Source organism: Molossus molossus, unplaced genomic scaffold (assembly GCF_014108415.1).
Source record: "Molossus molossus isolate mMolMol1 unplaced genomic scaffold, mMolMol1.p scaffold_m16_p_1, whole genome shotgun sequence".
In the NCBI taxonomy this organism is placed as follows: domain Eukaryota; kingdom Metazoa; phylum Chordata; class Mammalia; order Chiroptera; family Molossidae; genus Molossus; species Molossus molossus.
In genome coordinates, this window is record NW_023425344.1 from 27444792 (window position 1) to 27733149 (window position 288358).

Sequence of the window (288358 nt, forward strand, 5' to 3'; positions counted from 1 at the left end):
GCGGGAGGGTGTGGTGTGCAGGGCTCTGTCTACCTCAAGCCTGCAGAGATGCTGCCTCCTGGAGAGAGGCAGGAGCCCATCATCATCATCACTGTCAAGGTCGGCAGTGATGTTCAAGGCAGCCCGTGCCCCGCTTACGCCGCCTGTCCCAGCCAGTGTGACGGCGGGCTAGAACGTGCGATACCTGCCGTCGCACCTGCGGCCGAGAGGGCCTTCCTCCTTTCCCCACACGCAGCCTGCTGGTGCAGCACCTTCTAGGCTGCAGTCAGGAGACCATCTGGTCGTCATCTTCACTTCACATCGGCCTCTTTGACCGCTGGTTGTTTCTGTGGAGGGTCAAGCTGTTAGTGACTTGAAGTTCTCAGAACAATTCAAACTTTGGGCCCAGGGAAGGGTGTGGTCAAGAGGGATGTGATGGATTTAATTAGGTGTCCGGTCCTTCTTGGGTTTGACAATAAACTCACCAGCCTGGCCTTGACAGCTGTTCACAGTGTGGCCTCTCCCAATTTTTTATTAGATCTCCCCACATTTCCTACTCTAGTCCCTTCAGTTTGAAGTGGTCTCTTTTCTCAACCCTCTCTGATTGGACGCAATCCTCCTCATTTTGGAATCCACGCCTAGCAAATCTTTGGCATTTCCTTCCAAATAATTCAGATGTTGTTAGTTATAGTTATGTAAGTACTCATCTTCCCCTCTCCATGAGATGGCAAGCCAGTGAGCTGACGGAGGAACCATGCCTTCCGCCCTTTGTATCCCCGTGCCTTGTATATGGGGTGTCCTGCGTACATACTTGTTGAACTAAAGAAAATGAAAAGAACAGGACTACACACCTACCGGGCACCAGATGGTGACTGGCGAGGTCTCGAGAGCCACAGTCCCCCTCTTCATGTCTTCCTGAATGGCCGTGGTCTTGGGTTATAAGCATTCAACTCATTAGAGCCTTCCAAATATTTAAACAAGTGCTATTGTTTATATAACATTGATGTGGCTAACTTTAGAAATTGATAATGAACAGTAGAAAATAACGTGTCTGTGGGTTGCAGGGATGAACAATATTTTCCTATAGAAGGGCTGGTGTTGGGTATTGGGGTCTCAGCAGGTACTGTGTATGACAAGTAGATCAGTAAGTTTTGTTCAGACAGCTTCCCCCACCTGACTAGTCACTGCGCAAATATCTTGGATGGATCGGTGAAACTTAATCACCTACAGAATAATGTAGATTGCAATTCAAAGAGCAAGAAGACAACAGAGGTTTGGAATATAGCTCTGGCTTAGTCAATTTTATTGTGATGCTGCCGTGTAACAAACAACTTCAAAGTCTCCACAGCCTGCAATAACAACCACGTATTGTTTATTCGTGTAGTTTTTCAGTGGCTGTGAGTTGGTGCTGTGATGTAGGGCCACCTGTACATATCTTATTACTCTGGCACCCAGGTGGAAGGAGCACCCCCTTATTGACCAGCAATGTTCACGTGTTGGTGGGCAGGAGTTTCAGGCAGCTGGCAGATATTTGCAATGCCTCCTCATGGCTTCATTAAAAAATGGTGTGTCATCGCCCTGGCTGGTGTGGCTCAGTTGGTTGGATGTCATCCTGTGCACGGAAAGGTCGCTGGTTGGATTCCAGGTCAGGGCACATGCCTGGATTTTGGGCTTGATCCCCAGTAGGGGGCGTGCAGGAGGCAGGGATTGATGTTTCTCTCTCATATCGATGTCTCTCTCTCTCTCTGCATCTCCCTTCCTCTCTCTCTCAATATCAATAGAAAATATTTTAAAAGAAAATAACATGTTATCACTTCTGCACACATTTCATTGGCCAAAGTATTCAACATACCCGAGTCCCAAATTAATGGAGCAGAGAATGGGGGCGTGAGTAAAAATTGCTCAGTTATAATCCAGTCTACCGCAGGGACACTTAGAATATTTTATTTCTTCTGCTAATGGAAGTATGAAGTCCTGGAAGATAAAGCCCAATACCTTGCTCTTTGCCTGGCACATCATTGACACTGTACATGTTTGTTGAAAGAATGATTGAATTGTCATAGCTCAGTTTAACTAGGTGCATGGCCTTTTCTCTATTTGCCTCTGTTTTTCATGGAGTAAGTTGTTTCTTTTAGAAATATAAAGCATGTAGAGGTTGTACATCTCTGGACGTTCTTATCCTAGTCCAAGTCAAGTGTTTGCTGCTATCCTCTGCGGTGGGGCTGTCAGGAGGGCAGAATCTGCAGCCAGAGTCATCCTTGGGAGGACCTGTGGGTGAGCAGATGTAAAAAGGTGGTTTGGGCGGCTCCCCACCCACAGTCACACCCAGCAAGGGACCAGCACTGTACGGAGAGTAAAGAGCAGGTTTCACCTGGCAAGTCTTTCCCCACCCAATAAGGAGGAAGGGTGTGTCTTGCTGAGGGAAGCTCAATATATAAAAGTTTAACTGTACAAAATGGGTAGCTGGGGAGGGACCATTTCTATTGCAGAAGCTTGCTCCACTCAAGAGAAATTCGAATAGGATTCCTTTAACGGGTGCTGTGGTGACGGCAAGAAGGTTGGAACGAGGAATTTGGAATGGAGCAGAACTGTGTTGGAGTCCCAGCTCTACCACTTGCTGTGTGACCTTGGGCAAGTCACTGCACCTCTCTCAGCCTCAGCTTCCTCAACTGTAAACTGGGCAGAATGATAGTACTTACTTCAAGGGTTCCTGCAAGGATTAAATGAGCTAATGCATATCAAGTTCTCAGTTCTCATTACAGTGTTTAGTGTGTAGAAAGCATAGTAATTGAAAGCTATTATTATCATCATCACCATCATTATTTTAAACACGTTGACTGTATTTCAAATGTTATAGACTTTAATTACATTCAGGTCCACAGGAAAATATCTATTTTTCAAAGCAAGGGACTCTTGTAGCTCTTAGGAAGGGTGGAGGGAAGAATGGAGAGAAGGCACGGAAGGAGAAGAGGGAAGAAAGAAAGGAGGAGGCCTGGGTTTGCTGAGGCATCTGAAGAAGAGAAATCAATACAAGATTCGGTGGAAGAAGAACTCTTGGGCTTTGGGAGTCCAAGGGGAGGTGGGGGGAGCCCAGAGCTCATGTTGGGAGTTGAGCTTCAAGGGACCAGAACCAAGAAAGAGCTGCCCCTCAAGGCAGCATGAGATATGGAAAGCAAGAGGGACGAGCGAAGTCAGACTCAGCAGAGATAAACAAGAATCCAAGTCCCGGAAGGCCGAGGGGAAGCCCCCATTTCACAGGCGCAGGGGTGGCGATGGTAAAGGCAGCTAGGCCCAAGGTTCAGTCTGTAGAAGAGATGGGTTGGGAGTGAAACCGTGTCCGGAAGAAAGAAGGGGGTCTGGGGTGATCGCTGCAAGCATCTCGGGACATGCACACCTTGCCTAACAGGCTGGGGCGGGGCAGGTGTGAGAGTGTGACAGGTATGAGAAGAGCAGAGACACAGCCTTGGGCATTAAGGTGACAACACTGATGAGGCCATGCCAAGACTGATCAGCCTCGTGGGGGCTCAAGGCGAATCTCTGAATACAGGGAAACTGAGGCTCTCCCCCCTTCCAAAATTTTCTTTTTGTTAGGTCGCTTTGCCCTCCTATCTACTTGTACTTCCAGGACTGAAGTTCTGTGAGGATGCCATGCACTGCTGAACAGAAACCCTCAGAAGGAAGAGGCATGGTCCTCCGAGCCGTTGGAAACCTAGCGAAAGGCACCTCTTTCTCCGGAAGCACCTCTGCAGAGCCTTCGGGTTTCCGGTCTCACGGCTCCAGTTCGTCCTCACCGCCCCGAGCGTGTCTGCTTTCTCTGCAGATGTGTGCTTGGTGTCCAGCTCAGCGTCTGGCGCACGGGAGGTGTTTGATAAATATCTGCCAAATGAATACATGGAAAATGCCGGAACACCCAGAATAGCTCTTGGTAAGAGAATTTCAAAGTACTTTTGTATTAAAACATGTGAGAACTTCAGAAGAGCTAAGCATTTATGGATCTGAGAGGAGGGTGAGAGGCTCAACCCTGGGAGGGATTTGGTGTCATGCACTCTGTCTGAAGGCAGAGGGCACTGACCTAGGCCATGTCCAGCCCAGCCCCACAGTAGCATTGTCCTAGGGTTGGCCATATTATATATCAGTCAGGGCAGGGTACCGGTAAATACAAATGGCACTTGTTTATTGGGTAATTGAGGGGAGTTTAATAAAGAGACTATTTATAAAGGAAGGACAAAGTATAGGGAAACAATAGGGGTGTTACCACCCCTAAGACCGAAAGGGCGAGGAGAGGGTGTGCAGGGGAGCCCTGGAGAGAGAGCTGTGTGAAGGGGGCTCCCTGACAAGGCTGCACCCTTTGGTGAAGGACTCGGCCACACCAAAACTAAGAGGGGGAGCGGAGTGATAGACACCCTGCCCTCATGCTGCTCCCCCTTCCATCGCCTGCAGTGCTCCCTGTTGGCTGAACCGACTGGATACCTGAGGGCTGTGGAATCGACCGAGGCCACCCCGCAGGTCAGCTGCCTGGGGTACAGAGCAAGCTGGAGAAGGGTGGAGCGTGGAGATGGAAAGGCCCATGGAAAATTTCCAGTGCAGGGGGTCGTTTAAGAGCCTGAGGTAAATAAAATGTGAGGCGCGGCCTTCACGTTCCTGGGTGTGGTTACTGCTTAAGGCAGTGTGTGGTCTGACGATGAGTCCAGCTTCTCCAGTCAACGAGTGGTCACGTGGGGTGAAAATTAGAAAGCACAGAAGTGTCATAAAAGACAGGGATGAAACTGACACAGGGTGGAGACTGGGTGGGGCCAAGGAGGTCAGCTTAGGTGTTGCCCATTTAATCTTCATTAATGATCTATGAGATATAAACACCTTGATGAAATTGGCCAAGCTGACCAAATTACAGGGTGTTACGACCTCAGGCAGAGAGAAACTGATGAATGACCTACCAGTGGAATATGCCCATGGACTTAGAAGACAGGATCTTGCCAGATGAGATTTAGGGATCTGGGGACAGCTGATTCAAAGCATGCACACTCACCAGGGGGCAGAAAACTGGAAGGGCAAGCCGTGAGCAGCCATGACTGAGTTAGGGTGAAACAGGCTGCAGGAAGTGCCAACCGCGAGGAAACTTTTGGTAGAAAGAAAATCAGTGTTGGATGACTCATCGGTAGTATATATATATGTAGATTGGCAACCATGAGTTCAATAACCCAAATCATTTAATTAACCGGGAACTCGCACCGAGCTAAGTCCAAGAAGATATGTGCCAGTAGAGGCCTCTCACAAAATTACATTAAAAGATTGTCTCTTGTGGACTAAGAATATAACAGTTGTTTCACATTTTTTACATACCCTTTGACACAGAATTCTATTTCAAGGAATTTATCCTAGACAAATAATCAGGACCATTCTTAGAGCTAGAGGTACAAGGATGTTCACTGTAGAATTTTTTATGATAGCTCCAAATTAGAAACAACCTATATGTTCAATGGTAGGGGATGTTGAAAGCAATTTTGCTAAATATGAATAAATCTTACAGAAGACTTTTAATGACATCGGAATATGTTTCAAATGTGGTTTAGAGAGGAAAGAATAGACTCTACAACACTGATTTCATTGTGGTTACACACACACACACACACACACACACACACAGAAAGAAGATTAGAAAGATCTCTGTGAAATGATTAAAAGTGATTATGTCTTAAAAAGATGGTATTAAGAATAATTTTCTTTTCCAAATTACCTCATTTCTACAATAAACATGCTTTTACTTCATGATATAAAAGCATTTTTTTTTTTTGCATCTAGTGAAATGTGCTTTTTCCTCCTAAGAATGCATTAAAAATATGTATAAATTTAAAAATTTCATCACCATCTGCCCTTTCTGTATTTCATTTGCAGTGGTGAAAATGCATTTGGTAATTTAGCCCAATAAATTGCCAATGTCCTCTTTTATAACATTTTTCATAATCAAATAAGTTTAATTAGAATAATATATCCTACTTTAAAAAAATCTACCTCTCAATATAAGTTTCCAGAGTTTGGGAGAATCTCACATGTGGTATTTTTTCCTTTAGGGTGGTGTATTTATTTACTTAATTTAATTTAATTTGTTTAAGCCCACAGAGAGGACTTTCTTTTCTCTCCTGCAGCCTGTTAGCTGCCTGGTGTTGTACCTGATCGGGGAGGCGGGTGGGAACGTGCACAGGAGCTCAGAGGAGGTCAGACAGAGGACTGAGGGAGCTCGCTGGGAGCACCAGGGCATCGTGCAATTTATGGTGACATCGAAGTGTGTATCCAAAAAGCAATGGAAGATTATGGATTACTGAACCTCAAGGAGAAACATCATGTGGCTTATGCACTACTTACTACTGGCTTTGAATGAAATGATTCCAAAGTCAGTCGCAGGAGGGGAATGGAGTTGGGGAATATCTAATAGTAGATTGTTAGGACTGAAAAGAATTAGGGAAATAATTAGTCCGTCATACCAAAGGCCCACTGGAATATCAGATATAAAAGCAAAAACTTGGAAAACATCTAAATTTCTAATAAGAGGGGATTTTTTTTTTAAGTAATTTTTTTATCCTTACCAGAAGATATGTCTATTGATTTTAGAGGGAGAGGAAGCGGGGGAGAGAGAGAGAGAGAGAGAGAGACATCATGTGAGAGAGAAACATCGATCGGTTGCCTCCCATACACACCCTGACTGGGGATTGAACCTACAACCTTTTGGTGTATGGGACTATGCTCCAACCAACGAAGTTACCTGGCCAGGGCTAAAAATGAAACCCCAACAATGGAATACTACTCTGCTTCCCTTAAAATGAGGTTACCGAAGAATATCCCTCAGGCCTTGCATGTGGCTTTTGAGGATCCCCCTCAATCCCCTGAGCTCTAAAATGCTATGATTTCATATATTTAGAAGTCCTTGTTCCCCCAGACAGCCTTATTTAAGAGAAATGATAGGACCTGGTTGTCACGTGCGTCCCAGGAAATAAAGAAGAAATGTTGTCCCCTCCATCAGTAAGCATTTGTTGAGCACCTACCCTGTGCCAAGCCTGTGCTTGGTGGTAGAGGTGAGATGAGGACATCATCTTCTCCCTTAAGGGGTTCACATTTGAGTGAAGGAAACGGACCCAGAAATAGACCATCATAATAACGCGAGGCAAGTTCTATGGTAAGGGCTCATAGAAAGCAATGTGTAACACACACACCCAAAGTAAGACTTCACAACTATAACTAAAAAATAAAACACACAGAAAAAAAACATGACTTAAGGAGTGGGTCATGAAGGACATTAGACTGGTCTTGGAAAGACAAGTGAATATTCAGTAGTCAAGGAAAGGAGTGTTGCGGGGGGAGGGGAGGGTCCTGGAGGAAAATGCCCTTGTTGGCACATGGGCAGGATGGAAAAGGCATGTGGCCTTTTTTTTTTTTTTACATCTTCTTTGGTAAAGTGACAAATCTTTTGCCCATTTTTTATTGGGTTGTTCATCTTATTATTACATAGTTTTCAAATTCTTTACATATTCTGGAGTCAAGTTCTTTGTACTGAAAATATGTTCCTTCTGTTTCTGGCTTACTTTTTCATTAATGTATATTTCAAGAGTGAGAGTTTCGTCCTCAGTGTCCAGCATGGGAGTGAGGGCCCCCCTTTCCAGGCCCCGTTAGTTTCAGAATGCCTCCCACAATCCATCCATAGGCACAGGAGCTTCTTGAGTCTTACTTTTATTCTGATAAAGATCGGGGCAAAAGAGAAATCTTGAATTTTGATGAAGTACAATTTATCAAATTTTCTCTTCTATGATGTATGCTTTTGCATCCTATCTAAGAAATCTTTACCTACGCTGGAATTGCAAAGATTTTGCTCCAGTGTTTTCTCCTAGAAATTTTATACTTTCAGCATTTACTAGCATTTCTAGCATTTGGGGACATGGTGTAATTACAGGTCCAGGTTTGTTTTTTTATGTATGACTATTCGGCTGTCTCAGCATTGTGTGTTTAAAACACTATTCTTTCCACCACAGGAAATCGATTATTGAAAAACTGACCACGTCTTATGTCAATATCAGGCTCTCTTGATTGCTGTAGCTTCACAATCTTAAAATCTTGGAGTGTTAGTCTCCAACTTTGTTCTTCTTTTAAAAAGGTGTCTTAGCTATTCTAGATCATTTGCATTTCCATATAAATTTTAGAATTAGCTTGTTAATTCCTACCAAAAATGGCTGCTAGGATACTAAGTGGGATATTGTTGAATCCATAGATCAATTTGGAGGGAATTAACAATGTAACACTATTGAATCTTCAAGTTTAAAAAAGAGTTTAAAAACTCTGGTTACCAGAGGCAAAGGGATGATAGAGACAGTCTTTAGGGGCAAAGATATTATTACAAACATCAAACTGGTTGAACACTGTGTTCAGGTCAAGGAATTTCCTACTCTCTCCCTCCTCTGATGGAATTCCTGTCCCATTTCATGTGATGTGTCTGTGGTGGAGTCTCTAATTAAAGACTTGCAAGTAAGATAAAAAGTCATTATGTTTCACCTTAGGAAGCCTTCACATTACTTAAGGTTTTCAGTGAGAGGCCCCAGGGAATGTCTGTCTTCTGAGACTTAGAAACCCGTGAGCCTGCCTGGTCTTTTCTACACTTGGTCATCAACATGCAGACATTCGGAGGCTCAAAAGGCCCCTGCCAGCCACCCTGTTGGGCCCGGGGAGCCTAATCCAGGCTTCAGAAGGAACTAGGAGAGGAGAATCAAGACCCTCCAATCTTCCAGTCCTCGTGGAAGGAGCAGTCATGTCCCTGCGCAGTGGAAGTGAACCAAGACACTGCATTAAAATAGAGGTGTGGGAAAAGGTGGTTGAGTGGTGAAGGCAAAGGATTGCTGAAATAGGGGTGTGGGAAAGCAGAGGTAAAGGGGAAAGAGGAGGAGCCCCCATGGCCATGTTTGACTTGTGTCGTAAAGGGTAGTGTGGCTGCTGTACGGAGACTAGAATTGGGAGTGAGGCTGTGGAGTGAGGGTAGGGAGACAGGACGCTGTCGGGAGGGTGTGGGGGAGAAACGAGATGGCACGGGTCACTCACATTCACAGTCAGCAATGAAGAAGTGAGAGGAGAGGGTTCTCAAAGGTCCCCATGTATAAAGCGGGGTTGGCTATGGTAACTGTATTGGGTGCTGAGATTACATGGGATAACACAGGAGAACCTTACCACAGTGCCTGGCACACAGTAGGTATGGTTGAACGTCAGCATTCCTGCAGGCTTTTCGCAAGGCCGCGGGCCAACAGGAGGGGGCCCGGCTTTGAAGCTCCGACCAGTCTTTATCACACACATAAATACGGTTTTCTGTTGGTCCCATATTTTGTTTATCTGATTAAAAAACAAATGGACTCCATAAGCGATTTTCAGCAGATCCCTAAGCTAACAGGGGACGTAAAAGATACCAGGGAGATTTGGAGCCGAGCAGTTGTGCCTGCTCACACCTGGGAAAGGGCAACTCGAAGAGGCAAGAGTAGGCTGCCGTTGAGAAAACTCCGTGACTGGGTCCGTTCATGAGTCCTGCCAGTGTCTTCAACAATGAACAGGGGCGAGTGGCTGCCTCGCGGGACTCTGTGGGGCCAATGAGGACGGGCACTGATGTAGGGGCACTAAGCCAGACAGCCGGAGCTGGACGCGCAGGCTCCTCTCCAGCCCAAGGAGGGGCCGGGGGGCACCGCAGAGATGGAGGGCTGGTCTCAGCTTGACGGCTCCGTCCCAGGGAGCCCTTCTGCAGGTGAGAACGTGCCTGGAGGACATGACTGGCCCCTGGCCACACAGCTGTTTAATGACAAAGCTTCGGGGTGGGGGAGTGCCAGAGCGGCTCCGGTCACTATAGCACAGTGCCAAGCTCACAGGGAACACCGCCCCCCGACACGCTTCCCATGGGCGGCTCTCAGGGAACCCATTCAGGTGTTTCAACTGTGGGGAGCAGGGCTCCATTTCCAGCCCTGCCTTTTATTTCTCATTTTTACTTTTTTACAGTTCTGTCAGTATTAACAATGGCATACAGTCAGGTGACCACCACACCTGAGCTACAGAACATTGCATCACGGTCGCCAGGCCCTGAGAGGCCTGCGGGGGGCCAGCCGGCAGTGTGTGCGTGCTTGACTGCGTGCCGGACAGGTTTCACAACACGAGAGCAGGTGACTGCGAAGGAATGTTTATTAAGGCTGGGACAGTGAGACAAGGAAGGGCTCAGCACAGAAGAAGCTACAGGAGAGCCTGGGCTGGGCTGCCCTAGCGCTCCGGGAAGTCAGAGAGAAGGGGGCCTTGGGGACAGGCTCAGGGGATTAGCCTGGGACAAGCTGCCATTGCCATTGCTCTCCTGGCTGCAGTCTCGTGGGGACGGTTCGAGTTCAGGAGATGCAGGCCTGTGGGGGGCAGGGGGAGAAGAGGGGAAAGGGAATGGTGGCTGCTCCCCAGAGGGAGAGCGCTCGCCGGGTCCTCTGTCCGGAGGCTTTATTTCTCTCCGCAGACAGGACTCTTGGGGAGGTCCCAGGGGAGGGCTTCGGCAGAATATTTATCAGGTTTCCAGGTGTGCTCTTTCAGGGTCTGGTCTCCGCTGACTGGTCAGCGCCACTGATTGGTCATTAGTCACTGCAGCTGGTCCCGGTGTCACCCACCTGGTTGTGCTGCTCTCCTGGGCCTGGAGCTGAAATACAACTGAGGCCTCGATGTTGTCTGTAGGGAGGTGACCTTCTGTACCTGCTGTAAATGGCTCTGCCAGTTTGTTCAGCTATGTACCTGTCTCAGTTTCCCCATTCACGTGTCCTGGCTCACTGGCCTGTCTCAACTCCACAAAAATTCCTTCATGCTTCTTTGTAGGCGGTCTTTCTCCTCCCCACCCCCACCCCCGGGACCACTGGTCTGCTGTTTATCCCTATACTGTTTTGCCTTTTTCAGATCGTCATATGTCAGTCCATTCAGAGCTGTATATTGTATATGACATATGTGCCATAAACTGGGTAACTTTAAAAGAAAACCTCTTCTCACAGTTCAAGGGACTGAGAAGTATGAGATCAAGGAGGTGTTAGATTCGGTGTCTGGTGAGAATGGGCTTCCTGGTTCACAGACTCTTGTCTTCGTGTCCTCACCTGGCAAGGGAGCTCTCTGGGGTCCCTTCACTTAAAAAAAAAAAAAAATAGCACTAATCCCATTCATGAGGGCTATCCCTTATGACCTAAGTACCTCCCAAAGGCCCCACCTCCAAATGCTATCACATTGTGGGTTTGGATTTAACATATGAATTTGGGGAACACAAACATTCAGTTTATAACATCACATAAATGGAAAATACAGTGTGTAGCCTTTGAATGTAGCCTTAGTCACTTGGCATAATGCATCTGAGATTTACCTCTGTCGTTGCCTGTATCAGTTGGTCTCTTTACTAGTGAAAAATTTTTCATTATATGGATGTATTGCAATTTGTTTAATCAAACATCAGGTAATGGACATTTAGGTTGTTTCAAGTTTTTGACTATTAAAAATAAAGTTGCTATGACTATACACACACACACACACACACACATATATACACACACACATATATGTGTATATATATGCACACACACACATACACACACACACACACACACAGCTACATACATATGCCGTCGTGTCAGGGATAAATGCCTGAAAGTGAATTTCCTGGGATATATGGCGAGTGTATGGAAGTAACTTTATGGGGACCTGCCCTACTGTTTTCCAAAATGCTGTACCATTTTGGATTCCTGCCAGTAACATTGAGAGTTTTACTTGCTATCCATCCTCACCAGCACTTGACATTGACAGTTACTTTCTTTTTCCACTCTAAGAGTTGTGAAGTAGTATCCCATTATGGTTTTAATTTTCATTTCCCTTATTATTAATGATGTTGAGCATTATTTCATTTGCTTACTTGTCATTTGCATGTTCTTTTGGTAAAGTGTCAGTTCAAATCACTTGTCTACTTTTTATTTTTTTTATTTTTTATTTATTTTTTATCCTCACCTGAGGATATTTTTCCATTTTTTGTACAGATAGAGTGGGAGGGAGAGAGAGGAAGGGAGAGAGAGAGAGAACCATCGATGTGAAGGGACACATCGAGTGGCTGCCACCCGCATGACCAACCAGGGCCGGGGACAAACTGCAACGGAAGTACGTGCCCTTAGCGGGAACCAAACCCGGGTCTCTCCGGACCGCAGGCCGACGCTCTAACCGCTGAGCCGAACTGGCCAGGGTGAAATCACTTGTCTACTTTTTAACACTGGGCTTTGTTTTCTTATCATTGAGTTTTGAGAATTATTTATCTATTTTGCATATAAATCTTTTGCAGGTATATACTTTGCAAATATTTTTGTCCCACTCTGTAATTTGTCTTTTTATTCTTTTAGCAGTGTCTTTTTTTAAGAGCAGAAATTTTTAATTTTGATAAATTTCAATTTATCAGTTGCTTTTTTTCTTTTATGGATTTTGGTGTTATAGCTAAGAAATCTTTGCCTAACATTTCTAAGCTCACAAAGATTTTTCTCCTATGGTTTCATGGATTTTGGTTTTATATTTAGGTCTATGATTAATTTTGAGGTATGGATTGAAGTATTTTAATAATGAAAATTTGCATTTGTTGAAAACAATATTCTTTCTTACTTTTGTACATTTGTCAAAGTCAGTTGTCCCTATACAATTGTGTGTCTATTTCTGGACACATTAATATGTCTGTTACTGATCTGTTTATCTGCCTTGATGCCAATATTACACTGTCTTGATTACTGTAGCTTTTTAATAAGTCATGAAATCAAGTAATGCTAGCCCTCCAACTTTGCTCTTCTTTTTAAAAGTTGCTTTGGCTATTACATATTCTTTGTACTTCAATGTGAATTTTTTTTTTTCTTTATTGATTTTAGAGAGAGAGAAGGGAGAGAGAGAGAGAAACATCGATGAGAGAGAACATCGATTGGCCGCCTCTTGCATGCCCCACACTGAGAATTGGGCCCACAACCTGGACATGTGCCCTGACCAGGAATTGAACTGGTGACCTCTTGGTGCATGGGTTGATGCTGAACCACTGAGTCACACAGGCTGGGCTGAATATGAATCTTAGAATCAGCTTGTCAATTTCTATAAAAAGGTCTGCCAGCATTTTGATAGGTATTATGTTGAAAAAAAAAATTGGTTCAATTTGGACAGAACTGACCTTTCAACAAAATTGAGGGTTTTTTTTTTTTTTTGGCCCATGAAATCAGTATTATGCTCTAATTATTCAGGTGTGCTCTTTATTTTTTCAGCAATATTTGTAATTTTCAGTGTATAGGTCAAGTATTTCATATTTTTCTGCTATGGTAAATTTTTTTATTTCAATTTTGCATTGTTCATTGCTAGTTTATAGAAATACAATTGATTTCTGTATATTGATCTCGTGTCCTGCAATCTTGCTAAACTCATGTATTTGTTCTAATAGGTGTAATAAATTCCCTCAGATTTTCTACATAGCTGATCATGTCATTTATGAATAAAGATAGTTTTACTTTTTTCTTTCCAAACTGGATGCCTTTTATTTCTTTTTCTTGTTTAATTTCAGTGGCTTGAATCTTCAGTAGAAGGTTGAATAGAAATGAGAGTGGACAATTTTGTCTTGCTCCTAATCTTAGAGAGAAAATGGAAAACATTTGATATTTCATCATTATGCATGAAGTTAGCTGTAGGTTTTTCATAGCTGCTCTTTATCAAGATGAGGTTCCTGGTTTCTGAGGGTTTTATCAGAAATGGATGCTGGAGTTAATAAAATTTCCAGAGTCTCTTGAGATGCTCATATGGTTCTTCTTTTGTTAATATGGTAAATTTTAAATGTTTAACCAATCTTGCCTTTCTGGGCTCGACTTCACTAAGTTATAATGTTTTTATATTGTTGAATTTGATTTACTAAAAGCTTTTTAGAATTTTTGAATCTATCTTCATGAGGCATCATGGCCTGTAGTTTTTTTTCTTAAAATATATTTGTCTGGTTTTGGTATTGGACTAATGCTGGCTTTATAGAACAAATGTGGAAACATTTTCTCCTCTTCAATTTTCTGCAGGAGTCTGTGTAGAATTGGCATTTTTCTTCCTTAAATATTTGGTAGGATTCCAGTGAAGTCATATGGACTTTGAGTTTCCTTTGTTGGAAGGTTTTTTAAACTAAAAGTTCAGTTTTGTTGATAGATGTAGAGCTATTGAGGTTATATTTGGTGAGTTTTGGTAGTTTGTGTTTTTTAGGAAATTGGTCCATTTTATCTAAGCTATCAAATTTATTGGCATAGAGTTTTTTATAATATTCTCTATTTTCCTTTTAATGTCTGTAGGATCTATAGAAACATCACTTTTCTTATTCTTGATATTAGTAATTTCATTGATCTTTATGAAGAACCAGGTTTTGGTTTCATTGATGTTTCTCTGGTTTTTCTGTTTTCAATTTCGTTGATTTCTGATTTTATCTTTATCATCTCTTTCCTCCTGCTTGCTTTGGGTTTAATTTGCTCATATATATATACTTTCATAAGGTGAAAACTAAGATAATTTATTTTCATCGTTTTTTTTATTTCCAATATAAGCATTTGATCTTATAAATTTCCCTTTGTTCTCTGTTTTAGTTGCATCTTACAAATTTTTATAAGCTTTATTTTACTTTTATTTAACTCAAAATATTTTCTGATGTCCCTTGTGAAATCTCTCTGATCTATGAGTTACTTAGAAGCATGTTGTTTAATTTCCAAATTCTATTTGGGGATTTTCCTAAGATATTTCTTGTGTTGATTTCGAATTTTATTCTATTGCGGTCTTAGAAATCCTTTGTGTAAGTTCAAATTTTAAAAATTTGTTGCAATGTGTTTTATGGCCTAGTACATTGTTTACCTTGGTGAATGCCCATGTGTACTTGAAAGGAATGTATATTCTGACATTTCAGTGTCTTAAACAAATGGTGATGAGGTCAACTTGGTTAATAGTGTTATTAATGTGTACTCTAACCTTACTGATGTTATGTCTTCCTTTCTTTTGATTTCTAGAAGAGGAGTATTGAAATCTCCAACTATCATGGAAGATGTGTTTATTTTTTTTCTTTCCATTCTATTAATACATGCTCTGTGAACTTTGAATCTCTGTTGTTAGATGCACAGATATTTAGGATTGTTATGTCTCCCTGGTAGATTGAACCCCTTCGTGATTCTATAACGTCCCCTCATTATCCCTGCTGATAATTCTTGCTCTGAACTCTGTGCTTTGCACAGTTTTTGCAAACAGAAGCCATTGAGACCCAGGCCTAAGGGGAACCAACAGCCACCCTTTAAAACATTTCTCTCTGTTCCTGTTTCCATGATGTGGCCTTCACAAGCACTGTCTGGGCACCCTAAGCCCCCCGAGGGAGGTAAGCTGAAACACAGCAGATGTTGAGCGATCCTTTGGCTCTTAAGAGCTAACCTGGTGAGGCATTTCAGTAAAGGTGGGGCTGCAGCCCTGCGAGACCAGCCTGAGCGATGGCAGTGCCGGTGCCGAGACCTGCCGGGCAGGCAGGACAGCGAGCAATACTTGGGCAAGCAGTCCCTCAGGTCCCAGACCAGGCTTGGTCACGGTCACTGCAGACCCTTGGGAGGATGCAGGGGACTGGACTTCCCACCGTCAGCGGAAAATCTCCCAGCCTAGGGCAAGTCCGGCAGCCCTCAGAGATGGGAGAAGCCGTGAACGGGGGGGTCAGGTGTATGGAGAGTGACCTGGGGGAGAAGGATTTGGACACTAAATCATAGAGGAAGAAGAGTCAGCTAAAACAATCTTCTGTACTCATTTTGGCCCCTTTCTCTTAATATTGTTAATTTTAATTCTCTATTACCATGTCTGGAACATAATAAGTGCTCACTAAGAATTTATTTGATGAATAAATACCGAAACTTGAAAAGGAAGACCCTCCCTCTATATCATATATATCAACCCTGTGATCACATTCCTTTCTTAAAAGGATATATATATGTATATATCAACTATTGTCGTGATACTAGTGTATAACAAACAACTCTAAAAGCTTAGTGGTTTACAACTCAAGGTCCTGGGTCATGGGTCTGTGGGTTGACTGGGTGGCTGTATTTTTATTTGGGTTCAAGTAAACTCTTTAAGTCTCTTATTGTGAGATCAACAGCTACCGGAGGCATATATTCCTCTTGGCAGAATCAGAAACATAAGAAGCCAAACCAAGCCGTAAAAGTACATTTAAAGCTTCTGCTTGTATCATATCTGCTAATATTTCACTGGCCAAGCAAGTCATAAAGCCCAAAGTTAGGCAGGGAAAATGTATATATACTACTTGTTACATACAGTGTTTGTTATACAGTATTATTACAGCAACAGCTGGCTAATATATATTCTTCAAAGGAAAGGGCGTGGTCACGGTGTTGATATATACATGGCACAGAAGGAGGGTCCTTTTCTTCTCAAGTCCAGGCATTCATCTAGTAAATTCTTAATGAGCACTTATGTTCCAGACATGGCAACACACACACACACACTTTTACATTGCCCTTCTGGCCACTCTGGGAGGCCAGGCAGAGCCACATGGCAGAGTGTGGACATAAAATCCCATTACAGGGAGAAAGTGAAGAGCTATGCACAATAATCCAACCTGTCACAGGTACCTCCAATCAGAACTGCTAACACACATGTATGTATGCCAGGCAGCTTTCTAATCACTTATATATACGAACACCGTTTTTGGACGGGTTTAAGGATGGATATAAACGTAAAAGTTCAAATTGTTTTTTGCCAGCGGTTCTCAACCTGTGGGTCACGACCCCTTTGGGGGTTGAATGACCCTTTCACCTAAGACCATCGGAGAACACATATTTCTGATGGCAATTCGTAACAGTAGCAAAATTACAGTTATGAAGTAGCAATGAAAATAATTTTGTGGTTGGGGGTCACCACAACATGAGAAACTGTATTAAAGGGTCCTGGCATTAGGAAGGTTGAGAACCCCTGGCTTAGACTCACAGACTTGCAAAGTAAACTGAAAATTATGTATGTCATAATGTTGCAAATGCACTAAAACTTTAAAGTTCTATATTAAAAAGATCATCGTGGAAGAAGTCCAAATGTTCTGTATTGTTGTTCTGGGAGCTGTCTGAGAATATTTCAGTCATTTTTTAAATTTTCAAAAAGCAGTGTATATGTCCTTGGTGTTTATGTCAACAAATGTCAGTCAGTAAATATTTACTACATTCTTATTGCATACAAGACATTATTACTATGCGGTACTTTGGCATTCCTGCCCTCAGGGAACTTAAGATCTAGCCAGAAGGCACAAGGTATTTTCCCAGGGACAACCAAATGTAATTCAGAAGCAGTAAACACCAAGTGCTAATGGCAGCCTGGAGGACTAGTTTGGGGAAGGCCTGACTTATGCTTTTGTCTCTTACAAAAATACTTAAAGTCCTGTCATTAAAGGGTCCATAATGAAGAGTCACAACAAAGTCCTAGATCCCTCCTCACACCTGTTTGGCTCCTGCCCCATCTGTCTCAAGGTTTTTTTGTTTGGGACACTCAGAAGAAATGTGAATTGTTCTACATTGCATCCCTTCCTGAGACCCCAAACACAGCCTGGAGAAACTGAGTGCAGGCTGTGCCACACTGTCGATTTGGTGAACATATTCTGTGTAACTGACCCTTCCCTTCCCCTATTCTCCGCTCTATTTTTAGGCCCCCCAAAAGAGGCTGCCCAATTCAAGTAGATGTCTGTTCAAAGCTTGGCACAGTGCTCACGAAGCCTTTGCCTCATTTACTTCGGGGTCTTGCTTTCCTTGTTGGCCCCAGGATCCTGAGTGGTTTCTGTTCACACAAGGGGAATGGAAAGAGACTTTGGAAGTTAATTTCCTTTCGAAAATCCTTCTTTCTGCCAACCCCGGGTCTGAGACAAAGGTGGGAAGGGAGGGATACGGAGATTTCTGAGACTTGAGTGCTGTGAAAATTTATGTTTGACCTCAAGTTTTTGTCCTTGAGTAATAGTGTGGGGATAAGGATTTTGTTTTCCATTTTTATTTTCTCTTAGCCAGTTCATTGTTAATGTCAAGTATTTTTCTTTAGACACGTAATACATTTCATGTTTCTTTTTTTTTATTGGCCCTTAACTCATATGAAACACTATGTAAAAGGGAGTTCAGCGTAGAGCCCTGAATTCTTGCAAGTTTCATAAAACACGTGTGAAGTGGCTCTGGCCTTATTTGATCCATGAAATAAGAGACCTGTCCAAAGACTTCCATACCCCGAAAACAGGACTATACTAACCAATGTTTCTACTAACCTCCAGAGTCAAATTTTTTAATTGAAAGTGATGAAATATACCCTTTGTATTCATTCATTTTCACAGAGAAATGCCTATTTTACTTAAATATTGAGATATAAGAGGAAAAGTGTGTTCTTATCTCACTTTCGAAGAGTGGCTATGAAGTGTATGGGTGTAATAATCCCCTTAACAATAGGCTGCCATTTGTACCGTCCTATGAATTTTATCCACCATCAAATCATCTTGTCTACCTTCTGTATGTCCTGAAAACCACATTGGCCAGACACTCTTAAGAGGAGCTGGGCTTTCACAGACCTTTGTCCTACAAGGCCCTTGACACACCTCTTAGGTGTTTCTTTACTAGGGAAGGAAGGAAGGAAAGAAGGAAAGAAAAAATGTTTTTGTTTTTTCTAAATAAATATAAAAGTAAGGAAATTTACACAAACCATAAAATTGGTTAATTTCACATCATCAGAATTAAAAACATCTTCAAAAGAGCTGATGATCATGGGAAAACAGGGCACACATTGGGAGAAAATATTTGCAAACACATATCTGATTAAATACATAAAAACCTAATGCTATAAAACTCTAGAAGAAAACTAGAGAACATTGCTGTGACCTTGGGTTAGGCAAAGATTTCTTAAATATGATACAAAAGCACAATTCATAAAAGATTGGTAAATTGCACCTCATCGAAATTTAGAACTTATATCCTTTGAAAAGTACTGTTAAGAAATGAGCCATAGACTGGAAGAAAATATTTACTAATCACATATTTATAGTGAGATTTGTATCAAGGACAAATAAAGAACTCTTGTAACTCAATCATCAGAAAACATATATTCCCTCCAAAAATGGGTGAAAGGTTTGAATAGACTGTTTATCAAAGAAAAGATACGGATGCAAATAAGCACATGAAAAGAGGCCCATTATCATTCGTCATTAGAGAAATGCAAATTAAAACTGTAAGATATTACTATATCCCTATCAGAATAGCTTTTTAAAAATAAAAAACAAACAAAAAACCTGGCTATTTCTAAATGCCGTTGAGGCTTGGAATGGTGCAGCAACTTTGAAAAGTGCTTTGCCTATTTCTTATAAACATGCACTTACCATGTGACCCAGCAATCCCATTTCTAAGTATTTATGAAACCTAGTTGAAATAAAAACATACATCCACACCAAGTCCTCTACAAGAGTATGTATAGCAAGCAGCTTTATTCATTACAACCCAAACTAAAAACAACCCTAATGTCCATCGACTCAAAAATGGATATACGAAATGTGGCATATCCATACCATAAATGACTAATTCATACAAGAGTATAAATTAATTTTAAAAGTTTGATGCTAAGGTAAAGAAGCCAGACTCAAATGGCTGCATGCTATATGATTCCATATATGTTAGAGAAAATAGACCAGTGATTCCCAGGGGCTCAGCTGAGAGTCCAGAGGGGGTTAATTACAGACAGACTCAAGGGAACTTTCTTAGAATGACAGAAAACCTATACCTTGATTGTTTCATATATAGTTTTCAAAACTTACAGGACTACATACTAAAAGGCAGTTTTTGTGTACATGGAGAATACACCTTAAACCTGATCAAGAAGAATTGTCCAGCTTTACCATAACATTTGAAAAATGTTAAAGTTGAGCCCTGGCCGGTTTGGCTCAGCGGTTGGAGCGTCCACCTGCGGTCCTGAGAGACCCGGGTTCGGTTTCCGCTAAGGGCACGTACCTTGGTTGCAGTTTGTCCCCGACCCTGGTTGGCCATGCGGGTGGCAGCCACTTGATGTGTCCCTTTCACATCGATGTTTCCCTCTTTCTCTCTTCCTGTCTCTCCCTCCCACTCTATCTGTACAAAAAATGGAAAAATGTCCTCGGGTGAGGATAAAAAAAAAAAAAAGAAAAATGTTAAAGTTGAAATTTTAAAAAAAGATGACCAAATCAAATGCAGTGTAGAAAGATTAGAAGATACATAATAAGCAAGAAAAAAAAACAAAAAAACAAAAAAAATGCATCCCCTATAAGTACAGCACCCATAGATGGGTAGTGCTAAGAATGTCATGTGTGTACATTTTTAATATACAGTTTTGTAGTTCGAAATTACCATTTTCTCCTACATCAGCATTTCTTATGGTTCCATGGTATTCTGTTGTATTAATATACCACAGATTATTTAACAAATTTTCTATTATTGGACCTTTAGGTTATTTTTAATTGGTCACTTTCATAACTAGTGCTTCAGTAAGCATCCTTACATGCATATTTGTGGATAAGCATGATGTATTTCTTTAAAATAAATTCCCAGGAGTGATATTGCTGGTTTAAAGGAAAGACACATTTTTAGGGGTATTTCTATAGGTGTTATTAAATTGCCCTGCTGAGAGTTTGAACCAATTTATAGTTAAGCTCTCTTAACTTTATTTTATCCCCTTCTCACAACTTTTCTTCTAAATTCATCTTGCCCTCTCTTAGCAGAAACATTCTAGCCAAGAAAAGGAGCCTGGGAGATCGAGGATGGGCTTTGTGGGAGGAGGGGCCCTGTGACCATTCCATCACGGTTCCCAGCCTCTTCCTCTCTCACCCCTAACCCTTCTCATTTCCCAGGTGTTGGAGCTTTTCCCCCCACCAAATAAATTTAATTTATTTGTTAATAATTTTGTTTTCTCACAGATAATTTTAGTTACCAAGCTGAGACTAAAGTTCAATGAAAAAAAAACCAACCCACCTTACATTTATCATACAAACGTACGCTGAAGTGTGAATTCTGATGTACATCTCGTGCGCTGAAAACTTAAAGAGGCCCATCCTGATTTCAAGGACTCTGACGGGTTCTCAGAGAGGTCCCCTCTGACCAGCCTCTCACATCTGTTCCCACTGCTAGCTGTCATCCTGCCGAGTTGGGTCTGCATCCTGTGGACATCAAGAAGCTGTCCTGATTGCATTTAGGGGAGCTGGGGGAACACAAGGTCAGCTCTGTGTCTGAGAAAGAACACTGGTCCCAAAGCTCAGCGGACACCTACATTTTGACACAGTGAGACCCATTTCAGACTTCTGACCTCAAAAGGATATGCCTGGACAGTGACAGATGGGAAAAAATCTTCAGTGACCAGAATCTGGGTAGACAACCTTGGGAACCCAAAATCGAGCGAAGAGAGCCGCTGGCTGTCCCGGCCTCCCCGCAGCGGGTCCTGTTCGACCTGCTTGAGGAAACAGGACAGCCGTGGAGGGCTGTCTCCCGCTCGCCTGCTGACGCCGCTTCCTTCCTTCGATGCTGTGCTCTGAGGCATGAGGTTTGGGGCTGTGGCAGCCACCTTGCCAGCCTAAGAAAAAAGCCAGACATCACAGGGTTGTTGACCCAGTGCCCTGGATGAATCAGATCTGGGACCACCGCACTTTGACTTCTCACTCTGTGTGATAGCTAAACGCCTCGGTTATTGCGACAAATTCAACTGAACAATGAGAAAAAGAAAGAAAGTGAGAACACTGGTGGCAGCAGTGTGGGGAAGAGTCAGAGGGGTCCCTGCAGGCTGCCTGTTTGCTCCCAGCCCACTCCCCACCCTCCTGGCCCTGCCTTGCTTCACAGAGAACTTCATTTCCTGGGCTCCCTGCCATTTGGCTTCCAGGTAGATGGGGCCATTGGGAGGCACGGCAGAGTCTGGTGGGGAGGCGGTGGGAGAGAAGCCAGGGTATTTTGAAGTCCTTCTGCCTCTCGCAGTCTCTCCTTTACAGGCTGCTGCTTCTCCTTTTCCTGGGGGGCAGAGCCCCTCCCTCCAGCAGCCCGGTCCTGCCAGGCTCCTGCTGTGTTTCAGCCCTGGCCACACAGACCCAGCCTCTGGCGCTGGCAGCCCCACCTCCCCGCCCTAGGAGTGGCAGCAGCTTCCGCAGATGCTGATCTGTACATTGCCCAAGACCTCTCGGTGGCCTCTCATCGATTCCATCATTTGCAAACCAATTCCCCGTGTTCAATTCCTACTGTGGAAACACAGAGGCTTCTATTTCCTGGATTGGACTCTGATATAGATGGAGGAGAGCAGTTCAGTTCAACAAGCATTTATGAAGAGCTAGAGAACAGGCCCAGTCCTCTGGGGAAGACAAGCACATCCATGAATAATTTCCATACTCTGTTGTACTAAGGGCACACATGTGGGCAGACAGTGATGAGACAACTGTCCCTGGAGTGGTGTAGACAAGACACACTAAAAGCTTCAACAAAGGCAGTGGTGGGTGATCGGAGAAAGGACTTGATGATCAATTAAATGGGAAATTCTCTCTACCCTTCACAATCTAGTTCCAAAGCTACCTCAACCATGATTTGGTGGCTGATGTCTCCCAATGGACATTCTTTGTGCCCTTCGTCTTGTCACTGTTATAGTATCGGTTCCACTTCTCCAATAGCTCAATAAGTTGCCTGTGAAGAGAGCTAACACAAAGCAGTTATAAGTGCCAGACAAATATTAACTAGTTCATCATTTTGTTCTCACATCAACCCTATAGGGTGAGGACAATGAATATTCTGTTTCACAGATGAGGAAACTGAGGCACAGGGCAATTTAATGATTTGCACAGAGGCACACAGCTGGTGGACAGCAGAGCTGGGAGTTAGTATGTCTTCAGAGTTTATGCTCTCGACCCTCACGCACAAAGCTCCCTATACGTGATATCGCTACACACTACGTTCCAACTGGTTTCCGGCAGAGGAACGCTAGGCTTTCCTGGCAGCTAGTTTTGGATATTAAGAAGCACATACTAACTCGTTTCAGTTTCTTGAACACTCCAGGCCTGTGCACGTACTGTTCTTTCAGCTGAGAGCACTTGCCCTGACCTTTGCCCAGTGGCTTCTGCTCATTCCTCAGTTCGGGCCTAAATGCCACTTGCCTGCCTGTCCTAATAAACCAGACCGCTCTTCCCTGCTCTGTCGTTCTTCGGCCCCGGACCCCGTTCATTTCCTTCAGAGCACATTGCTCAAGTTATAAACTCGACCGTTTACCACCTCCCGGAACTAGACTAAAAAGCCCAAGAAGGTGAACGCAGATCTGTTTTACTCACCACTGGTTGCTCAGGGTTCATTAGGGCACCTGATGCATAGCTGAAGCTCAGTAAATAAGAAGGGATGGCAACTTCTCACTGAAGTTCGTAAAACGCATTCTCACTCCCATGCAATACGCACAATTCTAGGAAATAATTCTGGCGATGATTTAAATGGAAGGAGCAATCAGGCAGTGGTTAGGAACTGGGAGTTTTCAAAATAACCCCAAATGTCCTAAAGGAATGAAAAGAACATTAACAAGGTATGCTCAAATTAAATAGTTCTGGTGAGCCAATCAATGGAATAGAGATAGAATTTCCCTTTAAAAAGTGACCAGGTCTGCTGGGTGTGGACTCGGCTTATGTTCTGTTAGCACTTTTATATCTGAGATGAACCCAGCCCGCATTTTAGCTTGCCTGAGACACGGTGCTTTCTCACAAATCCCTTTCACACCTGGACTCAGGTTCTTGGCGAGATGTTGCAGAAAATCAAGATGTCAAACAACGACCAGTGAATTTCACGGTTAGTCATGAAGCCCCTGACTTTAGCATCTGTTTGATTGCAAGTGTAAAGTTTGCCATTTTGAAATGAATGATATGCTGTTTAACTTGAGAGCTAATTATAGCGAGAAGGTTGAATGACAGCAAATGCATGTCACTTAGTTATAAAAACCAGCACTCACAGGCCCTGCCTTCACTCACAGACTACCACATGTCTCAGTAGGTCAGTCACCTCCAAACTTACAAGATACCGACAGCTTTTGAATTTTTAGCTGAAGAACTTTAATATTTTAAATAACTATGTTTCTTTGTGTGATATAGCCTACTTCAGGAGCTATCATCTCGCTATTGATAGCATAAAACACGAAATGGGAAAAGGACTTTTTAAAAATTCTTTAGCTCGGTGAAGAAAATACTGATAAGATATGGGAAAAGCAATCTGACAAATCTCCTAGGGATTCTTATACACACACACAAAACACTACATTAATTAATCAGCAAGTATTTGGTCTGTAGTGTGATAAGGTCAAAATATGCTACAGATGACTCTATATTCATGTTTCTCCAGCCCTTGGAAGTCATTTTCCAGACTGGGAAACTAACGTGTAGAAAGCTGAGGAGTTCAGATGGTCATCTAGTACCTTGCTTACTCAGAGAGTAGTCCTTGGACCAGTAGCATTACCTGGGAGCCTTTCAGAAATGCAGACTCTCAATGCCCACAAGACCTACTGAATCAGAACCTACATTTAAATAAGATCTTCACGTGGTCTGGAGACTCCTCACAGTCTGAGAAGCACCAATCTGACGAGCAGTGCTGGGGTTCAAGTGCATCCTCAGCTTTTGGCTTGGATAGACTGCCCCACCTTGGGTCTTGGCTGAGATATCACCTACTCAAGGAAGCTTTTTATGACTTTTCTCTTCCATTAGTTGTCCTTGCCATGTGATTTCAGAGCACTCTACCCTTTTCCAGTCATAGAAACTGCCACACGTTTACAGCCAAGCAGGGCAGACAGGCCATCCAATGGGCAATTACAGTAAACTCAGTGAGGGCCAAGGCTGCGTGTGCCTGGGCCCTGGCACTCACTGCTCACTGGATACACAAAAGAGGGCCATGCATTCAGGGGTTATCTTCTTCCCCAAAACGATCTCAGTGCAAAAACACCAAGCACATCTCTATAATTTAAGATGACCATTTGGACCTGGTCTTTGAATGGCATCCACTTAAAGGCTTCAGGGCAGTCTGTAATATTCCCATTTCTATTTAGAGCCCTAGACTGCCATTTATGAGGCCTGGTTAATGAACTTCGGCAGATGATAGTAACCACACCTCAAGTATCATCCCAATAAAATCCAGTAATTAGGGCGGCACCTTTCCTATCATTTTCAGTCTAGAGGGCCCCACCCTGTTCCCTAATTATCACGGTCCACAGGGCACAGCCCAGGGAAATAAACAAGGGATCCCTTCTCTGCCAGCTCTTTCTCAGTCTCTCACCAGTTTAGAGGGTGGCTCTGTCCCCTCCTGCTGAATCAACTGTGTTGTGGTTTGGGAGTGAATATTGCCTCTTTTTGTTGTTGTTAATCCTCACTCAAGGATATTTTCCCAGTGATTTTTAGATAGAATCGAAGAGAAGGAGGGAGGGAGGGAGGGAGAGAGAAACATCAACTTGAGAGAGACACATTGATTGATTGCCTCCCACACAACCCTGACCAAGGATCAAACCTGCAACCCAGGTAAATGCCCTTGACCAGGAATCAAACCCATGACCCTTTGGTCCTCAGGACAATGCTCTAATAGATGAGCCAAATTGGCCAGAGCCATTGCTTGTTTTTCAATGATGTTTGAAACTTTGGGTATGACAGTATTGGCAGTCGTCAGAGGACACCTTGTCAGTTGGCTAATCCATAGGCTGTCATGGAGGATACAGTCCTCGAGGAAGCAACCAGTTTGCAAATGTCACGCATGTGAGTATGCGTGCATGCACACGGCCGTGGAAGATATGTGAATTGGCCTTGGAGGTTATCCAGCTCTTTTAAACAAAATGGTCATTTCTTCAGCTGATGTGTAAGGTTTTCCTGGGATTAAAGCACCTCAGGACCTAAACTAAATTTGTTTCCTGTCTCCTTCCCTTCTTAGTCCTGTACCTACATAATACTCTCTGGAAGACTAGGAAAAAAAAGGGTGCAAACGCTGGCTTAAAAGGAAGTGGAGAGTGCTGCTGCACAGAGTAAATGTAGGCTGCCTCAGAGAACAGAGGATTGGGGATCGGGCAGTGACGCTGAAATTGCAGGAGAAGACATCGGTGTTGGAGAATAGAAAGAAGTGCTTGAATCTAAGAGTTGAAGCTAAAACGTGAGCGGCTCCAGGAGACATTACCTAGGTGGGTTATGGGACTATGTTTCTAGAAATTCCTTTAGGAAAGAGTGTTCTCTGGACTGGTTTGACTTCCCCTAGAGGTGACAGATGGATGGAAGAACCTTTATGTGGACACTTTGATTGTATTTCAATATTCTGATTTTCTCCCTCTGGCAGTACCTTCAAGGACTATAATTCTTGTTGGGTCCCTCCCTTTTATTGGCCAAAAGCCTTTAAAAGTCTTACCTTCTCCATAAAGCTTTGATGAATGCACTAAGAATAGATTTTAGAGCCCATTTCTTTGCTGAAGGAAGAGTGGAGACCTGACGTTTCCTGAGCCTCCGAAGGGCCAGCTCAGCCAGGCTCTTTCGCTTTTCTGTCCCTCGCATCCTCGGGACAGCTCTGTCTGTCACCCCACAGATTCGGGACATTTCACTGGTGTTATTTCTTTTTCAGATGGGGAAATCTTAGAGAGATTAAGTCACTTACTTGTGGTCATGCAATTTAACCCAAATAATTGACTCTAAAACTCACAGTCTTTTCCTTATTTCATGCTGCTTCTAAACTTGCTCCCCCCCTTTTTGTGTGTGTGCAGAAAGACAAGATACATAAAAACTGGCAACAACACTGAACAAAACTAAATATTTTTACTTATATCCACATTAGATATCGTTGCTGTTTGTAATAACCATTTTTAAGCTTTATGTGATTGGGCTCAAGTGTTGAGAGTATAGATTTATTTTTTATTTTTTGATGATACTGTAAATTCAAGGAAAGGGATCCACATTTTTGTGTGTTTCCGTTTCTCCTCCGACCAGGCCTCCTGTTTTAGCATATTCCGTGCTTGCGCTCAGTAGACATTAGCACACGATAGGTAACCAAATGAGGATGGGCTCCTATCTACTGAATTTGTTTTTTCATTTTGTCTCAAAAATCCTGCCAAGGAAGCACCTGAGAGGGTGTCTCATCTACGTAGGAGAACCCACTGCAGATGCTGTTCATTGCTGGCATCTGGTCTCAAAACTGCTTTTAAAAAAATTGTTTCCTCACCAGTGTTCCAACTTAGAAATCTGAATATCCTAAAAGGAACTGGATGTTTTTGTCAACAGCTGAGGATATGCTGGGCACTCGCGGACGTAGCCCTTTAAGCCTATGGGATCGTGATGCGTGATGAGTCAGGACAGGAGCTGAAGGCCCCGTGACATCAGGCTGAGCATTTCAGTGTTCTAAATATTGCACTGGCAGGCTGTGCTCTGCTCTGCATATCTTACCGGAGTCTAACTGCAGTTGGCTATTAATTAGGTTTTAAAATACTTCCGGTATGTAACCGCGTTAGACTTTTTTGTTAGCTCCTCAAAGGGAGTGTTAGGGCAATGTATTAGTCAGGGCCTTAGCAGGAAAAGGGGGGTATATGCAAATGAAGTAATTCAGAAGAGTGTTTTAAAGAGACAATTTGCCAAAGTGTGAGCGGAGTTAAAGGAAACTGACCAGGGATAGAGTAGGAACTGGGATTATGCACCCCCAGGAGCAGGTACCAATCACAGCCTGAAGGGGCAAGAGGAAGGGCTGGTTACTGAAACATGGAGAGAATAACTGTATATAGAGGGTCACTGTGGCCTTCAAGTAGCAACAGGCATCAATCTTGAAAGGAATGAGCTGGGGAAAGAAATACTGTGACCTTACTCTCTGCCCATCCTCTTATCTCCACCCATTGGTTGGACCCAATAGAAGTCAGAAAGCCAGAGGCTCCTGATGCAGTTCAGACAAGTCAGCCTTTCTGAATCATCAGAGAGATGCACATTAAAATGACAATGAGGTATCACCGCACACCTGCCAGAATGGCTGTCATCAACAAATAACATGTGCTGGCAAGGATGTGGAGAGAAGGGCACTCTAGAACATTGCTGGTGGGCATGCAGACTGGTGCAGCCACTATGGAAAACAATATGGTGTTTCCCCAAAAAGTTAAAAAATGAAGCTGCCATTTGACCCAGTGATAGGAATATATACTAAGAATTCTGAAACACCAGTCAGAAAGACTATATGCACCACTATGTTCATAGCAGTGCTGTTTACAATAGCTAAGATCTAGAAACAGTCCAAGTGTCCATCAGTAGATGAATGGATTAAAAAACCGTGGTACATTTACACAATGGAATACTATGCAGTTATAAAAAAGAGGGATCTCTTAGCCTTTGAGACAGCATGGAAGGACCTAGAGGATATTATGCTAAGTGAAATAAGCCAATCAGAGAAAGGCAAGAATCACATGATCTCACTTATTTGTGGAATCTAATGAATAAAATAAACTGACAAACAAAATAGATACAGAGACATGGAAGCAGGAAACAGACTGACAAACCACAGAGGGAAGGGGGATGGGAGGACACAAAGAGACAAACCTCAGAACTTATATGCATATATGCATAACCAATGAACACAGACAACAGTGCAGTGAAGGTGGGGGTCAGGAGGTGGTCAGTAGTGAGGAAGAAGGGGTCAATGGGGTAAAAAAGGGAGACATCTGTAATACTTTCAACAATAAAGATAACTTAAAAAAAAAGAAGTGTTCTTTAGAAATAAAAGTGAGGCTTGAATGAGAGGATAAGTTGGAAAATACTGGGTTAAATGAAGTTAAACGGATTTCTTCAAGACTTCCTAAGAACTCTAAAATGTAAGGCACATTGTGGTTCTTTAATGAAAACAGTCTGTTTCCCAAACTTAGTTGGCCATCGCCATGATACTTTATTTTAAGAAGTATCTCAAAGGACTTGAATTACCAAGAACTTTCTCTAGTTTAAAAATTACCGATTAAAAGCAAAAACAACAACAACAAAACCGGAAGTGATAATAAATTAGGAAATCTTGGAAATTGGTATTGCTAAGTTGTAGGCAACAATATAATTTTTAGCAGTGAAGGAGAAGAAACCCCAAAATACAAGGGAACATCACTTTGTATTTTTCTAGTCTGTGTTTGGTTTTGCCATGAGGAACGAGGGACCTCATGTGAAACAGGCCTGGCCAACTCTCGTGATGTCAGCCCCCAGTTAGTCCAGCCAGTGATGCTGTCACCTCTTCTTTTTCTCTAAAACTATGGAAAATGCCAGTTGCCTTTTAAGACCACCCACTGTTGCCCCATTACCCCCTACATGTGGGTGGCCTATGTGCATCTGGCAATAGGACAGCCTGACTCTCAAACCAGCATGGACCAAACTGGCCATTTAGTAAACTCCTTTTGGTTTTCCTTGTTTTCCTTACCACTCAGCGGTCTGGAGTACAGTATGGGAAAACCAACCAACCAGCCAACCAACAACTTACCTTGATGACTGATCACCAACTGCATAAGGAATAGTTTCCTGGCTAACAATTCCAACAATCCTCTATTCATCAGTATAGTCTTTGCCACTCTTAAATATTCTTATTTAAACATCACAACAACTCTGTGAGACATAATTGTGGCTTTTTAACAGTAGGGAAAGCAAGTCTCGGGGGAGTGAAGTGACTTACTCAAGGACACTTGGCCACATTGTAACTGAAGCCTGGGTATTTTGGCCCCTAAGTTGATGCTTTCCTTACCTTATTGGCTGTACAATGTGAACAGGGGAATTGCCATTTAAAACCCAAAGCACCCAGGGTATGCATGAATTCAGACAGGGACTCCACTTCCACAGAGCTCCCTTTCTCTTGCAGAGACTAGAGGGAGTAGAGAAGAAAGGTCCCATTTCAAAGCACATTTCTAGTTCCTTGTTGCTGCTGAGAGGGGTGGCACCAGGAATGGACTGCCCAGGGCGTGGCAGGGCAAGTAATGAATCTTCAGTTGTGCAGTGATATGGATCCATATAGAGGAGGTAGAGGGGAACTCATCTGCATTAACAACTGAGGGGAACTGAGTCTGGCCATGAGAGAACACCAGAAGGTGCTGATGGGGAACAGAGAGAAGAGGAAGTCGAAGGCAAGATGGAGGGGATGACGACATGCAGCCGGGATTCACTGGCGATGTGACTGGAGGACTTCTAAGAATCGAAAGGTCCATTGTTCAACTTGCAAATGTTTAGGGCTTCGGTGCCATAATTTTTTTCTGAACCTCAAATGTAAGCCTTGTGTAGGAGATGTTTTTGGAGGAAACCATGCCCTAACATGGGCAGCCCATGGACAGCAGCAAGGTAACTCGTTCACAGGACTAATTCGGAGGAAATGAGCTCTGAGTCGGGAGTGGTGGGGATGATGAGAAGACCCCTCTCCTAACACCAAGATCTCCAGGGGATTTGGAGGCGTGAGTGTTACCACTGCAAGTAGGATGGAATGGAAGAATTTTACTGGCTCCCCAAACGGACAAATACTGTTTGACATTTGGGTTATTGCTGCATCTGCCCCACCTGTCCCATCACTGTGCTTTGATGGTCCCAGAGGAACTCCTGGCTCCCGGGCCCTTACTTTCCAAGCCTAAAGCCCTCAGGGTCTCTCCCCAGATTTCTGGGTAACTGCAAGTAAAATCTCAGTTCCTACGTCACACTCCTGACTCCAGCAGCACTTTACATTGTGATACTGAAAGCTACGGGAAGGTGGGTTTTGTTTTGTTTTGTTTTGTTTTTTTACTGCTCAGGCTTCACTGACCTGGACAGTGGTCCCGAACACCTGACTCCCATGCAGTCCCAAACTCTGCACAACTGAGTGTGTCCTGCATGGACATCACACCCGTCAGCAGCCCCATGTCTGCTGCTTCCAGGGAAGTATTGACTGCCGACTGTTTCGGGGATGCTCCCTGGCAACTCACGTGTCCTCTGCCCTGTTATGATGCCTCCTTTCCATTATTCATTTCTCTCATTTGGTTGCCACCTTGTCGGCAGCGTGCAGGAACACACAGATGAGCGACATGGTGGAGAGATCTACCTGTGGCAGTGAAAAATGCCCCTCCCCCCCTGCAAAGATGTCCATGTCCTAACCCAGTGACTCTGTTCCTTTATATGGTAAAGGGGGCTTTGCAGATGTGACCACCTGAAAGCTCTTGAAATGGAGAGATTATTTTAGATTATGCAAGTGGGCTGAATGTAATCACAAGGGTCCTTATAAAAGGGAGGCAGGAGGGTTGGAGTCCCAGGAGGAGATCTGACAACGGAAGCAGAGGCAGTGAAGGAGACATGACAATGTTGCACTGGGGCTCTGAGGATGGAGGATGGGCCACGAGGCAGGGAGTGTGGGCAGCCCTGGATGCTGGGGGAGCCAGGAAACACATTCTCCCCTAGAGCTTTGCGGAGGGACGTGGGCCTCCTGACACTTCCATTTTAGCCCAGTAAACTTATTTTGGACTTCTGACCTCCAAAACTGTAAAATAATAAATATGTGTTGTTTTAAGCCACTGCATTTGTGGCAATTCCAAAACATAGTGCTTTAACAGAAAATGGAATCCTAAAGAAATTAAATATGGGTCAGAAAATATTTTCTGGACCTAGGCTGGGTATTTGTGTATTGTAACAGTAAGTTAACATTAAAGAACGAACTACAAAGTCAAAGTAAAACTTGTCCAAATCCTATGTCTCTAAAACAATAAATCTGTCATTTGATTCTGTTCCCTTTCAATATTTGGCCCGGTGTATATTTTAAATGTAGTTGAAATTAGAATACATGTACAATTTTGTGATTGCTTCATCATAAACATATTTCCAAGTCTTCATAATCATCATTCTAAATTATTCCACAAACCTCCTCTGAGAGAATTTGCCATAATTTACCAAATGTTTCCATGGTTATTATGCATTTCATCTGGTGCCAATGCTTTGCTATAACAGCACATGAATTAAGTAAGTGTGTGTCATGGGTGAACACACTTTTTGGTGGCTAAGTAGCTGGATGGCCTTGGGAAAAGTTCTTCATGCCTCTGGGGCCTCACTGAAAAATAAGACTGTCGTCTGTGGGGTTGCTGTGGGAATTAAGTGACATACTGATATCTGGTGTTTCACATGATGCTGAGCATATAGTAGATTATCTCAATAAATAAATTGTATTATTTCTTTTTTAAACATGGTAATAGCAACTTGATAATAATTCTTTATCATCCAGGGACCACACTTTTCCAGTTCTTTCATAATCATTATTATTATTATTGGAATTGGTTCATAAATTTTTAAGTACCTTTTAATCTATAACTTTCCAATACCATCTTCTGTCTCTATTTTTGGTGAAGAAACTAGGGTCATCTGTTTTGAAACTCTCAGTCTGGTTTGGCTGATCATATCTCTGTACTGTAGTTTGATAGACTGATATGTTCCTGTTTACCTGTGTTTTCTGTAAATTGGTCATTAGAGCTAGAGGCTCCATCAGATTCAGATTCAATTCTTTTGGTAAAAACACTTGTAGATGGTGTTGTGAACTTCAATGAGGAGGCATGTGAGCTGGTCACCTCTTTTGTTGTGGTGTCAGACCTACTTAGGTTTTTTGCCAGGTCCATTGATTTTTTAGGAGTTGAAAAATAATGATATTTTAATTCTTTTTTTTCATGTATTAGCTGGAATAATTTTATAAACTTCTTCTCATGATCTATTTCGTACCCTAAAGGACATTTTGTAAAGAAAGGCAAGATAAAAGTTTGGTTCTTTATCTTTATTTACCAAATATTTTTAAATGAATTTGTTTTTCTAGTATCTGCCAAAAGGAAGAATGAATTTTTAAAAATCATTGTTGTTATGAATTCATAAACTGCTTGCAGTATAAGTCCTTATTGATATTTAAATTTTGCCATCTTCGACGAGTGAGATCTTCTTCAGATTGGCTCCTGTGTCCATTGACATGACATTTGTAATCTGATAGCATCCTTGTTTTCTGATATGGTATGATATTTAGACTTATCTCAGAGATTTCTTATCTCAGGCCCCAAATCAGCCATTTCTTCAAGGAGTCCTTTTGTGTGCACACCAGTATTTAGAGACCACAATCTGGGTGCTGAGGGTGCTCAGTGCTGTTGGGCTACTCACTGTTTTTAGGGCTTTTTAATAGTAAGAGCTAAGATTTTTTTAAATTAAAGATAAAATACATCAAAAGTTTATACTAATATTACAATCGAATCCAAGACTATGGGTTTTTAACTTAACTTCATTAATCTTATATCTGTGACTTACTCCTTTCTGATTCTAAAGAATACCAACATACTAATCCAGGGCCTTTATTCCATGATACATACACAACAGTCTCAAAATAACTATACCAGAAGCACCATCAACAGTGTGGTTACTAAAATCAATTTAAGATTTTTTATTTATTTATTTTTTTCTGTCTTAGTTTATATCCTGTTTGGGAGTCTAGTCGACTTACTGTATTTTACAGTCATTTGAAATGGCTCCTGTGTGGTCATGCCACCAACTCTATACACTGTTTGATTCTTCTATTTCATTTGGTTTTTCTCTTTAGGGATTTAGAACATCTTTATTTCATAATTACGTAAAATATTTACATAGTCGCTAAGTCACATCTACAAACCACAGAACATTTAGAGATGTCCAGCTTCTGTTTCTGTATGCTTTATCTTATTCCCTCCCCACCTCTATACATAACCATTTAAGAGTTGTTTTGTTCTTTCCTTGCATTTCAGACTATAAGCAAATACACATATTTCTATCCTCCCTTTTTCTAGATAAGCATAATTTTTTTTAAAAGAAGACTTTTTAGAGCAGTTTTAGGTTCACAGCAAAATTGGGTAAAGAGGAGAGTTCCCATTTATTTCCCTCCATCCACACATGCACTGCTTCCCCCACTATCAGTCCTACACCAGAATGCTATTTTTGTTACTATTGATGAACCTACACTAACATATTCCTATCACCCAAAGTCCATAGTTAACATAGGGTTCACTCTTGGTGTTGTGCCTTCTATGGATTTTGGCAAATGCATGATATGTATCCACAATTATAGTACCACACAGTGCAGTTTCAATGCTCTAAAACCCTCCATGCTCTGCCTATTTACACTCCCTCCCCAAATCCAGATATGCATACGTTTTCAATCATTTTTTTAAACCCAATATTCTGGAGACTACTGTGGGGTTTTGAGATATTCCTCATTTCTTTTCATACCTACGGAGTCCTCTGCAGTATGGATGTACCACAGGCTATTCATTCTCTGTGCATTAAATGGTTGCACTATAAAATTGCATTGTATGGACACATTAAAATTTATTTAAACAATTTTTATTACGTTTTTACAAAAATTGTTTTGCTATTTTAGTTAACACTGAGATGAGCCTTTCTATATATGCACATTTTGTTGAAAATTTCTGACTGTGTTACTAGAATGAGTTCCTATGAAAAAAGTTATTGAGAATACCATAAAGTTATCGCAAAACAAACTAGCCCAAAACACGTGACTTAAAACAACCATCAATTGTTTAGCTCATGATTCTGGGGTCAACAATTTGGGTTGGCTCTATCTAGGTGGTTCTTATTATCTAGACTTCCCTGAATCATACATCTGTAGTTGTTTGCTAGATGGATTGAGGGCTAGCTTGTCTAAGATGCTATCAGCTAGGACAGCTTATCTGTGCCTCACATAGATAGTGTCATCCTCTAGCAGGTCAGCCCCAGCTTGTCACGTGATGGCTGGACAGGATTCCAAGAGAGCAAGCAGAGTGTGCTAAACTTGAAATTGGCACACATCACTTCTGGTACATTCTACTGGCCAAAGCAAGTCACAAGGGCACTCCACCCTTGGAATAGGAGCAGCTATAAAGTCACATTGCAAAAAAACATGGATAGAGGAAGGGGCAGAGAATTGGGGTCATGTTTACAAGCAATCTACAACTTTGAATCAAAGAATATAGACCTTTCACCCTGGCCAGTTTGGTTCAGCGGCTGGAGTGTTGGCTTGTGGACCAGAGAGTCCCAGGTTCGGTTCCCGCTAGGGGCATGTACCAAAAAAAAAAAAAAAAATAGCCATGGCCGGTTTGGCTCAGCGGTTAGAGCGTTGGCCTGCGGTCCGGAGAGACCCGGGTTCGGTTCCCGCTAAGGGTTTGTCCCCGGCCCTGGTTGGTCGTGCGGGTGGCAGCCACTCGATGTGTCCCTTTCACGTCGATGTTTCTCTCTTTCTCTCTCCCTCTCTCTCCCTCCCACTCTATCTGTACAAAAATTGGAAAAATGTCCTCGGGTGAGGATAAAAAAAAAAAAAAAAAAAAAAGAATATAGACCTTTCAAAGTGCCTAGTACGCACTAGAGGGTCTCGTTCTTTTGTCCTGTTTTCTCTCATATGACTGCAGTTCATTCAGTGTAAATAGCCTGTCCTCCATTTCTACCTGGCCATGAATCCCTAGGGGTGATCATGAGGAAAATGATTGGAAATACATCCTGGGAGCCTCCTATGACTGCAGTGCCTGTGGGAAGAATCTGTGCTGTCCACATCTCAACAAGTCAACCTGGTTACCCACGCTGAGAATTCCTTTGCTTAGGATCTTACCCAGTAGACTAATTTATGGGAGGGTGGTATCAGTACTTGGATTTGATTAGGATCCCCACAATTACTCTGGAGCTACTCCAGAGTATAACCCCAAATCCCTGACCCTCCAACTTCCCTAGTAACATCTGGATTCTCATGGGCCACTCCCAGATCAGAGTGGAAGTCCTCCCCAGATGGTTCAGTGGAGGAAACAGTGCCCTGGAAGACAGGAGAGATGAATTCTAACCCTGTCATTGGACAATAATCTCTCTGAGCCTCAGTTTCCTACTCTGTAGAATGGGGAGAGTAATACCCACCACACGGAGTCAAGGACAGGATTCAATGTAGTATGGTCGAATGTGGTAAATGTCTTTCCTTACTCCCAGCTGTACTATCTGAGGACTGCTTCTAGCTGAGAGGAGGAGTCGGGGAGGTGGAGCAAACTCTCCTCAGACCTCTCAGGCACAGGTGTCAGGGCATCTTTTTGTCTAAGCATCTGGCTTGTAGCATCGAACATTTTACAGGTGTAAGTAGTTACCTTAAGGAGGGTCAGCAATTACACAGTCAGGTCAAAGCTTTAAAGAACACAGTGGCCACACCAATACCAGCGCTGTGGGTGGCTAGACTACCTCCTCGATTTGGATGAACTCAGTCTGCCGGTGTCTGCATGGGCCCCACCCTCACCACTGAGCGCCAAAGCAGGTGTCAGGTAGCACAGGGTGAGCAAACCTGTTTGCTTAAATGTCTGACTCATCACTCACTCAGCTTGACAGCCTTCTGAGCTTGCTTCAGACTTAAAAAAAAAAAAAAAAAGATGTAGGGTGGAGTGGAAATAGGATCCTTTTATTATAGAACACTTTCCTGAGGGGTTATTTTCTTGAATGTTAATCCAGACCCAAGTTGTTATTTTAAAGGTGCACTGGAACTAAAACCAGTTGGGGCTTGGTTGTTAACCCATTACTGACGCACTCGGTGCTGGCAACCCAGTGGTTTGTGTACAGGCAGAGATGCTCACAGAGCTGCCTATTGGGAGCCAAGGACCCTGATTTTTCTTTGCAGACTGAGGCCTCCTTTTATCATTTTTCCTGAAGACCAGGAATCTCTGCTTAGAGGTAGGAAGGAGCTGTAGGGTCCCATACAATATCCCTGTGTCTGGCCACTGTCTAGTAATGGGTTTCTTCTGGAATTAAGGTTGACCAGTATTGGTAGCCATTTGTGTGGGATGGATGGTGGCTACATGGAGTAGCAACTGAAGTTTGAAAGCAAATATGCAGTTCTCGGTAGTGGGGGTCAGTGGATACAATTAAGCAAGAATTGGCAAGTTATGGCCAGAAGGTCAAATCCAGCCTGCTGCCTGTTTGTTTGTTTTTAAATATTACATTTTATTTTTTTGAGCAGTTTTTGGTTCACAGCAAAATTGAGAAAAAGATAGATTTTTCATATACCTCCTGCCCCCACACATGCATGACCTCCCCCACTATGTACATCCCCCATCAGAATGGCACATTTGTTAGAATCAATAAACTTATATTGATACATCACTGTCACCCAAAGCTCATGGTTTACATGAGGATCAACTCTTGGTGTTGGACATTCTACAGTTGTGTACAAATGTTTGTTGACAGTATTCACCATGTGTATTATACAGAATAGTTTCACTGCCCTAAAAGTCTCCTATGCTCTGCCTATTTCCTCCCACCCACCCCCCACCCCCACCCCAGGCAACCGCTAATCTTCCTATTGTCTCCATAGTTTGGCTTTTTCCAGAAAGTCACATAGTTGGAGTCATACAGTATGTAACCTTTTCACATTGGCTTCTTTCACTTAGTTACCTGAATTTAAGTTTCCTTCATGTCTTTCCACAGCTTGATTATTCATTTCTTGTTCAGTGCTAAACAATATTCCATTAGCTGGACGCACTAGTTTATTCGTCTACCCATTGAAGGGCATCTTGATTACTTCCAAGTCTGGCAATTATGAATAGAGCTGCTATGAACATGCATATGCAGGGTTTTCTGTGGACATACATTAATTTGGGTAAATTAATTTCAATTAATATAGGTAAACACCAAGGAACGTGATTGCGTTTGAGCTTCAATCTATGGACACCCATTTAGACCCTCAGGCCAAGGCTTTCAAAACCTGGTGACTCATCAGCCTCACCTGAGTGCCTTTCAATAAGGGTGGACTGCACCCCAGGCCTGTGGAGTCAAGAATCTGAATGTGTATGAGGAACTTCAACTTGGCAGCAGCTGGTCTGTGCACAGATGTTTGAAATCGACTGCTAGAAGCCACGACAGCAAGCACCTCCTCAACAAATCGCCTCCACTTCTACTCTGATTTTGCACGGAGTCAGTGCCATTGTTAGAAACGCTAATGATTTCCTCCTCATCTTGCTGAGACCTCTCCAAAGCCTGGCCAAACTGCCCTGAGAGGGTGGCTTAGCCGCAGTGGGATGTATGCCAAGGCAGCAGAGAGCCCCAAAACCCTTAGCTGAGGGACCCAGAGCTCCCCATTGCAAGGACAGGGACAGGCCAATGTCCTCTCCTCCACGCTCTCTGACCCATGCACTTGTCTCCTGGCAGATGTTGTTAGAGTGAATCCCACTGCCCCTTGCCAGCCAGGGCCGAGGGCAGCAGCCTGCAGATACAATTTACTCCCTGTGTGAGGTCATAAAACACTGCAAATGGAACTTGAAAGGTTCTGGGCAGGCCCTGCTCATGGAGCCACCTTTCTCCAGCGCCTTCCTTAGCAGCCTGTGCAGTCTCCTCAGCGGTGACCTCAGCTCCCTTCCCTACCCCACCCTGCACCAGGGCTCCCAATAAGCAAGCTGCTTGAATGACATCAGCGGTGATTAGGCTGACCTAATTTCTCCCAGGCTGGCAGAGCCAAGAGCCCCAGTCCATACAGAAACCTATGCTATGGGCCTCAGCTAAGCCACGCAGGAAGGGGATGGGGGTGGGGGGGATGCTGGGACTTGTTCTGAGAGCAAAAGAAAACTAGTGTGCAGCTGCCATGAGCTCTGGGTGACACAGACTTGCAAAGATATGGAGGAGAGACCCAGCCCTTCCCACAGCCGCCCTTCCCTCTGCCTGCAGCTGGTCTCTGAAAATGCGCCGTCCTGTCCTCCGCACGGAGTGGAGGCCCGCCGAGCGCTTCCTCCCCGTCATCCTGTTCGCGGGCCTTACTCAGGGGTGTGCCAGCCTCCTCCTTCCCACCTGTGGCTTCTGGGACCCAACCAACACACTCTGGCCTCTGTATTTATAATGTTTCCTACACCTAGAGGAGCATTTCTTCTTCTTCTTCTTCTTCTTCTTCTTCTTCTTCTTCTTCTTCTTCTTCTTCTTCTTCTTCTTCTTCTTCTTCTTCTTCATTTATTTCTGTTACAGATGTTTCTCCTTTTTCCCCCATTGACACCCTCCTCCCAATCCTTCCCCCGCCTCATCCAAGAGTAGCATTTCTTTTGCCTTGTCTGTCTCATGAACTTCTATTCATCCTATAAAACTCTGCTTAAGCTCTGATTCTCCCCAAATCTCTCCCCTCCCCCCCCCCATCAGAATTAATTTCATGCACAGGATTCTGTTCAATCTGGGGCTCTCAAAGTGTGATCGCCAGACCGGAAGCCTCAGCATCATCTGGAAACTTGTTAAAAATGCAAATTCTCAGGCCTCCCCACCCCTCCCCATAACCACCACCACCACCACCAAAGTATGAATTCAGAACTCCGGCTGTGGGCCCGTGGTCTGTATGCTCACAAGTTCTCCGGGGGATTCTGATGCACGTGCAAGCATGTGATCACATCGATCACATCGGTCCCTGCATCATGCTGTGCTGTACCTGTTTTCATCTGCATTCCACAGAGCTCTGTGCGGGCACGAAGGTATCACAGTCATCTTTGCACCTGTCCTCCTTGTCCCAAACTAAGCATAGGCAGAACGATCATTTTGAAGAAAAATTCTGAGGGGTGAGCGTTACCCCATCTCTTTCGTGAACCCTTCAGTGGCTGCCCATTGCTCCTTACCATGACCGAACTGTCCCTGTGAGCCCGGCTCCTCACTCCCTGTCTTCCCCTGGCTCACTGTGCTGTGACCACACGCCTCTCCGTCTCTCAAACATGCCCAGTGCCGCCTTGGTTCAGGACCAAGGCCAAACTGCCCTCGACGTCTTGCCTGCCTGCTAACCTACTAATTTCAACAAACCTTCAGTTCTCAACTTAAATAAACTTACAAATGCAAGTCTCTGGTAATCTCGCCCCCAAAACACCCAAGATTAGGACCCCCGTGAGACGCCCCTCCCCCCAAGAACATCCTGTGCTTTGCCCCTGTGGCACCGGGCACAGTTGTCATTATCTGATTCTTTGTGTAATGTTGCTCTGCCCTGCAGATTGTACGTCCCACGTCGGAGGAGCTCTCCCTGGGCCCATCATCCTCTGTTCAGGTGTCTTCATTCCAGTGCTTCCAAATCGCCAGGTCCTACACAGGGCCCCTCAGGCCTGGGGAGTCCCAGGCAAGAGGGCTCTTGGCCGGCCAGCCTGACTGGCCAGAGCTCATGACCTGGCCTGCATGGTAGATGTTGAAAGCATTGCTGGGGACTTTCCAAGTGTATTTGATCAGTTTGCCTCCGTTGCCCAATTTCTACTTGATTTTCTTTTTCTTTTTTTGGTTCGCTGGCACATAGCAAGTGCTTTCATACCTGACTTCAGGGTTTCTGATGCTCCCCAATCAGAATATGGGATTCTTCATGCCAGTGTGCCAATTCATTCTGCAAAGTAGTGCCTGAGCACCTCCTGGTGCCAGGGACAGAGCCTCGAACAAGACTGAAACCCAAGCCTCAGGAGGCTTCTATTTCCGAGAAATCTTTGCGTCTGTGTGAAAAGAACAGAGTGACATCTTCCCAGTAGGCAACCCCTGCTGGACATTAGAAGCTGCGTTCGCTATGAAGGTGTGCTGTGGGTTTAGGGGGTGTTCAGGAGGTGCGCTCTTGTCTTTCCAAGGTTGTCTGAGTTCCCCCTAAGGGCTCCAGGAGGCTATTCCCAAGGCTGTCATACTCACCCTCTAGATTCTGGGGCACGGTAGTCCTGGTTGTGACGAAAGTGGTTGGAAGAGAATATTCTATACTCGCGAGCTCCTCTGGGGATGGGACAGGAAGCCAAGAGCAAATGTCCTCAGCCTCCAGTGTGATCCACCTGTGCTTGCTTTCCCAGCAGCCTGTGCTTTCCCTTTCAAAACAGTTTGTATATGATGATTAGTTTAATATCTCTCTCCTTCCTCCCCTCTCCTCCTCATCCCTCTGCGTTCCTCCTCTCTCCTCTCCCCTCTCCCTCCCTCCTTCCCTGCCCTTGCTGATCTGTGAGCACAATCAAACACAGGGTTTCCTGTCTTGTCCACTGTTTGTCTCTAGAAGTCAATTCTACACCTGCCCCAGGTGGCACACTTTACCCAGGGGTGAGGAGGTGGGGATGGAGTTGGGGGAAGGAATCCTAAAATCTTTTTTAGACCTACAATGTTTGTGCGATGATTTTTATTTTAGGGAAGATGAATTTTATTTTTGAAACTGATGGCCTAATGTAGCCCTTGCCAGTATTTTTCAACACTGTAAAGTTTTTGAGTCAAGGCTGTTTCATTAGAAGTAATCACAGCCTTTTTCAATTTCCCCAGAGCAGGAAATTTGTGTTCTGCTTCTGGCTCTGCCTCTAGTTACTTAAATAAAGTTGAGTAAGTGCCTTTGCCTCCCTCACCTCTGACCATCATCCTTGTAAAGGGAGTTACTGGCCTCTGTGGTTTCCCCAGCTCCAAGAGCCATCTCTATTCAGCACCTAGCCCTCCCCAGCGTCCCTGCCGGGCTGTTAGTGAGCAGGAGTTTCTTTTCTGGAGCTGGAGATGATAAGTAGCCATAAGGCGTTGCCTCTACCTACCCGAATTGCTCCCCCTGCCCTCCACAACAATGTCAGAGGTGCCACCAACCCCAGAAGCCTCGCCCCTGCCAGTTCTGCCAATGGACAGACTGTCAAGATAATGGTCCAGGCCTGCTGAGATGTTAGTTCTCACCTCCAAGTTGGCCACTCAGGTATCTCCAGACTCTTGACTCTGATGTTCTACGCCCTGACTCGCCAGAACCGCCTCTTGGGGGCTGTGTGTCTAGATCTCTTCTAAACCCCGACTCTTCTGAGGGGTGACTGGTTCATGAACCACACCCAACTGCTGTCTAGCTTTAGAGCTGGACCTGGCAGCAAACTGATGACTGGGATTTAATTCCTCAGGAATTGCTTTTCGACTCAGCTATTCATTGACTTTGAACAAGATGCTACTTAGCCACGCTCCATGCCGAGGTTTTCTCGCCTGGAAAATAGGAATTAAAAACAGACCCTGGCTTAGATTTTTTGTGAAATGGCCATTTGCTGCAAAAGTGCTTCAGCCACTGGATGGAGCTTCTTTTTCTCCTCATCTTCTCCTTCCTCTTCCTCCCCTTCCTCCATATTTTCCCTCCCACTCCTCCTTCTCCCCCCTTTTCTTTCTCTTCTTTGTCTTTTTCTAAAGTGACATTAAACACACACATACAGAAAAGTACTCAAAACCCAAGAAAAGCTTAATGCATTTTTAAAAATAAAATGAATGCCTGTGTAAGTACTACCTTGATCAAGAAACTAATATTATCAGCTCCAGAAGCTTCCCAGGTACCCTCTTCAACAATAAATTCTTCATCCCCCTAACCTGATTTTTTTTATTGTTTTCACTTTGTTCAAAAGCCAGACACAGCTTTCTTCACTGTTTCCAGACTCCTTTGTTCAACAATAATAATAGGTACCAACAATCATGCTTTCTGGGTACCAGACATTGTTTAATGTGCTTTACAAATACATTATTTTTATCCCGACAACTCTATCAAGTAGGCATTGTGAATGTTATCTCAGTTGTGGGGATGAGGAAACAGAAGCTCAGAAGGTTAACTTGTCCAAGGTCACACAGCTACCAAGGAGCCTGAATCTGAACCCAGGTGGTCTGGCTTCTGAGACCAGACCTTTTGATGGTACTGCTTCTCTTTAAAAGGGATCTAGGAGGTGCACTGAAAAGTTGTGATACCCGATGAAGCTCTCTCACAGGTATATAAAAAGCCTGAATAATCATAGCAGCAATAATATGGCCTCAGGACTGAGGCAACCCATCCTTACAGCAGAACCAATGTAAGTGTGTGTATGTGTATGTGTATGTGTATGTGTGTGTGTGTGTGTGTGTGTGTGTGCGCGCGCGCGCGTGTCCTTTCTGGACATCGTGTTCATTTTAAGGTTCAGATTTAAGGTTCTCCTTTGGTGATCTCTTCCAATACAGATGGGACCCAATTTCCAGGTGCCCAAACCACTTCAGTTTCTACTGGCCTCAGACAGTGACTGTCACTTCCAGAATGGCATAACTCAGCTCTTCTCAAACCTTTTACCATGAAGAATACTTGTCATTGCTCCCCTGCCTTGACTAAGTAAAAACAAATGCCTCCCACATTTTATTATTCAAAGACATATTTATCTGCCAAACATTGCTTTGGATAAATAATTGTAACTGGTGAACCTCAGCTCTTACACTTGTCAACTTTGTCCACTTAGACAAAGTACTGAAGCTCCCTGAGTTGCAGTGTCCTCATCTGTGAGAGGATGACCGTGTTGTCTCCCTTACAGGGTTGTCTGGAGTATTAGGGAAGACAAGGGCAAAGTGCCCAGCATAGAGAAAGTGAATATTTGTTGTTGTTTTTATTAAGTTGAGGTTAATGGTAGTTATTTCATATGAATTGGTCTTGAACTCTAGCCCACAGCAAGATATTTGGACATTTGTATTACCGTGTTTACCTTTACCTTTACTTAAAATATGTGAATTATGCTAAACTTATTAAAACATTGAGAATAATTTGTGGCTGCTCCTTGACTTGTTTCTTGGTGGAAATCCAGGTATCTTGGAACCCCAACTGGGGGCCTAAGTTTTACCCATGGAGGGTTTTGGGTGTTTACAAACTCTGCCCTAACTGGCTTTTTACCCCAATTGCATAATCAGCCCTTGATTACTTGGGGACTGCAGTCCAGTTGGAGGGAAGTCCTTGGCTTTCTCCTGCTTTCTTTATCAGTCCATTTTGTGTCTTATTGGCTCCTTTCACCAAAATTCAAGTGGGATTTTGAATAGCAGAGGATATAAAAGGAGAATCAATTTATTACTTGTTATTAATTAAGGTTGAAGGAATATGATGGAACTGATGACCAATATACATTTGAGATTTTAATTATACACATTGTCCCAGTCCTCTGTTGCTGTGGAAAGTTAAGATCTGCCCATATTTCAGCTACCGAGCATTTGGGCAGATGACCTTACAGTAGGAGAAAAGCACAGTGGTATGGTCAGCTCCAGGTCTAAATGGTGGCATCCCTCCTCACTACCCCTGTGATCTTGACCAAGTCTCTCTAAGCCTTGGTGTTCTAATCTGTAAAATGGAAATAAAGGCCATCTCACTGGGAACATTAAATGAAATTATGCATGTTAAATGCTTGTAAATACTCTGCAAAAATGAACTTCCTTCTCCTGACTCTTCCTTGTTGGTCTGGAAAAACAAGGTGATGAGTCAATTAGGTGAAAAATAAGAGAAGTCAGTGATCTGGCTCCACTAAGCCAAGTAATTTATTCACTGACCATAATGTCATCATCTTATCAGTGTTCTGAAATAGTTTAGAGACAGCTTAAGTGTTACAGAATAGTCACAAAATTTTGATGGAAAAAAATGAGGAAATTGCTACAAAAGCATCAAGACCTGGTTCCACCCCTCCATCTCCGACTCACTCCTTGAACTATCTTAAGTCAATACCTCAGATGATGATGATGACGGTCATCATCATCGTGATCATCGTATCATCATTTTACAATGTTCCTACATATGCATGTCTCATTTCATTCTCAGTCATAACGACTCTGTGGGATGGTGGATTACAGGTTGCCATCTCCATGTGCTGGTGAGGAAATTGAAACTCGGGGAGGTTAAATGACTGGCCCAAATGCAGACTTCTAATCAGTGGATGGAAAAAGATTTGAATACATCTCAGGACTCTAGATCCAGGGAGTCTTTTCATTGCTTCATGCTATCAGGCGGAACATCCTGTCTTCTTTATTTCTGAATATTTGGCTAATATTTAATTCTGCTTCTTAACTTTTTACTTCCTTATAGGAGAGCTACTTCTAAAGAAGTACTTTAAATGTCAACACTATCAGGCTCATTAAATTTATTATAGATCAAATTCTGTGGTAACAAGGTTATCAGAAATCTGTGTGTGTGTCTGTGGGTGTGTTTTTCATTCTAACCAAATAGCTTAGTTAAGAAAAAAAGAAAAAAAATACATTTAATTTAAACCCCTAATTGAACTTGAACAATTTTTTATTTAGTTTGTTGTGAAGAAATTTAATTTCTGTGCTATTTGGGACTCATTACTACTTCTTGTATGGACAGTGTTCTAGTTGAGATAAATAACCTCTTCCGGGAACAGTAGAAATGGAAGAAGGGAAAAAAATATATGGATGATTGAAAAGAGAAGAGTTATAAACAGGTTGGTTCACATTAAAATGTTGAGATATTCATAAAATAATAAATAAAATGTTTTAATAATAAATAACTGCCTGCTTATTAAAATAGCTTTCAGAGAGTGGCTCTAACTTTAAGTTTATATATATATGAATGAAACTAAATTCTCTCACTACAGCTGAGAGGTGCAAAGACAATGTAGCTTCTTTTTTCTTCAAAACTGGTCATAGCTTTTTATAGGTTTGTCCCATCCCTAAGGGTAACCAGGGAAATTCACATTTGCCAAAAAACAGTATTCCACCTCTTCTGGTTTAAACAATCTTCTCTCCAGTTAAACAGTCTATTCCACGTTCAGTTGGGTATTATCTGAAGTGGTATAAGAAGTCTCTTCAGGAGAACTCTGTCCCTTGAAATAAATAGTCTTTCTGAGTGTGTCCTTTCCTTTCTCTTCCCCAGGATGGTGTCTATACACCTTGGGGATGGTAGGGACTCCCTCTGCGCTCGTGGTATGGGAGACGGACTGCCTCCCTGGAATGGTGACTGCTGAGTGGGGTTCTCTCTGGCTTCTTGACCCTGCTGTGCTGACCGCTCTGCTGGAGCCCGCCACCTGATCATTTGTCTCTGCACACCATGGCTTCTCCTGACAACCCCAGGCCTTTGCCTGTCCCCTCATCTACCCAGAAACGCTGGGTCTTCTCTGGGCACAAGAGTCCCTCTGGTTGTGAAAAACCAGAAACATGGTCTTGGCCTTCATCACTTCAACATCATGGTCCCTGGATCATGTTAAACATGTCTCCAACCTCCTTGCAATAGGGCCGAGAGAAGGTGTCATCCACCTTCTCCTGAAATATCCCCGAGATGGTCTGAATGCTTCCCAAGTATCTCACTGTCATCTTTATTTCTCTTTCCTGAGCTGTTGGCTCCAACCACTTCCTCTTTTCTTTTCTCCATTTTTCCCTCCTCATCTAGATTCACAGTGGAAGAAATATTTTCTCAACATTGATGAAGAAACTATAGTTTAGAGTCTTCTAATATTGAACCTGATGTGTATTGGGAGTTAGAGGAACTCAGACTGACTTTAACAAGTATTGTCTTGGTCATTACATTTCTTTTGAATGTCAATGTTCTTTCTTGACTTCAGCTACAATAATCTTAAACCTTCTCGAGACAAATAGATGCCTATGGCAGAGCCAGGGGAGAGATCAATACATTAATAAAATTTCTTCAAAAACTATTATTAAAGAACCACTAGCAGTTTTAAATAAAAAATATAAGTATACATTCTTATTATAAGTACTCAATAGTAAAAAAAAAAACTTTATCTTACTTTATACCCCATACTATCAACCCACTTTTTCTCCAAATATACCCATAGTTAATAGTTTAGGGTAGATTCTTTTAATATATTTAATATATTAATATATTAATATGTTTAATATGTTTTCATATATATATATATAGGCACAAATGTATAAGTTTTACTTTTACTTTTATTGAAAGTGACTTTATGGAATAATCTTCTTCTACTTAACAACATAGTTTGTAAATCATTCCATATCAGTAGCTATAGGTCTAAAGCCTCGCTTTAAAAATTGATGTGTGGAAATCCACAGTATGGATGAACCACTATTTATTCAACCATTTCCATGATGGACAGTTAGACTGTTTTATGACTCTTTGTTGTTATGCACAGTGCCACAAACAACATCCCCCTTTATATCTCTTTGTACAGCATGTCATGCACTGCAAACATGAATGCCCTACAAGAATCTAATACGGATAGTAGTGATATTCCATATCTGCCCTTTGGCTACTTGTAAACATGAAAAGTGATGCTGTGAGGAGTTCTCATTTCCTGATGCTAAGCCTCTGCTTTAATTTGGGTCATTAGTCTCCATTTTTACCACTCAACTCGTTCCACTGAAATGCCACAGTCTTCAACTTGTTTCTCTCTCTATGAGAAAAGTACCGCAGTATCAGTGGAACAAGGCAAACCCAATGTATTGATCAATGTGTATATGGGTGGGCATATTTCTAGTATCATTATTTCAGAGAATAAAATTGAAACTCACAGAAGTTCATTGTAACAAGTGCAGGAGGGTGGTGTGGTACCTGGCGGTGGAGTCCTGGCACTGGGTTCTCTCGGGGGTGGCAGTGCATCACAGCAGTTTGCCTAGTTGACTGCCGTGGTGGAGAAGCCTGGACATGCTCACTCTCACTCTCTATACAGGAGCCCTGATGATAGTTTATTGTTCAGGACACAGTGACCAGTTGTCTGGTCACATGTTTGTTGCTCCCCTGTCTATTGGTGACTCCATGCTCCCTTCTCTGCTTCCGTTGTTTCTACCACTAGTAGCTATTTCATATTCTCTCTCTCTCATCCAAACTACTCTCCAACTAAGCACATATTCAGCACTTCTACGGGCAGAGCTACTGTGCCAGGCTGTCTCATGGGTCACTGAATAGATGATCCCCTTTAGGGACAGGTACTCATCCCTGGCCCTACCATCTGTGGCCAGGGAAGCAGGACCACATGACAGGAAGCTTGCATATTAAGGGATTTTCAAAATAGGGCTATGATAGACATTCAAAAACATCTCAGAAGGGGACCAAGTAACTGGCAGGCGCTTTGCATGCCCTTCCAGTGTATCTGGAAAAGGCATCTTGCTAAAATTTTGTCAGGAAGCTCCTTGTCAGTATTTTCAGCCTGCACGAGCAACAGAGGAGCCACTTAGATTCCATTTGATTACAATGTGTTTCTCAGAGAAATAAATAGCCCACACTCAAGCACACTTCCGGTTGTCAATTTTTTACAAACACCCTGGAACTCAATGACACTTCTCGAAGATCGATATGGTCCTCTGACAGTGAATTGATTGTTCCAGCAGAGATCTTTAATGAGATTGTTCACACTATTAAGGAACTGCCATCCCCAGCATATTATAATGACAATGGTGGGACCCTGTGAATACTGAAAGCAAAGCAACATTCCTGCTCATTTCTTTTTGAAAGCACCCCAGTAGCAGCAAGACCTTCTTGTTAATTAGTTGTTAATTATTGAGACAGCTCGTGAAATGTTTATTAAAGAGCTGGCCCACTGGCAAAGAAAAGAACTGGAGAAAGACTGAATGAAGCACAATTAAAGGAACGAGTTAAGATTTACACAGTTGACTGGCACCAAGGCAGGTCTAGCAACTTACCCTCTGGTAGGAGATGAGAGGTATATGGAAATGCATTGTAAACACACTAGAATAAAATATAATAGATGCAAAGAGCTGGAAGGAACCTCAGTAATCATCTTCCTTCATGTTATAGGTTGGGAAGCATATATAACAGAACATAAGTGAATTGCCCAAGGTCACATTTCTAGTTGGTGTCCCGGGAATCAGTTGAGCACAGACAACTCCTTACTATCAGCTCTGTTGAAAGGCCAGCATCGGGGTATTTGTCTCGGACCTCCCATTGACAAGAGGCTTCTAGTGTTTTTTCTTTACCCTCAAATCATGTGGTTATAACATATATTGTCAAAACAACTCACTGACACATTTAGAATTTTAAACTTGTGCTCTGTTACTGCATAACCAGACTGTGCTACTTTTGATGCATTATAAATTAATACTTTTATAATAAATTCTGCATGAGCAATTATATGGTGTCATGTATTTATTCATTAAATGTGCATATTTTTAAAACACCACAATTTTGTAACCTTGTTTTGGCATTAAATTTTTTTTTGTTTCTTTTTATTATAAATATAATTTATGTTTATTTATTTATTTTTATTGAGGTATAATTGACATATAACATTATATTAGTTTCGGGTTTATACCATAATAATTTGATATATGTGTGTATTGCAAAATGATCACTACCGTAAGTCTAGTTAACATCTATCACCATACATAGCTACCAAAAAAAAAAATTGTTTTTCTTGTGGTGAAGTGGCCGAGGCCTCTAAAAGCCTCTTCGAGGTCTTGTTCACTGCTCCACACTCTTTCTTTGTAGGACGTCACTTTTATAAGTGGTGTATGTTTACACAGAATCCGGTTGTAGTTTTCTTTAAAAAACAGGTATTTTAGTCCGCTTGGGGTGCTGTAGCAGAATGCCACAGACTCGTGGCTTATAAAAAACCATCCATTTGAGTCTCTCGGTTCTGGAGGCTGGAAAGTGCAAGGTCAAGGCGCTGGCAGATTCGGTGTCTCAGGGGGCCACTTCCTGGTCCATAGAGGTTGCCTTTTCACTGTGTTCTCACATGGCATAAGCGGCAATAGAGCTCTCTGGAGCCTCTTTCTAAGAGCACTAACCCATTCACGAGGGCCCACCCTCATGACCTAATCACCTCCCAAAGGCTTCACCTCCAAATATCATCATATATATTGGGCATTAAGATTGAACATAGGACTTTTGGGGGAGTTACAAGCATTTAGTCTATAGCACAGGGCATTCTGTGTTGCACATCTATAGGGTTATTATATGGAATTCAGGACATTGCTATCCTACTACTGGTAGGTATAGACTCTTGATAAAATCTTAGAACAGAGCAATTTATATTTTCATTCTCTGAATTAGCCATCATAACCTTTTGGGGTTAGCTCTGTAATATGCCTTCAAATGCATTTCCATGCACAATCATTTTTTTAACTTTATATTGCAGGTAAAAAAAGAAATTAAAGTAGGAGTAAAGTAAGAAAATTGTTAAATGTATTTTTACTTTCCCTTAATAAGATTCTGTAAAATGTTGTCTTTTCATCCCTGTCTTCTGCTTTCAGGAGTTGTCTGGAAAACATTGCTGGATTATGCCAAATTTATGTGAAACCCTATGGAGACTGTGTGTAGCATTGGAGTATTGAAAGGAAAGAGTTATCTCATTCTTGAGAAAGCCCCTGTGTCCCCTACAATGACCCTGTTCTGTGGTGTCAGGGGTCCAGCCCCACTTGACTCAGCCAATGCTTCTCTCCTTGTCTCATTCCTCTTCTAAGTTTTACTGGACTCAGTGGTACTCAACTCCAGCCGGCATAAAGGTCACCTGGGAGACAGGTGTAAAGCGAAGAACCCAGCCTTGCTCCCAAAGATTCTGATTCCTTAGGTCTGGAGGGACTTCAGGAATCTGCATTTTAAAGAAACAGTGTAGGAATTTTTTGTGGCAGACATCCTAGGACCACCCTTGAGAAATTCTGATCTGCTCTTATTTTTTCACTCGGTCCCTTAGAGCAATGCATGTCTTTGTTTCTCTGAATTATTGGCTTTACCTCTCCACTGGGATGATTCACTAGTGAATCATCTTGATTGATGGCCCTCTTCACCCAACGTGACTCCCAGGATTCACCTCCCCTCACCTTTCCTCAGCAGGGAGGATGGAGCGAGCCCGGGGAAGAGCAGACCCCCATCAGAATCTGCCCACCAGTGGAACCTCCCATCTAGGCTCACTTGCATTGTCTGTGAAGCTTCTTTTGAATGAATTAAGAAAAAGCCCAGGCTATTTGGGGCCAGTTCTGATAAATTGAGTTTACAATCAAGTGGAGAATTACCGTTCAGAATCAAAAGCTACGTCTAACTATAATATATGTCATGACAGACATTCTGGCTTAAGTTATAAATGCATCTAAGGCACCAGGTGGAAAGTTTCAAAAGCATTTTCCACACTGATGATGAATATCACAGCTAGGCTGCCCCCGAAATGGATGCACAGGCTGCTTACAATCTCCTGCTGTTCTAATTGACTGGACAGCCATTTTTATTGGTTGAGTGTCTCTTTTGATTAGTTAATACCTTTGTTGTGCCATTTATTAAATATTTGCACTACTGGAGATAGTATATAATTTTTCTCTTGAAAGACAAAACTCCTAAACTGTCTCAATTCTGAGTGTTTTTTTTAATCCGATCTTGTGAATTAGTACTCATACTTTGTCAGTCAAATAAGTCATATGGCTCACATTCTAAGTGGAGGGCTACACCAAGCCTGGTTAATATTTGTCCTATAACATTTCTTCCAGGCATTAGTTATTATGGGCTCCGTGCATGAGCTTTGCCATGCTGTTGTGCTTACTATTACAGGCATTGCCTTTCAGAACAGGCATAAGGTTGGTGATTTAATATCCCAAATACTCCAGCAAAAAGATGCCTTTAACTTTCTAGGCCATATCCTTAGCTTGGTTTCCTACAGATGGGACTCTGCTGATTCATTTCCTGATGGTGCACTCAAGTTGATTGTTTCATTCTTTCAAAGAATGTTATAAATTGCACAGTTTGCTTAGGGTTGGGTGATAATGCGGTGGGCTGGGGTTTACAGTTGAGAAAGACCACGTTAGCTTATAATAAGAAGCGTATGCTTTAGGTTTGCTAAATAAAGCTGAGGAAGTATTTACAAGTAATTATATGCCTCAGTATGTGTATGTGTCTATAGTTACATTTATTTTTAACCATACATAGAATTTAAATGAAATAGAAAAATATTCGTACACATGATAATGCAAAAACCACTACACCATTTAAAAATTGTGTATTTAAGCTCTGATTTTGGGAGCAAGAACCGTGGTCAATTTTCAGTCCTCATCTTACCTGACTTATCAGTGGAGCTCCTGACAAAACTGACTCCTTCCTTCATTTTCTTCCAGATATCACATTGAGTTGGTTTCCCTCCCAGCTCCCTGGCTGCACCATCTGTTGCTCAGTCGCCTTTGCTTATTTTTTCGCTTTTGTTCAACCTCTTAGCACTGGGGTGATTCGAACTCAATCACTGGACCTCCTCTTTAGTTACACTCACTCCCCTAAATTCCAGACTTGCATATGCAATCGCCTAATCAACATTTCCCCTTGTACGTCTAATAGACATCTCAAACTGAAGTTCTCCAAGACAGAACTCTTAACGTACAAACTCCCTCCCAATCTACTCTTACTGTTTTTCCCATCTTAGTGAAAGATAACTCCATTATTCTCTTTGCTCAGGCCCAAACTTCAAACTCATACCTGACCACTCCTTTTTTCTCAAACTCCATATTGAATCCATCAGCAAATCCCCTGGGCTTTGAAATATATAATCAGCCGACTTCACAACTTCCATCACCTTTCTGGCCCATTCCTAGAATATTGACCTCAAATGTGATATAGGCTGACTATCCTTTTATGGCTTATCAGATGATTGCTTTTCCAAGAAAATGTTATTTTATTTTCCATTATTTTTAATATATTTTACTTATAAAGTTTCAAGTAAAGATGATGGATGTGCAGTTTGAGTACAGAATATGAGTTCACCGGGTCAAGAAGTGTATCAGTTAATTATTGCTATGTGACAATGGCCTCAAAACTTAGTGGTTTAGTAAACTGATTTTTGATAAAGGTTCTAACATCATTCAATGAGGAAGTAATAGTCTTGGATCTGGCAATAATTTTTTTTTATATAGTACCAAAGCACAAGCAACACAAGAAAAAGTAGATAAACTGAACCTCATCACAATGAAAAACATTTGTGTATTAAACCATTACCAAGAAAGTGAAAAGACAACCTACAAAATGGGAGAAAATATTTACAAATCATATATCTGATAAGGGTCTAGTATCCAGACTTTATAAAGGACTCTTACAACTCAAAAGAAAAACAACCCAATTTTAAAATGGACAAAGCACTTGAATAGACACAGACATTTTTCCAAAGACATAAAAATAGCCAACAAGCTAATGTGGGTGTATGGCATCATTAGTTGTCAGGGAAATGAAAATAAAAGTCATAATAAAATACCACTTCACACCCACCTGGATGGCTATAAATAGAGGAAGAGAGAGAGAATCAAGTGTTGTCGAGGATGTGGAGACACTAGAACCCTTGTACCTTGCCGGTGGAAACGTAAAATGGTGCAGCTGCTGTGGAAACGCATTCAGTGATTCCTCATCAAATTAAACATAGAATTACCATAGATACAGAAAAAAAAAGGGGGGGGGTTGTTTTCAGAGTCTGGAGGCAGTGGGTAATGGAAAATAACTGCTTGATGGGCATGAAGTTTCCTTTACAGGTGATGAAAATATCTCGAACTAGGTCGTAGTGATGACTATGCACATCGTGAATGTACTGTATACCACTGAACGGCACACTTGAAAGTGGTGCAGTATGGTAAGTTTTGTGTTATGTCAAAACAACAACAAAAAACTTAGTGGCTTGAAACAGTAATTTATGAATCTTCTGGGCTTTTCCTCTATTGATTTCGCCTGGGCTTCCCCACAGATCCAAATTCCTCTGGAAGGTCAGAAGTTGAACAGAAAGGTCCGAGCTGGCCTTACCCGCATGCCTGGCCGTTTTCCCACGTGGCCCCGCAAGTTTTCATAGTCAGCTGGTTTTCACGCACGGCAGTCTCAGGGCAGTGTTCTAAGAAAGCTCCAAGGTTTTGGGGGGGCCCTGGCCTGGAATTCACACAGCACCACCTCTACCACATTCTAATAGTCGAGCAACTTGCAAGGCCAGCCCAGATTAAAGAAGGGACGTTTCCGTCACCTCTTTACCGGGGGAATAACCAAGACACCACGCAAAGACGCTGTGCAAAGAGAAATCGTTGCAGCCATCTCAGAACAGCCTACCTCCGGTAGCACGTATCTCATTATAATCTTCTAATGTGTATTTTAACACATTTTTACTTTTTAGACTAAGACAAATGATGGATTGAAAACCAAATAGTAGGGCTTAATTAGAGAGCATTTGAGGAACATCTCCGTGATAAATGTACCACTTTTCTCAGACTTTGGTTTAAAGCGATTTATATTTGAGGGATTTTGTTGGATTCTTCCTGCCTCTAGATTCCTAAGAAACCATAGTAATACTCCATGCTCTTGTGACTTTACACTGCCTTAAATTGGATTTCTATATTGCAGAAATTCACACACACACACACACACCCTCACTATAATTACATGTGTAGAATCCTCTGAGAATAACAATTTTTCTCAGGGTTGTTCAAAGAACTAATTTTATGTAAGATCCATTCTTTATCTAAATGCTGGGCTCTCCAGGACTTTTCAGAAAAGTGCAGTGTTGTCTTATCACTAACCTAATTTCGTGATGAAACAAATTCCCATGTGTCTGTATAGCATATATATATACATCTGTAAACTAGGAAAATAATGGTAAAACTTTAGATTTAGAAGATAATTGTGTGGGTGTTTTTTGTAACCATTTAGCAGGGTGAGGTGTATCCTAAATCATATATATATGTTATTTTTCAATTACGGTTTATTTGTTTTAGGTTTAAGTGTATAGCAGAGTGGTTAGACGATCATATCCTTTCAAAGTGATCCCCTGATAAGTTTAAATACTCACCTGGCACCATACACAGGTGAGAAGAATAACATATTTTCAGAGGTACCTGATTGCGTCATCCCCACCACAGCAATCTTTCTTGTCCAAGCCTAGCTCTCACTCATTTTGCATATATTATTGGTGATCCTTCAACAATGGTTAAGTAAATCAGTGAATCCAGTGGTAGGTGAATCTGTGTGGTTTGGAGTCTGAATAATGCCAGCAGGTTTTCAGTTGATGGAAGGTGCCTCAGCCATGACCAGAACCTTAGAATGAGGTTGAGCAAGCTGTGGGAAAGTGAGACCAAAGAGGTTTCTTCAGGTTTATTTTCTGTTTGACCTGCTGTCGTGTGGAACTTTGATATAACTAGGAAACGCATTCCCCGGATCCAATGTGAACATATGATCGGCAAGTGACGTCATTATACTTAAGGAGTCTGGGGACCAGATGCTGTTAGTTTTGTCTGCACAATTTGTCTGTTGAGGGACTCTCTGGAAAGGTCAAATGCGGAGGGACAGGCCAGAAGGTGGGCCCTAGCTCCAAATTTGCACCCTTCTGCTTAAACTCTCCTGAGCTCTCCTGAAGTTGTCACTGCAGTGAGATGAGCTTAGTTCAAAAATTCATACAAACACACCTCATGCAGTGCCCCTACGAGCAAACCGCTGGGTCAGAGGAAAGATGTGGAATGCCCCCGTGTGATAAAAACAGATCTGACTTGTAACTTTGGCTTCCCCATTCGCCGTGATGAGAATGAGCGCGCGGTAGCACCTCTCTCACTTCCTCTCTCCTGTTCACGAAGGACTGTGAGAATTCACAGCCGATCAGAAAGCAAAGCAGCAATGGTATCGCAGAGGAGCGAACGTGTAGTGAGATCTGTAAAACCCGGCAGAACGCGGGAAGCGGCCAATTCTTCCGAGACTGGATCGACATTAAGGCAGGTCCCCCCTCAGAGCTAGGGGTGGTCCAGAACCCGTTTTGCCAAGGAATGCCAGTGGCAAGGGGAACCCCTGCCTCACTATTTGCATATAGATTTTTGGAGGAAATGCAGACTTGATCATTTGGTTTCTGTGTAACTTTACAGTCAAAATGAAACTAGAATCTGAATATCAGAGTGTGTGAACCTTCTTAGTGTGAAGGCTGGCTGCCGTGGCCCTTAGGAAATCATGCCACGTGACAGCAGCACTCAGTACATACAGTCTCTGCAACAAGTGGCCCTAGTGCTCTGGAGAATCCACCAAACCCTTGTTTGGGGACAACAAGGTTCATTGCATGTTCCTTGTGTTTGATTCTATGAATGAATTCACTGGAAAAAAAAAAAGAGTTGTTTTAAACACATGAAGTGTTGATTTTTTTTCTTTGGTGTACAGAAGTTATAATACATGTTGATTATTAAAGCAAACTGGAATAAAGGGAGGCGACCCTAAGCAAACACAACCACCGCTGGCTTGTGTACAACAGGTTCTCTACCTGAGCTCCACGTGAGGAGCCCACCGGATGAATGAATGTACACCGGCTCATCGCTCTGCAAAGGCTTTCTGATGCCAGCCTCACGGGGCGGCGGGCACTCTCAGACTGCGCCTGGGCACTGCTTCCCCCGGTGTTGTCTGCTCCCCTAGAGTGAGTTTGTTTGTTCCCAGCCATGTTTTAAAAGGTTGCACTGGAAAATTTGTGATGTAATTCTATGAATGGATGAAACTATAATTCAGAACATTCTTAAGAAAATCAAGTTATTTTGAAAAGACTTGATAAAAATGAGCCACACCAAAACAAAACAAAACAAAACAAAACAAAACAAAACAAAACAAAAACCCACTACCACCACAACAACAAAATATACACACATACACTAAACTGTTAGTATGGACAAGCAAATATAAAAGACTGAATGTAAATCATTAAAAACTAGCAGGATTTGCCCTCAAATTTCTTCAAAAGTGTTCTTAAGTTCTTGGCCCACTTTAAAAAAACTGAAAATCATAGCTGATGCTTTAGGGGTGAAAGACTGAGTAGTTGGGTATTGCGATATTGTGATATACGATAAGAAATATATTTGGTCTTTATCCCAGTTTCGGGCACAGAGCTCTTAAAACCCTCGGCATTTCCTGAGTGATAAAGGTGACTTTTTTTATGTTAATGAGGTGACTTTGGGGGAGTCCCTAGGTCACCTACGGACTGGGGCTGGTTGGGAGAACCAACCATGTGATTCTTGGGTCGGAACTTTCAGTCCCACCCCCAGACCTCCGGAGAGGAGGGGGGGCTGGAGATTGAGTTCAATCACCAATGGCCAGTGATTTAACCAATCATGTCTATTTAATGAAGTCTCCATAAAAACTTGAAAGGAGGGGTTTGGAGAGCTTCTAGGTTGGTGAACAAGTGGAGATTTGGAGAAAACAGTGGTGGAGAAGGCATAAAAGCGCTGCGCCCTTTGCCCATACCTTGCCCTGTGCATCTCTTCATCCTGCTGTTCCTGGGTTATAGCCTTTTGTAGTAAACTGCTGAGCTAGTAAGTAAAACGTTTCTCTGAGTTCTATGAGCTGCTCTAGAAAATTAATTGAAGCTGAGGATGGGGTTGTTGGAAACTCTAGTCTGTAGGTGGCAGGTCAGAAGCACAGGAGACAAGCTGGGCTTGGGACTAGTGTCTAAGAGGCGGGGGCAGTCTTGTGGGACTGAGCTTTTACCTGGGAGATTGACACTGTCCAGGTGGATAGCGTCAGAATGGAATTGAAAGGTAGGACACCCAGCTGGTGTTGGAGAATTAGGTGCTTGGCTATGTGGGGAGAAAATCCACATGTTGGAATTGGTACCAGAATCATTAGTTTGGGTCAGAACTGAAGTTGGTGATCAGAAGTGGGATCAGAGTCAGAATCCTGGGTATAAATGAGAAATGAGTGGACACACCGTTATCACGAGACTTATGCCGAAAGACAAAAACAAACACACAAACAGAAAAACAATAAAAAGTCAATTCATCTACCACTTAGTACAGGGTATGTTCTATGGATTGTTCTAGACATTGGAGAAGTTTTACTCATTATATTGTCATAATAACTCAGTGAAGTGGTCGGTAGGGTATCGTTATCCCCACTTTACAAATGAGGAAACTGAGACAGAGCGACATGAAGTTCCTTACCCTGGATTACCCCACCGGTGGGCAGTCGCGCCGACATTCAGCGGCAGACAGGCCGGCCATTAGCTCTGCCTTCAGCAGTTACCTCACACTGGCCCTCAATTCCACAGCAAGATTTAAATGTTTTAAGTAAGAACACAATTAAGATACATTTGTGCCATTAAAATGTTTTATTACGGAATTATTAAAGCCTGCACAAAAGTAGGAAGAAGAATGAGTCCCCATGCTTTCCTTGCTTTCTAGTATGACAAGATGATCCAGGCTCACTCTGTTGTTGTATGTAACATTTTCAGTGATAACTCTCTATATTGTTCTTTTCGGTTTTTCAATCAACTGATCAACAGCGAGGAGGCATGGTTGTTAAGGCTTCCTGGATTCATCTTTCAGCTGTTACCATTTTTGCTACGTGACTTGGGCAACTTGGGTCTGCCTTAGTTCCTTCACCTGCAAAATGAGAATCATAATAATTGTACTTGCCTTAAGGTCTTGCTACAAGGATAAACTAACTTATATATGTAATTCACTTGGAACAGTATCTAGTGCATAGTAAAAACTCAATAAATGTTAGTTATCATCATCACTAGGTCCAATGAAACGACTTTTAGTATATCATCTTTCCGAACTGTTTTAAGCATGTGTGACACACTTGTGATCACACTCTAAGGTATGTTTCCTGATATTTTTCTCATAACAAAACATCATAGGCATTTCATATCATCTAACAAACACAAGTTCTAAAAAAATGTGTAAAACCACTTGGTGGTATGTACCATAATTTAATTTACCAACTTGCATTCTTTCCCACAAAGAACAGTTGTTTTCCATTTTTCCTCATAAATAATACAGCAGTGAATATCTTTATGAGTGGAAATTTTGTGATTTTTTGGTTTGTTTGCTTGTTTGTTTGTTGTGTGTATGCATTTCTTTATTTTAAATTTCCAGAAGTAGGGATAATTATATCTAAGTTATATCCAAATTTATTTTCCAGTGGTTTATATTGATTCATATTTACCTTGAATTTTTAGCCTGGCTTAAAAACTGTTTATAAAATACCAATTATTTTTCATGGTCTTTTACAAAATCCAATGACAAAAATAAGCCATTTAAGTTGATCAGCTCTATTGAAAAGAGACGGAATAATAGATAACAATCTCTGGGCTGACCATGTATATTAATGTCAGCCTGGCCTCTTGAGTCAAACCAGTGAGGTTAGGGAAGATTTGGCTGCCACAACCTTGAATGTGGTGGTGAAAAAAGAAGAAGAAGAAAACCAGCACTTCGAGTAATCTAGTAATTGGGTTGTGCCTTCTTCTGAGCTGACATAAGACCACAGTCATGTGAAACAACCATCAGAAGATGGTAACAGCTCAGCAAGATTGACTTGGGATTGACAAGTGCAACACATGCTGGGTTGGGAAACAGGCTTGCCTCTCACGGGGCCTGCAGCAACCTTCTTGCTTGACTACAGGCAAGAGGGGGCTGAAATCTGACCCGCCACTGGCCCAGGCAGTAAGCCCTATTGCAGATATTATCGTTGCAGAAGGGGCTTCCCAAAGGGGCATGATTTTGCAATTTAACCACCCACAAGAGGTGTCGTTTTTGAATTCACACTAAGGCTTTTTGGTGCCAGATGTGACCCTGATAATTCTTCCCACTTAGGAGCCTTCAAGTTGATAGAGAGGGAGCACGATGGTGCTTAACTGTTGCTCCTCCGCAGTCAACATTTTGTGGAATCTTCCCCTCTCTCCATCTGTAAAATTTGCTTAATGCATTTCAGTTTACTGGTCCCCAAGACTGGGGACCCCAATGTGCATTACCTGAGCCACTCCTAAACCCACAAAAACTCCTTTCTAAATTGCTACCCCCTCTCCAAAACCTATCTTAACTTAGCTGACCTTGTAGCCTAATGGTTAAGCCACAGACACTGTATGAGAAACACATGCATTTGAATTCAACCTTCATTCACAACATCTGTGTGATCTTGTGTTCCTCCTCATCGGCAGATCCAGATAAAAGCACCCGATTTCTACGTTGCAGAGTGTGGGTGGATGAAATGAGATTCCGCACATACTGTGCCCGGTACGTTGTGTGTTCAGTAAATGTGGACTTGAACTGTGATTGTGCATTTGAACTGCCGTTCTCCCACTCCACACGACCGCTGTCCAGTTTTTGGTATGGGGTGGGTTTCTTCCTCTCGTGTTACACAGTCTTGGTCCTGGCATCTCCACGCTCCGTGCAGCAGGAATGGGAAAACACCCTGCGCACTTGAGAAGCGCCCCAGTGGCTGCTGCCCCCCTTCGCGCGGCTCTGTGCGTCTCCCCAGGCAGTGGGCGCTGCTAGCGTGCACACGCCTCTTCCCCTCCAATTAAAATGAGTAAGCCACAGGGATGCCATGTTCCTGTCAGCACTCACTCAGGTAAATTGGTTCTCAGTATTTGAAAGGAGGGAAAGGGAATAAGAATGATGTTCATGCCGCGTTCTGGCTCAAGTGCTTCCAGCCCTCTGGCGAAAGTAGAAGGTGCACAGCCCCACCCCGTTAGGGGAGAACCCTCCCTCCCACCATCTGCTTGAAATTAAAATGCTGCCATGTGCCAAAGAAAGGTTCCGACTTTCCCCCTGCTGCTATGTTGGCTTCTCTCATAGAAGGAGGTAGAGGAGGTAGAAGATTAAATAACAGCCATACAGTCCTTCCATTCCAAGGAGAAAATTCTAGATTCCAGTCCTTTGAAGAGCCAGGGGTCTGGAGTCGCAAGACTTGCTTTATGAGCTTGGGCTAGAACCTTCGTCTTTTTGGGGGGGTGGGGGGGTGTCAGTGTAAAGCATAGGAACCCTCACTGCGTACTGCCTGTAAAGTATCTTTGCCAAATAATTCAACATGAATCCACTCAGAACACTAGATCTAACTACCAGTTTATAGGAAATACGGGGGATGGAGGAATATGTTAAACAACACCACAAGGATGTGATCAGCAACATCCAAAATGTGAGAAGTCTTACAGGGCGAATGATTGCATTTCTTCAACAAATGATTGGCAGGGGGAGAAGGAATCTTATAGACAGTATTAGAGATTTAAGAGACTTATCAATCAAACGCAATGTGTAGATTTATTCTGATTTCAATTCAAATAAACCAACTGTAAAAATACATTTATGGGACACTGAGATATTTGAACAGTGTTTGGACATTTGATGATAGTAAGAAATTGTTATTTTCTCTAGAGGTAATTCTGGTATTACAGTTATGTAAAGAAAGTTCTTTTTTCTTGGAGAAACATATTAAAGCATGTACAGATAATAACAGGATGCCACAAAACATAAATAATTGTAATTATTATATGTATTGTATTACATATGTAACAAATATATAAAATTTTATTACATATCATTATAAGATAATATATAATAAATGATTTACTTCAAAATAATCCAGCAGTTGGACAGTTGGTGGGGGTCAGATGATGAAACGAGATCTGTCTCATGTTGATAATTATTGCAACTGGTCAGTAGATTGATGGGGGTTCATTATAATAGTCTTTCTAATTCTGTGTGTTTGGAATGGTCCATCATAAAGGTAAAGAGCGCAAAAGAATATGGGCTTTGAGAATGGGATCGTGCCTGAATCTACCTCTTATTGGCCAATTAATCTTTGATTCAGTTTCCCCATGAAGACAAAAATAGCACCTGCCTCACAGGGCTGCGGTAGGTTGTGGTAGGCACAAGGAGAGAACTCAGCACAGCGCCTGGCACAGAGTAGGTGCCCGATCGATGTTAGGTCCTATTAGTAATAATAGAAGAGGTCTGGACCAACTCATCTCTATGGCTCTTTCCAGCTGAGAGGGTATCTGATTCCAACCTGTTCCTATCACACCCTAGCTGTCTTTATTTCCTCTCCTACTCCAGCTCACCTTTCTGGAAACTCTGACTTCCTCTACTGCTCCCCTCCCTCTGCCCGGGGCATCTGGACACTTTAACTGGGCGGCCAGGTGTCAGTTCCATCAGGCGTGTTGGACTGATTCCTAGATTGGCAGGTGCAGGTTTCTGATTTCCTCACCTGCTCACTCACTATCTGGCTCTTTTTCTTGTCGCTTCCTGTCACCTGAAACGAGAATGCAAAGCCTGGGGAGGAAGGTAGGAACCTGGGTGGAGAAGGGCGAGCAGGACACTGTTACATCCCGACTCCACCAGGGCTCCTCAGCCTCCCCTCCAGGGCCAGATCACTGCGGTGGCCACGGGTCCGAATGGGTGGTGCCGAATGGGAGGTGCCGAATGGGAAGGGCTGTCTCCACTCGGTGTCTCCCTGGCAGTGTGGGATGGGCAGGCACTGGGCTTCCTTATACCTCAGTCTCCTCATATGTGAAACGAAAACTCTATACCCATGTTTTGGTTAATGGAGAGCAGTGACAAGCGTGCCATCTTCAGAGCTGGGCTGCGGGAGTGACACCCCGGGCTCTGCCTTGTATTGACTGTGTGACCTGGACTTCTCTGTGACAGCTTCCTCCCAGGTGAGATGAGACAGGAAGCGTACCTACCCCACAGGGTTGGTGTGGGGACTACGTGGAATAACACCTGGCACAGAGAAAGCACTCAGCCGATGCCGGCTGTTGTTACCTTGCCACAATGTGTACACTGCGCTCCGAGAGTTCACTCGCGTGCCTGGCACCTCCCTTCAGGCCTTCTTTCAGACCCGCTGACTTGCCATGCTGGCCCTGGGGACCACCCACCACCAGGAGCTCGGCCGGCACCGTGGGCATTGGGTGCGGCACAGACCAGGGTCATGCAAGGGAGAACACTGAGTTAGACCCTCCCCAATTTCAGGCCTTCCTTCACCCCAAGGCAATTTGGGACTAAAATACTTTCAAAGAGGGAACCTGGGGTGAATGGGAGATGGGAGAAGGGAAGGAAAGCAATAGTCTATGGGGTGTCACATTTTGTGTGTGAAGTAAGAGACCCCCCAGGAAGACCCATGATGGGGGTTCAGCTGGAAACATTCTCACTTCTCCCAGCCCTGCCAAAGAAAATAAGTCACCCCACCCTGACTACAGTGGATCCCTGTGAGCACCTTGAGACCATGAGCCTGTGGGTCAGGTAAGGAGCTCCCTTTGGTGCCTGGAGCTGCTACTCTCCTTGTTGGAGTGGCAGCTTAACGCCTCCAATCTTCTGGCTCCAAGTCATTACTCAGCATTGGATCAAGTCCAAGAATGTGGAAAACAAGGATGGAACCTAAGAAATTTAGTAAATAAGAATGTCAGGAAGCAACAAAAGACCAGAATCACAAAGGCAGGAGCCTCATGGAAAATGGGCCCATGATCTGAGCCTGGTAGAGGGGTTTGATGTAGGCACCCCAGGGTTAGGGTCACTCAGTTCTAAATGTCTTCACTCAGAATTACAGGGCATGACATTTGGTCACCGCAGTCCTCTACGACATCTGATCTACTTCCTGACTTCAGACCCCACACTAATAAATACAGATTTCTACCTACTCCCTGCTCCCCCAAACTCCCAGACTATAGAATTGCAGGCAGGGGAACTTAGAAAAACAAACAGCCTTTGTGCTCCCTTCCCTGGGTGTTGAGAAAGAACTGGAATGGAATTAGCTTTGTGGGGATTTCCAGGTGCCAGATCTCTTGAGCATGTTTGAACTGAGCTTGGCTGTTTTCACCTGCCTGACAAGGGGCAGGCCAAGCCACACCCGGTCATGCCAAGTCATGGGTCCAAAGTGTTTGTCACATCTTTTCAGCAAAGATGTCAGGCCAGACTTAACAGAAACAAAGACGAAATGATTGACAACGACAACGCCAAAAGCCCAGCTATAGTGATATACCTTGCAGCTTAGTATATCTTCTAAAGCGCAAGTAAAGAAAAATCTTACTTCGGAGCAAAAGGAGCATGTGATTTTGTACAATCTGGACATCAAGATCTCAAATCCAATGGTCAGATGTGTCTGAAGTGGGAGAGGATGGTGTTGGAGCTTGGTCTATAGCACAATAGTTGCAGGGTCTTTTTTTTTTCCTGCCTTGGACTTCATAAAGACAAACAGGACTTGTTGAAAATGACAGGGCCCACTCTCCGTACTGAGAACCATGTTAGATTTATACATGCAGTGTGTGTGTGTGTGTGTGTGTGTGTGTGTGTGTATGCAATATATATATATGCAACAAATTATAAAGCAGGGGTATCCCACTTTTTATAATATGTCCAAGTAAGATGATACTTTCAAGGCCCTGTATGGCTTTGCTCTTGCTAGTGAAATGGGGGTGTAAGGCCAGCACTTCTAGAAATGAGGAGGATGCTTGTGGATCTGAAAAGGGATATTATGGGTTGAATTGTGTCCCTTCAAAAAAGATATGTTGTAATCTTATAAGAGATTTCTATCCAGAATATACAGTGAAACTATATAAAACAACAACAACAACTAAAACAGCCTGATTCAAAAAAGGGCAAAAAATTTGAATGGACATTTTGCCAAAGATGATACACAATTGGACAACTAGCTCGTGACAAACAGATGCTCATCACTAATCATCAGGGAAATTCAATAAAACCCAATCATATACTGCTTCAAGATGGCTACTGCCAAAAACATAAAATAACAAGTGTTGGCCAGGATGTAGAGAAATCGGAACCCTTGTGTTTTGTTAGTAGGAATGTAAAATGGTGCAGCCATTGTGAAAACAATATGTGATTCTTCAAAAAAAATTCAAAATAGAATTACCATATGATCCAGCAGTTCCATTCCTGGATACATACCCAGAAGAAATGAAAGCAAGATCTTGAAATATATTGTTCACCCATGTTCATTGCATCATTATTCACAACAGTTAAAATGTGAAAGCTAAGTGTCCATCAACAGAAAAAAGAATAAGCAAAATGTAATGTACACACACACACACACTAATGGAATATTATTTAGTTTCAAACAGGAAGGAAATTCTACAATGTATAACAATATGGATGAATCATGAACACATCAAGCTAAATGAAATAAGCCAGTCACAAAAAATATAAATACTGACTGATTCCACTTTTGTGAGGTACTCAGAGTAGTCATAATCATTGAAACAGAAAGTAGAATGGTGGTTGCCAGGGGCTGGGGAACGAAGGGAAGGAAGGTTAATGGGTATAGAGTTTCAGTTTTACAGAATGGAGTTCTGGAAATGGAAGGTAGTGATGGATGCGCAACCATGTAAATGTATTTAATGGCACTGAACATACATTTAAAAATGACTACAACGATAAATTTTATGTTATGTGTATTGTACCACAATGAAATATATTGGGGTAAAAAAAAAAGTCTTCTTTAAAATCCTGGGGTTTTTTTTGGTAGGTGCCACTAGCGAGAATCGAACCTGGGACTCTGGTCCACAGGCCGATGCTCCAACGCTGAGCCAAACCGGCCAGGGATCTAAAATCTTATGTAGACTATATATGCCTTTTCAAATTGCTCACATTTAACTCAGAAAATTTTATTAATAAACAGTAAGTTATGTAAAATAATAATGACGACAACAAAAAACCTGGAAAATCTTAACTTTGGAATTTTCATTTAAAAAAGTAAAAAGTACTAATAATATGTTACTATTAACGCTGACAGTATGTGGCAAGTTTTCATTTAAATAAATTTTCAAAAAATCAGTTTATGTTTGGGTCCCAATCCCCGGGACCTCTGAATGGGACCTTGTTTGCAGACAGGATCTTTACAAAGGTAACCAAGTTAAAACGAGCTTGTTGGCGTAGGCCCTATTCCAGTAGGAGTGGTTCCTCAAGAGGGGGACATTTGGACACGGACAAACACAGAGGAAAGAGGATGTGAGGAGACACAGGGAGAAGAGGCCCATCCACAAGCCAAGGAGAAGGGCCTGAGCAGATCCTTCCCTCACAGCCTCAGAAGGAACCGACCCTGCCGAAGGCCTGCTCCTGACTTCTAGCCTGCATTACCATGAGACAACACATGTCTGTTTCGTCAGGCATCTCCAAAGACCATCTCGTCAGCAGTGCGGGCATCTGGAGGGGCCCGGCTCCTCTCCAGTGCCTCCTCATGAAGGAAGCACCATTGTAAACAGAGAACCAGCGGGGCTCAGAGACACACTCTGTGTCCGCTGATCTGATCTGTGTCCTTTCCCGAGTCCAGAGCAGCTGTGGCCCAGGTGACCTACATTTCTTATCTAGACCTTCCATTTCTTATCGCTCAGTCTGGCGTTTCTGCTCACAGATAGCCCCTGGTCCTGGGTTTGATCTCCTTTGACGTTCTGTTTTTTTTTTGGTGCACGGTGACAGTAGAAAGAACATGAAAGCTCCTTTGGTGGAAGAATCCTCCGTGGAGATTGCATTGAAGATGACCCCTCTGTAAGGCTCTAGGACACTTCCTTGGAATCGTTACCAACCATCCTTACCGAGACTAAAACGGCGACTGCTTACACATGTGCACTACCATCTCACGTAGGTTTTACTTGGACATCTAGACAGGTTTTTCAGGGTGAAACAGCTAGCTGCCCCCCCCCCCCCCCCCAGGCAGTGACTGACACAGACCTCCCCTCCCCAGGCTTGGCTTGCAGTGGCTAAGGCTGGCTCTGCGTTAGTGAGGGACCACATTCACGCGGCAAACTCATCCGCTGAAGCCTCCGTGGCTTTAACTCTGGGATTCTCGTCACACTCGCGCTCTTGCTGACCAGTGCTGTGATCCTGGGTTCTCAGGCAGGAGCGGTGGTCTGGCCAGCCCACCACCACTTCCAGAAAACCCATCCAAAGTGCATTTCATATGCTCGCTCTCTTTTTTATAAGACTACAAATAGATAAGAACGTACATTTGCATTTATTTGTATTTTCATGAAGAAACATAGGTGGTATAAAAAAGTAAATAAAAATGATTACCAAAAGGAGAGAAGGAAGTGGAGAAATGGGACAAAGGGGAGGGAGAACTCAGCAAGACTTCTCCGGTGCACTATGCTTTAGAATTGTGACTTGAATCGTGTAAATGAATTATCCATTAAAAATAAAGTTTTGGCCCTGGCCGGTTTGACTCAGCGGTTGGAGTGTCAGCCTGCGGACCAGAGAGTCCCGGGTTCAGTTCACGCTAGGGGCACGTACCAAAAAAAATAAATAAATAAATAAAGTTTTGCCCTGACTGGTTTGGCTCAGCAGTTAGAGCGTCAGCCCACTGACCAAAGAGTCTGGAGTTTAATTCCAGTCAAGGGCATGTACTTTGGTTGTGGTTCTATTCCCGGCCCTGGTCGGAGTTGTGTGGGAGGCAACCAATCCATGTGTCTTTCACACGTCAATGTTTCTCTCTCTTCTCCCTCACACTCTATCTGAAGATAAATGGAAAAATACCCTCAAGTAAAGATTTAAAAAGAAAATTTAAAAATAAAGTTTTTGCCTGTTCAGTGTGACTCAGGGAATTAAGTGTTGTCCCATAGACTGAGAGGTCCTGGTTTGATTCCCAGTCAGGGCGCATGCCCGGGTTGCAAGCTAGATTCCCCACTAGGGGGCGTGCAGGAGGCAGCCGATCCATGCATCTCTCTCACATCGCTGTTTCTCTCTCTCCCTTCCTCTCTCTCTAAAACATCAATAAAAACATATTTAAAAATAAAAATAAAAAATAAAGTTTTGATTTAAAAATGTAATATCTATCAAAAAGGGCCTCAGAGTTCCATTTCTGTTTATGAATATTCCCTATGTAATTTGTAAAAAGTTATCTTACTTTAAATGCTTATGTTACCATATGTTTAAAAATGGCGACAGTTTGGCAGAAATGAGAGCCTGTAGAACCTGTTGGTAATAATCCCAGAATCGGTTCAAAAGCTAGAGTAGGATTTGGAAGACCTTGACCTCTTAGTTTGGGCTTCCTAGGGAGTTAGCTGAGTGACCTTGGATTCACTGCTCTAACTTTCAGTTCCTCCCCTGTTCATGTTACTTTAGCTTAATTTCACCTCCTGACTCTGCTCTTAGGGTTGTTATAAGGCTCAGATGTAAAAATACATTTTGAAAACACAATTATCATCCTGACAGTAGTTTCCAATTGACCATGTACAGTTGGAGGCCACTGCAAAACATCCACTGCCTAAAATGAGACTTCTACGAATGCAGGTATAATATTTGTATTTGTCTCGATGGCACTGTGCATAGACTGCAGCCACCCAAAGTGTGGACGTGGATCTCCTTGTTTGCTGACTCTCACTCGCACCAGGCATTTTGCTAAAGGTTGGAGGGGCCATGTTCTAAAAAGGGTGTAGGCCACGAAGGAAGAAACTCATTCCTTCAACTGGGCCAACTCTGTCTGCAAACAAATGACAAGTTTTAGAAATACTTGGTGATGACTTAAAATTCTTAAGCATCTAACCCTGGCCAGGTGGTTCAGTTGGTTGGAGTGGCATCCAATCCACAGAAGGTTCAATTCCCAGTCAGGGCACGTACTACGTTGCTGGCTCCATCCCTGGTCAGGTCCCTGGGGGAGGCAGCCAGTGGATCTCTGTCTCTGTCTCTGTCTCTGTCTCTGTCTCTCACACTCTCTCTCTGTCTCAAATCAGTGGAAACATTTCCTCTGGTGAGTATTTTTTTAAAATGCTTAAGCTTCTAATCCTCTCCTTTTCCTACCAGAAAAGCACACGACATTAAGAAAGAGGCAAGAAAAGTGGTAAGATTTTTGGACGAGGTTTCAAACATGAGAGAGACAGGAAAAACAAGAAAAAACAGCACAATGTGTCGTGACATGTTCGTCTGTTTCCCTGTAGCCACCCCCCCCCCCCCCCGAAATATATCTAGGATATTTTCTCCTCTTAACAGAAATGTGGAAGGAAAGTTGGACACAATCCCCAGGACTGCAGAACGTCTTTGTGTGGCAGCCACCGGAGTGCCCCCCCTCCCTGCTCCCTGGCGGGGCCGCCACTGTGGCAGGTTCGCAGAGCCGGAGGAGGAGGTAACCCGAGGAGCTGGGCGGCTCCCAGGGGCGCAGGCCGGGCGGGGCGGCTCCTCCCCGCCTCCCTCTCCCTCCGGTCGCCACAGGGGAAAAGGAGGAGAGACCTACATTTCAAAAGGCAGGAATCTACCAACTGCAGAGATCCGACCAATGCCCAGTGAGAATTCCCAGGGGTGAGGAGGTCAAATCTAGGTCAACAGAATTACCAGCTCTGAAACCCCCTAATTTAGAGGGTCAAGCCAGGCTGGCAGCACCTCAAATCATTAACTAAATCTAACGAGATGTTTCAAAACTGAACCCAGGACGATTGTTTTTTTTTTCCTTTTGCCCGAGCCAATTATTCTGGTGGCATTTCTGTACTTCCTGTTTGTGACAGTTTTCCTTGCTCTACTTCCTTTGTGGGGTTTAGGTAGCCTGGACCATTTCCACGGGGATGAATGGAAAAGGAGTGTGTGTGTGTGTGTGTGTGTGTGTGTGTGTTATAATGAAACAGAACGAAATAACTCACATGAAAATTTTATGTTATAACACATTTTTTTCTCATAATTCACATTCTTTCACTTTCCACAACACTAGGAGTTAAGCAACGTCATTAGGCCCAAATTACAGATAAAACTGAGGCTTAAAAAGGTCAGTGTCTAAGGTCGCTCATCAAATAAAGAGGCAAAACCTGAGTCTGAGTCCCTGATTCTGAATCGGAATCTTAAGTTCTTTTCATTTAACTCTTATGGGGACGTCTACATTTACTTTATTTGGCAAAACTCTATTCAGGGACAATTTATTTATTCAGTCTTTTTTTTCTTACTCCTCACCTGAGGATTTGTATTTTCTTTGATTTGAGAGACAGACAGAGAGAGAGAGAAACATCGATCTTACACACCCGACAGGGATGGAACCCAAAACCCAGGTATGTGCCCTGACTGGGAATTGAACCAGCAACCTTTTGGTGTACCGGAGGGTGCTCCAACCAACTGAGCCACCAGCCAGGGCTAGTCAGCATTTATTACAGAGTTTATTTCTAAAAAGTAAAAAACAAAAAACCCTTAGCTTGGGCCCTTTTTTAGAGCAATGGAAGAATTCTTAAGGATCCTCTATTTCATTTTTTGGCAGTTTCTTTGCAGTGGTTCCACATAACTCTCCCAGGGCCGCGCTGGGCGTTTCTAGTTCCCAGGCACCCCGGGTGCATTGCCAATGGCAGCCAGTAGGGGGAGAGTGAGTGCAAGAGGAGGAGAACTGCTCAGGCTTAGGAAGGAAATGTCTGAGACCATGTGTCCTTAGCAGGCCTGGGTTGGAAAAGTATTTTTATTTGCTGCATGAGTGCTTAGAACTCCAGAATCTTCTGCAAAGATTTGTGCTTACTGACTTGTAGGGTGGGAAAAACCGGCTACAAGGAGTTGTGGAAAGAGGTCACCAAAGCCCACTGTGTTAAAGGAAGTAAAAGCCTCCTTATAGCCTCTGAGGAAGGACCCCAGGCTCTGGGCCTCTGCAGGTCAGAGGAGGTCCTTGACACGTTGCACTGTGTGTGGGGGGAGAAGACACAGAGTCTCAGAAAACGGGCCATCCTGGTCCAAGGATGGCATCACCTCTGCCCAAAATCTGCCCGAGAGGACAGGACTGTGTACGGTCGGTGGGAGAGAATTAGATTGATGTCCACTGCAGGAGGGAGAGACCTGGGTTGCTTTTCACTGTCTGTCTTCCTGGACAATGCAGGTGGCTGGCTGGGCTCTCAGTTGCCTTTCCAAGGCACTCACTTTGACAGAACCTGTTAATTTATGCTGCATTTTGACAAGGACCTTGAAGTCAGACGGAAAAGAAATAAATATTTTTGGTATTACGTGATCCTAAACCCAGAGTAAGACAGGGGTGAAGCTTCTAAGGCACACACACATTCTGGAATAACTTTGAGTGCTCACAGGTCGCTTTTGCTCTGGGATACAACATTCTCTCATTTTTCCTTTCTGGACCCAAACTGGCATTTCTTAATCTGGTGGTGGGGGGGGGGGGGGGAGCAGGTGAGATGCCCTGAGAACGGACTGGCAGTAATTTCCTTCTCAGTGAAACAGAGAAGCTGTGACCTTGCTGTTTACCTACACTTTAGATTTGTATATAGAAAATTATTTTCTCTTTTTAATGGTGATTATTCACAGAAAACAGTGTTTTGGTTTAGATTCCAAATACACATGGAATCTGTACCTTAATGCACCTGCTTCTAGAAGGATTTTTTTTTTTTTTTTTTTAGTTTAAAATATTGACTTCCTAGGGTAGTTTTCTAGACCAGTAGAAAAGACATTAACCAAAATTTTCTGTAAAAGCACCCTGTAGACATCTCTGCCTTTATGGTCTTCTGGGTTAAAAACTCCCTTCACTATGAATAAGTTAAAAATATGTCTAGTCAGGGTGGCCGAGATGGAAATTGATAAAACGGTGACCTTCCAAGAGTAGATGGCAGTCATGTTACTTGGCTCTCCATCCCTCTCGGGGTTTCCTCCACTACAGACTGATACCTGGGCGTCACTTACATGATCCTCGTAGGGACAGCTGTACATCCACATTATGTGATGCCTACATGTTGAGTTGATATATTGTAAGGCACTGAAGTAATCTTCTGGAATGTTTCCCATTTCTCATCGCCCAAAACCCCATCAGAAAAATGACTTTACATATGCAAACACTTGAGCTCAAGGAGTTCGTTGATTTAATCACCCTTGATTGAGTGCATGTCATGTGCTAGGCACAGGAAACAAAGATGGAGACCCATCCTCTCATAACTCGTAGTCTGTGAGTCATTCATTAGGTAAGTGAGACCTCACGTTCTATTGTATGTGTGTCTGCGTGTGTAAGTGACAGGAAGAGTGTTCCAGAGCATAGAGGAAGGAATTCCATCTGGATGAAACCATATTTGCAAGGATTAGGTTCCCAGACACTGCAGTCAGGCTGCTAGGACTGAATCCTGGCTCTACCATTTAGTAGCTATATGACTGGGGCAAGTTTCTGAGCCTTTCTGAGCCCGTTTCAATATTTATATTATTTGGAAAGAATAATGGTACTGATATCATGGGTGCGTGTGTGTGTGTGTGAGGATTCAATGGGATGCAACATGATAAGCACTCAGCGTGTGTTAGTGATGATACTGATGATGCTGGTGGTGGAGGCGGCACAAGGATGAGGGAGAAGAGATGGAGAAGCTTCATTGAGACCTGTGGGGTCAGGAATTCAGCAGATAAAGCCAGGAAATGTGGAAGAGTAAAAAATTCCAGATGGGTCCCAGCATTGTGTATTAACAAGCCCTCCAGGGGATTCTGATGTTGAAGAACCACTGAGCCATCATGAGCCAGGGATTTTGAGTAAGGAAACGACAGGCTTAGATTATCAAGGAGTGAACACATTTGTGGCTGTGTAAGGGATGGAGTGGAGGTAGGGAGACAGGAGGCAGGACAACAGGTTAGGAGCCTACTGAATCCCAGTGAGAGATGATGGGACTGCTCTGGTCAATTTGGCTCAGTGGTTAGAGCATTGGCCTGTAGACAGAGGAGCTGCAGGTTCAATTCCAGTCAAGGGCAAGAACCTCGGTTGCAGTTTGGTTCCCAGCCCTGGTTGGGTTGTGCAGGAGGCAACCAATCGATGTGTCTCTCTCACATCAATGTCTCTCTCTCTCCTCCTCCTCCTCCTCCTCCTCCTCCCTCCCTCCCTCCCTCCCTCCCTCCCTCCCTCACTCACTTTCTCCCTCCTTCCCACTCTGATGGAAAATAAATGGGAAAATATCCTCAGGTAAGGATTAAAAAAGAGAGAGGGAGAGATAATGGGACTGTGAGCTCGGGTCATGGTTGGAATACTACGTAGAAAGGGGAAATGTATGCTGTCTGATGGCGGTAAAACACAGGCTGTGGTACAGGGATACCTAGAAGACATTACAGCATAGAACTGACCAGATTTAGTCACTGGATTGAGATGTGGAAGAGGAAGAGGCAAGGGTGAATCCAGGAACACTGCACACAGGGCTTTTAATACTTTTAAATCATGACTAAATGGTGTCTCTGTGGTCTTGCTGAGACAGTTCATTTGCCCGCTCCCTCTCCCTCTTTGTCGCTGCCAAGGTGACTGACAGCACAGACTGGCATCTGTGCAGGAGGTCTGGCTCCTCTCTGGAACGCACCGCTCTCTCCAGCCACAGCCAGCACCTCCCCCAGCGCCCCCACAGCCCGAGAGTCATTCTACCAGTGTGGTTACTGCCACATCGGCCGTGAGTCACTCTCCCAGAACAGCTGGTGGCCAATGTACTTCTCTCTTCCACAGTTCAGGAGCATTTCCTGGACCAGCCCTACTCGCCCCCCCCCCCCCCCCAAAACACAAGCATTTTGACCTCCCCTTTAGTGCAAGCTCTCTTAGCAGAGCTGGCCACCCACTTCTCCAGGATTGATGGCCTTTACTCCAAAATTGTACTCAAATTATTTCTCTGCATTTTTTAAAAATATCCTCACTTGAGGATATTTTTCCGTTTATCTTCAGATGGAGTGGGAAGGAGAGAGAGAAAGAGAGAGATCAATCTGTTGTCTCCGGCACAGCCCTGACCAGGGCTGGAGACCAAACCACAACTGAGGTATGTGCCCTTGACCAGAATCGAACCCGAGACTCTCTGGTCCGCGGTCCAACACTCCAACCACTGAGCCAAGCCGGCCAGGGCTCTCTGTTAGCATTTTAACTTGGATCATTAGCCCATTATTACTTTATTACTGTCACATCTAAAGTAGAAAGATTGTAAAGGGGACCGTGGTAGTGGCTCCTGTAAGATGACACATATCTGTCCTTTGAAGCCATCTTTCTCAAACGCAATCCATCCACCACCTCCTGCATCAAAATCATTTGAAGTTTTGGTAAAAAGGCAGATTCCTGGATCCCACCATAGACCTCCTGAATCCCTGGGGGTGAGAAACCAGGGATTCAGTAGGTCTATGGTGGGGTTAGAAACCAGGAAACTTATATTTTTAATAAGCATCCCCAGGTGAGTCCTAAATTACCTACTAAAAAGCAAAAAAGCGATGCCACTAGAATTTCCTTTGTAGTATTTCTGACCCACCGTGCAGCTAGGATGACATCACAGTCTTGTGACCTTCTAACTTGCTTGGAAGGCGGTGCAGCCGCTCCTGGGGGGTGGGGGGAGCAGCCCCTTCAGAGGCCACCAGCAAGGCGGTTGCTGTCCTGTTCATTTCCCTGCCGGACTGGGGGCAGCATGCAAATGAAGCACTTGCACATAGATCAAGTCCAATGTTTCTGTTTGAAAAGACAAATTAAATGCATTCCCATAGTCAAAATCATAGAGTTGAGTTACATTACAGTATTTTTCTTTCAAAAGACAAATTGAATATGCTCCAAAATTCCAGGCAGTGGTATCAACTCACTACCCAGAAAACATTATTATTATTTTTTTTAGAGAAAGGGAGAGGAAGGGAGAGGGAGAGAAAGAAACATCAATGTGAAAGAAAAACATCTATAGTTGTCTCCCGTACATACCCTGACCAGGGATGGAACCCACAACCTGGGCATGTACCCTGACCGGGAATTGAATCTGTGACCTTTTGGTACATGGGATGCATCCTCAACCAACTGAGTCACACCGGCCAGGGCACCCAGTAAACACTTTTTAATTGTTTGGTTTTTTTAATGGTTGGAGTGATGGATTTCTCTTAAATGAAGTTCTCTCTCACCTTTTCCCTTTATGCCCAATGACTGACCAAAGTCAGCAAAGCAATCTGCGCAGCTGGACCGGAGCTTGATGCTGTGCAAAGTTAACTGAGCCCCAATGATATTACAGGGAGGCCACATCCTCAAAGTGACTTGAACTCTGAGGAACATAGAAAAGATAGTCACATAGATTCAAAAAATCAATTACAGTTAAAGAGTTCTGGATAATTGGACTGGGTTTTCTTGCTCAGCAAGTCTTCACTGAGGCCTGAACACGGCATTGAGTTAAAGGCTGAAGGGACAGAAAGGTGGAAAAGGTATGAGCCACACCCTTGCAGAGTATCCAGTAAGGCTGGCAAGATGAGACATGCCCTGCAAAATTAAATAACAATACGAGGCAGTAAATGTTAACAAGTGGTTGGACATCAAATGCTGGCATTGTTCAGAGGAGAGGGAGAGAGATCAGGGCTGGAAGTCGAGAGGGCCTCCAGCTGCCCTGAAAACGTGTGAAAGGTAAAGAGAGACAGAGAAAAACTGTGGAGCTCTCGGTAGGGACCCAGTGAGCAAAAAGCACAACATCGGGAAACGACAGTCCATGCTGGGGACAGTTAGTCAGCGGTCTGGAGGAAGTCTGGGGCTAGGTTTGGGAATGGTAAAAGACGAAGTTCAGGTTACTTTCTAAACATTTGCCAAATAGTTATAATATGTCAGGCACTATGTTTAGACTTTACTGACATTTTATTGTTTAAGTCCTACAATAGCACTGCAGGCTATTATCCCATTAGGAGGCTGGGGCTCAGAGAGGATAGTAACTAGCCCAATGTCACACCACTAGTGGACGGAGAAGCCAGGAAGCAAGCCCAGGGAGGCCGCCCTCCGAGGTTTACACATTGCATGGGGCTCTTCGTGTCCCTTTTCACCTTCTCCAGATCATGTTGCTGGTTGCTAATGTGGGAGATAAAGAGAGGCCAGGGGGCTGGGTGCTCCCTCCTGCCCGGTGGTCCATAGCCTCTGCCTGGCACAGGCTGTATTTCCTGCCCACTCACATAGCCCTGCGAGTGGCACCAAGGCCAGCAAGGGGTGGGTCAATATTCCCTCTTTGGACCTTGTGGTCCTTACCTTTATGTCTTTGTTTTTTAGATCTTTGAGATATTTATTTCCTAAAAAGGAACAAAAAGAAATGACACATGTAAGATTTTACCTACACTATGCTAAACACATGACATGCTATACAGACCTATTTAGATTTAAATTAAACGAGTTACCAAAAACCCCCTCAAAATGAATTTTTTCAAAAGTCAGTTCATTCCTCCCACGTAACGAACCCAGAGGTAGTGTGGCGGCTTCTCAGGAATCTAGGCTCCTCTCTTCTTGCTCTCACCACGCTTAGTGCGCTGCCTCCTGGACCAAGAGGGCTGCTTGAGCGCTAGCCATCACTCCCACATTCTAACCAGGAAAAAAAAAGAAGTAGGCAAGAAGGCATTTCTTTTTCAATGTGAGGACCTTCCCTTGAAGGCGATCACATTTCCACGTGTAACTCATTGGCCAGAACTTAGTCAAATGGAACAACTAGCCGCGGGATACTCAGAAATGTAGCCTTCACTTCAGGCTGCTGTGTGCTCAGGTTACTGGAAAAGAAAGAGGGAATAGATATCTAGGTAGACATGTAGTAGCCTCTGCCACCCTATTAACTTATTTGATCCTTATTATCATGCAATACTGTGAGTTGGATACAATTAATTTCATAGATGAGGAAATCAAGGCTCAGAGAGGTTAACTGGTCAAAGGTCACGTGGCTATTAATAAAGAAGCTGAGACTGAACATTGCTCAGCAGACCCCTAACCCTGTAAGACTCCTGACAGAGAGTGGAGAAACTGTGCATTCATCATGCCTAGGCTGGAAATGCGTTGTTTCCCTTTACTTTTCCTGGCTAAGATGTAGGCATATCCTTAATACCTTAATTCAGCTGAGAAAGAGTTAACGCTTTTCAAAATAAGTGTAACTAGGAAACTAAGGAGGAAAAGAAACTGCACAGTAACAAAATGGCTGGGCTTAGAAGCATGGATTTAGCGTCCTGAGACAATCAATGCCCAGCCAACAACTGGCCAGGCTGGGACAGCACCGAGTATGTACAGCAGGGCTGGGGGACCCCCGGCCCGTGGGCCGTATAAGGCCCTCAAAATTAATTGTCCTGGCCCTGCCAAGGCAACTGCAGGCAGGACTCGAAATTCAGTAAATCTAGGAGCTATTTTCATAGCAACATAAAGTAATATGAAGTGAATCATATTAGTAACAAAAATTTTGAGGGACAAGCAAGGAGCATCTACTATGGGATAGACAGGACACATATGAGTACATGATGGGACAAACATGTGTGCTTCTCGTCGGCTGCCCACGGCCCGTCTGCCTGTGTTGTGGTGACTCAGAGGACAGTCAGTGCCAGGCAGGCAGGGTGTGTGCACACTGGGAAAGTGTTAGCACTGTGTGAAGCTACGGCGATCCGGTGATGATGAGACGAGATGCGACAGGATGATTCCTCGCAACGTTGATGGCCTTACCTCAGATCATTGATGACGATATTGTTGACTTCTTTGTCAACACAGATGGCAATTCCAATCCAACCCTTACCCACATGTCCACAGTCAACAGTCCTAGAGATAACTGAATCGCAGATGAAGATTAAGGAAATGACAGTAGACAGAAAAGACCTCAAGAGTCAATGGTACGAACATAGGACATGTTCCAAATCCAAGATGCAGGATTAGAACAGCGATAGTTATTAAAACTGAACTGGTGGACATCCTACAAATGGTGACTATGAAGAAAAGTTGAAGCAGAGCGTCAATCTTTCCAAGAGAAATGGACAAATGATTATTTTTTTGTTGAAGTCAAGGGCAAACCTATGTGCCTACTTTATGGTGATGTGTTAACAGTAATGAAAAAAGCCCATCTGGAGCATCATTACAACTCAAAACATGCTAAATTCAATGAATTGGGAGGCCAAATGCATGTGGATAAAATCAATGCTCTTCAGCAGGGTTTGGAATCGCCACAGCCACTCTCATAGGCCCCATGGTGACGGAGACGACGTCATTCGGACGAGTTACGTAGCGAGCGAGCTCATCGCAGACTGAGGCCTCATGCAGGGCAGAGTGTGAGAGTCCATGGCAGCTGCTGCGGAGTTAGCACCAGACACAGTAAACGGGTTTCTGAGTGTTTGTTTGTCTCGGGGAACCGTCTCAGATCGGACTCCTGACTTAGCCCAAGATATTGAAAGAAGACTGAAGGATTCTGCAGATTTCCAATTTTTCTCTCTGGCTTGTGACAAGAAATCGTACACAACAAATACTGCCCAACTGGCCGTTTTCGCTCGTGGGATGACTGCAGAGTTTGACACGCGAGAGGAACTGCTGTCCCTGGAAGCCATGCGTGGCACTGCAAGACTTGTTTGAGAGACTTGTTTTATCAATGAAAAAACTTGAGCTGACATTTCAAAAGTTAAGTGGCCTTACTACAGATGGAGCTCCAGCCATAGCTGGCTCACGAAAAGGGTTAATTGCATTTGTCAAGAAAGAACAGAATGGTCTTAGTCTTGATCCAAGTGATCTTATTCTATGCCACTGCCTCAAACACCAAGAAAGTCTCTGTGCACAGTCACTGTGCCTCAACAGTGTGATGTCAATAGTAGTGTCATGATTACCTTTTGTCCAAGCAGAGGGTTTAACAGCAGCCAGTTTAAGGAGTTACTGAACGATCTTGACTCTGAGTACAGTGATCTTGTTTATCACTGAAGTGTGGTGGCTGAGTCACAGAGACATGCTCATGAGATTTTATAAACTGCGGATGAAGTCAAGCAGTTCATGGAGATGAGGGGAAAACCTGTCGGGGAACTCAATGATAGCAAGTGGCTGTGTGATTTAGCATTCATGGTGGATTTTACCAAGCACCTCTCAGAACTGAATGTCAAGCTACAGGGCGCCGACCACCTTCTCAGCTCCCTGTTTTCAAATGATAATCATTTTAAGCTTAATTAAGGTAGTGGAAAGTGCCACTTGAAAAGAATAACACAGTGCATTTTCCCACTCGGGCAGGACAAACCCTTCTATGACACTTGAATATGCTGGTGAATGTGCCAAATTAATTGAGGCATTGAATGAAAGATTCAAGGACGTGAATTGAACATCAAATAGAATTGAATATCTCTGCCTGATAACCTACAACACAAAAGCAATCAGCTGCAAAGCAACGATGAGCTGAAAGCTAGGTACAACGACCTACCACTGCCTGGGTTCTATAAGTGTTGCGTAAACAATGACGAATTTCCACTTGGAGGAGACATGCATTGAAACATGCATCTGTGTTCAGAACAACTTACTGCTCCCAGCAGTTCTTTTCAAAACTTACCATTGCAAAGGGTCGACTGTGCCCCAGACTGACCAGTGCAAGCCTGGAAGAGCAGTTGTGAGCAGCAACATCATCAATACCAGCTCACATCGCACGCCTCACCAAAGAGAAGCAGTTCCAGCCCTCACCTTAGGGGTGAGTTAATTAAATGTTTGACCGAATATAGCAGGCTAATTTTTAAGTTGATAATTTTGTGTGGCCTGAGAATGATGTTATAAATGCCCTTGGCAGAAAAAAGTTTCCCCACCCTTGAAGAGCAGGCTCAAGTTGAAGGGCACGCAGGCCTCTGAGCCTTGCCTGGCCTTCAGCTGGTTGTCCTTGAACTTGCCCGAGGCATATTCATCAGCTAGATGCTCCCTCTAGCTTGAGGATATACTTGGCTTTGATCTCAGCTTGTATCTGGCCCTTCTCTCACTGCCATCTCCAGCCCGTTCTGACTCACTGAAAGCCAGTACCTGTACATGACTGTAAGCCTGGGACCCTAGTGAACCACCACTAGCCCTGTGTCCTGGCCAAGGGAAACTTCAACCTTGCACTTAATTAGTATAGCAACGGTGACTGACACAGCTCAGCCTAATGAATGTTCAAGATGCAGTCAAAGCCTTTCCCTGCTTAGGTTACTGAGACTACTTATTTCCCTGGGGTGCTCTCTCTTTGCAGATGGGCACTCCACCTCCAACCTGGGGAATGATTAACCAGAGAAAAAGATCTAGTCCACGTTGTATCAACAATCTCTACAAACAAAAGGCCGCTCTCACAAGCCTGATAGAACATGGGTTTCTGAATGATTCCCTCTCTCTCTCCCTTCCTCCTTCCCTCTTTCTCTCTTATCTCTCTCCCTTCCTTCCTCTCTCTTTCTTCTCCTCTTTCCTCCCCTCCCCTCTATTCCATCCTACTTCTCTTCCCCCCCCCCACCCCGAAAGTGAGCTCTGGTTCTCTCAACCCTGCCCCCTGCTTAGCTGTAAGGCTCTTGGTTCGTTGGAGAAATTAATGATTTAGCATCTCGTGCAGCTGTTTTTCTCTTGGAAGAAGTTTTAGGCTTTTTTGAGGAGGAAATGTTCTGGAATGAACGGACTACTTCCACATCCCCATTCTGGCCTTTTTGACTGGAAAAGTCTTGGCGGGGACTGTACACCTTCCAGACGAGGACACAAACACCTCCATCAAGCCCAGCCCCAGGTGACCCTGAATGCGAAACGAGACAGCACCAATGACTTCCTCCTCCTGTGTACACAGGGGCACCCACGGGGTGGCTCGCTATCTGCTGTGCTGAAAATAACAGATGTTTTGTTCTCCCCTCTGTGTTGGAACGACTTTGATCCACATTGACTTGTGAAGGCCCAGGACATGTGGGACCCTGTTCAATTCCAGGGTTTATAATAGAGTCCTGAATTCAACACTGTCCAGAGATGTCCCCAGCTGTATAAGATCTCAAAATCTTCTCTCCTTATGAAGTGGGTCATGAAACAAAAACCCAAACCAGCATCTGCTATATGGCTGGAAAGAGCCACAGATGTGTCGCTCAATCGACCACACTTGGGTTTGTTCTGGAAGATTGGCATTCTCAGTCAGCAAGGGTAGCCAGGCTGGTAGAGAAATGAATGACATAGATTTTCTTTTCCTATCATCCAGGTAAACTCATTGCTCCTCATTTAAAAATAACAACGTAAAAAGATGCTTCCAATAGCTTTGATACAAAACCTGACCACTAGCAAGGGTTTCAGATGCGTAGAAGTGATTGACTCCACTGAGCCACGATTACCTTAAGCACTTTTTTTCATTCAACACATCCTTATTAAGCATCTATCATATACATAGATTTATAATACACCCTGCTGGGAACAAAAAGATATATGAGACCTGACCTTGGCCCTAGAAGTTAACGGTCTGGTCTGTGTGAAGGCCACAAATCACCGACGGGACACCATGCCCAGCGCTCAGCGATACTCAGAACAGCTGGAAAGCCCATCCTACTGCCTGCAAACCACGGTGGGAGGAAATGAGGTAGCTCTTCTAGGTCAACAAGAGCCACTTTCAAACGCAGGTCCAGTGACTCCAAGCTCGTGCCACTTCCCAGTACACATCCTGCCTTGTCAGTTTAGCAGGAAGGCTTTCGGTCAGGGTTGTGGACCAAAATGGAGTTCTGAGGAAAGTAACCTCCAGGGTGATCTGATCCGCAATTTCTAGCTGGGCAGGTCGTGGTGGGGAGTCGCGCCCCCAGCATATCACTTCTTTAAGCAAGCCCCGTCCATTTTTCTGTGCAGTTAGGTCAACACACGTTGGAAAGGCCTCTTTTGAGACCCCTCGGAAGAGAAACTCCCTAGCTTAACCTTTGAAATGTGTCCCCTCAGCAAAACCACCCTCAAAAGAACACATCACCTTGCTAACTATCCTGTAATCCAGTCCCTGCCTTGCTTTCCCCCACCTTCATGCAATCTTCCTGAAATTCTCCCCCTAATTCCAAATGTATCCGAGGAGCTGCCACCCGTCCTTGTGAGAAGCAATTTCTCAGTCCCTTGCGATCCTGCTTCCAGGTGTATCCTCTGTTTGGCTCAAATGAAATTTTACAAAACTTCTGTCCAGGTTTGGGTGATCTGACCTCGACGGGTCTTATCGGGAGACAGAAACCAGACCCCTGAGCCGAGGCTGTTGGCCGGGCACTGAACCAGGGGGAAGTCTTACGGTTGTGCAGGCAGCAACCCCGGGAAGCAGCCGCGATCCTCGGCTGTGGAAACAAAGGGAAGAGGCTGCAATGATCACAACTCGGACATGGAGGGGACAGGCCCAGTGGAACTGAAACCTGGGCCTCCGGAGAGTGGGTGCTGCTGTCTCAGCTCAAGCAGCGGGAGGCCCCAGCTCCGAGAGCCCCGGTGCTGGTGTCTTGGAGGCTGATGCGGTGAGGTGGGTTCTCCGCTATGGGAACCTGCAAAGTGGATTCAGCTGTGCCTTGGGAAGGCCTCGCCCCTGCGGAGTGAAGATGTGTTGCTGGGGTGCCACTCCCAGGACTAGGACACAGACGGCCCCAGCGCCCCTCAGCCCTCCTTTCGGCAGCCCCTAACCTGGGGCCTGCGGGCTGAGCAGCAGTGCGGCCACAGGCACCCAGGGGCAGCACCACCCGACGGAGCAGAGGGCGGGCTTCGGAAGGAAAGGTCGCTGCGTCGTAACTGGCCCAGGAGGCGAGATCTGGACATAAAATACTGAAGGTACAATGTGGCCTCTGGTTACTCTGGACATTGTAAATCCAATAGTGCTGCGAAGCCAGCTGACTCTGTGGAAGGCACCCTTGGGGACAGGGGCTCCTTCTCTTCGTGCCTCCGTCCCCAGCACCTTCCTGGCAGCCGAAGGGGCCCAGCAAGGGCCGGCTGAGCAAAGGAGCGGCTCTGTAGCCATAGCCGTTACGCGGCCATGCGTATTTTGCTGTTGGACTTTCGAGGGCCAGTTGAGAATCTGGAGGCTGTTCTGATCCTGACCAGCCTCAGAATTGTGGAGGGTAAAGAGACCTGTTACTCTTGGTGAGAGCAGACGACTGTATGACGGTCCTTGCTAAGGGGTGACAGGATCTGGCTTCAGGGAAGGAGGAGCCGTGGTCAGGGCAGCCCCCCTCAGTGGTGGGTTTCTATTTCATGAATTTTGGCCCCGCTTACCACCCTAAAGCCATATTTTTCTGGCTGGTTCCTGTCCGTCCTTGTGTCTTGCTAGTCTTAGCCCTCGGAACGTGTGCGTTTGCCTGAAGCCACGGACACACACACCTCAGTAATCACAGCACAGAGCGATCAGGGACGGTGCGGAGTCAGGGGCCTTGGCCCTGCTGTTTCTTTCTTTAGGAAGCACCACGGTGAGGTATGAGCTCCTGGGAGCCTGGCACGTCATTTCTGGGACAGAGAACTGGACTGGAACTTTGAGGTCTCCTGACTCAACACCCTCATTTGACAGATATAGAAACTGAACCTCTGAGAGGGAGAGGAACCGTCTTCCTCAAACGCTGCAGCGGGTTGGCCAGCCCAGAGTTTCCTGCACACTGCCCCGTGGTGCCTGCTCCTCGTTCTAGTGCGTTTTTTAATTGAATGCAAACATTTCAGTAGAACTTCTCTGATGCAGGGCACAGAGTTTTTATATATTGTCAGGGTCTTGAGTTGAGTAAAATTAAGTATTTTATTTTGAAAACTTTAGGAGCATTCTGAATTAGTTTTACCTTAAAGGTTTTATTTAAGATAACATAAAATGTATAATACAGTATAGTATTTTGTTCTAAATACAATTGCTAGGTAATGCACACACACACACACACACACACAAACATATATTAATAATGAAAGAAATAAACATATATAATCTAAATCCTTCCAGAACTAGGCTTTCTTAGTAAAACAATATTTTCAGCTAAATGACAATATTAAACATAAAGTGGCTTACTAAGGATTTTTCTTTAAGGATTCAGCAGAGATCAGCAGTGAATTGATACTTTGGTAGTAGCTCTTTCTAGTAGCCAAGATTTGTTCCACTGTTTCATTCTGTTTAAATCTGTGACCCTAACGGTCACATGTCATCTGGCATCGGGACAAGCAGAAGCGACTGGAGGAGAGGAGGGTCAGGTCACTGGACATCTCTCAAGGCCCTGAGAACAGCTAGTCAGCATCACAATACCCCCTCACTTGCCACCCCACCCCACCCAGTTTCTCCAGTTGTTCCCAGTACTCTCCCGACCTGGCCCAATCGAACCACTGTAAGCACAGAGTGCTCTGTCCAGATAAACCTGGAGCAGTGCATGGAAAAGCCGTGGGAATCAAAGCTGAAGCAGGAAATTTCTCCCGTGCATCCAGCAGGTTTTCCTGAGCCCTTTGCCAGAATGCCTTTCCACCCTCCCCGGACAGGTATGATTGTGGAATATGTAGGAGAATGGACACAGGAAGCTTGTTGAATAAGAGAATCATTCCAGTTGCCCGAAGATATTTGAATTTGAATCCTCAAGTACATATGAAACAAAAGTGGGCTCTAATCCAGTATGTAAGGCAAGAAGATGAAATTTTAGTCCAACATTAATTTTTAAATTCTCTTTTGGGACCTCTGTAATATGTCGGTCCAGCATGAATAGAATAAAAGAGAGAAAAGAAACAATTCAGAGTTAAATGTCAGGCAAGACAACAGTTGAGAAAAAGAAAACACATTTCTCACACATCCTCTGGTACTATTTTCTTTCCATTGGCATTTTCAGTGTTGTGTATCCATACAGACAAATATATCTACCGCTGACACCTGATGGGGTGGGGAGGCCAAAGTTCTCTTCTGATCATACAGGCAATAATATCTTGCTGTAGAAATCTAGAAAGTATCAAGAAATGTAACAGAAGAAGGAAAAATAAACCATCCATAACCAAAATGTTATCATTGTGGTATTGCTCCTTCTAGATCATACTGAATATATCTTTTTTTTATTATTGATTTTTTTTTTTTTTTTTTAAGAGAGAGAGGAAAGGAGAGTGAGGGAGAGATAGAAACATTGATGAGAGAGAACGTCAATTGGCCGCCTCCTGCATGCCCCCCACTGGGGATCAGACCCACAACCTGGACATGTGCCCTGACCGACCAGGAATACAACCAGCAACCTCTTAGTGCCATGAGTTGACACAACCACTGAGACACACCAGTCGGGCTGAATATATAATTTTAAAAATATTTTTTACACAAACTATATATAAATATTATATTTGAAAGCCTATTTTTATTCTGTTGTGTGGATGCCTCATATTTTTCTTGATTGTTTCCATCATCACTCTTTTTTTAAAAAGCTATTATAAAGAATACTGAAATGAACATCTTTGTGCATAAACATTTTCTGTTAGAAAAGATTCCCAGAAGTGAGACTTTTGAATCAAAAACTATAGATATTTCTAAGATGCTCTCTATATTGCAAAATATCTTTCCCAGAGGGGGATTAAAATATCACAGTTCCTCTTGTAATATTCGTGAAAGTATCAGTTTCATACAAATTTATAAGCCTTGAGTTGCTTTCTCTTTTTGTTTTAAAGAACTGATCTATACAATAATTTTAAAAAGTATGTGATTGTTGTTTTTCTTTTTTAGTTTATTTTTGTTACAGATGCCCCCCCCCAAATACTCTCCTCTCTCTCCTGCCCCCCACCAAGCATAGTTGTCTATGTCCATTGGTTATGCATAGATGCATATAAGTTCTTTGGTGTATCTCATTCCTCCCCTCTGCCCCCCTCCTCTGAGGTTTGTCAGTCTGAACCATGCTCTTTTCTAGCTCTCTGGGTCTGTTTTGTTCATCAGCTTTTTTTGTTCATTATAGTCCACAAATAAGTGAGATCGTGTAGTCTTTCTCTGATTGGCTTATTTTGTTTAACATAATACTCTCCAGGTCCCTCCATGTCCTCTCAAAGGACACAAGATCTTTCTTTCTTACAGCTGCATAATGTTCTATTGTGTACATGTACCACAGCTTTTTTAGCCACTCATCTATTAATGGACACTTGGGCTGTTTCCAGATCTTAGCAATTATAAATAGTGCTGCTTTGAACATAGGGGTACATATATTCTTTTGATTGGTGTTTCAGGCTTCTTAGAATATATTCCTAGAAGTAGGATCACTGGGTCAAATGGCAGTTCATTTTTAATTTTTTTAGGAAACACCATATTGTTTTCCATAGTGGCTGCACCAGTCTGCATTCCCACCAGCAGTGTACTAGAGTCCCCTTTTCTCTACACCCTTGCCAGCACTTGTTTGATCATTTATTGATGGCAGCCATTCTGGAAGGTGTGAGGTGATACCTCATAGTGAGGTGATGCATCTCTCTGATCATTAGTGACATTGAGCATTTTTTCATATGACTCTTGGCCATTTGTATGTCCTGTTTGAAGAGGTGTCTATTTAGCTCCTCTGCCCATTTTTTAATTGGGTTCTTTGTCTTCCTTTTGTTGGGTTGTATGAGTACTGTATATATTTTGGAATATTTGACAAAGGTGGCAAGAGCATACAATGGAGTAGACAGCCTCTTTAATAAATGGTGTTGAGAAAATTGGACAGCTACATGCAAAAAAAATGAAACTAGACCATCAACTTACACCATACACAAGAAAAAACTCAAAATGAGTAATAGACTTAAATGTGACTCATGAATCCATAAAAATCCTAGAAGAAAATGTAGGCAACAAAATTTCAGACATCACGTGCAGCAAAATTTTCACTGATACAACACCTAAGGCAAGAGAAACAAAGGAAAAAATTAATACATGTGGCTATGTCAAACCAAAAAGCTTCTGCACAACAAAAGAAACAAGCATCAAAATGGAAAAGGAACCCACTCTATGGGAGAGCATCATTGCCAATGATACATCAGATAACGGGCTAATTTCCAAAATATATAGAGTACTGTTTTTCTTTATGTATATATTTGATCATTAATAAGGTTGAACATTTTAATTCAATATATATTGGCCTCAAGAGCAGGTACTGTGCCTATTTTGCTTGTTGCTGAATCCCTAGTGCTGAGAAGAATGTCTGACAGATACAAGGTACCCAGTGAATACTTTCTGAAGTGAATTTGAAAATTATATTCTTGCCCACTTATCTATCAAAAGAATGATTTTAGTGACTAGATATTTGGAAATGGTGGGATCTAATGCTGGGAAGACCAAGAGTTTGTAATTCAGTTATAAAAAGTAGCATACAAGTTACATTCCCACACATATGAATTGACTGACCTTTCTAATTTGGGAAGATTTGCATAGTCTTGAGGACAGAATCATGGAAGAGAAGTCACTAAAATTAGTTTGTATTCTGGCTTGACCAAGAGTTAACTGCATGACTTTGGATCAGTTCTATGAGATTTTTTGTGCCTCATTTGTAAAACAAGGCAAAATAAAACCAAAGACAACAAATGTGTCCTCTTTTAGCCCACGGAGACAATAATTACAGGTAATTATTAAAGGTAAAACTTTTGCCTGGCCGGTGTGGCTCAGTAGTTGAGCATTGACCCATGCACCCAGAGGTCACCGGTTCAATTTCCAGTCAGGGCACATGACCAGGTTGTGGGCCAAATCCCCAGTGGGGGGCATGCAGGAGACGGCCAATCGATGTTCTCTCTCATCGATGTTTCTATCTCTCTCCCTCTACCCTTCCTCTCTCTAAAATCAATACAGAAAAAAATAAATAAATAAAGGTAAAACTTTGCGTTCAAATACAAGACCAAAGTGCTAGCATGTCATTCTCAGAGTTTCTTTTTCAGGGGTCACTTTCCTAGTTTATTTAAGGCGGAGGGCTTGGGTTGGCATCATACTGAGTGTGTAAGTGTAAAAAAAAAAAAGTAAGAAACGTGGTTATGAAAAGTAACTGTTGCTTGAATATTTGAAGTAAAATTTTATTACAAAGAATTAACTGAGGAAAAATCTTCCCTTCTGGTTATCCCCCCCAAAAAGAACATACACAGAACTGTTTGTAATATATACAAAGGAAAAAGCCCACAAAGGAAGAAGGCTAGTTAAGACAGGAAGTCTTTATTTGCCCAATGTTTATTAGAGCAGCGAGGCAATTAGAAACAATCTAAATTCCCAACAATAGGAGACTAGCTAAGCACATTAAAATATCTTAATATAATAGAATGCTCCCTAGTCAACAATGGCATATATATAATCTGTGTCGTTACGTGAAATGTGTATAAAAAGTGATGGCAAGTAAAAAACACAACACAAAACAATATACACACCCAGCTTACCATCACATGAAGATATACATACATATTTTTAAAGACGGGAAAGGAACTTGCAATGAGAAAGGCGAACAGGTTATATGCCCATCAAGTTCTCTTTCTCTTCCAAATAAACATCCTTGGCTGTGCCAATTTTTAAAGTCAAAACCTTGCCCGGAGTTCAAAGCCCAGCTCAACAGTCTGATGCTAAAATATGAAGGCTATAAAATAGGAGTTATATAATAAGCCGAAAGAATCTCTCCACAAAAGACACATCTTCTGTCCAGGCTTGTCCATAGCTTGATGTTTCCCTTGACTAAATAATTATTAATAGGCTATATAAACAGTGTGCCAGGTGCCTGCATTTGGTCGTGGATGGGAAATCATTTATAGCTGCCTGCAGCCAGTGTAGCTGTCTGGTGTTTCTAAGGAGATTGTCTTAATCTCACAAAATAACAAAACCCAAAAGCTTTGTTTTGTAAGAAGGAAAAAGAAAAAAAAAAATCTGTGCAGGTATCTCTGAAATAATTTTCTTTAAGGTGAAAGAAAGGGTGATATCTTTGAAGGCAGCCTGGAAAAAAAGGAGAGTATGAGACTGAAAATGTAAGATGAATTTCTGAACTTGGTGGGAGGAACCTTCACATAAACCACAAAAAGTTGGCTTTTGACTAAGTTCCCAAAAAAAAAAAAAAAGTTCAGTTTCCTGTTTGCTTGGGGTTATATTTTAATGTCTTTTTTGGTCTTGGTTAAATAATTTTCAAGAACACTTGGAAAAACTCTTGGCAGTACTACTTTATCCCCGAAGAACTATGCAAATGAAAATGGTACAGAAATCACTTTAATTAACCAATCAAAGACAACACTCCATTTGATGTCAAAACTTCCTCTGGAGATCATTTACAACTACAACACTGGTAAAATAATGCTGAGCAGCATTTTGCAAAATTAAGACAGGAAGTAAAAACTCTTGACACAATGCAACAGGAGGAAAAATACATAAATAAACCAGACTCTGTTATCTAAGATTGAGTCTGACCAGGCTAGTAACAGTGGTGGTAATGACAGAAACAATGGCCCAAAAGTTGGAGCACACTGAGTCAATAATTGTACATATCACTTTACAACTTCTATCTTATTTATTCCTAACAATATTGGATGCTTAGAAAGAGAAGATAAATTGCTTAAAGTCTCCAGCTAGCAGGCAAAAGAGCCAGGAATATGAACACAAGTGTGTCTGATTTTCAGGGGCTTAGCTCTTAACCACTAGGTTATATATACTGTCTAACCCTGATGCTATAATGATAGATTTTGGTCAAACTCAAATTTTTTTTTAACCACATAACTCAGGTGCTCATGCATTATTATATGTGGATTAGTAAATGGAAAAGTACTGTGAAATAGTTGTATGATTTTACATATAATAAATGTTTCATTCTCTAACCCTCTGGTGGAAATGTTTTGGGAAGCCAACCATGTCAGTTCTTAGCCCACAGATAAGCCAGAGCTCTCTGAATTATGCATCATCTCTAGTTTCTCAGCCTCCTATCAATGGTAAAATCATTAATAACTTGATCAAGAATTTTGAAAAAGGGTATAAATTATGAATATCAGGAACTAAAGAGGAATTACCAGTAGAAGGCTTAAAGCATGAAAAGAATAAAAAAGGTATTTTAGGAAAAAAGTTGCAAAAAATTTGACAATTTAGAACAAAATTATTTCTTGAGAAATAACTTTCCCAAATGAACACAAGATAAAATAGAATATTTGAAGAGCCTAATGTCAATTACAGAAGCTGAATTTTTATCTAAAATCTTTACACAAAGAAAAATCCAGGGCCAGCTAACTTTGTTGGTGAATTCTATCGAATATTTAAGAAATCGAGAATATCAATCTTAGATAAACTCCTTCCCAAAACTGGTTTTTTGAGCCCAGCACACCTGGATACCAAAGCCTGATAAAAACATTAGAAATACAGTAAAATTACTGACCAATATCTTTCATGAGCATTTTTTTTATCCTTACCCGAGGACATTTTTCCATTTTTTGTTCAGATAAAGTGGAAAAGAGAGAGAGAGACCAACATCGACATGAAAGGGACACATTGAGTGGTTGCCACCCGCACGACCAACCAGGACCGGCGACAAACTGCAACCGAGGTGCGTGCCCTTAGTGGGAACCGAATCCAGGTCTCTCTGGACTGCAGGCCAACACTCTAACCACTGAGCCAAACCGGACAGGGCCCTTCATGAGCATTTTTAACAGAATGGTGACAAAGTTATTTCAGCAGTATATAAAAGCAAATAATACATTACAGTCATGTATGAGTCAGAGTTCCCAAGAGAAATAGATCAAATAAGACATATGTAGATATAAGAGGACATTTATTATAGAAATTGGCTCATGTGTTTACGGAGGCTGGGAAGTCCCCCGTCTGCCCTCTGCAAACTGCAGAACCAGGAACGCGGGGGTATAATTTCGTCTGAATCCAAAGGCTTGAGAGTCTGGAAGACAAATGGTGTAAAGTCCAGATTGGAGTCCGAAAGTTTGAGTACCAAGAATGATGATGTCCACCTTTTTGTTCTCTTCAGGGGCTCAACTGATTAGATGATACCCACTCACATCAAAGAGGACCACCTGCTTACTCAGTTTACCAGTTCAAGTGCTAATCCCTTCCAGAAATACCCTCACAGACACACAGAGAAATAACGTTTTACCAGCTCTCTGGGTATCCGTTAGGCCAATCAAGTTGATACATAAAGTTAACCATCACAGACCACATTGGGTGTATCCCAGGAGTGTAAAACTTTTTAAACTGGTTTAACTTTTTAAAATCAGTATAATTCACTATATTGACAGAATAAAGGATTAAAAAATCAATCGATGCAGAAAAACCATTTGACAAAAGCCACACTGATTACTGATAAAATTCTCAGAAAATTAGAAATAGAAGGGAACTTCTTTAGTCAGATAAAGGTGATCTACAAAAGAACCTAAATATAGGTCCATACCTGATGTTGAAGTAATAAAAAAATGTCCCCTTAAGATTAGCAATAAGGCAAGAATTTGGGGTCTTACAATTTTGAATCAGTGTAGTACTGGAAGCTGAAGCCAGTGCAATAGGCAATGAGAAGAAATAAGATGCATAAATATCAGAAAGAAAGCAGTAAAACTGGTTGTATTTGCAGATGACCTGAATGTTCACAACCAAATTCTCAAGAATCTACAAAATAACTACTAGTGATATTGTTGTAATGAACCTAGTTATGAATAACTGGAAAGGAGCAAAGGGAAGGCCAAATAGTATAGGTATGCCATTTGGGCAGCTTTGCCAGGAAGCTGCAGTTTAACACTCCCAGGGAGCTACCTGTCCATTCCCCACTGGTCGCTGGGGGAAGGATCTAGAAAGGGGAGAACAGATGCATGCCCAGTAATGTCTAAGCCTTAGCCTAAGGGAAGCTATTTGCCTGTCAGCCACACCTCGGAAGAGGTCATTGGCCAGAATGGGTGTGGCCACAATTTGGGATATTTAATCTCCTAAACAAAGGAGTTAGCTCACTTGGCTCTCTTGCTCTCTTGGCTGCTGGCTCTCTTGGGTCTCTCGATGTAAGGGGTGCACTTTCTTGGCTCCCCGACATTTGCCCCTATGGCTCACACCCATGTGGACCCCACACACAATGGGCTAATGCACTGCAACTAGCCTGATGCTGTACTGGACCCAACTCCACCAAGGAAAGGAAACTTTGGTTACTGGCTTTGCTTTTAATTCAACGAAATCCCCAGCTATACATCTTCCAGGACTGGAGTAAGGAAAATGGGAGTTTGGAAACCCAGAGATGTAACACAAATAAAACTTTCTACCACACCTTATCTTCCTGTGGGGGTGCCTGTGGAAATTCCAGCGGTACCCCAAGAATCCCACTCCCACTAGCAAAGGAGAAAGGCCATCCACACATTTCTCTAGTAACACTAGAACTAACAGGTGGATTTAGCAAGGTTACAAGAATCTGTACCAATATACAAAAACCAATGTGGTTTTATATGTTCAAAAGCACACAATTGAAAATAAAACCTTTAACATTCCCATTTCTAATAGTTCCAAAAAGTATGTATTCTTAGGAATAAATTTAGCAAAAGACATGCAAGATGTGCACTGAAAAACAAAACAAAAAACACTGCTGAGAATAATCATCTAAATAAGCAGAAATCTATGGCATGTTCCTAAATTAGAAAATTCAAATTGTTAAGATATCAATTTTCCTTACATTTATCTATAGATAAAATTCAATCCCAATTGTAAACCCACCTGGACTTCTGCAAAAATGGACAAGATATTTCTAAATTGTACATGGAAAACATAAGACCTAGAATATTCAAAGCGATTTTTAAAAAGAGGAACAAAATGAGAGTTAATTATCTGACTTTAGATAACCTTTAAAGCTAAAATAATTAAGATAGTGTGATAACTGGGACAAAGATATTAATAAAAAAGAATAAAGATCTCAGAAATGGACCAACACATACCTGGTCATTTGATTTAAAAAATGATACCAAAACAACTCAATGAGGAAAGAAAAATATTTTCATTAAATTATATTAGAAAAATGGAATATCCATGTGGTAAAAATTTTAAACTGCTCAACAAAGACATCATTTAAAAATAGAAATTGCACAGATTCCAAGAAAATATTCACAACACATATATCTGACAAAAGGCTCGCATCCAAAATACATAAAGAACTTCTTCAACTCAAAAATGAGACAAACAATCCAATTTAAAATGGACAAAAATTTGGCCAAACTTTTACCAAAGGAATTATGTTAAGTGGTCAATAAATATATGAAAAAAAAAAAAAATACTCCACATAATTTGTCATCAGGAAAACCTAAATTAAAACCACAATGAGATACTACTGCAAACCACCAGAATGGCTACAATTAAAGGATTAATATAAAGATATTGGCAGGGGTGCAGAGCAAGCTACACATTGTTATATATTATTGGTGGGGGTGTAAAATCTACAATCACTTAGGAAAAATCTGACATTTTATTATAAAGGTAGACGTATTATTACTCTGTGATCCAGCAATTCTACTCATAGGTATTTACTCAAATGTATTAGTTTTCCATGATTACTAGAGCAAATTACCTGAAAGTTAGTGACTTAAAACAACATAAATGTATTACCTTACAGTATTGGAGGTCAGAAATCTGACATAGGTCTTACTAAATCCATGTCGATGGGGCTACATTTCTTCCTGGAGGCTCTAGGCAAGAATAAATTTCCTTGCCTTTTCCAGCATTTAAAGGCTGTCTGCATTCTTTGCCTTGTGACCCTAGTCCTCCTTCTTCAAGCTAACTGAGTTCTTCTTACATTGAATAACTCTGATCTCAGCTTCCGTAATCATATCTTCTTCTTTGATTTTTTTTTTCTGTCTCTTTCATGTACTTTTAAGGAATTTTGTGATTACATTGGACCTACCTGAATCATCTAGGATAATCCTCCCTATGTCCTCAACTTAATCACATCTGCAAAGTCCCCTTTTGCTATACAAGATAACACGACACATTCGCAGGTTCTAAGATCTAAGATATAGATATCTTTGAAGGAAATTATTCTGCCTACTACAGTTCACCCCCAGTCCTCCAAAGATTCAGATCCATTCAACATGCAAAATTCATATGCACCCTTCCAAGTTCCCCAAAAGTTTTACTCTACTACAATATCAACTCAAAGTCCAAAATATCATCTAAATTTCTTCAGCTCTGACATCTAAATCTTATGATCTAAACCATCTTGATTGGGTATGGGTGAACCTTTGGGTATAGTCTATTCCAGGGCAAAATTCCTCTCCATCCGTAAACCAGTGAGCTAGAAAACAAGTTATCTGCTCCCCAAATACAATGGTGGTACAGGCATAGGATATCAGTTCCAGATACTCCCATTCAAAATGGAAGACAATGGAAGAAAAAAGAACTCACTGATCCCAGGCAATTTAGAATTCAGTTTAGCAAACTCCACTACATTTCAAGGTCTTGGAAATATCCTCTGTGACTCTTGACTGTACCCTCTGTGCTGCAGCCTTCACACTCTGAGTCCCTCTGCTTTGTATGAAAGGTAGCACATTTGTTACCTGCATGTAGATTTTTCAGGATCCAACAATCGTCTTACATTTCATATTTTCCCTGTCCCTGTGTCAGAGTTAGCAATGTGTCTGTGCATATAACTTTCTCAAACATTCTGTGGGTCTCTTGTGTATGTCACAAGGATTAACTCCATTAGAAATGTGCCGCCTCGTAGGGTCTTTTCTGGATAACCCATCCCTATTTTTGGCTTCTGCTGAGATTACTAAGACTATTTATGAGTCACATGCTTAGTCTCTAACCTTTTGTTTTTTTCTGAGGTATTAGCAAAAGTTGTCACACCCTCCATTTTATCTCTAGAGTATGCTTTCTTGGTCGTGAATCTCTTATTTTTAGCATCTTTTTCAGTCTTGATAGGATAAGAATTTCCCAAATCAAATCCTGATTCTTTTTAAATTTTTTATTAACAGTTTTCACCTCAATTTAGCATTTTTTTCTTACATGTTACTGATAGCATCAAGAAGAAACCAAGTTGTACCTCGCAAGTTGTTATCCATATAACTGTGAGGCAGAATTTCTGCCACATAGAACAAAACCCCCTTCCTCCAGTTTCTATTAATACATGCCTCCAGAACCCTCACCAGCTGTGCCTGCGAGACCCGTATTTCTGCTAACAATCTGCTTGTGACGATTTAGGTACTCCTAAGGTATTTCATGTTACTCCTAAGGTATTTCATGTTTTCTCACTTCCCCTGAGTCCTCACTGGCAGAGCCTTTAACATCCAGATTTCTACTAACAATTTATCCAAAGTAACCTAGACTTTTCCAGCATGTATCTCAAAAATGCTTCCAGCCTCTGCCCATTGCCCAGTTCCATAGCCACTTCCATATTTCTGGGTATTTGTTACAGCATCACCCCCACTTCCCAGTACCAGAATCTATTCGTTTTCCTCTAGCTGCTTTAACAGAGCACCTCAAACTTAGTGGCCAAAACAACAGAGATTTAGCTTACAGTTCTGTAGGTCTCAGGGGCTAAAATTAAGGTGTTGAAAATCAAGGCTGCATTCTTTCTGGAGGCTCTAGGGGACCCAGAGAAGGGAAAGCATATGTCCACAAAAACAACAACAAAAACTTGTACAAGCAGCTTTATTCATAATAGCCCCAAACTGGAAACTCCCTAAATGTCCATCAGCAGGAGGACAGATATATAAAGTCAGTATATTTATACAAAGAATACTCCAACAAAATAAAAAGGAAAAAACTACTAAATGGGCAGCAATATAGATGACTTTAAAAACATTATGCTGAGTGAAAGAAGCATCACACAGAAGGGTATGTACTAGATTATTCTATTTATATGAAGTTCTAGAACAGGCAAAACTATTCTAGAATCCAAATAATCCCAATAGTGATTCCCTAGGGGTGGGGGAGAAGGGACAGGATTGACTGAAAAGGGACAAGAGGTTACTTTTAGGAGTAATGGTAATGTTCTATATTTTGGTAACTATCCTGATACATAAGTACAGGCACTTGTCAAAACTTACCAAATGAATTTTAGAGGACATAAAATTTTTTTTCCAAAAAACCCATAAAGAGCTGTACGTAAATAGAGAACTCTAGCTAATTTTATGCATGGTGAAGCATTTAGAAGAGGGTGTACTAACATTTGCTGCTTACTTTGATTTTCATTTTAAAAAATAAACTAGACTGGTGGATGAATAGAGGGATCAATAGATGAATAGTTGTGTGATAAAGCAAATATAGCAAAACACTCATTGTAGACTCTAGAGGTGGGTATACAGATATCTACTGGAAAATTCTTTTCAACTTTCTCTGTATGTTTGAAAGTTTTCGTAATAAAATGCTGGAGGGAGCGAGGCCACCATTCCCCTCCCTTCCAGGTGGACCATGCAACAGTGAGGCTCTAAACAGAGGCTGCAAAGACCCTTCCGTGTATTATTGCTCCAATGTGCAGACTGCAGTGTCTTCCCAACTGCTGCAGAGCACACGCCCTTCGAAACACACTTCAAATAAAGATTTCTACAAGCCAGTCCAAAGTTGGGGGTGGGGGTGGGGGTGGGGTGGAGGGAATCACTAACCTTTAAAGAAAATTGCATTTGTCCTTGATAGGACAGATACTAAATATCTGGTGCCATTAATGTGAAATTATTGATGTAAGCAATATCTTTAGAAATTTTCTATAGTTGAAACTCAACAATTGTGTGGCTGGTTCTCATTAGAGCAGCATGTTACTTAAAACAATAAGTCATGGAAAATCAAGTCACAACTAAAGACGGGACTTTCAAAAATAATGCAAATATTTGAGAATGTTAAACACTCTTAACAGTTTTAATACTGTATATACATATGTTTTATATATATACACACACAAACATATACTATATATATGTGTATATATATGCTTTTGTCCTCCAAGCTTAATTTTCTATTGACTTGAAATAAGTGAGCTTCTACTGTATGATAGATTTTTATACTACTGTAGCAAATAAACTCTTCCTAGTGCTGCTATAATTTTTAGAGCTCCTCTGGAGTTAAATAGTTCCTAGGGCTAACTCGCTCCAGGTTGATTAAAAGCCATATTTAATTCTCATTCTCACAAGTGAAATTATATTCTACTCACAAAATGAATATGCTTTAAAAGGTGATTTCACTTGCAAAGCACTTTACCAAATGGGAGACATAAATGGTTATTAATTAGAGTAAGTCATTGTTTGACACTTTCTTTATTCTGTTCCTTTTAGATCTTTAAATTTATTGCTTTCCAATTATACAATTTATAGGAGGGAGTGAGGTTTAGCTCTATTCCTGTTAAAACACTCCATGTGATTTAAAAAGCAGAGGAGAGATGCGCTAGACGAACAGGCCATGTGGTCTTTTAGCAAATTCAAGAACAGATGAATACCCTGTGAAACGAATTGTATTTAAAAGGATTGCCTGCTGCAGAATATTAATTTTTTAAAATCTTTGCTCCCTTCTGCATGATGGTCAAGACCATCAAAGAGACATCATGGCATCATAGTGTCTCCCGACAGGTCTGATGCTTGCAAGAACAATGCCAGCCCTATGGACACTAGTGATGAAGAGCCTCTCCTTGAGTTATACCTGTGTGATTGTGCACCCATTCTAACTAGGGCAAATGCTGGGCTCATCATGGAAGATAGGTGCAGTCAAAGTAAAAGGATCTGGGAAAATGGATGGAAGAATTTAAAAATCAGTGTTCCAAGGGATAGGGTAAGATCTGGGGGAGATGGTAAGAGATTCAGCTTCATGTGCCACCTTTGGAGTGTTGAAAATGCTTCTATGTGTCAGTGGTCTCAAATGAGGCCCCTCTCTGCTCCCATAGCCCCAAGGAACCCACCTCCTAGTCATTCTCCATTGTAGTAGTGACAATTAGAGGACATAATCTGCCTAGAACATTAAAATTGTATTTGCATAAAAATTGTATTTGCATATCATCAAATAACCCACCAGCATTTCCTAGGCACCTTCTCGGTGCAGGCCATTGCAGGAGACAGATGGAAATGAAGAGGAATAAGATAGACCTTCTTTTCCAAGCAGTTTATAATTTGAAAGCTTAAACAGGGCATATATGTGGTCAATACCCTGATAATTTGGGGACTTGAACATCTGATTGCCTAAAGAACCGACATACAAAAAAATTATTCAGGAAGATGGCAGTGGGCAGGAGCGGAGGGAGGGTGGGTGTGTGAGAGAGTGTGAGTGGACGTGAAGGTGGACAACCAAACCCAAGCAGTGCAGAGACGCTGAGCAGAAGGTTCCTGTGATGTGGACGAAGCAGCCGGCTACCGCGGTAAGTGGTCCTTCAGAGCACTTCTCCCTGCGCCACGGGGAGGTCCCACCATTTTTGGAAGATCCCGGGTCTTTCCTGGGAGGAGGCAGTGGGAATGACCAGGGCCCAGCAACCTGAGCCCACCAGCGCACCTGGCACCATCAGACCAGTGGACACTCTGTGCCAACAGACCAGTGCACAGTAGTGGAGCTCCCAAGGTGCCCGTTGCAGAAGCTGCGGACAGCCCAGAGCCCAGCACCATCCCCCATAGTAGCAGCCCTATCATAGTTGAGATATACCCCCAGCAACAGAATCTGGGGAGCAGACATCCATCCCCAGGCAACAGAAGCACAGACCAGCAACTGAGACCCATCCCCAAAACTACAGCAAAAGCTGAGCAGGAGTTGAGCCCCATGGGGCAGCAGCACTCCCCAGCCACCAGCAGCTGGACCTGGGCTCCACAGAGGCCTGTGTGGTCCAGTAGCTCAAAAGTGCAGTGGGAAGCTGCAGCCCAAGAGGGACTGGTGCGATCCAGCTGCCCGCCTGCGGGAACTACAGGGTGCGGAAACACCAGAGAGGCCTGCCTGACCCAGCAGTGACTGTGCTATCTAGTTTCCTGCGGGACCTACAGGGTGCTGAAGCACCAGAGAGGCCTGTGCAACTCAGCAGCCCATAACATAGGCATAGAGCCAGGTCCCCACAGAGACTGTGTGATCCAGTTACCCATGGGACCTGCAGGGTGCAGGGGCACCAGAAAGGCCTGTGCAACCCAGCTGCATACAAGATAGGCATAGAGGATGTGAAAATGAAGGTGGAGCGAATAGAAGCTACACAGATGATCTCCCAGGACCAAAGGGGAATTACAACTAAAATAAAGACAAATACTCAGAAAAAAAGCAACAGAAAGGCAGCAGGACAGGACCATATAACCAGGGACACTGGTAGGATCTGCGGAGGCTTGAGAGAGTGGTAGGCTGGGATCCCACAGACAGCAGCAGTCTTAGCTGTGAGCAGCACCCTTGGGCAATAAAGACCAAGCCCACTCCACAGCATAGAGAGCCAGGACAGAGTGCTAAAATAGCCACAGCCACTACCTGGGGGCTATAGCTGAGGGAGGGCAAACTGGGCTGGAACTCTGTGGGGACAACTGGGATTTGGAGGGCACTAAGAGTTTTTGCTGAATTGCGGCCACAAAGAATGGTGGCCAGTGTGCTCCTTCCCAGAGCTGTGGGGGAAAGCAGCAGCCCTCCCCCTCTCGGAGATTCAGCCTTTCCCAGGTGAGGCAAAAAAATGCAAATTGAGGCTCATTAATAACCAGCATCTATCTCACCCTCTGGAAATCCTCTTATGCAGAACACCAGGGCTACATTCCAAGGCACTAAGTAACTGAGACTACTAGCCACCAGGAAAGAGTTAGAGGATAACTGAACCTTTCCTGGGCATGCAAATCTACCCAGGAAAGTAAGACTTGATAGTGGTGTTTTACGTGGGCCCACCCAGGCTCATCCAAACCTAACAGAGGGAGCCACAAATAGCGGAATATCAACACCCACAGGGAAAATTTGGCAGGCTCCAAAACTCACTGAGATAACCAAAATGGTGAAACAAAGAAACAAATCCCAAATGAAAAAACAAGAGAATTCTGTCAAAGATGAGATCAATGAAATGCAGTTAAGCAAATTATCAGAGGTAGAGTTCAGAGCCATGATCTTAAGGAAGCTCAACAGCATGAGCAAGGACATCAGCACCATGAGTAAAGATATAGAAACATTGAAAACCAACCAAGTGAAAATGAAAAATGACATAGCAGAAATTAAGAACATATTGGAAGGACTAACCAGCAGAGTAGAAATAGCTGAGGACCGGATCAGTGAATTACAAGACAGGGTAGAAAAAAATCAACCAATCAGAAACCAAAAGGAAAAAACAATTAAAAAACAGGAAGACAGCTTAAGAGAACTGTGGGACAACTGGAAATGCAATAACATTCGCATCATACAAGTCCCCAAAGAGGAAATGGGCAAGGGTTAGAGAATATATTTGAAGAAATAGTGACAGAAAACTTTTTTTTTTTTTTTTTTTTTTTTTTATCCTCACCCTAGGATATTTTTCCATTTTTTGTACAGATAGAGTGGGAGGGAGAGAGAGAGAGAGAGAAACATCGATGTGAAGGGACACATCGAGTGGCTGCCACCCGCACGACCAACCAGGGCCGGGGACAAACTGCAACCGAAGTACGCGCCCTTAGCGGGAACCGAACCCGGGTCTCTCCGGACCACAGGCCGACGCTCTAACCGCTGAGCCAAACTGGCCAGGGCCAGAAAACTTTCTTAACTCGGTGAAGAAAGAAGGCATTCAAGTTCAAGAAACACAGAGAGCCCCAAGTAAGAAGAACCCAAACAGGCTCACAACAAGACACATAGTAATTAAAATGCCAAAAATTAAAGACAAAGAGAGAATCCTAAAGGCAGCAAGAGATAAGCTTGAGGTTACCTACAAAAGAAACCCCATAAGGCTCTCAGCTGACTTCTCAACAGGAACACTACAGGCCAGAAGGGAGTGGCATGAAGTAATCAAGGTCATGAAACACAAGGATCTGAATCCAAGACTACTCTATCCAGCAAGGCTATCATTCAAAATAGGAGGTCAAATAAAGAACTTTCCAGACAAAAAAAAAAGGCTAAGTAAAAACATTAGCACCAAACCAACACTGCAAGATATGCACTGCTGTAATTAGTAGAAGAAATAGGAAGAAAAATAGAACCACACTAAACAAAAATGGCAATAAATAAGTACATATCAATTATCACCTTAAAAGTAAATGGTTTGAATGCTCTGATAAAAAGACACAGAGTAGCTGACTGGATAAGAAAGCATGACTCACATATATGTTGTTTACAAGAGACCCACCTCACAACAAAAGACTCACATGGGTTGAAAGTGAAGGGATAGAAAAAAATCTTTCAAGCAAACGGAAAAACAAAAAAAGCTAGGGTAGCAATACTCATATCTGATAAAGTAGATTTCAAAATGAAGGCCATAACTAGAGACAAAGAAGGCCACTACATAATATTGAAAGAATCTATCCAACAAGAAGATATAATCTTGGTAAACATATATGCACCCAATTTAGGAGCACCAACATATATAAAAAATCCTTTGGAGGGCTTCAAAGGAGAAATCAACAGCAATACAATCATAGCAGGGGACTTCAATACCCCACTGACATTACTGGATAAATCTTCAGTGATGGAAAATAAGCAAGGAAACACAGAGTCTAAATGCAGTGCTAGATCAAATGGATTTCATAGATATCTACAGAGAATTACACCTCAAAAATGCAGAATTCATATTCTTCTCAAGTGCACCTGGTACATTCTCAAAGATAGGGCAAAAACTAAGTCTCTACAAGTTCAAGAAGATTGAAATCATACCAAGCACCTTCTCAGATCACGATGGCATGAAACTAGAAACCAATTGCAACAAGAACATGCAAAGACATTTGAAAACATGGAGGCTAAATAGCATGTTATTGAACAATGAATGGGTTACCATGGAGATCAAGGAAGAAATTAAAAACTTCCTGGAACCCAATGAAAATGAACACACAACAACGCAAAATCTATGGGATGCAGCAAAAGCAGTTCTGAGAGGGAAGTTCATTGTACTACAGGCCTACCTCAAGAAGCAAGAAAAATTTCTAATAGACTATCTAACCTCACAACTTAAAGAACTAGAAAGAAATAAAGAGAAAACCCCAGAGCAAGTAGAAGGAAGGAGGTAGTAAAGATCAGAGCAGAAATAAATGACATGGAGACCAAAAAAAACAATTCAAAGGATCAATGACACAAAGAGCTGGTTCTTTGAAGAGATAAACAAGATTGATGGACCCTTAGCTAGACTTACCAAGAAACAAAGAGAGAGAACCCAAATACACAAAATCAGAAATGAAAGAGGAGAAATAATAACTGACACCACAGAAATACAAAGGATTGTTAACAAATTTTATGAACAATTATACAGCACAAATTCGACAATATAAGCAAAATGGACAAATTTCTAGAAACACATAGTCTCCCATAACTGAACTGGGAAGACATAGAAAACTTGAACAGACCAATAACAACAAAAGAAATTGAAGATGTAATCAAGACTCTCCCAGCAAACAAAAGCCCAGGCCCAGACAGCTTCATGGGGGAATTTTACCAAACATTCAAAGAAGAACTAATACCCATTCTCCTCAAACTATTTCAAAAAATCAAGAAGAAGGAAGACTTCCAAACTCATTTTATGAGGCCAGCATAATTCTAATTCCAAAATCAGAAAAAGACACTACAAGGAAAGAAAACTACAGACCAATATCCCTGATGAACATAGATGCCAAAATCCTGAACAAAACACTAGCAAATCGAATCCAGCAATACATCAAAAAAAGTATTCACCATGACCAAGTGGGATTCATCCGAGCGATGCAAGGCTGGTTCAATATTCACAAATCAATAAATGTAATACACCACATAAACAAAATGAAAGATAAAAATCATATGATCATATTAATAGATGCTGAAAAAGGATTCAACAAAATCCAGCACCCATTTCTGATTAAAACGCTCAGCAATGTGGGAATAGAGGGATCATATCTCAACATAACAAAGGCCATATATGAAAGACCTACAACAAACATCATACTCAATGGGCAAAAATTAAAAGCATTTTCCTTAAGAATAGGAACAAGACAAGGATGCCCACTTTTGCCACTCTTTTTTTTTTTATCCTCACCCGAGGATATTTTTCCATTTTTTGTACAGATAGAGTGGGAGGGAGAGAGAGGAAGGGAGAGAAAGTGAGAAACATCGACGTGAAGGTATACATCGAGTGGCTGCCACCCGCACGACCAACCAGGGCTGGGGACAAACTGCAACCGAAGTACGTGCCCTTAGCGGGAACCGAACCCAGGTCTCTCCGGACCGCAGGCCGACGCTCTAACCGCTGAGCCAAACTGGCCAGGGCTGCCACTCTTATTTAACATAGTACTGGAAGTCTTAGCCACAGCAATCAGACATGAAGAGAAAATAAAAGGGATCCAAATTTGAAAGGAGAAAGTGAAACTGTCATTATTTGCAGATGACATGATATTATATGTAGAAAACCCCAAAGACTCCATCAAAAATTTACTAAACTTAATAAATGAATTTGGCAAAGTATCAGGATACAAAATTAACCTCAAGTAATCGATGGCAATCTTATACATCAATGATGAACTCACTGAAAGAGAAACTAAAAAAACAACCCCATTTACCATTGCGGCAAAAAAATTAAGATACCTAGGATAAACTTAACCAAAGAAATAAAGGACCTGTTTGCAGAAAACTACAGATCATTGAAAAAAGAAATAGAGGAAGATATAAAAAAGTGGAAGCACATACCTTGTTCATGGATTGGAAGAATTAACATCATTAAAATGAAACAAAATTTAAAATACAAATTGGTCCAAGTGGGAGTCACTGAATCAAGCTGGAGAAAAAACAACAACTAAAATATCACCTAGTTTAGCAATTTTTAAAACTCTGTGGAGCTCTCTAGGGTATCTCAGAGGTGGAGAAGAGAGGAAGGAAGGAGGGAAGGAGGGAAGGAAGGAAGGAAGGAAGGAAGGAAGGAAGGAAGGAAGGAAGGAAGGAAGGAAGGAAGGAAGGAAGGAAGGAAGGAAGGAAGGAAGACCACTGGTCTAAGCCAACTCTCTTGTTCTACCTGAGGGCAGAGAGATGAATTACCTAACCCAGGGGTATACAGCTAGCATATAAATCAGATTTCCAAACTGGTTCACTTTCCTATGTATCATAGTGATACATTAACATCTGTGTCACTCACTATGGGGCTACCTTCCCAAGAGGTATATTCTGCATAACCCTTCCTGCCCCTGTCCCTTTCGTCCCTACTGTTAGAACCCTGGGATTGTCAGGAATGGGTGTCCATATATTTCAGGGATGATTGAGTCCCTCTGTAGCCCAAGGGGTAAGTTTTAATCACTCTATGGTGATTATGATGTAGTAAATATGGATATCTGTTCTAAGCATGGCTGCCCATCATTGTTTGAATAGCCTCTCTATATTTGGGGGAAATTGGGATATGCTATATGATGGCATTATGAATTCTGCCTTGCTAATGTATAAGCCAGAACATAAGTTCAGACTTCCTTGCAGCTAGGACACACTCTAGACTCTACCCACCAGTGTCAGACTTCAATTCAAAAGTGAGCCAGGAGAGGAAACAGCCTGGGTGTGGTTTCCATCTTTTGCTGGCCCTGAGGGGTGATTAAGATGCCTGGATTTCAGGGGCAATAGTGTCAGAAGCCCAGTTCCTCTGTGGTTTCAAGTCAAGTTCCTGGTGCAGAGGAGGCACAAGTAGAGACAGTACTTTCCTCTGGAGCTCCGTGGGGTGGGCCAGCTGGGGCTGTCTCCTGGCAACTGCTCTGAGGCATGGTTTAGAGGATTGGTTTTTGGGAGCTTACCTTCAAGCCTAGTTTTCAGTCCCCCCACCCATGCAAATGCTGTGAGTTACCCAGCATTTGTTTAACTTTATATAATGTAGTTTAAAATTTCTGAAAGCTAGATAAAAGTAGAGGGTATCATAAAATGAATTCCTGTGCTCCCATCCCCAATTTCAAAAATTATCAACAGTTAATGTTAATGTTGTGTTAACTGTCTCCTCCCACCACTGTTTTCCCTGGAGTATTTTAAAGCAAACATCAGGCATAATGTCCTTTCACTCCTAAATGCCTAATCCATTAGTGACCACAAGATTTAATAGCATCTCATATCCAATTCATATTTAAATTTCCCTGATTGTCTCAAATATGTCATTTTGTGGTTGGCTTGCTTGATTCAGGATCCAAAAAGTTTCCCATTGTTGCATTTGGTTGTCCTATCCCTTAAGTCTCTTTTAGTGCGATAATCTCCCTCCCTCCATTTTGTTTTTTTCAGGCCATTGATTTGTTGGAAAAACTGGACCAAGTACGCCAAGCATATTCTATATCCTGGATTTAGCTCATTTTCTCCTCAGGGTGCTGTTTAGCTACTTCTTCTACCTGAAGTATTTCCTTTAAATTGGTAGGTGGATCTGGTGACTTGATAAAATTCAGGTTCGATTTCATGGTTTCGCGGGAATACTTTCCAGAGGTGCCAGATGCTTGTATCACGTCACATCATGAGATGCACACTGGCTGGTCCTCCTTTTAATGGTACTGAGATTGATTAGTGAGTTACAACCAGGACCGTTTAAAGAAACTCTTCTCCTGCTTCGTCACCTAGAATCAGCTTCTGAGGTCTATGATGGGACCTCAGAAGTGATTTGTGTGGTGATTCCCTTCCAGGAAAGGGGTCTGCCCATTGAGATGAGGTGGAAAGTTTGTGAGGGAACTTCTGTGAGAGCCTTCCGTGCCCCTATGCTGGGCCCAAGTAAAGGACCTTCTTCCTCCAGTCTCTGGATGTGGTTGCTTGAGGATCTGATGTCTGAGGCCGCTGTGGCCATCACGTAACCATGAAGGGACAATCTGAGGACAAAAACCAAACTACGGAGAAGGGTGGAGCCAGAGATGAAAATAACTCTAAGCACCTGATGGTGTCATTAGCATTTAACATACTCAAGCCAGGACCTGCACTTCTTCCAAACTTATGTGAGAAAATAAATTGCCCTATTTCAAAATGTCTTGTTTATTTTGTATGGCATGGCACACATGGAAAACGATATGCTTGTATGGCACACTGGTGTGGGAGTTCTATGAGAGCTGACATTATACAAAATATATGACATGGCAAATAAAATGCAAATTACTAGGCAATATATGGAACACAGGATTTATACAAAATTTTCAAATAATAACAGGAACTTAAGCATGATTTGTGACTATAACATTTATTTTAATCAGAGATTCATGCTTGAAATGGCTGAGCAAAATTTATAGTAATGATATTTTAAAATACTAATTGAATGTGGCTGTCAACAAGAAACTTTGCAAAAGTAGGTGATAAAAATTTAAAACCATTTGAAAAACTGCTAAAAATTACAATAGTTGAAATTATATTTGACAAGTTCAACAGCTCATTTTTCTATCATTGGCAATTTAGTGCTGAAATGTCTTAGATTAATGCAAATGGATTTCTCATCTAATGAAATTGTTTTCATGTCAAATATTTCAAAGCAATGAAAAGTTCTAATTTATAGATGCACTGTTAAAGTAGAGACCCTGCAGCTAGCTCAGATCCGCTAAATGATAATAGCAGCTACAAATGGAAAGAAGAATCGAGTATATATAGAGACAAATATTTGGGCCACCATTTGGAGTTTTGCTGCTGGGAGTCCCTGCCTTACCCTCTACCCGCCTCCCCAAAGGGTAGACTCCATGCTCTACTCTTTAGGCACATAGAACATGAACCTCCCCAGCAGCTTCCCTGGAGAATTTCATGTCTGGTGGTGGAACACTTCCTCAGCTAAACTCAACATGTCAGGATAGAGCTGTAGAACCCATCCCCACTCCTGTGAGGAGCCCCTGGTAAGTCTTATAGTAGAAGTCAACTTGCAGAAGGATCCCCACCAGCTCTCTGAGGCTAAAACGACTGATATTCCTCAGCACAGGATGCCATACCAGACAACATATTCTCTTTACACCGTCTTGACTTGGGTCTTCTTGTGCTTGTTGCCGAAAGCAGCCTGGCTGATACAACATTATATAAATTGTGTTTGGGTTATAGTACCTTAATTATGTTTTACTGGAAAAAGATGTATACAATATGCCACTCCTAATTCATAGGGCAGTTCACTTTCAGGTTATGGCCACAATGAAGATCATATCCTCCTTGAAAAGAAAGAATTCGAGTATAGCAGGTGCTTCTGGTGTGTGTGTGGCTTTCCCCAGGCCCACTCTGACTGAGCCACAGTTACGGTGGACAGGGACCTGTGGGTCTCATCAGGTACTGTCAGCACCTTGGCTTAAGCACAGTCTGTCCCAGCACCTCCTCCCAGGGAGGTGCAGTGCACAGTGTGAAGGTGTTAGAGCCCCAGAGGCAGTCCTCATTTGATGGAGGGAAGGAGCTAAGGGGATGCTCCAGACTCCAGGCTTACAAGAGGATGATTTGGGGGAGGTGTTCTCTACAATTCTCCGAAGTCCTGGAGGACCAAGCCTCCATTGCACACAGCAGTGACCTTGACAAGGCACCTCATTTTGGCTTTTCTTTTTGCCGGTCAACATGTCTCACTCTCCTTGCTCCCTCACTCATACTTCCCAGGATCACCTCCCAAATAAAATCTGGACCATGACCTTGTCCCAGGTTCTGATTTTAGATTAACCTACACTATGAAATATAATATTTAAATTATTTGCATGTACATTCGAACCTTGTCTAAAAAATAGACTGATGATATATGAGTCTGCCCCAAATAAAATTTTAATATTTGATAATGATACTCATTTTTAAAATAGCTAACAGACAGCAAGCATTATCTGGAGGGGTGACATTAAAGCTGGATTCCCACTGTGGCTCTGATGACAGTCCCAGACCCTGCATGGTGCCTCATTAAAAATGCAGGCATTCCTAAACATAGTTTGTAAACTGAGTGTTTGCAACTTAAAACATATTTTTTAAGAGAAAAGATCATATTTCCCAACAGGAAGCATCCGAAATGGCAAAGCGTGACTTCAAGGCAAAGAATCATGCACTTACATTTTCTTCGCCAAGGAAGAGGCAAAGCAATGAAGGGTTGGGCTTCCACAGGTGGCCTCAAGGCGCAGGTAAGAGCTAGAGGAACAGACAGGTGCCAACATCAAAGTGAGCAAAGGATAGTGATGACCTAAAGCTACAGTTGGGAAAAGGTGACTGTAGATAACTATACTGAGTTAGTGTCCCCTCAAATTCATGTCCCCCAGAACCTCAGACCATGACCTCACTGGAAGCAGGGTCTTTGCATATGTAATTCATTAAGTTAAGAGGGGGTCATACTAAATACTGGAAGCTAGGTTTTGGGTCAAAAGAGATTAATCATTTATTTTCAAATATCAGTTTTCTACCCCGTTCTCCAGGGTGAGGAGGGGAGCTAGTTGTCGCCACTTTGTGTTTCTATAGCTGCCAAGTAGCTGGAACAGAAGAGAATTTCTCATTTTACTTCCAAATGTGCATGTAATGTGGTAGATAGGATGTAGAGTAATGTAATATAATGTAATGTCACATCTAAAGTCAGAGTTAAACTCCATCTAAATGCTTCTGGTAATGGAAATGATGAACATTTATTGATTGCTTCATGTGTGACAAAAACTGTAATTCATTCATTTCACCACAACCTTATCATAAGATTGGCCCTCATTATTATCCCCATTTAACAGATGAGGAAACAGCCCCACCTCCAAAGGTCCATGGCTCCAGCCCATGCTCCTCACCGCATGCTGTGGGGATGCCACACAAAATGATTCTTTGAAGCAAATAAAATGTGTCAGCTATTTTTCTTACTCCCGAGCCATCTTTACACAGTTACCTGGATCCTGTCTCAGTAGAGTCTGTGGGACAACTTCCTAATGATTAGAATCTTGGGAGGTTTGAACCTCTAAACTCTGCCCTGCCTTCGAAGTCAATGGCTAAACACAGTAGTTCTCCCTTAACCACAAGAGACTTGTTGCCAAGACCTTCCCAGTGGATGCTGAAACCGCAGATAGTACAGAACCCTGTATATATTATGGTTTTTTCCTGTACACACATACCCTTTCCCTTGAAGGAAGCACTTAATGGCTTCTCTGGCACATCTGAATCACAGGCATCACTACCCTTGTGATTTGTGACCATTATTAAGTAAAGAAAAGGGTACGTGAACACAACCACTGAGACGTGACAGTCGATCTGATGACCGAGCCGGCTACTAAGTGACTAGGGCAGGGAGCCTATGCAGCGTGGAGACGTTGGACAAAGGGGGGGTTCACATCCTGGGCGGATGGAGCAGCCGGGTGCGAGGTTTCGTCTTGCTCCTCACTATGGCATGCATTTTTAAATTGTTTATTTCTGAAAATTTCCATTTACGTTTTTGGACCACAGTTGACGGCAGGTAGCTGAAATCATGAAAAGGGAAGCCACGGATAAGGGAGATACTGTATTTCATTACTTAAAGGAGATCCGCATACAAGTAGCTCCTATGTGAGACTCTTGAAATGGTCTTCCCTGAAGTGCATGGGTTCAGTGGCAAGTCTGATCAGGTTTACCTTTAAGGAACTGAGGCTAGTGTTTGTGAAGTGAACTTTCTCCTAACTTTTAAAAATCCTTCACTTTCCCTTTAAACTACAAAATAGAATTCAAACTCCTTAGTATGTTTTACATCAGAAGTTGACAAACTTTTTCCACAAAGGCCCAGATAGTAAACATTGGTCTCTGTCCACTACTCAACTTTGCTGTAGTCATGAGTGACAAAGCAGCCATAAATAACACGTAAAAGAATGGGCATGGCTGTGTCCCAATAAAACTTTATTTATAAAAGCAGTCCAGGCCCTGGCCGATTTGGTTCAGCGGTTAGAGCGTTGGCCTGCGGTCTGGAGAGACCCTGGTGTGGTTCCCGCTAAGGGCACGTACCTCGGTTGCAGTTTGTCCCCGGCCCTGGTTGGGTCGTGTGGGTGGCACTCGATGTGTCCCTTTCACGTTGATGTTTCTCTCTCTCTCTCTCTCTCTCTCTCTCTCTCTCTCTCTCTCTCTCCCTCCCTCCCACTCTATCTGAACAAAATATCAAAAAATGTCCTCGGGTCAGGATAAAAACAAAAAAAACACAAAAGCAGTCCAGGATCCAGATTTGGCTCAGGGCATAGTTTGCCTACGCTGCCATCATTCATAGGCTGGAGGCTGCCTCCAGTCTTAAGTCCTGTTGCGTCCTGAATAGGAAGCTCCGTTCTAGTCACAACGAAGTGCTTGTACTTTGCAAACTTGCGTGATCTTCTCTTTCTCTGCACCTTTGCATAGGCTATTCCCTCCGTTTGCATGCCCGTCTCTGTTTCTTCTCGCTCCGCTATCAGGTTCCTAAACTCCTACCAGTAACGGACCATTCTGTATGAAGCACTAGCAACATTTATTTCACCGTACTGTAGTTATTCGTTAATTAAGCTATAATTATCCATAGCTGTGATGACAACTTATGGCACTTAGGACCTCAAGAAACACACTTGCTTGCTGATTCCCTCCAACCAGTGCTCTTTGTGCCTCTGTCACTTCACAGGACATCAGTCACAGCCTGGTGTGGGGGTGTACTTGCCCTTGCTTATATTCTTTGATGAAAGGAAGCTCAGACCAAAGTAAAGAAGAAACGTTAGCAATAGTAGAAAATGTTACAGCCTGTATGTATCCTCTCCTCTACCCTAGTCTGGTGTCCTTACTCTATTTTTCATAGTTTTGAGGTTTTGTTTGCATTTTGCTATTTTCCTATAGGTATTTCTCTCTTCTACCCTAGTCTGGTGTCCTTACTCTATTTTTCATAGTTTTGAGGTTTTGTTTGCATTTTGCTATTTTCCTATAGGTATTTCTTAAAAGCAACCTTAAATCTTTGTATAAATGAAGCAGAATTTTTTCATTCATATATTCATCCACAAATAAATCTTTACTTACCCTGAATCACGTTTTGTACTTTTTCAGAGTGGAAACCCTGTGTATTTTTGCCTAGAACCTAATATATTTGATCCCAGAATGGGTCATCTTTTAACCCTTCTCCTCCCCATATGACAAAATTATTTTCAGGGATAATCATAAAATGAAATGAATAATAACAGTGGCCAGAAGACCAACACAGACAGTGAAATTTTCTTTTAATGAACTTTGTACCACAGGGACCAGAGAAGGAAATGCATTAAAAGTGAGCTGCCACAACTCTGAACTAGTAAGAACTTTTCTTTGTGCCAAGGACAACTGTATCACTAAGAGTTCTACAAATTAACTCCCATGCAGAATACAATGTTTGTTAAAGGGTAGGTACCAAAATGTGCTCATTTGAGGCTCACCTATATTAAACCCAACAGTAACAGCAGCATGTGTGTAGAACTTAGACCAATAACATAACTTTTTGAGGAAAGGTGTTTTATCTCTCAGATTGTTGAGAATTATCCGGCACATAGTGATAATAAAAAGTAGCCCATCCCTTAGTTGACATTATTATTATTATTTTTAAGTTCTCCACAGAAAATGTCCACCTTCTCCCTCCACCACGCGTGCACGTGAGCACGCGCGCGCACACACGGACATTGTTACTAGATCCTGAGCTGGTGGACTGAAACTTCAGATCTGGAAGATTCCTGCAGAAAGTACACCAAAGCAAGGTCCACACTGTTTTGGTGGGGTGCCTCTTCCCTTGGGTTTTGATACATAGATCCTCCTAATACAACAGCTCACCACGTCCAGGTGTGATATGTCCAAACTTCGGGTCTCCCAAAAAGCTTAGATTGACTTCCTGGAGCTTCAGGTTTTCTAATATGATGATTCTACTTTAGACTTGAACTTATTATCCCTCCTTAAGTAAGACACATTCCCAAATTCAGAGGAGCAGTCAGCTTCCTAAATTGGAACAAATCAGCATGTGTAAATCACTGTTTAAATGAGTCACGGTAAATGAGGTTTGGTAAACAGAACTTGTTTTATTAAGACTGAAATCTAAATGAATAACTGCTAGTAGATGTGACGGGGGCCACCAGGATGGGAGCTGGCATGCTTTCTTCAGAATGACAGCACAGCAATCTTTCAGTTTTATTTGCAAAGCAGTTGAACTATGGTTAAATGGAGCCTCAAAGAGGGATGCTAAATTTGTTCATTTGAGTATCTGAGGCCTGGACAAAATTTCCTACTTGTTGAAACCATATAAGTCCATTTTCTCTCCTCAGTAAATACCGAGGTCCTATGCCATAATTAATGTTAAAAAAAATGCACATTCATTTAACACCTGTAGAATAATGTTAATGTGGAGGGACACAGATTCAATTCAAATGAATTTAATTTGCTTTCCAAGGGTCTATTATATTAGCTAGATGTGCTAATGTGATCTATCCTAGGACAGATTTTGCTCATCACTGATCTATTCTGCTTATGCTGATCTTTGCTCCCCTGGTTATAATTTGCTTCTTTCTTTCTCTTATAACTGAGAAATAGATATTAGTCCAGATAACTAAGTGCCCATGAGAACCTAGTTCCATTTAATTGAACCAGATAATGGAAAGCAATTGTAATTACTTAATACAGCTTTTGCACCTAAAGAAGCCATTTTTGAAACACGCAGGCACAGTTATTGTTGGTCACCCCCACTCTATGAAAATTGAAATTTCATGAGGGTTATCATACTCTCAAAGTTGTAATGGATGCAGTAGAGGACACCAGACTCTTTACATCCCCAGAGGGTAATTGAAATTGGACTGTAATAAACATTTCTCATCAGTATTAGGAGTACCCTGACCCCGACCCCTTGAACATTGCTCACTATTCCTTCTTCCAGCAGATAAGGAGATGTAACATGTACAATATGGGCTTCCTTTCCTCTTGCAAGATACTGAATGAAGCCAAGGGGACACCTACAGAACAGAAAATGGACTCTGATGGAATATTCTTTGCTGCTACATCTGCTATGATTAACAATTTATTTTGGCTACACCCAGGACGGGTGTCATATGGTTTTTCTGACTTCAAGAGGACTCCTGCTAGTTGAATCAGGAACACTAAGAAGTAATCCAGGCTGAGGGAGAGAAAAAATATGCCATTTTGCAAAGTGCTTCATAGCGTTGACTCTGTGATCTGGAAACTATCCATGGCTCAATCTCTCTATTTCTAACTGCTCTTCAACTTTTGTCTTACTAGACTCTGGTTGATGGATGGTTTTATAATTAGCAGGGTAGATGGCCTAGAGGAGAAAGCCCAGTAAGAAGGAAGATGAAATGTGTGACAGCCAAATATTTTGCAATATAGAAGTATTCTTAAAATATGGATGTTTCATCCGAGTCCTCATCTTCGAGAAGCACAGTTGTGCGTTTACTGTGGATTTCAGAGTTAACTCCTCTTCCAGGAATTTACTTTCAGGCTGAAAGAATGATTGATTTGTTAGAGAGGAATGCTTCTTACCCAAAGCTGATGGTCCCATCCATGTGAAGTGACGTCCCTATGAAGCATAACAGTTTGAGGTTTTTCTCTGCTCTTCTTCCCTTATTCCTCCTCAGGGTGAGTTTGAAAGGAGGGACTGGAAATGCATTCCTGGACTCTTTCTTCTTCTGTTTCTCTAGGGACCCCACTTGCAGAGAGAATAAATCACCGCTGCTCTCAGACAGGGAACAAGCCTGCAGGGGAGGAAGCCCGTTTGCTTGTAGATATAAGGTGTACTCGTAAGTACCAGAAAGTATTAGGAAGCCCACTTACTTGTACTTATTAGCTTACTATTAGCATTGTCAAGAATAAAGGTGATGTTTGGGTTCCCTACCTGTCTAAACCTCTCGTTGTATTTCTCAGTTGGTTCAGAATATGCGCAAGAAAAGTGGTGCTAATTTTTGGTTCCCCACAAGCCCCAACAGTTACTTAGCGAGTGGTAGGTTCCATCTGGTAGAATATATGTCTTCACATTGATTTCGATTCACCTTCTAGGTTTATCAACAGATCAGCTTCGCCTTCACCCTCCACTGGATTGAAAGATATAGCGTGGTATTCGGTTTTAGACTTACATAGGCAAACGGATTCTCATATCAGTAAGACTGTGATAGGAAAAATTGTTTGGCCTTTACCTTTTGCGACAGCCCTTATGTGTTCCTCTCCATTCACTCCGAGCTCCCAGACTGCCCCACATTTCCCTTCACTATTCCTGTGACTTAGACCCTCAGACTCATATGTAAAAGCCTCTCTACATGGACAGATGGACTTGAGATTGCAATGAGACGCTGTGCTTTGATGTGGAATTGAGAGGTCAGCCAAGAAGGCATGGCCACGAGTTAATGAAATATTAAATCTAGAGAGGAGAAGGGGGAAGCCAAGATAGCAAGGATAGCTCCCAACCTTGACTTGAAGCTAATAAGTTTGCAAATCAGTATTTGAGGTAAGAATATATTTGAGGTCTTCCAATATTGATGAGATATTAATAAATAAGGACATTTACTCATCATGACTAGAACACATAATCAATAAAGTAAGGTCATAATATTAATTTTCTCAAAGCTCTTTCATCCACATTATCTCATTTGACCCTTGCTCTATGAGTAGATGCTATCGTTACCATTTTTAAGAATTTGGCAAACTGAGGCCCAGAGAGGTAGAATAACATGCTCAAAGTTCCCCAGCTACTAAGGGTCAAAATTAAATTCAAATTTATGTTTTCTGACTCCAAGCACAGTGATCTTTTTACTACTATTGCTTCCATGCCTACATACTTGAGATTACAATGAAACTTTGATATATTTAAAAGAAGTAGATAAAACAGCTGGGCTTGAAATAATTGAATTTTTTATTGAATGTATCATAGAAAACACAATGGATTTCACTCTGTGATTTGAAAGGTGACTAATATTCTTTTAGTTCTATGATGAAAAATGATAAAGAATATAATATAGATTTACATTGGAGTACTGGTGATGTAGTATTATTCCAAAGACATTAAGGCCTCCCTCATAAATCTTTGTCATTTAAATTTGAAAATTACACTGCCAAGGGTCTGTTTGTGCATGTGTAGCTAAAACCTGATTCAGCCAAGATTCATTTTATCTCTATTTAAAGGGAGATTAGGACATCTGACCCCAATAAATGGAACCCTAGTGCTCTAGGGTACAGAGAGGATTTTTCAGAACACACATTTGCTTAAATGAAGAATTGTTTGTTTGGACTCTGATGTAAGAATGAGGTTTGGGTGAGGCTGGATGTGGCGAGGCCTGGAAACCACTTGGGAGGATGGAGAGGAGGCACAGACTTTGGTATCAGTGGGGACCATAGCTTAACACCTAATCAACCCTGTACCTGTCCTCTGTGACCCCACTTTGTAGATAAGAATACTAAGGTTCAAAAAGATTAGGCTAGCCCTGGCCGGTTTGGCTCAGCGGTTAGAGCGTCGGCCTGCAGTCCAGAGAGACCCAGGTTCAGTTCCCGCTAAGGGCACGTACCTCGGTTGCAGTTTTCCCCGGCCCTGGTTGGTCATGCGGGTGGCAGCCACTCGATGTGTCCCTTTCACATCGATGTTTCTCTCTCTCTCTCTTTCTCTCTTTCTCTCTCTCCCTCCCACTCTACCTGAACAAAAAATGGAAAAATGTCCTCGGGTGAGGATAAAAAAAAGATTAGGCTAATAAGTGACTGAATTACCACCATCCACTCCATCTTCAGAATCTCTCCTTCTCAACAAACTTCATGAGCCTCTGTAGCAATGGCTCTGAACCGTGGGAAGGAATAACTTCCCACTGATGATAAAATAAATTCCCTTCATTGTAAAGCATTTAAAAAAACACACAAAATTATATTAAGTCTATTGAAGCTAACACTGTATTCAAATGCAATAAAGTAACTATATAAATGCTTTGCACCCTAATTAAGAAGATTGTTAAAAGGATGGAGCATATGAATATAACTATTACACAGGATTTACTAGAACTCATTGTACCCATAGCAATAAAGTGGGACCAGCTGTTGCCTGAAACATGGAAACATGTTATGAAGGAGAAAGTGGTATTTTAGTGATTCTTGTTAAAAAAACAAACAAACAAACAAAAAACTGAAGGTGCCTGCACATTACCTTAATCACTTCTTACATCATGTATCATTCAACCGATCATTTCAGAGCATCTTCTGTGGTCTGCATCTCATGCTTGAATCTGTGAGGCTAAAGACTTTGCAGTGTTGGCTCCATCCTTCTCTGAAATGACATCTTTGTTGGAAAAGAGTTGTCTTGCTTTTGATAGCTACAAATCCAAGAGACTCTTAATTTCTAAAAGTTCACTGCTTCTCTCCATTCTTTGGGGGTGGGATCCACGGGGCTCATGACGCTCCTCTTTTGTTCACTCCGCCTTTGGAGCCTGTCTTTGGGTGACACTTGGTTAACTGCCAGAGTCATGGGCCCCTCCTGCACGTCTGCTGGATTAGAGAAGCATCTTGTCAATACACGTGGTCAGGAAGTGTTCTGACCAGCTCGTGGGATTTCATGCCTTACCTCTCCGTGACACCTGGATGTTGGATCCAAAAGGTCGAGGTCTATTGTGGACCAACTGTCATGACTGGAAAGGTTCAGTATTGCAATGCGACAGTAGGACAAGGCTTTCAGCCCTCCGCTTCGAGAAGCAATACCCAACTAGCCCCATGTCCCTGGTCTCCCTGGAGGAGTCCTCTTACACTCAGGGTGTGGTTCATTTTACGTCATTCTTCATGTTGCTCTCTGGTTGCGGTGGGATCATGAGGCTGGGTGCGGAATGTCGTCAGGGACTCTGGCTTCAGCTTGGGGTGCCCTATCAGGTTCAGCCCAGAAAAAAGAAAACCATTGTAAGTGTTTCGAGCAAGAAGAGGTTGGCCTAATACAGGAAATTAAGCGCTTACATTTTTGGAAGAGATGGAGGAGTAGAAATTAGGGGACAGCTCCTGGCCTTTTGGCTTCCAGACTAACCACTGTAGCAAAAGCCAAAGGCCAGGAAACTGTTGCTGCCCCCGTCACCCCTGCTCCTGCTGCAGGTGACCAGGCCAGGAGGCGGGGTCTGGCTGCTGCTGTTGACATTTGCTCGTTCACCGTCCCAGCTGTCGAATAGTCTCCACCTCCCTGCCTTCCAGACGCCGTGCAAGTACGTGTCTCTGGCTGAGCTCATACCCCGCCAGAGCCCAGGCTGCCTTTGAGAGCCTCAGAGGGAACATAAGTGAAGGTAAACATACAGGCCTGGTGTCAACAGATGTTACCTAGCTTGGAGCTTCGGTTGTCGTCACGGAGCTTTCTGTGCATGGGAAATAGGGTAAGACTCCTCCACGGAGGGAGCTTCCAACTGGACTCCACTGTCCCAAATCCTAGCTAAATTGAAGAGTTCCTGAGAAAAGTTCCCAAAGTGATGTGCTCGACAGCTGAAGACCGGCCCAGCTTCCCTCTGGCTCTGGGGGACGCTGTCTGTTCCTGAGGGCGTGTTTCTTCTCTGCAACATGTGACAGAGAGCATGCAGAGAGACGGCATTTGGAATCGAGACTAGAGTGCGTTTTACTCCCACCACATTCTAGAAGTTAGTTTAATATTTCGAAGACTCCATTTCTCATTTGAATTATTTTTAAAAATAAGGAGATTATTATTATTAGATTCCAGGGGAATGATGGATTTGCTCACTGCAAAGCTTCTTGGGGATTTACAGGACTGTTGGCTGACAGCTTTCGCTGCATCCCTGGCCAGGAACGGCTCTCAATCTGAAAGTCACTTTGCCCGAGGACATGCCCCCTCCCTTGGGTAGGTAGCCTGTGCCCAATGACTGGGCAATGTGGGTGGGTGGGATGGGGATAGAAAAACAACCCAGTCCCTTGGCTCAATTCAGGGCAACTCTGAAGGGGCCCCAGCTCCAGAGCTTCCCATGGGATCAGATAAAGGTTCTACTGCAACTGTATTGCAGTTCAAGCTCTTCTGTCCTATCCTGCATCCCTCACCCTTCACAGGTGTTCAAGCTCTTCTTCTGCTCTATCCTGCCTCCCTCACCCTTCACAGGTGTTCAAGCTCTTCTTCTGCTCTATCCTGCCTCCCTCACCCTTCACAGGTGTTCAAGCTCTTCTTCTGCTCTATCCTGCCTCCCTCACCCTTCACAGGTGTTCAAGCTCTTCTTCTGCTCTATCCTGCCTCCCTCACCCTTCACAGGTGTTCAAGCTCTTCTGCTCTATCCTGCCTCCCTCACCCTTCACAGGTGTTCAAGCTCTTCTTCTGTCCTATCCTGCCTCCCTCACCCTTCACGGGTGTTCAAGCTCTTCTTCTGCTCTATCCTGCCTCCCTCACCCTTCACAGGTGTTCAAGCTCTTCTGCTCTATCCTGCCTCCCTCACCCTTCACAGGTGTTCAAGCTCTTCTTCTGCTCTATCCTGCCTCCCTCACCCTTCACAGGTGTTCAAGCTCTTCTTCTGTCCTATCCTGCCTCCCTCACCCTTCACGGGTGTTCAAGCTCTTCTGCTCTATCCTGCCTCCCTCACCCTTCACAGGTGTTCAAGCTCTTCTTCTGCTCTATCCTGCCTCCCTCACCCTTCACAGGTGTTCAAGCTCTTCTTCTGCTCTATCCTGCATCACTCACCCTTCACAGGTGTTCAAGCTCTTCTTCTGCTCTATCCTGCATCACTTACCCTTCACAGATGTTCAAGCTCTTCTTCTGTCCTATCCTGCCTCCCTCACCCTTCACAGGTGTTCATTCTGAGGCCACTCTGCCCCCAAACATCCTGCACATAAATCTCTGCTGGTCTGTTTCCTGGGAAACCTAAATACCAACACTGGCTTAGCATTCCAGGATAATAAGTGCTCCAGGAAGACCAGCAAGAGAGGCATGGAGCATGTGTTCCAAGAAGGAAAGCTCCAGATGATGCCACAGGCCCCTCCAGTGGAGACAATGCTGCTTCACCTTGAACAGAGACACTTCCATTTGTGTCACTGACACTGTTAGGACACTGAGGTGTCTGCTGTGACCTCAGCCACTCCTCACTCTGGAGTGAATGGGGTTGCAATTACCTTCTCCAGAATGGATTGGATTGCGTCTCTGCCACTCTGCCATTCGAGCCTCCTGCCGAAGTCTGGGGTGAGCAGATCTGATGGCCAGAGACCACACCACCTGCCCGCACCCTGGGAAATCAGTAGAGGAAAGGGGAACTCGTAAAGTGAAGGACTCTTTCAATGCTAGACCCAGCAAAAAGAATGGCAAATGCTCTGCGGAAACATCATTGTGATGTTAGCAACAAAATGGGAATGGGTCCTTGCAAATAGCCTAACTATATTTTATCAGAAGCCTTTGTGAGGTCGTCATCTTAACCCACAGTTAAACCCTAATTTACCAGATCAGCAGAGGGACTTTACTGCCTTTGGAAGCGCATACCAACCTGAACGTACAGACCAAAAATAATTGCACAATCAATTATAAAAAAATAAAAATAAATCCTAAATACTCAATTTGCTTATGGTTCAGACCCAGCCCTCTCCTCTCTGTGCAGACACTGTTCTTGGCTGACCTCACACACTCCCCAAGGCCTAAATACCATCTCTGGGGTGGTGGATCCAACATTTACAGTGCCAGTCTTGACTTCTCCACTGAGCTTCCGATTCAGACATCCAAACCTCTCTACCTCCATACCTGAAGGGCAGTAATAAAACTGAAATGTGTTTTGATTCTGACTCAGATCCATCTCCCCCACCACTCTTCCATCTCAGCGAATCACATTGCCCTGAGTCATCCTGAAACTGTTTTCTTTTCTTTACGCTTCCTAATCGTAGTTTCTCAGCTCTCTCTGGAAACATGTCATAAATTCATTCACTTGTTTTTATCTGCATTATGACAACATCCACAGTCACCAGCCGCCATCACTTTGCACTTGAATTACTAAAACAGTTCATGCATGAACTGCCTGCTTCCCCTTCCCCTTTCAATCCCTTCTCCACCGACAGGGTCATGTACTCCACCTTCCACTCTGGATTTAGAATAAAATGGAAGTTCCCTGCCATCTCTGATGACAACTCACAAATTCCAGCACTGCCTTGGGCCCTCCCCACTTTCTGACTTCAAGTCTATGGTGCTCACTCATGCCGATCCCACTGTTCCAACCCCAGGAACCTCTTGTAGCTCTAGGTCTCCAGATTTTGCATGGCTGGATCCTGCAAGCCTCAACTCAGAGCCACTTTCTCGAGTGACCTCGCTGATCACCCCGTCTAAAATAGCCGCTATTCCTCCAAGTCACTTTCTGTCGTTCTGTTGCATTTTCTTCATGGTATTTACTACCACCTGAAAGTATCTGATTATTGACTCCTTGTTTTTCTCCTCCACTGAAATACACACTTGTTGAAAATTCCAACTTTGTCTGTCTTATTCAGAAGCCAAGTATCTAGAATAGTACCTGTCAGGTGGCAGACATTCCATAAATACTTCTTGCATGCATTAACCTTACTCATCAAGCTGTCTTGTTTACATAAGTCTAGAGCAGGAATTTTTAGCCTGGGTCCGTGTTTCCCCAGCACAGTTGTGAACTTGCATGGGAAAAAATATGCGTGTTTATTTTTACAAACCCCGAACTGAATCCAAACAGTAGTATTTGCAGTACATGTGAATTTGTCACCAACAGAAATCATAGATATTTTCGTATCATATCACATTGTATCAGATATCTCAAAATATTGCTTATTTTCACTTCAAAAGTATGATGACTAGGCTCACTGCTAGACTGATATTTAATACACTATAAAGAGTACTAGATAACCGAAATTTTAAATAAATAAATAATTTTACATTTTTAATTAAAAAATTAAAGAACAATATAAATATTCATTTCAGTTGTAATTCTATAGATTTTAAACATTAGTCTGAGCAGGAGTCCATGGGCTTCACCAGAGGACCAGAGGGATTTGGGACACATACAGGTTAAGGTATAGAGCTGCACTGCCCAACCTGGTAGCCACTAGCCACATGCGACTATTTACATTTACCTTTAAATTAATTACAAGTAAATTAAGATTAAAATCCAGATTCTTAGTAGCACTAGCCACATTCAGCTGCTCAAAAGAAAAATGTGGCTAGTGGCTGCCATAGTAGACAATGCAGATACAGAATGTCCATCATCGCAGAAAGTTCTACTGGACAGCGCTGGTCTAGAGCTCAGTGGTTTATTTCTGATCTGTCCGTCATACTTTGCCCTCACCCCACCCCCAATATTAGGAACAATGTTTTTAAGCAGCAATGCTGAGATTGGGTTGGAGGCACAATGGCCTGTTCTCAGGATTCTTGCTGTTCTCCTTTTTACACGAGCTTTTACTCTGTCATCAGTCTCTGCCCTCCCTCGTGGTTCAGAGCTGAGCTACCCAGGGCAGTGTGCCAATGAAGTGTCTCCTTTACATCGTTCTCAGGCTCTGCCCTGGTCCTGCGCAGGGACACCGCTGAGAACAACTAAAGATAGATAGGGTTTCTCAAAATGGGACAACTAGAGCCATAAGCCTCTGTCTCCTTGATGCCCCCAGTACCTATTCGCTGCCCCTTGAGGGGGACAGTGCCATGATGGGACATGAGGTGGGCCCCTCCACCGAGCTGGGGCCTGAGAGGAAGTCCCAGCTGGAGTGTTAGTCTGGCCTGTGGTGAGGCTGAGTCGGCAGGAAGGACTTGAGCCTCATCCAACAAAGGAGAGAACAGGCTGCAAGTGCCCATGTGCACACTTCAGCAGTGAACTTCCTCCAAACCGTCTGGGCTAATGGCAGACCAGCCACCCCCACAGACTCAGCTAGCTCGTAGCTGTGGAGCAGCACAACTCCAGGGGCCTCCCTCTCCCCTCATGGCCCAAAGCTTTCCACATGCCCAGATACCATCTTGGAGAGAAACAGCAGTGATGCAAATGGGAAAAACTGACTCATTCAAAAGGGATGGCTTACTGGAATAGCCTGAGTCTACCAGATTGGACTAAAATTCAGTTCTACCCGCACCCCTCATTAGTCACTGTTGTGGAGGTCAGGGGACACTTAAGGACAATCGGGTCAGTTATAGAAAGTTAAGAAGCTATGTTCTCTTTGCCCATCTGAGCCTGGTGTGAGTAAGTCTGAGACTGGACTCTACCTGTCCTGAGTCACACAGACTCCTTGCTTGGGCAAAATACGGCTCTTGGTGAATGAAGTTCCTGTAAGACCTTCTCAGCTAAAGGGGTGGGGTGTCAGTTACTGAAGGAGTATTCCAACGCTACTGCACCCATTCCACCTTCCTACGCCCCCACAGCAAGATACCCCAGTGACCCCTAGTCTTCTAGTCCTCTCAGCACTGCCTCTGGCCAAACCTGAGATGTGTGCTCTTCAGAGAGACCATCGCTCTCTGTGATGTGGAACACCGATGGGGCTAGCCCTGCTTCTCCAAAACAGGGGAGCAAAGTGCTTTGTCTGTAGGTTCTGAGGGTGACGTGTACACAGCCATCAATATCTCCCTTCTCCTGCTAGCGGTAGTGTGGTGGTGGTGGGGGTGGGGGTGGGATGCATAAGAAAAGGGTGGTTTGGAGAATGAGGTCAGCAGAAAAATACAGCACATTGCTTGAGGTGTGGTCTGCTGGCTGTAAATGACTAGAGAAGTTGACAGTTTCAGATCAGTTCCTTCCCCAAGCAGAATTTCATTGCTTTTGTTTCCCAGTCTAACAAATAGAGCATAAATACTAAATTTAACAGGCTAATAGTTTTAATTGTATGTGTGTGAATTTCTCTGTTACATTTTGTACTTGGTTGAATAGTGTCTTCCCTAAATTCAGGTTCACCCAGAATCTCAGAATATGCTCTCCTCTGGAAATAGGGTCTTTGCAGATGTAATTAGTTAAGATGTAGTCATACTGGGTTAGTACTCCCTAAACCAACATGACTAGTGTCATAAAAGTTTATGACACACAGGACACACACACACGGAGAACACATATGATGACAGAGGCAAAGACTGGAAGTGACGTGTTTGCAAGCCAAGGAACAGCAAGGATTGCCAGCCACCATGAGAAGCCAGGAAGAGGCAAGGAAGGGTTCCCCTTCCGGGTTCAGGCAGGGCGTGGCCCTGCTGACACCTTGCTTTTGGACTTCAAGCATTCAGAACTGTGAGGAATACATTTCTGTTGTTTTAAGCCACAGCGTTTGTGGTTCCTTATTTATGGCAGCCCTAGGAAATACATGCTGAGGATGGGGAGTCAATGTCATAATAATACATGCTTATATATAATATAGCACATGCTTGGGGGTGATCAGAGTTCCCTTATCAATGAAGAGCTCAATCCCCCAAGCACTGTCCGTGGCCAGATCTACTCTCCTGCCCCAGCCCCTGGGGAATTCTTTCTACTTTCCTGTTAGCTTCTCTATCCAATTGACTATAAAACTTCTCTTTACCTTAGGGGACGGGGCAAGAAGCTAAGCAGAGAAGGGAAGAGATTAGGCTCTGAACACCACACATTAAACAGTGACCTTCCTCATCACCATCTTCCCTACACACACAGAATTTAACTTTTCTTCCCTTTGAAGGAATACTCGGATCAATGAAGCCGTTATATAGAAGTCAGGCCTTACAGAAATGTCTGCAGTGTTCACTGAGTGACTGGAGCGCCCATCCTTGCCAGTTATCTATTTTACTCTCCCATAGACTGTCACGGTTTTCTCTAAATGTTGGTCTAGGAAGGAAACCAGTTGGAGGAACAAAAGGGGATTAAGAATTAAGTACTCTAAGAGGAACCTTCTTCCCTTCCCTTCCTTTCCCTCTTCTCTTCTCTTCTCTTCCCTTCCCTTCCCTCCTCTCCAGTCAATCTCAAATGATACTAATTATGAGCACTGGTAAGAGGATACATTAAATGCACAACATTTTCCTAAAAAAATGTTGTGTTTCACAATTAAGGTAACAATTAATTGGAGTAAAGAGACGGTGTGGAATATAAAACATAAACTCTCCTTAGAGATTTTAAAAGGCAGATAAGCCCTGGCCGGTGTGGCTCAGTGGTTAGAGCGTCGGCCTGTGGTCCAGAGAGACCCGGGTTCGGTTCCCGCTAAGGGTACATGCCTTGGTTGCAGTTTGTCCCAGGCCCTGGTTGGGTCGTGCGGGAGGCAGCCACTCGATGTGTCCCTTTCACATCGATGTTTCTCTCTCTCTCTCTTCCTCTCTCTCCCTCCCACTCTATCTGAACAAAAAATGGAAAAATGTCCTCAGATGAGGATTAAAAAAACAAAAAAGGAAGATAAAAATACGACATCAACAGGGAACTCTTTTAGTGTTCATTTTTAAACACATGACATATATTACTTTTTTTAAGAACATTTTAACTGCCTGCCTCCCTTTGTATTTGTAAAAATGTTTTACAGGGCTGTGGAGACTCATGGCTAGGTCTTGGGGGAGACATAGTAATTAGAGACATAAGAATAGCTAGCACAACTTCACATGGAAAATGTCTCAACTGTGGTCATCGTGACATGGGTTTGGGTATAAGCCACCTCATTCCACAAGACAAAACTGGGTGAAAATAACTTAGTCATAGGATGCAGAACTGAATTCCCAGGAAAGCATAAAATACATGCTCCAGGGCGCACCTTTGAAGATGTCATGGGCCACATTCATTTTGGGCCAAGGACTATTTACGGAATGCTGTGTCGTCCACCTCCAGATGAAACGAAAGACATGAAATGAATATTTTTAGGTCAATGAATTTCAAATTTTACATTTTCCCAAGTCTTTGGCTTCCTTGATTACTCATGTGGAAAGTACTTTAAGAAAAGAGAGTGCAGAGTTGTTTACTATGACAAACAGACTCTGATGTGGCTCCCATGAGCCTTGGCTATTGGTGCTCACACCTTTGCACAGTTTTGTCTCTTTGAGTGTAGCTAAGACCTGTGATTGGCATCTAACTGATACAGGATGCCAAAAGTGATGGGCTATCACTCCCATGATGACATTACATTATGAAAGACTCCGTTTTGCTGGCAGATCACTCCAGAGTCTGACTCTCCTTACTGATTTTAAAGACTCAAGCTTCTGTGAGTCCTACAGCTGCAAGAAAATGAATAATGCCAACAAGTGGGGGTAACTTGGAAGCATACCTTTCCCCCATTTGAGCCTCCAGGTGAGAACCCAGCCCTGACCAGCACCTTGATAATAGCCTTATAATAGACCCAGGTGAGATGTGCTCAGACTCCTGACCTCATCAACTGTGAGGCAGCAAATGTGTGGTGTTTTAAACCACTAAGCATGTGGTGATTTGTTATACAGTGATACAAATGCACACACACTTGCCACCATATTTTTCAACCAGCTGTTCCTGTACTGGAACACTCCACAGTTTCTTCCAGTGCTTCCTGCTTAACTTGCTGCTTCAGTCAGACCTCGGGCCTCCTACCTTCCTTCCCGAAGCCCCCTCAAAGCGCATGTCCTCAGCCATATTCTCTTTTGATTCCATCATGATTTTTCAATGAACTTTATTTTATTTACTTATCAAGCATATAAATCCAGGCTGCATTCAAAATAGTTTTATTATTAATTCACTTAAGTTTTATAGCAACCCTGTAATGTAAGTACTATTTCTATCCCCATTCTTCAGATGAGAAAGTTGTGCTATTAAGTTATTCTAATAAAATGCATGAACTTCTGTGGAAATAGGCAGTAATAGCTAAAGCTTCCAATGATTCTAGACATGTTTAAAGGACCTGTAGGAAAATATAAAGGAACTCTAGCTACTCTCACGGTAGACGTTTCAGAACAATAGAGAATATACCTTTGGAGAAAGGAATCTATTAACATTCTTTCAATCGTTCTCCTAGAATTTCATATGTGGTCAGGGTGCAGGGTTCAACTCATCCCTAGCTGCAATTCCGATTCACTCTGAGTAACTGGCTAGTTTCTGTCCACAGTGAGGACCACATTCAGTTCACTGCTGTATCTATGTCAAGCTAGTGCCCAGTTCCTCACGGAGGTCCAAAAGTACATTGAATGCCTGGCTGACTGACTGACTCAATAAATGAATGAATGAATGGGAACCAAAAAGCTTCAATATTCACTTAAGCAAGAAAGTGTTCCTGAACTAGAAACAATAGATGTAATTACACATTAAATTAAAGGGATGATATGCCTCAGTGCAAAAAGAAAGGACTTTATTCCAGACAACAAAATAATAGAAGAAAGGAGTACCAAATGGATATTTTAAAAATAATTTAATTGGGATAACAACAGAAATGATTAGAGAGAGGAAATTAGATGAGGTTGAAGGCAAACCAGAAGTTCCCCAGGTCAGTCAGAATACATTGAACATAAAGTAAAAAACAGTGTGTAAAACCACCAGGCAGCCAGAAATGCTGGGTGCTCCAGTTCCAGGAAATGACTAGAGAAGGAAGTGACGGGGGGTGGAAGAAGAATATAAATAATGATAATGGCTATTTATGGATAATCTTCTGTTCCAGGCAGGATTCCCACTGCTTTGTGCTGATTAATTTATTTCAGCACAACTCTGAATTATATTCCATTATTATCATCTCCAAAATAGTTTTACAAGTGATTAAAGTGAGTGACAGAGAGGTTAAGTGACTTGTTCAAGGTCACACAGCTAAAAGTAGCAAAGTTGGGGATTGGATCTAAGCAGTTTGCTCAGTCTGTGTCATTCATCATTACCATTTGTCACCTCTCCTATAGTACAGATGACCTCTATGTAAGGGCAATAGCCATGTCAAGTACATTAACAATGTATGTTGTTTTTAAAAGAGTTTTTGTTATGCAAAAGTCCTCTCGCCCACCTATTCCTAATTCTTCATAACCAGATTGCACCCCTCTGTGGAGCCCCTCCCCTGTAGAAATTCTAGAGCTGCCATCTTACTAACATCTGGCTGAGAGCTGAAGGTAGAACCCAGTGAAGATCCTTGGGAATAGGAAGCAATTCAACTCTCCAAAAATTAGAGAGATTCTCCCCAAACTAAACATGGTGGAGGGAATAAAAAAGTTGGGGAGGGGAGCTGTTCTAGATTACAAGTGACTAAAGAGACATTACCACCAACACAATGCATGACGTTTTACTTAAAACAAACAAACAAAAAGCTCTAAAAGACAGTTGGGGGATGGTGAGATTTGCTGTTGGACTCGATAACAGATGATATTAAGGAATTGTAGTTGATCTTCTCAGGTCTGATCACGATAATGTGGTTATGTTGGAAATGTTCCATGTTGTTAGATGTGTGCTGAATGAAGCATCTAGGGCTGAAGTGTCATGATTTCTAAAACTAACTTTTCAATGGTTCAGAAAGAAAAATAGATAGAAAAATAGACTGATTCGTAAGTCAAATGTGGCAGAATATTAACAATGATTGGATTTGGTGGAGGCCAGACCGATGTGCACTGAAATATTCAGTCAGGTTTTCTGTAACCTATTTTCATAATAAGTGTGGCGGGAGAGGACCTCGAGGGAGGAGGCATTGATTGCTTACAGATTGGCCAATGTGAAGGCCTGGGGGCGGGGTAACAAAGCTCGGAGCTTGGCCACATGGGGTTGAACGCCAGTACTTTCCCAATAAAACAGAAATACAGAACTGGACCAAGGACCGGATGGCAGACCTGGCGGCTTTTCCAATAAAGATAGCAGGGGCAGCTGTTGCGGTAATAAAACTGCCTGAACTCATCCGTAAAGTCAAGAAGACCAGACCCGAGAAGGGGGAACATGTGCATTCTGGTGATTTTCTGTGAACAGCTGGAGCTAGTCTGCCAGGGCGGAAACCTTCACCTCACTGCTCACTGCTCGTGTGACCGGGGCCAGTTACTTAGCTCCTCTGACACTCAGTTTCCACTGCTAGTGTTTATCTTATGGAATGAAGGTAAATAGAACAATCTATACAAAATGCTTAACACACAGTATGGCCCCCAGTGAGCATCCAGCAAACGTTACTCCCATTTTCGTCACATAAGGGAGAAGGATGCGGTGAAAGAAGGCATTTGTTTGCCACTGACGATGGCAGCAAAAACATCCCAACCCACCCCTCGTGCAGCTTTTTACAACTGTGTGTATGTCCGGGTTATTTCATTTCTTTCTTTGAAGTGATATTTTGTGGCCTGGAGTTAGCAGTGATGCTGACGAAGTTAAACAGTGGAGATGTCACTGTAGCATGAGAAGCAATCCCTGAGGTTTCTGCTCAGTGTTTATCTTCCACGGTACCTCACCTTCACCTGGGTGATTGTCCCTCCACAGCAGAGTTACCCAGCACCAACGGGCAATCCCATTAGCATCCTCACTTGAACCCAGCTGCTCGGGGTCCCCTGGCTGCTTGTGAAATCTTAGGGGCCTCGAACCATTTTGGAATTGAAAAGAGAAAGTAAATTATTCAAGCACAATAATTTTTTTCCTGAACAAACCTCGGCACAGCCTTGGCTCGTAGATCTTAAAAGTGTGTTGCTAAGAATATTACCTGCAGCGATTCAGAGCTAGCTTGCTTGTGGATTCGAGGGATGGTGACAGTCAAACTTACTAGTTGCTGGTGAGCTGGTTTCTAACTGTTGGAGGTGAGAAGTAGGCAGGGGAAGGCGGGCTGTCCTCTGGAGACGAAAATGCCAGAGAAGCATTCTGGCAACCAAATCCAGATTGTGTGTATGCACGCCATCATGGTGACCAGAGATTTACCAAAAAAGTAAATAAAACAAATGTCCTGAGAAATTCTGCCTAAACTTCCAATTTTTAAAATGAGTGCATAAGGCTCATCTGGGCCTTTGATCTGAAGCCCTGTCTTCTACTGGTCTCATGGCTGTGGCAGTTTGAACAGAGTTCAGTGAGCAATACCCTCCCATGTGAGGGGCCTGCAGTCTACAAGGCGCTTCTGTCCACATGATATCATAGTCCCCGGATCCCCCCAGCAGCCCTTCAGGTGGCATTGTCACTACCCCATGAGCACACCCTGATCCTTATCACAGACGGGGACCTGAGGCCCAGAAGGTTAAATGTGGAGGAGGGAGGACGGAGTGGAAGTCTTTGACCTCCGAAGACCCCACATGGCTTTTCTCGGACAGAAGGGAAGAGTTTCTCATTCCATTTTCCTGAGTGCAAGGGGCTCAGGATTTATCTTCTTTCAAAGATAGGAAGTCCGGGTGTCTGCGGAGCACACATTTCCCTCGCTGGACTGACCCCGAGATGACCTTTACACTCGTCTCCACTATCTGTTAATCCTTGTGTCTGGGTTCCGAGGAGTGTTGACAGAATGAATGAATGAAATGGGATAACAGATGCATCTCTTGCAAAGCTAACACATAGTAGGCATTCAAAAGAGACTTCTTTTAATTTAAAAACAATATTTATTTACTAGCTCTGGCAGCAGATCTGATCAGGAAAGAGGTCAAAGGGTTGACTTAAATTAGGTTTGAAGGTTGGCTGGAATTCAATTACCCATGACCCTCTAGTCTTTCCTGCCAGCCATGATTAATGGAGGCTGGCTAAAGTAGGTTGGGATTAGCAACACTGCAATCACCCGTTTTTGGAGAAGGAAGACGCGGGAATTATCTAAGAAGCACGAGGAGGCCAGTTGCGCTTTCTTAGGTTGGAAATATCCTTGTGAGTTAGCCTAATAACAGCAGGCTCGGCGTTGGAGACAAAAGGCACACCCGATAAACCTGGGCGGTCTTCGCTCCTATTTTTCTCACAGTTCTGCAGGCCTAGCAGCCCTGCCTGACGTGGACAGATTATCGTCAAGCACTGTGGATGGTCTGGCTCCAGATCTTTAAAGAACACCTTGCTCTTGGATATGTGGGACATAGACTGGGAAGAGAGGCCAGCTGAAAACCAGGGAAATAAACCCGTTACGAGAAGAAGAGTCTACCCAGATCTCAAAGCTCTCCTTTTTTCCAATGGGAATGTCCCCCCTCAAGCTCACCCTGAGGTTTATCTGCTCCTATTCCAACATGGAAGAAGGCCTTGAGAACCCAGGACTCAGCTACAAGTTTCTTTTTCTATAAAAACAGTCTTTTGGAATGGATCTCTGGGAAGGTGTTTTGAAAATATGATGTTCACTTGTTTGTTTGTTTTCCATTATCCACTCTTTTGAATCAGTTTTCAAAATGTTCTAGTTCTGCCTTTGTCTAGCAATAGTTCATCTGTTGTTAGAAGGCGAGGGAAGCCCAAGGCGATACAACACGTATTTTCCGTTTTTGTTATAATCCTAACTCTGCACCTCGGTTTCTGTTCAGCCTTGATTTCAGAGCCCCCAGCGTCAGCCTGTCCTAAACTGCACAGCTGGCTGATGAAGGCAAGTAAGGAATCATTAAGGCACCTACCCTTTGCCCCTTCCTTGACCAAGTTGCTTAATTAACTTAGTTAAAATGCAGCCTGGTGTTACGGGAGTAATTGTACTTATGTGTCTTAATAACTTATCTGTCCCTATGCAACAGTCCACTTCTCTCTAATGAACAAATATATACATGGGATTTGACGCATGGATCTTCAAACTCACAAAATGAGCTCAAACTTGAAAGAGATCCAGACTTATAACAACATTTATTATTTTTAGAGCATTACCTAGTCATTTTGATTAATTTGCTTGGAGTGCTTTTCCCTGCAGCTCCCCGGGGAGAGGTGGAGGAAAGATGGTAAAACATAAATTTCCTTTGGTGACGAGTTCACATCTGTTTAGAACTGTAACATGGCAAATCATTGTGAAATCTAATGGATGCCTAGCCCATGCCAAGTAAGCCCAGGACCAAAAGCACATAAAGAAATAATTGAAAGACACTGGACTGAATCCAAGAGGCCGTGGCTAATGTTTCACCTAATCTCTCTCCCTGTCTTTCCGAGGACCAGCCCAGGGCCAGGCAGAGGTACCAGTGGGGCTGGTGGTGGCATTAGGTCAGATCCCATGAAGCTGCAATGTAGGGTGGGGGGTGGTATAAGAACTGGGAACAAAAGTTTTTTTTTAACAAAAGAGCCCATTTTGCTTTCAGTTCTTTTCATCTTGGCTCTATCTTTTGCACCCCTGATTCCAGAGCTTTAGAAGCTCAGGGTGGGGTTGGGTGGGGCTGAGTGACTTTTTTTCTTAAAGGGAAAGAACAGGAAAGTCTCTGGGAACATTTATATTTTGCTTGAACTTGATGGTAGTCATGAATAAAACCACTGAGCAGTGTTGGGTAGTATCTCTTTGGAATCGACATTTGCAAAGATGGTATGGACAACTCTGAGAGCAGAAAGGAATTCTGTGCTGCTCCTGGAGGAATTGGACATGTGAACTAGTCCCGATGTTAATAATTGATTATTTCAGCTGGCCTAAGCTTGGAGCTTCAAGACAATATGCCTGGAATTGGCAACCGAAGCAATCATTTCTTGCTAAGAAGGGCTACTAGCTTTGGCTCTTTTAGGACACCCAGAGAAATTTTTAGATCCTGTATTTAATACTTTTAAAAAAAGCAACCCCCCCCCCCCAAATTAGCTAAGTTTCAGGCATGGAATTTCTTTTTTGAACACTAGAGATGCACTATATTGTAAGAAAACACAAAATATGCAAACTCAAACTTGCCAAGTTAAATATAGAGAAATAAAGCATTTTACCGAAGGATTTGTTATAGGGCATTTTAAATTAAAACTCCTTAAATTCAGGATTAATATATATGTTAATCTTTAGGACCATGTACCGGGAAGGTCCCTTCTACAAACATCATTCTTAACATGGACTATGCAGGCTTTGGAGTTTCATGTCCCTGGAATCAAGTTTCAGCTCCACCTGTCCTAGGCATGTGACTGTGGTTGAGTTACTTCACTCCTCTGGGTCTCAGTTTCCCCATCTGTAAAATGAGGGCAGTGATAGCACCTGCCTCCTAAGATTTAAATGAGCTGTTTCTACACGTAAAGCTCTTGGGGAGTCCGAGCCGCCCAGAAGGTGTGTCATGGCTCTCGACTTCCTGTGGGTTCTCTTTTCCCTCCACTGAGTCCACGTGGGGCCGCCATCAGGGAACAAAGGAAAATTCAGCCCTTCTTTGTAGCTTTAGATGTTTCAGATTATATCAAGTAAGATATGACCTAAACAAATAGGGCCCAGATAGCTATGACTGTTTCAGCCTTTCTCATATTTATTTATTTTCAAATAATACTCATATAGCACTTACCATGTGACAGGCACATTCTAAGCACTGACTCATCTAATCTTTTATAACAACACCATGAAATGTATACTATTATTATTCCCATTTTGCAGTTGAGGAAGCAGAAACACAGAGACCTTAAGTACCTGGTCCAAGGTCACCTAAGAGATAAGCGGTGCAGCTGGGATTTGAACCCAGGCCTTCCGGTCTATTCCCTCATATGTATTACAGGCTTGTTCTTTATTTGGGAAGTCCTGCTGAGAACAAAGCAAGCCGAATGAAATAGCAGGGCCAGTTCTGCACACTCTATAAAGTAACAGCAGAACTAGAGGTACTGAAGTTGTAAAAGTCTCTGTTGATAAGCTTTGTGTAGCCACAACCTCAGAGCGGAGGGGCCCAGATGAGGTTGGCTGAACAAGCAACAGGCAGGTTTCCCAGGCCTTTGGCTCTCTGCCCATCTCTCTACTCCCACCGCCTAGGAGGGTGCAGCCTCCTCTCAGGTTTCTTCATTCGTCCTCACACCCTCTGCTCTGTGAAGACCAATCTGCGGGCTGTGGCAGCCTGAATGTGGAGGGGAGGTAGCAGCGGGAGGAAAGCATGGAAGTAATCAAGAAAAACAGAAACAACTTGTTTTAAAATTTTAATACTTTTTTTTTATTATTACAAAAGCAATATCTGTTTGTGGTAAACATTGTGAAGGTGCTGACTCAACCCCATTTCCCAAGCCCTTCCTCCCCACTTTCCAGCTAGGGATGGTCATGTGACGCAGTCAGGCCAATCAGGTCTACGTCTGTTACGGGTTCCCGGGATCACTCTTGTTTCCCTTCCCCCTTTCCTGTCTGAGTGCATATGTGATGGCTCGAGGTGCGGTGGCCACTTGAAGGCCATGGAGAAAAAGCCATGCAGATTTCAGACCTTAGTCCTGGTCCTGATGAGGGGCTGAACCACAACAGTTTGGATTTTTATAACTTGCAGCCAAGGATAGTCTCATCTATATAATGTTCATGTAGAAAAGTTAGAAAATGCAGAAAGAAAATATTACCCATAATCCTATCATCCAGAAATAACTAAAATTAATATTTCAATATATATCTCTTCGATTTTTTCTCTTTATAGTTTTACAAAAATATGAAATAATGTTCTATAAGCTTTTTTTATATAACTGCTTTTTTTAAAATTTACCAGTGTGGTATGGTCATCTTTCAATGTCAATCATATTCATCACTGTCACTGTAAGGATGTTCCAAAGTTTATTTAACCAATTCCCTGATGCTGAACATTGGTTATTTCCAGTTTTTTCTGCTGTAAACAATGATAGTGTGAACATGTTTGTAGATGCATCTTTATCTGGTTATTTCCTTAGGATTCTTTTCTGAGGATAAATTCCTACAATTGATGTGAACTGCTGGATCAAAGACAGTGCACTCCGTAAAGGCTTTGTTGTCCATATAAATACAATGTCCTGCAGAAAACCTTTACCAAATTTTATACTTTCACTTGCAGTATGTGCCTCTCCCCGACATCATTGTAAACACTAGGAATTATCACCTTTTATTAAATTGTCTGTCACTTTTAATAAGCAATATATAAATTTATTTAATAATTTAATTTCTGAGTTTGACATATTTCCAGAACATTATCTACCATTTTTATTTTTATTAATTACTTATTATGTGTCAAACATTGGGCTAGGAAGTTTGTAAATGTTCTTTTTTTAAAAAAGAATTGTTTTTATTGATTTTTTTTTTTTTTTTTTAGAGAGAGAGGAAGGGAAAGGGAGAGAGTGAGAGAAACATCAACATCGATCACCCCTCACAGGGACTGAGTCCACAACCTGGGCATGTGCCCTTGACCAGGAATCGAACCAGCAACGATGCCCAACCCACTGAGCCACACTGGCCAGGGCTAAATGCCATTTCTTTTAATCCTCACGAATCCATTATCTTTTTCGTGGATGAGTAAACTACAGCTCAGAGAGGTTAAGTAACTTGTTCAAGATCACACAGTAAGTGATCAAACCGGGCTTCATAACTAGGTCTTTCTGACTCTAAAGTACACACTATAAGAAATAAAGGTTTAAGGGAGGGGGCACTGTATAAGTTCTCAAGTCCTATAGGAACTAGTAGGAAAGAGAGTTTATGGAAGAAACTATTCACAGGGTGTGGGGAAGGTTAAGGGACCAATCAAGGGCTGGTGAAGCACCAAGGGACCATCGCAACAGGAAGCCATGATCATCCCAGGCCTGAGGGGCAGAAAGAGGGACCTTTTATGGGGACCTGTGGCCATGAGAGAGCAGCTGCCTGACAGGAGCTGTGGCCATCAATAGAGGAGCACAGCCACTGCTCAAACCCAGAGCAGCTGGGTCACAGTGATGTACCCAACTCTGATCTCCTGCTGGGGAGTCCCATTGGCCAAATCCAACCTGAAGACAAGAAAGCCTGAATGAGTCATCCAAGGAAAACCAACTTCAAGGGTACACAAAGGGAAAGAAGGGTGGAGAATGGACCTGCAGGGGCACATTTGCTCTTTGTTAACTTCAGAAGAGCAGAAATGTATCATTCTACAGCTAACTGTTAATATACTTTAAAACCCATATGCAAAGCTGCAATAGGATTAAATGCAATCAGGTCAGGAAAGGGCTGGGTGCAGTTTGGTACATCCTAAGTACTCAATAAAAAATGAGTTGATGCCCTGGCCGGTTTGGCTCAGCGGTTAGAGCGTCGGCCTGTGGTCCGGAGAGACCCGGGTTCAGTTCCCGCTAAGGGCATGTACCTCGGTTGCAGTTTGTCCCCGGCCCTGGTTGGTCGTGCGGGTGGCAGCCACTGGATGTGTCCCTTTCCCATCGATGTTTCTCTCTCTCTTCCTCTCTCCCCCTCCCACTCTACCTGAACAAAAAATAGAAAAATGTCCTCAGGTGAGGATAAAAAAAAAAAATGAGTTGCCCTGGCCAGTTTGGCTCAGTGGTTGAGCGTCAGTCTGCGGACCAGAGAGTCCCAGGTTCGGTTCCCGCTAGGAGCGCGTACCACCAAAAAAAAAAAATCAATAAAAAAATGAGTTACCATTTTCACACTTAGCATCAACGTTTCATTAATGAACATGAAGAATCCAGAAGATTCTTCATCTTATCCTTTTTTCCATTGGCAACTCAGCCCTCAAATCATTGGCCATAAAACAGCAACAACAAACTACAGACACAAAACAAATGAAAGAAAAGGAAGGTAAAAACACCACAACAACTTCTTCATCTTGGGCACATTTCTCCAACTGCCTTGCCCTACATTATGGCCATACGACCGAGCTCCAGCTGATGGAATGTTAGCAGAAGCGGTGAGCACACTTCAGGCTCGGCCCACAAAAACCCCTCGCAGGCAAATACTCCATGACTTTCCTCTACTGCCAGCGTGGTGTCCATGAGCAGGATATGCTCGGATTCCTGTGCTGAGAAAGACAGCCCCTGTCAGTCTGCCTTTGAGCAGAGCCCCACTTCCTCCTGATCTGCAATTGCCTTGGCTCTTTATGGAAATGCAGAATAAAAGATGATGGTGTTGAGCTATCGATATGTTAGAGCTTCTCTGTAGTGACATTTAGTGCCACCATTCAGACAAAGACTAAATACATTAGAGCACTATTCAGATGAGAACCCAGACCAGCGATGATAGAAACAAATAAATACACAGTGAGACTTCTCAGAAAGCAGCCTCCCCGTTCTCAGGCCCTGGCCTTGCTTTCCCGATGAGAACTGAATTTTGGTTGATTTGACTTATGCTCTACCACGAATCTCTATTTGAAACCCCTTAAAATGAGTAGAAAGTACCAAAAGCGAGAGGCCTGGCACTGCATGTCGTCAGTTTGATAAGGTTTGGTTCGTATCCAGTCCCACTCCTTAGAGCAGTGGACCTTGGGCAAGTGACTCAACTGCTCTGACTTAATCTGTACAGAGAACTGAACGCTGCTGGACACTGAGGTTCATCAGTGCAGACTTGATGAACGAGAGAATGAAGCGAGAAGAGCTAGATGTCCGGCCCCTCCCCTCTCTTCCCTTCAGTCAGGGCTGCCTTTGACTCCTGCGTTCCCTCTCGGAAGGAGCTGGTAGACAGTGATTTGGAGGAACAGGGGGACGAAGGAAGGATAAGTCCATTCCCTTCTCCTCTGAGGCTGGCGCAGAACCCCGCTCCCTCAATGAGAGTACCCCCAGCCCACTGGTGGCTCCCAAAGTCTATAGCACTGGACTTAGAGACCAGACTTTGGATTCAAATGCCTCCTGGGTTTGAATCCGGACCATCTCACTAGCCACAGGCACCAAGGACAATGCCTGGCCTAAGTGTCTCCTATAAGTATTACCTATTTCTACTCTTAGTGCTTTGGTCAAACCCTTCAGTACCTGTCAGCTTATAGAGGCCTCTGGACAAGGTTGTTGCCTACCCTGAAACCCCTGCCCCCATCCATGTCCTATTTGACCAAATACCACCAATTCAGAAAAAATATTGTTAATGATTTATGAGCCTCAAAAATAGACCAAAAGAAAGGGAAGCCTTCAGAATCAGTAGGGCACAGCCCCGAGCTCCAGGCCTGTGAAGAGTGTGATGACTGAATGGATGATCTAGTTACATCAGGTTTCAACTGCGTGCAGGGCAGTGCCACCAACATCAACTCTCCCACCTAAACAGGGAACCATGCACCCCTAATGACAAAAGAAAAATAATGGCTACCGAACATTAAAATTAGTAAAGCTAAGAGTATCTATAAAATGCATGTAATAGGTAGGACATATTTTCAGTTATATATTTCATCAATTTAAGTTCCCTAAAACCTGACATTGTTAAACAGTGAAATGACGATTTGATGTGGTTAGTGTATAAGGACAGTGTCGCCGCTGCATAGCTGCTGGATTAACGCGAAGCTCCCGGACCTGAAGTCTGTCGTCACGTGGGCCAGGAGGAACATTCTAGATAAAAGAACAGGCTGAGAACTGGAGGCAGAGATTTGCAGGCCCACCTACTACGTGGCAGGTGCTTCGTGAATATCACCTCATTTAACCATCACTTAGTGTATGTTTTACAGATAGCTTTCAGGAAATTACCTGTTCCTGTGATGAATGCATGCTCAGAAATCGTAGCTACCTGGACTTAGAGCTAGCCCGCCACTTTCAGCTGTGCGAGGTTTAGAAAAGTTACACAGCCCCTCTGAGTCAGGGAGGAGTCGGGGCTAGCAGGCCTGTGTAAAACACACTGCAGTATATAAGAGGTTCCCAACCGGTATGAATGTTTTTCTCTTGCTTCTATTAGTGATTTTCAACTTTGGCTGCACATTGCAGTTACTTGAGGGGCTTTAAAAAAATTCTCTTCTCTGAGCTCTTCCTCCAGAGATTTGCATTTAATTGGTCCAGGGTAAGGCCTGGCCGTGGGCATGGGGATTTTTAAAAGCTCCCCAGGGCAAATCTAAAGTACAGCCAAGGTTGAGAACCACTTGTCTTAATTGAATCATCCAGTATCACACAGGGAGCTAGTGGGTGATGCAATGAGTGTATTGCTAATCTCTTCGGGACGAGTTATCAGAACTGAGAATTCTGGGAACTGCTGACACCCTCTTCTGCCATTAAGGGGAAGGACAAAGGAAGCGTGAGCTCTCTCAGTCATGTGTCTTCCAGGGAAGCCAATTTATGAAGGTGAAGAAAAGGCTGGACTAGTGGTTTTATCTTGAGGAAGGATACCATTTTGGGGAAACCAGTTTTTAAGAATGAAGTATATGAGCTAAAGAGCCTGTGGGCGTAACTCTTCCGACTGAATTCATGTTCCAGGAACCGGCATAGTCGTGCTGTGGTCTTAGTGGAGGACTGAGATTCTGGAGCTGGGATTGTTGTTGCCTGACGCTTAAGGCGAGTTCCTTAAACTCTCTGAGCTTCGATTTCCCAATCTGTTAGGGATATTCTCCTTTTTTAAAAACTGTTTTTATTGAGTTTTAGAAAGAGAGGAAGGGAGAGGGAGAGAGAGAGAGAAACATCAATGAGAGAGAAACATCATTGGTGGGCTGCTTCCTGCACGCCCCCAATTGGGGATTGAGCCCCAAACCCAGGCACGTACCCTGACCGGAAATCAAACCAGTGGCCTCTCAGTGCATAAGACGACACTCAATTCACTGAGCCACAACGGCTGGGCGGGATATACTCCTTTTTAAGGATAACTATCTGAAAGCTTGATCTTTTAGGAAAAAAAAATAAAGCCTTATTCACCATACCCACAATCTCATATATGACTTATTTTTAGGGAAGGTCATGGACCACATTAAATTTTTCTTAATTAGATAAGCCCTAAATCCTCTTTGAACTTTATAAAATTATTTTTGCTGCAATCAAAATACTGTTTAGAGGTTATGCTGTCTGGGTGGGCTCTACTGGGAGGCTGCCCCCAAGGGAGTGGGATTTCTGAGGGGCAGGGTATTTCAGCGGGAAACAATGTTGCTGAATCTCTGGATAGAGTGAATCATTTTCAAGATCTTGGGTCTAGGCAGCACAGTGAAGTATCTAAAAAATCTCCTCAGTAAAATTATTTGGGCCAAAGAATTACAGTCCAAACTCGTTCTTCTAGAATCAATGCCTTTAAAATGATCTTCAAAGTCTAGTATCGAAAACTCATACGTCATTATCAGGTTCAAAGCCACGCAGCTGTACAGGTAGCAGAGCAGGCAGACAAGGCGGAAGCCGTTTGCTCAAATCCCACGTCTTCCAGCAGCTCACTGTGCGATCTGGACCTGGGCAGGTTGCTTCACCTCCCAGTGCCCTCGCCTGTAAAATGCAGATAACAGCACTAACCTCACAGGGCTGGTATGAGGAATAGCTAATAAAATGTGATAGTGACACACCCAATTTAAATGCAAACGGCTGTAAAACAACAAAAAGCATATTTAAAGATTTCCCCTGCTGGGAGGTTGAGGGGGAGGGTGGAGGAGGAGAGAATAGGGCTTTGAGAGAAGGAGCTCCTTTATTCTGCTCTGTAGTGTACACTTTAGTTAATCAATGAAAATCTATTATTCTGTGTGCCAAGTACTGTGCTAGACTCTGGGAAATATAGAATAGTTTTGGTTCTCATGTAATTTGTAGTTGGCCATTCCAAGAAAGACATGTAATGCCCATGGGAAAATACTCTAAATCACAGCTCTCTCTCTCTTTTTTTTTTTTCATAAAAAAATTTTTTCTTTTTTTTTTTTTGTTGATTTTAGAGAGAGAGGAAGGAAGAGAGAAAGCGAGATAGAAACATTGATGAGAGAGGACATTGATTGGCTGCCTCCTGCATGCCCTCCACTGGGGATTTGGCCCACAACCTGGACATGTGCCGGGACCAGGAATCGAACAGCGACCTCTTGGTGCATGGGTCAATGCTCAACCACTGAGCCAAACCAGCCAAGCTCTTTCTCTTTCTATATTTACCAAATTCTCTCTGTCTGAATAGGATAAGGTTAGGAGTTTTGGGAAGTGCACAGGCTTGTAAGACACATCACTACCCTTGAAGAGTTCAAAGTCTCACCTTGAAGAAAAGACATATGGGAAAGGGGAAAATGTCCAAGGCAGCTTAAGACCCAAAGCCAAGTGAATATTCAACTTCTCTCATTTGTGTTTCTTTTCCTTTTGAGTGGCTCCCTTCTCCACTCTCTCCCTTCTGAGGATCTTTTCCATACCCCTCTCCCTGATTTCTAGATCTCTCTCAGGCCAGTGTGAATCAATTACCATATCTGCAGCACTATAAATAGCCAGGACCTGGAAAGGCATGCCCTGTCTAAAGCATTCAAATTCATTTCTATGTGGTTATTTACAGGCAATGCAACACTCAGATTCTAGGTGTCCAGTCAAATGAGGTTTTGACAAATATATGCACTCTTATTAATATAGAGAATTTTTTTATCCCCCAGGTAGTTTTCTCCAGTCCCCTTCCATCAATTATCCCTCATCTAGAGGCCATTGCTCTTCTGATTTCTATCTCTGTAGCTTAGTTTTTCCTGTTGCTCTTCATATAAATGAAAGTACACTGTATGTACTTTTTTGGTCTAGCCTCTTCGACGTAACATGTTTTTGAGATTCACCCATTTTGTTGCATGTATCAGTAGTGTGTTTCTTTTTACTGCTGAGTCGTATTCCTTTGTATGGATATACTGTAATTTGTTTATTCATTTCATTGTTGAGAGACATTTGGTTTGTTACCAGGTTTTTCCCATTATGATAAAGTTGTTTTAAACATTTTTGTACAAGCCTTTTTGTGGACATATGTGGGGTTTTTTCCAGATTCTTTTTGAGATATAATTGGCATAATATTATGTAAGTTTAGGATATACAATGTGCTAATTTGATATACTTATATATTTGGAAATAACTACCACAATAAGGTTAGTTAACAGCTCCATCACCTCACATAATTACTATTTCTTTTTTTGTGGTGAGAACATTTAAGATCTACACTTGTAACAACTTTTAGCTATATTATATAGTATTGTTAACTATAATCGCCAGGTTGTGCATTCAATCTACAGAACATACACATCTGAAAGTTTGTACCCTTTGACTAACATCTCCCCATTTTCCAGTCCCTGGTAACCACCACTCTGCTCTGTGTTTCTATGAACTCGGTTTTTTAAAATTCCATGTATCAGTGACACCATATAATGTTTGCCTTTCTCTGTCTGACTTATTTCACTTAGCATAACGCCCTCAAGTTTCATTTACGTTGTAACAAATGACAGAATTTCCTTCTTTCTCATGGCCAAATATATATATATCTCACATATTTAATTTTTAATTTTATTTTTCAATTACAGTTTGCATTCAATATTATTTTATATTAGTTTCAGGTTTTTAACATAGCAGTTAGACAATCATGTACTTTATGAAGTGTTCCTCCTTATGATATTTCAAGTACTTACCTGGTACCATATATATTTATTACAATACTGTTGACTATATATTCCCTGTGACTACCAATTAGTACTTCTTAATCTCTTCACCTTTTTCATCCAGCCCTCCAATTCCTCTCTATTCTGGCATCCATTAATCTGTTTTTTGTATCTATAAGCCTGTTTCTATTTTGCTTGTTTATTTTATTTTTTAAGATTCTACACATAAGTGAAATCATGTGGTATTTGTCTTTCTCTGTTGGTTATTTCACTTAGCATAATATCCTCTAGGTCCATCCATGCTGTCACAAATGGTGAAATTTTATTCTTTTTTTATGGCTGAGTAATATTCCATTGTACATATATGCCACAGCTTTTTTATCTATTCATGTATGGATGGGCACTTGGGTTGCTCCCATATCTTGTCTATTGTAAATAATGCTGCAGTGAACATAGAGGTGCATATATCCTTTTGAATTACTGTTTTGGGTTTGTTTGTTTTTTTTTCAGATATATATCCAGAAGAGGAATTTCTGGATCATAAGGCAGTTCCATTTTTAATTTTCTGAGGAAAGGCCACACTGTTTTCCACAGTGGCTGCACCAATCTTCATTCCCACCAACAGTGCACAAGGGTCCCTTTCCTCCACATCCTCACCAACACTTGTTGTTTGTTGATGTATCAATGATACCCTTTCTGATAGGTGTGAGGCAGTATCTCATTGTGGTTTTAATTTGCATTTCTCTGATGATTAGTGCTGTTGAGCATCTTTTCATATGTCTATTGGCCATCTGTATGTCCTCTTTGGAGAAGTGTCTGTTCAGGTCCTCTGCTCACTTTTTAATTTGGTTGTTTGTTTGTTTTTAGTGTTAGTTAATTGAGTTCTTGATACATTTTGGATACTAACCCCTTATCAAATGTATCATTGGCAAATAGCTTCCCTCATTCAGAAGGTTGTCTTTTTTGTTGAAGATGGTTTCCTTTGCTGTGGAAAAACTTTTTAGGTGATATAGTCCCATTTGCTTATTTTTCTTTTGTTTCCCTTGCCCAAGGAGATATATCAGAAAAAAAAAATTGCTAAGAGAAATGCCAGAGATTTTACTGACTATGTTTTGTTCTAGGAGTTTTATGTTTTCTAATCTTACATCTAAGTCTTTAATACATTTTCAGTTTATTCTTGTATCTGGTGTAAGAAGGTGGTCTATTTTCTTTTCAATTTTTTACATGCATCTGTTCAATTTGCCCAATACCATTTATTGAATAGACTGTTTTTACCCCACTGTATGTTCTTGCCTCTTTTGTCATAGATTAATTGACCATATAGGCATGGGTTTATTTCTGAGCTCTCTATTGTTTCATTGACATATGTTTTTATGCCAGTACCAGCCTGTTTTGATTACTATAGCCTTGTAGTATTGTTTAATATCAGGTAGCATGATATCTCCAATTCTGTTCTTTCTTAAGATAGCTGTCACTATTTGGGGTCATTTGTGTTTCCATACAAACTTTTGTATTGTTTGTTCTAGTGCTATATACCGCATCTTCTTTGTTCATTCATCCATCATCTTGTCAAATAAGTTTTTGCCTACTCCAAGATGCTCTCTATGTTCTATTACTTCTGGTGGGTGGAATGACAAAGGGTCTTCTAGAATCATTTTTTAGAAAGACTATCTCTTTGAATTATATTGATGTGTTTATCAAAATCAATTGAATATATATATTTCTGGATTCTATTGTGTTCTATTGATCTATTTGTCAATTCTTTATTACTATAAATTAAAAGTAAGTCTTTATAGTCATTATCTATTCTGCATACCAAAGTATCTCAAAATTTAGAAATGTAAAACAATAAACAGTTTTCACACTGTTTTTGAGAGTTGGAAGTCTGAGAGCAACTAAGCTGGGTGGTTCTATCCTAGGGTCTCTCATGATGTTGCTGTCAAGCTATTGGTCAGGGTTGCAGCCATCTGAAGGCTGGACTGTGGCTGGAGGCTCTGCTTCCAAGTTCACAAAGGTAGCTGTTGACAGAAACCTCAGTTCTTTTCTGACTGTTAAAAATGGGCTTCAGTTCCTCACCATGTGGGTCCCTCCATAGGACTGTTCAAGACAGTGTGACTGGCTCACTTTCCTCAAAACAAGTGACAAAAAGAGAGAGTGGAGGGAAAAAGAGAGAGAGTCATAATGTCTTTTATAATTTAAACAAGGAATCAACGTATCATCACTTCTGCCATATTTTCTTAGCCACACAGACCAAGCCTGATACCAGGAGGAAATTACACCAGGAACTAATACCAGGACGTGGGGATCATTGGGGACCACCTTGTAGGCTGCTTATAATCTTAAAATCATAATTTTGAGATCATATGGTGTAAGTCATCCAACTTGGTTTTTCTTTTTCAAGAGAGTTTTGGCTACTCTAGATCCTTTGCATTCAGTTTCTTTATGTGTAGTCATCTAGTCTGTGGTGCTTAGTGATGACAGCTCTAGGAAGCTACTACAGACACCTTATCTCTGAGGTCCAACCGTCACATCTTCTTTAGCTCCCCAAATGACATACCCCTTTGGTTCTCATGAAATCTGGTTGTTAGACTGTTCTGCTCTTTTCTTCCTGTCTTCTCCCCAACTGGTGCTCAAAAAAATTCATTCAGTAAATACGTATTGAGGCCCTACTATGTAACAGGCACTGTTCTAGGGGGCTGGAGATACGGCAACATCTTTAAAGCCTTTTTTCTCATAGAGATCATGCAAAGTTTTGGCTGCTTTTCTTAAGTATCCCCTAAATTATTGATAAAGTTCAAGAGAATGTTTCATATTTTCACCATGTTTCTACCCCTCCCCCTTTTTTTAACACTCTAAAAAATATTCTCCACTTTTCATCCAGGTTTAAAACTTTCTCACATAAAATGGCACTTTTAGTTTCATAGCTGAGCTCCATCTGATGGAAATTACAGCATGTTAGAATTATGGAAATAGGATGTATTACAACATCTTTTCCTCAAACACGGGATGCTATGATTTTGTGCATAATTTTATTAGTGTTCACGTAAACTGGGTGTGAATGTTTTATAAAATAGACATTATTAATAACGATTTCCCTCATTGTCTCCTTTGCTATCTACTTACTAAGGTTCAGGTGGTCCCTCACTTCCAGATTTAGCAGGCGGCCTGCCTATCCTGTAGGGAGGCAGCAGTGGGCCGGCCGGGCTCTGAGGACGGCGCTGGGGGTGAGGTGTGCGGGGCAGCGTCGGCAGCAGTCTGGGAGGTCTGCTTTCCCTGCTGTTTTCTCGTACACTTTGAGTTCTCTCTGCAATCACGAAGACATACTTGAGCAAAACAATAAGATACCCAACCTGAAAACTGAATTTTCTGAAGAAATGTTAAAAAGTGAAATTATTGACAAAGAATGTTCTACAGACTGAAAGTTTGTGCCCCAATTACTATGTTGAAACCAAATCACCAGTGTGATGACCTCTGGAGGGAGGGCCTTTGGCAGGTCATGAGAGTGGAGCCCTCGTGAATAGGACTGGGTTCCAGAGAGCCCCTCACTCCTTCCCCCATGTGAAAACACTGAAAAAGACAGCTGTCTATGAACCAGGAAGTGGATCCTGCCAGACAGTGAACTGGCCAACCCCTAGATCTCGGACTTTCAGTCTCTAGAACTGTGAAAAGTAAGCGTTTGTTGTTTATAAGCCATTCGGTCTGTGCAGTCTGTCCTAGCAGCGTAAGTGACTAAGACAGAACCCGTTAGAACAGTTCTGGGACACTTTCCTTACTGTACCTTACGTACTACTTCAAATGAACTGGCAAGAAATAAGTGCATCTGGATTACATTCAACAAAAGCTCTTCTCAGAAGTTCGATCAACATATGGTTGAATCAATAATTTCACAATGAGTATTTTCAACAGGTCAAGACAGTTCAAAGTTAAAATATTCTGCAAACCACATCTACCTTTTAATGTTATCTTCAAAATAAAGGAACAAAGAAGGAAGAGGGGTGAGGAAGGGAGGGGGTGAAGGAAGCAGGAGGAAAGAAGGAAGGGAGGAGAGCATGTAAAGTGTCCACACCTGACTGCTTCCAGTGTAGTCGCAAAGCAAACATCACTTGTCCCTGTAACTAACAGCAGGTCGCTCGCCTCCATAATTTCTGATGAACAAAACCGTTCCCGAGGCTGTATATTCTGGGATGTGTTTGGTCATCAGCAACTTTCCCTGAGACAAAACAAAGAATTTGATTTACTCCAGAATAAAGACAGAATCAGAAACGCAATATTTTTCAGTCACTTTGCGAAGCAGAGTTCATTACCCAGCCACACCATTGCAGGGTGCTCCTGTCAAGGCAGGATACAGGGACACGGAGACTGAGGTCCAGTATTGTCCCTAAAGTGTCTGAGACCTGAGTAAGGTGGAGGAATTTACATTTCGGTAGATCAAACATGAAAGCAGAGCTAGGATGGCCTGCATCTGTCCCTTTGAGCTTTCCCTACCTGTCTGGCTTACGGGGGGTAAGTCACTCACCTTGTCTGAGTTCTTTCTCCCTTATAAAAGGGAGACTATAATTCCTGCCCATGAGGGTCACGTGTGCCTGACACAAGGTGGGAACCTGATATACAGTGTATGTGTTTCCTTACTCTATCCCTCCCTCATCTCCACTGCTCATCATATCCATCTGGGGAGGAGTGGATCCCTCCTCCTCAGAGCAGATTTGGGAATGGATAGCAGCAAAGAGAACATGGATTTGGGGGTCAAACAGAGAGAGGTGATCCTGCTTGACCACTTGCTACTTGTGTGACTTTGGGCAAAAGACTCAACATATCCAAGCTCAATTTTACCTATAATGTGAAGATGATAACAGTACCTGTCTTAGGTTTTGAAAGTAATACATTTTAAATGCTTGGCGCGTATGCTCCATAAAGAGTAGATGTCATTATGTACTTGGCACAGAGTGCTCCAAACTAAGGGTCCTTGTTATGATTTATTCGTTAAAAATGAATTATCAGAATAAAATAATCTCCATCTATATAGGTTGACAGTGTCATTATGAGACCCCGTGTCAACCAGTAAACACTTCATTTGTATCGACTGGCAGGTGTTCCCAGGAAATAACCAATCAGAGCTGCCACTCTGACCTGGTACAGGAGTTCCCTCACTGCTGCGAGAACCGGGGTAGGAGGCGAGGGGAAAGGATAACTGCAGCAAGAAGACTTCCTGCCTAGAGCAGGAACCTGCAATGACAGCCCGAGGAAAACACTAGGAGTACTTTTCCATTCATTCATTCATTCATTCATTCATTCAATATGTATTGGGTACCTACAGGGAGATTGTTTTGAGATTCTGATGGAGCACAAAATAGACATAGATTTGCCCCCATGGAGTTTACAATCTAGTTGGGGAGAGAGAAAATAAACAAGAAGGGAACCTAGTCAACCTATAATTACCCATTGTCATGTGCTATGATGGAAAATAGCGGAGTATTCTAGAAGAAGAAGAGTGGGCGAATTTAGTTCAGAGGCAGGAAGACCTTCTGAAGAAGTGTCCTCTGAGCCAGAAGGAAGAAGAGGAGTTGGCCAGGGGTCAAGTAGCCACTGCCTGTCCTTCAGCCTGCATGTTGCCCCCTCCTTAGTTGTTCCTCACCCTTCACTAGGCACTGGGCCTGGAGCTAGGAACAGATGAGGAAGCCGAGCCGTAATTGCTTCCCTGGGGGTGGGCAGACAGGTCAACAGGTACTGACAATACAGTATATAGAGTGTGACCATAGAGGAGTGGCAGCAGAGAAACTACTATGTATGCTTTCATTGTTAACAGTGTTCGCAGTATGTGAGGACAGGTGCCACTGTGTGACTTGGGGAAGGCCGTTGGAGAGGTGGTGACAAAGGAGGGGCGTAAGGAGGACAAGGTTGATGCCTTGTGCCCACGCAGCGCCCTCTCATAGGAAGAAGGGTGAGCCATCGCTACAGGAACCTCATTAAGATGCTGCTCTTCAATCCCTGAGCCACCTTTACCTTGATGGGGAGACAGTTTTAGAGAGAAAATGGGGTCCCATATTCTCACTGGGTTTGGAGTGAGGATGGAGACCACATTTGCCCTCCCTAGGCAGTAGGCATTTTAGAACTTATAATTTCATACTTAGAATATGAAAATCCAATTCTAATTATGACATAATATATATCCATCAATTCTTTAAACAAATATTTATTGAACAACTACAAAGTGCCAGGCACTTCTTCATTGCTGAATGTATAACAGTGACTAGATCAGATAACATGTTTGCTACCAAAAGAAAGCTTCACATCCTTCTTGGATGTGACAAGAAGGCATATGACCAATGCTGAGTGCCCTGCTGTGCACCTGGAGCCCTGGGGTTCCATGCTGATCAAGACAGAAGTGATTCCTGTCCATCTCGAAACCTAGAGCCAAGGTCAGGATTTCTCAGAATAGCCCCTCTGGACATCGAATCACCTGGTGTGATTGTTAATGCAGCACCATCCCAAACCTGTTTTAGACCCTCCTGAGCAAGAGCCCCAGTAATCTGCATTTTAAATGATCCCCCAAATGACCCTTCTGCCCACTACAATTTGAGAAGCACTGGTGTTGTTGGCCTTTTAGTAGACTTAACTCCCATCATGTGTGCAGATGTGAATGTTTTCTGTTTAATTCACCAAAGCAAAATATCGATCCCAATTTTGTTGATGCTTTAGGATAAAGATTGATTTTGCAGTGACCCTGCTACAGATCCAATAAAAAGAACATAGGATTTTTTAAATGGATCAAAAGAGAGACTGGTTCAGTTGAAACCCTCCATCCACCTGAATAAACAGACACAGATGCCAAAAGACTAGCTTAAGGTCACACGCCGAGGGCAAGAAAGTAGCTGCCCTGACCCCGTGCTGGGCCTGGCCTGCTGCCCCTGTGAAAGGCCCTGGGCCGTGGTCTTGACTACGGGGAAGACTGATGGCTGAGCCTGGGGATTCGGTCCTCCGTTCGTGAGCCCATTTTCAGGACTTCGAGACAGACCTTCCCCTTTTGGGTGGGACACAGCTCCCATCCCAGGACTCCAGCACAAGTCCCACGAGGTAACCAACCAGGAAAGTACAAATTACCGCCAGGCCAGCGCTCCTGCCGGGCCGTCTCCTGGGCTGGGCTGACCCCATCAAGGGTGCTGGAGCTTTTGAAGGCACACTTGCTCTTTAAAAACGGACGTCCTGAAGTCAGGAATAATTATTTTCATATGTGAACCTGCAAAAATGTAGGTAATGACGACCATGAACAAACGCAGGTTGAAAAACAAAATGTTCTTGCTGCCAAAAGAATTCTTTCAGGATCTTCTCATAGTTTCCATGCATTTCCACAGCAAGAGAGTTTAAGGCAAGTTAACCAAGTCAAAGAAACAAAATTTAAAATTTGCAAAATTGCAACATGAATCCCAAATTTGTTAACATGTACTCATTCTTAAGAGAGCTATGCATCCTTCTTAGGTTCCTGAGAAATGCGTTATGCTCTTGGAAATTAAAGGTGTGTGTGTGTGTGGTATTTTACTGAGCTCAAAGATAAATATTAAGTGACAGTGCCTGCACAAATAATATGGATGGTTAGGATTACATGATTAATTTAGAATTGTCAAACAATTTAAGCCAAATGATTCCCTCAGATCTGATTTGCCCCAACTGGCTTCCTACATTGATCGAATGAACTCAATCACTGCCCATTCTCCCTTTATTCTGTGATGTATGGGCAGAATATGTTTCCCTGTCCACATATATCCTAACAGAATATTAACTTTTTCCCAGATAGGAAAGTTACTCATTGCTTTGCTGTTAGTTACTCTCATCAGATTTGGTCCATTTGGTTCTGTTCCATCCACTCTATCGGGTATCTATAGTTGTAGACAAGAGGAAATAGGTTTATTTTTCTATAGTTTTTTTTCCTGTAGTGAAGAACACTAACAGAACCCACTCTTCTTCTAATAACTCTAAAAGACACTATTTACACATACACAGTCTCTAGTTCTTATGTCCTTACACTGCAAAGAAAACACACACACACTCATTTCAAGCACTTCAGTGAGTCTGTGGTCTATAGGTTTTGTTTCCCAAGACTGAGTCACAGAGATTTTCAGCCAACCTAAGGTAAGTATTGTATTATTCGAGTTGCAAATAGAAATGCCCGAAGAATGAGCCAGGTAACCAAAAGAAGTGGACTGGTCCAGGATGCGAAAGCAGTGGGCACGCAGGGTCTGAAGGCAACGCTGTCCCACGGAGCTTTCTATGATGGGAAAAGTGATCCATACCTGTGCAGTCCGGTATGGAAGACACCCACTACATGTAGCTATTGAACACTTGAAATGTGGCTACTGTAACCGGAGAACTGAACTTTTCATTTAATTTTAACGTGAAGAGCCAAATATGCCGCTGGCTTTCCCATGCGGCAGCCCAGGAGGGAGCCCCTGCCCGCTGCTCCCTCCCACTGATTGTGACCACGCATGGGTGCAGACCCAGAGGTGCCAGGCCATCTGATTTTTCTAGAGAAAATGGAAATCCCAATTGTAATGGGAACGTCTTAATATTTAAACTGCCAGGCCAGCAGACACCCGTATGGTTCCGTTTTGGCCAATGCACATCAGTTTACTGCTCTAGGTCCATCCTCCTCACCCTGCTCGCTCGGTCATTCTGGTGCCCGCTACCCGAAAGCAGAGCATACCTGTGACGAATCCCAAGTAACACATAAAGCCTAAAATAACCCTAACATATAGTAAAAGCAGGAACGATATGATAAATACACAGCACGCTTTGCACACCGTCAATGCACTCAGGCGGCAGACTTCCCATTTTACCCATCGCTGGGGAGGCCGCTGGGCCACGTGCAGGACGGACGGTGAGGGCGGCTTTCACGATTCTCTCGCTCGGCGTGTCAACGGGAGGAGAGTTGATGCTGAGATGCCGAGTGTCGTCCTAAGGAAGGAGCTTGGCGGGGCCACTGTCGCTGCTGGGGGTGCCGCTGACTCTACAAGGGCTGCAGCCAAACACAAAACGATTTTCATTTTTCACCTTTTTTCATAAAAGCGATCATCTTCTTCGGACTTCTTCTAGTTAGCGGAAACAGGTACTCATGCAGGTCTTTTGTAAAAGCGAAGCAGCATTATGTGAACTTCCGGATAGCAGGGGACACCTGTACCTGCTCCTTCCTTCCTACCAGAAAACATTTCCATCGTGAACCTTCATCAGCCATTCGCACTTGGGTCTTTGTCCTCCCAGCACGTGAGGTTGGAACAACCCCTGCTTCACACCTCCAGACTTTGACCTCTCTCTTCAGAACTTTTCTCTGTCTTCACTCCCATTGATAAGAAGAGTGGTCACGCTTATTACAACTGATCCCTCTTAGTACTCCCTGTAGAATCCCCTGTACAAAATTTCCCTAACATTTTTAGAACATCAACAATTGTCCTTTATGGCTTGTAGTTTAAATTCTCAGAAGGTAGAAAAAAGGCTGTGGTTGGTTCTATTTTACAGACCAGAGTTTTTCCATTTTTAAAAATGTTTTTTTTCTTTTTTCTTTTCACCTGGGAGCATTTTTGCAATTATCTTCAGACAGAGCCAGAGGGAGAGAGAGGGGAAGAGAGAGAGAGAAACATCGATGTGAGAGAGACACATCGACTGGTTGCCACCCACACGGCCCCAACCAGGGCCGGGGGACAAACTGCAACCGAGCTACATGCCCTTAGTGGGAACCAAACCGGGGACTCTCTGGTCCACAGGCCGATGCTCTAACCACTGAGCCAAACTGGCCAGGGCCAGAGATTTTCCTTTTTTAAAACATAGACCACTGTCTACTCTTACTCTGTGTCATGCATTCTGATGTTTTCTACTTCCCTCTACCTTTTTCTTTTTCTATTTCTTTCAGCACTGATCTGAGAGCCCACCAAAGGGTCCCAGTCCAGAGTTCGAAAACATTGCCATAGAGACCCAGCTGATGTATAACTCAGAAACAGTCATTGACTAATCTAAATTCTTTTAGCTATTCCCTCTAAGAGCCCCCAGCCTCCTCCTGCTCCCCGATGTACACACCCCATTAGCAGGAGTAAATCAGAGACCAGCACAGTGGAATTATTCTCTGATACACCAGGGGTCTTTGTAGTCTCCACTGAAAGAACCTCATTAGACTCAGATTGTTCTTCATGGGAAGTGATTTACACAGGGAAAAAAAAAGATCAAAGACTATTTTCCCTCACAGTATACTACTTCCTGCAATTCATCAAAATTCTTGTCATGGGTAAAGGTCACCTTTCATTTATGCATGGCATCTGTGTGTGTTTTCTTGAGAAGGGTGTGGCTCTCAAACCATAAATCAGGCCTTACACGCTGAAAAAACTCATGAACAGTGGCCATAGGGAGGTGATGGGAGCAGCATGGTGAAAACAGACTCAATGCCATCAGACTTCCCACGACAACAGACTCAGCCCGTCTGACTCGGCTTGAAAAGGGAAAGGATGCAAATAAAATACCTGAGCAGGATTCTAAGACTCTGCCTTTGCTATGAATTGTAATAGTTTTTATAAAGTACCTTGGGGGAAAAAGCACTTGGGTCTAATGTAAACAGAGACAAAGTTGGTGTTAGTCCTAGAAACTTCAAACTGACTCATCAGAGACATCTTAAAACAGGAAAGCATGCCCCATTTTTTTTTTTTTTTTTTCCTAATGTAGAGGTTAACAGATTGGATACAGGACCCTACTGTCTGGATCTGAATCGCAATCCTCCCCTTACCAGAGGTATGGCTTCATACAAGTGATTCACCTCTGCGCCACCACCTCCTCAACCACAAGATATGAAGAATAACTGCACCATCCTCATAAGGTTGTCCTGGGGATTGAATTCATGTTTGGAAAGCACTGAGCACTGGTGCTTTGTACATGGTAAGTACAACCTCAGTACTGTCTAAGAGGAGATAAAAACATATCAATTCTCTGTCCTCTAACTTCAGGGCAGGAGAGACACAAATACATTTAAAAAGTAAGAATGGAGCCCTGGCTGATTTGGCTCCATGGTTAGAGCATTGTCTGCAGACCAAACAGTTTCAAGTTTAATCCTGATCAAGGGCACGCACCTCGGTTGCGGTTCGTTCCTGGCCCTGGCCTGGGTCATGCAGGAGGCAACCAATCGATGTGTCTCTCTCACATCAATGTTTTTCTCTCTCTCTCTCCCTCCCACCCTATCTGAAAATAAATGGAAAAATATCCTCAGGTGAGGATTTAAAAAAATAATAAAAATGAAGAAGTCCTGTAACTTGCTGTCCTGCTTGCTCATCTGTGCACAAATTTGATACTTAAGATGACAATCCTCCATGAAAAACAACAAGCCATTTAGAAGGAGGAGGAGGAAACAGAGGAGGAAGTGGAGGAAGAGGAGAAGGAGAAGGAAAACAGAATCATATCTCAGTCCCTAAGCCAAGGTGGAAAAGTGAACTGTGTGAAAAACATAAAACAGAGCTGTTCAGGGTACCTAGAGACCTGACATTGCCGAGAGACCACCCAGATCCCCTGAAGAAGAAAACTCAGTGAGCTGAAAACCCAATCCCTAGGCAATATCAACACACCAAACACAGTTGGGGGAGGACAATTAAAGTCCACATGGGAAAAATTGGTTTAAAAAAATTATCTGGGTAAACCTTATAGATATGAATGATTATATGTGCAAAAGTCAACTAAAAGAGGTCAAATTAAAAGCCATGAGAAAGACCCATTTAAAAGTAGTCCCAGTTAATCATCTAAGAAGCTATTGTAATACGTATTATTGAGAGGGAGGCTCTTTGAAATAGAAATAGAAATGAAAGGAAATCTTGCAATGCTTTGTTTTTAGTTTTTTTACAAAATGAATATGGAAGCATTATGTGGATATATATATATACCCACATAATGCTTCCATATTCAATCTATTCATATTTCATGTGTTCATATATATAGTTTTAAAGAAATCGCTCCCTTCTTTCTTTTTTAAGTTTTTTATGATGTGACATTAAGAGGTGAAAAGGTCATTTAAGACCAACTGGCTATGGGCATAAACTAACTGATAAGCCACGCCCTAGAGAGCGTAGAAATCATGTACAAACTTGGGCATAGGGCCTATGCTCCTCAAAAGAACTAGTTCAAACAATTGCAAACATGGCCTGAGACTGAAATGGGCTCTGAGCTTAGGCAGTGACACCATGGGTCGCGGGGAGCCACTTGATGTCCACAGCAGCTTTGCGTAAAGATAGCCAAGAAGACGCAGCCCCTGGCCACCTGGGAGCCCCTCATCTCTCAGGCTGCTTCTGCCGCTGTCCCCCGTGTGCAGCTCCCACTGCCCACGGCGAGCGGCGTGAGGCTCTGACTGGTGGCTGCAGTGGCCTCTGGCCGGGGAAGTTCAGCTCTGTACTCAGCAGCGGTCACAGAAAGAAGGGAAATTGACTTTTAGACCAACTGCGGGTTTTGCTTTTTGTCTCTCTTCCTCTCCTTTTCTTCTGAATCCCTTCAAATCCCGGATTCCTTCCTTCCTCCCTTCCTTCCTTCCTCTATTCTGTGAACATCTCTTTTCATTTTTACAGTCCTCTTTTTTTATTCCCCTCTTTCTTGGCATCTTAGGCCTCTTTTCGCACTTGCCCCTTCAGTTCCTCTCCCCTCTCAGTCCCTATTGCTCTTCTTATTCGGGCTCTGCCCAGCTAGCTGCTCACCATCTCCCAAATGTAGGGTCTGCAGAGCCTCAGAGTCACAAACACCGGTGAAGTCCAACAGTTCCAGCCCACAGTGTCATTGGCGCCGGGCATTCTCGGGGGAAATGGTGGGTAACCATTTAGGAGAAGGGGCTACTTAATAGTTGAGCTTGAAATCTCTTTCACAGTCACTTTTAATCCTGCAATTCCTTGGAAGTGTGAAAAGAATCCTCCTGATTTCTGTCTTTAATTCGTCGGGCGCAGTGGTCCCGGTCCCCGGCTGCCTGCATTCCTTAGCTCAGGCTCCTCCACCTTCAAAGCCAGAGTCTGGCTCAGGTACTCACTCTGACATTCTGCTTCTGTCGTCACATCTCCTGCACTGACTTGCCTTGGAGGACCCTTGGGATTCTACTGAGCCCACTCGAATAGTCCAGGGTAAGCTTTCTATCGAAAGATTCTTCACTTATATCTGCAAGGTTCCTTGGGCCTCATAAAGGAATGTATTCACAAGTCATGGGGATTAGGCTATGGCCATCTTTGGGAGGTACATTATTCTGCCTACCATAGGGCACATAAAAATGTTTCAATTTATTTTATTTTATTTTTGCTGGAAACAAGATTATTTTATTTTATTTTTTTTATTTTTGTTACAGATGTTTCTCCTTTTTTCCCCCATTGACACCCTCTCCCCCACCCCCCACCCTGTGCTCAGCTTTGTTGTCCATGTCCATTGGTTATGCATACATGCATATATGCTCTGTGGTTCATCTCTTCCCTCCCCCCAACACCCCTCTTCTGATGGTTGTCAGTCTGTACCCTACTTCCATGTCTCTGGGTCTACCCTATTCCTCAGACTGTTATGATCATTATATTCCACAAATAAGTGAGATTATGTGGTATTTGTTTTTTTCTGCTTGGCTTGTTTCACTTAGAATAATACCTTCCAGTTCCCTCCATGACATCTCAAAGGATAAGAGATCTTTCTTTCTTACAGCTGCATAGTACTCCATTGTATATATGTACCACTGCTTTTTTATCCATTCGTCTACTGATGGACACTTGGGCTGTTTCCAGATCTTAGCTATTGGAAATAGTGCTGCTACAAACATGGGGGTACATATATTCTTTCTGGTTGGTGTTTCAGGCTTCTTAGGGTATATTTTTAGAAGTGGGATCACTGGGTCAAATGGAAGTTCAATTTTTAATTTTTTGAGGTAACACCATATTGTTTTCCATAGTGGCTGTGCACCAGTCTGCATTCCCACCAGCAGTGTATTAGAGTCCCCTTTTCTCCACACCCTTGCCAACACCTGTTGTTTGATGATTTGTTGATGGTGGCCATTCTGACAGGTGTGAGCTGATAGCTCATTGTTGTTTTAATTTGTATCTCTCTGATGATTAGTGATGTTGAACATTTCTTCATATGTCTCTTGGCCGTTTGTATACCCTGTTTGGAGAGGTGTCTATTTAGTTCCTCTGCCAATTTTTTAATTGGGTTCTTTGTCTTCCTTTTGTTGAGCTGTATGAGCCCTCTATCTATACTGGAAATTAACCCCTTATCTGATGTATCACTGGCAATTATGCTCTCCCATACAGTGGGTTGCCCTTCCATTTTGATGATTGTTTCTTTTGCTGTGCAGAAGCTTTTGAGTTTGATGTAGTCCCATGTGTACATTTTCTCCTTTGTTTCAGTTGCTTTAGGTGATGTATCAGTGAAAATTCTGCTGCGTATGATGTCTGAAATTTTGTTGCCTACATTTGCTTCTAGGATTTTTATGGATTCACAGGTTACATTTAAGTTTTTTTTTATCCATTTTGAGATTATTCTTGTGTATGGTGTAAGTTGATGGTCTAGTTTCCTTTTCTTTTCTTTTTTTTTTTTTTTTTTTTTTGCATGTAGCTGTCCAATTTTCCCAACACCATTTATTAAAGAGGCTGTCTTTACTCCACTGTATGCTCTTGCCTCCTTTGTCAAATATTAATTGAACATAAAGTCTTGGGTCCATTTCCGGGTTCTCTGTTCTGTTCCACTGGTCTATATGCCTGTTCTTGAGCTGGTACCAGGCTGTTTTGATTACAGTAGCTTTGTACTATAACCTGAAATCTGGTATTGTGATCCCACCTACTTTGTTTTTCTTTTTCAAGATTGCTGTGGCTATTAGGGGTCTTTTTTGGTTTCATATGAACTTTTGAAGTATTTGTTCTAGTTCTGTGAAATATGTCGTTGGTATTTTGATGGGCATTGCATTGAATCTGTAGATTGCTTTGGGTAATATGGACATTTTAATAATGTTAATTCTTCCAACCATGAACAAAGTATGTGCTTCCACTTTTTTATATCTTCCTCTATTTCTTTTTTCAATGGCCTGTAGTTTTCTGCAAATAGGTCCTTTACTTCTTTGGTTAAGTTTATTCCTAGGTATCTTAATTTTTTTGGCGCGATGGTAAATGGGATTGTTTTTTTCAGTTTCTCTTTCTGTGAGTTCATCATTGGTGTATAAGAATGTCGTCAACTTCTTGACATTAAATTTGTATCCTGCTACTTTGCCAAATTCATTTAGTAAGTCTAGTAGATTTTTGATGAAGTCTTTAGGGTTTTCTATGTATAACATCATGTCATCTGCAAATAATGATAGTTTCACTTCCTCCTTTCCAATTTGGATCCCTTTTATTTTTTCTTCCTGTCTGATTGCTGTGGCTAAGACTTCCAGTATTATGTTAAATTAGAGTGGTGAAAATGTCTTGTTCCTGTTCTTAAGGGAAATGCTTTTAGTTTCTGCCCATTGAGTATAATGTTGACTGTAGGTCTTTCATATATGGCCTTTATTATGTCGAGATATGATCTCTCTATTCCCACATTGCTGAGCATTTTTATCAGAAATGGATGCTGGATTTTGTCGAATGCTTTTTCAGCATCTATTGATATGATCATGTGGTTTTTATTCTTTATTTTATGTGGTGTATCACATTTATTGATTTGCAAATATTGTACCAGCCTTGCATCCCTGGAATAAATCCCACTTGGTCATGGTGAATAATTTTTTTGATGTATTGCTGGATCCGATTTGCTAGTATTTTGTTCAGGATTTTGGCATCTGTGTTCATCAGGGATATTGGCCTGTAGTTTTCTTTCTCTGTAGCGCCTTTTTCTGGTTTTGGAATCAGAATTATGCTGGCCTCATAAAACGAGTTTGGAAGTCTTCCTTCTTGTTGAATTTTTTGTAATAGTTTGAGGAGAATGGGTGTTAGTTCTTTTTTGAATGTTTGTTAAAACTCCCTCGTGAAGCCATCCGGTCCTGAGCTTTTGTTTGCTGGGAGAGTCTTGATTACCCCTTCAATTTCCTTAGTTATTATTGGTCTGTTCAAGTTTTCTATCTCTTCCTTGTCCAGTTTTGGGAGACTGTGTGTTTCTAGAAATTTGTCCATTTTGCTTAGATTGTCGAATTTGTTGCCATATAATTGTTCATAGTAGTTGTTAACGATCTTTTGTATTCTGTGGTGTCATTTGTCACTTCTTTTTCATTTCTGATTTTGTTTATTTGGGTTCTCTCTCTTTGTTTCTTGGTGAGTCTAGCTAAGGGTCCATCAATCTTGTTTATCTTTTCTAAAAACCAGCTCTTTGTTTCATTGATCCTTTGAATTGTTTCTTTGGTCTCTATTTCTTTTATTTATGGTCTGATCTTTACTATTTCCTTCCTTCTACTTGCTCTGGGTTTTTCTTTTTGTTTGTTTTCTAGTTCTTTAAGTTGTGAGGTTAGATAGTCTATTAGAAATTTTTCTTGTTTCTTGAAGTAGGCCTGTAGTGCTATGAACTTCCCTCTCAGAACTGCTTTCTCTGCATCCCATAGATTTTGTGCTGTTGTGCGTTCATTTTCATTGGTTTCCAGGAAGTTTATAATTTCTTCCTTGATCTCCTCGGTAACCCATTCATTGTTTAATAACATGCTATTTTGCCTCCATGTGTTCCAATGTCTTTGCATGTTCTTGTTGCTATTGATTCCTAGCTGCATGCCATTGTGATCTAAGAAGATGCTTGATATGATTTCAATCTTCTTGAACTTGTAGAGACTTAGTTTGTGCCCTAACATGTGGTCTATCTTTGAGAGTGCGCATGTGCACTTGAGAAGAATGTGAATTCTGTAGTTTTGGGATGTAATTCTCTGTAGATATCTATTAAATCCATTTGGTCTAGTGCTTCATTTAGAGTCTCTGTTTCCTTGCTAATTTTTTGTCTAGAGAATCTATCCAGTGATATTAGCGGGGTGTTGAAGTCCCCTGCTATGATTCTATTGCTGTCAATTTCTCCTTTGAAGTCCTCCAGAAGGGTTTTAATATATTTTGGTGCTCCTATATTGGGTGCATATATGTTTATCAAGGTTATATCTTCCTGTTGGATAGATCCTTTCTCAATGTCTTTTAAAACCAAAAAGAAAGAAAAGGAAGATTTAGGTAGAGACAATGGTTTCATATGGAATATTAATATGTTTGTCTTTAGAAGACAGAGCAAGATATTTTCATATTATGGAGGAAGGGGGCCCCAAAATAAAAGTGTTTCCTGAGATGTGGCCAGAGCAGCATGTAGGATAAGGGCTTGTCATGGAGAGGACACACCTCGGAGTCACAGGCACCAGTCCCTGGTCCTAGCGCCACCACTGACAGTTCATCTTGGTCAAGTTTATCAAGAACATATGGCTAGTGGTTACCATATTACACCAGCAGATACCAAATTTTTTCATCATCACAGAAAGTACTGTTGGATAGTGCTGACCAAGTCTAGAGAAAAGTTGCCCTAATAACCTATGTAAATAAATACAATTATTATTTAATGTGATCTAACTTAAAATCATACAGCTATGCAGTCTGGTGAGCCATAGGTCTTAGAAACACAAAGAAGATTCATCTCTTTTTTTCATTTCAACTAGATGCTTTATTTTTTTTTAATAAATCTTCTACAGCAGCAATTTTCAACCTTTTTCATCTCATGACACACATAAACTAATTACTAATATTCTGTGGCACACCAGAAAATATATTTTTTGCCAATCTGACACAAAAATAGGTATCATTTTGATTCGTTCACACCAGATGGCTGTTGTTGTATTGGCTCTTTTTTTTTTTCCTTTCTTTTTTTTTTTTTTAATCCTCACCAGAGGACATTTTTCCATTTTTTATTCAGATAGAGTGGGAAGGAGAGAGTGGAAGAGAGAGAAACATCGATATGAAAGGGACACATCGAGTGGCCACCACCCACACGACCCAACCAGGGCCGGGGACAAACTGCAGCCAAGGTACATGTCCTTACTGGGAACCGAACCCGGGTCTCTGTGGATCGCAGGCTAACGCTCTAACCGCTGAGCCAAACTGGCCAGGGCTGTATTGGCTCTTATCATTTTTTTAATTTGACCTTCTAAAGAAAAAAATACCCCTGACTAGTTAGGTACTGCATGTTTTTTGGTTTTTTTTTTAAATGCAGCATACCAGTTGAAAATCACTGTTCTACAGCATTCAAAGGGATCCATATTATCTTGTTTGTATAGATTCTATAGTAATGCTTATATAACAAATATCCCTCCAACCCTCCAGATAATTTAAAGGAAAACAAAACAAAAACAGTAAGCAAATATGGCAAACTAACTGGTTTACAAAAAGGTTGGAGTGTTTCTATTTTCATTAGTCTTGGCTTTCAAACATTTTTATTGCAACTCACAGGAGAAAATACATTTTACCTTGTAAGGGCCTAGTGCAAGCACACACAAATACAACTGAAAGAAAGGTTTCACAACATAATACGAACCCTACTACAGGTGATATATTCTGATAGTTTCTGTCCTCTTTCTACTCCTCCTCCTTTCCTTCCGAGCTGGTTATCCACTACACTGATTTCATGACTCACAAAGAGGTCATGACCTAGAGTTTGAAAAACAATGATCAAACTCAAATATTTAAAGTTGTTGGACAAGTAACATAAATGGATGGAAAGGCTGTGTGGGAAGCATGGGAAGTGGAGAGCACATGACCCTTGAAAAGGCATAGTGGCTACTCAGTTCCAACCAAGCTTTTCCATGTAGAAACATAGGTCTCTGTTGCTAGAACTTGTGATTGTTCAAAAGAAGCCAAATAGCCAGATATTTTTGCAAAGCTTCCTAATTCAAAAGTGTTGCAAATAATCCTGAAAATATTTAAATGCTTGTCAGCCAGACAAAACAAGTTTCTCATGTAGTATCTGTCTGGTTAAGGATTAATTTATTAGTTCCAGGGGTAGAATTGAAAGCTACCTCTAAATGAGAATGCAGACTCGCCCCAGACGGATATAGCACAATCCTCTGTCTTCTCATGACCTGGTAGGGAAGAGAGGAGGGAGCCTCAGCTGACGAAGGGGGTTGAAAATGATAACTTCTCCTGGAATGAGACCATGTTGGGGGTCCACTGACTGCTAAAAAGCTCCATCAGCAGGTCTCACTCAAAACTGTCCCTCAGTGACATGATATTATACATAGAAAACCCTAAAGACTCCATCAAAAATCTACTAGACTTAATAAACGAATTTGGCAAAGTAGCAGGATACCAAATTAATGTCAAGAAATCAACGGCATTCTTGTACACCAATGATGAACTCACAGAAAGAGAAACTGAAAAAACAATCCCATTTACCATCGCGCCAAAAAAATTAAGATACCTAGGAATAAACTTAACCAAAGAAGTAAAGGACCTATTTGCAGAAAACTACAGGTCATTGAAAAAAGAAATAGAGGAAGATATAAAAAAGTGGAAGCACATACCCTGTACATGGATTGGAAGAATTAACATCATTAAAATGTCCATACTACCCAAAGCAATCTATAGATTCAATGCAATCCCCATCAAAATACCAACGACATATTTCATAGAACTAGAACAAATACTTCAAAAGTTCATATGAAACCAAAAAAGACCCCTAATAGCCACAGCCATCTTGAAAAAGAAGAACAAAGTAGGTGGGATCACAATACCAGATATCAGGTTATACTACAAAGTGACTGTAACCAAAACAGCCTGGTACTGGCACAAAAACAGGCATATAGACCAGTGAAACAGAACTGAAAACTCAGAAATGGACCCAAGGCAATACGCTCAATTAATATTTGACAAAGGTGGCAAGAGCATACAGTGGAGTAAAGACAGCCTCTTTAATAAATGGTGTTGGGAAAATTGGACAGCTACATGCAAAAAAATGAAACTAGACCATCAACTTACACCATACACAAAAATAAACTCAAAATAGATAAAAGACTTAAATGTGACCTGTGAATCCATAAAAATTCTAGAAGAAAATGTGGGCAACAAAATTTCGGACATCATACGGAGCAGAATTTTCACTGATACATCACCTAAGGCAACAGAAACAAAGGAAAAAGTGAACACATGGGACTACATCAAACTAAAAAGCTTCTGCACAGCAAAAGAAACAATCATCAAAATGGAAAGGCAACCCACTGTATGGGAGAACATCATTGCCAATGATGTATCAGATAAGGGGTTAATTTCCAATATATATAGAGTGCTCCTACAACTCCACAAAAGGAAGACAAAGAACCCAATTAAAAAATGGGCAGAGGAGCCGAATAGACACCTCTCCAAATAGGACATACAAATGGCCAAAAGACATATGAAGAAACGCTCAACATCACTAATCATCAGAGAGATGCAAATTAAAACAACAATGAGGTATCACCTCACACCTGTCAGAATGGCCACCATCAACAAATCATCAAACAAGTGTTGGCGAGGGTGTGGAGAAAAGGGGACTCTAATACACTGCTGGTGGGAATGCTGCCTGGTGCAGCCGCTGTGGAAAACAATATGGTGTTACCTCAAAAAATTAAAAATTGAACTTCCATTTGACCCAGTGATCCCACTGCTAGGAATATACCCTAAGAAGCCTGAAACACCAATCAGGAAGAATATATGTACCCCCATGTTCATAGCAGCACTATTTACAATAGCTAAGATCTGGAAACAGCCCAAGTGTCCATCAGTAGACAAATGGATAAAAAAGCAGTGGTACATATACACAATGGAGTACTATGCAGCGGTAAGAAAGAAAGATCTCTTATCCTTTGAGACGACATGGAAGGACCTGGAAAGTATTATCCTAAGTGAAAGAAGCCAAGCAGAAAAAGACAAATACCACATGATCTCACTTATATACGGAATATAATGAACATAACAGTCTGAGGAATACAGTAGACCCAGAAACATGGAAGTAGGGCACAGACTGACATCCCTCAGAAGAGGGGATGGGGGGGGTGGGAAGAGATAAACCACAGAACTTATATGCATGTATGCATGACCAATGGACATGGTCAATTAAGCCGGGGATGGGGTGGGGTTGGGGTGGGGAGGGGGGTGCCAATGGGGTAAAAAAGGTAAAATATCTGTAACAAAAAAATAAATAAAAAATTTATAAAAAAATTAAAAATTAAAAAAAAAAAACTATCCCTCAGTAATAGCCTTTGGGTCTCTCTTTTTGAAGGTCAGCTCAGTTAGTTCTCACTCTTACTTAAACTGGCCAGGTACCCAGGATGTGATTGGCCAAGGTAGAAATAGTCAACCAATCATTTTAAAATATCTATAGCTAAACCATACTTAAATTTCAATCATAGCCCTGTCCGGTTTGGCTCAGCGCTTGGAGCGTCGACCTATGGACCAGAGAGTCCCGGGTTCGGTTCCCGCTAGGGGCATGTACCAAAAAAAAAAAAAAAAAAAATTTCAATCATAAATCTTACTACTATATAATTAAAACGTTGAATTAGCCTGTTTTATATATAATGCTCCTGGGCTTTAATCTATTAGTAAAACTGCCAACATTCAAATATTTTGTAAAATATAAACTTCTTATTTTGAAATGATTTCAGATTTATATAAAAGCTGCAAAGATTGCACAAAGAGTTTCTGTATATTTTTACTCAGTGTCCTGTAATGCTGACATGTTACACAGTCACGGTAAATTTGTCAGACTAAGAAATTAATATCAGTGCGTTACTATTAACTGAACCACTTAGTTTGGATTTTTCCCAGGTTTTTTTAAATATGTTTTTATTGATCCTTCTTTTTCTTTTTTAAGAGAGAGGTGGAAACATTGATAAGCTGCCTCTTGCACATACCCCTTCTGGGAATCAAGCCTGCAATTGGGACATGTGCCCTGACCAGGAATTGAACCAGGACCTCTCAGTCCATGGGACGATGCTCAGTCCACTGAGCCACAGAGACTGGACACAGATCTTCTCGGTTTTTTCACTAATATCCTTTTTCTGTTCCAGGATGCAATCGCATGCCACATTGTATTTAGTTTAATTATTTTGACCTACACAAACCTAACACTTTAGGAATAAGTCTAATAACCAAAGAAGAAAAGTCTTATTACAATTTAGCCAACAGGTCCCAGGGAGGGGTTTTGGGGACCCCTCACCAACATGCATCAATGGCCAGTTAGAGATGCTAATCTCATCTAGAACCTAGACATGGTTATGGGCTTCTGAGTCTGTTTATTGCCCTAACTTCGTGATTGTCATGAAGTGGGTGCCCATTGAACACATGCTGAATATCTACTGCTTGTCAATGAATAGAAGTAAGCGCCTGGACACTCACACAGGGACAGAAGAACCACTTTCTGCCCAGAAATTGGTCTTTGATTAATTTCCTTGTCCCTAGCACTAATGCCATCTTGAAATATCAGTGTCTGCATTTGTCTGCTAGCGCTGCCATTACAAAGTGCCACGCACTGGATGGAAACAACAGAAACGCATGTCCTCACAGCTCTGGAGGCCGGGAGTCTGAGAACAGGTGCTGGCGCGGTTGGTTTAATCGAGGCCTCCCCCTCGGCTTGCAGGTGGCCGTCTTCTCCGTGTCTGCACATGGTCTGTAGGTCTGTGTCCACATTTCCTCTTCGTACAACGATACCGGTCATGGTGGGCTAGGGGCTACCCCGAATACCTCATTTTAGCTTAATTACCTCTTTAAAGACCCAGTCTCCAAATATAGTCACATTCCGAGGTACTGGGGGTCAGGACTTCACATATAAAACTGGGGGGACATAACTTGGCCCATGACAATGTTGAATATATCTGAAGTATGGTGGTCAAAAAAAAAAAAAAGATCAGAGGAAGAGTTTTTCTAAATCCAAACATAACTCCCCCTCGGAGGCCCAGTCCGGTCTCTTCTTCCTGACTACTCCGAACGCTTTCCTCCATGACCAGGTTAGTCGCTGCCGGTGATTCGTCCCCTCCACGAGACTGGCTCGCTCGGATGCCTTCAGCTGCTTCGTTCAGTGCTGAGAGCCTCTAGAAGGTTCTCTCCATATATTTATTTGACTGACTGGATACCCTTCCCAACAACCTGCGATCGGGGAGCGGGCATTCGCAGTCCCGTGCGGGCGGGCCGAAGGGCAGGGCATGAGCCCTTTCATCGCTGGAATCTGTGCTTCGAAGAGTGTGGCTGGATCCAAGCACATTTCTCTAACTCCTGTGTGTTAGAAAACACACACACACACCAGAGATCATTATAATTTTCTCTAACGCTTATCTACAAGACTACGGTCTGCGATTGGAGACTTTCAAGAACAAAAACGATCCCAGTGGGCAGATGTTGCCTGATAGGCAGGGGACTGAAAAAAATTAAATAATGAACAGGCCAAGGGCACCAGGGGCAGGACCCTGAAGGGCCGCCTTCAGAGTAGACACTTTGATTAGAAAGGCTGCAGGGGGAGCAACTGCGGGGGAAGAGGCCGCGACAGGAACCTGCCCAGGGAAGCTGCTGGGGGACAGAGGGAAGGAAAAACTGCAGGATGGGGGAGCAGTGGCCAGTGTGCTTGCTGGGTTGTCATTAGCCCCAAATTATCAGGCACCTGAATCAACAAGGTCAAGAATGTGACCTGAACTATACATGAAATATTTGTTTAGGAAACCACATGGTGGGAGGAAGCCTCAAAGAGTTAAATGGGGGTGCTTACCTTTGCTGATTGCAGAATTTTAAACAACAGAAGTTCAAGCGAAGCCTATAGGGCTGGGGAAATTCTTTTTATTAACGTGCTGAAGAAAACTGATAGGAGTGTGAAGGTGGGGAGTGGGCAAGGCTCCGGCCCATCTCTCGTGTGGGACCAGCGGAGGGCTGGGGGGAAGAATGCAGGGGACAGGAGGGGCCTCCGTCCCGCCCTGGCCACCAGCCCTGCCCCCAAGGCATCCGGATTCCAGGATTCCAGGCCTCCAGGCATCTAGGACAAAGGGCCCATCCCCCCCTTGTGAGCCTTCCTGTTCCCGGGGATTGTGTGGCCCAGCCCTTTGATCAAACGAAGGGCATTATGTCTGCGGACAACTGCTTTAAAGACCAGGGTTTCAGGGCTGCCTCTCGGGTCCCCTTGCTGTCTCCAGTGAAAGGGATTGTGCCTGACTCTCCTAGGATTTCTGCTCTTGCCCCTGCCACTGGGTCGCTAACATGGCTTTTTCTAACACTGCCAATCCACACACTGCTGCAGGAGATGAACCTCGTGGATGCATTCTCCACATCAGTCCTCCAGCTTCAGGGCTTCTGGTGGCTGTGGCTTAAGTGTTCTTTACAAATTCCCACAGGGAAATAGGTATCCACCCGTGGCCAAAGTGAATCTCTGACAAAGATGTACTTAACATCCTGGACTGGGAGCCAGGACTCTTGAGTTCTAGACCTAACCCTTCAGCTCACTTGCTGAGTCGGTTTTAGTCATTTACCCTCTCTGAGTCTCAGTTTTCTCTTTAAAAAGAATTAGAAATGTAAACTTGGCAAGCTCTGGAGCTAGATTTACACATCCTACGGTTGTTTTTTTTCCCACTGTTATATATTCCCAAGAAAGGATGTTGACCCTGCAATGATATAAGTATCATGCAGTTCATTGGCTTCAATAAATAGGTAAATGGCAAGTGAAAAATGAACAACCCTTCAAAAACTATTTCAGATTACAACGATGTCTCCACAACGCACTGATTTAACAGGGAGTTGGTGTTAACAGGGCCAGATTGTATTGCCTCTGAGTAACACTTTTCTGATTTTACTTAGAGAAAATATAATGACATCGCTGCTCTAGAAGGATCCATTTCTCTTGCTCTTGTCCCATGGACCACTTCCCTTCCTAGTCAGGGGAATTCCCTTCCTTGCAGGAACAGTAGGGAAAAAATGAGGCAGGTGCAAGGCAAGGGAAATGGATCAACTTCAGACCTGCTGAGAATTGTTCAGGATTTGCCAGAAACCTGTATTTATTGAACAAAGCAACAAATTAGGATCTACATCTGAAAGCAGCTTGGCTAAGTAATGATTGAATTAACCCCATTTGGAAAAGTACTGAGACTGTCTTAGAGTTGTTTTATCATCAGTATTGGTGACACATTCCTACGTCTTGGATTAACTGAACTTGATGAGGTTACGCCATAGCAGGTCTACACATCAGAATTTAAATAGTTCAGGAGTTCGTACTAGGTTTCCTTTCTTAGGGTTCTATGGGAGAAGTTTCTCAACATCAGAAAGCCAGGGTTTATTTAATTAATTATTTTACCGATCTTTGCTTTTAGATTAAGAAAAAAAAAAATTGCTGTGGGACCTTCCCAATCTCTCAGAGTTTTATTACCTAATATTTGAGATGAACTAGAGAGATGGCTCAGGGTTTCTAAGGAGGGCCCTGTCTCTGACTGTGCCCTTGTACCAGGTCCGTATTTTGATCTCCAGGTCTCACGCAGAATCAGGACTTCATCCATTCTCACAAGCAATCACGTTTATGAGGTTCATTCCTGAATATCTGCTTCCAGATTCCATTTTTTCTTGAGCCCGTCTTATTGGACTGACCATTTCCACTTGGATGGCCTTGGAGGACCCCAAATTCAAGTACTTAAAACTTAATTTATGATGCTTGCTCCAAAAAGCTGCCTTCTTAACATCCTTTATTCCATCACCATTAACACCATTCTCCTTGCCACCAGACTTAAATTTCAGTGTCATCTCTAATTGCCCTCTGTGACCATGTAGTCAGTCATCAGGTCATGTCAGTTCTTCCTCACGGTGTCTTTTCCAGATACGCTTCCTGGTTGATTCCAACTGCCATCATCCTTGTCTGAATCTTCATTCTCTGATCTTTGGCTGCCATTTTTTGCCCAACCGTCATGCAAATCCCTTCAGATACATTAATTCATTCAACAAATATCTGTGGAGTGCCTCCTCTGTGGTCTTCAAACCCTCACTAGCACATTGATTGGCATCTACAGAATGAAATGTAACTCCTAAACATCTGCCTCCCTTCCGAAACTTGGCCTCCGCTCACTCTTCATATGCACTCCTCTTCTCTAGACAAACAGTTCCACTCAGCTTCCTCTGAAAATACATACCGCACCCCCCTTCTTTGAATGACCTACCTGGAAGTCCTCTCTTCTTTCCTCACTTAACCATAACTATTTCTCCTGTAGCAGCTGTCCCCTTCACTCAGTTCCTATAATTTTCCGGTTTACTTTGTTTCCTTTATAACAGACACTTGCAAAATAGTACTGCTCTCTGTACTGTCTATGTCTTGTCACCACAACTGGACCGTGAGCCCCTCAAGAGAGATACAGTGTTTGTGTGCATCTCTGTGACCCGTCAGCCTGATGGCATAAATTACAAGGAGGGAAAATGAAGTCCCTTATACATCGGGGTTTTCTTTCACCATCTCACTTAAAGTTCTAACCCAGGGTCCAGTCATCTGTTTTTATAAACGAAGTGTTTTTGGAACAGAGCCACACCTGTTCATTTACATATTGTCCATGACTGCTTTTTGCTACAGTGGCAGAGTCGAGGACAGACACTGCATGGCCAGCAAAATCTAAAATATTTCCTCTCTCTTTGGGAAAGTTTGTTGACCCCTGGTCTAAACAGCCAGAGGAGGTAAGAGCTGTTATCATCCATTTTTACAGGTGAGGAAACAGAGGTTCAGAGAGTTTGAGTAAAATGCTTAAGGTCACACAGCTAATAAGGAACCCAGTGAAAACCTGAAGCCAGTCTATGTGGTTTCAAGACCCGGAGGCTTTTCACTATATTCCACAGGCGATTGTTAATGTGCAATGATAATGAGGGCATCGTCCATGCAATACACCTTGGCTTGTCTTCAGACTTTTGCCACAAGTAATCCAGTGGCTGGAATTAACTGGGACTTTTCAGGCACACATCACATCCCTATGACTGACCGACCATATTAACACTATTTTAAAAGATATTTTCTGTGATTTCCCGCCATAGCAATTATCTCATGATACTTACTGTCATTACCTCCAGAAGGACACGACTACTTGAGGTCACGGGCTGTGTCTTGTGCCCTGAGCTTCCAACATGGTTTGAGCACAAAATGAACCCTCAACATATGTATGTCACAGGCGATCAGTTGCATAACTATCATTTTGAGAGAGAGAAGTTATCTTCACAACTACCAGATTTCAGTAGAAGCTAGTATGGAAAAGCTCCCACCTTTGGTGGAGTGAGAGACCACCTCGATTTTATCCCCTGTGCTATCACTTACAAGCTTTGCTACTAGGGACCAGATGCCTAATCTGTATAAACTTTCGTATTTTTATCTGTAAAATGGAAATCATACAGTTATCTTGATGAGACGAAATAATTCAAGGAAAGCATTCACAGGAATTGCTGGCACACGGTAAACAATCAACAACACAATTATTGGCTAACTCCCTTGCATCTGCGCTCAGAAGCTTGAATTCATTTTGAAGAGCCATAAAATCACACAAAGTAGGAAAGGCACAAAAGCAAACAATGAACAAGCAAGGAAAGGCGACAAGAGGATGACAGAAGGAGCAAATACGTCCCCCCTCTACTTTATCTCTGCAAAACATTTCCAGAAGATATTTTTGACCAATAAATAAAGATATTGTGTTCTCAGAAATATATCTTGCCCTGCAGAGGAAAACAAGGGGAAGGAAACTTGGCTCAAACAATAGTTTCAGAAGACAAGCCCCAAATATTAGTCCAGAAAGGGGAATAGAAGAGTTTGCAAAGCAGCACACTTAATCATATTAATTATTGCACATGATAGCTGCAATGCCAAAACCGGCCCCTCACTGAGATTTGAATCATTACCCTAAAGTAATTAAACTGCTGCCAAGATCCTACATCATGCAAATCAGTTCTACCTGGAACAGCTATTAAAATTAGAATCATGCCCATCTGGAGTCCTGACTTCACGAATGGGACTGGGAGCTTGTTGAGGGAGGCAGGATTTGCTTAAGCCTTCCAGGGAGGAAGGAGCGGACGTGCTGCTGATGGCAGGCATCAATCACTTGCTTACAAGCGCGGGTCCTTTCTGCCGACTTCCAGAAATCCAATACACAATGAGTCCCTTCTGGATTCTTGGACTAGTTAAGAAAAGCTTTCATTAAGACGTGATTCCCATCGATTTTCTGTTCCCTTTATTCTTTCGGTCCAACTATAGAAGTCTGCACTCTATCTAAATGTTGCTTAAAAGACAAAAAGAAAAGGAGGAGGGGGTGGAGACAACTTCTCTGACTGTCTTTTTCCTATAATTTTCTTTTTTTCCTCCAAAATATCAAATTATTCTCTTTGCACTTTATTCTATAGTGATTTGGTTTTATATCTTCAAAAATGGTTTCAAATGATATAAAACAGGGTCTATGCTTTATCTAGTTTTGTACAATTTCTTGGAGTTGGGCAATCCATTTGTTCTCTAAAATAGATCATGCCTATTTGGGAGCAGGCGGCCAAAGGAAGTGAGATTTTTCAAAATGCTGACTACTGTGCTGATACCATGTAAGTCTTCACAGTGGGCCTCTGAGAACCCCAGAGGGATCCAGAGTCTGGTACCTGCCTTCCTACACCCTCTTCCTAGGACATGGGCCACTTGGTTTCCTTCTAAGTAAGTCACTGTGTTTGTACCATGAGACTGTTTCCCTAAGCCACCCATATTGGACCCAGTATTAGTGCCTCAGCCAAAGGCAACCAGAAGTAGGCTAGATATCAAGAAAACCTGTGGCCTGTGAAGGTATTTTGACCTGAAAACTCTTACCAGTAGAGATGTTCCATATTGAATGGTAACCAACCCAACCAGAGCCTCTCTGTTGGGGTCTTATGATGTTAGCGGGGGAGATCTAAGACACAACAAACACAGGGACAGAATTAATAGGATCCATGGAATAAACAGGAATAGCCCTCTCAGAGAGTAACAAATAGGAGCCAATTTAAAGAATGGAAAAGTGACTGGAGTCAAGAGCAGCGGCTGTCATGATATCATATACACATATACATACACGCACATATATACACATATACGCATGTGCACACATGCATAAACACACACATGCATGCACACACAGACACAGACACACAGATACACACACATATACACACATATGCATGCACAGGCATACACAGAGACATACACACATATGCATGCACATATATACACATACACAGAGACACATACACACATATACATACATATAATTGTTGTTTGAAGTATACTTCAAAATGCCTCCCTGCTCCTGGAGTATTTTTCTAGTAGGAGGTTGGTGTGTGCATGTGTGTGTGTGTGTGTGTGGTGGTGTTGTGTGGGGATTGGGAGGTACAGTTTACAGATTAAGAATATGAAGCAATGTCTATGTCCTGACACTTGTTTTGATTGGCTTTCCATAACCATTAGACAAAGACAAGTTCATAGAACTTGAGTGAGCTTCTTGCCTTTAATTTCTTTTTTTTAAATTATTTTTATTAATTTGTTTTTTTTACAGATGTTTCTCCTTTTTCTCCCATTGACACGCTCTTCCCCCACACCCCCGCCCCTTCCCCAGCCTTGTTGTCTATGTCCATTGGTTATGCACACACACATATAAGTTCTGTGGTTTATCTCTTCCACCCCCAACTCCCCCTTTCTGGGGTTTGTCAGTCTGTACTGTACCTTTACGTCTCTGGGTCAATTTTGTTCATCAGTTTGTTTAGTTCATTATATTCCACAAATAAGTGAGATCATGTGATATTTGTCTTTCTCTGCTTAACTTGTTTCACTTAGCATAATACTCTTCAGGTCTCTCCATGTCATCTCAAATGATAAGAGATCTTTCTTTCTTACAACTGCATAGTATTCCATTGTGTATATGTACCACAGCTTTTTTATCCACTCATCTACTGATGGACACTTGGCTTGTTTCCAGATCTTAGCTATTGTAAATAGTGCTGCTATGAACATAGGGGTGCATATATTCTTTTTTGATTAGTGTTTCAGGCTTTTTAGGGTATATTCCTAGAAGTGGGATCACTGGGTCAAATGGAAGTTCAATTTTTAACTTTATGAGGTAACACCACAGTGTTTTCCATAGTGGCTGCACCAGTCTACATTCCCACCAGCAAGGTACTACAGTCCCCTTTTCTCCATACCCTCGCCAACACTTGTTGTTTGATGATTTGTTGATGGTGGCCATTCTGACAGGTGTGAAGTGAAGACTTAAATGTAACTTGTGAATCCATAAAAATTCTAGAAGAAAATGTAGGCAACAAAATTTCAGACATCATACGCAGCAGAATTTTTACTGATACCACACCTAAGGCAAGAGAAACAAAAGAAAAAATAAACACATGGGTCTACATCAAACTAAGAAGTTTCTGCACAGCAAAAAAATCAATCATCAAAATGGAAAGGGAACCCACTGTATGGGAGAACATCATTGCCAATGATGCATCAGATAAGGGAATAATTTCCAAAATATATAGAGTGCTCATACAACTCAACGAAAGGAAGACAAAGAACCCAATTTAAAAATGGGGAGAGGAGCTGAATAGGACATACAAATGGCCAAGAGACATATGAAAAAATGCTCAACATTACTAATCATCAGAGAGATGCAAATTAAAACAACAGTGAGGTATCACTTCATGCCTTTAATTTCTGATCAGCTAAGCTAAGCTCTTAGAACAATCCTAAAAAAATAGTGCCAAACTAGCAGAAAGGTTGAGAGGATAGCCAGGCCTGTGCGTAAACCTCAGTAGGGAAAGGTATAAATGGGTGGTTCTGGGCAGCAGGTCACTGACACCTGGGGGTAAGATGATATTAAGGGCTGAATTATATACCCTCTCCAACCTCATATGTGAGAGTCCGAACCCCCAGTATCTCAGAGTGACTCCATTTAGAGACAGGGCCTTTTATATATTTATTTTTATTTATTTTTGTTACAGATGGTTTTCCTTTTTCCCGCATTGACATCCTCCTCCCCATCCCTCTCGCCCCTTCCCCAGCTTTGTTGTCCATGTCCATTGGTTATGCGTATATGCATCTAAGTTCTGTGGTTTATCTCTTCCCTCCCACCCCCTCTTCTGAGGATTGTCAGTCTGTACCCTACTTCCACGTAGAGATGGGGCCTTTTAAAGAGGTGACCAAGTTAAAATGAGGCCATTAGGGTGGGTCCTAATTCAATCTAACTGGTATCTTTATAAGAAGATGAAATTTGCACACACAGAGGCACCACGGGTGTGCACATAGAGGAAAGACCATGTGAGCACCCAGAGAGAAGGCAACTATCTGCAGACCAAGGAGACAGAAGTCTCAGAAAAAACAAACCTGCTGACACCTTGATCTTGGACTTCCAACTTTTAGAACCGTGGGAAATAAAGTTCTATTGTTTAAGGCACCCGCCTGCAGTATCCCACTGGGCAGCCCTGGCAGACCAATACAGGTGGCAGGCAGGGGTCTCTCTCTGAGGAGCGGGAGCACCCGAGATGCAGCTGCACGAACTGGTGTCATTTCTAGTCCTCTGAGAGCATGCCGGGAAGGGGAGCAGGTCTGCACTGGAGCCCCCACAGTGGAGGCCGGGAGACAGATCCTCCATGCGCTCACATTTAAGCCTCACAACAAGAAGGTAAAGCGATTTGCTCGCCTTTTGTAGAAGAGGAAGCCCAGGCTTAGCACGTGAAGCATCGTGCTTGGGTTTACCAGAGAAGGTCAGCTGTGTCAGGCTCCCGGGCAGACACCTCACAGACTCCCAGGAGCCCCCTGACAGGAGGAAAGGTCTGGATCAAAGACAGAGTCCAGATGGGCTGGTGTGCAGGCCTGTTCAATATCACTCACACCAAAAAATGTCAAGGGCCGGCGGGTGTGGTAAAGCCAAGTGACTCAGTTCACAGACTTTGGGTTATAATCATGCTCTGCCACCCACTAGCTGGAAGACCCTGGGCAAATCACATTATCTTGCTGAGCCTCACTGCCTTGCCTGTGAAATAGGAATGCCTCTTAAAGTCCTGTGTTTGAACGTCCTAGGATTACTGACAAAATTGGATGCATGAATACATTTCAAATACGTATTGCAATGTGTGTTCATCAGGGTTCTCCAGAGAAAAAGAATCAACTGGATGTGTATCTAGAGAGAGATTTATCTTAAGGAATTGGCTCATGTGAGGGTGGAGGCTCGACAAGTCCAACATCTGACAGGGGAGGCCGACAGGCTGGAGATTTAGGACATAGTTCCAGTGTGAGTCCAAAGACGTCCGACACAGAGCGAGGTTGCAGGTGAAGTCCGCAGGCCGTCTGCCGGAGAGGTGGTCTGTTTTTGTTCTGTTTAGGCCCCCAGCTGACTGGATGAGGCCCACACATATATGAAAATGAATCTGTCTTACTCAAAGTCCACCATTTTAATGTAAACCTCATCCAAGAACACATTCATCGAAACATCCAGAATAAAATTTGACCAAACATCTGGGTGCCTGACCAAGTTGACACATAAAAATGAACCATTATGCAGTGCTGGGCACTTGGTAAATGCTCACTATGATTACTTTGTCATTCTTTTTAATGTGAAAAAAGAGCATCCTTTCTCTTATTAACTCGATTGTGGTGAAATACAACTGGCATGTTCAGGGTTAAAGGAAGAGAAAAAATGCATGGTCTAAAGAAAAACAGAACTGAGCAAACTGTAATGAAACCAAAGTCTTTCTTTCTCAGAAAGTGAAGAAGAAAAAAAGTCTGGTATGTCTGGATAAATAGTAGCCGTTTTACCTTCCTTCTGGATAAAAAGATTATTAATATATAATTACAGGATATATTTGAAAAGGATGTAACTGCCCTTTTATTATTAAAATATAGTTGACACAGTATTATGTTAGTTTTAGGTGTACAACATAGTAATTTGGCATTTATATACCTTACAATGTGATCACCACAATCTGTCATGGGGCAAAATTATTATAATATTATTGACTATATGTCTTATGCTGAACAGTATGCCCCATGTGACTTAGTTATTTTATAATTCAAAGTTTATACCTTTTCTATTACAAATGTGTCTCCTTTTTCTCAGATAACTAAGATGTAGTCACACCTTCACCTCGAACTCCTGCTCTAACTGGGCTGGTTTGAGCAAAAATTCTCATTCATGGCCCTCGATTATTCCCACTACAATTAAACCTTTATAGAATTTCAGAGATGTAACAAACAAGAGTCATCTACTCAGGGAGAAACTGAAGGACCACAATAGTAAGTAGAAGAGGGGGCCAAGGAGGCAGGGTTCTGAGTCCCCAACTTTTTTCAAAAAAATAACTCATTGTCTTCTCTAAATATTAGTCTTCTACTTAAGATTTCAATCATTTGTAGAAAGAGTTTTATGGTTAAAAACAAACAAACAAACAAACCCACTGATTTGGCCCAATACTTCATATTTTTAGAGAGAATGGAAGGGAGGGAGGGAGGGAGGGAGGGAGGGAGGGAGGGAGAGAGAAGAGGGAGGGAAGAGAAGGAGGGAGAGACATCGGTGTGAAAGAGACACATCCATTGGTTGCCTCCCACATGCAACCCAGTTGGACCTGCAACCCAGGTACATACCTTTGACCAGGAATCAGTCCTGGGACACTTTGGTCCTCAGGCTGACATTCCAACCACTGAGCCATGCTGGCCAGGGCAAGATCTCCATACTCTATAAAACAGTATTCCATTGAATCTTAAGAGAGCAGAAAATGTTTAACTTGCTGGTGGCATCAAATCAAGCAATACAGCTATGTTGGGCTTTCAATTAAAAACAGAATAGCAGCCCTGGCCAGGTGGCTCAGTTGGTTGGAGTGTCATCCCATCACCAAAAGGTTGTACTTTTGATTCACAGTCAGGGCACACATCCAGGTTGCGGGTTTGATCCTCAGTCAGGGCACACAAGTGGGCAACCAGTTGTTGTTTCACATGGATATTTCTCTTTCCTTCTTTCTTTCTCTTCCTCTCTCTAAACTCAATTTTTTTTAAAAAAAATCTTTATAAAAAATAAAAACAGAATAACAAAGTTCTCCTATTCTCTCTTACAAAGCTTCACTTTATGTCCTACATTTTGTGTCACAGAAAGGAAGGTAGAGACTAAAGAGAATAAACTTTGCTATCCAAGCCCCACGAGGAAGACCAGTACCCAATAATGATGGGAAGCCTTTTCCTGACTCATCCTGCCAACGCCTACCAAGGGTTAACTGTCTTCCGAAGGCCTTCTAACTCCTGAAAAAGCAGTTCTTAAGGTAGTAGTTCTTTCTTAATTGTTGACTTCACTGTGTTAACAGGGAGCACAAGCATAAATGGCCTATAAGGCCAGGTATAGAAAAATCCTCATCACAGAGATAGGTGACATCTGTCATGCATGTCAGTGTTAGGGATAGAGGGAGCGCTGGGGCTCTGGAGAGGTAGAGAAGGTCTGGCCTAAGAGCACACCCTGAGTGCCAGTTGATTGTAATGTGAGTGTTGCTAAATATTTTGATTTGTATAATAATCTGGAAATCTAGATTTTCTTCCCTGAGATACTTTCTGCTTTAAAGTAAAAGAAGACAGAAAAATAATGAAATTAAAAGCATCAATTAGTGGACTGTATCATAGGCCACCATTTGACAAATGTTTGGCAAACCTTTCTCCAGGGGAATCTGTATTTGAAACTTCTATGCCATTGTTACATATATAATGATCCATCTTTATCAATGGGGCAGTACTGTGCAGGAGTGTCAAGAGTTAGTTTAGGTTGAACTGTATTAAGGTTCTGTGGGGTTTTTTTTAGTCAAAAAGGGTCAAATATCTGCAGTTTCAAGAAGGGTAGCCTAGTGGAGTTGTCGATAAATATGATGACCCTGTGTATAGTTCTATGATCAAGTTCGACAATTCTTGATATTTAGGGGCTGAGGAATAAGAGTATTAGAGAGGGTATAAAATATAAAATGGCTCAAACACAGCAAAAGTTTACACCTCCCTTACTTACACAGGCCAAGGCAGTTTGGGGCTGCCGGGGGGCTCAGCTCAACACATTGTTCAAGACCAATCCTGGAGGAAAAGTTCTGCCATCTTCAACAGTCAGCTTTCAAGGTCACCTCTGTGCCAATATCCAGCTGCAGAAGAAGAAAATATATGGAAGGTTTTTATGGGCCAGATCTAGGAGTGGCCTCCATCAGTTTTGCTCACATTCCACTGCAAGGGAAACTGTGTTCTCACTGTGTGCCAAGAACAAAGAGAAAATGGGTTGGTGACCTGCTGGCAATCTCTGACACATTAAGGAAGGCTCAAAGGAAGGTTTCTATTGGGTTAAAACATGGGAGATGAGGCACACCAACCTTTAGGAGATGTGTCTGGCTCTGATATCTCAGAATTCATGCAAATATTTGGGAAAGACAGTTTTCCAGGGGACTCGGGGAATTACAGATTTGGGGGAAAATTTAAGGCATTTTATAAATCAACGTGAATGGCGGTCAGTAGAGAGAACATGGGCTCTGCTACTAACTAGCTCTGTGATCTTTGGTAAGCTTTAGCTTGTCTGAGACTTAGATTCTAGATTCCCTTTCTACCAAATGGAGATAAAAATATATAATTTTTAGTGTTGTTCTAAGAACTTGAGACAGTTTATGTAATATACATGCATGACATATAGCCATTATGAAATCCAGCAAATGGTTGTCCGGGCTCGTTAAGCTATCTCCATGGGCGGGGACCTCAATGCTTTTAAAGGAGACTTTTTCATTTCTATGCAGAATTGACAGCCAGAAATGTTCTTCATCTTATTAAGCAAAATCCCTTTTCACCGTGAGTCCTACTTCTGTCTGCTAAAGCCACACAGAATGAGATGAATCATTCTTTCGCATACCAGTTCTCCAGAAATTTGAAGATAACACCCCTACTTCGAGACTGCTCTTTCAGTTTCTTCAGCTTTGACTCTCTCACCATTCTTGTTGCTCTCACCTGAAAACCTCTGCTTTGTCTTCATGTCTCTTAAAATGTGATCCACAGAGAGGAATACACTCCAAGTCATATTTGACTAGCATAGAGTACAGTTGTAACTTTCTCTCTTTTGTTTAATAAATGTGTTAGTCAGGACTAAGGTATCAGTTGTGCTGCTCTAACAAAAAGACTTCAAAATGCAAGTGTTCCAATAAGAGAGAAATCTGTTTTTCTCTCATGTGACAGTCTAAAGGTAAGAAAGTAGTTCAGGGCAGGTGTGCGATTTATCCAGGCGTTGAGGTTTCATTTACTTGAAAGCTCTTTCTGTCCTCTAGGATATTGTCCATGTCCGTATGGTTACAGCTGACTCATGATGCCCCATGTCAATTCCAGTCTACGGAGCAGAAGATGAAGAGGAAGTGAAGGGTGAGCAATATTCGTAAATGGAAGTGAACACAAGCTGGACTCTTCACCTCTGCTCCACTCCATTAGAGAACTTAGTCACATGATCACCAGCTATAAGGATGACTAGGAAATGTAAATTGTACATTGGAGGTGAGGGGAAGAAAGTGGAACACTGTACTTTGCTGAAACTGGAAGTGGGTTCTACTGCTAGGATCAAGGGGGAAATGGACTCAGAAAGAAAACTAAGAGTCACTGCCATGAGAAACTAGGAAAAACTGAAAGTCCCAAATTTAAAAGGAATTACGAATAACTAGCAAGCCCTGGCCGGGTTGCTCAGTTAGTTAGACCATCATCCTGCTATACCAAGTTTGTAGGTTTGGTCTCCAGCCAGGGCACATACAAGAATGAACCAATGAACACCAGATCAATGTTTTTCTCTTTTTTGCTCCCTCTCTAAAAAAAAGCAATCAATAATTTTTTTAAAAGAATAACTAGCAAGTAAAAATTGCAGGAGGAAATGGGGGCAAATAATAAACAGGGTGTCTGTAGCTCAGCTTTGTGGCAAACTAGCAGGTAACATGACAAATGGCTAAATAAATTGAATTGTCATTGTTGTCTGGAAAATGAATGACTAAACTTTGTAAATACTTTAACCAGAAAATTAAGTGAGAAGTTGTAAGTTTTAAGTCCTGCATATTACAGTTTTGAAACAGTCTAGTAGAAATCATCTTTCCTAGGGAAAAAAAAGTGAGAAACCAGTGAGAAATGAGAAAAAATAGTATCTTTCCCTTTCTCGGAGGTAGAACGAGATCGACTGAACTAAACAGTACTTTCCAAACGTCAGTTTCAGTCACCTTGCCCTCCACTGAATGGGCAATTTAATCCGGAAATTCCCAAAACATCAATAAATGAAAAAAGCAAACAAATTGGGGAAAACAAACATTTTTATTTTGGAGTGGGGTGGGAATAATTACTGTAAAATATGCTAAGTGCCTAATTTGATTTCTGGTGGTTTTGGGGGATTTTAAGATTTCATTTTCATGATTGATTGGCCACAATCATTAAAAATACGAAGAAGCAAAATATGCTTTAGGCTAAATGCATAAATCCCCCTCAGCTTTTAGTAGTACTTAAATATTGACATTTAGAGGAGAATATTTTTTCCCATATGGTAATGACAAGCAAGCTTCACTATTATTACCATTGAAAATTACAACTCCAAGTGTATACCTTATTGGACATTAGTCAATTAGGCATCATCATCATCTTATAAAAAAGGATATAGAGTTCATTTATTTAATCACCTCTATAGATGAGAAGCAAATGCTGAAGTGACCGCATTTTACATTCTCCATTCGAAAATTGTAGTTGAGAGTTGGTACAATTAGTAAGAAGCAGCATCTAAGAACATATAGAGAACTAGGCTGGGAGACAGAGCTGCTATAATGCCAGAATTTCCCTGGGTAAACTTCCTATTAGAATCACTTTCAGAAAGAATAGAGGTTATCAAATCTGAAATCATTCTTTGGAATGAAAAAGTCCCCATTCTTGAGCAAGAGCAAGAGAAAGATTTTAGAATTTTAAAATTAATTTAAAGGCAATTGCTCAAGGAGGACTAAGTTCACTTCTCTCAGCATCTGTTCCGTGGGATTGCTTTCTTTCTTTTTTCCCCCAGAGGTGATTCTGAAAAACCTTCTAGAACTAGCTTTGAAGTTCTCTGCACACCTGTGTAGATTATAAAGAAGTCAGGCAGAGCGTCCACACCCAAACTCTAAATTCACAATGCAGCCTGACAGTTAAGACATGCCCTCTAGCATCTCCTTGAAAAGGTAAACCCAAGCTTGATATAATCTCCTGAAATGGTTAACCCTTGCCCAGATTGAGCACATATCCCCCATCCTGGAAAAAGAGAAGAGATTGTACTTATATGTTATAACTCTGTCTTCAGAATGTACTTGATCTGGGCAGATAAGCTTTTGTGATAGGTGCTCTCAGAACATTATAGATACTTTATGATGTTCCTTATTCTTGGCCCAGGGACCAAGAGTGACAAAATGTCACATCTAGAGATAAAAGGAAGGGGCATTTCTCTTTCCAACATAACCCGAGTCACAGTGTTTACCCCTTTCTCTCTTTCACCTTAGTTTCCACCACCCTTGTCTTGAGCGAAGCACTGGGGGCTGGCCACATTTCCTGATGCAGGTGCTAGGATGGAATTGAAGGGTCACAACAAGAGTGCAAGAAGCTGGAACTGGAAAAGCCATGACAAAGCCTTAGGGCTTAGATTGAATTGGGTTGGGGGAATTCTAACCAGGGACCGAGAGTCTCAGCAGCAAGGGGTCAGAGAGCTGGTCATGCTGGCCAGGCACAATAGACATGGGAAAACAAGGAGAATATGATTCAGAGCCAAATGTTGGCCCTGGGCTAGAAGTTCCTTATACCTTTCCAACCCTGGGCCCAGCCAGCCCAGGTCTTGCAGGTGCGGGCAGGGAAGTGGCTGCACCTGGCTCAAGGGGTGTGTAGGTGGAAACTACAGACAGGCACCTGAATTCCTACTCTAGATCTGATTCTGATCCAACACCACTCCCTGACCCAACAATTAACTTTCTGACTCCTGCTTTGGAGTCCAAGGAGCCCTCCACCCAGCCCATTTCTCAGTCTGGCCTTTACCTTGTGATGTCAGCTTAGCCGTACTTCCTGGACTGGTCCTAACTTCACCATCTGTGTCTAAGGTCAGTCCTACTCCTGTTCCTGATAGGGCTGATAACGACCCTAGTGGAGTTCTTTCCTCTTTGGGCCCTAGACTGAGACTATTTTCAAACTCTAGTTAAGATGAATCTCTAGGCAGTAGGTACTATCTTGTTACCAAGAATCCTAGTAGATATATATCTAAATATCTTTCTCCCAGTTTATCTTTTCAATCCCTGATTCTGGCCTTTATGTACAGGAAGAAACCAGGAGACAGAAATTTGGCCAGGATCCCATATCTCGGAACCTTCATTCAGCTCATACCACAACAAAAGATCCCCAGGGGACACATTTATCTTTGTCCCCCTGCCCTTCTCTGGCCCCATCTTAGGTGAGTTATGAGCCTGTTGACCCTCAGATGTAGAGAGCCTGAGAGGCTCCTCTAAGCTGCCTTTCTTCTGACCTCCAGGTCGGTTCCAGAACCCCCTCCCCAAACCTGCACCCTCCACCGGTCTGTCTGACTACCCCTATCTCATGAAATGGACTCAAGCAAGACTTGGTAAAGACAGAACCAAGATTATTCCACATAATATTTTGACTTATAAAATGTATTTCCTCCTACCATTGTATGTTCTACTCCCCAGTGCACAGAATCCATTCTCTATCATGCCCTATCTCTATCTCTATCTCTATCTCTGTCTCTGTCTCTGTCTCTATCTCTATATATAGTGCATACAATTTCAGTGTGCCTCTATGAACCCTGGGCCAAGACCCTGGCCCTAGGATTAGTATGTGCTTTCTGATCTCCATAAATTTCCTTTTAGACATTTTCACCAGGACTTGTCTATTCAGTTTTGATCCAAAACAATTTTCCATCAAGCTGTGGGCAGCTCTTCTTTTGACTCTCTCTCTGTACAGTCATACTTACAGTAGCATCATCAACATTATCCTCATTAATGTCATTCCATTTAGGCTCCATCTTACAACCTAGACCTTTTCTAGGGGCATGTTCTTGATAGGGGAACTCCAAGTTTTGTTGACTCAAAGCTTAAAGGAGCCAGCCCTCTTTAAGGAAGAGCATACTAAATATCTTACCATTGCAGATTTTACGAATTTTATTTATAGTATATTATAATTAATGTATAATATATAAACATTATATAAGAAAAATACTATAAGCACTGGCTGGTTTGCCTCAGCAGTTAGAGCGTCAGCCTGCAGTCCCGAGAGACCCAGGTTCAGTTCCCACTAAGGGCATGTTCCTCGGTTGCAGTTTGTCCCTGGCCCTGGTTGGTCGTACGGGTGGCGGCCACTCGATGTGTCCCTTTCACATCAATGTTTCTCTCTCTCTTTCTCTTCCTCTCTCTCCCTCCCACTCTATCTGAACAAAAAAAATGGAAAAATGTCCTCGGGTGAGGATTAAAAAAAAGAAAGAAAAATACTATAAATATATATTGTATATAATAAATAATAAAAGTATATATTTTTAATTTTTTTTCTTTATTGATTTTTAATAAATAAAAGCGAGAGAGAGATAGAAATATTGATGAGAGAGAACATCGATTGGCCGCCTCCTGCATGCCCCACACTAAGGACTGGGTCCACAACCTGGGCATGTGCTCTGACCAGGAATCGAACTGGTGATCTCTTGGTGCATGGGTTGGTGCTCAACCACTGAGCTACACAACTGAGGTAAAATTATGCATTTTATAATAACAAATATATAGCCAAATATACTAGTATATATTCTAAACATACCCTGAAGTGCCCTGCCATGACCTTAAAAGGGTCTATGCAAGTGAACAGCCCAAAGTTGAACCTTACTGAGCTCCATGGCAAGTCCATCTTTGTGTATTAGCCTGTAATAGGCAATCCCAAACTAGCCCCCCAGGAGGATTCCCTGTTTAAGATTCACCACCTGTTTGGGGGGTTAGGGGATATTTCTATTACATGCAGTTCAGAGCTCCTGTAGGTTCATGTTCTCAGAAATCTTTCACCTTACTGCAGAGCACAACACCAACAGCTTATTATGATTAATTAGATTTTTAATTAATGCCTCACCACTTAATTAAGAAGGATCCCCTGGAGTAAAACCCCAACTAAATATTCTTTCTTTTATTAATCCTCTCTGCCTGACACCAGAGAGAAAGATGAGACATAGAATGTGTGCATGTGTTGGTTTTTATTCTCCCAAAAGGTCATCAAGATAATATCAGAACGGCTGAACAGGTTCCCATTCCTTCCCATAAGGTGTTCTCAATCTCTGACTGCTTGGTGTCCTTTTTTTTCTGGGATTTATTTTCATTATTTAACTCATTTTGATGCAGCAACATTTATTGAGCAGTTATTATATGTGCTGGGCATTGTTGTAGGTGCTCTGGAGACTCAACGAAGGTAACTTCATCCCCTGCCCTACAGGACACTCCAGTCTTGGAGCAGAAAGATCCACCAGGGTAAAAAGAGAATTAGTACAAGCAAAGTTAAGGCAGAATAATAAAGAAATGACCACCAAATAGAGCTTGAAACTGACTCTGATAACAGTTCCTCAAGAAGAATCCCAAAGCTGGTTTGAGTGGTCATGGTATCATCATGGACCAAGCATGGTGCTACACACTCTGGATACTTTAGCTCTGACTCTCACAATTTAGAGTAGAAGGCAATAAGGAAATGAGGGCTTTGTCCATGACCCCTCAGCTTGGTTGAATCCCCTTGCCCTATCCCCATGCCAGAGCCAGGTCGATTGCCTGTCATTACTCACCACATCTCCCTTGTGATAACTGTTCAATGCCTTCTCTACTGTAGGCTCCAGTGTGTCTGCCCTGTTTGCCACTGTATACCCAGCACCAGCACCTAGCACAGACCAGCATAAAGTAGGAATTCAATAAATATTCGGTGAATGAATTGATAGAATGAGGAGAGGGAGGAGGCAAGGATGAAGGAAGGGGGTAAAAAGGAGAGAAAGGATGGAGAAAAGAAAGAGGATGGAAAGAAAGGAGGAATGAGGGTGGGTGAGGCTCTGGGGAAAGGCTCTGTTCAGGGGGCCAGGTGAGCTGAGCTCTCCAGATGTCGTAGTGCCAGCGTCTAGGATCTGGCCCTGTAAATGTGTTAATCTCTATAGTTGACGTTTTCCTTCTGTTCTGAAGAGTTGGAAAGAGGTTAGAATATTTACCTTCATTTGCTTAGTAAAGTCTCTTTTGACAGATTTTTACAGTGGGTAGGGATTTGACTTCTCCTGCATCAGGATGGTTTGGAGGTCAGAGTGAGCCCCCAGAGGTTAGAGAAAACAGTGGTAGATATTATGATCATCTCCCCTGCCACCACCACCAACCACCTCCTCCTCTGTGGCTGGAGGGAGAGATGAACAGGCTAGCCAGAAAGATTGATTCAGTCAACTCCTGAGGTTTTATCTCAAAGGACAAACCTACCTTAGTCCATTATGGAAAAAAAAATCAATGTAAAATAAAATTTTAAATTCTCTTGCCCTGGCCAGTTTGGCTCAGCAGTTAGAGCGTTGGCCCGCAGACCAAAGAGTCGTGGGTTCGGTTCTGGTCAAGGGCACATACCTTGGTTGCAGTTCTGTCCCCGGCCGTGGTTGAGGTCTTGCAGGAAGCAACCAATTGATGTGTCTCTCTCACATTGATATTTCTCTCTCTCTCTCTCTTCCTCCCTTCCACTCTGTCTGAAGATAAAGGGAAAAATATCCTCAGGTGAGGATTAAAAAAAAAATTCTCCTTCACAGTAGGACTTAAGGCCTGAGGAGCTCTTGGCCCCACCTTCCTTGCCAGTGAAAAGTCTTAGGCAAGACAGAGGCCATGTTGGTGGATGTTTATGCTGGTCCCTCCCAGGAAGTTACCTGAGGAGTCAGGCTGAGGGAGCTCCCCAAGTGCCAGGGGGCCACACATTATGCTTGTTCATCACATTACTCACGGTGAGACTCGAAGGATATTCATGTGGATGACATACTTAGTGCTGATACCATCTTGTGTGCTTTGGTGAGAACTTTTTAAAAGGCAATGTAAAGCTTTTTAGACACAAATATAGCCAGTTTCTTATAACACCTAAACTGCTAGCTACTACCCGGATGGTGCTAAAACAGAAGGATTCCCAGATTAAGACACCCCAGTGAACATTTAATTGGTGTCAAAGGAAAACAATCAGTTTACACCCTGATGCTGCCAGTTGGACATTCTGGTGATGTAGCTTCCCTGTCCCCGGGCACCCAGGGCACTATCTACAGAAGATAAGTGACTCAGAGCCTGCCCAGCCAGATCCTGATTCATGACATCCCCTCACCCCCATCCACTCCACCCTACTGTCCCCCAGAGAAAAAAAAGTCAGAAAATGTCCTTGCTCAGCTCAACTCCAGCTACTCCGTATCCCACTCAGTCACTTAACCTTTTGGTGCATCTCCTCCTTCTCTGCATGTTGTTCTATCATGTTGCATCGCAGATGTTGGGTCATAAAGCCAGATTTGTGGTCCTGTGGCCATTCTTGACTTAGTTTCACATTCACAGCATTTTGCCTAAAGACACTTTCTAAGTTGGCATGGAAAACATTGGGAGTAGCTGAAGTCCCATAAGATCAACCCAAATTTTCCTATTCCTTTCTCCCTTTCCAACCTAGAGTGATTTCTATTTCTGCTCATTTTTAAGCAGTGACCTGTTCAGTGGGAACTGAATGACTACACCATATCAAGAGTCAGAGCAGACAGACTCCACTCAGAAAGAAATGATGCAAAGAAACCCTGTTTAAGAACAACCCCCCAGTAAAAGAAGGTGCTCCCTGTGCCTCGCTCCCCTCCCCCAGGGCTTGGCACACACTGATGAACTGTTTGCTAACATCTCCATCTGATGCCCCACATTTCCTACTTGGCCCCAGGGCCTTGGCTACATTAAAACAAGTTTACATTTACCGAGGGCGAGATCATAAAATGATCAACTCTTCTTTCTCATTTTGGGATTTGTTTGGCACAGGACCACCCCAAACCTTGTTTTCCACAAACACCTAGAGGAATTACTTATTCATTATCCCACTGAAGCAAGAGCAATGTGACAAAGATGTACTTAGATCCAGCAGATAATCAAATGGCTGGATTAGATTTAATTCTGCCTAGAATTCTTTTCATATAGCACTTAAGAGTCTAATTCTGGCTCTGGAGCAAGCCATAAAACAGGTCATTTAAACAATTTTTTTTTTTAAACTAAGCTATTACACACCATTTGTATGACATGATGTGCATAGTAAAATGTTGATCAAATTTCGGGCAGACTAGGGTCACAATCTCCAGCAAAATCAAAAGCGACAGGACTTGGTGTGCACAGAGGAGCTCAGCCTCCACTCACTGCCTCCTCTGATAGTGGGCCAGTCGCCCCGCCCTGTAAAATGCCAATTGATGACCCTAAGACCCACTCTTGTAAAATGGCAGCTAATTATCAGTTGCCCTGTTTGTGTTTCCCAGGCTGCCTCACTTCACTTAAAGTGGAGTCACCTAGCTAGAGTAATTGAGTGGGGTGCAGCCAAGCCAATGAAATCGCTGCACCACCCAGACTGCCACCACCCAACCCAGCCCCAGTCCCAGCCCTGCCCCAGCCCCACCTAATCAAGCTCCTGATTGTCTCTGGGGAGGGACCTAAAGAGCACTCCTGCCAAAGCGTCCTTGTTAGGACCTGTCGCTCCTTGGGACTAAGCTGGCCACCACTGCTGGGGCTTGTCTCTTGAGGCTATAAGGGTACAATTAATTGCAACAGCTGTGTCTTAATGTGTCCCTAAGCACCTTGTAGATCTTGATGGTAATGACAACACTGGAAAAAATAATATCAATATATCTGAAATGTTCAAGAATATTTCCCCAAGGTTCAACTGGGTGTGGTTTGTACTTAATCATGCCGAATCACACGAAAATCTTATTGGTTAATTTTTAAACATTTACAGTGAGAGTTGAAAGGCATATGATGATTGTTTCATAAGAAGAGTTGTGTTTCTCAGCAGTTATTTAGTTAATCTTTTAAAAATAAAGCTTAAAAATTTTACAACTCATAGTGTTAAACACAGTTTACCTTCTTTGAACTTAATATAGTACATTAAGGTGTTTCTAAGAGTTGTATGTATTTCTAAGGTCTTATTTAATTAATTAAATAATTTCGTGCATTTTTAAATGTCTTTCCACTTATTGGAAAGTTTAAAATTTTTACGATGCATAAAAGTAGTTGATCCATATGGGAAAACTCTAAGAAACATGGAAGAAATTCCACTGACGCATTGGAGGAGAGAACCTGGATTCTGACTGAGATGCAAGTCTGTAAGATAGAAGGCAGAAAACTTTGAAAAAAGAAGGAAATAACAAGAGCAAAACTGGGAGAATTCAGAGTAATTAGAAACATGAAATATTAATAATGCACAAACTGTATTCAGTGAGAAAAATATAGCATAAAAATCTCTTATAAATGGGGATAACAGTTTGGAGAGAAATAGTAAACATACCAAATAAAAATATTATATTTTAACATGATGGAAATGTTTCACTCAATTATATGTCAGAGACTAGCCAGATACCCACCAAACCTGAGATCATGCAACCCACCTGGCTCACTTCTTCCTTGGCTCACTTCTACCTCTACGACTTTCTAAAGAAATTTTTGGTTGTACTTGAAAAACAACAAAAGCCCACCAAACTATTTTCCTGTTCTTCCTGGATACACAGCTAGACTATAATTCCCAGCCTTCCTTGCACATAACTGTGATCATGTGACTGAGTTCTGGTCAACTGAATGTGGGTCAAAAGCATCTTCAGCACCCCAGGTTTTGGCCCATAAGGCCTTCCATGCAATCCTCCATACCCTTTCTCTTTTCTCTCATCTGTTAGTAAATGCTGAGGATCCAGTGGGGACTTCAGGACTCAAGGGCATGGTGAAGCTGCTAGATAAAAAGAAACTACAATGTAAATAAGATATACATCCCTTTTGGATTAAGCTACTGAGCTATGGAGCTTGTTAGAGTAGCCCAACTAACACACACTGAGGAGTCGTCTCTTCAGATTGCTGAGTACAAGACACATGCAAAACAAAGTCGGTAGATTACGTGCACTAGAATGTAACCTTGTGCCCATCACTGGGGCAAGATTACTTTGTCCCTTATATTTAGCCAGAGACAATTTTAGGTTGTTCTTTCAAAGGTTTGATTATTGGAACATTCAATATCTTGGGCTGGTGAAGTATAAGATTCTTCATGATGTTTAGAAAGAATTAAATAAACTAATAAACAAAAGAATGAATAAATGAATGAGTGGTTATTTTATTAATAACAGTTAAGTGTACCAGGTACAGTTATAGTTTTTTAAAAATCATATGAAAACTTTTTAACTAATAATATAATAATATAGAAGATGGAAAGACTAAATCTTCTAGAGACCATCTTCTCTCAAACCTCTACACTCTCCCCTATGGGAATTCTCTCCATCCCTATGACTTAAAATAATTATTATCTATGTGTTGACAATGCTCAGATCTCTACCTCCACCTCGATCTGTATCTCTAGCCCAGACTCCTTTCCTCAGAATTTGTACCATAGGTAGTAAACACATAATACAATATATAGATGATGTATTCTAGGATTGTGCACCTGAAACCTATGTTATTTTATTAACCAATGTCACCCCAATAAATTCAATAAGAAAATAAAAAAGATTTGAACCATATATGCATCCTGGAAATTTTCACTTGTGTCCCCAACATAATAGACATTCAAATGAATGAATCATTGAGCTACAAAGGATTAATAGAAATTACCTTTACTGGAGACTGTTGGTCATCTTCTCAGAGCCAACACCTGTGTACCCCCTTTATCTTCCAAAGAGTACCAGGGTCTGGTTCATGCATCTACATTTTCCCACACAGCAGTATCCCTGGGGGAAGCTGACCCCACTCAACTCCAAGAGTGGTCTGTCTGAGCTAAGGGAAATCTAATTAGTTCAGGAGTAGGTATATGTAGATGAGATGTGAAAAGTTCTCTGCTGGAAAGATTCTAGGAAAAGATTCCTTACTCCTTAGAGAAAACTACAAGAAGTAACTAGAAAGAAAGGGGAAAAAAATACATATGGGAAAGCAAGTATAGAGTAGAACTCAGAGATGAAGTGCACATGTTCTTGAGCCACACTGACTGGATTTGAACCTACCACATACTAATTACCTACCATTCAACAAATTACCTAGCTTTTTAGTGCCTTAAATTTTCATCTATAAAATGTGAAAAAGAATAAGTTCATGTAAAACGCTGGCACATAGTCAGCACTGCCTAACTGCTGCTTGTTATTATTTTGTTCTGGATGCTGTTTGCTTCACACTGCTGGGCCATCTTGCTATGCGCCCAAGGATTAAACAAACTCCAAGGATGCAAAGATAATTTGAAGTAAATTTCTTAAAAATTCACTGGAGCAAAGAAATAGAAAGAACCTAGGTCCTCAATGACATGGTTGAATTTTGTAATCAATCAACCCTCTACTCTGCCGAGCATCCTGTCATAGGGGCTAATAAACACCCTTACTGTTCCAGCCTCATTGTTCAGATTCAGTTTTCTGGTATTTGCATCCAAAGGCATTCAACTTGAACATCAACTAGACAGGGCTTTTAGAACTTTCTGAAATTGTGGAATTTTTTTAAAAAAATTTATTAAGATGAGTAATAAAAAATTGATTTTTCTACCACACAAAGCAGAATTTTCACTAATACATCACCTAGGGCAAGAGAAACAAAGAAAAAATTGATACATGAGACTACATCAAACTAAAAATTTTTGCAGAGCAAAAGAAACCAGCATCAAAATGAAAAAGGGCAATGATACATCAGATAAGGGGTTAATTTTCAAAATATATAAACACTCATACAACTCAACAAAAGGAAGACAAAGAACCCAATTAAAAAATGGGCAGAGGACCTAAATAGACACCTTTTTATTTTATTTTATTTTATTAACACTTTTATTTAATTATTTATTTTTGTTACAGATGTTTCTCCTTTTTCCCCCACTGATACCCCGATACCCCACCCTACCAGCCCTGTCCCCAGCTTTGTTGTCCATGTCCATTGTTCATGCATACATGCATATAAGTTCTGTGGTTTATCTCTCCCTCCTACCCCTTCTGGGGATTGTCAGTTTGTACCCCACTTCCACGTCTCTGGGACTACCCTGTTCCTCAGACTGTTATGTTCATTATATTCCACAAATAAGTGAGTTCATGTGGTATTTGTCTTTCTCTGCTTGGCTTGTTTCACTTAGGATAACACTCCCCAGGTCCCTCCATGTTGTCTCAAAGGATAAGAGATCTTTCTTTCTTACAGCTACATAGTACTCCATTGTGTATATGTACCACAGCTTTTTTATCCATTCATCTACTGGTGGACACTTGGGCTGTTTCCAGATCTTAGCTATTGTAAATAGTGCTGCTATGAACATGGGGGTACATATATTCTTTCTGATTAGTGTTTCAGACTTCTTAGGGTATATTCCTAGAAGTGGGATCACTGGGTCAAATGGAAGTTCAATTTTTAATTTTTTGAGGTAACACCATAGTGTTTTCCATAGTGGCTGCACCAATCTGCATTCCCACCAGCAGTGTACTAAAGTCCCCTTTTCTCCACATCCTCATCAACACTTGTTGTTTGATGGTTTGTTGATGGCTGCCATTCTGATAGGTGTGAGGTGATACCTCATTGTTGTTTTAATTTGCATCTCTCTGATGATTAGTGATGTTGAGCATCTCCTCATATGTCTTTTGGCCATTTGTATGTCCTGTTTGGAGAGGTGTCTATTTAGTTCCTCTGTCCATTTTTTTAATTGGGTTCTTAGTCTTCCTTTTGTTGAGCTGTATGAGCACTCTCTATATATTGGAGATTAACCCCTTATCTGATATATCATTGGCAATTATGTTCTCCCATACAGTGGGTTGCGTTTCCATTTTGGTGGTTGTTTCTTTTGCTGTGCAGAAGCTTTTGAGTTTGATGTAGTCCCATGTGTTCATTTTCTTCTTTGTTTTTGTTGTCTTAGGTATCAGTGAAAATTCTTCTGTGTACGATGTCTGACATTTTGTTGCCTACATTTTCTTCTAGGATTTTTATGGATTCATGAGTCACATTTAAGTCTTTTATCCATCTTGAGTTTATTCTTGTGTATGGTGTAAGTTGATGGTCTAGTTTCATTTTTTTGCATGTAGCTGTCCAATTTTCCCAACACCATTTATTAAAGAGGCTGTCTTTACTCCACTGTATGCTCTTGCCACCTTAATAGACACCTCTTTAAACAGGACATACAAATGGCTAAGAGACATATGAAAAAATGCTCAACGTCACTAATCATCAGAGAGATGCAAATTAAAATGACTATGAGGTACCACCTCACACCTACCAGAATGGCAACAAATCATTAAACAAGTGCTGGCGAAGGTATGGAGAAAAGGGGACTCTAGTACACTGCTGGTGGGAATGCAGACTGGTGCAGCCACCATGGAAAACAATATGGCGTTTCCTCAAAAAATTAAAAATGGAACTTCCATTTGACCCAGTAATCCCACTTAAGAATATATCCTAAGGTCCGGCTGGTGTGGCTCTGTGGTTGAGCGCCAACCCATGCACCAAGAGGTCATTGGTTCAATTCCCGGTCAGGGCACATGCCCAGGTTATGAGCCCAGTCCCCAGTGGGGGGCATGCAGGAGGTGGCCAATCGATGTTCTCTCTCATTGATGTTTCTATCTCTCTCTCCCTCTCACTTTCTCTCTCTTTAGAAAAAATCAATAAAGGAAAAAAATTAAAAATAAAAAAGACTATATCCTAAGATATATAAAGTATCTCTTGAAAAATGATTCTGATACCAAAACAAGAGATAACCTGGTCTACCATTTCTGTCTCCCATAAAACTAATCCTAAATTCTTTTCAGGCATAGATAATGTGTTCTCTAATCTAAAACATTAATTCAAATGAATATATGCACCCCTATGTTTATTGCAACCTTTTTATAGTGGCCAAGATATGAAAGCAACCCAAGTACCCATCAAAAGACAAGTGGATAAAAAAGCTGTGGTACATATACACAATAGAATATTACTTGGCCATAAAAGAATAAAATCTTACCATCTGTAACCGCATGGATAGACCTAGAGGGTATTATGCTCAGTGAAATAAATCAGTCAGAGAAGGACAAATACCACATGATTTCACTTACATGTGGAATATAAAGAACAAAATAAATAAGCAAACAAAATTGAAACAGACTCATAGATACAGAGAACAGACTGATGGTTGCCAGAGGGGAGGGAGGTTGGGTGAAAAAGAAGAAGAGATTAAAAAGTACAACTTGGTAGTGACAAAATAGTCATAGGGATATAAAGTACAGCATAGGGGATATGGTCAATAATATTGTAATAACTCTGTATGGTGCCAGGTGGGTACTAAAAATATCGGGGGGACCACTTTGTAAAGTATATGATTGTCTAACTATTATTCTATATAGCTGAAACTAATACAAAATAATATTGAATATAAACTGTAATTGAAAAATAAAATTTAAAATGTAGACTGAGTTCCCTTTCAAACAGCCACAGAAAAGTAATTTCTTTCAGGTCACAGAGATGCCCATTTCTTAGTGGGAAATTCTTTAGTGTTTCCAGGCCAGTTTTATGCTCATCTTTCGATGGCCATGCATTTTTTTCATAATAACCCTCATGTATCTGAGGATGATTATTTAGCTATTCCTCAGCCTTCCCTGCTCATACCCAATCAATCCTACTTCCTTTAATCCCATTGTACAGCACTCACTTTCCAACATTTCAATCATCTCTATAGGGTTCTCTTCCCTCTGAAATGTCTCCAAGTTTCTCTCCCCCCACCCCAATTACTGACACAGCAACTGCATACCCTAAAGCTGAACACAGAGGAAAGGAAAAACCATCTTTCTGCGTAGCTCCTTTGGCCTTTAACCTGGTTCTTCACCTTTCAAGATCACCTGGATGATGGTGGTGGATTAAAGATGGCAACAAATTCTTTGACAGTCTTCCCATCGAGGTGTAATTAACTTCCCCTCTTGAATCTGGCTTCTCCCGTGACTAGCCAGTGACTCACACAGAATGGTTGACGTGCTACTATAAAATGGGTGACTGAATGAGGCCCAGGCTTCTGAGCTGCCGTTATCTGGGGGCAGCAAACCCCCAGCGAGGGCACCTTAACACCTCATTTATTTACAATATATGGAAGTCAAATCATTATGCATACACCTTAAACATATACAGTGCTGTATGCTAATTATATCTCAATAAACTGTTTTTTTTAAAAAAAGACTTTGTTTATTTTATTTACCAGGACAGCTGTCAATTCTCCTTTATTTTGATTGCCTTTGGCAGACATCCCTCCATAGCCCCATTGTTTTTTTCAAACATCTGGCTGCTTCTTTCTAAAGTTACCTGTCTGGCCCCTGCAGGCATGCACTTATGAAGCCTGGTCCATAGATAGAGAACCTCATTAGAGAAAGCCAAGGACGTCCTCTGATCTGGCTTGGCTAGTTAGGGCCAGAAGGTTGGGGTCTGTTTCCAGAAGAAAGTGGATAGAGGGGGGAAAAAATCTGGGCAGACAAAACCTATCACCCCCGTCAGTGACTCAGCTACCTTGTGACTGGGTCTCTACTACTGCTGACTGAGTCTCCAAGGACAGCCTGACTTTCAGCTCCCTGAGAGAGTGACTGGGAAAGGGAGCCGCCATTGCCCCAGACAGACAGACATGGATATAACCTCATAAGCTATTGAGCAACCTATAGGAGGACTGTCCTCAGGTCCAGTGCCCCCTCCAATCCGTTCTGCAGGAGCCAAAGAGACAAGGCCTTGGCGTGCAGACATGGCTGTACTGGTACCTGTCTCATCTTTAACAACGGGCATTTTCTGGGCAGTGTTTGCCCATTCTGGTGTAATGTGTGAGACGCTAGTGCCCACAGCAGCCACTGAAACTGGTATCGTACTCAGCTCTGTAGTGTTAGAACACCTTCTGCTGTGGAGATTTGGATGAAGTGAGGGTGCGTGTTGACTGCTGAATTCCCCTTGTGCCATTTCTGTAAATACAATAGTTTTGCACATCATCTCACTAATGTCTGTATTAATTTCATGTATAAAAAGGAGGTGATGTACCAGCCAGAAGCACAAGAGTTCTACTCAAAACTCATTCTCTGTGTTTTTAGAGCTTTTGTACAGTCTTGGGCTCATAGAATGCCAAAAACTGAAATCTTTGCTCAGTCTGCCACAGACAAGCTTTTTCATTTGTTACTAATGTTCATGCCATTCAGTGACCCTGTGCAAATATATGTTGCTTAGGTATATCTTAGGTACATTTTTACTTTTATGAAAATGGCAATTTGTGTTACTTATAAAAAACCTTGTTAATGTAGAAACTTTTTACTTCCACAGTCAATTTTGGGGACTCTAGTCTAAAAGGTTTCAATACTTAAAAACAATTGCTCAAAAGCAAATTTCAGTTAATTTATTTAACTAAGGGTGGATTAATATATACATTTTTTATTTTTAGTAGAAAAAAAGCATATTTGGAAAAACTGGAGCCTCGCTCTCGGTTCTCCTCACTCTGTCCTGAGGGAGTATCCCAGTAGAATTCCCACTGAACACAGGGCATCAGGTCACAGGTTGCCAAAGAAGAAATAGTAAAGTCGTTTTTGGAATTTTTCTTTTATGACAGTTTCTAATTTTGTGTTCTACATACCCAAAGTATTTTTTTTAACTTTATTGTTGAAAGTATCACAGATGTCCCCCCTTTCCAAGTTTTATACTTGTCCCGACAAGGAAGTTTTTGGACTCTAATCCCTCAGGAACAAAACAAGATAAACAGCCCTGTGTCCCAGTCTCACTACTTCCTAAGGAAATTAAGTTATGAGGTACTTCATAAGGAAGTGCTCAGGAGGGGCTGTGGACACTGTAGACAGCCTCTAGCTTCCTCCAAGTGAGCATTGTAACGTGTGTGCTCCAGCTTGCAGGGTCCAACATAGAACCTCCTCCTGGACCCTGGACTGACCACTTCACATGCATTTCATGTCATTCTCTTAGCTCAGATATGTATGTTACACCATTAGGACAAGACTTGGAAATCTGGATGATATCATAAGATTGCAATAAGTGCTGCAAAAAACTCAACTCAGTAAGACAGAGGGAACTTAACCCTCCAGTAATGCACAATTAAATACCCACTGACCCTAAGCAAGGCCATGGCCAACATCAGGGTCAACATCTGGCAGACCCAGTACCAAAAGCAAGATTGTGAGAATGAAGATTCAAAGAGTTCCTAAGGAGTTTATGTTTTAATACCCAAACATTTGCAGAAAGAAGTGTGGATTCTGATTTTAGGTGGGAAATCACCTTCATTAATTAAAAATCTCTATGAAATAATTTTTTACCAAGTATCTCAAAATTAGTCTCATTACTGCGAGTGAGAAGCCACCAGTCATTTCTTCCCAGATATCAGCTATAAAACCTACAGGCTGGCCAACTTCAGGACTTAATGAAGTAAGGAGTCCCTCTGATTTGGTAGTGCTGGTGTTATTTTCATAACTAGTTCAAAAACTACAAGATTTGGGAAAGAAACATTGCTAGGGGGAGGTTCCAGGAGCTACCAAAAATGGTAGAAATTGGTTATACACTAAGGAGAACACGTAGCCAAAAAGCTTCTGCCTCTAAAAACATCTCTTAAGCTCTCAAGAAGCAGAGCCAGGGAGACTCACATACAGTCTGAATTTACAGGAGAAATATTCCCAACCAGAAGAGAGCTGCTGGGGCCACTAACAACTGCTCCAGTAATATCTAGCCTGCCTGGACTCCCTGCCCATCCACATTAGTCAGAAGTCAGCATTACAGTCACTTCTCCACTGTCTATTCTGGGGAATAATTCTGCCAAGACAAAAAAAAAAATTATACATATATATATACATATATATACATTTACAAAATTATATATATTTTTTAGTGTGCTCACATTTTTCATTATGAAAAGAACCCATATTAATATGAGAAAATTTAGAAAATAACAGTAGAACTAAGAATAAAAGAAATCACCTACAGTCCCACCACTCAGACAACCTAACATTCTGAAGTGTTTCCTTCTAGTCTTTCTTCCATGTGTGTGGTATTAGTTTTGTTTGTTTCATACATTGTTGTGGTTGGGCCAAAACACTGACTGTGCAGGCTTCCTTATTTTTTCTCTTGAATCACATCCCAAGCGTCTCCCTGGGCGGTAGCAGCTCCCTCAGGGCCTTAATGGGCGCAGGGACTCCTGGTCTAGGGTGGCTCCTCCCACGAGCCCAGGCCCCGCCTCCCAGTCCGCTGGCCTCTGCCTAGAAGAGACGGGCTTGTTTTATCTTAAAACAGTCTTGGCTGGTGAAGGAAATCTGCTGTCCCCCAAACTCATGATGCATTTCATTACCTTTGGATTATCAGTGTGGAATTATTCACATCACTGCCCTTAATTATCCACCTCACTGCCTTCTTCATTAGCATGGAGGGGGGACCCAGGCTGCGCTGTATTCTCTGCAGAGCCCCAGTCACTTCTGATTAGTGAGTTGCTTAGAAAACGGCCTCGGCTCACGCAGGCCACTGCCAGTTAGTGTTCTGAGAGGGCAAAGCATGTCATTCACATTCTCTCTCTGGGTCAGCAGGAAGGCGACGGGTTAGTGGGGTGGGGGGCTAGCGGGGTGGGGGCTGGGAGCAGGGAGGAACCGCAAGGGCTGCCCCAGCTCTCCCCAGCTCTCCCGGCCGGCCTCTCGTCTTGTCCCCTCCCTCTGCCCATCCCCAGAGCTTTCTCTTTATCCAGCTTCTTCCAACAGAAGGAAATCTTTGGGTTGTGCAAGCTTGCGTGTGAGACAATAGCGACTTACAATCCTCTAGTACTTGTCATTCCTCCACCTCCCCGGCCCTCCCGCCACTCTGGATGGCCCCTAACAAAAGGCCCCAATCTGACCCCCAAGGCAGCCAGAGCCGGTTCCAAACAGGGATTTGAATCGATTGAAACCGAGCAAACCAACAATCACAAACCCACCGCACAAAGTGGACCAGCCTCTAAATCCAGCAGGAACGCCAGCTTTCTTCGTCTTTCTCATTTCTTTCTTTTTTTAAAAAAGGAGCCAAGTCAACTAGTACAATCTCAAATGTATACACAGTATTTTTAAAGGTTTGGAGCAGGATATAAACACAGCCTCCGAAGTAAAACAGAACCATAACAATCCTCCACCATTATTTAGCAGGCGCTCCTGTCCAGAGCTCTTTATTTAGAAACGACACACCTTGGCGAACCACTTAAAAGGAATTCCTGGTAGATCGGCATTTTTGTTGCCTTAAACACCAGACTGGTAAACGCTGTTGCTGAGGGCTGCTATTTAAAGGGCTGGCACTATCCTAACCTACTGGTTTGCTTCCCATCCCCTGCTCAGAAATATGTATGTAAAGTCTGCTGTCCCAGGGCTGGGGCTTGTCTGTCGCTCACCAGCTGGGACAGTCGGAGGCTGTTTCCTCCCCAGTCCCAAGGCGAACAGAGGCTCCTTGTCTGGACCAAGCCAGCCAGGAAGTGCCTGCTGCTCTAGTGTAAACGTGGACGCTCACTTAAGAAGTCAGGCTGTCTAGAGAATGAACTCTGATCACACAGGACGGAGCAATTAGGGCCAGGAACTGCGACAGTGACAAATAGGAAATTGTAGGTAACATCTGAGCGGTAGGCTGCTTCGGACAATTATTTGCCTAAAACTTTAGCAAGATTGTTTTGGGGGGACTGAAAGGAGTGACTGATTTGCGTGACAGAATTTTCGAACTTCAGGAAAAAGTCTTTCAGCTTCTGGAAGTCACCCTTTACGAATAAGGACAGCCAAAAAGGGCCTCTGTTGTCTCATGGACTGCGCTTCCCTGGGTCCCACTGGTAAATGATTTTCCAATAGTCTAATTTATATGGTTACATCCTTGCTATTCTTTTTTAAAAATTAAACTGCATTTTAGAGTAGTTTAAGGTTGATTGCAAAGCTGAAGGCAAGAGGTTACCTCCGGCCTCCACACACGCACAGCCTCCCTCGTTCCCAACAGCCCCCGCCAGAAAGTACATTTGGTGGCCTGCATTGGCACGTCCTAATCACCGGAAGTCCCTAGTTTACATCAGAGTTCACTCCCAGTTTGTACATTCTATGCGTTTGGAAAAATGTATGATGTTATATGCATCATGAGAGTATCGTACACAGTATTGTCACTGCCCTAAAAGTCCTCTATGCTCTGCCTGTTCATCTCTGCACCCCCTCTCCCCTGGAAGCCCTGATCTTGTTACTGTCTCCACAGGCTTTCCAGAACACCATATAGTTGGGATCATACAGTATGTGGCATTTGGGGATTTGCTTCTCTCACTTAGTAATACACATTTAAGGCTCCTCCAAGTCTTTTCATGATTCGATAGCCCATTTCTTTTTAGCACTGAATAATATTCCACTGTCTGGATGTACCCAGCTTATAAATTCATCTTGGTTGCTACCTAGTTTTGGCAATATGAATACAGCTGATATGAACATCTGTGTGCAGGTTTCGGTGTGAACTTAGGTTTTCAACAGCTTTGCATAAATACCAAGCATACAATTTGCTGGATTGCTGGATCGTATATAGTAAGAGAATGTTTAATTTTGTGAGAAACTTATTCTATTTTTAGCAAGAATTTGGTAAGTATAAACTATGTGTTAGGCATTATGTTGAGGGAGAGTACAGTAAACATGAGCACTAGTCCTGGCAGAGTGTGTGTGCCAGCTCTCTCTCTCTCACACACACACACTGTATATACACATATATATGTATATATGCACACACACTATATACACACACACACTACACATACACATATATATGTGTATATACACACATATACACTATATATACACACACACATATACGTATGTATACATACACACATATATATAGAATAATAGTGTATATAATATACATAAAATATATGTTCTATGCATATATAAAATACATACATATGTATTCTATCTATGTATTTTATCGCATTATCCAGCATTTCTAGGTGGCGGTGATGCTTTCAGTACTTTAAATGCATTATCGTTTTGAATCCTCAGAATCATACATGATAGAAATTTTCTCCATTTCTAGATGAGAAAGTTCAGGATCAGAGAGGTTAGATAATTTGCCCAATATCTTCAACTCACAGAGGTGGCAAAGTAAAGATGGGAAACAAGATCTAACTGGTTCCAAAGTCTGTGCTTTTAGCCACCGGGTGATACAGCCACTCCAGAGCTCACTAAACATAGGGATGGGCCCCTGGTCCAAGGCAGGCTTCTGCTATCTCACCCACCCCACAATGTATCATTTGCAAAAATGGACACTTGAGAACAATGGGAAAAGCTAAAGGTGTTGCTCTAAAACTTCTTCAGAAAAATCAAACTTTTATGCCAAATTCTAGAAGACTCCAACTGGGAAACATCTTAAAATTTCTCTATGCTGAACAACTTTAGATTCATCATTAGAAGAATGGCTATAAGTGGTGAATTTATTTAATGGGACAGTGTACAGACCAAACCAGAGCCACAGGCATCAAAATGGATTAACCTCAAAATATGAGACTAAAATTTTTAAAAGCGAATTGAAGAAGGCTAGGAATAGGCATACCATCCATTTTAAGTGTAAAAATAAATAAACTGATGCAACATATTATTCATGGGTAGGTATAGTTATGGGGTAATAAATATACATGGGAATGATAAACCCCAAGAATGAGATAATGATGATTTCTGGGGATAAAGAAAAAAGAATAGGGTTAGGAAAGGGGGGTTTCAAAGAGGCTTTAAAGGTACCTTAAAACATATAAGAAAGCAAATATGGCAAAGCAATAGGAGTTATTAGAGGGGGTGTTAGGTACATACGTAATTATTATATTATCCTACATGAATTTCTGTTTAAAATACCTTAGTTTTGTAAACCGTCTAGTCCGTCTTCTTTATTTAAAGAAATAGAAGTCCAGGGAAGTACAATGACTGGCCCCAGATCACATGGGTGAGGGGAGAGACAGTATTAACACACGGGTTCCCAGTGTTCTGGGTTGTTTCTATTCTGCCTCCTGATGTCTCGCCATCTTCCTGGGGCTCTTGCTCAAACTCTGCAGTTCAAAAACCGTGAGGCTGCAGAGTAGCAAATGACCTACCTTCTTCTCCAATATTTTACATTTCTGGGCTCATGTTATCAAAACCCGTGACCTAGGAACCACATTTTAATATTTGGAGACCTTGAAACTAGAAGTTCAGAAGACCGAAAAGCCACTAGCCAAATGGGTAGAAGGAGCGTGAACCACAATTCTAACAAGTCTGGTTAGCAGGTTCCCCAGGTCATGTAAACGTCCTCAGAGGATTCGAATCAGAGCACAGGAGAGGAGGAGGGAGATAGGATGGCCGCCAGCAACAACGGAGCACGCACACACTGCAAGGCGGAGAAAAGCATTGGAAGTCCTGACCGTTCCGTGTCAGCAGCCGTCAGCTCATCAAAAATAAGTTCAATGTAAAATATTTCAGCGGCAGTGGTTCTCAAACCTGGACATGCAGGAGGATCATTGAGGGAACTTTTTCAGAAACATCTGTGTCTGGGATCCACCTGACCAAATTCCAGTCAGTTTGGGCCCAGGTGTTAGCATTTCTATAAAGCTTTTCAAATGATTCTCCCATGCTGCCAAAGTTGAGAACCATTATTCTGGGGTGTTAGTAGTGAAACTCAGCTATTGAGAAACACATAATTTTAAAGAGCGTTTTACTCCCCAGCAGAACCCAGTATAAAGGTTATGCTGTGTGCGTGTGTGTGTGCGTGTGGGTGTGCGTGTGTGTGTGTGTGTGTGTGTGGCTCAGCTTGTCCTCTTCAGCCCAGACTCCCAGAGCTCTTGTCCAGGACTCACTTCCTGGGGCTCCTCCTTCCTGGAAGTAAAGTTCAGACAACGTACACTCTTTCTTACTAATTTAACTTGACCAATGAGTACAACTTTTAACTCCAAGTTGTCTTGAGCAGCAGCCTTATCAGACATTAAGAAAGACCCATTTAAGGACTGTGACGTAGGATGGGAAAAATGGATTGGCCAACCCTCATGTCCATGATCCATGGGTGCTGGGCACCCCATTTCAATGCCTGTGACATAAGATCAACACACATTTAAAAATCTGGAGGCCTGAAACGAAGTTGACAGGTGTTAAGATTCACTAGCTAAATGGATGAAATAATAAAAAGCTATAGAACTTCTGCAAGTATGAAAGTGAGCCATGAATTCCATAAAATCGTCTAAGCTTTTATTACAATAATGAAGGTTGTCATTTATTGAATACTTTCTGTGCCTATTAGTGTTAAACAGTTAAGATTATACCCATTTTACATATGAAAAAACTGAAGTCGTCAATTTTTAATTTGCTCCAAATCACTTAGTTAATAAATGCTGGAATTAGTTAAGATTTTATTTTAACCTGTACCTATCTGATTCACAGATCCTATATTTTACCAGTTATGTGGCAGCAACTTTCATCTTACACACACACTTCTATCTTTCTTTTTAACTACCTTTTCCAGTTCATTTTGTTTTAATTAGTTTTTTTAATCCCAGAAAGCATAAAATTCATTAAAGTGGGAACAATAATATAGGGGTAACTTATATTAAAAGAAAATGTCCCCGAAGAAACTATAAGATTAATTCCTGCAAAACAATTCATATTTTCCTATTTGCAATTCCGAGATAGTCCTTATAAAATGTTCTGACCTCAAGAAAAAATATGGAGTTCAAAACTGAAATGTACTTCACCCATGAAAAGGGTTGTCTTCTGTCAGCCAGCAAGAGACTATGGTCAGCCTGCAAGAGGAAAAGTTTGAGGTATCTCTCACACCTTATAGCCTGCCTACCCAACCCACCCATGTCCATCCAGGGCCTGGAGGGTCCTGACCACCTAGGTCCACTTCTTTCCTTAAAGCGATTACCTATGGCTCTTGCAAGTTTATATGAAATAAGAGAGCAGATCTATCAAAGAGGGAGGACATCAATGATGCTTCCAGCTCCCCAGGCCATTGAGGTTAACCACAGCCCAGTCTCCTGCCAGGGTGGTATCTTGATGTCCTTCTGGGACATGCAGATCATCCTGATGAGTATCAGATCCTCTGCAGAGATACTCTAATGAAAACCACTCCCAGGACCTCAGGAGTTGTGAAGTCCGGGACTCCTCCCACAGCAAATGGACCAGACTCATCCGTCCTTCTACTGGAATCTTATAAGGCACGCCTTTGCACAGAGGACCTTTCTCCACCAAAGCGAATATGAAAACGATAGGCGTGCTTTTGTTTTTTAACACAGGCAATTAAGAAACACTTCCTTACACAAATAAAGGATCTTAATTAGTATTATAATGTCACCTGAATAAAGCCCCCTTCTAATAAACAAAATCTTGAGTCTTCAGTAAGTTCTAAAGTTATAGTTTTTAAAATGTTCCCTGTACATTTCCACTGACCTCCCATCAACCATGGAAGCATGTGGTCTCTGCCTGATCATAATTACAGACAGCAGGTAGAATGCACCGGCGGCCACGGAGATCTAGGTATTCAGTGAGTGCTTTGTAATAGATTTGCTGAGGATTTGAAGAATGTGCTCTGCCGTCGTTGACCCATCCTTTCTGTTGAGTTTGTGGCATTTAGTGTCCCACAAGCGTGGCTCTCTCCCAGACACCCACCCATCATCCCTCTCGCCTCAGTTACTGTTATCTTGCCAAGAGGAGTCTGTTCTATACCGAATTAGATAATGAAGACATTAAGGTGGGGGAGAGGGTCTTAAAAAAACCACAAAAGACACAAAATAAATAAAATAAGTCTTCAACAAAACAGTGTGTTAATACTTGAAAAAAATAACTAGCATCCAACTCGACTCCCTCCCACCCCCAAATCACCGCAGCTCACAGCAGCAGTCACTTAAAAGGACCACAAAATTACTGACGTTGAGCCACGCTGGCCTCTGGCTTCAGATACCCCCATCTCCTATCAACGACATCGTCTTTGAACCAGTGAGGTGCCAGTATGGGGTTACTTCTGAGTCATACCAGAGGAGAAAGTGCTCCTCGTTGAGCCCTGCGGTGACCACAAGAGAATTGCTGTTTCCTCCACACCGAGGTCCTGATGAAGCCTCAGGAAATGTCATCCAAACTGTTGCCAGTTGAATGGTGTGGCTTCTGATGGCTCTGACGTGGCCAGGCTCGTTAGGGGAAAAAAATTCTTAAAAAAAAAAACCTCTTACAATTTTATTTGTCAATTATACCTCAACAAGAGGGGGGTGAAATAAAGTCACATAACCTGTTAAAAAAAATAAAAAAGCAAACACCAATTCAAACTTGTGCCTAATTCACTTAGCTCTGGATATTATTTATATCATAAACCAATAAATGCAAAGAATGATGAAGTGATAGTGAAATGAACAGTGGTTCGATTGAAACTATTATAAATTATGATACAGCAAACCAACAGACTGTCATACTGCCACTAAAGGTAGAGTGACAGCCTGTCCAGTGTGGCTCACTGGTTGAGCGGGGACCCATGCACCAGAAGGAGGTCGCTGGTTTATTCCCGGTCAGGGCACATGCCTGGGGCTGTGGGCCTGGTCCCCAGTGGGGAGTATGTGGGAGGCAGAAAAAAAAGAATTTTTCCCCCTAACGAGCCTGGCCACGTCAGAGCCATCGGAAGCCACACCATTCAAGGCATCTGGCAACAGTTTGGATGACGTTGCCTGAGGCTTCATCAGGACCTCGGTGTGGAGGTCTTCTCTCTCATCAACGTTTCTAGCTCTCTATCCTTCTCCCTTCCTCTCTCTCTAAAATCAATAAAGAAAAATAAATTTATTTTTTAAAATTTGGGGATTTCATTGAAATTGTTAGAGTAAGGAAACTGGGGGAAAATGTGAATGCATTTTTCTTTCAAAATAAAATTTTTTTTTGAGAACATGGAATAATAGAATAGAACAATGGTTGGCAAACATGGCCTGAAGCCAAATCTGGCCTGCCACTTGTTTTGTTTTGTTTTTAACCCTTACCCAAGTATTGGGTTTATTATATGTTAGAGAAAAAGGAAGAGAGAGAGAGAGAAAGAGAAACATTGATGTGAGACAGAAACATCAATTGGTCGCCTCCCATATGTGCCCAACCAGGAATCAAACCCACAACCTCGATGTATTGGAATGATGCTCCAACCAATTGAGTACCTGGCCAGGGGTTGTTTTTACATTTACAAAAAAAAAAATTGTTTTTCTTTATTGATTTTAGAGAGAGAGGAAGGGAGAGATAGAAATATGGATGAGAGAGAACATCAATTGGTCACCTCCTGCATGCCCCCCACTGGAGATTTGGCCCACAACCTGGGCATGTGCCCTGACCGGGAATCGAACTGGTGACCTCTTGGTGCATAATTCAAATTTTAGTGTCAATAAATAAAGCTTTATTAGAACCCAGCTATGCCTGTTCATTCATGTATTGTCTATGACTGCTTTTGTACCGTAATGTAGGATAGAGTTGCTGCAACAGAGACTATATGGTCCACAAAGCATAAAATATTTACATCTGGCCCTTTACAGAAAAGTTTGCCAAGTCCTGGAAAAAAGAAAGGGGGGAAAAGAAAACCACAAAGTTCCACTTTCCCAAAGCAACGTTTTTAATGTTTTTCTTGTTTTATTTCTATTGGTGGAGGAGGCTTTGCATTATTTTAATTTCTGTTTTCTTAAAGTCATGTTTTCCTTAAAAGAATACAACCTAATCACTGTAAAAATGAAGAGTGGCGCACAAAAATAAAGACGGTAAACATCACCAATAAATAATCTCAATATCCAAAGAAAACAAATGCCAATGTTTTAGCATCTATTCTTTTCAACTTTTTAATATGCATCTTCTAGTTTTTACAAAATTGGGATCATGATGTTTTATATTTTGCTTTCTTTCACTTAAATTAAAATTATGAACATGTCCTGCAAAGTTTTCAGTATTAAAATAAACTTAAATGAAATGTTTCTCCCCATTCCTTGAACAATGCCTTACGGGCTATTTTACCACATCATAGAGAATGGTCTTCTTTTTTTCTAGAATAAAGAGAAAAGAGTTGAAGCCAATTTCAGTGAGTTTAGAAGAGCAGTCTTGCAGTTCTTTCAAGTTACCAGAATCTTTATGTTCTGTTTTATATTTCCTTGGAGAAATAAAACATTTTTCTTTAATAAGCAAGCCATTAAAAATACAGATTTTCCTTCTCTAGGCCAGCGATTTTCAACTGGTGTGCCACAAGAATTTTTAAAACATTCAGTACCTGACTATTTAGCCAGGGGCACTGACCTCTTTGCCCTTAGATTGTCAAATAAGAAAATGACAGCAGCCAATACAACAAGAGCTGTCTGGTGTGAATGAATCAAAATTATAACTATTTTTTTGTCAGATCAGCAAAAAATATTTTTTGGGTGTGCCGCAGAATTTTGGCAATTAGTTTATGTGTGCCATGAGATGAAAATGGTTGACAATCACTACTCTTGTTTTTTAATCTAACAAGAGAGTGAGAAGCTTTCCAAATGGGGTTTTATTGTATGTTATTAAGTATAATATTTTTGCATGTCTATAATGTCTTCCCTGTATCTATGTACAAGTACTACTAATATGAAACATAAGTATGCTTGCGGAGCTATGCCAACCCCTTCTGTGAGAGTGACTGTTGAAAAGCATTACTAATTACTAGAAGGGTCATGTTATTTCACTATCAAAGGACATATATTGGAAATAAAAACTGTTTTGAAACCACACCTAGCAACAGGTTATAGTAGTACACAACTATTAATATTTAAGCCAAGTTATTTTTTTAGACTTAAGTAGCAAAGAATCGACATAAAAAGACTTGGGGGTTGGGGGGAAGTCTCTGCTCCCTTGTGCTGGCTGTCCTTTCCATCACAAATGGAGATTCCCAAACCTGTTGCTGGAAAATAAGCTATGTTGAAAAGGAATGGTTTCAATTCCACATTTGGCTCTCGTTCTATGCAGAAACCAGCGTTGCCTTTGTTTTACATTATAGCCTCTATTATCCAGATGGAATTGAGGGACAGTGAATCAATTTAAGAAACCACAGTTTTTACTGTAAGTGATGCATATCAAGGGATAGGTCCTGGTTGTGGATAACCAGAGTGTGGAGTTGAATTCATTTTGGTTCCCTTAACTGTGCAGAGGGCATAAAGTAAGTTTACTGTAGTGAGGACAAACTAGTGATTACCTATGATCCATAAACCTCAGTTCCCTGAAACCCCAGAACCTTTGGGCTGTTTACTGCAATCACAGTGATTTCCATAGGCCCAAAGAAAGAAAGAAAGCAAAGAAAAAACTGGGGAAATGAAAGAGAAAAAGGAAGAGAAAAGAAGGGAAGGGAAGAGAGAAGGAAATAAGAAAAGCTATTGACTTATAACATCTTTCATCAGTATCTCTGCGTGTTAACAATGGAATCCTTGCAGCTGAGGAATTCTTTGATGATTTACAGCCAAGAAGAACTTCGAACCCCTGTAGATAAAATATATGCATGTTTTTAACTGCCCTGGGCTCTTAGTCTTTGCTGCCAGATGTAGTGATGAAGTTCAGGAGATAATTCTTTCCATGAGAGGAATGGAGCGAGGAAACAACGTCCTGGGATACTGTGAGAATCATGACAGACTCTGAGATTGAAGTGTGTTAAGTGGTCAGATTGCTCTACCACAAAAGCAAGCTGAAGGCCCTGGCCGGTGTGCTCAGTGGTTGGAGTGTCAGCCCATGTATCAAAGGGTTGTGGGTTCGATCCCCAGTCATGGGCATGTACCTGGGTTGCAGGCTCGATCTGGACTCAGTCTGGGTCATGTGGGAGGCAACCAATTGATATGTCTCTCTCTCATACGTCTCTCTCTCTCTCCCCCTCCCTCCTTCCCTTCCACTCTCTAAAAATCAATGGATAAAATATCCTCAGGTGAGGATTAACAAAAAATAACAAAGCAGGGTGATGACGCCACCCCAGGAAGGTGGGAGACCCCAGGGCTATTGAAGAGTTTGGCACACGGGAGGCTGCAACCAATGATAGCTGACTTTGAATTGAGGACGTTCAGCAAGCTGTGGCTACCTGAAAACGAGAGCGCCTTCCAGGGCGCACATACAGAAGAGCTGGTATTTTATAAGCCACGGTGCTAATTACCCCTCAGAGAGGCTCAGGTAGCTTCTCTTAATTCCAGATATTTTACAGGGTCTTTTTAAATGGATTAGCTATCCATTTAGCACACTCCCAAACAGGTTCTAAGCCATACTTCTTCAGGAAGGAAGAAGCTGCTCCCTCCCATCTGATTTAGCACCTGCATTGTTACTCAGCCTTGTAAAACGAAGGCAGCAAAAGGCAAACGGGGCGATCGTAAAAATGATTTTCTAATAACAATTCATTGCTAACTTCAAGCTAAATGTGGCTGGTTCTGCAGTGGGCTGAACAGGGGCCAGGCTGTGGAGAATGGAAGCAAAAGGCCCTGAGTGGGGAGCTGGCAAACTTCATCCTGGAACTGGGTTGCTGGGTTTAGAAATGAAAGGTAAGCCTTGGGCATGGCTAGAGGAAGCCAAACTCTGCTCCTCACCTCCGTCTCATACCCCCAGCCCATGGTCCTCCATGAGCTCGTGAATGGGCAAAGAAATCATCGTCATTGCCAACTCCTTTCTCCTAGAAATAATGTGGAAGGCACCTTTTGCTTTTCATTGTCGGTAGGCAGTTTTTTGGTCACTGAACCCTAATCAGAAAGTTGATGAGAGGATTCAGACATGAGCTTACAGTGAAAAGTGGCAAGGTCAGGATCCTGGCAACCTAGGTGGGTGGTGCCATACTTGTCCCAGCCTTAGTAAATCAATAATAATTACAGTCGACTTTATGAGTGCTTAGACACATTCTTCTTTAATCATCTCTATGCCCCACTTTACAGATGCAGCAACTGAGACAGAGAGGTTAATTAACGAGCCCAAAGTCACACAGCTGGTCCCATAGTGATAGTATCTCTGGTTTCCTGGGCATACAACTTTTTAGAATAAAGACTTCATTTCCCAGCCTCCCTTGCAGCTGGGTACAGGCCTAGACTAAGATATTGCCAATGGGATAGGAGGGGAAATAGTATAGTACGGGCAACTTCCTGGACTTGCCTTTAGGCTTCCTCCACTTTCCCTCTTTCACATGCTCCGGCTTGAACAGTTGGTGAGCAGTGAGACATCTTGGGCCTCACAGCTGAAGGCATCATTCTGTGGAGGGTGGAACAGGATTGAGGGAGCCTGGTTCCCGACTAGACATTCCCGTCTAGAGCAACTAGACATTCCCGGACCATATACCTCAGACTGTTAAGTAAGAAGAAAAATAATAGCCTTCTCCCCTATTGAAACCTTTGTTATTTTGAATTTCTTTTATATAGCCAATCTATACCCTAATTTATCTTATAGCTGAGTTGGAATTTGAGTCCTGTTCTGCCAAATTCTAAAGCCATGCTCTTATCTATGATACAGTTACACTTCTAGGTGCTATCATCAAGCAGAATGAAATGGTATGAATTCTTTTTTTTTCAGGGGGAAGGCAGTGGTAATTAACTCTTTTTATTACTTAGGAATGCACCATATTTTTAAATTTATTTTTAATTATAGTTGACATAGAATATCAAACGAAACAGAACCTTATGAATTCCTAATGGAAGAAGTATTTGTAATTCTTTCTTCCAAACATAAGATCACTCTTTGACACTTGATCTAAAGGATAATGGTGTCCCAGCTAAGGGGCTCTCTCAGTATGAAGCTTCTATAAAACAGAGATTGCACGGCATTCCCGAGTATCGCTAGGGCCAATGGTCTCCCTGAGCTACTCACATTCATGCTTTCCATTAAACAGAGTTACCTGAAGAGCTTTTCTCTTATTTTTCTGATACAGTTGAAAATTAGCAGGGTGAGCCCAGAGAAAGCTTTACACGGAAGTACTCAAGGTTAGTATTTCGTGCTTGCCCACTTTCTGCACCTTTTCATTCCTCACGGAGGTGATTTCTCCCTAGCGCTGGTTCCCTGGGGCCCTTCCTGCTGGCTCACCCTCTGCCAAAATAAGAAAAGATCTGCTGTCTGGAATCCATCACTGTCGGCAGCAACCCAGCCTCCCTTTTCCTGTACCCTCCTTTCCTGGCCCAAAAGTTCCAGGAAGGGGCATCCTGTTCCTAGGAAGTGCCCAGGACAGAAGCACCTATTTTTATCTCCTTCAGGGGCCTACATTCAAGTGCAGGCTCTGCCACTTAACTAGCCATGGTTACTAGCTTGTCAAGTAACTAATCTCTAATTGATTGAATTAAGCAAGGTGATATATGCAAGAACCTCCTGTTAAATGTTCAATAGATGATCACTCTTTGAACTTAATTGGCTCTCCTCTCTTTCTTTCCCTTCTTTTGAGCATAATAAAACATCGTCTTCACATTCCAGGCCATAATTCTCTTCTTCTACCATTTTTTAATAGCCTTATTCTACCATTTTTAACAAGTTTTTAGATGACGCCTTATGTCCTGTAATTGTATCTTATATTTTAAGTATCCCAGCACATTAGTAATTCATAGGCCTGAAAGGATAGGGGAAGGTCGTGGTTACAGGAACCCAGGCAGGACTGTAACTGTAGCTCTGGGAGAGGCTGTCTGGCAAGAGCTGAGGCCCTTCCTAGAAGAACTGAGCCACTGCACCTCCACGGCCCAGCAGCAGAGCAGCCAGGGGAATAAATAAGCCCATCTCTCTCTTCCCATCTCTGATTTCACCTGGTACCTCCCATGGGCTCATCCCAACCAGAAGCTAGAGGTCAGGAGGTGTCCCCTGAAGTATCTACACAGCTTGCTTCCCAGGACCAGACCAAGGTGGAGAAGAATGAAGAGTGGATCTGAGCCAACGAAAGGACCCAGCACAGTAATCCAAGGGGCAGAGCATACATTTTCATACCTGGGGTACTGTTGCCCAATAAAGATGAGCCCCCAAACCCCATCTGAGGTGTAGGTAAGAAATGAGACCTGCACTGGGGCAGGGGAGGCTTTCTGGGGTTTCCTGCGTCACTCTTTCCCCCTGCACCCCCATGGGCACGGTCCCCACAGCTTTCTGTGTTCCCTCTGCCTCTTCTTGTTCTGCCAAGGTCCACCCCCACTGTGCTGATGGCCATGCCTAGAATTCCTGAGAATGCTCTTTGGAACACAAGTCCCAGCAGAGAGGGGAGAGAACGGTGGGCCACACTTGAATTGCTGGCTCTCACTTAGAAGGCCACAGGAAGCCAGAATTTATAGACTTGAAGATCAAACACGTGTGTTCCTTCAGAAAAGTGCTGCAGTGTTTTCTGCTTTGTGTGGCTATCCGGTGCAGACAATAGACACTCAATAAATATTCACTGAATATGTGGATGTATTAAATAATACATTGATCACCATCAGCCTCATGACCACAGCTTAAAAATATGTAGCATTGTTCAGATTTTGAACTATAAAAATGTTTCCAACACAGATATTCTTAAATCCTCCAGTTTTCAATGGTCCCAAGATTAGTCTGAATTGCCATCTTTCTTAAACACAGAAAGTTCCAGATCCTTTGCCCAGGCTCCACCTTTGTCCTTATTTCTGAGAATCCCTGGGAGTCCATAGTCCATAAGCCTGTTCCAGTTAGTGCATGTCCTTTGGACACATCCCTGTCTGCCCTAACATCATTATTGCAAGAGGAAGTATGACATTAGGAGCTCAGACTTTGGTATCAGACAGCCTGGCTTTGAATTCTGGCTCTACTGTGAACTGCCAGTCAATGTATTTAATAGACCCATGCCTCAGTCTCCTCATCTGTAAGATGGGGATATCACGTCAAGGGCCTTTGGAGGGTTAAGTGAATTAACTTATATAAGGCACTTGCAAGGGTGCCTGGCATAGACTGAGCACTGAGAAATGCTAGTTGTTATTATTGGTCTTGGAGCCTGCCTAATAGTCCCACAAAGTAGCCTCTCCCCAAACCAATCTGTACCAAAGACAGACCACAGGTTCCATCATACAGGCATCAGGTGCTCTCAGCCTTCCAAATGGCAGTTTCCAGGTTGCAAGAAGTCAAGATCTAGTCCCCATTAGGCACCCCACCATATATATCATAAAAATAAGAGAGCAGTTCAAGAGGCTTACTGATTTTAGTGAATAATTAACATTTAGAGAATTATAACGGAACAAAAGAAGAAACTGACCATTTAGCCACACCACTCTGTTCAGTGTATGTATCAAAGGCATGGTCCTTGACCCAGATAAAACTACCAATGATTAACAAATTATAGATTAAATCCATGGCTTTTCTCCCTATAGCTTATTTATTTAATCAATGACAGCCCTCCTTCTAACCAACTGGAAGAACATTAAAATAGCATTTGTTGATTGTGACAAAGTTTACCAAAAGTTGTTCTATTCTCCCTAAGTTTGATGTGTATAAGGTTTACTTTTTGATAATAGCTTTCAGAAAACAGTACCCTTCTTGAGAGGCAAACTGTTATTGCAAGCAGTTCTGTCAATGGGCATAGTCCCTTATACTGATAATCAATTCACTTTGGGGCAATGTATGGGCGTACACTGTGTATACTGCTATGTCTGCACCCGCCTGCACCAGCAGGGCACTGTACCGTTACTATGGCATAGCTCACCTCAATAGGAACTTTTACTGAGTTGAAAGAAAAAAAAGAACTTTTCAGACTAAGACTAAGATAAAGACATTGCAGAAAATTACCTGGGATGTTTTGTTTTGTTTTATAATTGTCTTGGATATTCCTTGTGGAAAGAGAACAGGCTTGGATGGAGAATCACTTGTTAAGGTGTACCTGGTTTCACCCCATTTAATTCAGAGAAGATAATATTAAATGAAATGAACACATATCCTCCACTAGCTAATGTTTATCCTCTCAAGTAGCGAGTCATTGCTAGCATTATTTATACCTCCAGAATCTTCAAACGCCACTGTCATTGTCTCTATTGACGGAAAATCTTTCTGACCCCAGAACAGTCCATTGTGTGACACACCTTCCAGTGGGAAGCCAGACCTGAAAATAAAATCTAAGATGAAGGTGTCACATGAAGACACTTTAATCAGGCCCCGCTCCTCACTCCATTGCTAGGTTTGAGGATCGCCGGCCCTGTGTCTCCAAGAATCTTCAGCAGCACAAAGGTCAATTGTGGAGACTCCCCAGTTAATATAGTCACCAAAGATTTCACATTTAGTCAATTTCCCTTTGCTCTCAAAACCATATTTCCTTTCTGTACTTTTTTCTTACTTTACTCAAATCAGGAAGTATATGCTTTACACCAAAACTTCCCCATCATTTCACTACTGAGGAGGATGGAGTAAGGAGAAATTGAAAGTGGGGAGGGGAAGGTTGGAGTGTTATGGTAGGGGCACTGCACCTGTGCCCTGGAAGGACAGCTGCTGCCTCAGCCACCATTTGCAATTTTACCTCTAGGAAGTCTATATCTAAATATATATTTATTTCTTCCCCAAATTCCAGGATCTCTGAACAATTTCAACCTTTCTTTCCCACTCTCTTTTCTTTGAATAAATTTGTTACTAGTAGAACAAAATGATTCAAAGACAGATTCTACAATTACCTTTAAATTACCTTTCTACAGTACCTATCAAAAAGTCAAATTAGTTGATCTTCCAAGCTGACTTGAGGTGAGAGTGTAGTTCCCTTTCTCTTACTAAGATTAGGAACTAAGGTATCAAGGGAGACAACAGTGATGTTCCCTCTGAAAGCATCTCAGCTCTTCTGTAGACCACCCTGTTTTCAAATGCAAATTTAAACGGTCTTCATTAGGAAGTATTAGTTCCCTTTTTGACCTCAAGCATCAATGCCATTTGTTAGAGGCTATTACTATATTTGGACCCTGGGTTGACAATATACAATAAAGTAGGCCCTTGTTTCATGGGTGTGGTCATAAGTGTGTCCACACCCTGAAATTCCCACCGGTCAGGTACTTTCCTTGAATGAAAACACAGTTTTTCTTTTATATGCAAAAATATATGTTAGAGAGCTTCATTAATCACTGCTCATCCTGTGGCTCCCCTTCAGTTCCTTTTAGTTAATTAAAGGATTAATTAATTTTAATTAATTAAAGGATCAAATTCCCATGGCCCTAGTGAGGCCTCATCATTTCTGATTATTACCGTGATCTTCCAGCACTCAGGTCTCACTTTATAAAGTTGGAGTTATTGTCCAAAATCAATGATGTGATCTGTTTCTCTGGAGATGAAGATGAATGTGAAGAAAGTAAAAATCCCTTAACCCCAACTCTCTTAACCCCAGAGAATTCTTCTGTAGAGAAAGAGAACAAAGATGTATCTGTAGGATAAGGTCCACATTTCAAATATTCCCAGTGAAAGCCTTCATAATCTGCCTACCTTTGTAGCCTTTTCCTCCACCACAGGTACCCTACATTGAGATTATAGAAAACAATTTAACATAAATCACATTGCTCCCATTTGATCATGTGGTTTCTTTAACCTAGAATTTTCCTCCCTACATTCTAATATTCTAGCCAATCTTATGACAATCAAAACCCAACTAATTCTTTAAGACCCAGACAAACTGCCTATTCCTTTGTAACCCTTTCCAAAATCCTCTTTTCTCCCTTCTCTCTATCATGCACTGATGAATCTATTTTTTTAGACATTCAATAAAAAAAATATAAGTAGGAAAAAAGTAAAAAAAAAAAAAAAGTGAACAAAGCTGAACCCTAACTCTTGACTCCAGAAAAATAGATCTTTCAATAAAGGGACTCAGAAATGGTCATTTAGGAGTCCCCCCTCCATTTGGGTCCCACTCCCACCTACTTACCTTTTGGTATGGCCCACAAATCAACAAATCCTGTGCAGACACATAGAGCAGTCATCAGCTTTTCAGTGCTTCACTCTTAACTATGAATGAACAACCAGGAATCATCAGACATTTCAGGAAAATTGCCATGATATACAGAGACCAAAAAGCGAACAAACAAACAAATGTAAAGGGGACTCAGAAGAAATAGTAATAGTATGGGCAGTGGGAATGATAGACAATTTGAAAAGAACTCTAACAAGACTATAGAAGATTTGAACACATGAGACATTCTCAAAGATAGATCACATGTTAAGACACAAAAGAAGTCTTAACAAATTTAAGAAAACTGAAATCATATCAAGTATCTTCTCTGACCACAATAGTATGAAACTAGAAATCAACTACAATTTTAAAAAACCTGAAAAACAATCAAACACATGGAAGCTAATGAATGGTTGAACAATGAGTTCAAAAAAGAAATAAAAAATTACCTGGAAATAAATGAAAATGAACACAAAACAACAACTTAATATCTATGGGACACAGGGAAAGCAGTCCTAAAAGGAAAGTTCATAGCAATATAGGCCTACTCCAAGAAGCAAGAAAAATTTCAAATAAACAATCCAACTCTACAACTAAAAGAACTAGAAAAAGAACAACAAACAACACCCAGAGTAAGTTGAAGGAAGGAAATAATAAAGATCAGAGTAGAAATAAATGACATAGAGACTAAAAAACATTATAAAAGATCAATGAAACCAAGAACTGGTTCTTTGAAGAGATAAACAAAATTGACAAACATTTAACCATATATATATATATATATATATATATAGAGAGAGAGAGAGAGAGAGAGAGAGAGATGACCCAAATAAGTAAAATCAGAAATGAAAGAGGAAAAGTAACAACTGATAGCACAGAAATACAAAGGATTATAAGAAAATACTATGTACAACTATATGCCAATAAATTGTACAACCTGGGCCAAATGAATACATTCCTAGAAACATAAAATCTTCCAAAATTGAATCAGGAATAAACAGAAAACATGAATAGCCTGATTCCAACTAATAAAATTGAAGCAGTAATCCAAAAACTTCCCACCCTGGCAGTGTGCCTTGATGGTTAGAGCACTGGCCTGTGCAATCAATCGATGTGCCTCTCTCACATTCATGTTTTTCTCACTCTCTCTCCTCTTTTTCTTTTTTATCCTTCCCTTCTACTCTCTCTCAAAATTGTGTAAAAAAATATCCACAGGTGAGGATTAACAAAAACAAAACAAAAAAAATCCCAGCAAACAAAAGTCTTGGACCAGATAGCTTCACAGGCAAATTTTATCAAACATATAAAGAACTAACACCGCCCTGGCCAGTTTGGCTCAGCGGTTAGAGCGTCTGCCTGCGGTCCGGAGAGACCAGGGTTCGGTTCCCGCTAAGGGAACGTACTTCGGTTGCAGTTTGTCCCTGGCCCTGGTTGGTCGTGCGGGTGGCAGCCACTCGATGTGTCCCTTCACATTGATGTTTCTCTCTCTCTCTCTCCCTTCCTCTCTCTCCCTCCCACTCTATCTGTACAAAAAAATGGAAAAATATTCTCGGGTGAGGATTAAAAAAAAAAAGAACTAACACCTACCCTTCTCAAACTATTTCAAAAAAAGCAAGAGAGGGGAAGATTTTCAAACTCTTTTTATGAGGCCAACATTATCCTATTCCAAAACCAAAAAAAGACACTGCAAAAAAAAGAAAATTACAGGCCAATATTCCTTATGAACATAGATGCTAAAATCCTCAACAAAATATTAGCAAACTGGATCCAACAATACATTAAAAAGATCATGCTCTTGCCCTGGCCAGTTTGGCTCAGCGGTTAGATCATTGGCCTTGGGACCAAAGAGTCACAGGTTCATTTCTGGTCAAAGGCACATGCCTCAGTTGTGGTTCGGTCTCCAGCCTCGGTCAGGGTCATGCAGGAGGCAACCAGTTAATGTATCTCTCTCACGTTGATGTTTCTCTCTCTCTCTCTCTCCCTCCCACTCTATCTGAAGATAAATGGAAAATGTCCTTGGGTGAAGATTGGAAGGAAGGAAGGAAGGAAGGAAGGAAGGAAGGAAGGAAGGAAGGAAGGAAGAAGAAAGAAAGAAAGAAAGAAAGAAAGAAAGAAAGAAAGAAAGAAAGAAAGAAAGAAAGAAAGAAAGAAAGAAAGAAAGAAAGAAAGAAAGAAAGAAAGAAAGAAAGAGATTATGCCTTGGCCAGGTAGTTTAGTTGTTTGGAGTGTCATCCTATATACCAAAATATTGCAAGTTTGATCCCCAGTGGGGGCACATACAGGAGGCAACTGATTGATGTTTTTCTCTCACATCAATATTTCTCTCTCTCTCCCTAAAATCAATAAAAACAAATCCTTGGGTGAAGATTTTTAAAAAAGAGATCACCCTGGCCCAGTTTGACTCAGCAGTTGGAGCATCGGCCTGTGGACCAGATAGTCCCAGGTTCGGTTCCCACTAGGGGCATGTACCAAAAAGAAAAGAAAAAGAAAAAGAGATCATACACCATGATCAAGTGGGGTTTATTCCAGGGATGCAAGGATGGTACAATATTTACAATACAACAAATGTGATACATCACATAAACAAAATGAAAGAGAAAAATTACATGATCATATTAATAAATGCAGGAAAAGCATTTGATAAATTCAGCACTCATCTATGATAAAAACTCTCAGTAAAGTAGGAATAGAAAAATCATACCACAACATAATAAAGCCCATATATGACACACCTACAGCCAATATCATACTCAATGGGCAAAAACTAAAGGTCTTTCCCCTAAGATCAGAAACAAGTTATGGATGTCTGCTTTCACCACTCTTATTCAACATAGTACTGGAAGTCCTAGCCACAGCAATCAGACAGGAAGAAGAAATAAAAGGCATTCAAATTGGAAAGGAGGAAGTAAATCTATCATTATTTGCAGACGACATGTTATTGTATATAGAAACTCTAAAGACTTCACCAAAAAACTATTAAATTTAATAAATGAATTCGGCAAAGTAGGAGGATACAAAATTAATATTCAGAAATAGGTGGCATTTTATAATAACACCAATAATAAGGTATCAGAAAGAGAAATTGAGAAAACCATCCTATTTACTATTGCAACAACAACAAATAAGGTACCTAGGAATAAATTTAACCAACGAGGTAAAAGACCTGTGCTCTGAAAAATATAAGACATTGAAGAAAAAAATCAAGGAAGATACAAATAAGTGGATGTATATGCCATGTTCATGAATAAAAAAAAAAAAGCTCATCATCATTAAAATGTCCATACTACCCAAAGCAACCTATAGATTCAACACAATTCCTATTAAAATATTAATGGAATATTTCATAGATCTAGAACAAATATTCCAAAAATTTATATGGAATCGAAAAGATCCTAAGTAGTCTCAGCAGTCTTGAGAAAGAAGAACAAAATTGGAAGTATCACAATACCTTATATCAAACTATACTACAAAGCCACTGAAATCAAAACAACTTGCTACTGCCCTGGCCAGTTTTGCTCAGTGGATAGAGCATTGGCTTGTGGACTGAAGAGTTGCAGGATCAATCCCTGGTCCCAGTGGTGGTCGGGGTTATGCAGGAGACAACCAGTCGATGTGTCTCTCTCACATCAATGTTTCTTCCTCTCTCTCTTCCCCTTCCACTCTATCTAAAAATCAATTGAAAGGTATCCTTACATGAGGATGAAAAAAACAGACTAGTACTGGCATGAGAATAGGCATATAGATCAATGGAACAGAACAGAGAACCCAGAAATAAATCCACACCTTTATGGTCAATTAATATTTGACAAAGGAGGCAAGAGTAAAGACAGTCTCTTCAATAAATGGTGTTGGGAAAATTGGATAGGTACATGCAAAAAAATGAAACTAGACCACCAACTTACACCATACACAAGAATAAACTCAAAGTGGATAAGACTTTGTAAGTCACAAAACCATAAAAACCCTAGAAAAAAACATAGGCAGTAAAATCTCAGACATCTCTGGTAGCAATACTTTTGCTGATATGTCTCCTTGGGTAAGGGAAATAAAAATAAATAAATAAACAAATGGGACTACATCAAATTAAAAATCTTCTGCACAGCAAAAGAAACCATCACCTAGGCCAGTGGCTTGGTTGGTTGGAGTGCTGTCCCATGTACCAAAAAGCTGAGAGTTTCATTCCCAGTCAGGGCACATACCTAGGCCGCAGGTTCAGTCCCCAGTTGTGGCATGTATAGGAGGTAACCAACTGATCCATGTTTCTCTCTCTCTCTCTCCCCCCCACCCCTCAAATCAATAAACATATCCTTGGGTAAAGATAAAAGAAAAAAATCAACAAAATGAAAAGGGAACCCACTAAATGGAAGAACATATTTGCTTATGATACATCTGATAAGAGGTTAATTTTCAAACAGCATGTAAAGAACTCATACAACTCAACACCGATTTAAAAATGGTCAAAGGACCTGAACAGACACTTCTCCAAAGAGGATATACAATGGCCAATAGACCAATGAAAATAAATGCTCAAGATCACTAATCATCAGAGAGATGTAAATTAAAACCCCAATAAAATATCACCTCACACTTGCCAGAGTGGCTGTCATCAACAAATCAGCAAACAACAAGTGCTGGTGAGGATGTGGAGAAAAGTGAACCCTTGTGCACTATTGCTGGGAATGCAGACTGGTACAGTCACTGTGGAAAACAATGTGGGATTTCCTCAAAAAATTAAAAATGAAACTGCCTCATAACCCAGCAATCCCACTTCTAGGAATATATCCTAAGAAACCCAATCACTAATTCAAAAGAACATATGTACCCCTACGTTCATTGCAGCGTTATTTACAGTAGCCAAGATCTGGAAACAGTCCAAGTGCCCATCAGTAGATGAGTGGATTAAAAAGCTGTGGTACATTTACATAATGGAATACTACTCAGCCATAAAAAAAGGAAATCTTACCCTTGGTGAAAGCATGGATGAACTTGGAAAGCATTATGCTAAGTGAAATAAGTCCATCAGAGAAAGACAAATACCATATAATCACATATGTGGAATCTAATGAACCAAATAAACTGATGAACAAAATAGAAAGAGTCATGGATACATGTAACAGACAGACAGATGTCAGAGGGAAGAGGGATTGGAGGACTGGATGAAAAAGGTGAAGGGATTAGCCAAAAAACATATACATAACACACAAGTCCAGACAACAGTGTGGTGATAGCCAGAGGGAAAGTGGGGTGAGAGCTGGGTGGAGGTGAGCAAAGGGAGCAGGGATGGGAACAGAAAGACTTTACTTGGGGTGATGGGTGCACAGTGCAGTGTGCAGTTGTTTTATTGAGTTGTACACTTGGAATATGTATGGTTTTGTGAACCAATGTCACCCCAATAAATTCAATTAAAAAGAAAACTATTTGAACAGCACTACCCACCAATTTGACCTCATTAGCACTTATATTACATCAAAGAACTGTAGAATACACATATGAAAAAAGGGTTCAGATTGGAGAGTGAGGAAACCAAGCAGCTGGTGGCTAAAGAGGAAATTAATTGACTGGAGGTGTGGAAAACCAAAGTGGTTAACAGAAAGTTTTGCTAAGTTGTGTGCTACATGGCATGCAACATAAGCCCTTTTCTCCTTCTCTTTATTAAATTCTCAGTATAATCCACATTACTCTATGTGCTTTGTACATTACTCTGAATTTCATTTTGGAGATAGGAAAATGTATTGACAAAATATGTGGTTGGTTGGGGGTGCAACCAGGGCTTCCTATGAGAAGTCAACTGTACTTGGGCTATGGTCCTCAGTCCCACCCAGGATCTTTAAGGCAGAGGAACCAGCTTCAGCTCAGATTAAACTGTCCTCCAAGAAGAGAGCCAGTTGAGTCCCCTCAACCTAACCCCCAGAGAGAGAGGTCAGATTGCCATCATGAAGGTCCTCAGATCTACCACACCAGCAGAGGGGAGCTGTAAAATGACCCTGGCTTTGGTATGACTGCCTCTGAAGGTCATCCACAAGTGCAAGTATATAAGTACCAATGCATGTGATGATAGGTGCACTTTCTCCAAGAAACTTCCTTATGAAATCCCGGGCTGATGGATGGTGTCTAAGCAGGCCTTGATGGAAGCACTTACATCCTTGAGAAACTGGATTCTGTCCTGGAAGATGAAAGAAGATCCACTGTAGAGATGAATCCCACTCCCTGGCCCCAGCCTCACCTGCTGCTGTGGGTTTAACTGAGCCTGGAGTCCTCTTGTGGGACTGACTGTCCGGCAAGCACTGCCCAAAGCTATGGACACTTGGGAAGAGTACAAGGCCAAGGACTTCAGAGGGGACACTGAGGTGTGGGCTGACTATGCTGCAGAAATTCTGCAGACCTGGCCAACCCCAGAGGTGGGGAAGCAACAACTTAGTGGAAAGTTTGCAAGGTTCTGCTATTAGTAATTATACGAGGCCTCAAAGCCACAAAGCCTCTCTGTGGTAGAACGCCTGCTGGCCCTCAAACAGCATATGGTGGTGTGGCAAGCTGCTGGGATCTATATGACAAGTTTCTGATCATATATCAACAGAAAGGCCAAAGACCCCTCTGTGACACACTCGGAGACATTGCAGCTCCTCCTAGCTGTGTAAACACAATTATGGAAATCGAGCCTAAGGGTATGTTTATAGAAAAAGAGCAAAAACAAACAAACATAAAAACTTTAGACTTCACCAAGGAACTGGGAGGTTCCCAGAGGAAGTGAGAAATGGTGGAAAGGGATGCTTTTAAGGGGCCCAACTGAGCAATATGGTTCAGAGGCACCTACTGGGTTTTGGGGGCTGGAGATGATGAGGTTCGATTCTGATGCTTGGAGTAGAGCCCCCCTCGGGCTGCCCCTTTCCTACCTCTCTGCCTTGCAGTTCCTCAATCCCTGGCCTTCCTGCCACCCTGACACACACTGGTTTATTTCCACCCCAAGATCTTTATACTCACTCTTTCCTCCCCTGATTCATAACCCTTTCCTTCTCCTAGGTGGACTCATCTTGGGGTTCTACTTCCAAATTCAGCCCAGTTGTTGAGATTCCTTCCTGTCTCAGCACCACCCCACCCAGCCTGGCCAGGCAGGAACCCTCTATGCCAAGGGAGAGCTGTGTCTTCTGTCTTTTCTCTTCCCACACTTCTTACAGAGAAAAGTCTGAAAGATCAGTCAAAGGTAAAAATTATTTGCCCAGTACGCGATATAAACATACAGAAAAGGATCCTAGTTTCCTTAGCAACAGAATAAGCTCCTAGGGAAAACATACTTCTGTTGAGCCAAGGCTTTGGTAAGCCAGTGGAGAGGCCGAACCTCCAGGGACTGTGGGTCAGCCGGTCCTATGAATGGCAAAGCCTAACAGCTAAATTATATTGCAAGAACAAAGGGGAGGTCCAAGGGTTGCTTGAGGAAGGGGTGGAGGAGACTGAGGGGGAGAAGACCTAAAGGAGACAAAAATATTAGTTATTAAGTTGTTTATTGTTCTATATGTGATAGAACCACCCTCTGCTGTCTCCCCTAACAATCTTCAGTGACATCTGGATAGATGGTTGGCTTATGCTGCCGGAGAGGTTGGAAAGCTGAGCCATGCACAGCTTACAGGGGTCACTGGGATCCATCTTGGGGGAGGACATGTATTTTCTTCATTTTTATCATGGACAGAATCCCAAAAAATAAATATATAAAGTATGTGGTCTTTGGGGAGCACATTATAGACAAATGAAAAAGAATCAACAAGTGAAATATACCAAATGCTATAGGAAGCTGAGCTAACAATATTCAGTTCATCCACTGTATTGGTTTCCTAGGGCTCTTATAACACACCACAGACTGTGTGGCTTAAACAACAAAAATTTATTTTCTTAAAATTCTGGAGGCTCAAAAACCATGATTAAGGTGTCATCAAGGTCAATATCCTCTGCAGCCTCTCTCCTGAGTTTATTGATGTTCATCTTCTTCCTTCATCTTTACATGGTCTTTTCTTTGTATATGTCTATATCCTAATCCTCTTTATAGGATAATAGTCATATTGAATTAGGACCTACCCAAAGGACCTCATTTAACCTTAATTCCCTTTTTAAAGACCCCATCTCCAAATACATGTTCAACATATGAATTTCAGCAGGACACAAATCAGCCCATAGCACCCTCTATGCAAGCAACTTCTTTCTGTCCATCTCATTGGAAAAGGCAGTTATTATTTTCTAGGTCATAACACTGTTTTTGTTCCTTTTTTTTTCTGTCCTTCTGAGAGATTTCCCCTATATAATTTTCTAGAAACAAAAGCTCATTATTCTAAATTTCCTATGACCTCTCAGGACCACCTTTTCAGAAACAAACCTTCTGGGAAAGACATGCCTCCAACACATGCCACACGCTGTTTTGTCTTGCTTTGAGTTGATTTAATCCTCTAGAAAAAGCCAAAAAACCTGAAACTTGCCCCTCTTGGGGAACAAATGCCGTCTCCTGTCTTTCTCCAGACTGTTGAATCCACCGGGACTCACTTCCAGCCTCTGCCCACCCCTAATTCCAGCCTGTCGACAAGAGTTTGGGAACCTATCTGAGAACTCCCTGGAAGAGTTAGTATACAACACCACAGCTCCAACACACTGCTTACGGGGATGACGACAAGATAGCAGTTCCCAGGATCAAGGGGAGCAGCCCCAAGGGGAGCAAGCAAAAGTGAAACAATTTTTTGACCTAAGCCTATTTGGGAGCCCAGAATTGAAAAGACAGAGCTATGCCTCTGACAAAAAGTTCCTAACTCTCCCTAGAAACAGTCTGAGCTGTGGGGATTTTACTCTTCCCGCCCTTATCTCCACCCATCTCCTTATAGGAAACCTACACTCTAAGCCCCAGTCGTTATCACTCCCGAGCTCACTGTGCTTTCCTGATCCTTTGTTTCAGCTGAAACCCTTCCCTCTGCCTGGAATAGTCTCCCTGTCCCAACCTGAACCTCTCGAAAGTCTATCCATTCATGAAGAACAAGTTCCAGTGTTGCCAGAGGCCTTTATTGATCACCACAGATTGAAAGAGTCTTTCTCACCTCTGAACTCTGGAAGCATTTCATTGATTCCTCCTTCCCCTAGGAATTTGTCTAAAAATGGAAAAGGACACCTGCTATCAGGGAAATGCACGGGCTTTGGTATGATAGTAAAAATGGTAAATATTTGTTGAACATTATCTATGTGTCAAGCACATGCATTTATCACTTAATCTTTACAGCTCTCAAAAGTGGATATTATTATTAGTCCCATCTTACAGAGGAGGAGACAGCAGCTCATGGGCATTTGTCACATAGCAAAGCCAATGGAAATCAGGATTCAAAGGTAGATTTACTGACTCCAGAGCCCATGCTCTCAACCACTACAGCCCTGACTCTGGAGATCAATTATAACACCTACCAGCTTTGTGACTTTGCACAACTCAGTCTCTCTGAATCTCAGTTTCCTCACTTGTAAAATGAAATAATAATATCTGTTAGGGTTATCATGAGGATTAAATGAGGTCATATGTCTAAAGCATCTTATGTAGCATCGACTCTCTGTAAAGGGTAGTGTCTCGGTAATTCAGGGTACTTATAACCAGTGATCTCCCTTTCTAGAATGTAAGAGTCTACAGGGTAGGAAACGAGTCTTATTTATGTAGTATTTCCCTCAGCCTCTGGCAGAATGATTGTGGCATGATATTTACCAATTGAATATGTCATTTATTTTCTTCCCTTTTAAATTTTGAAAAACAAAGTCTACCTAGGACAAATTATAGACCATCCTGTGCAATGTTGAAGCATGGGCCACATGTCTTCTTTATCCCAAAAGCTCTAATCTAGAAATTATACATGGGGAATTTTCTTTTTTCTAATTACTCCCTAAATCCCATGAGGATCTTTTGCAATAGTTTCAGTGTTTTGTCTGACCCAGACCTAGAGTGTCAAGTAGAATGACCAAGCATCTTGGTTTGCCCAAGTCTGTCCCAGTTTTAGTGCTAAAAATCCTGCATTTCAAGAAACCTCTCAGTCCTGGGCAAACTGAGACAGTTGGTCACCCTAGAGTCACACAACAGCTTCATGATAATGATGATGATGATAACTTGTGGAACACTTAGTACACATCAAGCACAATGCAAGTACTTTTTGCATGTACTCTCACCAAATCCGCTGGCAACTCTGCACGTTCACGATTCTGCAGAAGCAGATGTAATTGTTCACAGCACAGATCTTGAAGAAATTCTTAGGAAAGGATTACATTTCCGACAGAACTGAAATAATTTTCCATTTAGGGTTTTTTTTCCAAATAGGGTTCCTCTCACATGTGGCTTTTGGAGGTGCACAGGTGTTCGTATTTGCCTTCCACAGAAGTAGAAGAGGGAGGAGCCAGGTTTCCTGTTGATTGCACTTAATCTCACATACTCAACTACAAGTTCTCTTTCATACATTGTGGAGGTGCAGGCTTTGCATGGTAGCATGAGGCTGTGAAAATGACTGTGCAAGCTGAAACTATGCTGAGCAATCTCAATAAACAAAGGGTAAATTACATTGGTTTTGTGATTTTTGATCAAAATATCAAAAAAAACCTGTCAACTATAAAGGTATAGGGAAATGAAAAGTAGTAAATACTAATAATTGTTTAGTAGATGGTAATTAGAGACATTGAGAATGGAACTGTTTTAGTTCTTTATCAAAATCTTGTAGTGTGAACAATGCTTGTCTTCTCATCATATAACTTATAGTACGGAGCATTTTTCCCCTATGCCTTGGAAAACCATCCTCCTCCTTTCTAAGTCTGGATTGGTTTCCAACATTTTCTCTTTTGTCCTATCAGTGTTATAGAGATATCTGAAAATTTCTTTAATGTGAAGTTTTTTGGCCAGTATCACTTCTCTGGGATACTTTTATTCATCTTTTTTATCACAACCACTTTCCTGATTTATGTCAATAAGTTCACCTTAACTGAGTTGCTCGGGCTGGATATCTAGAACCTCTCACATTCAACTGTTTCTTCTACTTGTGCTCAGTGAGAGCTTAGATGCAGCATCCCGGCACATCCCTCTTTGTTCTCCTGCTTCACTTGCTTTTGTGTTGGACAATTCCTTCTTTTGATTATCTGCTTTTGTAGAATGTCACACGAGTTGATCACTGGGAGACAAGGAATCAACACAACTACAGGTTTTGCTGTCTTTGTGGATGCCCAACCAATCACCAACAGACTTGGAAAGAAGCAATGGGATTGCTCATGATCATGTTGCATGTTATTTATGTGGGGATTCGTGAACTGAAGAGCTGGTAGCAAAGCCTGTACTTTATTGTGTTTAAACAATTGCTCACTGTTAACCTGCCCTGTGGCTGAAATCTAAATTGTCTTGTGGTGATCTGGTGCTCTTTAACTAAGCGATGGTGAACTGAAGTTTGTGCATATTACAACCAGGCCAAGTATGGACTGGCAATACCCAAATGTTTTACCTCTGCCTTGGCTGTAAAGTTTCCCTTTGAAAAGATTCTACTTCCTGTCCCTGTGGACCACATCACCTCTCTAAAATTGTGGAATGCAAAAGTAGACCGGAGCAGGGGCAAGGGGGGTGGGGGGGACTGTCAACATTTAAATTCTGTCTAGACCACCAGAAAACTAGATCATGGATTATTTTCAGTTTTTGAAATGAAAATGTCAGGTAGCCTTTGCTGAATGCATCTAGGTGCCAATAACTGTTAGGTACTTTAACAAACTTTTCATCTATCATCAGAACAAGTATATGGGGTAGGCAGTATTATGCTCACTTAACAGATGAGAGAACAACCTTGAAAAGATGATCAAGGTTACAGATCACATGTCTAGGACAATTTGAACATGAATTTGCCCAACAAGCCCTTGCTTTCACTCTTCACCATTCTGCTTTCTCTAATGTTTCACATTATTGCCCTTGATTTCCTGTATGAGCTGGGCATCAGTAAGTCCATACTTGAGTGCTATTTGTGATCCCTGGAATTGTCACTAAGGCAGCATCTTAATGAATAGCTCTATGCACTCATCCCAGAATTTTGGAAAATAAATCTCTTTTGACATGTAAATTTTAAAAGGGAAAAAAATCTCCATAGTATGCTCAATTATTCCGTCTAGTTTTATCAAGAGTGCAGAAGAAAACTATTTTAATGTTTCTAAATTCTAAGAGAAGAAATGACAACAAAAGGCTATTTCTCTCACCCTGGCCAGTGTGGCTCAGTTGGTTGGAGCACTGTCCTATGGGTACATACCCAGGTTGCAGGTTCCATGTATGGGACGTGTATGGGAAGCAAGGGATCAATCTCTCTCTCTCTCTCTCTCTCTCTCTCTGTCTCTGTCTCTCTCTGTCTCTCTCTCTCTCTTTTTTCCTCTCCCTTTCTCTCTCTCTAAAATCAGTTTTTTTTTTTTAAATGTAAAGCAATTTCTTAGCTTTTCTTTTTGGTTGTGGCCATGAGTGAAGAGCAGGTTCCTGTGATCTGCCCGGGCAAACCAAGTTACATCTCTGGGGCCTGAATGAATGACAGGTTAGGAAACTTTATAAGCATGGACTCAAGAAAGAAGTCTCCAGGAGTCAGGTCAGAGGAGACAGGACCCAGACACCGTCTAAACCTCTGGTTCTGAAACTCACTAGCACATCGGAATTACCTAATCTTTTTTTACAATTACTGACGCCAGGGCCCATCCCCAGAAATTCGTATTTCATTGGCCCAGGGCTGAAGCATTAAGATTTTTTTTTTTAAATCCTCACCCAAGGACATTTTTTTCATTTTTTGTTCAGATAGAGTGGGAGGGAGAGAGAGGAAGAGAGAGAGAGAAACATCGACGTGAAAGGGACACATCAAGTGGCTGCCACCCACACGACCCTTCCAGGGCCGGGGACAAACTGCAACCGAGATACGTGTCCTTAGCGGGAACCAAACCTGGGTCTCTCTGGACCACAGGCCGACACTCTAACTGCTGAGCCAAACCGGCCAGGGAAAGCATTAAGATTTTTAAAAGCTTCACAAGTGAGTCGAATATATAGCAAAGTTTGAGAAGCATTAACCTAAGCAACCTAATAAGAAAAGTTTGCCTCTGGTATTAATTGTTAGTACTCGGAGTATGTTTTTACTGGATGAAATTACAGCTGAGAATGATAAGGGCTAACACATGAATCATTTAAATTAATATAAAAGATGTTTTTTAATTAAAGGCCATAGGCTGAAAAATAAAATGATATGCACTTTACATCAAAGCAGACACAAGACAATGATGTATGTGTGCACACACGTGTGTGTGCGTATGTACACGTAAACTGACAAGTGTTCTGAAACTGAGTTGGTAGCCCATGGGGGCTTCACCTTATCTGTAAGCAAATATATTGATGTGTAATTTGTAATGAAGAATAAAGTCAGTCTTTCAATTTATTGTTTTGGAGATTGGGGTTTTTTTTTGTTTGTTTGTTTCTGCACCTTTTCTGCAAGAGTGATGTGAACTCTGGCGCAAAGAGAAGATCTGAGAAATGACCTATATTCTGGCTGGTGAGACTCAAGCCCTGGCTGGATCCTCGACCAACAGCCCTGATCAAGGTCCTCTTATCCTAACACTATACCCCAACTTTTGTTCTTGTTCTAGAAATTTGACTCTTGCCTTCATCCTTTTTTTTTCTTTTCTTTTGAATTTATTGGGGTGACATTGGTTAATAAAGTTATATAGGTGTTTTTTATTCCTCTGGGTGGAGAACGGACACTGCACTCAGAGTGGGCAGAGTCCCTAGACAGTTGAAGATAACGTAGGAAAAAGGAAACAACAAGAAGTAATTAAATTTATCCCAGACTTTGGCACAGGCACAGAAAATAAGTCATTCTTTTTCCCAAAGGGGAGGGCACTATGTGTATCTCTAGAGGCTGCCTTTTTCTGAATCATTTTCCATCTGTTTTGTGGGAGAGATAAAAGCTGATTTTCCCCAACCATTGTGGAGATTTTGTTTTCATTGGGGCACAATTTAAGTGACTAAATAAAGTGCAAGAAAACCTTCTGAGGTTGCGGAAGTGAGCAAAAATATATGGCAAAGGGTCTCTATGGTATATACGTGTAATGTATATACATAAATTATAGGAAAATTATGTAAAATGTGTGTACATGATGGCCAGACCTGAGCCAGAGAGTGTACCTTGAAGACATTGTAGACTACAGAACCAGAGGTGGCCCAAAAGAGCCTAAGAAAGATAATAGTAACAAATGTCACTTATTCAGTGAGCATAACGTTCTGGTTGCTATCGTAAGGACCTTGCTTCAATAATCTCCTTTTGACCTTAGAAAGCAATATATCACGATCAGCCTGGTTTTATAGATAACAATGAGATTACGTAACTCAGCCAAGGCCACGTGTCAGTAAGAGGCAGAGTGCTTCCATATCAGGCCACTGCTCTGCCCTGCCTCTCAGCCAGAAGGACGGTGTTTCCCAAAGTGGGCTCTGTGGAGCACCGGGCACGATGTCACAGCAACGGCACAAACAACTCCACAGTCAGATTGACAGAGCAAAACTGGTTTCTTTACTGACAACATGTCTGTAATATATGAATATGAATTAAGATTCTAAAAAAGATGAGGATCACATGACTTGACTTTAGAGTTCTATTTTCACAGTTTGTGTTGTGGCGTACACTGTGGGAGATTCTGGCCATGGAGACTGAACAGTTTCCTTATGGAGAAAATGAAATGCACCTTTGAGGGAGGGCAATGGCCTGGCAGTGATAGACCTCTACTTGCCCCTAAAGAAACTCAGCTGGAGGGAGGTCCAAGGCTGGCTGTGGGGAAGTGAGGAGCTGGGAGACAGCACAGAAATGGAAAATCGAGAGGAGGCAAAACTTGAAAGACGAAAGCAGCTGTGGTCATCCTCAAGGAAGGGTATTGGCAGTCAGTAGGTGGGAGATCATTTGACCCTGGAAATGAAATACGGACAAAGGCAATGGTGAACACACAATACAATATACAGATGATGTATTATAGAATTGTTCACCTGAAACCTACATAATTTTATTAGCCAATGTCACCCCAATAAATGTAATAAAAAAGAAAAAAAAAAGGACAAAGACAAGGACAGAACAAGAACAAAAGTTGGGGTATGGTATCAGGATGTTAGAGGACCTTGATCAGGGCTGTTGGTCGAGGATCCAGCCAGGGCTTCAGTCTCACCAGCCAGAACATGGGCCCTTTCTCAGATCTTCCCTTTGTCTGCGCCAGAGTTCACATCACTCTTGCAGAAAAGGTGCGGAGAACCTCCTAGGAGCACCTGAGGAATTTGAAAATGTGACTCCATCTGAACCTGTGCCTGAAGAGCTCCAGATCAGCATCGACTCCGGGTTCTCCTTACCCGACTCCAGCAATGCTCTCTGTCTTCTGAGAGGTAAGTGCACAGCACCCAGGCCTGATTGGTTTTCCTGTTTGTCAGCACATACTTGTTCTCACCATTGGACGTTCAGGCCGAAAAATCTGATGCAGTTACACCTGACTTACTGGCACTACTTACTGGTGTGCACAGCAGATTTGATTTATGATAAGTATATCGAAAACGTCAATTTGGTACTTTGAAGGTAGGGGTTCGGGGGTAGGTGCTGCATTGTGTTTGGGAAAAGAGGGTAGACCTTTTATCTGTGTTTTTCACATGAGGAATAATTAAATTCTCAGTCTGATTCCAGAGGAAACCCAGATAAGAGTCATACAAACACAATGGGAAGGCCCACGCCTCTCTTTTCCAGAGCACCACAGTTAGGGTTTGGGAAATGAACGAAATATCTCCAAGGAAGTAAACATGAGCCTTCCGTGCTGGCCCTCCCTCTTCCCCCATAACCTCTTCCTCTTTTTTCCCCTCTTCCTTCCCCTTTTCTCTTTTCATCAGCCCTTCAGTTGCCACTGGTACTAACGTAGGAGGGAGGCGTGGAGAAGACCTAAGCTAAATCACCACTCATCTTCTACTTGTAAACTAGGGGGGTCCTTTTAAAAAAGGTTTCAAATGACTGTATACCTATCCAGGCCTCTGTTTTAACTCTGATAAAGGCAGAGTTTTCAGAGATCATGGGACAGGGATAGCCTAAGTAAGGGGATTTAAAAACCCTGGCAACCACTAGCCTTGTTTCAAGTCATGATTGCACCATTGGTTACCCTGACGTTGAGTCAGCATTCTGCAGACCACATGAAGGTCAGGTCTATCTTCGCAAAGTGAAAGTGCTGAATTATACTGAAACTCGAAAAAAGAAAAAATAAAAAACCTTGCCCCAAATCTCTAAGTATCAACTCTGAAGGTTTTGTTTTTAATCTGGAATTACAGTAAACTCATTTCAGTATGGTTGAGGAATGTGGTATTCTGAGTAATTTACTCTCCCACTTAATTGTCAGTTACCACATTTACTATCAGGCCCTTCCTCCATTCCCTGGCTTTGCTTGGCCTAGGCTACGTCTCCTGTGGGCTCCATCCACTTGCAGGCCCCGACAGGCCTCGGTTTCTGGTTGGGGCAAGAGATTAGTGGTCTTAGATATACCACAGTGGACAGGACTTCAGTTATAAAGTGAACTAGTTGGATGATGTGTGCCCTGGGTGTCCTGGAGTTCCTTGGAGCACTGTAGTCCATCCTGTACTGGGGCAGGAGGGGCAGGCAGGTCTGTGTTCAGATTTGGCCTTGGCCTTGGACACATTGACTGCAATGCTCTGGGCCACAGTCTTGTGACCCGGCTGACTCTCAGTTGCTGGAATACACTCACGGATGTCAGTTGGTGCCAACACTGGTCTAGACTTGGCCTGAGTGTGCACTGTCCTTTGATCACTATGCCCTGGGCCACCAGGCATCCTTTGCCAGCTTGGCCTCACAGCCAGAGCAGACCCCAGGTCCCTCCCTAGCCTAGAGGAGCTCCATAACTTGTCTCACTTCCCTCTTAACCAACCCCTCCCCCCAGGTTATAGCTTTCACCCTCATGCCCAGACATGCTCTTATATGCTCCCTGCCCTCCATGGATGTCTAATTCTCAAAGAATAAAAAGCACGCTTATGACTTAAATATATTGAATCTAATATCTTCTTAACCTTTTCACAGACACGTTGGGATCTTAGCGAGCCTTCAGCACTGCTTCCTGAATGAATACCAAGGTGTTTGGAAGATGGAAAACCAGGAGTTAGAATAATGATCTAAGTGGTACTGATCCCAAGATATCCCTGAGAATGGGTGACTGCAAGCAAATTGCTTCATTTCTCCAAGCCTCAGTTTTCTTATCTCAAGAGAACCATTATACTTAACACATGAGGTTTCTGTAAGGATCATGTATATAAGAGGACTTGATTACTTAAAATTTCCAAATCTCAGCTTGACATTTTCATTTCCACAACAGCAGGGATTTGGGCTTATTTAGTTGTTTCTGTTCTGCGTGCAGAAGAAAAAGTTACCTAATTATCATTCTGCTCTAACATTCTTTTCACAGTCTGAATCTCTCAACAGACTATTAGCTTCTTGAGACCAGGTATAGTGTCTGGTTCTCAAGTATTTGTGCCAATACCAGCATAATGCATGCCTCAGAGTGTCTATTGAATACATGACTTCCATCAGCTCTATCACTCTGATAACCAAGCCTGGGGATCACGTCACTAATGTACACTCCTGGGTATCTCTGAGAGAGGGATTGTGTCAACCTAACAGGAGCTACAATGAGTGGGAGAAGTTCTTTCCACCCCTACTTCCTACTGCCAATACCATTAAGATAGGGTTAAACATCAAGCAAATGCAGGCATGTAATATAAAAGGCTTCCTGGTGCCCCGTTGCTATTGGCCATAATTATGCTGTGATCTGAGCCAACTAAGCCTCGGCCAAGCAGAAGGACCAGCTGAGTGGCAGCCGGACCCTTCTTTCTACCAGCCCAAACCTCTACCATTTGATCAGCCCTCATTAAGGCACTATGTCTCCAGGAGGTCCCAGCTACGTGCAATACTGCTTCCTAAAAGACAAGTTGGTAATAATGCAATCTTCATTCACATCTTCATTGGTTCATTCATTCATTCATTCATTCTACAAACACTAATTGAACACTTGCTATGTCCCAATAACCATGCCAAATGTTGAAGAGGCTAAGTCCAGGCCTCAAAGAACTGGGACTCCGAGGGGAACAAACAAGGAAATAGACAACAATGACACAGTGTGATGAGAGCTAGGACAGAGGAAAGCATGGGGCTCGGAGAACACGTGGGAATCTACATGCAGAACTGCATAGAATGTGGAGTGGTGGGCAAAGCTCAAGAGCTTTGGGCAGGATGGATTTTAACTTCTTGAAGGATGAGTAGGCAACAGATAGGTAAATAAAGAAAGTGTGGAGCGCGAGAGACCGTATTCAGTAGGACACAGGGACAAAGACAACAGCATATGCAAGAAAGAATGAGGGTCAGGAAGTAGCATGTGGTGATCTGGCGAGGATGAACCCAGAGGATGAGCTCAAGATGTGAATTCCAAACTCCCAGGGACAGGGAAATGAATGGCTTTCGGTGGAGACTTGGGGTACTGGAAAGACAGGTGGGAGGTGATGTGAAACGTGTATCCACCTCTGCCCTTACAGACGAGGAAGCTGAGGTCTGGAGATGGGAAATCATTAAGGTAATACAGCAAGTGATTGACATAGCCAGACCTGGAGCAAAAGAGCGAGAAGAAATGAACTTCTCAAAATGGTATAGGGCTCCAGGGTCCACTCTGTTGGAATCCACATTCTCCACAATTGATCAAAGACAGTGAGGACAGCCAGTCCCTGCTAGATGTGGCAGTGAAGATTCAGAAAGACCTTTAATAAAGGAACTAGAGGACTCCCTAACGGCCCTCACAAAGCTTACCCAGAAGTCTTTTGCAGGCCCTAAAAGTTTGAAGCCCAGAAATGGTCTCTCTTGGTGTCCTTGACTTTATGAACCAAAAGTCCACACGTTGTATCTTTTTTCTTTGAGAGTCATTCTTTTCTAAAATAGTTTTTACTATCCAAACAGATAGTCCTGCTGCTGTTCATGTACCCTAAAGAGGTAGAAATCTAGAAAGCATTCACTATTTGAAGAATTTTTCCTCCGTTTTCTTTCTTTCTTTTTTTAGGAAGTTGTAGCCATATTTCCAAAAATGTATAAACATTGCAGTTGGATAAAATGTAATTTTAAGGGAAAGTATATCTCACAGAACAGGAAGTGCATATCCCTCAGGCATTGCCTCTCTGTTCTCATATGAACAAGCAATACATGAAAAATAGTGAAATAGGTCATAAAGATGTCTTCATTATACACTGCCATTTCTTCCTAAAATACGTTCTCTTATTTTGAAATTAGGACTTCAGAAGGCTTAATTTCCTTGGTTCAACAAATTGTGAAGATTAATATATATTCATTAATTCATTTATTTATCCACATAAGATCAGCTTCACTGTTTGTTAGGCCCAGTGCAAAATGACAATGTGGGGCCCCTATTCAAAGTCATTAAGAATTTTCAAGACAGCGACAGCAAGTCATTAAACCAAGCATTAAACTCACCTTTCTGAGCACGAGCCCCTGTGCAACTGCGCAAGCCGCACATCCGGGGAGCCTGCCCTGCATCCGCCAAATATGGGCCAGGGCCTGGCACACGACGGTCAGTCAGACAGTTGTGGTCTGTGTCCTCCCTCTGGAGCTCACAGAAGAAAGAAGTGAAAGGGATAATCGAATGAAGTTTGATGGGGAGTAACTTAAGGGAAATGCTGTGTCATCGAGGAGCACCCTCATCACAGGTCAATGAAGAACTCCCTAAGGAAATGACATGTAAGCTGAGGATGGATTAATAACTAGGCTTCAGCAAGTCTAAGAATAGAAGGCCAAAGGAAGGGTATAAATAAGAGGCTGGAGAAAAGACTGAAGAGGGTGACATCTTGAGGAACCACAAGGAGGGTAGCATGGTTAGAGCAAAGAGAACATGGTGGCTTGTGGATGAAGGCAGGATGAAAAGGAAGATGAGGACCAGCCCTGGAGAGAGGTCAGATTTTATCCTACAGGCAGTGAAAAGCTCTTAATGGACGTCTTAGGATAGCCTCAGCTGCACGATGAGCCAGGAAAGGAAAGAAAGCCATGGTGGTGTCAGTGGAAGAAAACCAGGCTGTCCTTCCTGGCTCCTGATGAAGGGTGAGGGGAAAACAGGAAGTTAACCTGCAGAGTCACATTGGCAGGAAGTCCTGGTTTAACAGGTCCTTCAGCCTTTAGCTTTGGGCCTTGATCTCACTACCTTAGAGCTCGTGCTTCTCTACAGCCTGATCAGTAGATCGGAAGTGTCAGAGAGGCAGATACTTCCTCTCCTATCATCAGGGCTCTGTCAGTGGGAAGTGTGTTCCAGGAGTCCTGGTTTGTCCCTTATCAACAGTACTCATGTACTTGGTATGTTGGTTATCAGTGTTCTCCGTGAAGGCTCCCCAGACCTATTTGGTATCCATTGTGCCTGCTGGCAGATGTGTGTTTGCTAGTTTGCCTTTTTTACCACACTATGAGCTGCTTGAGAACAAGAACTGTCTTACTCATCTTTGTAGTCTAGTTCTTCACGAGGTAGGCAATAAATGTATTGGTGATCAAGTTAAATTATATTACATATAGTTGTACCCAAAGTATGCTATGAATTCAGTCATTTCTGGGAGACTGAACTTGAAAACAATTAAACATATAACTTTTAAAGAAAAAACCTTTGGGGTTCTGAGTCCTTTGCTTTAAAACACACTTTTGGGACCTGATGTCTTTCTAATTTTTAGGCTGTCCAGCAATAGTCAAAGCATATGCCCATTTGGTTATAAGCTCCTTGGCAGACAGGACTACATGTTTTCAGTTTTGATCTCCCATGGAGCATGCTGTATAATAAGTGGTCCATTATTCAATAAATCTGTAGATCACGAACATACATACATACATACATATTTTTTGTACCATTAAAGGGTTTAACAAGTACATATTCAGGTAGTTCGCTTTGTTTAACTGTATAATAAAAGTATACCTAGGAAAGCATACCATAGTACACATGATACATATCTAAAACATGCAAATGGGTAGTTCTTATAGATTAAAAATCATAAAGGTGGATGATAAATCAATTATTTAGTAGACGCACTTCTCCAAGTGTTGTTTAATAGAAAAATATATAAGGAGGGAAATGGGATGAAGTGCTACATATCTTCAAACTTTAAAAAGAAGTGTAGAATGATTTAGATAAAATGCTATAACTGTAAAATCGATTCAGAGAGGACATGTTCAAGAATAAGTGATTTTCAAGAAGTATAATTTTATGGTCCAACATCAGAGAAATAGTTGAACAAATGGAAGAATAGCCCTATTCTGGAGTGTTATTAATGACCCAATGGGAGAGTGGTTGGTGAACCACTTGTGCATAGAGAACCAGCTGGAAAAAGAGGGGGTGGATGTCCTGAGGAATCAAACAGAGTTAGGATATTCTCAGCTGTGTTTGAAATTTCACTTAAGTTCTGTTCAAAGTCAGCTCTAACATTTAATAAAAACAGATGCAATTTTTCTTATGCTCTTTAGTGTCCAGAATACAATCCCCCATCTTGTCACTGACTAGCTTCTCCATCCTAGGGAATCCTCTCTACTTGTCTTCTTCTGTCCCCAGAATCCACAGTTATCACCAGACTCCAGCCCCCAACCTGATAACTTGTCCCTGTCTCTCCATTCCTACAGCCTCCCAATGACCAGCCTATGGGCCCCTGAACACCTGCCCTCCACTGGAAGACAAACACAACTGTTCCTTTAAGCTGGAAGACCCCTTAGAGACAGACCATCGGAAAGAACAGGCCAGGAGACTTGCAGTGGTCCCCATGACATCATGAGCACCTCCAGTTGCAAAGCCAGCATCATAACCTTATATTCCTGTCTCCTGATGTCACCTGGACAACTTCTCTATGTCTAAACCAGGAACAACAGGTACAAGTGCCTTCCTGAAGAGAATTTTCAAAAATTTCATGAATTAGTGATTGAACTCTAGACCACTCACTATAAAAGGTAACTTTTTAAAAAATATGTTTTTATTGTTTTAGAGAGAGAAGAAGAGAGAGAAATAGAAACATCTATGTGAGAGACATCAATCAGCTGCCTCCTGCACACCCCCTACTGGGGATTAAGCCTGAAACCCCAGGCACATGCCCTGAAGGGGAATCAAACCAGGACCTCTCAGTCCATGAGACGACACTCAATCCACTGAGCCACACTGGCCGGGCTAAAAGGTAACTTTTAAATCAACCTGATGCATTCATTGATTTTCCTGGTGGAACTAATGCATGGTTCCTTGTCTTGACTAATCTTTGTCCATGCATGTATATGATTTTTATATTGGTATAGTCAGTACATGTGCTTCTCATGCTACTTTTGTTTCATTTGAACAATCGTGTGTTAACATTTTCCTAGCTTTCTAGAGCAGTTCTGTCCAATAGAACTTTCAGTAATAATGAAAATGTTCTATATCTGTGTTTGGGCGGTTGGCATTGGCCACATATGGCTCTTGAGCTCTTGAAGTGAGGCTAGTATAACTGAGGAACTGAATTGTATATTTATTAAATGTTAAGTCACACCAATGCAAATTTAAACAGCCACTTGTGCTTGTAACCGACACAGTTCTAGAGCCACCATATGTGTTCCTTTGCGTGGATACATAATATTTCATTGTATTGATACCCCGGCTTATTTTATTGTTTTTCTGTCCTTGGACAGTCTAAATGCTTTTCACCTTTTGCTATTACAGTAAATAAAATACTATGTACAGTTATATGCACACTGCCATAAAACTTGTTGCTCATGTGTCATTTTTCTTCATTTGATTTATTTGTTTAGTTAAACCTTCTGCAAATAAAATTACAACTGGGTCATGTTTTGACTGAGGTATTCTTCAAAATTCCCAGAGTCCTCTACTGCCTCCCTTATCCTCCCATTATATACCCTCGAGAGCAAGAACTCTTCCAAGAATCCAGGCCTTCCGTTCCTAAGTCCTTTGATGGGGCCTCACTCTCATCCCTTTTCCTTCTCCCCCATCATCCCCCATCATGCTTTACGGCTTCTTTCCCCAAGCCAGCTTTATCCTTTTTTATTATCCTTAGGAACGACACGGGTTATTTTGATTTAAGGGATTTGCTGCTAATGCAGACAAAATAGAAAATGCAGGGATGTTCTAAAAGTTCAGCCTGGGACATAGCCCATGGCCCCAGTCGCGATTCCCCACTCCCGTCTGGAGAGGTGGAGGGACAGCCAAAGCAGGGTTTACAGCTAGAGAGGTCTGGTGACATTCGTTTCTCTGAGCAACTTTGGCTCACCATGGCACTTGGCATATTTCCCTAGACCCCAGCCTCACATGCCACGGTCGTCTCCACAGCGAGGATGCTGAAGAAATGTTGCAGAAGGAATATACACTCAACCCCATCAATTAGAAAAGACCACTTTTCTAGATCACTTTGATGGGGAAAGACCACTCTCCAGATCACTTTGATGGGGAAAGCTGCAAAACCTGAGCAATTCCACCCAGATTTTCAGGTTGGACAATGTCAAAAGTGAAGCCAGCGCTAACAGGACATAATACAGAGCCACAGAATCATGAGGTACTAGAGAGAAAACACCTCAGGTGATGCTTCACCAAAAAAGGAGAAATGGAGGAAGTAAGGAAATTTACCACTAGATCGTATAAGATAATTACATTAAAGAGGCACTTCTAAACATGTGAATAAACACAAATGTGATAAACTGAATGTTAGGCAGACATCAACCCACAAGACAGTTATCCTTAGAAACAGACGGCTTGCTACAGTTGTTGGTTCATAGACGGGCCAGTCAGAACAAAGATCAGAATTCTTTCAGGATTTCAGCATTCTCACACTTGTCCCCTTCAACAGTTATGATATGGGAAGCTAGACTAAGTTGGCCCATGGAAGAGAGCAGAGCTTACAGAATGAGAGCTCTGATCAAACCAAACCTGAAGTCCACATAACTCTGGAAATTTCAGTTGTATTATGTCCTCTGTGACTGGGGTTTATAGCCCTGTGGCATTCCCATTGTGACACTCCTAGCTGGGGAGCTATTCTAGAGAAATCAACTCTTGCAGAGTTGAACATTTAGAGGAAATTCCCTCTTTCATAATCTGTGGAAAATGAGCATTAATTCAGGAATAACAACATACTAGGAACAGGAAGGGAGGGTATTGGGGAACTCAGCTGTAATCTGCCATTTGATCAAGTCATTTGAACTTTGCTGGGTGTCAGCTTCCTTATTTATGAAATAAGGATGTTGAAAAAGGTAGTTTTTAAACTTAATTTTGACTGGACAAGTTATTTTAAACTTCACTTGACAACATGAATTAATTGTTACAAGGAATCCCGGAGGAGACCACAGATCCATGAGGAGGTGCTCTAGTTAAACCAGGTTGGAGGCGGGAGCCCATTGACTCAGTTTCCCTACATCCCCCCAAGGCAGTTCTGGAAACACCCCCTGGGAAGCCCTGGTAACATAGTCTGAGACACTTTGGATTAGAAGCACCCCAAATTTCCTTCTAGGTTGGACATTAGGAATAGTGAAGTGCTGAATATAAAAAATCCTTTCTTCCTACTCTCAGACTTCCAGCCTCTGCACTGTCCCACTTACACTTAACTTTTATGCTGTATTAATACAGGCTCCTGCCAAGATGGCAGGGTAGGTAAACGCAATACTGGTATCCTCCCACGACCGCATCAAAATTACAACTAAACTACAGAACAAGCATCATCGAGAACCACCTGAAATCTTGCTGAACAGAAGTCCTATTAGTAAGGATTTATGTAAAAGCCACATAGAAACTGGTAGGAGGGGCGGAGACCCAGAACAGGCTGATCCCACACCCAGGGGTGGCAGTTAAAATTGGAAAGGATATCTCAACTTTTGAGGTTCCCCTGGAGGAGGGAGGGGTCCCAGCCCTACACCAGGCCGTTCAGCCCAGAGTTCCAATGCTGGGAAGAGAAGTCCCCAAGTGAAAACCAGTGGAGATTGTGACTGACATAGAATCTATGCTCCTCAAGTCCCAGGTGTTCCTCTTAAAGGGCCTACAGACTCACTCACTGAGGGACTCACTCCCTCTGAGCTCCAGCACCCGGACAGCAGCTTAAAAGGCACCAGGGACATACAGGGAGAAACCGAATTCTCTGGCTTTGCGGCAAGCGCTGAGGGGCAGCTTTCTTTCACATAGAAGTGCTGGCAGAAACCCTTGTTCCTTTGCTGAGCTCTCCCCTGAAGGCCGAGGCCAGGGCCACATCTGAGTCTACATTAATCTTGCTAACACTGTTCACCCAGCCCTGGTGATTCCCCGAGACACACAGCCCCCCATTTGGGCCCACACAAGCCACTTCCAGGGATTTTTCCATACAAACAGTCTGCCTTAGCTCATGCTATGGACTTTCCTAAAATCTCTTAAAGGTTCGCAAACCCCAAACAAGCAGCATATGCCATTGGTGTGCCCTGTACCTCTTGCTAAGTGGCTCAGGCCCACCACTAGCATCAGCCAGACTCAATTCACAACTTGGCCTTTCCCGGGCACCTCCAAACCTAGCACAAGAAGCAGGCATCTGCAGGTTGCTTTGTAGCCCATGCCAGTGTCCCTTGGCAAAGCACAGGCAGTGGCTTACATTGGATTGTACCTCCCAGGAAGCCCCAGAACCAGCGTACACTGTGGCCAGCCTCAGGTCACACCAGAGTACCACCCAACTACCTCCTCTAGCACCACACTCAAGGGGCGGACTCAGAAGACACCAGAGCCCGACTGAAGCAAGTTCTGCTCTGTGGAATTGGCTCCTGCACAGCAGCACTTTCTCTGTAGTCACGACCAGTCCTTCTAGCCAGTCAGCCTGGTGACTGGGGAGGCTGTGCCACTAGGCCCTACAAGACACCTACTACATAAGGCTACCCTACTAAGACCAGAGACATAGAAATTCTACCTAATACACAGAAACAAGCACAGAGAGGTAGCTAAAATGGGGAGATAAATATGCATATCCCAAATTAAAGAATAGGAAAAATCTCCAAAAACAAAAAAGATTAAGTGAAATGAGAACAAACTACAGAGTTTTAAAAAAAAAATAGTTATAAGGATGCTTAAGGAACTTAGTGAGAACTTCAACAGCATAAAAAAAAAAGACATAGAAACCTTAAAATATGTCAGAAATGAATAATACAATAACCGAAATGAAGAATACTCCGGAAGGAATCAATATTAGATTAGATAAAGCAGAGAATCATATTAGTGATTCTTAAGACAAGGCAGCAGAAAACAATCAGAACAGCAAAAAGGAAAAAAAAAAATTCAAATAAAAATAGTTTAAGTGACCTCTGAGACAACATCAAGCATCATAAAGGTACCAGAAGTTGCAGAGAGAGTGCAACGTATTAAGAACGTATTTAAAGCAATAATGACTAACTTCTGGTCAAGATGGTGGTACAGGTAAACACAATATCACCTCCTACCACAACCACATCAAAATTACAACTAAACTACAGAACAACCATCATGTATAACTGCCTGAAATCAAGCTAAATGGAAGTTCTACAATAAGAAATATTAAAGAAGCTACATTAAGACTGGCAGGATGGATGGAGGCGAGGAAGGGCTGGTCCCACACCTATGTGTGGTAGATAAAAATCAGGAGGGATACCTAAGCTGTGAAGGTCCTCCCAAAGAGCAAGGGATCCCAGTTCACACTAGGCCCTCCAGTTCAGTGTTCCAGCGACAGGAAGAGAAGTCCCCATAATTTCTAGCTGTAAAATCTAGCAGAAATTGAGGCTGAGGGGAGCTGAGGCTTCTGGAGTCCCAGGCAGTTATGCAAAATGGAGATAAGCAATCTAACAGATGCAGAGTTCAAAACACTGGTTTTAAGGATGCCCAAGGAACTTAATGAGGACCTCAAGAGCATAAAAAAGGACCAGTCAGAAATAAAGGATGCACTAACTGAAATAAAGAATAATTTACAGGGAATCAATAGTAGAGTAGGAAAAGCCAAGATGCAAACAATTGATTGGAATATATAGAAGAAAAAAAAACCAAAAAACAAAACACCCAATCTGAACAGCAAAAATAAAGAAAGAATCCAAAAAAATGAGGATAGTGTAGGGAGCCTCTGGGACAACTTCAAGCATACCAATATTTGCATCATGGGGTTTCCAGAAGGAGAAGAGAGAAAACAAGAAATTAAAAACCTATTTGAAAAAAATGACAGGGAACTTCCCATACTTGGTAAAGGAAATAGACATACAAGATCAGAAAGCACAGGAAGTCCCAAACAAGATGAATCCAAAGAGGCCCACACCAAGACACATTATAATAAAAATGCAAAAGCTTAAAGACAAGAGAGAATCTTAAAAGCGACAAGAGAGAATCTTAAAAGCAACAAGAGAAAAGCAATTATTTACCTACAAGGGAACTCCCATAAATAAGAACGTCAGCTGATTTTTCAACAGAAACTTTGCAGGCCAGAATGGAGTGGCAAGAAATATTCAAAGTGATGAAAAGCAAGGACCTACAATTAAGATTACTCTATCCTGCAAAGCTATCATTTAGAATCAATGGACATATAAAGAGCTTCCCAGACAAGAAGAAGCTAAAGTTCATCACCACCAAACCAGTATTATATGAAATGTTGAAGGGTCTTCTTAAAGAAGAAGAAGATCAAAAATATGAACAATAAAATAGCAATAAATACATATCTATCAACAATTGAATCTACAAACAAAATGAACAAGCAGAACAGAAACAGACTCATAGATACAGAGAACTTTGTTGGTTGCCAGATGGGAGGGGGATGGGCAAAAAAGCTGACAGAATTAAGAAGTACAAATTGGTTGTTAGGCAGATGAACCTCAGAGGAAAGAGGGGAGTGGCAGGAAGAGATAAACTGAAGAATTTCTATGCATATATGCATAACCAATGGACATAGACAATAATGTGAGCAAGACAGGAGGGGGACAAGAGTGGGGAGGAGGAGGACAAGGGGGGCATGGGGGATATCTGTAGTACTTTCAACAATTAAGGTAAAATTTTAAAAATAAAAATAAATAAATAAAATTTTTAAAAGAAACAAATAATGACTAAAAACTTCCCAAATCCAGTGAAAGAAAAAGACACAAGTTCAGGAAGCACAGTCTCAAGCATAATGAAACCAAAGAAAGCTACTAAGACACATCATAATTAAAATGCAAAAGCTTAAAGACAAAGAGAGAATCTTAAAAGCAACAAGAGGAAAGCAGTTAGTTACATACAAGGGAGCTCCCATAGGACTGTCAGCTTATTTCTCAAGAGAAACTGTGCAGGCCAGAAGTAAGTGGCAAGAAATATTCAAAGTGATGAAAAGCAAGGACCTACTACAATCAATATTACTCTACCCTGCAAAGCTATCATTTAGACTCAAAGAACAGATAAAGAGCTTCCCAGAGAAGAAAAAGCTAAAGGAGTTCACCATCAAACCAATATTACAAGAAATGTTAGAGGTCTTCTTTAAGAAAAAGAAGAAAAAGTAATTTTAAAAAGTTAAAAAAAAAAAAAGAAAAAGAAGAAAAAAATTTAAATATGAATAATAAAATGGCAATAAATACATATCTAGCAACAATTACTTTAAATGTAAATGAATTACAATAAAATGATAGGTTTTCCTTGAAAAAAGGTAAATGAATTAAATGCTGCAATCAAAAGACAGAGGGTGGCAGAATGGATAAGAAAGCAAGACCCTTACATATGCTGTTTACAAGAGACTCAGCTCAGATAGAAAGACACGTACATATTGAAAGCAAAGGGATAGCAAAAGATAGTTCATGAAAATAGAAATGGAAAAAAAAGCTGGTGTAGCAATACTTATACCAGAAAAAATAGACCTTTTTTAAAAAAGGCTATAACAAGAGACAAGGAAGGACGCAGCAATTACACTTTTGAGTATTTACCCAAAGAAACCCAAAAACACTAAATCAAAAAGATATATATCTATATGTTTATTACAGCACTATTTACAATAGCCAAGATATGGAAGCAACCTAAGTAAGTGTCCATCAATAGATGAATGAATAAAGAAGAAGTGGCATATATATAATGGAATATGACTCAGCCATATAAAAGAATAAAATCTTGCCAACTACAGCAACATGGATGAACCTAGAGGGTATTATGCTGAGTGAAATAAATCACAAACAGAAAGGCAAATGCCATATGATTTCACTTATATGTGGAATGTAAAAATAATAATAATAATAAGCAAACAAGCAGAACAGAAACAGACTCATAGATAGAGAACATTTTGATGATTGCCAGAGGGGTGGTGTTAGGGGAATGGGTGAAAAACGTGAAGGGATTTATAACTACAAATCAGTAGTTACCAAATAGTCTTGAGGATGTAAAGTACAACATAGGGAATATAGTCAATAATAGTATAATAACTATGTATGGTGTCAGATGGGTACTAGATTGATTGGGGTGATCACTTTGTAAGTTATATAAATATTTAATCACTAGGTTGTTCACCTGAAACTAATATAATATTGTCAACTATATGTCAACTATAATTAAAAAATATTTTTTTAAAGCTGTATCAATATATGCTTCAAAAAGAAAAGCTAAAGTATATTTAAGTCCAAAACCATTAATTTGCCTTAGATGTCAGAACATAAGTTAAATATTTATCACCAAAGAATATTTTAAAAATGAATTACAGCTCCTAATAATCAAAATTCAGTATTCCTAGGTTCTGCTACACAGTGTTTTAGTCCTTTTGGGCTGCAATAAAAAAAAATACCATAGATTGAGCAGTTTATAAACAGAAGAAATTTATTTCTTACAATTCTGGAGGCTGGGAAGTTCAAGATTCAGCATCTGGTGAAGTTACACTTCCTAGTTCATAGCTGTCTTTTCACTGTGTCCTCACATGGGGGGAAAGAGACAGGGGCGCTTTCTGTGGACTCTTTCATAAGGGCACTAATTCCATTCATGGGAGCTCCACCTTCATAATCTAATCACCTCCCCAAGGCCCCACCTCCTACTACTATCACCTTGGGGGATAGAACTTCAACATATGAGTTTGGGGGACACAAACATTCAGACCATAACACACGCGGGTACATCATTTGGGAATCTTTGAGATAACTAGTCCTGAGCCCATCAAGACACTCTCCAATGTCATGAGGGATCCGAGTGCTTTCCAGCTCTGCTCCACATTCTTGGCAGGAGTCTCGTTTCCATCCGTGAATGAGTTGCTTTCTCATGGCAAGATAGCTGCTGCCCCTCTGGGCCCCATTTACATTCTAGGCAGGAAGAGAAAAGAAGAACAAAGGTCCAAGAAAACTTTCTCTTTTAGGAAGGCTCTGCCCTTAGATTGGGAATGGCACTCTCTCCAGGAACTTCCACCTACTCAGTATCCAAAACCAAAATGTCACACGGTCACCTCCCACTGAGAGGTGGTTGTGGGGAAGAATGGTAGAAGGGGTCAGCTGACCAACAGAAACAGCCTCTAAGCTGATGTACCCGAAGGCATAAGAGCAGAGTAAGCTCTCACTTTTTTCTAGGCTCTGGTTAGATATGCAGAAAGGAGATTTTATCAATAACACCCACTTGCACTGAGCCCAGAACCAACCCAGAGATAAAATAAAGGAGTAGCGCAAATGAAGGTGAAAATATCATTATTACTGATAAAGGCTGTTTAAAGGCGTCCAGCCTCTAGGAAGCCTCTGCCTCCATTAGAGGAGCTAGAGGACAATGAAAGGAAACACTGGGGAGACAGGAGACAGTTCCTCAATAAGTCATGGGAAATTTTCCCTGTGGTTCTAGGTTGATCTTTGTGGAGTCAGAGACAGATGGGGGACTATTGCTCACTCCTGGCGTCCCTTCATGGAGAGGCACACCCCTGGGTAACTTCAGCCTTCCTTCAGGAGGTAAAGCAAGTGTGCCTCAGTCCAGTCTACCCCCTGGTTCCTTCGTCGCATAGGTTTTATAGGGACAGGCCCCGTGTTGACCACCTGTGGTCATTAGCGTTGCCTGAATGTGAGACTGAATGTGAAGCCTGCCGAACTTGAGGGTCCAGTATTAGGAAGAGCACCACTGCCTCACACCTATGCCACATCCTAAACAGCCTTTATCAGCATTAAAGATGATATTTTCATCTTCATTTGCCCTACTTTTTTATTTTATCTCTGAGTTGGTTCTGCACCCAGGCAGTGAAAATAGGTGTTATTAAATCTCCTCTCTGCATATCTAACCAGTGCCTAGAAAAAAGCAAGAGCCTAATAAATACTTTGTCAAACGAAAAAACGTCAGGTCATTCCTCCAGGACTTCTGTAATTATGTAAATTTATATTCCCAGAGATGAGGATCAAAGCAAATGGCAGGCATGTAAAACCTCTGACAAGTAACAAGAGTGTAGAATTATACTACGCTATACTAATGAAATGCCCAGCAATGTTCCTAGAATTTTTTACTGAATGAATAAGTTTCCACAGTTATACACATTCCAGCTCAGATTTTGGCACAGCATAAAGGAGAGAGTAAGCAGCTCGGAAATCTGTCCCTCTCATGGCTACTAGTCAATGGGTAAACAGGAAAATAATTACCAAGAGAGCATAAAAGAATGCCGGTAAGAATATTCCTTGGTAGCATAACCCATTTCTCATGTTACTATTAAAGACAGGACCAACCCCTGTGTTGTAGATAAATTATAAAGTCAAACTTTTGCTTTATGTTATTATGTTAGATTTGGGGCTCTAATTGTTTTGTGAAATGTCTGAATGTAAACAAAATTTGAATGGAATTCATCTGAGTCGATTTTTTTAAACAATATAAATATTATTAGATGCAAAATATAATTGAATCCTGAGTCCCTAGCACCATGGAATGTCATACCAGTTCTGGACTGACTCTCTCCAGATGGCTTAAACACAGGGAAGGGGATAAACTAACACACTATCAGTTTTAATTTTTCTATTATTTTCTGATTCTAATGAATAAACAGGCAAGTCTTTATGTTATATGTCATTAAAACAGGCTCTACTCCTATAAACCAAATGCTGGCTTTATATTAATTAATTAATTGTTATAATACTGGGTAAGTTACCCAATCTCTGCACATCTGAAGTTCCTCATTTGTAAAATAGGGAGAATAAAAACTCATACTCCTTATGCTAGTTTTAAATTAAATAAAGCAAGCTAAGCACTTGGTACAGTGTCTGGCACAAGTAAATGTTAAATAAATGTTAGCAATTAGAACTGAGGTTGCTGATAAATAATAGTAATGACTAAAATTAGCCAAGGTGAATGCACTTTAAACCCTATTATTAGATATTTTATGGTGATCTTTCTGGTATATCATCATTTTTAAAAGCACTGGGTGATTTTTATCTTTTTCCTAAGACATTGTAAATTTAATCTATGGGCCAGTTAAAACCCTGAGACAAAATAGCCAATCTTTCTACAACATAACACAGTTGACATTCCTTGTATAATATGTAATGGATTGTAAGAAGGATGGGAAATAGGTAGAGTTTTAAACAATATTTGGCTGTCCTGACAGATTGCTACAGCCCATGGAACTTTTTGTTATAGATTCTCTTAGCAATTGCACTTGAATCACTTGAGTGGGACATCTGCTCGCTTGGTTATGAGGAAATGGTAAAACTTAAACATAAAAGGTTAAACGAAAATCCACATAATAGACTATTATCATTGATTCCGAGATTGATAAGAGCAGGAAATTAAAGTGGTTAGCAAAAGGAAGCAGTGTGCCACTACAGGAAGAGAATGTGTACCTGCCAAGTGATAGACCATGTGCTAGCTGCAAGCTCTCCTGAGTGTTCTCTATAAATGACAGAGAGACAACACCCCAAACAGCAGTGCTTGGCTATGCTCAGAGACGATAGAAAATATCATTACTCTGGAACAACTACGAGAAACAAAAGTACTAGGGCAAGGAGATGGATTCAGGAATCAAATTTACAGTTACATGTAGGATATTTAAAATGTATAAGAAGAAAGCTCAGTAATTTACCATTATTCATATTCATAGCATTTTTAGTAATAATATATTGACTAGGCAATATTCGAAAAGTATCCACAAGGACAAAATCCTACATACAATTGGGTTAACCTCCAAGCTCAACCCTAGTTCCTAAACAAATGCATCTCAGTCTTCGGACATTACATTCAAGGTGGGAAACACACACAAATTCAAAGCAATGATGGTGGCTGCCTAGAGCTCTACGTTAATAAGAGTAAGGTTGCAATGGCTTGTCCTGACTACATAAGAAAGAATGCTGTGATCACTTAGTAATGGCTTAATGAGTATAGGACAGAGATGGCTGGTCTGTATGCTGACTGTATTTTATAGGCTCTGGGTCCAGTACTGTGCTTCTGGTTCTACCAGACCAGATGCCCCAGTTATCACACAGCTAAATATCTGCCTTCTTCCCCTGGGCCTGAGGTCTTGTCTTAATAACCTCTTAGTCATACCAGCCTCTATAGAATGGACACAAAGACTATTTATTACTTGCCAGTGATACAAACCCAACTCAAACTAGCTAAAGCAGATAAAATAGGATGTATTGGCTCACTTAATTATAAAGATAAAATAGGATGTAGTGGTACAACATGTACCAGCACAAGATTCAGAGCTTCATTATGATGTCAGAGGTTTGTTTCTCTCTCTTCCTTTCCTCACCTCTTACATAGGCTTTCTGTAGAGAAGGCAAGATGGTCACCAGTAATGCCAGCTTCCCCTCCCCCACATCAGCAACCACAATGGAAGGGACACTTTTCTGATGGTCCTTGAAACGAAACCCCAGGAAGGAGTCTGAATGTCCCTTATTCAGTTACATGGATATTCTGAAGCCACTAAAGGCAGGAGGACTGCATACTCTGACTGGTTATATTTGGTTTCCGTGTCTCCCAAGTAGTCATCTGTTAGAAAAGGGCTCCTTGGGGGGCGGAATACATAAGCACAGGTGGTTTCTTAGGGAAAAGTCCCTACAAACATCGAGGATCCGGAAATTACCTTAAAATCATTCATGGTCACAGACCCTAAAACAGTCTTCACCTGCCAAGGTTGATATATCCCAGGGTTGGGTGATTTTAAAATCTCCTCAAGTGATTCCTCTTAATCAGCAGGTTTGGAAATCCTTGTTTAAGGTGCAGAGGGAGTTCTCATTTCATAGAGCGTTTACCCAGGGAGGTTTCATTCTTTTTTCTAGCAAAGAAAAGCATGTTTCAGTTTACCAGAGAGACTTCTACTTCAAGGACCATGATCCAGAAGACAAGAGCCAGAGGTGTGAGCCTGGCACTCACACTACTGTTGCGTAGGGAACATTTCCAATCTGGAAGAAAGGCTGAGGGGGTGAGTTTGCTACTACAGCCTGTCAGGGATGAGAAGTAAAAAGTTAAATTAAAGAACAGGTTCAATAAAACAGGTTCTTCACCCCATACTCTGAGTCAGGACGCTGGAAACCAGCAGCCTGGTGGTAAGGGTAGAGTGGAAGGAAGTCATTCCCCACGCAGACTGCAGCCCAGTGTGTGCTATCTGGAGGCACAAAAGTTTCACTCAGTGCATACTCGGATTAAGTAGATCCCAGATTATTAATCCACTCATATGATGCAGAAACAAACAAAACTTGTCCCATGACAAAGGTAAGATTATCCTAAGCCTCAAATTATTTCCTTAAGTTTTAAAAATAAGGTGTTTAGGACACAATCAAAAACTACTAGGCACATGAAAATAATAAAGCACCATGGGTAAGAACCAGCAGAAATAACATACAAACACAGAAATACTTCAGAAACAAACCCAGAGATACTGCAGATTTGAACAAAATATGACACAGAGTATAAAACAACCATGCTTCCATTTTCAAAGAGATCACAGATAATCTTTTAAAATGTGGCAAGGATCTGTAAACTATTAAAGTGACATTGTAGATTTGAAAAACGATCAAATAGAAACTACAGGACTGAGAAATCAATGACCAATATTAAGAACTCAGGTTCTTAACTCAAGACAGGTTTAACAGTAGATTAGGCAAAGGAGCAAAGAATTAGTGAACCACAAGCTATATAAAGAGAAAATGTCCAGAATGCAGCATGGAGAAACAAAAGATTGAAGAAAAAGAAGACAAGACAGAGAGGATACAGTAAAATGCTCTATTACATATTCAACTGAAGTCACAAAAGGACTACCAATAAGCTCTTAACAGGATAAAGACATATCACAGTGAAACTGGAAATATTTTACACAAGAAATGAAAATTCCCAGAGCTGATAACAATCATAAGTCTTCAAATAACAAAGGCCCCTCAAACACAATTTTGTTGTTATTGTTGCTAATCCTCACCCAAGGATATTTTTTCATTGATTTTTAGAGAGAGTGGAAGAAAGGGAAGGAGGAGGGGGGAGAGAGAGAGAGAGAGAGAGAGAGAGAGAGAGAGAGAGAGAAACATTGATGTGAGAAAGATACATTGATTGGTTGCCTACTGCACATGCTCAACAAGATTGGAAATCAAACCTGTAACCAAGGCACATGCCTTGACTGGAATTGTACCCACAACCCTTCAGTCCACAGGCCAATGTTCTAACAATTGAGCAAAACTGGTCTGGGCTCAATCAATTTTTTTTAATTCTCTATATTCCTAAATGTTACCTCATCTTAAGGAATTGTATACCCAATCTATTGTTCACCATTACAGCAAAATGTTCCCTTCCTTCTTGCCCATTGATTACTTTATTCATTTGCTCCTAGTAGTCTTACTTCTCTCAGTCCCTATCCTCAAATGTAACCTTCATGCAGGCAGAGACTATATCTACCTCGTTTACTGTCATTTCTAGAAAATATACGGTGTTTGCCCCAGGGCTGGGATTGGGGTGGAGATAAGTAAAACACTGTCAGAGTCATTCATTGCACCATGAGGATAAAGCTTAAAATATATTATAGACAGGGAAAAGTCGAAAGAAAGAAAGAAAGAAAGAAAGAATGAAAGAAAGAAAGAAAGAAAGAAGGGAGGGAGGGAGGGAGGGAGGGAGGGAGGGAGGGAGGGAGGGAAGGAAGAAAGAAAGAAAGGAGAATGAAAGAAGAAAGAAAGAGAGAGAAGAAAGAGAGAGAAAGAAAGAAAGAGAAGCGAGAGAGAAAGAGAGAGAAAGAAAAGAAAGAGAGAGAGAAGAAAGAAAGAGAAGAAACAGAGAGAAAGAAAGAGAAAAGAGAAGAAAGAGAAGAGAGAGAGAAGAAAGAGAGAAAGAAAGAGAAGAAAAGAAAGAAAGAGAAGAAAAGAAAGAAAGAAAGAAAAAGAAAAGAAGAAAGAAAGAAAGGAAGGAAGGAAGGAAGGAAGGAAGGAAGGAAGGAAGGAAGGAAGGAAGGAAGGAAGGAAGGAAGGAAGGAAGGAAGAAGGGAGGGAGGGAGGGAGGGAGGGAGGGAAGGAAGAAAGAAAGAAAGGAGAATGAAAGAAGAAAGAAAGAGAGAGAAAGAAAGAAAGAGAAGCGAGAGAGAAAGAGAGAGAAAGAAAAGAAAGAGAGAGAAGAAAGAAAGAGAAGAAACAGAGAGAAAGAAAGAGAAAAGAGAAGAAAGAGAAGAGAGAGAGAAGAAAGAGAGAAAGAAAGAGAAGAAAAGAAAGAAAGAGAAGAAAAGAAAGAAAGAAAGAAAAAGAAAAGAAGAAAGAAAGAAAGAAAGAAAGAAAGAAAGGAAGGAAGGAAGGAAGGAAGGAAGGAAGGAAGGAAGGAAGGAAGGAAGGAAGGAAGGAAGGAAGGAAGGAAGGAAGGAAGGAAGGAAAGAAGGAAGGAAGGAAGAAGGGAGGGAGGGAGGGAGGGAGGGAGGGAGGGAGGGAGGGAGGGAGGGAGGGAGGGAGGGAGGGACGAACGAACCAGGAAGTTTGATTGGCAATGGCCTTCTTCTCAACAGCACTAATGGAACAAATCTTCAAAATTTTCAGACAAAAAAATTTTAATCTAAAATTATATTCCCTATCAACCAGCATTCAAATGGGAAGGCAAAATACTTTCTTGAACATGAAAGAACTCATAAAGTTTATCATACTCAGTTCCTTTCTAAAATAACTATTTGCAAACATATTTCAGAAAAATAAAACTTAATGTAAGGAAGATCAAAGAAGTGGGGCACAGCCCAGCCGGTGTGGCTTAATGGTTGAGCGTCAACCCATGCACCAAGAGGTCGCTGGTTCGATTACTGGTCAGGGCACATGCCCAGGTTGTGGGCCCGCCCAGTCCCCAGTGGGGGGGGGGGCATGCAGGAGGTAGCCCGGCGATGTTCTCTCTCATTGATGTTTCTGTCTCTCTCTCTCTTTCTCTCCCTTCCTCTCTCTCTCTAAAAATCAATTTAAAAATTTTTTTTCTAAAGAAGTAGGGCACAAAAAGCCTTGTATAGAACGATGGATAATTAGGTCTAAAGAATTATGATATGCAATGTAAAAAAATTAATGAAAAATCTAGAATTAAAACCCAAGATTATTTTCTTATAGTAAAAAAATGGAAAGAAGGGAGAAAAAAAACTTCCTAAGACTTCTGTCTTATTTTGGGGGAAAGATACATCTATGGTTTAACTCTAGAAATTGAGCAAATAATATGCCTAAGAATTTTGAAGAACTATTGGAGAAATAGAGATAGCATTGTAATTTCCAAAGAATAGGAAAAGAAAAAAGAAAAAAACAGAAAATCAATCCAGCAAAAATTATGTATGTCTTCAATAAAAATATAAACCCTAAGGATTTTTCAAGCCTAAAATATGCACTAAAAGCTTTATCTCTGGAGAAGGAAGAGTCATTGAGAGAGGAAGGAATTGGGATAAAGGGATATTTAAAATCTTTGCCCTTTTATATATTTCGAAATTGTTTGATTTCTTAAATAATTGTGTACTCATATAAGATGTATGTAATTTTTAAACACCATAGGATCTTTTTAATCCAATAAATATCCTGATGGGAATTCTTTAGTTTTCTTTTCCTTTTTTTTTTTTTTCTCCTCCTCCTCCTCCTCCTCCTCCTCCTCCTCCTCCTCCTCCTCCTCCCTCCTCCTCCTCTTCCTCCTCTTCTTCTTCTTCTTCTTCTTCTTCTTCTTCTTCTTCTTCTTCTTCTTCTTCTTCTTCTTCTTCTTCTTCTTCTCTCTCACTCTCTCTCTTTTTACCCCTCTTTCTTTAGTAAAATTAAATTATTCTAAAGTTTATTTGGAAAAATAATAGGAGAACATGAGAGAATGAGATATCTTTTAATGAACTTACCAAGTTAGTAAAGGTTAAAACAATTCTAATAATCGACAACAGGTGAAACAGATACTCTTACATTGCTGGGCATGGGGAGGAAACCATAAGTGGGTGCAAATTCTTTGAAAATAAATTTAACAATATATATCAATAGTCATTTTAAAGATCATGTTCTTTCACTGTAATTCCATGCTTTAGAAGCTATCCTAAGAAAACAAAATTAACATGCAGACTAAACAGTGAGAGATTTATCCCAGTCAATATAGTGAATCAAAAAGTTGAAAATGCTCTAAATGTAAATGTTCAGAAATTATAAGTTATAGTGTATATCTAGGTTATGGTATGGTATTATATAACCATGAGTAATTATTGTTGCAAGTAGTTTTCATTAAAATGGAAAATATTTACAATCTAACATAGGTTTTCAAAAACCTACAACATGCAAAATTGTACATCTATTGTTTAGTTGTGATGCATTGAAAAAGCTTAAGGTATTGAGTCAAAATGGCCAACTGAGTGCTCATGAGTATTATTCCATTCCAACCAACATCTCTAAACATGACAGAAACGTGGGTTGGGAGGGAGGTAAGGTCAAATACATAATAATGCTATAAAAAGCATGCCATCATCAGATTAGAAATTTTAAGTACTCCCTGAAATAGAGAAAGTACAGAAGACCAAACTGCCAAAGCAAAGCTCATGCAAACCCACATTCATTGGAGACTGGAGCGCATGCAGCTCTACACACCAGGGCACAGGTACAAGGAGAGGAGGGAGCTGTGTAGGGCAGCCGTGGAAAGATCATAATAACCCAATCCTGGTCGTCAAACCAATAGGTCCATCCTCTCCACTAAACAGTGCCAAGAAATAAGCTGGCAGGGTTGTTTGCCACAGGCTAGAAGAGTGAGAGAAAGCACTTAGGTGGGAGAGGCAGGAAAACACCTCAGGGAGTTGGCAACACCCGGAAGGAACAGGGAGCCTTAAACCTAGAGGACCAATGACACGGGTTCCCCACTCAGCACCCAGCCTCTGACTCACCCACAACCACTAGAGGTAGAAAGTACATCTATCAACAGGCAAAGGCAGATTTTTTTTTTTTTCACATAGGAAAATATCAAAATATACAAATTAAAGAAAATATTACTAACAACCAGTACTCCTTGCCCATCTTCAACAACTACCAGAATTCTGACATTCTTGTTTTATTTATGCTACCATTCCCACTACCTTTAATTTTGTTCTGGAGTATTTTAAAGTGAATCCCAAATACCATATCATTTTACTCAAATACTTAGTATGACTCTTAATACATAACAGATTTTTTAATCCATTAAAATATTACCAACCCAAAGAAAGTGACAATAACTCATTAACATCATTCAATAGCCAGTTACAACAGATTGTATTTCCTTCAAAAATAGTTGCAGCAATATCTTCCATCTTCTGCAAGGTGAGCTTGCCACATTCCCATCAAGTGGTGACGTCTCAATCCTCTCCTTTTGAGTCCAGGACAGCCTTAGACATTCATTGGACAGTAGATTGTGAGAGTAAAGACAGTGCCTGGCCCAGTGATCCCACTTTTAGGAATATGTCCTAAGAAATCTGAAACAGCAATCAGAAAGAATATATGCACCCTTATGTTCATAGCAGTTCTATGTACAATTGCTAAGATCTGGAAACAGCCCAAGAATCCATCAGTAAATGAGTGGATAAAAAAGCTGTGGTACATTTACACAATGGAATATCATGCAGTTGTAAAAGAAGAAAGATCTCTTATCCTTTGAAACAGTATGGACGGACCTGGAGAGTATTATGCTAAGTGAAATAAGCCAGTCAGAGAAAGACAGGTACCACATGATCTCGCTTATATATGGAATTTAATGAACAAAATAAATTGATGAGCAAAACAGATCCAGAGACATGGAAGCATGAAACAGACTGACAGATCTTAGAGGGAAGGGAGGAGGAGGGCAGGAAGAGATTAACCAAAAAATTTATATGCATATATGCATAGCCCATGGACATAAACAATAGTGCGGTGAAGGCCTGGGTGAGGAGACAGTGGGGTGGAGGGTGTCAATTGGGGGGGGGGGAATGGAGGGACATCTGTAATATTTTCAACAATACAGATAAATATTTTTTTAAAAAAAGATACTGCCTGGCTCTGAAGGTGAGGTCAGGAAGGTCCCCTAACTTCTGCCTGGTCCTCTTGCCGTATTTACTTTTCAGGAGCTCCCTCTCAGGGTGGCCCCATTCCGAATCCAGCCCCATGAAGGACCACATGGAGGGGGCCAGTGGAGGGGACAAACTGAGCCCACGCTTTCTAGTCTTCCCAGCTGAAGCTTCAGACGTCACAGAGCAGAGAGGACATCGCCCCTGAGCCCTGTCCAAATCCCTGACCCACAGAACCAGTGAAATAAAAGCAGGGTTGGAGGTTTTATGCCACTAAGGGGTGGGGTGGTTTGTTTCACATCAGTAAAAATTGGAACCACTGCTTTATGTTCAATGTTCTCCCACCATTTTAAAAATGTGCTTTGTGGTTAATGTTTAAATTAGAATCCAAGCAAAGATCACGTATTGCTTGTGGCTGATACTTCTATTGAATTCTTTTAATCCACACGAGTTCCTTCTTTTTTTCTTTTTTCTTTTTATGCCATTTATTTGTGGAGAAACTGCGTCATTTGTCTTACAGAATTTCTCACATCTTGTTTTGGTTGATGTATCAATAAGCCAAAAGATTACCATGTTCCTCTGCGAGCTGTATTTCCCATAAAGTGATGGTTAAATCTAGCAGGGTTGGCAAACTTGTCTGTAAGGAACCTGATGATCAATATCCTAGGCTTTATAGGCTACTCAACACTGCCAGTTGTGATGCAAAAGCACCCAAAGATGATATGGAAATGAATGAGCATATCTGTATTTCAAGAAAACTTTATTTTCAAAATAGGCAGCAGCCAGATATAGCCCATGGACCACAGTTTGCAGGCCCTTATTTAGAAGAAACAAAGATCATCAAATACAAAGATGAATGCACAATTCAGAATCACCAAATACTTAAGAAAAACCAAAATCATGAAAGGAAAACCATACAAATCTAAAAACCAACATCTGTAAATCAAACAAACAGAAGAAAATTTTAAAAGTAGTACTGCTCACCCTGGCTGGGTAGCTCAGTTGGTTAGAGTGTCGACCCCATACACCAAGGCTGTGGGTTCCATCCCTGGTCAGGGCACATACAAGAATCAACCAGTGAATGCATAAATGGGTGGAACAGCAAATCAATGTTCTCTCTCTCCCCCCTACCCGTCTCTCTCTAAAATCAATCAATAGAAGTTTTTTAAAATGTAGTACTGCACGTGGAATATTCTAGAGAATTAAGAGATGATATTACATTCCCTAAGCAAGAAAAGACTGTTGTAATGACGAGTGTTTAGAGACCTTAGAAATGAATAATACAATCGTTAAAATAAAAACCTTGATAGATGTGCTGAGTAGCACGGGACACGCCAGAGAGCAGCACCTTTGTAGCAGAGCGCACAGAAATTGTTCCAGAACACTTTACTAAAAAAAGAAATGGAAATACTACAGTAATAGTCTGGAGACATAGAAGTTAGGCCCAGAAATCCCACTCTCCTCCTAATAGAAGTTATAGACAAAGAGATGGCAGAGATGAAGGTGAAGAGATAAGCAAAGACATAATAATATAAAACATGTTCCTTGAACTAAAAAAACAAATGTGATTCTTTAAATAGATATGGCCAATTGCGTAACAACCAGAATGAAAGGGAGACCTCATACATGGACACGTGATGATCAAGTTTCAGAACTTCTGTTGCCAAGACTTTGAACCCCCTTTATGCATACCCAGAGCCTTAGTCAGTGATTCGGCGGGGAGGGGGCTTGGAAATCTGACTTTTGTGTGTTCATGTGGTTTCAAAAATACTGTTCCAGGTGAATTACCAGCAACTGCTGCCTTCTAGAGCAAAAATCTGGAACTTAATATCATGCCACCCTTTCCTAGTCTGATGCCGATGGTATAGCCCAGTGCCTCCAGACCCCTCTTGTGCAGGAGACACTGCCTTGAGGAGCCATTGTTAACCCCCTCCCTCCACCAACACAGAATTGGATCCTCCCCTGACCTTGTGCTCCGTGACCAGCTTTTAGCTGACAACTCTTCCCATGTACCCTTGCATCTCCAATGTTTCCTGGCCCTGAACTGCTGCTCTTCGGGCCACCGACCTCTGCACTGACTGCCCTGGTCCCTGACCACTCCTATCCCTGCCATATCCTCAAGGTTCTGGCTCTGCTGGGACTCATTCATTCACTTAACAAACATGTCGAGGGTTCCATGTGTGCCGGGCACTGTGCTAGGTCCTGGGAAACACCGCTGGAAGAACACCTGATGCTTGGCTTGCCTTCAAGGAGTTGTAGGTACAGGCAGATGAGAATGGAAACAGGTGGATGACAATGTGACAAGTGCTGCCATATAGTCTTTCTCCAAAGACAGTCCGAGGACCACCTGCACCCGACTTTGCCAAAGTTACTATGAAATTTCAGATTCCAGACCCAGCCCTCGGAATCATCATCTTGTAAGGATGTGGCCCGTGAATCTGTATTACAAGCTCAGGTCATTTTTATGACCATAAAAATGGGGTGACCACTGGCCTTTGAGAGCTACGTCCAGGTCTGAGGCCTGTGGATTGATTTAGAAGGAACGTGGGGAGTGTGAGGCGCTGAATTGATGAAGAGAAGTTAGATCCCACAATGTCTTGCCATGCTAAGCAGTCTGGGCTTTATAGGATGAGCTGCAGGGAGCCAGTGAAAATGTTTTTAGGGAGGAAGGGGGCAGGGGCAGTACAGTATCACTTTGAAAGGTGACTCCTATAGCTGGGTAGGGAATGAGTAGAGGTGGGTTAGTGGTAAAGTGAGGGGCTGTGCCTGAGGGCAGAGAGACTAGCCCAGGTGAAACACACTGGGGACCTGACCCGGCTCAGTGGCAGGGCAGACAGGGAAGGGGGAGATGGGAGGTCTGGTTGGGAGGGAGAAACAACAGTGCTGGGGCAAAGGATCAAGGCTAGACTTTCAGCTCCTGTCCCCTGGGCTTCCCCCAAGAGCCACGGGAGGTCAAGTTTGCAGTCCCAGTCATGCCCGGGTTGCCCTGACCTGCCTCGGTTAGCAAGGCTGTACCAGGTCCTGTCCTAAGACATGCCAATTATTGAAAGAAAAACATATATAAAGCATACTTTTTTGCACTTTTATTTTCATTGCCCTAATTGTTAGACACTGTACCCAATTAAGCTCGATAAATTAATTACCTTTAACATTTTGTTATTACAAACATCTAAACACTATGTTTCCCTAGGGGTTCTTAGTTTTACAGCCCTTTTAAAGGTTCATGCCTAAACTACTCTCTCTCTCTCAGGTTACCAAACAACCTCAGGGCAACAACTCCAAGAAAACGCAAGGGCAGAGCTGACCAACTGGTTCTTTTTGGAGGCATCCAGGGGCTTCTCCAGATGGCAGTGAAAGCCACACGTTTTACAAGTGAGTTATGAGTGGCCACAGAAAGGGTTACTCGATTCATTTCCACTTGGCTGAGAGTTTTGAGGTAAACCCTTTCAAGCTTACATAGGTCACCTGGGACTTCAAAGGTAAATTATTTAGAGCTTTACAGAGTAAAAGAATGGTATTGCTGATTAATCTTGATGAACACACAATACAGCAGCGAAGTGGGTATGATATAACTGTAGGCTTGATAAAATAAATTCTTTATATGTAGGAGATATAAAACTGCATAAACAATTGAAATAAATTATGTATGTTATGAGAAGACTCAATAACTGCTTATAATTTACAAAGAATCTTCTCACTTATTACCTCATTTGATCCTTGCAAAAATTTAAGATAAATTATCTTACTAGTTCCATTTTAGGATCAGAACAATTAAGTGACTGGCTCAAGGACTCATCGGCCAATAAAACCATATGTCTGTGTAATAGCATCCTTTTGGTTGCAAGTCACAGAAAACCCAAATAAAATGTGGCGTATATAAAATCATGTAACAGAAAAAGCCCAGTGGTATGGTGGGCTTCAGGCATAGTTTGATCAGAAATCCAGTTCTGTTTTATGTTAATTGTCTTGGACTTACCCTTCTTTTTCTACCAGCTTTATACTCAGGATCACTTTTCATTTAGTAGTAAAATGCCAAAGCAGTTTCAGGACCTATCACACTATCTGGGGGAAAAAAAAAGACTTTTCTTTTTTCAATCATCAAACTTGAGCCCTATACTTCATTTTTATGGCACCAGTGACCAGGGGAACGCCAGGTACTGATGGGCTCAGGCCTGGAGTAAAGACCAATGTATGAGCCAATGACCATGTCTCAATCAAGGCTACAAACCAGAAGCTGGGGATCAGATCTGTCCCCTCTGAACCCCAGGTTGCTATGCCATGTAGGAGAGGTGAAATGGATGCTGCAGAGTCAACCATAATTTCCATCACAAGCCAGGATTTGAATTCTTGACTTAGGACTCAAAATCATATGGGTTTTTATTTTTTATTTTTCATTATCTTACATATTATTACCTTCACTTCTGGAGTTGACAACCCTGAGTAAAATTGCTAATTTGTGTGTGTGAATGTCCTGCAAAAGGCCCTGAGGTGACCAGAAGTCCTTTCTAACAGGTATGCACCAAGGCTAGATATTCCTCTGTGTGTGCTGCTATTATCTCTGAAGACTTTTCTTCTTCAGAAACTTCTCCAACTCACATTCCTCTAAATTCCTTTGCCCCATCCCTTTGTGTTTCGCTTTTTGATTTCTTTGTGTCAGGACTCCACCAGGAAGACAGAAACCATTCTGAATATTTAAAACAGAGGAAACTTAATGCAATGAGATGAAAGAAATTTAGAAGCCAAACAAGGGTTGTGAAGCAATCCAGAGATTAGACTAGCCACAGCAGGAAGTCACAGCCACTCCTAGGCTGGAGGGACAAAGGGAGGAGGTGATGCTCCTGGAGCCCAAGGCCTGGGATTACCCAGAGGAAGCTGGAACGAGGCAGGTTTCCGGTGAGAGCTGGCACCAACCAGGAGAGGCAGCACCTGCCAGAAATACCACCCCAGTACAGAGGGTGCGGGAGAAATACCTGACTTCTCCCTCCCTCCTGCTCTCCAAACTCCCACCAGAGCCTCTCATTGGCAGAACCAAGTTGGAAGCCAGCTGACATAGAGCCTGAGAATGTCAACCGGGAGGGGTCAGGTCCTCTGAACACAGAGCTGAGGGAGGAAGAGTGAGGAATGGATCTCAGCTCAGACCCAGAACCAGCACATTTACATGACAATGTCATAAATGTTCGTTGTGGACATTTTAGAAAACACAGATATGCAAAGAGAAAAAGATAAAATCATGATTCTATTAGTTCTGAAGTAGTAAAGTTAAACAAGCCAGTCCTAGAGAACCACTGAGAGCTGCCTATTTCTCATTAGTCACTGAGAGATCCATGTTCTGGTCCTTTCCCTGTTGAGGTCTAGCAGTGCCATTTTCTTATATACACCCTGAGAAATTCAGTTTTTCTTCTCTAGCAAGTCAAAAGGGAAAAAAACAGATTTTACAGCTGTTGTTAAGAAAAACTTATTTCTTCAAAGAAACTGATTTGCTTCTTTTTCCAGAAGCCATATGATTTATCGGGCTTCCTCTTTTTGCTCAGGCTACCAGGAAACTCAAAATTATCTCTCGTGCTCAAAACCAGCCATCTTTCTTTTAACTCTTATGGCAGGCATGTGCTTCTTCCCTTTTCTCCCTATTCCAAATTGTACTGTATCATATCAACTCTGATATACATGTATGTGTGAAAAAGACAGGGGTAAATATAAGCACATAGGGAGAAGTCCTCAAGTTATTTTCCTAGAGGGTTGCTAGGGCATCATTTGCCCTGTTCAACTTCACCCACTCTAAGCCAGCTGGCCAGAGCTGGGGGAGTCATCTGCCACAGCAGAACAGATTCTGTCTATCACCCTCCTCAACAGCAGATGGCCACTCTGCACTAATCCATGTCAAACAGCATTGCTGAGTGAAATACCACCAGCCACCATACAAATCACTAGTGTCTTTACTCCAACTCAGTAGGCTTGGAATTATGCAAGTGTGCTCAAGTAGACTGTGGTTCAATAACTTTTCAGCTAAAGGGGTCATATAGAGCATTTTGACAATGGAAAGAAGAGAAGCAAGGGGCCACCAGAAGAATTATGGTTAGATTATTTTTTTACATTTTTAAAAATAATTTTTTATTTTTTAATTACAGTTGACATATAATATTATATTAGTTTCAAGTGTACACCCCAGTGATTAGACATTATATAACTTACTAAGTGATCATTCCAATAAACCTAGTACCCATCTGACACCATACGTAGTTATTAGAATATTATTCACCTTATTTTCTATGCTGTACTTTACATCCCCATGACCATTCCGCAACTACCAATTTATACTTCTAAATCCCTTCACCTTTTCCACCCAGTCCCCCAACCCCTCTCCCATCTGGCAACTGTCAAAGTGTTCTCTGTATCTATGAGTCTGTTTCTGTTCTGTTTGTTCATTTACTTTGATTTTCAGATTCAATTGTTGATAGATATGTATTTGTTGTCATTTTATTGTTCATATTTTAGGTCTGTTTTTTCTTCTTAAAGAAGACACTTTAACATTTTATGTAATACTGGTTTGGTGGTGATGAACTCCTTTAGCTTTTTTCTTGTCTGGGAAGCTCTTTATCTGTCTTTTGATTCTAAATGCTAGCTTTTCTGGGTATAGTAATCTTGGTTGTAGGTCTTTGCTTTTCATCACCTTGAATATTTCTTACCACTCCCTTCTAGCCAGCAAAGTTTCTGTTGAAAAGTCAGCTGATAGTCTTATGGGAGCTCCTTTGTAGGTAACTAAATGCTTTTCTCTTGCTGCTTTTGATTCTCTCTTTCGCTTTAACCTTTCACATTTTAATATGATGTGTCTTGTTGTGGCCCTCTTTGGGTTCACCTTGTTTGGGACTTTCTGCTTCCTGGACTCATATGTCTATTTCCTTCACCAGATTAGAGAAGTATTCTGTCATTACTTTTTCAGATAGGTTAATTTTTTGCTCTCTCTCTCTTCTCCTTTTGGCACCCCCATGATGTCAATATTGGTACACTTGAAGATATCCCAGAGGCTCCTTAACATTATCTTCATAGTTTTGTATTCTTTTTTTCTTTTTGCTGCTTTAATTGGGTGTTTTTTGCTTTCTTATACTGCAAATTGATAATTTGGTTCTCAACGTCATCTACTCTCTTGTTGTTTCCCTGTAAATTATTAGTGTATTCTTCATTTCTGACTGATTTTATTTTATGGTTTCTATGTCCTTTTTCATGCTATTGTAGATCTCACTAAGTTCCTTGAGTATCCTTATAACAATTGTTTTAAACTCTGTATCTAGTAGTTTGCTTGTCTCCATTTCACTTAGTTCTTTTTCTAGAGATTTCTCCTGTTCTTTCACTTGGGACCTGTTTCTTTGTCTCCTTATTTTGGCTGCTTCCCTATGTTTGTTTCTATATATTAGGTAGAGCTGCTATGTCTCACAGTCTTGATAGAGTAGCCTGTGTAGTAGATGTCCTATAGGGTCCAGTAGTGCAATCTCCCCAGTCACCTGAGCTGGGCACGCCAGGTGTGCCACTGTGTGGGCTGTGTGCACTATCCTTTGTAATAGAGCCATGATTGCTGTTGGTATCACTGGGAGGGATTGATTCCCAAGGCCAATCAGCAGTGGGGACTAGCTGCTACTACAGCAGAGGAGCTGCTGTGTAGGAGTTGACCCTATGAAGCAAGACTTGCTTTAGTGGGGTTTTGGTGCTCACCAGTGTCACTTGTGGAGATGGTAGGGTTGTAATCCAGCATGGTCTAAAGATGTCCACTGGGTGCACTGGCTCTGGGGTCACACAGGAGTTTCAAAGTCAGCCACCATCTGTGCCCTGTGGGGCCACCCAACACAAGCTACAGAGTGATCTACTTGGAGATGCCCAGGAGACGCAAAGCTGTGAACCAAGGCGGGTTGCTGCTAGTGCCAGGCGTGGGGCACTTAACAAGAGGTAGGGAGTACACAGAGGCCAGATGCTGCTTGTTTGAGATTTTAGGAAAGTCCAAAGCATGAGGCAAGAGAGACCAGTTGTATGGAAAAGCAACTGAAAATGGCTTGGGTGGTCCCATAAGCTGGGTGAAGTGGGGTCTCAGGACATCAACAGAGTGAAGCAAACAATATGAGCCACATTAATGGAGACTCAGATATGAGACCTGTCGGCTCTTGGGTGGGAGGGAGTCTCAGAAAAGGAACAACGGCCTTTGCCAGCACTTCTGTTAAGCAGAAAGCTGCACCACAGCTCTTGCCCTAATGCCAGACAATTTAGTTCCTCCCAATATGTCCCTGGTTCCTTACAAGGTGCTGCCCCAGTGCTGGAGCTCAGAGGGAGTGAATCCAAGTTAGTCCATGTATGGGCCCGTTAAGAGTAACTGCCTCCAGCAGCCCTCCATCTCACTCAGCCATAATCCCTGCTGGTTTTTGCAGCCAGTAGTTATAGGGACTTGTCTTCTTGGCACTGCAAATCTGGGCTGGGGGTCTAGTGTGAGGCTGGGACCCCTTGCTTCTCAAAGGGGACCTCCTCAGCCAAGATATCTCTCCTCATTGTAAACCACTACACATGGGTGTAGGACCAGCCCATTCTGTGTCTCTGCCCCTCCTACCAGCCTCAATGTGGCTTCTTCTTTAAATCCTTAATTGTAGGACTTCCATTCAGCTAGATTTCAGGTAGTTCTGAATGATAGTTGTTTTGTAGCTTACTTGTATTTTTGATGTAGGTATGAGAGGATTCAAGTACCACGTTTACCTACACCGCCATCTTGACTGGAAGTTGGTTAGATTTTTAATTAGATTGGACATTTTAATTAGGGTGGACAAAGTTTTTCAAAGAAGTGAAAGCATTGTCTCCTCAAGGGAGCACCTCTCTGGCCTGTTTAGCTTCCTTGATTTACAAGTTAGTCTCTCTTGAAATGTTTCTCTTGTACTTTGTTTATTTGAGGCTGATACTCTGGGCATCAGGCCCAGATTAAAATAATTTTTGCTGTTGCTATCGCATCCCCATTCTATAGAGAAGGCTATTATCATGATGTCTAATACACCTTACCATGACAATTACCAGGCCAGGTGCACACCTGAAAATGCCTTGGGTGGTGCTTATCCATGCTCACCTCACCCCACCCACCTCTCCCCACCTCTTTTTACTTCAAATTTCAGAAAGGAAGCTGATGCTCCCTCCCATTCCATTGAGATAACAAGAGTTTGTGACTCTATAGCATAGCAAAGTAGATAGTTGGCAAGTATCTAGATAATTTGATTAGGATAGGCAAAAAGTTCATATACTTGAGTACTAGAATATATCTGTGGGTGTCAAGAACTTGGAAAATACCCCAATTCCTTATTATTGCTTCTGAGTTTTATGAACACATAGGCTGCTTTTACAGCAAATTTGTTTCCTTAATTATGTTTTATATAATCTAATGCATTCATATTACTTTGTGTTTCTTAAGCCTACACCAACCCAAAGGTATGTTGTCTAATAGGCCAGAAAGAACAGCTGACCACAAATAATCATCAGGTAGAGTTGAAAGGTGGCAATAATAATAAAGACCCCCCTCACTGACAAAAGAAAAAGGACATTTCAGCATTTGGTTTGGAAAAGTAAGTGTGTGTGTGTGTGTGTGTGTGTGTGTGTGAGAGAGAGAGAGAGAGAGAGAGAGAGAGAAAGAGAGAGAGAGAGAGAGAGTTTCAGTGCAAAGTTGGGTCAGACCCTTAACCTGTCTAGAACTCGGGCATTGAAGGTAAATGATTGTAATAATAACCCACTTCAGGGGTGTGGACATTAGCCAATAACATGCACCTCTGGCTTCACACCAAGACCTGAGGTGGAGCCTGGGCCTGAACTTGCCTGGGAGGTTCGTGCCTTCAGCAGAGTCTTGCTGCAGGATTTATCACACTAACAATGAAACTTACTGGGGAAGAAAGAAATAAAATGCTTTAAATGTTTAAACACATTTCCAAGTATTCATCCTCCAAATATTTAGACTCTGAGCCTACTGGGCCAAGAGCCCAAGCTTCCTGTGCACACTGGATGGTTCCAACAATCTCCCCAACATCAGCAAATATATAACAACTTAGAATATCATCCTCCTGGAGCCAAAAAAATAATTCCCCAGGTTATTGCTCCAGGAAATCAGCTAGGTGTTTCTGTCCAACGTCCTCCTTCATAATGTCCTCAAGATTAATTTTTAATGTTTAATAAATTCCTACAAAGGCATCCATGAGACCATGGTCTGTGTCCACTATGCAACTACCACATAAACAAGACTGGGCATGGAGATGTGGGAGTAGAAATGGGTAGGAGGAAAAGGAAGGAAGAGGGAGCGAGATGTAGAAAGAGCTACAAACAGCCTATTGAGGAAACTGGTAGGCATAGAAGGCTTTGATGCCTAAACCAAGTCTTAAAGGGGAAGTTTGAGTAAACCAGGGATTTTATTTTTGTTTTTTAAGGAAGGAGAAGAAGAGGGCAGTAGTGGTCAAGGCTGATTTCCTTTTGCATTTGAATTTCTCTAGATTCAGTAGTCATATAGTTCATACTCCTTTCCCCAGGCATATCTATACCAAAACTTCCGTTTTTTTAAGCCTCCACAGCAAAAAGAATTCATAACACTGCCAGCAAATTCATCTAATTCTAGAGTTTAGAGTTTAACCATCTCATATTCATCTAAGAAGTTCCACCAAATAAAATAAATACCTTTAATATGAATTTTTATTTTAGAATACTTTATTAGTACTTAGTTTAGTCTTCCACGTGGACTAGGGGAACAGTGAAATCCAATCTTGCATGCATTTAACTTGTATTAAGTGTGCTATAAAGAGAGAGGATGGATATTGGTCTTAGAAAGCATGTGCCCCAGAGCAAGCATAAGACATGAGCAATGATTCTATTCTGCCTTAGATTTGTCTCCATGCCCACAGATTATCCACAGCGGAGTCTTTTGCTTAAAATACACACTTTTCATATACATGACCCCAAAATTCAAGCCAGCTGCTTCACTGGTATTCAAACAAGAGAACAGCCATGTGCCCCAATGACGGAGGGAAAAGTGGCTGAGAAACAGCATGCCAGTCTCTGGCATGGCACCTCCCGAACAGAGTTTCAAGGGCAGTTTTGATTATCTGTGATCTTCATTTTGTGGCTGATTTAGAACCTAGCCCTCTCATCAGGAGCATCTCTGCTGAATGACTGTCCCCCGGCAAATGGAAAACATAATTTTTAAGTGGGGCCATTTTTCTGATTATCTCTGAATTTGTGCCCAAACTAGAAACTTCGCTTCCTTAATCTCAGTGCCCAACTACAAGGCACACCACAATTTCTTTCACCTTTCTATTAATCTGGGGGATAGAAATGGTGCACAAATAAAAGGTAGGAGAGACAGAGCCATTCATTCATCAAATATTCGCAGAGTGTCGGTGATGTATCAGACACGAGATTCCACAGTCAGCTACGGCTGAATGAGAAAGGGAGTCAAAAGACCAATTCTTCACTTGGTTATGCTTAGTTTGCCTTATGACATCAGAAGAATTGCTGACTATATGGGTCCTAATAGCTTATTTGATCAAAAAACTAAAAAGGTTGTGTCCAATAAGTTATAAACTTCCTCAGTAATAATTTTCTCTGAAATTAAGCTAGAAATATTTTCTAAAAACTAATAAAAAAGAAAATAAAATAAAACTAAAATATATATATGGCAACTTTATGTTCTCCCAACAAGCTTGCCTCCCTATACAGCGCCCATCCTTCCTTTTGGCCCTTCCAGGTTATCATCAGTTTTTCTTCCCTGTCTCTCCCACAGTCTGTGCCGACCCTCCTCCTGTCTGGCTCCCGGAGCATCCCAGCAGACACATGAACAAGGTGGAGGGAGTTCTTTCTAAATGTTCTTCCCTGTCAGGCCTTGTTGTTCAGTCCCGATTGAGGTGATTCAGGCTTCAGCGTTTTGATTAAAAGTAACGATAGCCATGTTGTGGACAAAAGATATGGAAATAGATCTCTTGGAAGATTAATCATACTTTCGGATTGTGCAAATCATTTTCAATGAGTGCATCATTTGTCATGAGGCTTTCGTGTTGTATCATCCTGCACGTGGACCTGTTCACACTTAGTTGTTGAATTCGGCATGATAACATTTCAAGCACTAGTTCTCTTTATTCGATGCGATCTAAAAGAATAGTACTATAACATTTGGTTACTCCACAGTGCTTGAGTGTCCGTGACACTACATCAGCGAATGTTGACCAAGTGTTACTGAATGCAATACCTACTTCTTAGTTGTTCTATCCAATCAATGAATGCATACTTGAAGAAAGCTTATTCAATGAATAGTTGTGCTTAATTCACTCCCTGAACATTGAGGAGAAAATTAAAAGTGTAAGATTTGTGAAATTAGGAAAGATTTGGTAGAAACCCAGAACACTTGAATTTGAATCCCACTTTTGTAGCTTAGTCTATATTTTATTCCAGGCAAGGTACTCTCACTCTGAACTTTCTATTCCCCGCAAGGACATTAATAATTCTTGCTCTATCTTCCTCACAAATTTTTGGGAAGGATAAACTGATAGTCTATAAGAAAAGGAAGAATGTATTACAGTTACATAATGTGTAATTACCCAGCACTTCATATATATTTACTTATATTAAATATATTCACATATATTTAATTCTCACAGTAACTTCATTTTACAAGAAACTACATCACTGAGAGGTTGAGGGACTTGTCAGTAAAAGGCGGGGCTGGTATTCAAACCAAGAGAGAAACCATGCTCTTGCCTTCATTCCATAATCAATCACACAAAGGTAGCTACTAACATTTTTAATGCACAAAGCGGGGAATTTCTTTCAATTAAGCATTCCTCCACAGTGGAAACGTGGAGATAGGGAGAAGATGAACGCCTGCAATATTTTCAGTGCATGTTACATGATTACGATGACTTTACTAGGTTAACAGTATGGAAAATCTTTCACATTCTGTGGTTTTCTTTCAGAGTTACAATGCTTTTGACTTGTTAGGCTTAAAAATATCTTGTATTTATGCAACAATTCCACATGTTCCTCTTAAATTTTCATTCCAACTAATTAAAGTATTTTTAAAAATATCATAACACTACAAATTGCTGGACTCATCTAGCATCTCTTGCTTTCTGCCTGCTTCTGACTCAGGCAAAAACTTGAAAACCAGAGACACCAGCAACCTTCCAGCAAACAAAGGCGAGCATTATGTTTGCTGCACTTTGGAGCTTTTACTCAGCCAGGCAGATACAGAGAGCACTCATCTCCTTCCAGTTCCCAATCTCTTGACTTCCTCTTTCTCCTTCACTGTCTGGGGCCTTTTGAGCGAGATGGCCAATAAGCCCCTTGTTTCAAATCTCTGCAGGAACAAGTGGATGCTACTCTCAGTGTCCACTAAACCCTAAGTCCTTTGAGGATACAGGAAGACATCCACCAATCTCAAGATCGAAATGCCACAGAAGGAAATCTGCAAGCAAAGAGCAGGCTGCCCACTACCGCTTTCTCTTACAAAAATGGCAGAGTCTCTGGGGATAGTAAGCATTTTATTGTTGTGTGATACATATACTTACACAAGTTCAATAATAATGTTCTTTACTTAGTTTTACTTTTTAAAATGTTCCTATTGCACAGTAAACCACACTATTAGAAATCAGGTGCTTCAATGCATATTCTCTCCCTGAACCTCAAACTAGTCCTTCTCTCCCCATTAGTAGTAGCCAGTGATAGAATTCGAATCCAAGTCCAGCAGACACAGATGTACCTGCCCTTTCCTCAGCAACAGACTACCCCTGCATTGATTCCAGGGATCAGAGAGGAGCCATTTATGATTATGTCCTTAACTACTTTATTCTACATTTTAAAATGTGTGTAATTCTACATTTTCAGGGAAACAACACAAAGAGATCCAGAAAGACTAGGAGGAAATATTTTTTTCTGCATTTTCAGGTTTTAATCATGGAAAGTAACACGTCCACTCCAAGCACCACTCTCCCTCTTTGACGTTTTTGACTCCTGTCGTGTTTCCCCGGCCCTGACTGCTAGAAAGGCAACTGAGTCACCCAGACAGAGCTAACAACAGATGACCAAATCAACAGGAAAGAGCAATTTGAAACAAAATGGTTTAAGATGAGATTGACCACTGGAAAATCAGAGTAGCCATCTTTTCTTCTTTAATATGTTTTTACTGATTTTTTAGCAAGAGAGAGAAGAGAGAGAGAGATAGAAACATCGATGTGAGAAACATAGATTGGCTGCTCCCTGCACTCCCCGTACTGAGGATCCAGCCTGCAAGCCAGGCATGTACCCTGACAGGGAATCAAACCAGGATCTTTCAGTCCATGGGATGATGCTCAATCCACTGAGCCACACCAGCTGGGCAAGTAGCCATCTTTTTTTAGCACATCAGCACACATCCCAAATAGTGTTCTCCAGCCTATAATTTGTCTGCATCATCCAATAAAGTAGGATTGCCCAGAAAACAGGACCTTGTCATCTCTCTTGCTGACACCCCCACCCTCTTACTCCCACTGAAAATCCACCAGAATTCAATTTCAAAGATAGGACTTCAGTCTTGACCCCTCTGGACTAGCCCTGGGCATCCCAACCACCCTGGCATTTGCTTCAGCACTCCTCTCCACATGGCTCTGTTCACAAAAAACACCCCTAGTCATTCGGTAGAAACTGGGTCATCACAACTAATTACCCGCCAGTTAAAAGAATGAACCCAGCTAGACAAGCATTCTTTTCCAAGTGTGAGGATGGCTTGACTGTGACACAGGGTAAAGTGGCCACAGTAATATTCTTCCTCAACAGGGAGGTAGTGGGGTGGGGTGCTTGATCCCCAAGAAACTCCTTCCGGAATAAGAGAAGGCCAATTTAAAGAGCCTTAAAAGCGTTTAATGCGGTCCAACAAGTCCAACTTAAACCAGAAGTAGTCAATACGTGTAGGTATAATGTCTATCATTAGTTGTTCAGGAAAGCAACGTGGAAAGTCACTACCAGGTCAGATGGCTCCAAGCACGCAAGTCAATTAAGCAGACCAATGAAGGTGACACGAGGCATGAGTGACGCCCAAAGAGGGTGACACACCCAGTATGGCTGGATCTGAAGCAAGCCTCCAATAGCTGAACATGTTTTGAAATACTTGTAAACTCCTTGGGTAAGCATCTTTCATTCTTGCGATAAATGGAAACTACCAAAGAAACACATACTAAACCACTAAGCCAAAATACAAATTGATGAAGAATGGTAACGTCCTCGGTGCTGAATGGCCTTGGAGGCTCTTTGATCTGTGCGTTTCAATATTTGGCTCAAGGCCTCACTAAAACCAAGGAGTTTATTATGTTTGAGCCAATAAATAGAGTTAATAAAAGTCACCCTTGGACTGGGGCTCTTTGAATGGGTGGAACACGGGTCATTTATGGTTGGCGAGTGTGAGTGCTGACAGCTCTAATACTAAGGATGCACAGCTCCTTTTACACCCTAGATGAGAAAGGCCCGCAGCTCCCAGGAGAGGAAAACAAGGGCAAAGGATACCCCACGCGCTGGCCTTGAAATTTAATTTGACAAATAGTCATTGAGGGTTCAGTAGGTGCCAGATGGAGTTTGAGCAGGAAGTATACACACATGAATAAGATGGGTCCTGTCTGTGAGACTTCAGACTACAAAGAAGGCAGTCATGGAGTCATGAACCCCCAGCGATGATAGAGATCAGGCTAAGCAGAAGGAAGAGCAGTTAATTCTTCATAGGGAGGTTCTGGAAGACTTTACAGAAGAAGTGCTATCTAGCTGAACCATAAAGAACTGGTGAAAAAGCCAACCGCTAGAAAAGGGTGATTTTCTGAAGAGAGGATAAAAGCGAAGCAACACTCAGAAAAGACGAGGGGCGGCGCAGCTGGGGAGAATGCTGGACTCTGGCTTAGAGGGCGTGCAAGGCCTGAGGCGGGGGAGGTAGTCAGGACGGACTGCAAATGGTCTGCGATGACTTGCTGGGCATGCACTTGACTTATATTGTAGGTGGGGGATGGGGGTAAGCATTTACTATTTTATATTTATTTTTTTAAGTTTTATATTTCAACAGTACTTTTTGCAAGTAATTCTTATAGGGAACTGCAATGTGGATAACAAAGAGAAACAGAAGTGATGCTTTACTAGTAGAAACTTACTTTATAAAAATCTTACCTTTATTATTATATTTGTTTATTCTTAAATCAACCAAGGGAAAAAATTATAATCATTTGAACATTGTGGGTGGGGTTACAAGTAACAGAAAACCCAATTCAAACCAACTCAGAAAAGAAAAAAGGAGGGAAGAAAAAAGACTTATTAACTCATGTGAATCTAGAAGTGGTCCTAGGATTCAGGAATCAGTTGACTGAAGGGTGAAAAGCATATCATCAAAGCTTTCTGTCCATTTCTAAGCTCTCTGTTTCTCTGTATTGGCTTTATTATTATTTCTTTCTTTATTGGTTTTAGAGAGAGAGAAAGGGAGAGGTTTTAGAGAGGGAGAAAGGGAGAGGTAGAGAGAGAGAAACATCAATGAGAGAGAACGACTGGCCACCTCCTGCATGCCCCCCACTGAGGATTTGACCCACAACCTGGGCATGTGCCCTGACTGGGAATCGAACTGGCGACCTCTTTGGTGCATGGGTGGAGCCACACTGGCCAGGCGGCTGCTTTATTCTCAAGATGGCCTTACTCATTGTGGCGGTCCCCAGCAGCTCTGGGCTTATAACCACCTTTACCAGTTGCGATCTCCTTCCTAGCAGAGCCTAACACAGCCCCAGCGCTAAGCCTCAGTGGCCTGACCCGACCTAGTCTGAACAATGGTACAGACTGAATGGTCCTGGTGGGTCCTGTGTATACCCAGTCTCCATGGACTGACTGGGTAGGTAGATGATGTTTCAGAGGAAAACGGGGTGCTACTGTCAAAAGAAAAAGGAAAGATGCTGGGGGGGGGGGGGTCAAAATAGTAGTCCACTCTATTTTGCAAATATAATGCAAAATTTTAAATTTAGGATAAAGAATAACAATTGCAGGCTTATATTACTCTCAACATCCATTTTGCTACTGTATTTTATTTTATTTGCAGGATACTGAAAAAATCCTGATTCACATAGGTGAGTAGTTACAAATAGTAACCGTTTTTTAAACAGCAGACCTGGAACACTCAGGATACTCTTCAAATAAAATTGTGCCAAAGTTTGAAAGTAGGCCAAAGGTTTGAGTAATAGGAAATCCTACTTCCAACCTTAAGTACATAAACCGTGAAGAGGCCCCTTTGCTGATGCAAGTGTTCACTGGGAAAGCACTTTTCAAATTTATCTGCCGTATATGATGGGAAGTTCAAACTATCATTTTTAAAAAATAACTCAGATATCTCAGTGACTATGGCTGAAACTTTGAATATCATAAAATAAATGCTGTTTTGCAATTTGAGTCACAATTTTGTTTCAGCTTAACTGATGACATATTATCAACAATTATAAGCATGTGATATTGTAACCCCATATTGTCAAATTGAACTCATCCCGCTCATTAAAAAACATCAGCCAGCTAATGTATCTGTTGTTATATCAGAGTACTATTTTGCTAAGTATCCTTTTGGAAAAAATAATTCGTGATTTCTTGTTTCAATTGAAATAGTAATACTATCTTGCCTTCAGACAGTGGATAAATGTTACCAGGAAAAAGTAAATTCTGAAGCTCAAAACATACTACATTCCAAATAACTTGGGAAACTCTGAAGTTTGAAGATCACACCCTATTAAACTGACAATGTAGAATATTATTAACCACTGTTTTTAAAAGATGCTATTATCTCCATAACAGCTAGCTGGTGCTTTTTATGTAACTTGTCAACATCTTCTCTGAAATCACATTTCAAAGTTCCTCAGCACTTTGCACCACTATAGCCATTCTACATTGTTTTATTTTTTTTGGTGTGGATTACACGCTTCTTTTCCTAGACTGAAATCCCCATAAGGGCTGGGACTCTGTCTCATCATGTGCCTTCCCACCATACAGCTTAGTATAATGTGTACCAAGTGCTTAATATAATTTAATATGAGGCAGGACTCCATCAATATTTGGTGAATAGCCTGGCCTGTGTAGTTCAGTGGATTGAGTGTTATCCCGTGGACTGAGAAGGGGCCGGTTCAATTCCTGGTCAGGGCATATGCCTGGGTTGCGGGCTTGATCCCCAGTAAGGGGCATGGAGGAGGCAGCCGATCAATGTTTCTCTCTCACATAGATGTGTTTATCTCTCTCTCCTTTCTTCTCTCTCTAAAAGATCAATAAAAACATACTTAACAAAAATATTTGGTCAATAAGTATTTTTTATGTGTGTTTCATTTACAACAAAATTAAAGGGGAATTTTTGCCTAGCCATTGTTTCAAATAAAACATATAAGATTATGCCCTGGCTGGTGTAGCTCAGTTGGTTGGGCTTCGTCCCATGCACCAAAGGTTGCTGGTTCCATTCCCAGTCAGGGCATGTGCCCGGGTTGTGGGCTCGATCCCAGGTAGGGGTTGTGCAGGAGACAGCCGATCCATGTTCTGTTCTCACATCAATGTTTCTCTCTCTCTCTCTCTCTCTCTCCCTCTCCCTTCCTCTCTCTCTAAAAATCAACGACATATATTTTTTTAATTTATGAGATTAAAAGGTTTTATGCCCTTTATTCATAGAAAACAAAACAAAAACAAAAAGTTACCACCTTTAGAGAAAAGCTCTCTGATTGAGCTCCCTGTGTTTCGATGGCTGTTTGGACCACAGCACACTCTTGCTGCTCACCAGTCATTCACTCATCAAACAATTGTTAAGCACCTACTTCATGTTAATGCCCTGTCGCAGTTGTTGAGGGTATTTTTTAAAAGGCATAGAGCAGAGTCCTTGACCCAAGGAGTCTCGTCAGCGAGAATCATAAAAGCAAATCTTCATAATGCCACCTGATACGTGCCAGAGGAGAGATATGAATATTACATGGTGTTAATTAGGCTCTTTTGGGTGGCCAGGAAAGAGATGTGCTCTGGTTACGCGGGTTCATGTGGTTCATTGTAAGGATACCCGAGGAAGGAGGGAGAAGCAGGAAGCAGTTTGAGCAGCTGCCTGGCGGAGCTGGGAATGTCATTCAGGACACAAGATACCTCCAGCCACCTGTTTTTCTTGACACTGTTTCAGCAGGAGGCCTCTGTTGCTCCCTCTCTAGTGCTCTGCCAGGATGGTGACACGGCTACACTCTGCCTCTGCTCTCCCTGCTCAGGCTGCCAACTCCTCTCTGTGTCGCTTCTCTTGGTGTCATCGCTCCTGCTTCTCCCTGGTCCTGTGGACAGGGCTTTCTGACTTCTCTCAGGGTACCTGCCCATTTCTGCTTAACCCTTTTGCTTAGAACCCCCAACAAGTCTCAAATTATGTGAAAGAGGCTTTGTTGGATTGGCCAGTCGTCATTTAGGACACCGTGACCATGTTGGGTGAAGCTCTTGCATCAGCCCATCTCATTGGCTACGGGCATCCCGGCCGCCTTTGGGTCAGGCATCAATTTTCAGTTCATTTTGCTGTAGCCAGGGAAGCAGGGCTCCGGCGTCCACCACGTGAACTCAGGCACAGAGCGCCGTCTGCAGCTGCTCACATCACAAGAGGGATGTGGTTCAGGCTGGTGGTCATATCAACTGGCTTTGCTCCAGTCCAACGTCCCACTGTATCGTCTGTCATGTTGAATGTGACTGTGTCAACTGTTCAGCTTTGCTACAAATGACATCAGAGTTTTGCCAGATATTTTTTTAAATACATTTTTAAAAGTTATTTTAATAAGTAAAATTAAAAACAACCTGAATAGCCCTATAATAGAAAAGTAGTTTAATAAACTTTATTTATAAGAAGGAGTATTATAGAGCCTTCTGAAAGAATCTTGGTTTGGAGAACATATTGTAACAAAGGAAAATGCTCACTAATATAATGTTAAATAAAAATCACAATTCATGAGTGAATGAATTGTACACTCACCTACGGAACTGAGAGAGAAAATAAAAACCGGAAACATAAGCTGACATGGACTCTTAGGATAGTAGTAAGTTTTATGTTCTTTCTTATGCTTTTTTTTTTTTTTTTTTTGGTATTTCACAACCTTCCAAGGGTTGAAAAAATGATCGATTATATGATATATAAAGCAGCATAAGAGATCATTCTTTCTTAGAAGGCAAAGGTCATAAATTTGATTTGACAAAAATACAAATACTTTGGATCCCGCTTCCAGTAAAAACATTAAGAAAACAAAGATGACAGTGAAATCAAAAGCATGACGGAATAACGAGATGCACGGGGGCCTATCACCTGTCCTGTCCTGTGTGCTCCTATGTATATTTTATATACATCCTGGTTATCAAAACATAGCTCTTGCTTGTCCCGGTTGTTTATTCATAGACCAAACGGGATTCGATTCAGGGGCACGAAATGGAAGCAGTCTGTCAACAATTGTAATCCCCCCAGAAAAGTACGAACAGAAGAGAATGAAGGAGTGTGGAGGCCTGGAGGAGAAGGCTAATTCTGTCCGTGAGAGTCAAGGAAGAATTCAGAAAGTTGCTGACATTTGAGCTGAGCCTTAAGTAATATTAATTGAATTTTCAAGGGAAATGGGAAAAGGCCACCTTTCTTCCATTCCTGAATTCCAAACTAATTGAGAAATGAGACAGAAGAGCAGAGCAGATGAGAGACCAAACTACCATCAATACCAGAGTAAGGTTAATGGCTGCAGGTGCGTGGGTTCCAGCTCTGAGCCCAGAACCGCACAGATTGATATATGCACTTACACAGACAGCATGGCAGGGTTTCTGACAGAGGGCAAGACCGCTGTGAAACCCACAACACAACCATCACAGCAGAAATCATGTTCTCAGCAGGCAGCTTCACAAGAAGAAAAAGGAGAGGAAGAGGCTGGAACACACACACTTGGTGCCGTGAGTGGAATGGTAGACCCCCCAAAAGATATGCCCGCTCAGCATCTGTGACTGTGACATTATTTGGGGGAAAAAAGCTTCTTTTCAGATGTAATTAAATATTGAGATGAGGTCATCCTGGGGTAGGGTAGCCCTAAAGCAAAGGTCACTTGTTCTTCGAAGGACAGGGCAGAAGACAGTGAGTAACAGCCATGTGGAATGAAGCTGTGGGCAGAGGGGAGAGGCTGGAGTGATGCAGCTGCACACCAAGGGCCACCAAGGATTACAGGCACCCACCAGGACGAGGAGAGGGGCATCGGACGGATTCCTCTTCAGAAGCTCCAAGAGGAGCCAGCCCTGTCCAAACCTTGATTTTATTTATTTGTTTTTATTTAATTTTTTTAATTAATTAATTTATTTTTGTTACAGATGTTTCTCCTTTTCCCCCACTGATTCCCCGTCCCCGCCCTCCCCGCCCTCCCCGCCCTGTCCCCAGCTTTGTTGTCCATGTCCATTGTTCATGCACACATGACTTCTGGCCTCCAGAACTCCAGAATACATTTCTATGGATTTAGTCACCCAACGTGTGCTAATTTGTTACAGCAGCCCTGAGACACTAATACATCTGTTTCTTCTTCTAATCTCAGCCATCTATGAATAGAGAGAGGAGGGAAAGGCCAGATTACTCCCCTTGTGGAGGTTCCTCCACAGAAAAGGAAACATGATGAATGGGGAAGACACATTTTCCCCTAAAAAAATAATACAAGCTGCTAACATTTTTTACGTGCTTGTCATACCAGCTATTGTTTTGAGTGGTTTCATAAAGGGGACTGATTGGGGAGGGAATTCCAGGCCCCAGGGGAAAGCTCTGTGGGGTTTTCCCGACCCGCACACTTCCTCCTCTATCCCAGACAACTTTTACTCACTCCACAGACCCGGGCCCAGCGCTGCTGTGATTTACAGCTTTGGGTCTTCAGTTTCCCATATCCTCGACTTACAAAGATATTTTCTTAGTTACGAAATTTCTGGAAATACCATATTATGTTTATGAAAACAATAGGCATATTAGTCAGGGTTCTCCAGAGAAATAGAACCAGAGGCTACTAATTTAAACATTCATTGGGTCCAAAATATACCCTCACAGCAAAGGCTAGATGGATGTTTGACCAAACAACTGTTATCATAGTCTAGTCAAGCTGACGCATAAAATTAACCCTCACGATGGGCTTTTATTTATTTTTTTTAATTTACGTTTTTTTTAAGATTGGGGTGAAATATACATGACATAAAATTTACCATTTTAACTATTTTTAAGTATATAGTTCAATGACATTAAATGCATTCACATTGTTGTGCAGAGCTTTTTTCATTTTGCAAAAATGAAACTCTGTACTTGTTAAATAATAACTCCAAATTTCCCCTCCTTCTAGCCCCTGGCATCCACCCTATAATATTCTACTTTTTGTCTGTTTTCTAATCTCTGTCTCTGTGAAGTCGCCTACTCTAAGTAACTCATATGAGTGGGATCATACATGATTTGTCCTTTCATGACTGACTTATTTTACTTCACTGTATCTTCAAGGTTCATCCATGTTGTAGCATTATCAGAATTTCCTTTTCAAGTCTGAATAATATTCCACTGTAGATATATGACATCTTGTTTTTCTATTCGTCTGTCAGTAAACATTTGGGTTGCTTCTACCTTTTTGGTTTTGTGAATAGTGCTGCTATGAACACGAGTGTGCAAACATTTCCATCTCTGCTTTCAGTTCTCTGGGGTATATACTAGGAGTGGAATTCCTGAATCAAATGAGAATTATGTTTAATTTTTTATGACGTCATACTGTTTTCCACTTTGGATACACAGTTTAGTATGTTCTAGTCAGTATTTTAAAACTGGCATCAGAAGATGGAATTAACGGTTGCCTAAGAAAACACATTAATATCCAGACTGTAGCCACACACCCAAAAGTGAATGAAAGCACTCGGCAAGCAACCAGAATAGATTATAGATACTGCAGGCTGACCATCCAGCCTCCATTTCACCTTTCTTCTAAGAGAATCCCAGTCTAACGCAGATACCCTCCTCTCCTGTACAGTGTCATGTACCTCAGGGGAGACTGACCTTAGCTCCGGGAATGGGACTGATTGGTCTAAGAAAAAATTTACCATTGTTAGGACTAGACCATCCTTAGGTATATGACCCAAGTTTGGCCAATAAAATGACAGTGAAATCTGTAGTGGGGCTCCTGGTAAATTCTTCCTCATTCTTAAGAAAGGATCATGGGAAGAGGTCCTGTTCTCTTTTTCCTCTGGATATTGTCATTTCTGCATGTAACTCTTGGTATTGCTACAGCCAGACCACAACAACCTGAGGACAAACATCAACCATGGAATTGTGGAAAGAGGGAAAGAATACAGGTCCCTGAAGTTAATGTCACTGAATTACTGAATAAACTCGGTGTGAGCCCACCCTAAAAACTTTGGTCTACTTGATGACAGATGACAGTTGATAAACATATTTGGCTTTCCATGGAAACATTATCTGTTTATAAATCTGGGGAAATGAAAACATAGAAAAGGATGAAAAAGAGCAAACATAAATGGCTCACGATCTCACTCTATTAGTCAGGGTTCTTGGTTGTAAGCAACAGTAACCAACTCTGCTGAAAAGGAATGTGTTGGAAGGATTACCACGGAAAGGATCTGGTAAAACCAAAGGCAGGGAACCAGGAGGCTTTCCACTGGAACCAGAGGCCAGCTCACACCAGTGTCCGAGACACCACATCTGAAATCAGCAGCACCACAGCAACCGCCCCATCCTCATTGATTTTCCTGTCATTAGCACTACTAGCCCTTTCGTCCCTCCACTGTCATCACCTCCACCCCCACTGTGATGACCTGCTTACTGATTGTTCAAGTGTCATACCCTGGCTGGGAGTTGGGGAGACAAGTCAGGATCCTAAGGCACAAAATTTACACTCAGTCGCACATACATGCAGATCAGCACTTGCATGACTCTAAGAATGAGTGCCTCCTGAAATGTGACACCCCAGCGCCCTAGATGCCTCACCCAAGTCCAGATGCCTCACCTGTGGCACACACCCAAGTTTTGGAGTTGTAGGTGGAAGCTTCAGTGCCCAAGCCTACTTCATGTGACCACACTCTAGTTACTAGGGTGAGCAAGGAACGGGCTACCCTTTCAGCTTACAAAGACAACTGGGGCAGGGCACTCTACCAAAACCAAACACAATTGTCCCCAATAGGAACCACCTCAGAGATCATCAGTTAACATAATTTGGGGGCAGTTCTTCAGGCCTTCTTCATGCATATGCATTGTGAGTCGGTACAAAAATTGATTTTTTGTTTCTTAGTACAGATTTTTGTTGTTGGAAAATATCCGATATTTCAAGGTGCAATTTACCCTAAATTTCTTCCTAACCAGTATCATACCTTAATGTCTAAATTATATCACCTTTGTAATATGTAACTCCAGAAAACAGTATATTTTAAATCAATCATATTTTAAATTTATACGTTTGTCACTACCATTTGAGCATTGACCAATTAATTACTCACACTGTTAATATTTTTCTGAGATCGTTCATTTTGTCTTTGAAAGTCCTGTCATGATATATGTTATTGTGGACAAGAGGATTCACAGCCCAAAACCCCGGTACCCACGGAGCATGTTAATGACAAAATCCGACCAAAGGATCAAGAATACTATAAAAACTCCAGAGTATGGAATCTACTATGCGCTGGCTGATTTCTCTTTAACTGCGTACTTACAGAAAGAGGAAAAGCTTTTGAAATGTAAGCAGTTTAACAAAGAGAGAAAATAGATATTCAAACAAATCATAAGTGGAAGGAAACTGGAACAATGCAATGCTCAAGCTTGCCTTTCAGGGTAACTTCTTCTCTTTTCAATCTAAACCATGTTTACTTTACATAGTTTAATCTCTCTCAAGTCGTGGTTAGAAGGCACTTTTTTTTTTTTTTTTTTTAATGTCACTTTCTTTCATGAAAAGAAGTTACTCAGTCCCTTTCGGCAGGTTTCGTGTGGTTTTACTTTGTCTTCATAAAGCTGATTCAGTTGACAGTTGCCAAGGTGATGGCCTTTTTACAAGACATTTTATTTATGGAGAATAGTTCAAGAAAAGGCACATTTTACTTGAGACTTTCCAGAAAAACAATACTTGCATTGGCCATATATGTCACTCCAGGTCAGATTTTAAAGAGGGGAGAACGGATAGATCTCGTGAGACAATTAAATTAAGGACAACTGTCTTCTGAAAACAAAAGCTAAACATTTCCTAGCTGGTGGCTACTTTTTCATCCCTTTAACTCTTTATCTGACTGTGTAAGACTTTTAAATTCAGACCTCCTTACTGGCCTTTAAGATTTAAAGAAATACATTTTCTATTACATGGCTCAAAAAGCAAATATAAGTAGTCAAAATAAGACTCACATAACAGAAGAGTTTTAAAAATTATTTGTTCTAATTTACTTGAAATTCCTTGACCCAAAGACAGCACCACCTACTCACTGAATTAGTTTTATGTTTGCATAGATGTTTATCATCTGTTGTTGTTTTTATTAAAGAAATTACTGCAAATGGTAGAAATACACAAAAGGATATACCCAAAGCTACTGTCTGGGTAGAACAACTCATCCTACATTCAACATTCCTAAGCTGCTATATTTCTTGAGGGAAATGTATGCATAGATCACTACCTCTAATTCCCATCTTTCTACCTCAAAAGCTAGTAGTATGAAGTTGGCAAGCAAAGCTTTTCAATCTATTTAGCCTCAGGCACAGACATATGATCTAATGAGACCCAGTGGGAAGACAGCAAGGGCTTCTGGGTAGATTTCCCTCATTTCTAAAAGAAGACACAAGACAGAGACATTCTATTTTTCTCCTCTGGACTTTGTCATCTATAAATAAAGTCTGAAACTGTCATGGGCATCTTGTTAAAATATGAACAAATGCAACATGCTGGGAATGACAGGGTGGAAAGCTGAATTAAGAGAAAACCGAGGACCATGATGGCATTGCTTAGCAGTTGAAATAACCCTGTAATCACTTTTCCTCCATACTTCTTATTTTATGAGATAATTTGTCTTTATTGTTTAAGTAGCTTCAAGTTAAATTTTCTGTTATTTAAGCCAAAAGCACCCTTACTGATGATGACAAAATGGCCACAATTTTTCACGCCTCCCTGTATCTACAGCCTATGCGATGCAACTTTGCTTCTCCTTCCATCAAGAGGCAATTTCTCCACCCCTTGAATATGAGCTGACCTTGTAGCTGGCTTTAGGCAATAGAATGTGGCAGAAGCAATTTTGAAAAGTTCAGAGCCTGAGCCTCAAAAGGCTTTGCACAATTACTTTCTCACTTGTGGAATCCTGCTGCCATCATATAAAGAAACCCGGGCTGGCCCAAGAAGAAGGAGAGAGTCTGGGGAGAGTGACTTCATTTTCCCAGTCACCTCTACGGAGCCATCAAACCATCTAGCCCCAACCAACCCACCAGGTGATCACAGGTACATAAGCGAACTCAGCCAAGATCACCCAAGCCAGCCTAGCCCAGACCTTCCCAGCTATTCCAGCCCAAAATGCCAAACTACAGAATTAAGAACTAAATCAGTGATTGTTATTTTAAGCCACTATATTGTGGGATTATTTGTCACGTAGCAAAAGTTGATACATGGATAAAAGTAAAAGTATCGATTGCTGCTAGAACAACTTCCCTTAACTGCATGTTTCATTAAGCAATCTTTGAATAGTATGTACCTTGGCACTGGAAATGTGTGCTGCCAAAATTAAGTCAATAAATATATAGTACATAGGAGACTCTTGCACAGTTTTGGAAATGAAGTAATTGAAGGCAATACTGCATATTGATATGCCACCATCATTTCTTGTTATTGTGCTAAGGTTGTCCCTATTAAGTGGAGAGGGGTGGCGGGGAGAAAGGAAGAATGGGTAGTATAAAACTGCACACAATCTGAAACCATTTCTAGTTGGCACCAGAAAACCATCTTTGTATGCATTCACAGATTCCTTCTTAATTAAAGTGTTCCTTGGCCTGGCATTGAAGGCAGATTGCATTCCCCGTGCATTTCCTAATCAAGTGAAGATCCAGGCCGCCTAGAGCAGTGCACACAACTAAACTGCAATCAAATAAATCATGAAAACCGAGACTAGAAACTAGCCTTAGAGAATGCCTGGTTCAACTACCCCACTCAATGCACTCTTCTCTGAGATGCTTAATTCCATTCACCTGTCATTTACTAGGCACCTGCAAGTCGCTATGCAGCAGAGAATTCAAAAACAGGAATGCACATCCCTGCCCGCGAGGAGATTGCCATCAGGTAGGGAAGATAAGGCACTTACATAAATGAAGTCCCAAAGCAAACTCTTAAAGAGACTTCAACAGTAGCTTCTGTGGAGACAAAGGGAACAGCGGTCTCTTCTGCAGGAGGAGGATAAAGAGGTGACATTGGAGATGGGCCTTGAAGAATCATATGAAGTGAACCCTTCACAAGACAGTGGGAGGAGGAAGTCCCAGATGGAGGATATTAACATACATAGAGACTGGAAATAACAGTGGACCAGTGTGTCAGGAGCATCAGATACTGATAATAATCTTTAAGCATTTATTAGGTGAACATTCTGGACTTTTACCTTCCAAACCTGTCCTTCTCCTGTCTTCTCCATGTAAGTAAATGGCACGTCCATTCACCCAGCCGCTCCAGCCCAAACCTAGGAGATATCCTTGATTTGTTTGCTTCCCTCAGATCTCATATCCACACCATCGTACAGTCCGGTCAGCTCTAGCTACCTAGATGTGTCTAAAATCTAACTCCTTCTCGCCAGCCCTGTCACCACCAGCTAAGCCAAGTCCACCTGTTTGCATTCTATCTTCCTACCTTTGGCTTGTTACTTCCACTCTTTAACTCTTTCTGGTTTATTCTCCACACAGCAGTCTGAGTGAGCTTTGTAAAAGGTATATCAGTTCATATTACCTCTCTTCATAGTCTCAGTGGTTTCTTATCACACTAGGAATAAAATCAAAGCATCTTACCACAACATCCAAACTCCAGGGGTGTGTAGGATCTGATGTCTGTCCTGTCTGATCCCATCAACTACCTTCCCACTTGCCCACTGGCCCTTAGCCACACTGACCCTTCTTCAACTCTCAAGGTTTTTCATTTCTTAAAGTCTGTGCAGGCTCTGTTCCCCTTGCCTGGAATGCAGGTCCGTGGCTTGTCCTCCCATTCCATTCAAGTCATCTCCCCAGGGATGCCTCACTGACCATCTGAAAGAGCCCCCACCTCCAGCATCTCTGTCCTTTTATCCTGTTTCATTTTCTTCCTAGTACTTATTACCTAAAATTAAATATTCATTTGTTGCCTTACTTCTATCTGTATTATACTAGTTCCCTACTGCTGTTGTAACAAATTATTACAAACTTGGTGGCTTAAACAACACAAATTTACCTTTCAGTCCTGGAGGCCAAAAGTCTGAAATGAGTCTCACTGGGCTAATTCCAGTATCTGTCGGTAGGGCTGTGTTCCTTCTGGAGGCTCTAGGGGGGAGTTCATTCCCTTGCCCTTTCCATCTTGTAGAGGCCACCTGCATCCCTCGACATGTGCCCCCTTCCATCTTCAAATCAGCAACAGCAGGCCGGTCCTTCTCAAGTGGTATCACTCTGACACTCTCTAATGCCTCCCTCTTCCATATTTTAGGATCCTTATAATTACATCGGGCCCAGTTGATAATTCAGGGAACTCTCCCTGTTTTAAAGTCAGTGGATTAGCAACTGTAATTCCATCTGCAACCTTAATTCCCCCTTCCCATGTAACAGAACATATTCACCATTTCCAGGAATTAGAAAATGGACAAGTTTCAAGGGGAAGGCATTAGTCTGCCTCCTACCCCAAATATACTAGAATATAAGTTTTGGAGAGGCCAAACCAGGTCTTTATCACCATTCTGCTGCAGTTGGCACATAGCAATATATTGCTCTATGTATGTTGTTACATAAATTTGCAAGTGCAGCATACTGTTCTAAGAGCTTTACAGGTATAATTGGGCAAGTGCAGGTATAATTCTCTGCAGCCTCCACCTCACTCTCTCTTGGATCACTCACTCAATTACACAACTACTCAATGAAATAAGAACAGTTATGATCCCCATTTTACACTTGAAGAAATGGAGGCACAGAGAAGTTAGGTAACTTGCCTAAGGTCACATAAGTGTCAGAGGCCAGGGCATAAGCTGAAGCGAGCACTAAGGCCCATGTTGTTAACCACTGTGCTATGACCCCTCTTAAGGGAGACATGGAAAAGCAAAGGTGGGCCCTCCTGGAGTACACTTCAGTCTAACCGGTAGGCACAGGGGGAATGCCATTCTCCTTGACACACAGCTAGGCAGTGTCCATCTAGATACTGTCTGTCTAGAAACTCGCTAATTTGAGGGGGAATTTTATTTCAGTCTTTTCAGCCAGGCCTGCTTTGGATCCAACTAACCACAGCTCCCTACAGGTTCCTGGGGATACTTTCAAGCTAAATATAAACCCTTTCATTTTTCTCGAGTAGGCCTCTTGAGTAGAATCTTTCTGTGTTTTCTTCTCTGGTGAACTGCACTTGGCCTTGAAGAAACTCAGGGACCACTACCACCTTGGCTTCAAAGCTAGATCAGAGCCAACCTTTGTAGCCAATGTCTGTCGCCTTCTTCCTGGATCTCACCCTGGTCTTACTCAAAAACCAAAGACCCCTCCACACAAACAATACCCCTTCTCCCCAACTCAGCACCCAGAATGCAGCAGAGAAAGAACAGTAAGTGAGAGCCTTTTATAACATTTCTTTCTGATCCCCCAAATTTTCATCTCCCAGGCCAAGGGATGGGGCGGGTGAGGCATTGTTCTAAGAGGACTCCATTGTATGAGGAATACCAGGGCCCCTCCCTCAGGAGGCTGGAAAGGAGACCAGAGAGTGGGTGGCCAACAGACAGTACTTTTCTTTTTCTGGCAAATAATCCAGAAAATGCATAATTCCCAGAAACATAATCAAGTTAGCAATCCATGTGTAATTTGGCAATGTGCTTGTTAGTCCAATAATGACTTAAATTGCTTGTGGGATTTTTAAAGGGAAATTTACTTAGTCATGTTAATAAGGATGTTCCTAGGAGACAAATTTTTCAAAGAATTTTAAGGCAAATAGGACTGGGAACAAAGTATTATCTCTAAGTCTGTGTCATAACATCCGGTTAGAGCACATTATCTCGCCTTTAGTGACCCAGCTACCATACCCACGCATTCTCTCTCTCTCTCTCTCTCTCTCTCTCTCTCTCTCATCTCAATGATACACACATATTCATTTATATAAACACTTTCATACTTTCTCCTAGTATTTCCCAATTACCCAGGAACTCTCCCAGCCCTTCTCCTACATGCTGTCCTGCTATCCGCTTAGACACATAATTTCACTTTCCTAATGGCAGCACAGGGATCATTGAATGCTATTTATCGACTGCTGACATCAGTCCCTATATGCAAGGTGGTACCCCAGCTGCAATACTTACTATCTATGTGACTTAGGGCAAATATGTCACTTCTCTGAACTGCTTTTTCTGCATATGAAACTGGCATACTAGACATACCTAACGCATGCTCAATATCAATCATCAACAATGCACCTGGCATTGTTCTAGGCTCTGCAGGTACAGCAGTAAAAAAGATGAAATCCCTGCTCTCAGGAAGCTTACATTTGTGTGGGGTGGATGCAGGTCTCAGGCAAACAAAGAAGATGCTTTGAGATAAATGCTATTGAAAGTAAAACACAGTAATATAGAAATTTAGAGAGAATACTTGAAAGGAAAAGCTACCGAATTTGGCTGCTGAGGCTGGCTCTGATCTAGTCTCAAAGAGACCCACTGATAGTCCTTGCCTCCTAGTATTCCTTCCCTGGTAGTCCTCACCACACTGAATAGAGATGACCAAAGTAACCAACAGGATGTTGTGGAGATGATGGTGCATGACTTCCAACAGCAGGTCATGAAAGACCCTGCAGCTTCCACTTCACTCTCTCTTGGATCACTCACTCTGGAGGAAGCCAGCTGTCTCATGGACAGTATCATGGTGAAGTGGTGATGGAAGAAGTCTCGTCAATACCCAGTGCCAACCTTGCCAATAGCCAATGCTAACCCGCCATGTGGAAAGTGATGACCACAGCCACAGCATATTCATTAAAGATCCCAAGCCATAACCAGTCAGCCAAGATGCTCTGTAAGTCTGGACCCACAGAAACTATGAGAAACTATTTTTGTTGTTGTTTTAAGTTAGTATGATTTGAAGTAATTTTCACACTGCAATAGATAACTGATACAGGGAGCTGTGGATAGGATGATCAGTAAAGCCTTCAGGGAGCTTCACTGAGCTAAAGCTATTGTGAAGATTAAATAAATAAAGTGTACAAAGTGCTTAGCCCAGGGTCAGGCTTTTAGTGCATGCTCAGTAAACATCAGTTATGGTTATTTTTATTATTTGTGATAAAATTAGTGTTCACCCAGCACCGTCATATTACAGAGGAGGACCTTGGGATCTAGAAAATTTTAGACATTTACCCATATCACACTAAGTAAGTGTTGCCCAGTCAAGTTGAGAACCAGAGCTCCTAGCTTCTACTAGAACTTAAGCCAAACCTCTTCTTATACACTCTGTCTTTTCCCTCCTTGCATGAAATCTACTGGAGTAAGGACGTGGCAAGTCTGCCCACAAATTAAGACTACTAAATCGGCTCTACTTTCCTTGGCAGACAGAGTAGGGGACAGAGATAAAGTGGGTGTGGAGTGTTTAAGAGAAACTATTCTATGATTCTCCCATGATGGCCCCTTCAGAAAGCAATGGTCATGTCCAGATGAGAATTTCCAAATTTGTGTGAAATGCTCTCTTCTTTGCTAATTGCTGCTGGGAACCCAACAGCTGTGTTTAATATTTTGATGCTAATCACCTGAAAGGCCATGGGGAGAAGGAAAGAAAGAAAGGCAGATTGTGTGCAAAGCCCGTGAGTCTGTTGTGCCTCAGCCTAAGAGATGTTCTTAAAACAGTCTGGCTTCCCATATTCTGCTGTTCTCTTCCCACTGGGTAAGGAATGCAGCCCTTTCCTCTCCTAATGGCCATAACCAGCTGTGGAGTACAGCACATGTCCCCATACTTCCCCCTTTCCTCGTATCCCTCAAAAATAAGCTCACACGCCTTGCTTGTTATAAAGAACTAGCTGCTAGTCACTATAGAGAAATAAATAACAGGCAAAGAAAATAACCAAATTTGGGGAAGTGACAAAGACTACAGAGTCTTTCGATGTGACCATGTAACTCCATTATTTTAAACTTTTGAGTCACTTCACATCACCTACAGAACAAATCCCAAGCTCTTTAAGGAGGCACACAAAGTTCTCTAAGCTCTTGCCTGGGTTCAAATCCCTTCTCTGTATTTGCTAACTATGTGCTCTTCAACCAGTTACTTGTCTTTTTGTGTCTCGTTTTCTTCTAATGTAAAAGGGTTGTAATAAGAACGAAGTGAGTTAATACATACAAAACCTTATATCAAAATCTGGCACATACTAAGTGTTATCTACCACTACTATTAGTTCTATTATCATTACTATCATGAATACCTCTACATCATCCATTATTCCCTGTCTTACACTTGCTTGAAGATCCCTCACATACACACCACACTGCCAGTCACATCCATGCTATTTTGTTCTATTCCCCGGTACCTTGAGAGTTTCTACCATCCCCCAAGCCTGGCTCACATATAGGTCTTTAGAGAAGATTCTACTCAAGCCCATTGAAGGAGATCAACTTTTTTGTTTTGTTTTGTTTTGTTTTGTTTTCAGAGAGAAAAAGGAAGAGAGAGAGAGAAACATTGATGTGAGAGAGAGATATCGATCAGTTACCTCCTGTACACACCCCGACTGGGGATCAAACACACAACCTAGGTTTATGCACCGCCTGGGAATTGAACCCACAATCTTTTGTTGTATGGGATGATGCTCCAGCCAACTGAGCCATCCGGCCAGGACTACGTGTGTGTTTTGATGACCTATAACTTGCATAACAACCTGCTCCAAAACATAATGGGCTAAAACAACAGCCATTTTATTTGCTAACAATTCTATGGGTCAAGGATTTAGGCAAGGCTTGTTTGGCAGTGTTTCTGCTCTATGTGGCATCAGCCAAGGTTATCACTCAGCTAGCCACTCGGCCAGGGAGAAGGCCCATAAAGGTTTCATTCACATGTTGCTTCAGTGCCCCTCTCACACTTTCACTCCATGTCGCTAGCTTGGGCTTCCCTCACAACATGGTGGTCTTGGGGTAGTGAGGCTCCTTACATGGTGGATGGCTTCCAATAAGAAGTGTTCTAAGAGTGACAAAAGCCAAAGCTATAGATCTCTTGAGGCCCAATCTCAAAAGTTACACAACATTGCTGCCACCACATCCTGTTGGTCAAAGCTAGTGGCAGGACCAGCCCAAATTCAAGGGAAAGAGTAAAAATAATGTACAGCCATCTTGATGGCACCAGCACAGGTCCTTCTCCCAACAATATTCTGACCTCCTTGAAGGCAAGAAGAGAATTTTACTAGTCTTGGTATCCCCAGCACCTCACTGGGAACAGTGCCTGGCATAGAGTAGCTGCTTAACAAGTTGTTGTGAACTGAACTCCCACATAAACACAGGAAAGCTCTAGAGGAGGATGAGCCAGCCTAACAAAACCTCGAGGCAACTCCTCCAGGAGCTGCCAAAGCCTCCCACCTACAGCCTCTGCTTTTTGTCAAATTCATCTTCAGTTTGTTCCTGGCATAACAGGTGTGCGCCCAATGCCAAAGTCACTAATCAAGTACCAGTGTCTCCAACTGGCTTTAACATTGGATAAAGGGCAGACGTGAAAGAAGTTAGTGTAGTTGGAACGTTCTACATGCCTATCTGAAAAAAACAGATAAAATATGAAATGTATCTGTGTAAACATTTCCAGTCCTAGTGCTGTGGGGATCCAGAGCATCCCCATCCAAAAGGACTCTCTAATCTCCTTATTTGGGAAAAACTCTTCCCCAAACCTCATGCAACCAGCAATAGAAGCCAGTGTCTAGACCATGAAGCTCACTCATGAACTCCCTAGAAAAATCCTTGTTGTTATTGCCCCGGGTTATGGCAGCAGCCTGAGATTGCTGCAAGAATGCCAACCTCCCAAGACCAGATGCCAGGGGCAGACCCATGGGGAGGTGAGGGTATGGGTGTGAGTCAGCTCAGACCACCAGCAGTTGTCTGTGGAATGTCCAGGTCTTGTCTACAGCCAGCACTGGCACAGGCACTCGGTGTTTAAAGAGTGAAACACTGGCAACTTTAAAATATCTGAGTAGGCAGGTTTGCTTCTTTGTTCACCTTAGTGGCCCACATCCTCGCCAATGAGATGGGTCAGGTCCACTCCTAACCGGGGATCCCACACAGTTGGAGGTACCTGGGGGAACAACTATAGACAGAGCCCACCTGGCACACAACACAGGTAGGAAGCAGTTCTCCTCCCCTCACTGTAGCTGAGGACGACTTGGCAGAGGCTAGTCATCCTGAAGAGAATCGCTTATACAATGTAGGAGTGTTCTGGATCCATGAAAAAGTGACCCATTTAGCAGCTCTCTGAATCCCTGAGGGTGAAGGGTGAATAGTATTGCCTATGTCATCATCTCGTCTTATGAGGCAACCAAGGGTGTAGAAGACACTGCAGGGGCAGGGAAAATAGAAACCCCTTTCCTTCCCATGATAAGCTGGGCACAAGTCTGGCAGCTATAACACGTGGGAAGGCCGGTGGGGGAGGGCCATACTCCATATTCCCCAGGTTACCATGATTATTTTTCAGTGTTCACTTCCCCTCAGAAACTAGATTTTAAAGTGAGAGACCCATATCAAACATCAATGCTTCCAACCAACAGACATCTAGTGAGAACCTACAACATACCAATCCCTGCTCCAGGGTGGAGATCCAGGCAAAGAACCTAAGAGACAAGGTGTCTGCTAGATTGGAATTTTTCAACAAGCAAAGGCAACTTCAGATCATGATAAGTGACATAAACAGAATAAATTTTAAAAAGTGGGAACTGTGATAGAGAATGGCTTCTTTAGGTAGAGAACACCTCTCTGGAAAGGTGACACTTGGAACTGGGCCTTCAATGATGACACAGAGAGAGCCATACTCTGGGAGAGAAGCCCTAGGCAGAGGGAACAGCAAATGCAGCCTTGAAGCAGAAATGGGTTTGGTGTCTTTGCGGAACAGAATGAAGGCCAATGTGAAAATAAGAAACACAACTGTGAGCCGGATAAGGGCTACATCACGCCAGGCCTTGCATATCATAGCAAAGCACTGGATTTTATTTTACTCCATATTTTGCCTAAATATTACTATTCCTGATTCTTTATAGCACTATAATGCTTCATTTATTAGAGACAAAAAGTATTCCAAAGCAAAGGCCCTCAAAATTTGGTCCCCAGTCCAGCCCCATGGGAATTTGTTAAAAATGCAAACCCCTTTCCTTCATTCTACAAATATCTGCGCGCACACACACACACACACACACACACACACACACCAATCTGTGTTTAGCAAGCCCTCCAGGTGAATGTGATACACAGTAGTTTGAGAACCACTGCTTCAGAGAAAATACTTTCTAGATTGCTGAAACTTCTTTAAGTACAAACACATTGTTAAATAAGATAAGAAAATGTATATTATACATTTTAGTATGGTTCCAGTCCTTTAAAAAATGGAAATAAAAACAGTACACAAATTCTGATCTTTTCTGGGTAGCTCATGGTCTTCATCATGTGAGCTAAGACACAATGATGTTCTCAGAGTCTGAGAAAGCAGATAAGGCTACTTGCCCCTACACTGAATAGCTCAAGGCAGCTATTCTTCGAGATTTTCATAGCTGCTCCATTGCATTCTTTGCACTTAAGAATTCACTTTATTCAATAATAAACGTAATAAAAATAAAAATAATAATTTATTAGAAACTTACTAGATACCATTGACTGTGCTTCAGCAGCATTGTAGGTAGGTTTTATTACTATTTTGAAAAAAAGAAAATAGGCTCCAAAAGGAAAAGTAATATGTCCAAGAACACAAGGCTAGTAGAGGGAAAGTCTAGTATTCAAACCCAAGTGTATTCATTACCTACTGCTGAGTGACAAGTACCTCCAAACTAAGCAGTTCAAAACAGCAAACATTCACTACATCACACTATGAGGCAACCAGAGGTACAGAAGGCATCACAGAGAGCAGGGAAGAGTGCAAAGATCTGAACACACACACACACACACACACACACACACACACACACACAGCAAGGAGATAAAACCATATGAATAAAA